A 288,358-nucleotide genomic window follows, 5' to 3' on the forward strand; every position below is an offset into this window, starting at 1 on the left:
TTCATAGACTTAGCATGAAAATAATGAGTGCAAAATATCTCCTTTGATAATATTTTTGTTGAAGGTGGGTATTTGGTACAGTGGGTCAAGCTGCCACTTGGCTTGCCTGTGTCCCATATCGGAGTGCCTATCCAACCCCTGGCTGCTCTGCTTCCATTTTCTGCTGAAACATACTGGTAGGCAGCAGTGGTTGGAGTAATGGGGTTCCTGCTGCCAGCTGGGAGACCTGGAGGAGCCCCAGGCTTCAGTGTGGCCGTGTCCTGGCCGTTCAATGCCTATGGGAGTTGAATCGGTGAATGAGAGATCTCTGTGTCCAACTTTCAAATGAGAAGTCAAAAGAGAACCTAAAACGATTCTTACATGGATGACAGATGTCAATAGTGCTTTTTCTGGATCTATTCAATTAGAGAAATCTACAAAGCACCTGTCGACCTTCAGGTGGTAATGAGTGTTCCATTGCTCTTACTGCCTCGTGTGGTGTTTGCTCTTCCACCTCAGGCTCTGTTTGATTTCTCTTTCTCTCCCTCCTGCCTCTCTCCCACCAAGCACACACAGGCATTCCATCCAACTTTTCTCCCCGACTCAGCACTGAGAAACGCCAAGGCAAGCGTTCCCATGAAGTTACTTGTCAGCAAACACCCACTCCTGTCTCGCTTTCTGCCATGCGTTAGTGATAGACCTGCCCTCCACACGAGGCCAGGCCAGTGCTGGAGGCTGCCTCACACAGAGCCTGCACACAGAGGCTGCAGGGCTGAGCTTCCAAAATGTGCATTTTGAGCAGGAAGGCTCCCAAAGGATGCAAAGGTCCAGGGAGAAAAAGCCCGCCAACCCTCCACATGGCTTGCAGCAATTTTCCTGGATTTAATTCCAAAGACATAAAAGCCTGGGTTGCAGACGTTTGGTCTTGCCCTTTTCCCTTTTTTCTTTGCCTTTAGTTTCAATCGTGCTTTCATTCAATCATTCTGGTTGCTCACCTCCTGCCGTTCGATGTCGGCATCAAACCTCAGGTAGGTGTGGAGACATGAATACCTTTCCAGCCTTAACTGCCACATAGATTTTCATCAAAGAAGCCTATTAAGTGGCTGTCTGGGCATGGCGCTGTATGGGGCTCTGGGCAAGACAAGTTCAACGGACAGGAGGGGGGTCCCTTGGGGTGTGTACATAATGGTAGCCACAATGGCTGCCAGGTAGGGTTATCTTGATTGCCAATAGCACTTTGAGAGCTGTAAAATTCTGTCAGATCACAAGTTCAGAGGGCTGTGACTTAAAGACCTAAGAGCAAGCCTGGGGCAGGACCTTTGCCATCGGAAGAGGCCCTCTTGCAGGAGCAAGGCAGTGTGACCTGGGGGTCAGACTTGTGGGTTTTGAAATCCAGCAGGCCTGAGACTGCATCTCTGCCCCTGCAGGCAAGAGCCACCCGGGTGAAAAACCTGATCCTGTTGAGCCTCACTTTCTCATCTGGGACCCGGAAGCAAAGCAACAGTCTCATAGCCTGATGTAAAAAACACGGTCCCTGCCTTTTACTGAGCAGTTCTAGGTGCCAGGAGCTGTGCTTGGTGCTCGATGGGAGCTTCCAAACAGGTACTGCTGTTATACTTATTTTACAGATGAGGAAACTGAGGCTGGGCAGGCTAAGTAAGATGCAAGATGCTAGACCAGAGAGGAAGAGGGGTTTAAGTTCTTGCTCTCTGCGTTGCAGCTAGATTCTCCTTGTGTCTGAGCTTAGGTGGGGATTGGGAGGACAGAGCTGGAGCCCCCAGCCAGAGGGTCCTCCTTTGGGAAGCAGAGGAGCAGCAGCAGGGGGTGGGGCTGCATGGGAACCAAAGTGGCCAAACCCTGGAGCACGCTCCATTGTCCCTGCGAACTTCACCTACAAAACACAACTCCACAATTCTGAAGTAACCTTTGGGAACTTGTTCACATCCTGAGAAGCTGCTTCCTATCCTGTAGGTGGGCTATCTGGATGGAGTTCTAGGCTCCTACCGCCGCAGGCATTTGGAGAGTTGGCTGTGGATGGAAGGACTCTCTCTGTCTGCTTTTCAAATACAATGAAAATACAAGTTTAAGCATCTTCAATCACTTTTTGAGAATTTCAGTGTGGCACCTGCATAGCAGTCACATCTTTGTGGGACTTTCGGAGTGCAGGGTTCCATGTGACTTCATTGTGCTCACGCTTTTTCAGGCGATTTCTTTCCTAAAGTGAGAGATTGACATTTTGAAGTATCTCTTTCCTTCCTTCTTAAAATTCTTTCTTTTTTATTTGTTATTTTCCATGATATAGTTTTGTATGCCTAGGGGTTCATCCCTCCCTCTCCCTTTTCTCCTTTCCCATTTTCCCCTCCCACCATTTGGCTTCAATATTATCATGTTATAAATATATTCATGTTATCAATATAGTATAGTTGCTCAGTACAAGTTAGGAGCTTAACTTTCTGATATTCAAATGTAGCAAGATATGATAAGTACAGGAAAAAGCAAAAAAAAAATCTAGCATTGTAATGTAAAGGTACATTTATAAGTTTCATCAGGAGTCTTGTTTTTATTCAGGAGTAGAGATACATACTATATATTATCTTTTCTTTCTGGTGTGCTAATATCCCTTGTTATATATATTTTGTGCTTTGTATATTAGCTGTCTTGTATCAGAGGGAATATATGATATTCATAATGGTTTCCAGCTTGAACCATTTTGTTGTAAACAGTAAGACTTCATTCCTTTTTATAGTTAGGTAATATTCCATTTGGTAGATGTGCCATAGTTTCTTTATCCATTCCTCTGTTGATTGGAATCTGTTGATGGGCATCTCTTTAAAAGAGTAATGGAGAAAGGAAAGAAGAGAGAGAGAGAGAGAGAGAGAGAGAGAGAGAGAGAAAATGATCTTCTATGTGTTAGTATACTTCTTAAATGGTTTTGACAGCCAGGGCAGATCCAGTTTGAAGCCAGGTTCCAGGAGCTTCTTCTGCATCCATGAGGGGCAGGCATTCAAGCATTTTGGCCATCTTCTGCTCTTCTGCTGATTTCCCAGACACATTAGTGGGAACTGGATAGGAAATGGAAAGCTGAGACTCAAGTACTATGCCCCAATTCTGGCCCTCCATGTGTGCCTTTCTATACACATCCATGTGTCACCTTGTATGCACTCATGTTCTGATTTATTATATGATTTACCTTTTTCTGTTGTTTCAGAGCAATTATGCTAGAGTTTACTTAACTAAACATCTAGGCCACAACTGGCCTATTGCCACATGGGTACAAGCCTATGCAGCATGTTACTTTGGCAAATACTATAAACAGTGACAACACAAAGCTGTTTGTGTACCTAGGCAGATCTATGCCTAGAAAAAGTGTAAGGCAATCAGTAGGTGCTAGAAATTCTTTAACTCTATTATAGTTTTATGGAACTGTGGTTGTGTATTCAGTCAATCATTGTCAGAAACATAATTACGTGGTGACTGAACAGTGTCTTAAATTGAGTGTGATCTCCTCTTCATGGATGTGCACTGCTCAGCTCCTGTGACTGGGGAAAATGAGTGCCTGGGCAGTCTGTTCACACAGAATCACTGTGGTCCCCTCTGGGTCCAGGGTATCTGAGTTTGTAGTGATCTTCTATATGCAATTTGAAGGTGATCTAGTTTATACCTTTCTTGAGAAGTAGAATGCTTCTACTAAGAGTCCAAATACTTGGAACTGTTGATCAAGCTCCCACTCTACTACTTTTTAGCTACCAGATATTGGGCAACTTGTTTAACTCTTCTTAAACCTCAGTTTTGACTTCTGTAAAATAGGCATAAAGTATGTATTGCCAATGACTGAACATTATCAATAACAATGGGGTGGAAAGTATACAGGGCCTGGTTATAAGGATATTTTCCAAGAACTTTTTGCTACACCCTCATATATTATGCATTCAGTAGATGTTGACTAGTGTGAGTTCTTGTTAAATTTACAAACGTAACACAAGATTGAATGTGTGGACAATTAATGATAAAACTAGAATAGTGTCAGGTAGATGAATGAATGAATCCTGTGAAGTTTCGTCTGAAGTTTGTCATCCTATAGTTCCAAAAGCATTTTTTTTTTACACATAATTGCAATAGCCCTGCAAATAGGGAGAGCAGTAAGTTTGTTATCCTGTTCCACAGATGGGAAATCAGAGGTTCAGAGATTAATGACTGCTCATTTACTCAGCAGTCATTTAATGATTAGGTACGAGATTCTGTTAGGTTTTGGACTAAATATGTAGAAGGTTAATATGTTCTTTTGAAAAAGAATGTCATGGACTGAGTAGCTGGAGCAGTGTTAAAGGAGATTATTGAACTCCAAGTGTCTGCCATAACAGATTAGATGATGATACAAAACAACAATACGTTGTAAGCAAATATCTATTTGCATTCATGCTGTGGGCCCATCATGGTCCACCAGTGGCTCTGCCTTATCCCAGTTTTACTCTAAACCAGACTGATGGAACAGCCAGAAGCTGGAATGTTCCTAGCTGAAAGGAAGATAAAGCTAAGATTTGAACGGCCAGGAACCCACTAGCAATTAAATGCTGCACCTTTCACGGCCCCGCTCAGGCACAGGGGAAGGGCAGGAAGTAGTACCTATTCTGTGACTAGTAGACTGTGTGCTGCAAAATTTTGAGAGGCAGATTTAATGACTATGCTAGCTGGCCAGACTCTGAAGAATGAGTGGGAGAATAATGGCATTGTGGGATTGGTAGAGAGAGTGAGAGAGATGCAGGGGGCGGGGAAGATAAAAGTGGAGCCTTAAAGAGATGAAGGGTGAGGGGTGGGACATCATGGGAGAGACAAAAGGCGCAGAGGTGCAAGGCATTGTGTGAGAGCAGTGAGGACGCTGGTCGGCCTGAAAGAGTTCAGCACTTACTTAGTTCCCATTGCATTTAAGTGTTAGGAATGTAAAGCAGGGTTAAGCATGATGCCTGCCCTTGAGCAGCTTACAGTCTACTGGGAGTGCTAGAGTTTTCGAGGAGAGTAAGGGAAAGTAAGCTATCCAAACACAAGAAAGAGTAGCCAGTGTTTCTGTGTGCCAGTTACTTTCCAAGGCTGTCCTATCTTTGCTTATGTGATCATCCTTGTAGCTGTATGGTGGGTGCTAGTATCATATCCATTTATTTTTGGGGAGGGGGTGACAAATCTGCAGCATGGAAGGTCTGGTGAATATCAGAGGTGGGTTTCAAATCCAGGCACTCTTTGTCCAGTGTCTGGGTTTCTCTGATTCATCTGAGTTCATTCTATTTCATTAAGCTTGATGACTTGTGAGTTTGGTCTGGAAATCTAGGAAGGCAAGTAATTTTTCCTTGAGATTTAAAACCATAGATTGCTTTGGGCTGACTGAATCTCTATGGCGGCTTGGTTTCTGAGGCCATCCTGAGACTGAAGGAGAGAAGAGTGATGTGATTAATTAGTAATGCTTGCCATGGGCAAGAGAGGTGGTACTGTCAGCACAATATATTTGGTGATGCTGATCTTTTCAATGCCTAGAGCAAAGTGGATTTAATTAATTTGTTAAGAAAAAAGGCAACTGAAAGCCAAACACATTCATTGACATCTTCCATACTTTTCAGTCTGTTTTTTTTTTTTTTTAACTTTGGAGCTTCATCATGTTTATGACAGCACACGTACTTCTTTCAGAAAGAGCTTTCTTCTCTGGAGAAGAATGCTTAAAATGTCATAACTGCAGCCCCTCAGGCAAGCACACACCTTGATCATCAAAACAATAAAAATGCCAGTCACGGAGAGTGTGCAATCTATTGTACCCATGTGTGGTCATCAGCCGGGTGTAGAGGGATGCTGGGGATGGCATGGCAATGATGATAATAAGGAGATTCTAATTGCTGGATCCAATTAAGATGCAAAGACAAATCCATCAGCTGGTTAGGGAATTCAGTCATGGGAGAATCATTAGTGGCATTTCCTGCCTGGAAATGTTCTCCGTGGAAAAAGTTCTAGGAACATTGTTTTCCATTTGATTTTTCTCCATCCTCAGCCTTTTTCCTGGTTTTTCTTTCCTTTCACACCACTTCCCTCCCTCCCTCAGACTTTTCTTTTTTTCTTATTATGTTCCAGACATTGCTGGGAAAGGATCCTAAATTCAATTCCACGAAGGTACAGCTTCTAACCAGGTTCTTAGGGCTCAGACGATAAACAGGTTTCCATTCTTGGGCCAGCTTTGATTGATGGCCTGTAGCTACTGAAATGCTGAGCCGAGGCTTGTGTCAAACTCAGCCTGAAGGCTGGGGTTGAGCAGTGTTGTCTTCTCTGGGTGTGGGCTTCTATCAGCTCTGCCATGGTGGAGCATCTGCTCTGATGATTCCTAAGGGTACGGTTTTAGTGAATGAGCTTGGATTTGGTCCCAACAGGTGCTACTTTGAAGTCTATCTCTTCTCTTTCTGGGTGAATCTTGGATGTGTCATCTTTGCTCAATGTTACTAAAAGTCGAGTTAAAATAAACCTTTTTATAAAGTAGTTGGGAATACTGTACAGATGATATACATTCATTCAATTTTAATACATGAAATATCTGTTGAGCATGTGCTACGTGCCGGGGATCATGTGGGGTGCTGAGTAATAGTGGGTAGAGGGGATGTGGTCTCTGCTCACGTGCAGAATAGAATCTACTGGAGTACGTATTCACTCTATGTTCAACTGTGACAGGTTCTCATCTACATGCTTGCCTGGAGGAAAAGTGTTTCCAAGCTCATTTGGCTTGTTGGCAAAATTCAATTTCCTGCCAGGGTCTACCTGGAGTGGCTGGCTATGGGCTGGGTTCCATCCACAGCTCCTAGAGACTATTCCCCAGCAAATAGAGGCTCCCATAGTCCCCTGCCCTCTGGCTTCCCCAACAGCCACTGACGGTTTCCAGCCAGTGAGAAGCATCCCTTGCTCTAGTTGTCTGAAATTGAGTCTTCCACAACGTGAGGTATGGTGGTGATAGCGTTCCATCTATTGTGCTGAGCAGAACCAAGTCACAAGTGACACAAACATTCAGAGGGAGAGGATTATGCCAAAACATGAATAACAGGAGGTGGAAAACAGTGAGTGTCACCTTGGAGTTATTGCATCACAGGGGGAGATATCCATGCAAGCACAATAGGAGTACGCTAATTCAAAGAAAATGGAGATTCATGGTGTAAAAAAGTACATATTGGGACATCTGAACAACCTCAGGGTGGTGAAGGAGGACTTTCTGGAGGAAGTGACTTTTAAGCTGAAACCCAAAGGGTTTACAGAATTGACCCTATTATAATGTATGGGTACTGTCCACATGTCAGTTCTTTTCACTATCATGTACCATCCAGAACTGGAATAATTGTTGGACAAGGTCTTCCCAGTCTGGAATGCAGTATTACTCTAATTTATACTTGTTCTGGGAACATTTTCTCTGTTAAGGTGGCTCCAAGAAAAATCAGCTTGTGGTCCACGTTTGGGGGTGATGTGGAGATGAAGACCAGGCTGGGATGGTTTGGCATGCATTCTAGAATCTGGAATGCATTCTAGAGCTGGCCCTGTGCAGCCAGTGTCAGTTCCCAATGGCATGCCCATACAAGGGCAGGAAGCTGGTGGTGGCTAGAGCACAGAGGAGAGAAAATGCGTTCTCTGCTCCAACTTGGGGCTGCAATTGAATTTACGGGCTTTCACTCCACAAGGGTCTGTTTCGAAATAACAAGAGCAAAATCACAGTCCCTCAAAGCCATGTTCTAATTTATTGATTTTAATAGAAATCATTATTTAAAAAAATATTCATTTATTTTTGTTTTAAAAGCAGATTCACAGAGAGGTGACACAGAGAGCTTGATCTTCCATCCACTGGTTCACCCCCCTGAGTGGCTGTACCTGCACTGGCAGGAGCTGGGCTGGTTTGAAGCTATCAACCTGGGGCTGCTGCTGCTGCTGCTGCTGCTTTAAAATTTCCATTGGAAAGGCAAATTTCACAGAGAAGAGGAATAAGAAAGAGAAGGATAAAGAGAAGGAGAAGAAAAAGAGGAGGAGAAGGAAGGGAGAAAGTCTTCTATCCATTGGCTTATTCCTTGAAAGGTCACAATGGCTGGAGCTAAGCTTATCTGAAGCCAGGAGCCAGGAGCCAGGAGCTTCTCCCAGGTCTCCCATGTGGCTGCAGGGTCCAGAGACCTTGGACCATCGTTTGTTGCTTTCTCAGGCCATAGACAGAGAGTAAGATTTGCAGGGGAGCAGAGAGAGACACGAATCAGAGCCCACATGGATGCTAGCACTGCAGAGCAGAGAAATGGCCTCCTGTGCCATTGTGCCAGCCCTGGAACCTAAAGCTTCTTCCCAGTCTCCCACATGGGTATAGGGGCCCAAGGACTCAAACCATCTTTTGCTGTCTTCCCAGACATATTAGCAGGGAAATGGAGTAAAAGTGGAATAGCCAAGACTCCAACTGGGGCCCATATTGGATGCTGACCCTGTAGGCACAAGCTTAGTCTAGTATATCATGGTGTCAGCTGCAGAAGGAGTTATCTGAATGGCTGGTGGGCGGTGGGCACTAGCAATACTTTTGTTGAATTAACAACTATCTCAAGAAGAAGCACCATTATGTCTTCTAACAGTGGCCAATGAGATACTGACCAGAGGGTTGTCTTCCTCTTTCCTTGTTGCTTGTTAAAAGTCTTCTTATGATGCATGCTTCATCTCATGTCTTCCCAGAAAGCTGCAATGACCACTGCAATACATACTCTCAGCACCACCAAGTTTATTATCAAGTTAACCTCTGTTTCCCACCACTTGCTAGTGAGAATCACAGCATTGTGGTGATCTCTTCCATGTGTTTCTTTGTCACCACACTTCTACCTTATGACCCGTCCACTAGCCAGACTGACAGCCTTCAGCCTGGTCTCTCTGACAAGTTCCTCCCTCTCCTTGCTCATGCCTGAGCCAGGCAGACAGATTGGACTTCCTAAAGTTTAGCCTTGACTGTGTCATTTTACTGCTAAGAAACTTTCAGTACCAAATCTTTAATCCATCAATTCCCTTCCAGCAATTTCTCCTGTAGACAGACTTGTTCATGTGTGAAATAGTGGCTGGAGTACACACTGAGTGCTGTACTACTTGTAATGGCAAAATAGCTGAAGCAACCTGCGTATCCATCAATGAAGGCCTGGTTAAAAAGGTATGGTAGACCTGTGATACAGCAAGAACAGATTTTAAGCCTGGTTGCGCATGTAGGTCACTTTGGCGTAGTTCTGGAAGATAATGACAGGTCCTTCTATTGACAGTGTCCTTTCCTTGAACCTGGACTTGTGTAGAGAACTGTTTGATCCATACGATGTGTTTGAAGAGATTGTATGGAACCTCAGGGCTGAGCTGTAAGCTTTGTGGCTTCTACACTGGCCTCTTGGAACTTCACCTGTGAAGTGAGACAGCTGCTGAATAGTAAGTCCAACTACTCCAAAATCTCCTGGCTGTGACGAAGGCCAGGCTAGGTGCAGATGAGGGATGAGGGAGAGAGCATGGATGTTTACCCCATCCACCCAGGACAAGCCCCAGATGTGTGAGGGATAAGGCCTTCTTAGATATTCCAGTTTCAGAAGAAAGTATGATGTGGAAACTTATCAAGAATCCCAACTGATGCAAGAACAAAGGTCCAAGATTTATGGCTCTAAGGGAACTCTACCAGCTGGTGTCAGCTGGCTGAATCCCCGCCCCTGGTGAGGCCACAGTCACTGTGGAGCAGACAAGCTATCCTTACTGAGCCTGAATTCTTCATCTATCCCCACATTGTGAGTATGGTGAAGTAGATGATGTTTTGTATTTCCAAGTTCTGTGGAGGTTTGTTCAGAGAAGTAGATAATCTTCCAGAATCTCTCCAGGTATTTCCAGGGCGCATGTGGGTTGAAAACCATTGGTAGGGGTGTAGTGGTTGAGATACTGTTTGGGAAGCCCGCATGCCCTCAAGTGCCTGAGTTCAAATCTCTTTTTTGCTCTGTAGTTAGCTTCCTGCTAATGTGCACCTCGGGAGGCAGCTCAGATAGCTGGTTCCCTGCCAGCTCCGTGGTATATCAGCATGGAGGTTCTGGCTTCTGCTGGGCCTAGTCCTGATGTTAGCAGGGATCTGGGGTGTGAGCCAGGGGATGGAAGTGCTCACTCCTTCTTCATTTCTGTCTTTCAAACAAGCAAATGAATAGAAATGGAAAAAACGCCATTGTTTTATATAATTGAAAGCTACATGAATCTGCTTAAAATGTGGAAAAAGAATTAAAAGGCAAGTTTACTTTGGTTCGTAAAATTTGAAATCCATATATACAGGGGGTGTCTCCAAAATTCAAGGAAATAGCATATTTTGAAAACCTTGTGTATGGATTTTAAAAAGGTTTGCATTTTAGTTTCACTTTTCACAGATGTTTTGAAGTTCCTTCATATGTCCATAGAAATATCAAAATCTTTTTTGTAAGGGCTGGCACAATTACCCAATTGGCTAATTCTCTGCTTGCAAGCACCAACATCCCATAGGGGTTCTGGTTTGTGTCCTGGCTGCTCCACTTTTAACCCTGTTTGTGGTCTGGGGAAACAGTGGAGGATGGCCTGAAGCCTTGGGACCCTGCAGTCTCATGGGAGACCTGGAGAAGGCTCCTTGCTGCTGACCTAGGATAGGCTCAGGTCCAGTCGTGATGGCCATCTGGGGAGTGAACCAGCAGATGGAAGATCTTTTTCTCTGACTGTCCTCTCTGTAAGTCTGTTTTGCCAATAAAAACGAATACTTTTTAGAAAGTCTTTTTTGTTCTGCTAAGTATTTGGCTGAAAGTTCATTTTCTTCTTAATAAAAAATGGAAAGTTACTGAACAATTTTTACATCATGCTACCATTTGTGTAAAAATTGTAAATATGGATATTTCTGGAATAACACCTAAAAATGCTGAGTAACATTTGTTGGCTCTGAGAGGGCAACTGGATAGTGGGAGAACAGGGAAAGACTTACTTAATAGCCTGGGACAGATTTCTAATTTTAAAACATGTGGATGTAGCAATTCAAAATAAATAAGCTCTGTTCCTGTTGCCTCCGTGGAAAAGTCTTGATGTCATCTCCTGGCTTGTCAGGTGCTCCTGCTTCATCCACTCACTTCCCAAAAATGCCTCCATCTCTGAAACCTGGCCTTGTTCCCTTCCCTGGCAAAACGGACTTTGCAGGTATGAACAAGCTAAGGGGGGCTGGAGATGGGGAGAGTATCCCGGATTCTCTGGATAAGTTTCATGTTTTCACAAAAGTCCTTGTCAGTGAAAAAAGTCTTCGTAAGTGAAAGTGGGAAAACGAAAAACCAGAGACTGAGGGAACAAAGGATGGGAGTAAAGGGATGATTGGCTTTGCGATGGCAGGAAGGGGGCCCAAGGCACACAAGGCAGCCTGCCCCTATCAGCCCGCCAATGCCCAGATTCAGGCTGCCCTGCTGGGTTTCCAGGGAGTCACAGTCCTGCTGTCCCCTTTGCTGTAGCTCAGCGAGATCCAAGAACACACTTGTGTGATCTTAAACCACAATGTTTGTGGTAAATTCTTCCAGAGGTTGCTGGAGACTAACACGGTAATGGTCTTCACGAGTTCCTCCAAGAAACAGACCTTTTAAGCAAATGTTAATGAAGCTAATTTCTAAAAGTATTGAAGTCAGATTTTAAAAAATCACTTATTTTTAATCAAGCAAAATGAGGTATACTTTATGTACAATAAAAAGTCATATTTTGTGTGCTCAATGAGTTTGACACCATTCCATTCAAGACCTAAAATATTTGTTACCCCAATATATTTCTTTTGTTCTTCTTTTCTCAATCTCTACCTCCAGCCCCAGGCAATGTCTGGTTTGCTTTCTGTCAATGGAGAGACTCTTTTTGACTGCAGGATTTCATAGGATCTTCAGTGTGTCTAGAGCATTGTGGACCTCCAATGTTCATGTTTATTTGCTCGTAAGTCCTCGGGTTCTGGAGTATCTCAAAGGAGCACCTCTTACAAGGCACCTGGGAGTTGCTTTCTCGCTTACCTGTCTCAACTCAGGTGTCTGCAGCCTTTTGGGGTACCTGCTACTACCCACTGAAATTTGCTCACCCTTTAAGCTCTAGCACAGCTCATTCATGAAGTAGATCTTTTCCTTAGCCAAGACTTACATAATTTGAGTTCTCTCATAATACTTAAATTGTGTAAAGGCCAATGCTTTAGCAACATTATGTCTCACTTGTTCTACATATTCATGGTCTTTAGGAAACAAGTATTTGCCAGCAAATCAAAGAAGACTTGCTCCAAGTACTTAGAAGCCACCCAGTAAGTGGGGCCTTTAATCCCTAAAGCAGTTTCAGTTCTGGAGCTAGCAGTCCACAACCATGTGAATTATGGGTTGAGAGTGACTGTCTCCTTGGTCTCTGTATCTTTGCCTCCAGCTTAACTCATTATACTGAATGATGCATATTTGACTTCTGATTTCTTTGACCTGTAAATTTCTCCATCCCCTCTGGCAATGCTCCTGCTCAGGTACTTAACATATTTCACCTACATTGTTATAACAGCTTCCTAAATGTTCTCTTTATCCCCCTCTTGTTTCTCTTCTGACCTACCTTACACTCTGATGCCAATATCCTGATAGTTTTTAAGTTTTGCTCCAAAACCTGCATTTGATTGCTTTTGGCTCACAAGATCAAGTTAGAAGGGCTGCAGGGCAGGGAAAATATGCTCTTACCCATTTGGAAACTGGTTTGACAAGCAACACCTTTCACTATTCTTTTCCATGCACTGTCTATTCCAGGCACTGTACCTTCTCAAAGATGCATGGACATGTTTCACTGTTTCAAGCTGCCATATATTGCCTTCATACTGGGGTGCAAAGTTCACAGGTTGACTTGACCAGCCCCTTCGTTTATGGTTCTTTCTTTGAACAGGGGATTGTGAAAAGAACTTTGTGTCCTCTTCAATGCCAGCAAAGGAAATTTCTAATACATCTCTCTGAAAACTTAGAACTAAGGTTTAATCGGTTTTAGATGGATTCCTGTTACTTTAACTTGAGGGACGGAGTGGGAACCTGCAATATGACTCCTTACTCCTTATAAAGAACTGTGGCATCCCTTAAGCTCTTAAGTGATTGCACTTGGTTAGGAACAATCAAATCTTGCCTAGTGAGTGAGCTGAAGACTTTGGAGCTGGATAATAGTCAATAGGAGCATGAGTTATGGCATTCTTAAGTGACAATGTGGAAGAGGCTCTGACTATAGTGGAGATCTTTTATGGGGAAGCAGGATGTGTGGTTGGACAGGAAGAGCATAGTGAGATGCTTGAAGGAGGGCTAAGAAATGAATGTAGGTGTAACTTATAAGACATTCATACTTGGCAATGACTGAACGGTAGAATAAGCTGAGGAACAGTTAGAAAATAACAATGCATCTTCTAGGGCTGAATTAGTCTTTCATTATTGTAACTGAATACATAAAACAAGTTACTTATGAAGCAAGAGGGTTTATTTTGGTTTATGGCTTTAGAGTTTCCCAGTTTAACATTGGGTTACCTTATTGGTGTGGACAGCTGGTAATGCCGAAGGAAGGCAATGACGGTGTGTGTGTGTGTGTGTGTGTGTGTGTGTGTGTGTGTGTGTGTGTGTGTGTGTGTAGGAGGGTCCCAAGGCCAGCCAAGAAGCAGATAATATTTCGGACCAACTTGGTTGTTATGACCAACTCTCCGACAAGAACGACCTTCCAAGGCCATGGCCCTATTGATCTAAGGACCTCCCATTGGACCCATTTCCTAACCATCATAATTGGATTAAGCATCCTGTTGGTAACATTAGCTTATAATTTTGGAGGTTAAGCATCTACATGAATTCAGGAGACATACCCTACTGAAATTGTAGTAGGCTACCATGATCAGAGGCCAAGGAGAAGGGGAATCAAACCATAGGATTTTATTTTATTTTATTTTATTACAGTTCTGGAGGCTGGGTATTTGGCATCAAAGTGTCAGCCAGGTTGGCTTCCTCTGTGGCCTCTTCTCCTTGGCTTGTAGCTGCCTTTATCTTCATGTGTCTACACATCATTTTCCCTGTTTAACATCCACATTTCAACATCCTTTTTATATAAAAATATTAGTCATAGTGCAGTGGGGCCTAACCCAATAAATTGTTTAATTTAATTACCTCTTTAAAGACATCATTTCAAAATACAGTTATGTTCTCAAGTATGAAAGGTTAGGATTTCAACCTATCAATTTTGGGAGGAAAAATTTGGCTCATAACTTATCTTACTTTCTGAGACTCATTTACAGTGGGAATGTGACAGAAGGCTTAATGGGAAATGATGCATTTCAGTTTTAGTTCATCTACTGCTGTGGGGTCTTCAGTCTATGTGATTAGATATGAGAGCTAGATGGAGGTGGTAGAAGTGTCTGCTGGTGAGAGCCTCTCACCCAGCACCCCACTGCCTCCAGCAGTGGGTGGCTTTGGAAAGTGAGTTAAAGACTTTAAGCCTCCGCGGTTTTATCTGGAACGTGAAGCTACAAGCACATGTATGCTTTTAAGCAGGAAAGTGGAAGGATAACTTCTTGACGTTTTTGCAGTTCTAGGATGTGTGATTTGTAAACAGTTGTCTAGTCAACTGAGGTGACTATGAGGATTGGAAGATCAAGGAAAATCAAGAGTCAATTTTAACGTACTGTTGCCACCATGCAGCCATCCCACTGCCACCACCATTGTCACACCCAGTGTCATCCTCACTGGTCACCAGGTCCAGCCCCATTATTATAAGTATTATCATCATAACTCCTGCTCTTTCTAAGCATGCTATCATCATCAGGGGCAGTGATAATGGCAGCACCTGCTGCAGCAGTAGGCTCAATATCAGAAGAAGCATTAATAACTACACACATTTGAGGACTGTGTTACTTAGACCAAATTATTAACTCAATGCTGGAGAAAGCTGAAGTACAGAGAGTTCAGCCAAGTATTCAAAGTCACAGCACTCTTAACTTGAAAATTTGAGTCCAAGATCCTATATCTTGGCTTCACATTAAGAATTCTTTCTCCTGGCTTATAAGACTTCCTCACAACTCATCAACCCTGGCAGGAGCCTGGGCTTTGGAGGATCCCACTACCTGAACTTGCCACTTCCTCCCATCGAAAGCAAATCTTTCACAAGAGGCAGGTCCATGAGACATCTCCACCCCCCTAGGTTTGGCCTCATGCTTCCCTTGCCAAGGGGACGGAATGTTCTCATTGATGAGTGAAAAATTTTTCTTTTTAAACTTTCTTTTTTTGTGTGTAAAAGGATCTGATCGGTAAATAGTTACCTAAAAACAGAATGAACACAGTGTAAGTAAAACATAAACTTATTGGCTTATGTACCTGAGGAGCCCAAGGGCAGCTTGACAAAACTCAAGTCTTGCATTATGTAATTATGCACTTCTTCTTTGTGGTTTGCAATCTGTTGAATTCTGTCTTGGACTCTGATAACGAAAGGGCAGTACCAGAATCCTCTAGTACATCAGAAAAAGAGTGGTTTGTTTTAAAAATTAATTCAAAGAAAACTGGGGATACAGATGGACAGAGCGTCCTGTCTTTATGGAAGGTGTGTGAGCTGACCCTATCCTTAAATGACACTGATCGGGCTGTCCTTACGCTTGTAGCATCTGTGAACCAATAACTGGAGTCAGGAGTTTGTGATGTGTCAATTGGCTTGGACTAGGTCACATGACCCATCTACAGAATGGAAATTTCTATTCTAGCTCAGGGGTTATGACATAGTTCTGTCTGTGGTGTGTCTGGGCTGTTTCTTAGGGACCTACCCATAATAAGCACATGAGAAATTGTGTCAAATGAGTGAGTGAGCAACTAGGTAAATAAGCAAGAGGGAGAGAAACTAAAAGATGGATAAATGTCCTTAAAGGGGGACAGATTGAAAAAAAGTGCAACTCTCTGTTGATCATCAGATAAGAGGCATCGTGCACATTGTTTGCTAAAACTATTTGCTCTATGTGGTTCAGATGAGGCCAAGAACATCCTACACTCAACATTTGGAGAAGCAAATATCTGAACAAAACTGAGGTGATAGCTACCTTTAGAATTGTCTCAGGGTTCAACAAACTGGGAGGTCATACTTCGAGGAGCATATCTAAGCAGAAATGGAGGCAGCTCACAGCCGGCAGCTAAAGCATGTTGATATCACTCTGCAGATGCTTGCCACCCTCACGTCCCTACTGTCACCGTCACAACCTGGGAACATTTCTCCTCTTTTTGTGATGTGCTTGGAACATAGCCTATTAGTTCCTTTGACAGAGGCTGCTTGCCTCTGATGTTCATCTGGGGCAGATTTCAATTGACAAAAGAATTATAAGATGAGAAAATAGTCAAGAAGACAGTTTAAACCTCTGAAATTGTTAGCGTCTAAGGAAGGCTTCCATGAGTCCTGGATATTCACAATTTGACTTTGTACATCTTGTAAACAACCTAGGTGAGTCAGTACCCAGAGGGATGTCCAGTTTTAATCACTGTATTATTAAAGGAAGGACGGGCTAACACAGGAGGAGACAGATTAAATCATTGCAAGAACCTGTGTTTGAGCAAGAACTCAAAGGATTCAAGAATGGAAAGCTCCAAGTTTTAAAGAAATAAGGGAGGGCTACAAATACGTGAAGGGCACAGGGAAGACACAGCAAGTAAATAAATTTGTTTCCCAAATTCTAGTAGACTCAAATCGAAGCAGTACCATGAGGTTTCTAAAGGCAGAGATTAGGTGTGGATAGTTTTAACCATGATGGGAAACCCAAGGAAACAGCATTTCTAAAAGCTATGAAGTCCTTTGAGAGTGGACAAAGCAAGAGTGAGTCTTCAGAGCTTGAGTATGCTTTTGACACAGCCCTTCTTATGGAGAACAATCATGCCCATCACCAATGCTTCTAACAGGAATGGAGTGTTAGACAAGGGTTTTGGAGAGATCATGGGCAAGTCCAAGACAGGCTGCAGCATTGTTCTGAAAAGACCCAGGAGAACTGCTGCATGTGTGTATGTTTGATGTTTCTATTGATGGGGATAATTGTCATAGTTAATGCCAAGAGAGGTAATTTAGGGAAAATAAAATGAATATATAATGGTAGCTAGTAAGCTTATGGCAGCTCTTTTTATTTTGTTATAACCATGAATTCACAGAAAGTTGTAAGCGGTATGGAGTTCCATTGCCCCTCACTCAGTTTCCCCTAATGGTGACAGCTTTTAAAACTGCAGAGTAATATTTAAACCAGGAAACTTGGTATATTACTATTGCTAATAAGATTGTGTTCTGTTTTCACCATCTTAAAGTCTGCATTTGTGTGTGTGTGTGTGTGTGTGTAAGTTATCCCATGCATGGATCCATGGAATTGTCATGAGAATCAAAATACAGAACTGCCCCATCCCACAGAAGAACTCACATTACCTCTTTGTGTTCCTACTCTGTCTTCACACCCTTCCCCTGGTGACCATTTAGCTACTCTCCAGTTTGGTAGTTTTGTTATTTTGAGAATTTATGTAAGTGGAACCTCATATACAGGATGTATAGCCACTTGAGATTGTCTTTTTTTTTTTTTTTTTTTACTAAGTATTATGCCCTTGCGATCCATCCAAATGCTCCATACTTAGGAGTTCATTTGTTTTGGTTATTGAGCAGTATTCCATCATGTGGAAGCACCTGAGTTTGTCCCATCACTCACCTATTGAAGGTCATTTATTTTTTCCCAGTGTTTGTTAGTGTGAGTAAGGCAATAATGAATGTTTGTGCACAAATTTCTGTGTGAACATAAGTTTTTATTTCTCTGGGATAAACCTGCAAGAGTGTGTTTTCTGGGTCACATGGAAAATGCTTGTTTAATTTTATAAGAAATTGACAAACTTAGCTGTGTTAACAATACCGTTTTACATTACTACTAGCCATATCTAGATTATTGTTATTTTTTTGAAGTTTTGTTACAGATCATCAACATTTGTTAGCAGTCATTGATGTTGATAATGCTACTATGACACATGAAAATGACATGATATGATTGTGATATGTGATTATGTTAATGATATGATCATTGATACTGATAATGTTGGGATCATATTATCCATATTTTTGATATCATTTCTATTTTTTTGTCAGAGCTGTTTTAAAAGATGCATAGAAATATGTTATTATCATTTTAATTTGCATTTTCCTAGTGGTTAATGATATTGAACAACTTTTCTTGTGCTAAGTTGCCATCTGTCTCTCTTATTTGGTGATATAGTTGTTCACCTTCTTTCTTTTTAAAAAGATTATTTGACTATTTTAAAATTAGATTGTTACTAATGAGTTTTGACAGTTATTTATATGTCTTAAATCCAAGGTGCTTGTCAGTGATGTGGCTTACAAATAACTCTTTGCATTCCGCAGGTTGTATGCCCATCCTATAAGCAGAGTCTAGCAGCAAAAACAACTGTTAGGTTTCCAGTTCCCTGAAGAGTACTGGACATGGTAATTGGTTACCACTCAAGAAGGCAGACAGTGGGCTCAATTTCTGCTTGGGTGGGTTCATTCATTCCTTACAGTAGCTCACTTATCACAGGCTTCTCTTTATGCACTGGGCACATGTGAGGGTCTGTGAGCTCTCAGAAAATGAGTTGGGAAAGAATGCCTGTTATCGGTGGAACAACCTGAAAGGACAAGTCCTCCTTGACCCAGAAAGTGAGCCTGTGGTATCATCCTTTTATAGGAAACCAGAGAATGCTCTGGGTCAGGACAGAGAGCGCCAGCATTCCAAACAGTATCCTGCAGTCACCCACAGACTCAGACTCATCTGGCGAATGTGACCCATCCAGACAGTCAAAACACACATGGAATTCAAAAGCAAAAATAATCTCAAGTTTGAGTCATCCCATGTGCCAGTCTACATGGACTGCATTCACCAGAAAAAAAAAAAGGCAAAGATGCTCCGTAGAGCAGAGCAGCTTCCATCTCAGGTTGGGGGCTGCTGCTATGGAGACTGTGAGTCACTCATCCAGCATGAAAGGAATGGATGATAGCTCCATTTTGTGTAAATTTCCATTGGGATGTGTGAGTGTGTGTGTGTGTGTGTGTGTGTGTGTGTGTGTGTGTGTGTGTGTGTGTAGATGCTGGTGGTGGTGATTAAAAGGAAAATAATCATGCTTTAGTCCTTTTCATTTAGGTTGATAAGATCTGTTGACTCCTTTTTGGCATAAAAGACAAGAGTTTCCCCATCATTAATGGTTAAGACATTGTGTTCAACACTTTGCAAACACACACACACACACACACACACACACACAATGGTTGTACCGAGTTATGTTTTTCAGAGAAATATGGAATTTACAACTGGCCTCAGAGCTGAGGGATTAAGAACAAACCATATCAACTGCAGCTCCTGAAGGGGACAGAGACATCTGTCTTTCCTATCTCTCCTCATTCATCCAGGCTGAGTGGAATGGAGGAAGGCTGAGTCTGTTGAGGGAAGAGTATTTTGCATGATCATTAGGTAAACTTTTGACACTTGCTCCCACAGCACTCATCCTTATTCATTTTGGCTTCTGATCGCCACGTTAGGATGCACCCTCCCCCAGATCTCAGCCCATGTGCTTCCATCAGGGAGCTTTAATGACTGACTGACTGGGTGATCCTTTCACAGGTGATATTGTTATCACAACTGTCTTGCCTATGGGGGAACTGCTTTCCAGGCAAGAAACTTTTCCATCTGCATCTTCTCCTGGGGCAGAGAGGGGTTACAATCTGGTAAGTGGAGGCAATGGCATTGGGACCCAGATGGTCCTGCTCAGAGCCCATACATTTAAGTCCTGCTCTTCACACCTCTCAAGTTCCACAGCCACCTTTGGCTTTACCTCCAGCCTGGAATGGTAACTACCGTTGCTTGTTGCTCCTCTGTGATTCAAGAGATGGGTAAAGGAGGTCTTAGGTGAGCTATCTCAAGAAGTTAATCTTACTTTGGGAATTTTATCAGCATTTGTAGGGGAGGAAACTTTGTTATTTTGTTTTACTCTCCTTTAGGTTCTACAAATAACAGAAAAAAAGATGGGAAGGGCATGGGAGAGAAGCGACTGTCTAACTTTAGGTGATGAGCAAGCAGCTCATGCTTAGGTGTCACTTGTCCCTGATGTATGTTTCTTGTCCTTGCACCTGACATGCCTCCTGGACCTTGTGGACTGCTCACTTACAGCTGTTCCTTCTCTTTTTTTGCTGGCAGACATTGCTTCTCTCAACCAAGTTATAAAATACTGATATTTCTTTTTTTTTCCAGCTGGCTTTAAGCTAAGGTCTGGGTTTGTGGGTGATTTCTCTCACAAGGGCATAAGATGGGTAATCTGCAGAGAGATTCTTGGTGAAAAGTTTTCTTTACAATAACAAATGAGTGATCATTTTCATTTCTGCCACTGAATGTAGTTCTGTGAGGATGTGATGTTTGGGTAGCGTCATTTTGCAAGTATAAGGGGAACACCAAGAGAATCAAGGGAGAAAGACACACACACACACACACACACACACACACACACACACACACACACACACACACATGGAGAGAGAAAGATAGAACAAAAACCAAGAGCCCAAAACTCAATCTGGGTCTCCTGCATGAGTGGTTGAGTGGTGGGCACCTAACTACTTGAACCATTACCTCTGACTCACAACACACACATTAGCAGAAACCTGGAATCAGAAAAAGAGCTGGGATGCAAAGCAAGGTACTCTGATAAATGAGCATGAGCGTCCCAAGTGGCATCTTTAGTGCTCTATGCCAAATGCTGATCCTTCCTCCAAATTCTTTTGTGTGTCTGAAATACTAACAGCCCCCTGCTATTTACACCACATTGTGGGATGTATTGGGGTATGTTCTGTCACTTGCATATGAACACATTTCATGTTGCCTATGCATTTTCCCCCTGTTTTATTCTGTAAGTTATTTGTGAGAAGGGTCAATCTTGCTATCCCTGGTGTCTATGGTAGAGTAAGAACTCAGCAAATGCTCCCTGAGCTATTTTCTTTGCCATAATTCTCCCGCTAAGCACCACGGAAAAGCTGTGTATGCCAGACAACATCTGTCTCCAGTTTGGAGATAGCCCCTGAGTATTGGGGAGTAGGATATATGTCAGTGAATATTAAACAGACAACCCCCTAAGGATGTGTGGGAAAGAAGCTCCAATGGAAATGTTGCATAATCTCAGTGGAATTGATGAGCATTGCTCAGACTATTTATTTAGAACTTTCTTTGTGTGAAAGCTTACTGCAAGGGCTAGTGTGTATGGCAGATGAAAGTGTGGAGATAAGGGGGAAGAGGATAAGGGGCAGTGAATTGCTTACAGCTCCTTCTTCCACACGGTGGTCTCTGAGATCCTTGTACTGACTCCCTGGACTCTGTGATTCTGGAAAGAGAGAGCTCTCTAGCAGTGCTGTCTTGGGGGGATGGTTTGTGTGGGGTGAGGTGGAGGATGTGATTGGGAAACATTATATCCAGACATGCAGAACAAGGCCAGTGTGCTTGAAAGGAGGTTCAATGGCATTCTTATTTTTTCATCACCTCTAGTTGGCTTCCTTTTGGCTCTAAAAACTTAAACTGAAAACTTTCAGCCTGGTTGAATTGTGACCCACGTGCTGCAAAAGATCCCTATCCTGAATCTCTTGCCTGTGTTCTTCTCACCTTCAGAGCTTCCTGCATTCTGTCCTTCTCTGACATAGCAGCATTTTGGATGCTCTCTCCATTGCCATCTTTGCTTTCTCCTGCCCTGCCCGGTATAGAAAGGTGCTTTTGATCCCTCCTTGGGTAGCAACACAACTAGAAGCTCTTTACCCTGCTCTCTTCACTTTGTAGTTCCTTTGCAGTGCAGGCTGCCCATTTACCTGCCCATGCACCCAGCCAGCAAGCATTTTCTGAGCACTTCCATTTGCCAGATATTTGTTATAGGAGCTGGCTATTTAGCAGGGAAGGTCACCTTGATTATCCTAGAGTCCATCTTTCAGCTAGGAGGACAATAAATATTAGACATAATATCAGATCTAAAGGTGCTATGAAGAAAATCTGTAGATTAGCCAAATGGCTGGTGGCTAAAATGCCATTTAAGTTGCCCTCATCCCATATTAGAGTGCTTGGGTTCAAGTTCTGATTCCGCTTCCAGCTCTGGTTTCCTGCTTGTGCATCTTGGGAGGCAACAAGCGATGGCTCAAATACTGACATCACAGCAACTCACATAGGAGACCTGCACTGAGTTCTGTGTGGGCTTGGCTTAGCCTGCCTGCTGTGAGCCTTCTGAGAGAGTGAACTGATTCTGGCAAGACCTCTGACTGTGACTGACATTCAAATAAAAATAAAAATAAATAAAAAAAAAAGTGAAAAATGACACTGGCTCTTGGAATGAGCCCCTGCGATCTCATGTTCCAGGTTGTGGACTTGAGTGAGAGCCAGCAGCTGCATTCTGAAATCTGACAGTGTGTTGCTGATAGAGCTGTGTTTCTCTGGAGTTCCTTCCTGCCAACAACCAAAAGGACAGTGATGCTAAGACAGCCTTGGGACTCTTCAGTGGATGGCTGGCTGAAGCACCCTGTGAAGGCCTTAATGACTTCTTCTAGGTACTTTATAGATTAAGTCTCTCCCTCTCCCCTTTGTTCCTTTTCTCTCTCCGCTCCTCCCTCTTGTCTCTCTCTTCCACACTGGGGCAGATCTCCATTGCCAGTTATCAGTCAGCTCTCCTAAGTACTCCAACTTGCTCCCTTTATTTTTTGTATGCTTTTTCTCTAATGTTTTGAGTTTCTCACCCACCCTTGCATCTGTGATAATCTAAGGCTACTGAGCTGGAAGGAATAAAAGGGGACCTTGGGGTAGATAACCGACAAGGAAAGTCCTGCTAGGGGTGGTGACCTTGGTGACCTGTCTGTGTTAACAGCTGGGGGAGAAGAGCTGAGGACAGAGGAGAAAAAAGGTGAAGGGCTTGAATTCTAGAGGGGGTGCCCCAACAACTGTTGAGGAGCTGGAGTGAGAGCAGACACATCTGTGACTCCACTCCAATCTCTCTCCCACCGTCTGCTTTCTTGATCTGGTTTGCATATTTGGTTTCACCTAAGAGCTCATGTGAACAGAGTTGAAGATTTAAGGTACAAGTACTCCAGAAACCACTGCTCTAATGTCTGCCTTATTATTATTATTATTATTATTATTATTATTTACAAGTCTGTCAAGCCATTGCCAAGGGAAGAATGAGCAGTGTGGAAGAAGTTGCCTCTTTGTGAAAGCCTTAACCAGTCCAGGGAGACAACGAATTGGGATCACATGTGAGCTGCAGGAACAGGAGTCTGTGGTTGAAGACTTGCCACGTAAGTCTGGGGAAGAGGGTAGGTTTTGCTAATTTGGAGCTTTCCATGTGAAGCTCAGAGGCCATACTGTTGGATAGGAACCAGAGGAGACTGGTACATTCCGAGCTGGCACAGGTGAGCAAAGGGCAGTGGTGGCAGTAAGGTCTGTGCTAGGGGCAGGAGCTCAAGGGTTGTGTTCATGTGAATGTAGAGTAGTTGGAGAAGCAGTGGAGGATGACAGCTGCATACGGGACTTCGGCTTCAAAATGTAAAATATTAATATGGGCCAGAAAGAAGACGACAGAATTCACCTGTTGCTAGAAGGGTTGGTAACTGAATGTGTCAAAATTTCCTGCCACTGGTGTAGTGCTAATGTTTTCCTCCTCCTTCTGTCCGTGAGTTTCTGATAGAATGTAAGGCTGGCAGAAGTTATGTAAAGACTGAGCAAGATGTGAGGGGTTTTTCTCCTTTAGTCTTTTAAAGCTGTGCAGGAAACATCAGCACCAATGTCCAGAGAGTTAATGTTAATACGCTGGGACAGAGGCGTGTGCATCCTGGGACTGAGATCCCTGTGGACTGTCTCATGCTGTGAGTGCTGGACAAGCGTGTGGTTCAGGTGACATGTTCAGGGTCCTGGAGGACCCTAGAGGAGTGCGGAGGAAATGCCACGCAAGGCTGGCATTCCACAAACACAAGGGCAGGGCTCCTCTGGACGTGAGAGCTGGTGTCCAGGTGCGTGCCAGCACTGGTGTGGCTTCTCAACCTCAGTGCTCCTGACATTTTATTGTGGGATGTGTTAGATGTGTAGACCTTTAGAAATACTCCTAGCTGTTACCCACTAGATGCCAGAGGCACTCTCCCCAATATACACTGGCCCAATCAAGAATGTCTCCAGATGGCATAACTATACCCTGCTTGGAAAAATCACTCCCAGTTGAGAATCAGTGGTTTACTTTATCTGGATTCAGTTCTGCTGAAGGTGAAACCAGACAACAATGGCTAATGATCAGCTGTTGAACATGGACCAAATTCCTGCCTTTTAGTTAAATATTGTTGGAAAGCATTCAAATGTGAAAGTTTAGGGATGTAGAAGGTCAGGACACAGAGGTGAGGTGTCTGCTCCAGTGTCATGCTTACTATGTGGTGGAGCTGAGGCCAAGCTCCCTGTCCCCGGAAGTCATGCTTTGGCCATGCAAGGGGGGAACGTCACAATGAAATAAAAAGGTAAGCTTATTTGGGAGCAAATTTATTAAACTCCGTGCCTATTCTGGATCTCCATAAAGCCCATGGACAATATGTGTTTTGAAAAAAATGATTTCAAACATTTTTGCTATTCTACTAAGATCTCTTTGGATTCTACCTCCCCCAGGAGTTAATTCTTTGAGGAATTCAGGACAAGGGATACTGACACAAGGGTTATATAGTGATTTCTGCATATATAATTGTAGAACAAGGGCCTGGCTCAGTAGCCTAGTGGCTAAAGTCCTCGCTTTGCACATGCTGGGATCCCATATAGGCACTGTTTCTAATCCTGACTACTCCACTTCCCATTCAGCTCCCTGCTGTGACCTGGAAAGCAGTGGTGGATGGTCCAAAGCCTTGGGACCTTGCACCTGTATGGGAGACCTGGAAGAAGCACCTGGTTCCTGGCTTTAGGTTGGCTTAGCTCTGGCTGTTGTGGCCACTTGTGGAATGAATCAGCAGATGGAAGATCTTTCTCTCTGTCTCTCCTCCCTGTATATCTGCTTTCCAATAAAATAAATACATCTTAAAAAATAATAGTAGAACAAGCTTCTTCAGATATTATTTGTGTTCCCCTTTGTAGCTATGCTTGGAATGAGCTTCTCTGATAGTCACATTGGAGTTTTGTTGCTCAGTTGATGACAACCACACCAACCACAGGCCATATGCACCTGCTCCAGGCCTGTCTGGACAACTAAACCCTGCTTAGGGAAATGTGTTGCCAGAATCTGAACCTTTTGATAATATAGATGGAAGCTTTAAAAGGTTTCTACCCATTAATAAAACAATTCTACTTCTTGGAATTTATCCTTAGGAAGGAATCAAATCTGTATACAAAGAATTATGCATAGGATGTTTGATTTCTGCATGATTTGCAAGAGCAAACATTGGATAAGATATTGGGCAAATAAACTACAGCAATTCCAGATGGTGGTATGCTCAACTTGTAGATGAATGTTTTCTTCCAAAGAAAAAATGTGTCATGATATAGTATTCTTTGTGAAAAAATCAAGATCTGAATAGCAGAGAGCGCCTGGTCCCAGCGTTGGAAATTGGGTGCGTGTCATCATCACATCGAAAAAGTAGGGGCATGTAAGATGCAATAGAAATAAATTGTGTTTCAATTTCCTGCTATCCTTGGAAGCCAGTGCTGCTGCTTCTATTCTGTTTCTTGATCAGAGTAGGGTGGGTATCATGACTTCTCTTTCTTACCTCAGAAAAAATGTTCCAGTCACTTTTCTCACATCCAGTTGCCCTTTAGTAATTACTATGTCCGCTGAGGGACAGAATCCAAATCCCTCACCCTTCACTGAAGATAACGATTTCTTCCTTCTCCCAGCTCAGCTGCCTTGGCTTGGTCCCTGCAGAGAGAAGGGATATTACAGGCTGGCTCCACTGGAGGGACTCTCGCCATCTGGATTTGACAGCTGACCCATTTCCTCTCAGATCATTCCGTGGGTGATTTGTGGCAGGAACAGTTTAGTTGATCAGCAGCATGTGTCTCCTGGGATTGTTCCTGACTCTTCCCTCCTGCTCAGGTCATCTGGCCTGACACCTCACAGTCCATCCTGGATGGGAGAAAGTGCCCTGCATCCTCTGTGATGAGTAACAGACTTGGCTAAAGCAAGCCCCCCCCAACATAGAAACTTTATCTGACTCCACTCTCAGCACACCCAGCCTGCCCTCATCTCTTGCCCTTTAAGTTTCGGAGTCAGATATCAGCCTGTGGACTCCTTTGTGATCCAGGGGAAAGGCAGCAAGCCTTCCAGGAGCTCTGTCTGAAGACTCTGCCTCAATTTGAGATGAGAAGAATCCCTTCTTCAAGGGGGGAGTGGAATCTAGGCACAGGTGACTCTCTCCCCAAATCCGTGTCTAAAACCAACCCCATAGCTCTGCTTCTCCCACTTCCATATGGTCCTGGAGATGGATTGATGAGACTTTAAAGCCTGTTCTGGACTACTTTCACTCTGTCTTGATGGTCTTACCCCTTGCTTAAGAATGGAAAGCAATAGGCTTTTGTCTTGGATCCCCAGCAGATACTGAAAGAGAAACAACCTTCTTTTAACATTCCATTCTGCACAAACCCAGAATAAAAGAGGCAAGTAGTATGCTCGCTGGCCTTGCAGAATCCTCTGGGGGAGAAAGGACAGGAGATGGAGCAGTGTGATCTTCAGGGCCCATTCTAATCCGGAGAGTGCATAGCAGGTGGGAAGCACATAAGAGGCAGGGCCAAGTGTCTTCCCTGACTATGCTACTGCAGACAGCAGAGAAGTCTCAGGGGTCTTCTATCAAGCAGACTCCAAGACCACCGACGGGTGAGGTGACCGTGCTCCTCTGCAACAGAAACACTGGAAACAAACTGAAGGTGGGGGTTGTCCCTCTATTTGAAAGTGTTACAGGCTTATACAGAGTAGGAAAAGGGGCAGGCAGAAGGGCAGCCCTGACAGTACTTCCACCCAACGACATTGTGACAGGGTAATAGATCTATCTCTTTGGATCCTCCAACGAAATTATAGGTCATGAAGCACAGGAAGCTGTGTCTCAAGGCAAACTCATTATCTGTTGAAAAGCAGGATGAATGTAGCATTTGACTTCATAGAGTTGTTTACCAAGGAAGTCCTAGCACAGTTTGTTAAAGAGGAAGAGAATAGACTGGGGTGCAGCCTATTGCTCTTGCTTCATGCCCAGTGAACAGGCCATGTTGGGGTCTTGGTTAGCTGAGACCCCCATTAGGGTTTCCCCTGGGAACACAGTGTACCATGTGCCTACTGCCTACCACATGGGCTAGGCAGGCAGAGATCCAGCAGCAATCCCCCACAGACGTGCACAAAGCAGTGTAGCTAACAGTGGGCTATTGTGAATGTTCTTGGTAGGGATACAGGAAATGACAGAAATGGTTTTCCTTGCAAGCATGCTTCATGCTTCAGAGAGCACGGAGCTCTGGGCTTCCTCTTGCAGCACAGCACATACAAGAGGCAAATGGGTAGTCAACTTGGAGTTGGAAGGGGAGGCATGCCTCACTGCCTCCTCGGCCTCTCTCCTCTGGGACACTTTGTTCTCCACATGCCACCCTACCTGGAAGTCCTTCCCAAAGCCCCACAGCTGGAGGGAATTTCCTCATCTGCTTGACCCAACTCACTTTAAAAAAAGAGATGCTGACTTTTGTTTACTTATTTGTATTAAGGACTTATTTATCATTTTGTAAAGCAGGGTTGCAGACAGAGAAATCTTGCTTCTGCCGGTTCATGCTCCAAATGGTTGCAATGGTCTTGGCTGGACAAGGAGCTTCATGTAAGTCTCCCATGTGGATGGCCCAAGTACTTGTACTGCTTTGCCAGTGCATTAGCAGGAAGCTGGATTTGAAGTGGAGCAGGTTGGACTAAAACTGGTGCTCCTATGCAATGTGGGCATTGCAGGCTGCTGTGCGGGTTATAAATCCAGTTTTCTTCACCTACACTCCTTTATTGCTCCTGTCGCATGCTGTCATGTACTACTCAATGATGTTAGTCAATGACAGTGATCCCATAAGACGATGGTGACACTGAGCATCTGTGTCACTTAGTGATGTTGTAGTAGTTGTTAGTTCACAGTTTAATGCTTCACACATGTTTGTGGCAATCCTGTTGTAAACAAATCCACTGCACTGCCAGTTTTATAAAGGTGCAGCTCATACGGTTTTGTGGATATGGTATGCAATGCTTGATAGCAAGTGGCTTACTGGCTTTATGCATTCTCTAGTTTAGGATTTTGTTGCTTTAAAACATTTTATAATTATTTTTATTTATTTGAAAGGACACACAGGGAGATCTTCCATCTGCTGGTGTACTCCACAAATGTCTACAATAGCCAAACCTGGGCTGGGTCAAAGCCAGGTGCCTGGAACTCAGTCCAGATCTCCCGCATTAATGGCTGGAACCCAAGTAGTTGAGCTCTCCCAGTTTGTGCATTAGTAGAGAGCTGCATCAGAAGGGGAAGAGGAACTTGGATTCAGATGCTCTTATGCAGAATCTAAATGTTCCAAAGGATGTCTTAATTGCTGCGTCTAACGACATCCTCTGAGGTTACTTTGTTTGTAAAAACTTTTATTTCAGAATAATTTTTAAATTCATTGAACAAAAGCTATGAAGTAAAAGTTTTTAAGGATTTATTTATTTCTATTAGAAAGTCAGATACACAGAGAGGAGGAGAGAAAGAGAGCAAGAGCTGTCTGCTGATTCACTCTCCAAGCGACTTCAAGGGCCAGAACTGAGGCCATCAGAAGCCTCTTCCGGTCTCCCAATGTGGGTGCATGGTTCCAAGGCTTTGGGCCATCCTCAACTGCTTGTCCAGGCCACAAGCAGGGAGCTGGATGGGAACTGGCACCCATATGGGATCCCGGTGCATGCAAGGCAAGAACTTTAGTCACTAGCCACTAGGCTGCTGCGCTGGTCCTTATGAATTAGTACTAAGAGCTCCTGTACACCCCATAGCCAGTCCCTGTTATGGTGAGTGTCTTACACCTGTGTGGTATGTTTGTCACATCCTATGCTGTGGTTATTTAAGAGTCTAGTTTTGCTGCTAGCCTAATACTGCCTGTGAAGCAATGAGCTGGGTTGTGCTTACAGGGGCCTCACATAGTGCCTCATTTGCTCTCAGGCTTGACTTTGTGTTGTTTTGTCTGTCATGGCACTGGGAGCAATAGGTCACATCAGACACACCATGTAGCTCAGGGGTGTTATAGGTTGTACTGTCTCGGTTCTTGTAGTCCATCACGCTCGCACAATGTCAAACTCGCCAAATGACACCCATCTGAGACTCTGCCCTTATGGCTGAGGGCTGCATAGCTGTAATGGAGTGGAATCTCCAGGAGATGAAGGCTTTCCCTGAGTCCTTCCTCCTCTGGGGCTGGCATGTGAAGGGAAATGCCTGTGCACTTGCTATTCTTTTTGCTATTTCTTTCCCAGACCCTGAATGTCTTGTTGGAGAGTCAGGATCGATGTTGGGATGTCTGGGATTTTACTGCACAGCTGTTCTCACCTCTTCTCATGGACTCTCCATTCTCTGGCATCCTGGGTCTTTTGGGTACCACAAGCCTGGAAGGCACTTGGATGGGTACTCCAGTCCTACTGGCATGTGTAACTGGGGATCTGTGCCCAAATCCATCCTGTATGTTTCCAACTTGGAACCTCCTGGAATGGAGGTGCTCTCTTGTGACAGGGAAGATGCAGCCCAGGGAGGTTGGTCCCCAAAAGCTAACCCCGCCTGTGCAGAGCCTACCTTCTTGTTCTGCTGGACTCCCCCTTCTGTGGGCCTTTCATCAAGTTTGGCCTGAGTTTTAGGCCGACCTGGGCTTGTGCATTGGGCATGGAAATGAACTCCTAAGTTACTTCTCTCGGGGAAAAGACAAGAGCTGGCCAGCAGCCTGATTGCCCTGCTCCTCTGCCAATGTAATGTAGAGAAAAAGGCAATTGTGCTAAGTTCCTGCATTTGCAAGTAGAGATGGCTCACACTCTGAACTGCTGGATGAAAACCAAGGCTCAGAGAAGGGCGCTGAAGTCCAAGTTTGTGCATCTGGTTTAGCTGTAGATGTGGTCGTGACTGGGCTATGCAAATCCACTACATAGTTCAAGTGGAGGGAGGTGCGTATTCCCTCATTCAGGTGCCACCTCCCCTTGGGATGGCACCTGTCCCATAATTGAGGTGGATGATGCTAGGCATCTTTATGCCTCTGGATTCGTGCTACTAAACCACAAGTTCCTCAAGGGACAGGACCACATAATTATCATCCCAGGCCACAAGGTGGGGTGGGGCTCTGGCGTTAGGCAGGAAGTTACACTCAGCTCTTCCTGTTGATATTCCTTCCCTCTCCCCCCTCTTTCTTCTCTGGACTCCAGGAGCCGAGTGACTTCTGCCACGGAAACCTGCCAGGAGGCGGCCAGAGTTTCCCAAAGCAAAAGGTGTCTGGAAAATGCCATAGAAGGGCTCTGTCCAGTAGAAACACACCTGGAGTTGCCAATGTAATTTAAAATTTCTTGGTGGGCATGTTAGGATTAAACTTCTACTTGTGATGCTGGCATCCCATATTGTAACTCCAGTTGGAGTCCTGGCTGCTCTGCTTCCAAATCAGTTTCTTGTTAATGTGTCTGGGAAGGACTAAGAGCTTGAGCCCCTGTCATCTGTGTGGGAGGCTAAACTAGAGTGGTTGGCTCCCAACTGCAGCCTCACACAGATCTGGCTGCTGTGGTCGTATGGAGAGTCAACCAGCAGATAGAAGATTTCTCTCTCTCTCTTGCTTCTCTTTCTGTTGCTCTGCCTTTCAAATCAATAAGTAGCAAAATAAGTAGAAGAAGTAACAGGTGAAATCTATTTTATTTAAGCCAAGATATCCAAAATATTATCATTTTCACACAAATCAATGTTAAATAATTATAGATGGAATGTTTTGTATCATTTTGAATTAAGATTCAAGATCTGATGTCTACTTTTACTCATAGCACATCTCAATGTGGACGTTAAGTTTCTATAAAAAAATTGATATGGGTTTTGATCTCATAACATTTACAGCTGAAAAATAGACTCACTTTCCAAAATTTTTTCAAATCATAACTGAATTATGTCTATTTTAAAGCTGATGTTTAAGTCAGTAAAAAAAGATAATAAAATAACTGAGTTTCTTGGTCCTACCAACCACGTTGTGAGCGCCCCAGCCCCTAGTGGCTAGGGAGGGAGCTAAGGGAAGATAGGCTGGAACCAGGACAGTGTGCTGTGGTTTCCAGAGCTCCTGGCAACTTCACCTGTCCATCGATGCACCTGCCATTCTTTTCTTCAAGAGTGCAGGGACTCAGTCATGGTGCAGGCTCAGCCAGCCACCACGTGGTCTTCAGTGGGGTTTCACTTGTCTGCATTTTCACCATCTTGGGGGAAAATTCAGATGGTGTTACCTTTCCTGGGGGACCTGAAGAAACTGGAGCCAGTCTTCTGGTTCACTGACTCCAGAGAATGCCAGCTCCTTGGGGAGGCAAAGGAGCTGCTCCTCCCTCCCCTGGTAGCCACAGGAGCAACAGCCCTGCCTGATTTCAGAAGGAAGCAAATTCTTCTTCTTTAAAATTTTTTTTTATTTTGAATTTTATGGTACAATTTCATAAGGTCTGGGATTCCCTACCCCCTGACTGATTTTTCCCCATATTATTACAAGCGTGTCTGGACATTGCTGATATAGACAATGCCAGTCATATCCAGATGGAAAGATACATTGCAGTATGCATCTGTACTTCCAAATCAAAGATGGACTCCCAGTGAAACTGTTGGATATGTCCTGACAATAGGAAACGATTTCTTGTAAGGAAGCAACGGGTGGAGGCTGGAGGAAGGTGACGAACGGAGGCTGGGAGAGGGCTACCTCCCTTTCAGGTTCCCAAGTCTTGAATGCAGAGGCCCTTTACTTTGAAAGCATAGCAATGTGCAGAGAAAAGAATCACGAGAAGTGAGGATAAGATTATTTAGGAAAGTTATGCGGTTTCTAAATGCAAAACAAACCGATGTTGTGTTTCTCTACACTTAGTCGACTGACAAACATTTGGTTGGACTCTGCAATCACCACATTCTGAAAGACCTCATGCTTGAAATATACATTGAGAAAAATCACATGAACAGTCCCTTCATTGGTTTCTTCTAAGATAATTATAAAGGGAAAGCAATAACATGCATGGTAAAAAAAATTCCAAGTTCATCAAAAAGCTCTTTAAGGACAAGAAAGTCCCTTCCTTCTCCATTGGACAACTTTTGAAGACACTGAAACCACTTGACATATAGCAGCTATTCAATAAATGTTGAATTGCTATGATTAATGACCAAATGCAGACCAAAAATAAGCACCACCACCAACAAAATGCTACAAAAAACGAAGACCTATCTCTTCTGTGTGAGTGTCGGGCTCAGTGGGCAATGGGAGGAGCTACAGCAGTCAGGTGGAGCAGTGTTGCTCTACTGTTTGATTGATAGTTTTCTCCCTTTCTTTTAAAAAATGTATTTTCATTTATGTGAAAAGCAGATCAAAACACACACACACACACCCCTCCCATCTGCTGATTCAACTCCTCAAATGCCTTTGTTCGTCAGGGTTGGGCCAGGCTGAAGCGAGGAGCCTGGAGCTCCATTCGTGCATATCATGTCAGTGCAAGGGCCCAAGCACTTTTGAAGTCATTGATTGTTGGCTCTCTGGATGCATCAGGAGGAAGCAGGTTGGGTAGCAGTGTGGCTGGGACTGCAATCAGCACTCTGATACAGAACACAGTATCCTGGGTGGCGACTATCTGTCCCGACTTCTACACCACGTAGGCAGTGTGCTCTGCCTGTGTTACTGTGGAGTGCTCTGTAGCAGGGCTTGCAGTGTCACAGAGCAGATGGAGGTGTTGCTTTCTAGGGGTGAGAGTTGTGAGGATGTGATCGACATTCTCACTTAGCAGGCAGGCTGAGCAAACTTGAGCTGATTCAGTTCAACCAGTATTCAGAGCAGTGAGTGGGAACGGAAAGAGTTTCTGTCTTCAGGGAGTTTGCATTGGCTGGGGAAGGGAACATAGATGCACAGTCCAGTGATAATGGCTGATAACAAGTTTCCATGGGGTCCAAGGAAAGGGTTTGGAAATTATGGCCTGAAGGCCAACAACATCCACTGTGACCTTTTAAAAAATGCAAGCCTTATTTTTCAGGACAGTTTAGGTTCTAAAACTTGAGAAGAACTTAAAGAGATTGCACACATACTCTGCTGCCTCTAATAAGCATAGCCTTCGCCATTATCAATATCCCCACCAGAATGGTTACATTTTCTATATGGCTGATGGGCCTAGGCAGACACACCATCATGATCCCAAAGACAATTTCCATTAGAGCTCTTCTTGTGTCGCATGTTTGAGATGTTTGGATAACCATTGAGACACATATATCTGCCATCCCAGTGTTACACAGAACAGCTCCACTGCCTACAGACCCGCTGTACTCGACCTGCTCATCCCATCCTCGGCTCTTATCCCTGACAACCACTGAGCTTTTTCCTGGCCCCAAAGCTTTGCCTGTTCCAGAACATCTTACTGTATGTAGTCTTTCAAATTGTCATCCCTCTTAGTAATATTCTTTTCGTGAAATTCTTTCCATAAGTTATTTGTTGTTAGTGCTGAATGAGAGCCCGTGTCTGAATGAATAAGGTCATCCATTAACTTGTTGCAGGTTATTCAGTTGTTTCTCAGTTTGGGAATTATGGGGAGGATTGCTTTGTGTGCACATGGCGGTGTACTCCTAAGTTTGCAGCTCCTTTGGGAAGACACTCAGGAGCAGGAATGCCGCATTGCGTGAGGAGTGTGGCTAGTTTTGTAACAGCTGGCCCCACTGCCCTCCACAGTGGCAGCCTTTCTCATGCCCACCAGTGATGAATGACAGCTCTTGTTGCTCCGCAGGTTTGCCACTCTGCGATGCTGCTTGCTCTGGGTTTTGCTTGATAATTTTATTGGGACACAGCCACGTGTGCTTGTTTAAATCTGGACCATAACTGCTTTCCTGACCTAAGTATAGAGTGAGTAACTACAGCAGTGGGAAAAAAAGGTGGCATGAGTTGGTGTCTACAAATGCTTGGAGCAAAATATGAGAAAGGTGCCCATTCACCACGTTATTGCTCCAAGGATGCCAACTGTGGTTTTCTTTTTTTCTCCCTTCCCAGAATAGACTGCCAATTTTCTCCTTCTATTGTCTGTCTTGGAAAACAAAACAAAAAGAACCACAAAACCAACTGTACCACCACAACCTTCAAGTAAAATAAGTTTACTTAAGGAAACATATTTTTCATTCTTGCAAGGCCCAACATTCTAAAGACTTCAAGTCTGCAGAGAAAAACATTGTGGCATTTCTCCCTGAGGCCAGCCAACAGAGACAGTTTCTTCCATTGTAAATCCATCCAGAGAAAGTTCTTGAAGGCACAAATATTTGCATATACTTTTTTTTTTCTTTAATACAAAATCCTCTTTCTATCCCCACCCACAACTGCACATGGTGGAACTTCATGGAAAACGGAACCAAGAGGCAAATTTACTTTGATAAAATACTTGTGAAATACACAGTTCTTATGTAATGTGCATTTTCCAAGAACATTATCAACCCCCCCATCTACACTTATCATGTGACAGTGTTTATCTCCTTAGTAAGGATTTTGGGGAGCGTTCCACATCAGACCACAGTGATAGCTTTGCCAAGTCTTATTTTTTATAACTACATTGTGCTTTTCTGGGTGGATACCATACAAATGTCTTTTAGACAGTTAATGGAGAAGTAGAATTAAAAGACAGGTTCATTTTGATGTGAAACAATTCTGGAATTCATGCATGATTTTTTTCATAACACACATGTTCATCAGCTTCTAAAAGATTGCCTTGAACCTATAGATACAGACTTTTATTTTTGTACCAGAATAAACTTACCTTGTAATTTTACTTTCCATGATCTTGTCCAGTATACTATGTTTAAGTGCTTTATACAGCAGATCAGGGCTATTGCATTCTGCCACTTTTTGGGCAGCCTACAGGCTCTTGACAGCCCGGCTTAATGCAGAAGCCGTGGTCCAGCACTGAGTAGGTGGAAGTTCATGGAGTTGACTGAGGGTTTGGAAACAGCCCTTCCTGATTTTCAGCAGGTGAAACCAGAGGGGTGGAGGAAGACTCCGGTATCACGCCGGCAGGGTTCTCCCCTTGCTCTGGCCCCAGGGTTGGGTTTGACTACCCGGGTGGGATTGCTCTATCTCTGAGAGCCCCCTTCCTTAGGTTGCTGGTTGGGAAAAGGATTTGTTATTCCTGGAGATTGAAGGCATCAAGATTATTCTGACGGTGTGCGATCAGTGAAGGTGGCAGTGTTTAAACAATTAAGGCATATTTAAGGTGTCTTATGTGTATAAACCCTGCCTTTGTGTCTCATTGTTTTAAGCACCTACTTTGAGCTAGTGGAGTTAAAAAGAATATTTATTAGTTTTTGCACGTAAACAAGAAGGTTTAGTTGTGGCAGCTGCCTCCAGTTGCCTCTCCTGTCCCCCCTTCACTGCGGCAGAGGCCACTGTACGTTGTGGTCTGTTTACTCCTGGTGGCTTTGCAGGTGGCTGCTTATCTGCTTAGTGCTGTTTCCTCTCCCATCACTAGCATGAGGGGGCCGCTCACTATTAGGATGAGTGAACAGAGGGGAAAAGGACAGAGGAAAGATCTTTTCTTTGGTTGGACTCATGCATGTGTCCAACAAATGCCAACATTCTGGAGGGGTGTGTGTGTTTGGGGGGCTGGTCAGGGTTAAACCCCAGTGGATCCCTGCATGTCAGGCCAAGGAAGTTGAATGATATGTAGGAAGCTCTTATGCAGGGGAGTGGCTCCATCAGAGGTGATAGGTCTGAGCCTCATTCCTTTGATAGCTGGCCGTGTCCATCTGGGTTTTTCATTTCTTGATGAATCTTTTTGGTGTGGGTCTTCATTTGTTTTGGAAACCATCGCTGCTTGCTCCCTCCCCCACCTCACTCACCAATCGGTTCTGAGCTGATTCTGCTCTTCTCTGTGTGGGTAATCCGGGTGGTTTTTCCCACTGGTACTAACTGGGTGTCCTGCCAAAAGGGGAAATCCATCGGAGCGGCTCTTGGCTGCCCTCTTCTGGGCACTGGTGAGTATAGCTACCCTCTTTCAGAACTGGCGAGAAGCTGCATGGTCAGTCTTGCCTTGTGATGCGACTGCTCGCTGTCTTTTTACAACTGCCCACCAGATCCCCCTTAATTACTACAGACCAGTGAGGTTTTCTTTGCAGTTCTACTATGCATTAATTTTTGTTTAGTTGTAGCTATGCATAGAACACTTCTGACCTTCCACAAATCCAGACAGTTTTGATCATGGGATCTTACTGCTACATAAATGTCAGAATACTTTTTTTTGTTCATTTACATGTCTATCCAATTTTTCTGAATTGAGATCACTTCGATTTTAAGAGTCCATGAAAAGATAATGTGTTTGAACTTTATAAACAGGGGAGACTTAAAGCTAATGCATTTATATTCTCTTGGAGGACAGCTACCCCCTAAATGACACCACACTCATCAAAGTGCAGAAGTCTTCAAATGCATTTTCAAAATTCAAAATAGGATCAAGACAAGGCCCTACTTAGTGATTGTGCTAAGAATTGCTGTTTGATGAGATTTGAGGCCTTTGGCCTGAATCGGAGATCATTCCTAGGATTTTTTTAAGCTTCTAAAACAATGGATACACGTCTGGTAGGACACCTGTCTAGATTCTCTGCTTCACTGTGAGAGGTACATTTATTTCTTTTGAACAAATTGTTTTGCTCAGGCTGGCCTTTGCATTTTGGTGACAAGACTCTCAGGAAGACATTGGAACAACACACATGGCAATCTCTCTTTCAACAAAATTGGTTGGAGAGAAGGACTTGGGGGGTGGGCAGACACATCCCATTCTCGTGTTCATTGCTAAAATGCCCTCAAAGGCTAGGTCAAGATTGGGAGTGGAAACTCCCATCATCCCCCAAGGGTGGCAGAAACCCCACACCGCCTCCCTGGATGTGCAGAAGCAGGGAGCGGCAGCCTAGAGCAGGCTGAGCCTGAATCCAGGGACTCTGATACAAGACAGTGGCATCTTAGCTGGGGTCTTACCCACTAGGCTGAGAGCCAGCCTTGACCGCGTGCCCTCTGCAGGGTGCCATGGTCACTTCTCACTTTCCTGGATCCACCTTCTGATTCCTTCCTTCCCCTTCTCCATCCAAAGGCAACTCACCGTTCAAGATCTACTTATTCTCTCCTCTCCCAGTGATTCTTTCGCTGCATCACGGTCTCTTTCTTCTAGCCAACAACACCTCTAGGGTAGTTTGTGCTTTTTATTTAGCAAAACTTGGATGTTATCTTGTAACATCTTTTTATTTTTTCTGCAAGATATTATTTATAAGTGCATAGCATACTTAGCTTTGCAGAAGTTTATGATCCATGTTTTTTTCTTGAATAATAGAATTCTTAATTTCAAAAATGACATCTTACGCTTGGTTGTTTACCCACAGAATGCTGTATATCTGACAGATGAGCAGCAAGTGCTGCTGATTGATAGGTTGTTGTTATCATTTGCCTATCCTAGCTCTAATTAGTACACTTGCTTGAGAAATTACTTACAACAGACAGATTGGTCCAGCTCATCATTAACACTCTCCTGAAATATTTTCATGCATTTAGTTGCTTTGCAGAATGTATTGCTCAAATGGCACTGTGTGTCTATGCCTGCACTTAACAAAGAGAAACTGGAATAAATGCCTCTTCTTTTTTTAAAAAAATCTTATATTTATCATCATCATCATCATCATTTTATGATACAGTTCTATAGGCCCGTGGGATTTCCCACACCCCTCCCTAAACCCCCTACCAAGTTCCTCTATATCATTACTAAAGTATAGTTCTTCATTAACAGTCATATGTCCTTTATTGTGGCCATGGACAATGGCAGAGAATCCGGCATCATATTGTCAAGATATGGTAAACAGTTTCATTGTAAGTCCATCTTTGTCTGGAAGCAGAGATGCATACTGCATTGTTATCCTCACCTCTGGATATGTTAGTCTCCATTTCACAGCTACTGTACATCCCCTCAAATGAAAAGCCATGATACAAAATCAACAATAGGAGGAAAAACAGAAATTTATAACACCATGCAGTTAAATAACATGTTGCTAGATATGAGAATCTCCATTGCACAGCTACTGTACATTCCCTGAAATGAAAAGCCACAAACCAAAATCAACAACATGAAGAGAAAAGAAATTAGCAACCCTATGAAGTTAAATAACATGCTACTGAATGACTAATGTAAACACCTCTTCTTAATGTATTGTTGATGAATGATTGCTTTACTTGTAATCTTCATATCGATCTTCATATTGATTGAGCATTAATCTCCAGGTCAAATAATTTCAGAAGGCCCATTGAAGATCAGCAGACCCCTCTTGCCCTACCATTCCGTACTTTGTAGAGTCAATGGTTCTAATCTTAATTTTAGGGAGTTAGCTTTGTTTAATTCACACACACAAAACTATACAAGTAGATTTTAATATCATCTGCATAAATACTCAATAAATGCTTAAGTGAATAATACCAGCAAATACTTCCTGAAAGATTAATGGGAACCACAAGATCTCCAAAGCATATGAGACATTCCTCATTGAAGCCTCACAACTGCCTCATGGAGCTGATTCTTCACAATCACTATTTATTAGATGAAGAACCTGAGCCCCAGAAGGCGAAGGAACATTTTTGAGGTCTGAACCAGCAGATTTGAAGATGGCCTGGGTTTTCTTCATTCTTCCCACTCTACAGATAGGATGAAGCACCTGGATGCAAGAGGAGCTACTGTCGGATGAGGGAATGGCAAAAGAGAAGGAGGCCAAGGTCATCAGAGACAAACTTCATCCAAGAGTTGGGCCCCACACTGTCCCGGTGTCTCAGATAAAATATTGGGCACTCATTCTATCATCATTTGCTGTTTGGAAGATACATTTATATTCACAATCGGATTTGGATCGCACATGATCCTAAAGTTATGGATTACAGTCTTTGCAGATGAGGGACTTCTGAAAGTAAAATGATTTGCTAACATTTAAGTAGACAGTAAGTAAGAGAACTTCAACTGGGCCTCATTTCTTCATCTGTTCATTCAGCATTCAATATTTTCTGAAGCATCTCGTATCCCTGGAAGTCATGCAGATTCTGGATGTTTAATAATGAACAACGCTAGATATTTGTTCTTTAGAATTCACATTCTGTAGGAGGAGACAGTGAATAACAGTTGTATAACATGCTGATTGACACTGATTGGTGCTGTGCAGTGAAGCAGAGGAGACAATGGGTAATCAGGTGAGAAGAAGGAATGGACTACTTTCAATATATTTAATATGTATATATGTATATATATATTTTAAAGGCAGAGGCACACAGGTAGATATCAATCTTCAATCCACTGGCTCACTCTCCAAATGCCCTTAACAGCAGGGGCTGAGGCAGACAGAAGCCAGGTTCTGGGAGCTCATCTTAGTCTCTCATTACTTGCTCCATCACCTGCTGCTACCCAGGGTTGGCTTTGGCAGGAAGCTGGATGCAGGAGCAGCACCAGGATTGGACTCAGGCTCTTGCATATGACGTGTAGGTGTCCTGATGGTGCCTTCATTGCTGCGCCAAATGTCTGCTCCTGGACCCTGGTGACAAATGTTTCAGGAAATATTAGAGGAGGCAATATCTGAACAGAGACCTGCAGGAGGTGAGGGAGTTTGCCATAGAAACACCCCAATCAGAGGCCCAGAGAACAGTCTCTGATGTTGGAGTGTGCTTGGTATATACCAGAAGCAACACAAAATATAAACAAATATAAATATGAGCATAACTATAAGGTGGTCTAGTTGACAGAGCAAGAGGAAGGAGAAAAAGATGTTTGCGGAGAATAAACATCATAGAATGCAAAGGGCTTATAGATGAGATGAGAAGGCTCGGTTTTATTCTAAGTTAGATGGGAATTCTGTGGGGGACTTTGAGTTGGGAACTAGGATATGTAACTCACCCTTTGGAAATGTTCTTCTGGCTACCAAGAGGAGCATTCCCTGGGTGGGTGGTGGGGTACCGACATGGGGAGGCCAAGTGGTAATTGTGTTGGCTGGGATGGCATGGGTGATGCTACAGCAGCTTGAAGCTTTGTTACATTACATCTACTTCAGGATTTAGGGTCTAGCGTGGCTCTATCTGGAACATGGCTGAGTTCATGACAGAGGCAAAGGAGATCACAGAAAAGCACAGGTAGATCTGAACTGTTCTACTTGGAAGGGCCAGCACCACTTCCATCACCTTTTACTGACCACAGCGTCTGGTGGAAAGCTGAATGCCCATGTGTCTGTCTCCTCAAGTTCTTGATTTGCACCAGTTTGATTTGTGGTTTTTTCACTTGAGGACTTTGTGAATGTAATAAACATTCAGTAGAAACAATGTTTTGAATTTTGCTTTTTTCCTGGGCTGGTGATGTGGGCAAATCCTCTTTTGCAATGCCAAACAATGATACCTTCTCCCAGTCAGCCATGTGATTGTAGGGCAAGAAACTCTACTTTTGTACGATGAAACAAAAGTAGAATTGGGGTGGTTACTCTGCAGTGTACTGTGTGGCTAAGATATGCTGGTGGTGATTTAGTGGTACAAAATGCATTTTTTAAAAGATTTATTTGTTTTTATTGGAAAGGCAGATATACAGATAGGAGGAGAGACAGAGAGGAAGATCTTCAGTGTGCTGATTCACTCCCCAAGTGACTGCAATGGCTGGAGCTTAGCTGAACTGAAACCAGAAGTCAAGAGGCTCCTCTGGGTCTCCCACATGGGTGCAGAGTCCCAAGGCTTTGGGTCATCCTTGACTGCTTTTCCAGGCCACAAGCAGGGAGCTGGATGACAAGTGGGACTGATGGGATTAGAACTGGCACCCATATGGGATCCCGGTGCTTGCAAGGTGAGGACCTTTAGCCATTAGGCTACTGAACTGGGTTGATGAAATGAGTTTTTAGTAGCTCTTTTAAAAAATATTGATTTATTTGAGAGGCACACACACACACGCACACACACACACAGATCTACTATCTGCTCACTTACTCCCCAAATGCCTATAACACTTGGGATTGGAAAGTAAAAATCAAGGAGCCAGGAACTACATCTGGGCTCTTATGTGGCTGTCAGGAACCCAGGGCCATGATCTGCTCTCTCCAGGTACACTAAGTAGGAAGCTGGATTGGAAGCATGGAGTGCAGCTATTAACCAAACTAGCACTTCAGTATGGGATGAGGGAGTCCTAGGTGTTGTCTTAACTCACTCTACCACAGAGCCCACCCCTGAAATATACTTTTGACTTACTATATTTTAAGCCTATGGTGGGTTTCTTGGAATGCAAACCCTTCATACATCTTTGAGCATCTGTGCTTGGAAATCATGGAGCAATCTATCATAGGAGGTAATTGCAATAATCCGGGATAAAATGAAGCTGGATTGGGTGAGGGTGGTAGCAGCTGAGGTGATGAAAGGACTTGCTGGTTGAACAAATGCTGAGAAGGCAAGAAAAGAAGACTCCGGGATTTTGGTCTGAACCCCTTGGTTGGAAAAGACTGGTGGGAGAGCAGGGTAAAGGGAGGGGGATTAGGAATTCTATTTTGAACTTGTTAGATTCCAGATTCCTGATAGATCTAAAGATAAAATCCGAGTGTCAACAACATACAGATTGACTTTGAAGCCGTGAAGGTGGATGAGGTCACACACAGCAGGAGAGATGAGCAGAAGAACTAGAAGACTTGGGCACTCCAGTAGACACAGGCTAGGAAGAGGAGGAGAGTCCAGTAAAGCGGAGTGGGAAAAATCTGAGTGGAAGGAAGCATGAGAAAAGAGGGAGGCAACCCAGAAGTCCAATATGGGGGGAGGTGGATTTCATGCAAAGAGGGCAGGCACTATTAGCTGTCAGCTGCTGTTGAGATGGTAAGCAAGATGAATATTGAAATCCATTGTTGAATTTGGTGAGATGCAGGCACACATGACCTTGATAAACCTTTGGTGACCTTGTTCTGTGAGGAGCGTGGAAATCTGGTTGGAATGGATTGAAGGGAGTCCACATATCCTTTTGATTTCAAGCTCAGTTCATCCCATGATTCATGAAACTGCATGGAAAGTTCTCACGTATGGAATGGAGTTATTGAAGGTGTGGGTGTGATGGAACCAAGGATTTCCATCTCATAGTTTGAATCCCTCAGCTTGGGAGAAAACCTGCCTGCAGTCTGGGACAGCCACTTGAGCACAACTAGTTCTCCATCTTTTCCTTTGTGATTGTGTAGAGTCAAATTTGTGCAGGAATCTTTGTTTTTCTTTGTTCCAGAAAATGTCTCTGTAAAGGATGGGGCATGATAGAAGTCTGTTTGCCCCTTTCCCATGGAAATGTTAAGGGAGGTTGGGTGCTAAAACTGGGAAAAATAGAAACATAACATTTATAGTCCAACATCAAGTGCAGGAAATAAAATCTGCTCTTATGAGCAATACATTGAATTAAAAAAGGCAGTTTTACTCTAGAATATTATACTCCAAGGGAGTGTTCCAATGTAATAAAACAGATAGTAAAAAGCAAAGCAAAAATCAACCCTATGAAGGAGAGGAAAAGGTGGGAGCTAGAAAAGCAAAGGAACTGAGCATCTGTAAGGAGTGCATTTTGGTTTGGCTTGCTGACAGGTGTTTCTGGTTGTGTGGGAGCAGTTCTGTGGAGACCTAGGAGGGCCAGATGTCCCTCTGGGCCCTAGCGTGGAGTACTGATTGTATCCAAGCAAACCAGTTTGGTAGGGGTGGGAAAGCAGGCTTTGGATGGCAAGGAGAATTTTCTCTAAACCTGAAAGACTTTCTGCATTTTCCAAAAATGATTACGATGATTGCATCTTGTAATTGAGTGCTCCCATGCAGGGGCAGTATTCCAAAGATTTCATCACCGTGATAGAGAAGGCCTTGACTAGTTTGAATGGGCACCAGACTAATCTGAAGAGAGGCTGACTGGACCCAACATTTTAGTTCAAGACCAGGCTTGTTGCCTACACCTGGTGATGAGACAGTAGGTTCTATCTTGGACTTGGATTGAAGTCCTTGTGTAAGTTTCATGCTTTTGAGTAAGCTAAAGCTTTGCTGATCTTCACATAGAGATGGGAAAAATAAAAGAAGCATATTAAAAAAAAAACTTGTGGAAAACTGAGTGAAAAGGCAAATTTGCCATGAGACAAACTTTATTTTTACATTTTTTATTATTATTATCATTTTATGATACAGTTCCATAGGCTTCTGGTATTTTCCTTATCCCAGCCCCAATTTCCCTCACACCACCTAGTTCCTCTATATCATTACTAAAGTATAGTTCTTCATACACAGTCATATGTCCATCATTGCGGGCATGGACAATGGCAGAGAGTCCAGCATCCTATTGTTAAGATAAACAGCTTCATTGTGAGTCCAACTTTGGAAGCAGAGATACATACTACATTGTATCCTCACATCTGGATATGAGCATCTCCATTACACTATACATCCCCTTACATAAAAAGCCACAAAACAAAATCAAACCTACTCCAAGGAGAAGACTCTGCCAATCAGAAATACAATGACCAAGAGCAAAAGAAGAGGCAGAGGCACGATGAATATTACTGAAAAACTCCCCTGCAAAGGAGCAAAACCTTATGCCAACCTCAGAATTAACTGAGGAAGACATTGAGAAAATGGGGGACACAGAATTCATAAAGCTCATTTTAAAGCTTCTTATCAACAATGAGAAGCACATAAAAGAGTCCAAAGAATTTAAGGAAGTAATAAAGCAAATCAAGGCTGACATATCAGAAATTAAGAACACAGCACAGCAAATTAAAAGTACGGTGGAGAGTCTCCAAAGTAGAATGAAGCAAGCAGAAGAAAGAATCTCAGGATTGAAAGATATTTCTTGTCATCAGGGGGAAGCAAACAAAAAGCTGGAAGCAGAGCTGGATCAGGCCAAAAAAAAAGTATTCAAGAATTGAGACACTATTAAGAGGCTGAATATAAGAGTTATAGGAGTCCCAGAAATGCAGAAAGAGAAACTGGTTTTGCAAACGTATTTAATGAAATAATAAAGGAAAATTTCCTTAATCTAGAGAAAGAATTGGGAAACAAGATCCAGGAGTGGCACAGAACTTCCAACAGGCTTGATAAAAAGCGGTCTTCACCAAGACACATGATCATCAAGTTCTCTTCAATCAAACATAAGGAAAAGATCCTTAAATGTGCATGTGAAAAAAATCAGTTGACATATAAAGGAATGCCCATTAAACTCACTGGAGATCTCTCACAGGAAGCTCTACAGGCCAGAAGAGAATGAAGTGACATATTCCAGATTCTAAAAGAAAAAAATTGTCGGCCCAGGATAACATATCCAGCAAAGCTTTCTTTTGTCTTTGAAAATGAGACAAACATTTTTGAAAAGCTAATATGTAATGGGTCTTCAAAAAGTTTGTGAAAGTGTGTACCATGAAAAAATGCATGGCTTTCAATGTTTTTGCAAGAAGACAAACTTTTCTTTCATTTTTTCTCCATAGAACTTTCCAAGCACCATTGTATTTTCTTGTAGAATTATTTTAAAAATAAAATGAGATTTGTTTCAGTTTCTATTACTGTGTTACAAACCATCCAGATATTTGATGGGTTAAGTGCCCAGGTGGCATTCAGTTCAGTGGTTCCACTGTCTCCTGTGATGTGCTGTGGACTCATTGTTACATTCATTTGGCAACTTGGCTGAGAGATTCAGAAAATCCTCATGTCCATGCCTCGCACCTTGTGGTTCCTCCACACCGCCTCCCCCTGCCCCCCCCCCCCAGTGTGGGGTCTCATCTCTCAGGAATCTGAACTGACATCTCAAAGCCAGAGGAAAAAGCTGCCTGGTATGTTTAACACTGAAATGGGCACAGTATCACTTCTATCTCACTGTGCAGGGCAAGGGAAGTCATGAGACTAGGCAAGATTCAAAGCAAAAAAACAAAGGATCTTGTCCCCCATCAAGTGAAGCATCGTGTGCGACAGGGAGGGAAGGAATTATTGGCAGCTGTTGTTGGAGGCTGGCTACCTGAGAATGAACGCCTTATGTGAATGGGCTGCTAGCGATTACGCTTCATGGCTGCCAGCAGTTTCAGGCTGGCATCCAAAATCGCTGGCCGGCTCTTGAGCCCTTTGATCATCTTGTGCTTGTCTCTCCAGCCTCAGTTCTCAGTGCTCCCTCTGCACAGGTCCCACTAGAAGCAAATAACTTCATGCCAGAATCCACTCCACCTCTGTGTCTTTGTATGCGCTCTGCTGTCTAAACACAACCCCTCTATTCTACACCTTTCTTCTAACTCCTGCTTGTAATTCCAAACTTTGCCCAGTGGTCACCTCCTCTGGAGTGGCTTTCCCAACTTCCTGCCTCTTTACTTCTGCCTTTGCACTTTTGAGCAAAGACTTCATATTCTCATGTTGCTCAAATCAAATCATTTGCTTAATGTGCTTTACCCACCACAGTCATTCAGATCTAGTGCAAGTTGAGAGTTTCCTATGGATGGGAGTTGATTGACATGAAACAATTGTTAGCTTTCTGTCACTCAGTGTGACTTGGCATAGAGATCTATGAATTTATTTCACATGAATGAGTGTCTGGGATGAGATGCAACAGAATACAGCCAGAGTTCAGCAGCCAAAGAAGTGACAGACCAGCTCATTGGATGTGTCATTTATGGGACATTAAACTCCATAGGAAAGATAAGAAGGATGGGGAAAAAATGGTGATCAGTGAATTATGCAGTGGGACTTGGAGTCAGGCACAGATGAAGACAAAGAATGAGAATGCCAGAAAGCTGGGCAAAGCAAGCTCCAAAAACACCGAGTTGTTGCTGCTTGCTTTTTTAAAAAAATTTGTTTGTTTTTACTTCTTCTTGGAAGAAGCAGCAAGCAGCCACATGGATTCCCACCCCACCTATGTACCCCGAGGCTTATGGGTTATGGGAAGAAAGATATCATCTGTGCGGGAGAGGGCTCTGGGACCAACAGGACTGAAGCCCTGTTGACAGGGAGAGTAAGGTGACTGGCATAGACAGAGAAGAGGGTGAACAAAAGAAACAGTTTGTTGGGGGTTGGGAGGGAGAGATCTTGAGTGCCAGTAGGCTCTGCAGAAAGATTTCCAGTGAGATGAGGAGTGCGGGATGGTTCTGGTGAGAGGGTGTGTGCAGAGCAGGGAGAGAAGAGTCCGTGGGATGCAGGCACACACAGCAGATCTGGGTAGTGAGGGAATTGATCTCTTCAGTTACTGGCTAAAATTATGGCCTAGTGTTTACCTGGAGCCACCAGGAAGCTCCTCTGTCATACGGCTCAGAGTCAGGATGAGATGTAGGCAAGGAACAGAGTGCTCACAAGCTATGGGAACTTGTGGGGAGGACTTGGAGATGGCCTGTGTTTGGGTGGCCTTGAAGGAGATAACAGGTTTAAATTGTGTCTCCAGAAGAGAAGACAGAGACCTAGCCCTCTTGTACTTGTGAATGTGACCTTAGATAGAAGTAGGGTCATTGTGGATGTGCTTAAAGGTCTCCGAATGAAGCCATCTGGATTTAGGGTGAATCCAATAGTCAGTAACTAATGTCCTTCTATTAAGATGTTAATAATAGGGGAAATTGCTTATATGAGAATGTATTGTAGAACTCTTCAATTTTTGTTTCACAGATTCAGATTTTTTAAATTCTGAAATAAAAGTTAACAAAAGGAGGAGACTGAGGCACAGAGACCCAGACAAGATGGCCAGGCAAGGATGGAGGCAGATGTTGGAGGGATGGTGTTTCAAGTCCAGGCAGGCCAGGAGCTATCTGAAGGTAGAGGAGGCAAGATGGGAGTTTTCTTTTTCAAAGTCTTCAGAGGGAGAGTGAATATATTGACATTTGATTTTGACGTTTGAAAGCTTATGGGAGAATGCATGTTGGCGGTGTTAAGGCTCTCAATTATGGTGATTGATTATGACAGTCCTAGCAAATGAACAAGGTGACAGAGATGCAGAGTTTGAAATAACTGCAAGGTTGGCAGAGGTCATGATGAGAACGGAGTGTCTAGAGACTCATCAATTTGAAGCGAGGGGCCAGGAGCACAGGCGTCAGTGAGTCGTGTCCGTTTATTACCCTGAAGGTTAAAGAGGAACTCACTGGGCCCAAGAAGACACTCAGGAGACCAACTCAGCCCAGTGACCACCTAGGGATGACTTACTGTGCCCTGGAAGCAGTGCCACCTTGGAGCTCTAGCTCCAGGCACCATGAGACAAAAACTGGCATCTGTAATAGGGTAGAGGAAAAGACCCAGAGGACTGAGCCAAGAAACCTTCAGTTTTGCTGAGTGATTGCTCTTCCACTCTGTTGTGGAATGGGATTCCCAAGGATGCTGATGCCTACGATGTAAATGCCATCTGGCTTCACAATCTCAAATCCTTTACCATGGCTATAAGAAACATGTAGAATATTATTCTGGAACCATGCTGCCATTTCCTTGTTTGGGGAGAAAGATTCTCAGTGTTCCAAAATGTCACCTGTGGGGTTAGTGGCTGGGCTGGGGAAAGAGCCAAGGGAAGTAGCAGGTGTGATGCTGTCTTGGGATTCAGGCAAATCATGCCATAGTCCTTTGTACTCAAATCTGCTCCCAATCCTAGTATTTTTTTTGCTGAAATGATGAGTAAGATTCTAAAGTTCAGTTTGTTCGAGTGTGCAAATTGCTAAGCAGCTTTTTGCAGGCAGCGAAACGGCCAAGGAGTGGCTGCTTTGGAGAGGAAGCAGAGGTAGCTGACTCAGCTGCCATGGACAAGGGCATTGCCTGCCTTGCTCGCTTCCGCCATGCCGGCCTCTTCTTGGTGGATAAGGTGGAGACTCCAATAACAAGGCTTCTTCCTCTTTTCCTTTTAATCAGGAAAGATGATGGGTCATTCATTCACAAGACCATCAAGGGTTTGGCTGTGTTGGAAGATGTTAATTATTTTGGAATTGATTTTAGTAGTATATTTTATTGAATCCAGTATATTCAAAATAATATTAATTCAACATGTAATCAACATCACATTATTAATGAGATATTTTACATTTTTGGTCTCATATTTGAAATCTGTATGTATTTTCTTGTTTAAAATTTTTTTTGATGATGTTCACATTGTTGATCAGATGGGAAGGATTGAGGGTTAGGGAAAAGTGGGTGTGGTCATTGTTCCCAAATTTTATCTTTCTTCTTCCTGTATCTGGGGGAAGGGGAGAGATAAGGGGAGAAGCCATACCTAGCCTCCCCAACCTCTCCAGTACCTAGGGATGGGGAACAGCTACCTGATATCAACCTAGAGTCTGATGTAGCACACATGCCAAGGATTCTGCCCAAGTTTTATAGATAGTTCTGAAATGCTGTTGATCTCACCATTGGAAAGATGAGGAAGACCTTCCAATGTCCTTTGGCTGACACAGTTGATTTTAGAGTCTCCATTCACCCCGATTTTTGCTGTAACTGTTTTGCCGGGGTAGTTGTCCAATTTGTTCTGTCCTCCTTCCTCTGCTATGGTACCAGATGTCCTCTGAAGGCTCCAATGGACTGCCATATCTTCCATGTTCATCAAGGCGTGCCATACACTGCTCCATCTTTTCCACTGAGCAGAATGAATTTTCATAGGCAGGCCCTAGGAACCAGGCCAGGCAACCAGGGCCCTGTCGGACTCCCTCCCCCCAGAGCTCACAGAACTGGACCTGGTACCCATGATGCAGGTGGGCCTAATGACCCAGGTCAGGCACCTGAACCCTTCCAACCCCCCTCCCTGGAGCTCAAGGATCCAGCACTCATTGTGCTCAGACTGGCATGGTTTGCCTCACCATAGCATCTACCAGTGGGTGCTTCAACCTGGCTCTGTCCAGACTTCTCCCAGTTCCTGCTTCTGCTGGTGGATGCTGCAGCCTAGTCCAGTCTTAGCTCCGATTCTTCCTTTCAGAATCCAGGAGAAGACTGCATTTTTCTGTCCTTTCCTTGTGATTGGGGCAGGGCAGTGATTGCTCAACATTGCCCAGGGCTGGGTGGAAAAGTCTGCGCAACTTTGGGCTTTAGTATTATTCATTTCTCTAGCAGCACCTGTTTTCAGTGACGAAGGTGACATTTTGGCTCCCATAGGTCTTATCTGGTGTATCTATCAAGCGATTTTGAAAGTGAGAGAAGAGACGTTATTTACCAGGCTGCTTTCACTCCCATTGTCTCTTTCCACCATTGTTTACTGTATGATTACCAAATTCATCAGAGCAGAGAGACAGTGCTCACAGCTTACAGCTAAAGCTGCTCTTTGGTGTATTTCCTAAGACATTCCAGTCTTTACAAAAAGGAGGAGTCCACAGGAAGTGCGCCTTCTCTTCGTTCCATTCTCATGGACTTTTTTGAAGTCCTGTTGCACTTGGTGACTGAAGAATGAACACACTTGGGAATGTGTGGAGGCGGCTCCTCCAGCTCTTTCTTCAGGACCTTGGTGCCTTGTGTTCCAGTTGCCAAGGTTTTTGGCTGCGGGTGACTCTGCTGAGTCTACAGCAAGTGCCTTTTGTGGAAGAAACAACCTCACCTGAGGTGGTATCCTTTCTCCTACAGGCAGAGATGCAAAACATAAACGCTTGGCCCTCGTGTCTCAAAGCAGCAATCCAGGTTAGGTGTGTAACTAGCTTAGGGTCACAAGTGGGAAGCCAAATTCTGCTGTCTATCTGTCCACCTGCCTGTTTATGATTCCTTCCCGGGGAATTCCTCTTTTGCCCTAGGACCTCAAGAGGCAGTGGCATGAGATCATGCCCCTCTCAGACCCCATCAGAGCTCATGCTGGGGAGGTGTTAATGCTTGCTCACTCTCTAGGAACAAAGACTAGGCAGGTAGAAGGAACCTTCATTATCCTGTCCCTTCCTGGCCCACTCTATCCCTGAACAGGGCCTGCATATGTCTGTGTCTTGCTCACCCTTCTAATAAGCTTTACCACTTTGTAAGCTGTAGTTGTGTCTGTACTTAAAATGTCTTTTAGGTAAGAGAAGAAAACCCGAGAAATAATTATTAGCCCGATCTAGATAGGATGACTCTGAATGGCTAGTTTAGCTATGTGTTGGGTTGAAGCTCTAATGTGGCTGCATCGCAGTTCAGCTTCTCCCTCTGCCCAGGACTACTTCCCCCCCACCCCCTTCATTACTTACTTGTTAGGCTATTGCTCCTGAGAGAATCTCCCTCAAATTTCCAGCATGCTTGTTCCCATGTCAAACTCTGTTACCAGGAATGCAGTCAAGATATGAGATTATAAACTGTGGTATGGTAGCAGGGAAGGGGTTGCCAGGTCAGTCGTGGGTGTTTGCAGCAGCAGAGGCTGTACTGTGATGGAGGAGAGGAGAGGGAAGGCTGGGAATTGGACAAAGAAAGGGAAAGACTCCATTTGGGAGGAGAGGCATCTGGAGCGCAGGTGCCTGGTGTGCCATGCCCTCTGCTGAGAGGAAAGTGCATCCCCCTGGCGGTTGCCTTCAGTGTAGCCTCTTCAAGGAAGGAACCCAGCCAAGGAAGGAGTCAGATGACAGGTGCCACGTCTCTGGGCTAAGGTGGTGTCAGGACTTAGGCACAGCAATGAGGGAAAAACAAGCATGGGCCTGGGGATCTGAGGGCGCTGCGGAGGGTAGGGTGGGAAAGAGCGGGGATTCCCGGGTGGAGAAGAACCAAGGCAGCAGAATCTGTGACTGACTCTTGGAAGGCCTGGCATATGTACCTGATGGGCTGTGGAAGGGCTTGCCCTCATTCCTGGGGTTCTCTTGTGGAATGTCTGGGCATGCACACAACGCAGGGGGCAGGGAGGATCCAGAATCCCGCTGTGGCCAGATAGGAACGGCCAAGATGAGCATCTGTTTCTTCCCTGGCAGGTGCCTTGCTAGAAAGATGAAGCCAGCAAGGAGCAGGCTGCTAGAGGACGAGACAGTTGGGAAGATTGAGGACTAAAGAGGTGGCCAGAGGAGAGTCAGCCTCACGCCATAGCCTGTGACTTAATTTTCTTGGTTATTCATATGAAACATTAGCTTCCTCCCACATAATAATTTGCATTTGTATCTACACAAAAAGCAAGGAGCTTTTGCTCTGTGCGGGGTGGGGAGTGTCTGTTAAATAAATGCTTATTGCTTCTACTTAATGTAGGATTTGTGGCATTAGGATCCTAACAGAGTTTTTCTGTATATTTGATATATGCTGGGAGCCGTGCTCAGCAGCCTGGCTTCATTTGCTAGGCATATCATTAAGAAGCAGCAGTTCCTAAAATATTTCTCTTTAATGGAGATGGGATAAGCAGAAAATACCATGTATCGTTCGGTTGAATGCCCTTACCTTGTCGAGAATGTTAGGTACCTTTGCTCTTTAATATCAAGTATCTGTTCATTCTATGAATTTATGAAATACCATACAGTACAGTCATCCTCTGGTGTTCACTGAGGACTGGATTCTGGATCTGCCTTGAATGCCAAAATCCAGAGAGTCTCTAGTCACTTATCTAAAATAAAGCAGTTTTTGCACATAACCTATGCATATCATTCTATACACCTTAAATTATCTTCAAATTAAATAAAGATAACTCAGAGATAATTTAAATTATTTTTAAATTGCTAATGATACCTAATACAAGGTCAATGCCATGAAAATAGATTTACATTGTACTTTTATAGGGAATGATGATCATGGGAAAAAAATCTGGGCATGTTTAGTGGTGAGGCAATTTTATTTATTTTTAATGCTTTATACCCATTTTAGTTGAATCTACAGATGTGGGGCCTATGGATAGTGTGGTTCGGTGGTTACTGAAGCCACCAGTGTCAGGTATTGCAAATACACGTTCCTGGTAGAAAGGGAAGTGAGGAGATGAGGCCCATGAGCCTGCAGGTTCTTCATCCTGCACAGAAAGACACACAGGACTCACCTGTCGGCATCCCTACCTCCTGAGCATCTGCTGCTATAGGCTTAGGAACAATTCCATCCCCACAGCAAGGTTCTAGCTTGGCTTCTGACTCAAGCACAGGATATATCCAGCTCCTTCTTAAATCCCAGTCTGTAGAGTTTAGTGCAAATGTGTTTTCTTTTGGATTGCCAGGATGTAGGTCATTTGGCAGCTTTATCACTGTCTCTTTAAGCCATCCTGCTAACCATTCGCCAGAATATTTCATTAACAAGAAGAAGGCTAGTCCTTCTTTAGCCAGGCAGACTAAACATTTACTTTAGTCTCATGTATGTGTTTCTGTCATGTGCTGTTTGTTAATAATATTTTAAAAGCTGCTCAACTTAAGGATTTAACCTGTTATTTAGTGATAAGAGAGAGGCTTGCTTTTACTCCACTTAAGAACCATGGATTTTGGATTGTTGGCTTTTAATACACAGCACAAAATGTTCTTTTTGGGAACTGTGAGATTTGATAAAATATAAGGATGAGAACATCTTTATACTTTAAGTTTCAGGAAAATTTAGCCTGTGAACATATCAAAATGATCTGGCTGCGTGAAATGTTATACAAAAAAAAGTACTAAGAGGTGGATTTTCAGCGTTGGATCTGGATTCATTTTCATGTGGATTGTGTTTGGTTCTGTTCTTAACGCTTTTTAGAATCTTCTAGAAACAGTGTTGAAAAGACTTATCTGTGGTCCCAGGAACGATGTTTGGCCTTGGAGATGCAACCAAATATGTTGGTAACCTTCTGTGATGTCCATGGACTTGGTAATGAAGCTGATTGCAGTGGAAACAGAAAGCTAGGCTATGTTAAGGCAGAACATTTCTAAATTTTCCTGAGTTTCTTTCTGTGTTAATGAAGCTTGTTTTTTGTTGACGCTTCTTGCCTCTCCTGGGAGGAGTTGGGTGATAACTGGCTGGGTATTGGAAAGAAGAGAGAACTGGGCATATCTGGGTTCTATCTGCCCTTCCTCCTCTAGGGGATGGGTTGTCCTCAGAGGGTATCATTTTCCATCATTCTCCAGGGGAAGGCTTGGCTTGTCCTCCCAGCTGTCTGTACCAGGCTGAGTGCATGTACTTGGTTTCCTTGGCTCACCTAGGTTTTGTTCTAACACACACAGACCCAGAAACTTCTGAAGCAAAGTGTAAACCATGCTCCGGTGGCCTCAGGCGATCCCAAAGGAGGAGCACCCAGCAGTCAGATTCACTTGGCACCCATGGACTGCCACATCCTCTTATCTTAATCATAGCAGAAGGGAATGTTTGAACTCAGGCTAGGAATGTCTGTTTTTCCAGTTTGATCTGCAAGTGTGGGAAAATGGAGCTGTTTATTGGTCCCCTCAGGGTCGTAACAATGGTAAAGGAAATTTGTGGGAAGATGGAATTAACATGAGGTTCCAGATAAGTGTGCTAATTTTGGATGTGGAGTACTGTTAGAAAAGTGGAGGTCAATTCAGCTGACCTTGTGTCCTTCCTAGCTCTGTCTGGTCCTAGGTTCTAGCATCCTCCACGACTCCCCCTTCCCTCCTCTTCTGTATCTGCTTATCATCATGGCTACCTCTCTCAGAGTACTCATCATGGCTAACTGAAATTCCACATTTGCACAACTGCTCATGAATCAGCTTGGGTCCTCCAAGTAGCAGACACAGGGACCCAATCAGAAGCACAAGAGACGTTGACCGGAGGCAGGGCAGGGTGGGCGGGGCATGTCTGTGAAGAACAAAAGGGAAAAGAAAGCAGGAGTAACCAGGGAGAACCTGTAATCCTCTCTGCTGGCCTGGCACCTGTGAAAAGAAAGGAGGAAAAAGAAAGTCCAAGATGCTAGCACAGTCTTGAGAAGATTTTGGCCACACCAGTGGAGATTTCCTGAGCCGGCTGCTCATTAGAAAAGCTCCACACGGGGAATGCATGGTCTTGTTCACTTATTGGTTAGAAGCAGGCTTGGGGAAGCATGGCCTTGGAGTTCATGGAGTTCACAGCTGACTGTGCCAGCTATGTTCTCTGCAGCAGGTTCTCTTGAAGCGTAGCTAAGAGGTGGGTTTCCATGGTCACCGCAATCCCTCCTTCAGACAGGAGGCTCTTCGAGGATAGAGACTGAACTGACAGATTTCTGCTTCCCACAGACTTGGACAGGAGGTGGGTCTGGCACAGAGGAGGGACTTGATAAATGGTGTTCAAATATTGCCAGGGACATACTGCAGAGAGGTTTGAAGTTGGGTGAGTACTTTGAATGGATTAAGCAGGAAGCAGAGAATTACTGAAGGCTTTAGAAAAAGAGGATTAAAACTGCATTTACAGACGGATAGGTTACAGTGGGACTCTCACTTTTGCAAGTGTATAGGAGAAATGTGATAGGTGGTACACAAAGAAAAGACACTGATAACAAAGCGATTTGAGGTAGCATCTTTAAGACTTGGGAAACTACTAAGAGCAGGGATGAGGAAAGTGGGAAGTTACAGATCACAATGAGGTTGTCTGTCACAGAGACATGGGAAGACAGGACAGGGAAGAGCTGGCATTTCTGGAGGAGGTGGGTGTTAGTTTTGCTGAGTTGAGGGGGTACTTTTAAAACAGCCAGGTGGATGGGTCAAACTGACAGAACTGCCAGTTGGGCTGTCGGGGAGTTCTGGGTTGGAGATACACATTGAGAAAAATTGGTAATGAGATCAAGGAGAAAATAGACAATGAAGTTCAAAGATTAATTGAAATGGACCTGCTGCATATTTTGCAGACAGCTGTTATGTCATTTGTGCGTTCATTTGAAGGTTTCAACAAAAAGAGTGCTACTTTTCTTTCCTTTGATCTGTCCGTGGCAGCGATCTCTCCCAGCTCTCTCTTTCCCCTAAATGATTAACTTCCCAAGGCTTTTCACCTTTGATGCTCAGAGATCCAGCACAGGGATTTTCACAGTTTGTGAATTCTTTTAGACTAGAGATCTTGCTTATTTGTTTCTGTCGAGGGTCTAAAATGGTATCTAGAAAATAGGACATATTCCTATACATAATTATTTAATTTGTATAATGCTTTATATTTAAGTGAGATTTTCTTTGACATTTATCTATGTGTTTGAGAGGCAGAGTTACAAAGAGGGATAGAAAGACACAGAGAGAGATATGTTCCATTGGTTCAGTGTCCAAATCACCACAAATGCTAAGGCTTGGTCAGGTTGAAGCCAGGAATTTTGAATTCCAAGTGGTTAGGCCAGGCCAAAGCCAGGAGCCTGGAACTTCATCCAGGTCTCCTATGTGGGTTCAGGGTGCAAATACTTGGACCATCTTCTTCTGTTCTTCCAGGCACGTTAACAGAGAACTGGATCAGGGAAGGAGCAGCTGGGGCTTGAACTGGTGCTCGTATGAGATGCTAGTGTTGCAGGTGGTGGTTTAACCCATTGCACCACAATGCCCGCCCCTGCACTGACTCTTAAATCCTTTCATCAGGTAGCAGATTGTATACTTTTTTTCACCAATGAAAACATGATTCTCAATGACAGATGTTTTTGGTATACAATTTGCTGTGACTGAGTATTTAGTGTCTATATATTGATGTCAGTATGGCCACATTGAATGAAAAATCTGAGGTCAGTTAACCAGCGATCAGAGGAATCAGCAGAGGAGGCAGTCTGGAGTCTGGACTGTTGGCCTTGTACTATGACATCTGGTGTGCATTCTAATGGGATGGTTCCTGTTTATGAGCCTAGTGCCCTCTCTCCTCACTGCTAGGAACCCAAGAGATATGTGATGCTTGATTCCTTTCACATTTCCCTCTATCTCCAAAGCTGGGTAAACAGTAGGTGTGAATTACATGCTGATTGGTTGCTTGGCTGCAGGATTGTTCTCAGACTGCAACGAAGGTGTTGAGAAACGCAGTTTTGGCAGCTGGTTTTAACTTCCCTAGGAGAGGTTCCATCTCTGCACAGGTCTCCTTTAGGAGACCAAGCCAGTGTACCCTGCTGCTTTAATAGGGGGAACCCAAGCACACATAGAAAAGTTTCCCCTGCCCCCAATAATGGGATCCCAGCTGCAGCCGCAGCCCTTGGGTGGAGCCTGAGGCACTGGCCTTGGCCAGCCTCTGCTTGCACACCCACCTGTGCCTGCTCTGCTCTGGCTCTGCTTTCCCTTCGCCTGATGGCAATTTTTACAATCAAGGCATTTGGAGTGAATTCCATTCTTGTGGGGCCAGGACTGCTCAGTTCTGGCGATCCCTGCTGCTTCTGCTGGTGCTGACATATGGATTTGTCTTAGGAGCAGAGTAGATGGATTTTGGAGGGCTGCCCCTGTTGATGAGGCTGCTCTGGTTTCATATGCGAAGGCCTGAAGTCAAGACCTTGTAGAGGAGCGGTATTTAATCCTTCCCAGATCCATCCCCACCTCCTCAAAAATCAGGGCGCCTTCAGCACTTTGCTATTTCATTGGGAGGCCAGTCGAAGTTTAGTGCTTTCCTTTCTACGGCAAGAACCGGACAAGCAACCTTTCAGGGATCGGTGGGTTCACTCAGTGTTGGGCAGTGTCATTGTCTGGTTGTGTTTGAACATTGTGCTGTGGATCACTTTTTCTTACTTTCAACAGCTTGTAAGCATGTTGGAAACATTTGGGAGAATTCTCAATTATATATAGCTTGTAATAAAATTGGACACAACATTATTTCTTCTTTTCTATCATTTCTAATTAAATAGAAATATGGTTTGATTTTTGCTGCAGAAGTTTGATTTCTATTGAGATCTGACATTTTTCTTGAGCAAGAAAGATATAGATGTTTTTAATGAAACATATTGTGTTCTGAGGTATCTCAATCTGTTTTATACTGATAATAACACAATAATACCACACACAGAGTGTATAAGTTACCAGGGAAAGAGGCTCATTTTTACTTGTAGTTCTGAACCCAGGATGAGGAATTGCATCTGGTTCCAGTCTTTCTGCTGGCAGAATCCAGATGTGATCAGAGCAATCAGATGGTGAGAGATAGCCAGTCCCTTCTTCAGATAACCCACAAACCTACTAATCAGTTAATCTGTTAATCATATAAATGGATGACTCTGTTCATGAAAGAACACAATCAGCTCTTGAAGTCTCACAGGGCCCCACCTCTTAATATCTCATGATACTGAAATTTTGGGATGAGTTTCAGAGGAGACAAACCCTGTTAAAACTTTAGGATGGGGTTGGCTTTAGGCATCCTGGGATAGACCCTGGAGGATGCTGGCGAGAAGTTTCCATAGTATCTGCCCATTAAAAATGGAGCACAGGAGACTGGCTGACATTAAAGTCAGGTGGGACCAAACTCATTTTACAGAATCCAGCCCTAGAGGAGTCCATGGAGATTTTCCCCATTTAGCAGCAGAATTTGACAGATGAGCAAGCTGTGGTTCAAACGAGTAATGACAAAACGGGCTAGGTGCAAAGCCCTATTGGTAACAGGTCATCCCTTCTCATTATCTCACAGATTCTTGGTGTGAACTGAGGGCATCTGCATTTTTTTTGTTGTTTTTTTGCTTCCTGTGGATTTTCTTTTCATATTAGCTTTTCAAGGAAGTATCTGCAATAAAAGCATTTAGGAATAGACAGGATATAGAGATCTTGGCCATTGTGTGATGCAGATGACACTTTCTGATGACTCGGTGGCCTGTGGCATTCAGAGGATATGAGGTGACGCGGTGAATAGTGAGTAGCTTTGTTCAGGAACACACAGAGGTAAGAAGAATGGAAGGTTTGTCCAAGAACGGCAAGCACGTCCACTAGTTCTGCCTTAGCAAGCATTTAGTAAGTCCCTCGTGTGGCAGACATTGGGCAATATTGTACATGTTTGTCTACAGCTCTCACACTTCTAAGTACTTTATCATGAATCATCTCCGTTTTTGGTGCTTTGCCAGGGATCTGGGTGAGGCTGGCTCATCCTGTAGTTAAGAGGACATTTTTGGAAAGTTCTAGGTGGGTCACAAAATTTCAGCTTCCAGACCTATTCTAGGTAGTGGGAATGAAAGCCTGGAATCTTGAGGATTCTGCCTTGTTTGGCCTTGGCTCTGATGCCTTCAGAATCTGTGTTACTCTGCTCAGGCTCTGTTCTCCAGGATGAATGTCTGATCGGCCCAGTGTTGTAACACAGCTGCAATCCTTGACCAAGAGACTATGGAAGCACCTTTGAGGAAGGCCTCACAAAGCTGTATCCAAAGCAAAATCTTGGTGTTGGCAAGAGAAAGCGAAACAGCCAAAAGATACTCCTGACATTCCCTGTGAGGTGGGATGCAAATGAAATAATGGCTTGTATTTTGTAAATGAAAAATTTGAGGCTCAGAGAACTGAAGTGACTTGCCCTAGGTCACACTGCTATTTGAGGATGCTTGAAAGAGTTTATGGAAATAAGCATTCTCTTTGAATTCACTTTTTCATGAACTTTCTGAGTCTTGCTCATATATATAGCAGAGCATGGTTAGGTCTCTAGACCATGTGCTTTCTACAAAAAGGAGTTCAAATGAAGTTTACGTTCAAAATAATCTCTTATTCTGTCTTATTGCTGGCATTGCCCTCTTTCTTACCTCTCCTCTATAAAATCCTCCTCACCCCACCACCTGCCCTTTGGATTGTGAATCTTTACTCCTTTCTTGGATCTCCACGTTTCCATGCAGTGATGTGGTCAATCGAGGAATATTTTGCTCTGTGTGCTCATAAAAAAAAAAGTCTCTCAAGTTTGGCCGTTAGCCACTAGGAGGGTCCTCCACCCCTATTGATGGACTTCTTGTGGATCTGAGTCTTGTAGATCAAGGATGTTGTCTATGCTGGTTTCTTTGAGATGAGGTCTGCCTACAAGTAGGGCCTGGCCATGACTTCATGATACCATTGTGATATCCCATAGTTGACCTAACCTTCAGGGACAATGTTTCAAAAATACATATCTGTAAGAAAAATGTCCCTGTTCCCTTGCTTGCTTTGTTGTAAAATGCGCTGATCTCTGTTGTCTATAGTGTATGATGATTCTGGAAGCCTTCTGAGGCTCTGAACACAGTGGGAAAAAATTCCACTCTACTAGTGATGTCAGCCAACGGCGTAGGTAGAAGAGGAATGCCATGTCTGCTGTACGCCTGATGCCTGGACCAAAGCTTGTCATGTTCTACTCTCAATCCAGCATTCCTGCTTCATCTGCTCTCTCCCCTCTCTGCTTTCTCTGGCTGCCAGTGGAAGTTTTCTCAGTGTAAGCATAGCTGGCTTTATTGGCTCTTGGTTTCCATTTAGGTAAAACTTTTGCTTTCACTTTCACTATGTGCTTGCTTGTAGGCAGAGTGAGGCTCTTATAGGCGTTACGGGGAAAGATGGGGTGGATGGAAAGATGCCGGTTCAAGAATATAAGAAAATATAAACATATGTCAAAAAAGGTAAAAATATGGAGATGAAAGTCAATAAGTGACTGCCTGGGGATAGGGCACAGAGGAAGAGAGTAGCTGGAGCTAGTCTCAGACAGCTGAAGCACTTTCTTCAGCTTCTTTCATGATTTCTAGAGTTGTTTATTTGAATGTGCCACCTTTGAGTGAGTCTGCATGTGATGAGACACCTGAGGTCTACACAGTCAGCTTATTTACGGATGTTATTGATTTTGTTTCATATGATATACAAGCCATTTGTAGATTTTCACCTGTAAAAACCACTTAATTGCAAACTTCCTAGATGGCTTTTGGTTTTTGTAAATTTGAAGTAGCTCTATTACAAACTCCGGAGTCTCTGAGAGGAGTTAGTTTCTGCAAGGCACAGAGTATATGCTCAGGAAATGCAAGCTCTTATTGTACTTATGATCACAATACCTTTCGCCTTGACTTCATGCCCTAGGTGTTATAAGCGCTTGCTTTTCATAGGGATGTAGGAAGAGCTAGCCTTTCAGACTTTTGGCTCAACAGTTGGGTGTATGCAGTGAGAGTTAGTTCATGGCAATTTTCACAACCTGAGAATATTCCTGTTGCATCTGCTGGGAGGAGCCTTGAATTCAGCCAGCAGATTTTATGTTTTCCATTCCCAACCTGGAGAAGAGCCTGACTTTGAAAGTCTTGCACAGGCCTCTTTCCATTGCTCAGTGACTTCCTTCAGCAACTGGTCCCTCTGGAGGCGGAGTGAGATGAATTTAGCTGCAAGGCACGAGAACGCTGCATCAGCTTCAGCCATGCTTTCTTGGGCCAGATTTTCCTGGGGTGCCCAGCCTGGCCTGCTCCCTGTATGCATATTCAAACTCAAGTAGCAAGAATGTATTATTTGTTAAAAAAAATATCAAGAACCACTCAAGAACTCACTCTTTGGAGGGGCCATGTTGAGATGCCAGAATCTGGCCGGGGATCCATCACTGAATGTACAACCTGATCTACGGCAACCAAAGCAGCCTGGCCAGGAAGGGCTATGGCTGCCTGGGTCTTGGATGCTGATGTTTTGGGATACTCTCTGTCTCATTTGTCCTATTTGTTGGTCTTCCAGAGAGCTGGATGATTTACCTTTGGGTCTCTACCCTGCATGCCAGTCCTTAAGGCTTCACTTCACACGCTCTTCTCCCTAGAGGTCTTTCGTAGCCATCCTCAGACGGTTTTGAAGACTCTCTCCTTCGCGTGGAATATGTTTGGCTCTTCTGGGTATGGCTGATTACAGCTTGTTTCCTTATCTACCTCTCCTGCTGGAGAGGGAGCTACAGGAATGACGCTGTTTGCTTCAGGTTGACATCCTACAGCCCGGGCTGGGAACTTGCTGAATAAAAGCAGTGTATAAATGAATGCATTAAAAAAAATTAAACAATGAATGACTTAAAGAATCATGACTAGTTGACTATGTTTATTCCATTTTTAATGATCTTGCCTCAGAAGGAGAGAGTGCAAGGAGACACAGAATAACAGATTTCTATGTTTCATTGCACATTAGCACTTTTTTGATGTTGAAATCACACATGGCACCTCCTCTTTCAGAATGGAGAAATCCAGACTTTTTGCAACAGGAGGGGCAAGACCCAGCTCCATTTCCCCCTTTCTTCTTTTGAAGTACCCAGGTTCTTTGGGCAGCTTTCGAGAATGACTGTCTCTGAAATGATAGTGCCGTTTTGAAAAGAATTGAGCCAAGGGAGCACAATCCGGTTGAAGCCCCATTCTCTGAAAGCCGTGGGGAATGGCACTCATGATCACGAATGCTGGACTGGCTGCTCTGCAGATTGCTCTCATCCTCACAGCTGTGTGATTGTTTCCATTTTAGAGAGGAGGACAGGGGAGCAAAGGGATGGGGAAGAACCTTGTGTGGCTTCAGGACTGCTGTGTGGAGCTGAGGTCTCTCTCTGGATGCCCCAAGAACACCTGCCATCCAGAGTGAGGCTCTAGGCAGCTACCTGTGCTAAAACCTTCACAACAACCCCAGATCACTCAGTTCTTATCATATCCCTGCTCTAAAGTAGGCTCTCTTTTTGCCTTGCTGTTACCTTGGCACCGGTCTCAGCTCTGTCTAAGCCTTTATTTCACCTGTTGCCAAGCAAGGAGAAAACAAGGAGCCTGTCTTTTACCCAGTGTGTGTGACATTTTTTTCCCTTTCTTTTTAAAGGAAAGCAGAGATTACTTGGGACCAATGGTGTTTATTAAGCTTGGCTGTCTCAGCAGGATAAAATAAATGAACCCATCTGGTTTTTGGAAGCAGAAGGGAAAGTAGCCACTCCTGACCTGACAATGAACCAAGGGGCAGATCTTCAGTTCATGGAAATTGTCTATGAAAATGCCTCTAGAGGGACACCAGGGGGAAATCTGGCACACGCCCCAGAGCAGAATAAAGATGTCTGAAAATCATTTCAGAACTCATGACTTAGATACTTCTTCCATTGCCTCATTTCTGTCTATTGTTTGTGAGAAATACAGCTTTCTGCCACCTTGGCTCTTACACACAGGTCCGACCGGGATGATAACAGAGCAGTAAGTAGGGCTACCTTTCCTAGCAGCCAATTCAAAACCTCTTGGGCACCTGCCCAATCCCTGTTCAGACTCTCAAGGGCTGAGAGCTCCGTGTTAAGAAAGATTAGGTAGGAGAGGTGTCTGCTGTTCTGCCTTCTTTCGAGATCTTCTCTGTGGACCACTAGAACAGAAAGTCAGGGAGAAAGGGACGAATTATTTAAAATGAAGATGAGATCATGATGCTGTGGACTTCCTTAAGGCTGTTCATGAATATTTTGGTTCTGTTCTTGGCGCATGGTAGAATAATGTTCTCCTGGTCTTATTCAAGTTAGGTGCGACCATATGATTTGCTTCGGTCAACTAGCATGAGGGAGAGTGGGATGTATCAGTTATGGGAGGGAAGGTGCAGAGCCAATGTGATTTCATTTTCACATCCTTTATTTGGTTTTATGAACATGGCCAAGATTTGAGATAGGTGGCGGACTTGGTTGGTTTTTTCATGAACTTGGCTTGGCTTTATACGGGTGCCTAGTGTCTTGGTTGGCATTAAGGTATTTTTAGACCAGCTTAACATTTAATCCCATGGACTTTGAAGACAACAGATTGTTCTCTAAGATGAAGGTGGGTGTCATCCCATCAGGGAAAGATCTCAAGAGCAAGGACCAGGGCCTGGCGCGGTGGCGCAGTGGTTAAGGTCCTCGCCTTGCATGCCCGGGATCCCATATGGATGTTGGTTCTAATCCCGGCAGCCCCGCTTCCCATCCAGCTCCCTGCCTGTGGCCCGGGAAGGCAGTCGAGGACGGCCCAAAGCTTTGGGAACCTGCACCCGCGTGGGAGACCCGGAAGAGGCTCCTGGCTTCGGATCGGCATAGCATCGGCCGTTGTGCTCACTTGGGGAGTGAATCATCGGATGGAAGATCTTCCTCTCTGTCTCTCCTCTATGTATATCCGCCTTTCCAATAAAAATAAAATAAATCTAAAAAAAAAAAAGACCAAGGACCAAGGTTTTGCTAAGAGGAAGTTTGCAGCCTGTTGCTTTGCAGAGTCAGCTTTAAGACTGTGACATTAACTTCTCTGTTTATTTCCCACTTGCAGTCCTGCCATACTTTTTATGAGCTAATTCCTAAAAACTGAGCTTTGTCTATGTATATATTTTATGGACTCTGTTGGCCTGTTCAGTATCCACACTGGTTAAGGCTGGATGGGACAAAAACAATATTAAGTTTTGAACAAGTAAAGAATAGGAAGACTTCAGTTTGATAGAAGAATAGACAAGAGCTAAATATCACAATCATATCCTAAAATGACCATTTCATCCCTATACTTTAAAAATATTCTATCTCAACTGCCACATACCAGACAAAGCATATGACATTTGTGATTTTGGGATTGGCTTACTTCACTAAGTATAATGGCTTCCAGTTGCATTTATTTTGCGGCAAAACACATTTTTCCATAGCTCAGTGATATTCCATAGTGTATATATACTACATTTTCTTTGTGCACTCATCATTTGGTGAATATCTGGATTGTTTATGTACCTTAGCTAATGTGAATTGAGCTGGAATAAGAGTGGGAGGGTACAAATGCCAATTCCATATGCTGATTTCATTTCATTTGGGTCAATTTCTAGGATCGGATGGCTGAGTCTGAGAAATCTCCACAGTCTCTTCTGTAATTGTTGTAGTATTTACATTCTTGGGGTATATTGTTGTAGCATAACCTCTGCTTACCGATAGGGACATCATACACAATCTTTTCCGTTCATCCATTTTTTCCTTTTGCTTTTTCTGGAGCACAACTGTGTTTCAGTTGGATGTTGTGACTCATCTTGTTTTCAAGAAGTTAAATTACCCAACAGTGCTTTAAAATATAAAAACAATTGGTTTGAAATATTAAAATTGAATCTACACAGTATTAAATGAAAGGAACACGAGTTGGGAGGAAATTAGCATGAGTTAATGGCTTTCTCCTGAACCAGGCTCTTGATATACAGTGTCACTTCTTATAATTACATTAGCACAACAGGCAGAAAACTGAATCTTTTTCAGATAAACTGTGTTGTAGAATCACGCACCTTTCTCCCTCTCTGTCACACACACACACACACACACACACACACACACACACACACACACTTTATCTCAATACTCAATAAGAGCTTTTGGTTTCCTTCTGAGCTAACCCCAGCGGTAGGTGGTCTTACTGGAGCCAGGAGCCAGATAATGAACATTTGATTCTAGCTACAGGCTGACCTCAGGACTTTGAACTTGACCAGGAACACCACAGAAATATGGAACATCAGAAAGAGCACATACATTCCAGCAGCATCTATCTTGAGACCATGGAAGCACTCCTGATTCCTAGATCCCCACCACCATTATTGCACTAGGTTCATCAGGTTTTTTTTTTTTGTCAATTCTACAAGCTATTTAATGCCATTGAAATACATTCCTTTTCTGTTATTAAAAATCTTTATTGGTACAATTACCACAGACTTTAAAACATATCATCTGAGCCTAAATTTCCTCTGATATTCACTCACTCTGTGTTCTTGGCTTTAGTTTATTATCTATAAAAATATCCCTTATGAAATAATTTTAGAAATATGTGATAATATTTGTCAAGTGCCTCGCTAAGTACCTGGTTCAGGAGAAAGCCATTAACTAATGCTAATTTCTTCCCAACTTGGGCTCCTTTCATTTAATATTGTGTAGATTCAGTTTTGATATTTCAAACTAATAACTTTTATGTTTTATTCTCTAGGTCATTAGCCATGAGATTTCCTCCATTCAGAACTCTTGCCATCTTCTCTGCTAATTTATATTTTCTTGCTTCAAAAGCCTGTAAGGCATGAGTCTGCTCTGACTTACTCATGTAATTCTTTTATCTAATCCCTATTCATCTGGAAGTTGGCTTTGGATATGGTATAAGCCTGTGTTGTCTTTATATACCATTTTCCTTTCATCCTTAAGGTAATGGAACACTGATAACGGCATGTCCCAAGTCTCCTTTGCAATTGGTAAGCAGACTTGAGTGACTTCAGTTTTGGCCAATAAAATAAAGATGATGAAGGAAGTCAAGAAGTTTCCTTAAAGGGAAAAGGCATGTCTTTCTTTTTCCTTCTTCTCTTCAATACTGACCAAGATGCAGGCAAAGCATCTTGAACTACTCCATAGTGTTGTCACAATGGCATAACATGCAAGCAATATCTTGAGTCCCAAACAACTTTGTTGCTTCTATACCATCCTTAGACAATTTATTGTGACTTATATCAGTGAGCAATATGCATCCTTGCTTTTAGCTTCTCTAAAATAATGCTATCTTGTATGATACATTGGTCCATTGCAGACCCCATACCGTTCTTGATATGCTGGCTGGTGACTTCATAAGTAATGGGTGACAGCTGCCTGGGGGAAAGAGGTAGGTTTCACCCTGACATTTAGAAAGCACTTAAAAATTGGTTTCTATACATGTGCTACAAGTCCTGGTCGCGAGTCTATCATGTACAACCATGGGCAAGACACACCGCCTCTCTGACCTCATTTTTCCACTGGAAGTGACTGGTTGGTAAGTGAAGTTGGACCATGATATGATCTGGTGCCAAAAGCCACTTCAAACAAGAATTGAAAAAGGTAAACGTTTGGACCTCTCATTCCCTCTGCCTTGAGAAAAATCCTAACCCAATTCATTCCTTTTTTTTTTTCTGAGATATTTGTATGCTTCCCAGAATCACCGTGTTGTTCCTTGTGCTGGTCTTTTTAAGGCATATACGAGAAAGCCATGGGGATTGGAGTGGAGCAGATGCTGGTGCTGTTTGTGAGTGACAGCCCTGACTCTGCTATTTATTGTGTAAGTGTCTTTTAGATCTTGGTCACCCGGTCTGCCCAGATTCTATCTCATAGGTGTAATAAAAAATGCTTCGGTTCTGAAATGATCTTCACCTAATAACCTCATAGCAACAGCAAAGCTGGTAGGACCACCCTAGTCTTGCATACACATTCTTCCTCCACAGAACCATTGTGTAAATTGTTTGCTCTTCAAGATTTTTCTAACCTTAATTTGACCTAACTTGGTAGAATTGTGTGTATGTGTGTACGTGTGTAAGTCTGTGAGTGTTGGAAGGTACAGGGAGAAGACAGACGAGAGATGAAAGGAAGGATTTCTGAGGTTAAAATGCATTTATCTCTGGTCAGTCTTATGTGCTCCTTTGCATTTCTCTGCAGTAGACGTTGTTGCTATGTACTTGAGTCATCAAGCTGGGTTGATAGCATATTTCCAACCTTCCCATTTCCAATGATCAATGTTTCCATGCAGACATTACTAATCCATCTTCTACCTTTTTTCCTGCCAATAAAATAATGTCTCAGAAACTGATTTCAACATTAGTCATCTAGGCAATTTTGATTCATGAATTAAAATTCACCCCAAGTTGTACTAACTGGTGTTGTTATTGTTCTTCTCCTTTTCTTCTTCTTTTCTGTCTGCTTCTCCTCTTCTAAAAGATATACTACTTTTATTTTTATTGGAAAGGCAGATTTACAAATAGAACAATAGATGGAAAGATCTTCCATCTGCTGGTTCACTCCCCAGGTGGTCATAGCGGCAGGAGCTAAGCGCATCTGAAGCAGGAGCCAGGAGCTTCTTTTGAGACGCTCACATGGGTGCAGCATCCCAAGGCTTTGGAGGCCGTCTTCCACGGCTTTCCCAGGCCACATGCAGGGAGCTAGGTAGGATGTGGGGCACCTGGGATTAAAACTGGTACCTGTATGGGATCCTGGTGCTTGTAAGGTGAGGATTTAGCCACTGGGCCATCGTGTTGGGCCCAGATACTCATGTTTTTAATATTAAGTCTTTGTAGAAAATGGACACAGGGCATACTTCCCAGGTGTGACAATAATAGTAATTATTCTCTCTGCCTACACAATATCCAAGCACCTTTGCATATTGCGATGGTTAATTTCATGTCTGTCACCTTGGATATGCTTGTGAAACAGCTTCCAGAACAAATGAGAATCTGAATTGGTAGACAGAATAAAGCCGATTGACCCTTCCATTATGGGTGGACATCATCTGATTATTTGAGAGCCTGAGTACAAAAAAATAAAAAGGCGGAGAAAGGATATAGTGTTTCTCTGAGTGCTGGGGCTGGGACATCTGTCTCCTGCCCTTGGTGCTCCTGCTGGTCAGTCATTCAGACCTGGCTGGAATTGCATCATCAAGTCTCTGACTGTCAGGTATTTGAATGACATCATCCGCTTCCAGGGTTTTCCAGCTTGCAGACAGTAGATCAGGAGACTTCTCAACCTCCATGGTCATGTGAACCAGTATGTTAAAACAAATCTCTCTCTCTCTCTCTTTTTGTGAACTTGAAATTCCTTTTTATTTTAGCTTATGTCCTTATGAATTTTATTTCTTTTTTTATTGTTTCTTTGATATGGTTTAGTTGGCGCTGGGGTCTCCCTTCCCCCACCCCCCAAGTTCGCTCCCCACCTCTGTCCTCACAAATTCCTTAATTGATGTTCTATTCATTCTTGTTCTCAGAAGGATGCTGGCTAATACATATGCTACTCAAGGTTCCCCCACAATCTCATCTCAGTATGCCTTTCCACCATTGCTTTTGAAAATTATGTTTATACTCCTGTGTACCAGCCAAAACAAACTCTTCTCATTTTAGTACAGCTACCCTTGTTGGCTAGCATTTATAAAGAGCCTAAGACCTGCATTCCAGACACATAAATATTTTCCAAACTATATTGTAGGAAAACATCCAACAAATAACAGTTCTGGACAGAATACCTCTTTTCTACTGAAATGGATGTTTGCTTCTTTAACAAAATTAAACAGATGTCAGTATGCCTTTAGAGAAAGGACTTCCTCAGAGCCCCCAGTGTGCCAATATTAATTAAAATTGTTGGTTTTTCTTCAAGTTTATTTGCTTATGGGGGCCTTATTCCCAGAATGCATATTTACATGTACACGCACAGCTTGATTTTCGGCAGGTTCCGCTGAAACTCCAGGCCATCTTCTCTCCAAGTCTTCCCCATGCTGCTGCTTGCATCAGGAATGCCTCTCCACTCTCTCAACCTTAGTTCTCATCGGCTTCTTCACTACCACCTCAACTCTCAAGCTTTCCTTGGACTCTCCCTGCCAACCCATCCTCAACCTCTCTGCTCGGCCTCTCACTGCTCCCATATGAGTAAACTGCTTTTCATTGCACTTTGCATAGTTATCATCCATGCACCATGTATCTGTTTCAGTAACCGGCAAGATTTTTGAAGGCAAAAACTAAATATTTGTTTTTTGTTGATGCCTCCTAGAAGCATTGTGACACTGCATATCCTCAATACTATTTTTACTGTAATGATTTACATTTCAAAGTATGAATCAATCAAGTGGAGTTTCTCATGTTCTAATGCATATGGTCTGGGTTTCTATGTCCAGAAAGACTCTGAAATAGCTTGATGAGATTGAATGCATTCTGGTATGCTATATCAAGGCCAACTTTCCTTGATCAATCCCTGGCAAGTACTGCATGAAATATAGGTTTAAAAAGAAGTCATTGCCTCATTACTTTAGCTTAATACATTTATGGCTTAGAAGTAATTTCATGAGTCACAGATTTCTTTCCTAGGGCAGCAGTAGCTACCTTGTGCAATGTATTAATGAATAGCTGCCATGTGAAGCCACAACAAAGGAAAGATCAAGTTCTGACCCATGCTGAGTTTCTGGAACAGTGGTGCTTCTTGCAAGCCATGCTAGAGTTACAAGCAATGTTTGTTTTGGCCCTGACCAGCACAGCTTCAAAAAGAAGCTCACATCCTCCCTGTCCTTCGATCAATGTCATGGTTTGACAGGCATTCTATTTCAATAATTCAGTTAAGATTCACTGAGCAATAGAATTACCTGAGCTTGCCAGCTGCTTTTTAAAAAGAAGAGTGATCCAACAAAACAGTGCGTAAATATAGAGGTGAAAGCTACCCATGGGGACATGAATTGTGACACACCGTGGTCAAGAAAGTCACTGGTTAGGACATGTGTGGCCTGTGTCCTCATATCAGAAAGCATGTTGAGTCTCAGTTGCTTCCAAAGCGCCTGAGAAGGCACCAGATGATGGCCCAGCTGTTTGGGTCTCTGCCAGCCATGGATGTTGTTCCAAGCTCTTAGTTTAGATCTTACCAAGTTCTGGCTGTTGGGGTATTTTGGAAGTGAACTGGTGATGGAAAAAATCTGCTAGCCTTTCTCTTGCTTCCTGCCACTCTGCATTTCAAATAAATAAATCTTTTGAAATAAAATGGTCCCTATGGCAGAGGGGCTGCCTACTTACATCCACGACTCATTAGAAACAAGATTCCAATTTTATTTTGGGCAGAAATCCATCCAGCTTACATATCAAGTTTTCTGATGTCCTTTCAGATTAGACAAGGACACAAGACTAATTTTGACAGAGATGCTTGGCAGGTTGTGGGGTGTCTTCCAGAAGGATTGCTTAAAGGAGCTGACTCAGGGAGCAAGGCCGTTCTTTTTTTGGAACTCCAGCAACCATCTTGGACCATGATCTAATCTTGAGATGGAAGCCTTAAAGCTGAAAAATAGGAGATTCTGCATGATCCTGTAAGGCCATGTACCAGCCTCATCTTACCTTTTCCTACCTCTTCTTGATATCAGAAGATAAACCTCTGAAATAAATACTTGCTGATTTTTGTTGCAAAGAATCTTTTTTAGTCTGTCCCCAGCAGTCATAACAAAACAGCACAAAGTTGGAACATAAACCATGCTAATTATTTCCTTAGAGTTCCAAGGCTAACAGCCAATGACCAGGGTACCAGTATGGTCAGGTTCTGACAAGCCCTCGCTTTATGGTTATATTCCAACTGTATTCTCATATACAGAAAGAAAAAGATGTCCTTATTCTCAATTTCTTATAATGCCATCAACCTCACTGGATTAGAATTCCATTCTTGACATCTCACTTAACCTTAATCAACTCTTAATAGGCTGTCTCCAAATATAGTCACATTGGGGTTGGAATATACAAATTCCAAGGGGAGGCAATATCAAGACCAGGTCAAATTCCTGACCCTTATATTTGGCAAGGTTATGTGTCATTGCACTTCAATCTGAAGATGAAAAGAACCCAAAACTAACCTTGTCTAGTTCAGGGAGCTAACCCAAATCCCTATGCATTCTATCTATTTGAGATTGTTCTTTCCTCATGTTCTGGGATTGTATGTTCTCCCTCACAAATTTCAGGCACCGAAGTTTCAGACACCTGCATTTAAGCAACCATCGAGTCCACCTGCACACACCAAGTTGCCAGTTTAATAGATCTCAACCTTATTCACAGGTCCTTTCTCTGCAAGCTGCCTTTATTTGGGAATCCTCCAATGTCTCCAACGTGGAAAACTGCAATATAGCCTCCAGAGTGGCAGAACCCCTGCCAGAAAAGCTGAATCTTTTGCCTACATGCAAATCTAGAAGGAGAAAATGTACAGGTCTGTGGATGGCTGGGTAGATGCTAAGATCACCATAGACCGTTGTACAAATTGTGCCTTGCACTACTCTAGGGGGTGCCATTCATATCAGATGCTACAGCTCATCTGTTCATGGTCTATGCTGTATAAGTAGACCTGTACCTGCTGCTTAGCAGATGGAAGTCTGAGCATCACTAGCAGTGCTGTTGAACCTAGTAGCCTCTTGGGTAAGAAGGCAGACTAAAGACGAATGACTCGTCTCTGCCCAGGGACACTGAAAATTTAGAAAAGGGAGGGATAGGTGTTGTTAGAATGCAGATATGGACTGTTATAAAAAGATATGGATGGAAGTTATTATAGTCATTATTAGTACTATTAAGATATTAATAATTGTCATAGTAGTATCAGCAAGTTTTTCACTTACCACCTACAACAACCTCCTCAGAAATACAAGTTATTCTTAATACATTTTAATAGATGAAGAAGTGGTCTGGACTTTTCTAAATTTGTTGGTCTAAAAGAGACAGACTCAGGCTCCAATCCAGATTTTCTAGTCCCAAAGCTACACTCTTTCCACTCAATACAGTTCCCATGCTCATGAGTTGAAAGAGCAACATCCTCACTCATTCTTTCAATAGGAAAACTTATGAAACTAGATAATTTTATGCATTTGTTCAAGGACAAGAGCTGAAACCGAACTTTAAAACCAAATCTAACTTAGGGTCTTGGGCTCTTTCCAACACCCACAGGTCATACTTTTCACACCATTTTTATTCACACTATTGTCAAAATAATCCAATTAATGTCCATTTCCAGACCTTCTATTTTTCCACTATGGAAAAAAGATTCTAAAAGGAGTGGAACTATAAAGAGCCCTGGGGCTTGGGACAGAACAGTAGTGTCATTTCAGTGCAGCTTCAGACTCTACCAGCTCATCTTCCATTTTCAGCTGACCTGTTAGATGTCCAAGGCGTGCACTGAGTGCCACCACAACTGACACAGACCCTTGCCAAGGAAAATAACACCAGGGCCTGACATGGTGGCCCAGTGGCTAAATTCTCACCTTGCATGTGCTGGGATCCCATATGGGCACTGGTTCTAATACTGGCTGCTCTGCTTTTCATCCAGCTCCTGCTCGTAGCCTGGGTAAATGGTAGACACATCACCCAAAGCCAAGACCCAGAGGAATCTCCTGGCTCTTGGTTTTGGATCAAAGGTCATGTGGGAAGATGTTTGTAGACCACATGCAAACACTGCAAAATTCTACATAAGGGACTTGAGTAGCTATGGATTTTGATATCTGCAAGGGGTGATGGAACTCAGATTCTGTGGTTATTGGGTGAAGAATGTGTTTTACTGGTGATCACATGTGACTTGTGAGGTCTTCATGGGAAAGCAAGTATGAATACTGCTCATGTATGGAAAAGTGACCCTGCTTTAGTAAAGTTTTGATGGCTGACTGTATTCTGTTAAATAAGTTACCTACCCCAAGCACTGTTTCCAAGAACGTGCCAATCTTTCCAGCACCACATTTTGATGATTCCCAGGGATCTTTCTGGAGGTAAGGATTGTCCAGCTGAAGCTGCACTTTTGCCTACCATACCCAGCAGCTAATCTCCAAGCTGTTAGTTCCTGGAACAGCCTCATCCCTATCTTTTGAAACAGATTAATCTACGACCCTTGCAATCACCAGAGTGGATAGATGTAGGGAATATATTTGTCAGGCATTTCTTTCCTCTTTTTTTTTTTTGGAGGTGGGGGACTTGATTGTATAATTGGTTTCTACAGCTTATACAATTAATCCTGCACTTCAAAGACATTATTGTAACCTTACCCTGTAAATATGGAAAAATTTCCCCAACATTTTTCAGGAGACATTTATTACACATTATTTTATATGCTTGCTCAGAGTGGGCTAGCTGGTTTTTCACAAGAACAGAATTTGGCAGAAAGCCTGGCCTCCCCTCGTCCTCCGGTTGCCAAGAATCACTCTGGAGGCGGCCTGGGGGTTTCTTGATGTCCCACATGGGGCACACTGAGAAACGGCTTGGATGAGAGCAATCCTATTCCTACAATCAGAAATGGGATCCTAATAGAGGTGGAAGATCCCTTCCCACCTGTGTTTGCAAGAAATGTTAGGGAAAGCTTTGGTGATGAGCTTTGGTGATGCCACAACCCTGGACAGAGAAAGATGGCCTTTACATGTGGAACAGAAGGAAACACATGGAGGGGCAGGCTGTATGTATCCTCCTATCCAGCCAGAAGGACTATTATCAACATGGGGCCCTAAGGATTCATGGCATACCTGACCCTGACCCAGCTGTTGCATCACCCCGCTTCTCCACTGTGCTCACCAGTCTTCATCTGAAGACATCAGCCCCACTCTGCCTTCCAGGGCAAATACTGACTAGAGGCAGGAGGGCTATTAAGCCATAGGAGAGCTTCAACTAGGAGTGTGTCAGGTTCAGATTTCAGGTTTAAATTTACTTCTCTGCCTGCAGCTGTTTGCAGGACCTTCCAGCTGTACTGGAGTGATAAAGTTGTTATTCTATTGTAGAAATCCAATGACTTTTTCATGTATGTTGCCTGTGTTGTGTGCTGAATCCTGGTGGCCCAAAAGCTTGCTGCAGGAGAGGAGGTTTCCATGATGATCTGTCTGGAGATGAACAAATTAGGTTGGATTTCTGAAAATGGGAACTTTTGAAGATGGTTTCCATTAAGTCATCTTGGTAGGTCTTGAGTATTGGACCTGAGTAGTCCAAGTTCTGATCATCTATCATCTGCTGATGGTGTGATCTTGGAAAAGTTACTAAATCGCTTTCAGCCACTTTCTCAACTGTGAATTGGGGAGGGATCATTGTGATGTGTGATTCAGGTATATATATATATATATAATGCTGTCTGTTTTGCATTTTGTTTAGTGCTAAAGACAGAAAAGGTTGGGATGCAAAAAATGAAGGATCTGGAGAATACTCCCTCTTGGTGGTGGATGAGCATATATGAGGAGAGACAGAGAGAAAGATCTTCTGTCTGATGATTCAATTCCCAAGTGACCCAATGACCTGAGCTGCGCTGATCTGAAGCCAGGAGTTCTTCTGGGTCTCCCACGCAGGTGCAGGGTCCCAAGGGGGTCATCCTTGATTGCTTTCCCAGGCCACAAGTAGGGAGCTAGATGGGAAGCAGGGCTGCTGGGATTAGAACTGGTGCCCATATGGAATGCACGCATGTGCAAGGCAAGGACTTTAGGTGCTAGGCCACCATCCCAGACCTACTTGATGCCCTCTTGATAGGTGTATTCTTCTGTGTTCTTTGGAGGAATAGAATCCACAGGGTGGGTATGAATGTTCATTGTAAGTGGAATTAAAAGATAGCATGTGTGTGAACTTTCAACTAAAGTTGAAAGTAACTCAGATATGAGATGCTCCTGCAGGACTATTGAGGATGAAGATGGGGCTGTTGTGACTAATACAGTCAATAATTTAGAAGGGATGTAGTTCACAACAGCTTGTAAGTGATGCTTCAAATATCCCATGCCCTAGAATTGATATTCAACAGTTGCATCAACAAATTAAAGCATTTATGAAAGAAATCATTCCTTTTTTGAAGGAACACAAGAATGAAGTATGCGAATCTCAACTTCTTCGCTAAGATGCATCCTTTGATCCTCATCTAGCAAAATGATGAGAGAGCAAAGATTTTGTAAAGTTTTTTTTTTCATAAACAACGTGAAAGCATATTGCAAGATTCACCTACAAAATTTGCCGGTAGAAAATGGAAAGGCTGCAGAGAAGACCTTTTTGTAGAGTTATCTGAAGTGCTGTTTAATAAAAGAGTTTTCTTTAAGCTCATGCAAAATTTGGACAATAATAGTATAATTCTTCAACAGAGATGCAAAAGGAGAATAGAAACAGCCAGAGTACTACATGCTTATCCAAAGAGATCAAAAGGATTCTTGAAGGATATGGGCTGCCTGCTGGAGAGATTGATGATAAAGACAAGGATGAGACTGAAATAGTGAAGCCGACTCAAACACCTGAGTTGTATGGTGATGAAGGTCAGGCCTGGCATTTCTGAACAAGAGGATGACGAGGAAGGTGAAGGATGTTTTACTTATCTTCCTGACTCTGGCAGGTGGTTGAGGTCATGATCCTAGAACTCCTCCTATGATGATGTACAAGGTTTCATTTTTGGATATCAGGTGCCAGTTTGACCATCTGGCATCAAATCTTGTGTTTGCTATGCATGATTAAAGGACACCCAGAAGAGGTTGGGGTCTTTGACTTGGATGGATGTGCTGTGCTCCACATGTCAGAGATTTCACAGCCTTGCATGAGGAACAGAGGAAGCCTGGCAGCTGGTGGGTGCCAGGAGAACAGACTGGTGGGAGCAATTGTATCTAGGGCAGCTGTGAATTCAACTTGCAACATCCAAAGAATAAAGCCAGTTCTTGTGTGTTTGGTATGTGTGTGTTTGAACTTAAAAGTCATGTTACCAAGTACACCCTTCAGGGCAATCATCTGACAAATTGGCAATACCCTTAGGCTTTGGGCATATCTTCATAGCAGACCCGGGCAGGGAGCAGAGCTGTCTGAGTTACCCTGAATGTGGATTTTCAAGAGGGAAGTTTAGGTTCAGAAAAGTGTTATTTATTAATAAGAAGCAGAGACAGGACCTGGGCTCAAGAATGGCCAGAACATAGGACAGGGAGGAGTTGGGAGGCTGCCTGGAGTACTTGCTTGACGGAATCCAGACTACAGGCAGCGAGAGGCACCTCAGTCTTGTCTGCTCTACTGCTGCTGCTGCAATCTAGACTGACAGCAGCGTGGGGATGAAGCTGACTGTGAGAGACGTGATGTCATTGTCACCTGGCAAGCAGCCAATGTGGCATACAGAGCTTGTGTATATGGGAAAGTATGTCCCATGTGCAAGTGGGACAGCCCAGTTACTGGGCAGAGGTTAAATTGTCCATGAGGTGGCGCTAGTAGTTTGCCTTTGTGTGTGCTAGTAGCTTTGCTTTGAAAAAAAAAATTACACTGTGCTTTAGAAATCACAGAAATATCACGTGCATTTCCTAATCTAAAAAGCAGATTGTGTGTTCTTTCGTGATTCCTAAGAGATCAAATTTCTAGTAATATCTTTTCCCCTGCTGAGATGTGATGACAGAGGGAAGTAGGGAATATGTTACAATCTCTTGGTCCAGAACTTCTGGACCACTTCTATAGATGCTAATGATTGAGATAGAATGGATGGGCCATCCACTCCTTTGCTACCAGATGAGCTTTGAGATGTGCTATGCCAGAGGTTAAACATAGATGCTATTCTTGGACAATGGATGGAAGTTGAGTTCTATCTGGAAGTGTCTTGGAGAAAGGTTGGGAATATCAGTCATGAAGGAAGGTTACTATTCAAGGTGGAAGGTACTTGCTTTCTGAAGGATGTGGAGCCAGGGCATCTCCCATAACGCAGGTCTCTCTGTGGCAAAGTTACCTATGAGCTGTTAGAGATAGAGGTCTCATTGGTAAGTCTGTACTTAAAAAGAAGGAGGTGAGAGGGAGGAATGGAGCTGTACAAAATCTGGGGGTTTCCATGACTTCTAGAGAGTTGAGGGGATGGTTGGAGTGATGATGATAAATACCCAAGCAAAGCTTCAGGCAAAGACAAGGGGACACATACTTTTGGCAAGAGTTAGCAAGAGACGATAAAAGCGCACTGCTTAGGAATCAATCAACAATAAGTAGCACATTTATACAATGGTTTATGCTGCTTTAGAAGGCCGGGTCCCACTCTAGGGATTAGCAAAATGATGGACTTGGGACTGTTGTTGGTGGACTATGCTATCGTATAGGGGAGGGAGAATGTGCAACATGGAATAGGAAATCCCAGAGCCTATGGAAGAGTAGCATGAAAAATAAAAATTAAAAAGAAAAGGTGAGGAAGCTGAGGATTAGAGTAGTGAGTTATTTAAAATCATATAAACAGCAAGTTGTCAAATGCTACTGCAAGAGTGGGTCTGGAAAAGCACATCTGCGCTTTAGGAAATTGTGAAATCTTCAGTGAATATTTATTAAACATCTACTATGTGGAAACAACAGAAATCGGAGGGGTTCTGCCACAACCTCTGCTATCTGGCAGCTTGTAGTCTAAGGAATGGCACTCTAAGGGTGACTGTGCCCTCCTAGGGGGCATTTGGCAATATTTAGAGATACTTCTAAACATTGTCATGAGTGAAGGGTGGATATTAAACATTCTGCAATGCTCAAGACATCTTATATCCCAAAGAGTGATGTGGCTGCCCCAATTGGGGCTGCTGTGATAGAATTCCACAGACAGGGAGACTAAAATAACAAACAGCATTTCCAGTGGTTCTATAGGTCAGGTAGCTACATTACCGTCAGATTTGCTGTTTGGAAAGGTCCACTTCTTGGCTTTTGTATGGGCATCCTCTTCCTCACTTATCAGAGGGAGAGGCAGAGAGAAAGAAAAAGGGAGAACAAATTCTGGCCCCCTCTATTCTCATAGGGGTACTAATCTCACCATAAGGCTCTATCCACATGACTCTATTTAAATCTGATTATCTCTCAGAAGACCTCCAAATATTATGTTATTGGGGCATAGGTTTTGTGTAAATGACATTTTGGGGACAGAAGCAATCAGTCCATAATTCTGGCCTGCTCTGCCAATGGTACAGTTTTTGCAAAAACTCTAGTCTGGTCCATCACTTGTACTGTCCTTTATTCTTGTAGCATTTTTGAGTACCCAAAACAGACCAGGCACAGTTCCAAGCATAGAGGATAGAGCAGTGATAATACAGAACAATCTCTGCTCTTCCGTTACTTCCATTCTAGGTGTAGGGTGGAAGGTGAGAGGTGGTAGAGTTGGACATGAACAAGGGAGTGAATTTTGAATTGGCAGCCAGGGCAATGTTAGGTGATGCTGAGTGTGCTATGCAGAAAATCAACTTGGTAGGGGCTTAAGTTGGTCAGTTATGAAAGGGCTTTGCGAAGGGATGTGTTTAGGATGGATTCGGAATGGCAAGAAGCTGTCCAAGAAAAGTGCATGTTGGGCTGAGGGGACAGCATGTGCAAAGGTTCTATGTCAGGAATGAGGGTGGCCCAGGGAGATGGCTGTGACTCTAGCAAGGGTAACAGGGACAACATACTACTGGGACTTTGTTAGCCAAGATATGGAGTTTGGAGCTTCTTCTAGAGCCTGCCTGCGACTGTGTTCATGGTGGAAGTGACAAGGATTATGAAGAAAATGGTGGAGTCTTGGAGTCAAAGAATCTGAGTGAGGGCAGTCTGAGCTTTCTGGCCAGAGCAGTCATCTTGGAGCCTCAGATGTCAAAGGAAAGTCAGTTACTGGAAGGCCCTGGGGAATCTTAGGTTCCCTAGAGTTATGGGCTCAGTCGTGGTCCTCAAATGCCTATGTTAAATCCACTTGCCACTGAGCCAGGGCATTACTATATTGAAGATAGCATCTTAGAGGATAAAATTAGAATAAAGCCAAGAGGGTGCACATTAATATAATAATCTGGTGTGTTGGGGCCTGGTGCTTTAGTCCAGTGGCTAAAGTCCTTGCCTTGCACTTCCCAGGATTCCATATAGGCGCCAGTTCTAATCCCACCAGCCCAGCTTCCCATCCAACTCTCTGCTGTGGCCTTGGAGGGCAGTTGAGGATGGCCCAAAGCCTTGGGACCCTGTGGGAGACCCAGAGCAGACCTTGCACCATGTGGGAGACCCAGAGCAGACTCCTGGCTTCAGATCGGCTCAGTTCTGGCTGTTGCGGCTGCTTGGGGAATGAATGAGCGGACAGAAGATGTTCCTCTCTGTCTTTCCTCCTCTCTGCATATTTGAACTTCTAATAGAAATAAATAAATCTTTAAAAATATCTGGTGTCCCTATAAGAAGAGGGAATTTAGACACAAAAAAAAGGTGTCAGGAATGCACTCTCACCAAGAAAAGTTCAAAGGGGGACAGGAAGGAGGGGAAGACAGAAAACTTAGGAGAAGCCAAGCCTCTTGGGAACTTAACCTTGAACTTTTAGTGCACAAAATGTGAAAAAATATGTTTTTTTTGTTTAGCCATGCAGCCTCTGATCCTTTCCTATGGCAGCCCTGGAAATCAAAGACATGGACCTTTAGTTTTCTTAGCTGTTGAGGAAGGAGTTGCTGTGGGGCTTTTCAGTACTAGGTGCCTTAGACTTCAAGAAGTGTTCCAGCTCCTTGCTGGGGTAGTGTGCACCCTTTGGGCTTGAGATACATGTCCTTTAATCAAAGAAAAAAACCAGAGGAATCCTCAAGGGAAACAGAGTTTGGGGAAATTTGGAATTAGATAGGAGTTTCCCCTTCAGTTTTCAAGAGAGCCCAGGCGGGGGACAATGTCTCAGTTTTATTCTTTTTTCCTTGAAGGGAATTTGAAATCCCAGAAGGGGATTCGCAGGATGCTAGAGGCATGTGCGTCTCTCTTGGGGGCAGGAGGAGCTCCGTGTGTCTGTGTTTCTAGATCAGAGATGAAGCTTTAGGAATTTCCCCACTGGAAGCAGTTCGCTAGAGCCTGAGGGGCCTCCAGGGGGACATTCAACTCCTTTAGTGCTGGCTGGATGCACAGTTCCAGGTTTGTGGGAACCTCTGCTTTCTATGTGAAAGGAGCCTCATTGGTCCTGATCTCATGTCACAGAGGGAAGGTTGGAGGATGTTCCTGCTTGCAGGACTCAGGACAAGGAGCCTCAGAAAAAGTCGGGAACTGCCTGCTTGCTGGAAAAGGAAATGACCTGGGAAATCCCTACAGTGTCTGCTCAACTGGAGTGTGAAGTGTTGGTGACTCCTTGAGTTGACTGGTATTTCTAACTTGTTCTTCATCAGCTGAGATGTATCAGTACATCTTCAAGGGACAAACTCTGCCTTGCTGTCCAGGCTTTTGTAGTTAACCATCTGTCAACCTGTCAGTGTATCATGAGTTGAACAAACATTTACTAGACAACTCATGTTGTTTAACATTTTGGGGTTGAGAGTAGATAGAGACACTAAACTAAGATTGAATGTGTGTGTGTGTGTGTGTGTGTGTGTGTGTGTGTGTGTGTGTGTAAGAGAGAGAGAGAAAGAGACAGAGAGATAAAGAGAGAGAGAAGGAGAAAGAGAGCTGATGAATAGGTGAGGAAACAAGTGATTAGACTGCATAATCCACACTGGAGATTCCATTTGTGTTTTGTTGCAATGTCCTTAACACTAAGAGCGATAGCTGATGCATAGTGCAGTCTCAATGAATCTTATGAGTGTTGAATGGTTCTGACATCATCAGTGCATCTCTGAATTGCATTCATTCATTTGATCAGCACATACTAAGTCTTACGCTAGATCCTGAGGATGCAGAGATGGTCAGGTCTATGCCTCTGCTACCAAGAAGTAGTCTGTTGGGAGAAAACTGACAACTGCTGGTGCAGTTAGAATGCATGGGGATGGCTGCCGTGATGGAGGACGGCAACGAGAGTCACAGAGCAGAAAAAGAACCAAATTGTCTTGTGAGTAGAAATGAGCTGGGCAAGAAGCAAGAGAGGCTAGGAAACGATATGGATGAAGGCACACAGGTTCAGGACCTGGGGGTGGCTGTGGACGGATTGTGGGTGGTTTCACTGGGCGAGAGTTTAGTAGTCTCTCAGTTTATCCTTGAAGATAAGGAGGTACAAAAGAGGGAGATCATGCAGGATCTTCAGTGCCCTGCTCAGAGGTGTGAACTGTTAATGGGAACACAGTGACAAGTTTTTCAGGCAAGGACATAGCAACTGGGACATCTTTTAGAAAGATCCCTACCCCCTTTTAACACAGAGAGGAAAATGGCTTGTAGGGAATTTAAACAAGAGGTAGTAAGGCCCACTGAGGATGTCCCTCAAGTCATCCAGGTAAGACATGATCAAAAAGAAGACAGAGCTACTCAGGGGGAAGGAGAGGCAGTTAAGGGTCACCAATCACTTATGAACATCAAGAGAAGGAAGTGTATCTACATGAATGTGATGCCAATAGAAAAAAAATGGTGTTTGTACTGACCAGGTACAAACACATCTGGAACTTAAAATGGAAACCACTGGGCTCTGCGCTGTAGTCAAGTGGCTAGTGTCCTCACCTTAAACCAGCCAGGATCCTTTATGGGCTCTGGTTTGTATCCCAGCTGCTCCATGTCCCACCCAGCTCCATGCTTGTGGCCTGGGAAAGCAGTCAAGCATGGCCCAAAGCCTTGGGACCCTGCACTGGCATGGGAGATCCGGAAGAGGCTCCTAGCTCCTTGCTTTGGATTGGCTCAGCTCTGGCCATTGAGGCAACTTGGGGAGTGAATCATTTGATTAAAGATCTTCCTCTCTGTCTCTCCGTCTGTCTGTATATCTGCCTTTCCAATAAAAATAAATAAATGTTCAAACTAAAGGGAAACTAGCATTGATGATATTGGTTTTGACGTGTTGGCATATTTTGCTAGTTGATGTCTGAGGGGGATGAGCAGGAGCCTGCAGATGGAACTCTGGGGTTGTAGCAGTATCGGAATGGGGAGGGTGTAGAATGCACACCAAGCATTGTCAGGAGCACAGGGAGGTGGGAGGAAAATGAGGATAGAATCATTTCCTCTAAATGTCTTGTCTTGTCACAACTACTCAGGTTCTAGGGTCCTACAGAATTGGACCCGAGTCATGAATACACGTATGGGTCACACTGCAAGTTGTTGACCCAGACTTCATCCCCTGTACTCTTTCTTCCCAATACAATTCTGTTTCATTCAGGTAATCACCCATTTCATAAAGACTCAAGAAGGGTGACCTCATCTCTGGCTGCATGGACAGATCTAATTAGTCTTGCCTACTCGCTACATGGCAGTTTCTGGTGACTGTCCCTGGTTCAGGGACCTGGCATAGATTATAGTCCCAGTTCCCGTTGACAGCCTCAGCATAAAGCTAGTGCTGTGGATGGCTTGACAGAGAAGCAAAGAGAGTTGAGATTTTTGAGGATGGTGATTGAGCCCATTTGGCTTGCAAAGGCAAAAACATCTTGGACTGAATGAGTTATAAACAACAGACATTTACTTACCACAGTTCCAGAGGCTGTTCAAGATCAAGGTGCCAGCTGAATTGGTGTCTTCCTGCTGTGTCATTGTGTGATGGGAGAGGCAAAGCAGCTGCTTCCGCCTAATGGGTGGAATGAGGGCAGAATTCATCCATCTTAATCACTTTCTCAGAGGTTAGAACTCTTAATACTCTCACATTGGGTATTAGGTCCCCACATATGAATTTGGAAGGGCACCAACATTCAGACCATAGCAGAAAATATTATATTATTGCTATTGCATTTTATAGCTCTCTGTTCCTGCCTCACCTTTGTCATACTGACCAGTATCACTGTCCAGTCTTTGACACTGGACAAATGACAGGCTTGTGCTAGTGGCTGTCAGTAGATATTCTGCTTTTTCTTCTGATCAGCAGCCGTCCTTGAGAACAGGGTGTGACTGGGGTGCTTTGTTTTCGTTTATCACTCTGAAAACAGCCTGGTTGGATCCTCAGGTGAGGTGTGAGATCTGCACTACGGTGAGCCTAGCTAGGCATGGTCAAGACCAGTAGAGTCCATCAGAGCCAGTAAAGCACAAATGACTGTATCATGAAGAAGAAATAAATATATTCTGCTTAAGACTCTGAAAGCTTGAAATCATTTTATGATGCAGCATGAGCTGATGCAAGTTGACAACAAGAAGAGGCTGATGAGTAACCAAATCTATCACTTCTGGCTTGCTCAGTACGTATTTCTAGATAATGAAGTAAAATATCCTCTTCACTTAAACCATAGTGAGCTATGGTTTTCTGTCCTACCCCCCCCCCCGAACAAATCATGTTGCGTGTGATTTACCTTTTCCTTAACATTTTGGGCCTTTGTTAGCATCAATTCCTCTCCCTTGAAGACCTTCTGTTTCACTTCACACACTTTTTTTCATCCTTTATAACCCATATCAATGCTGTTTTTTTTTTTTTCTGTGAGTCTTTGGTCTTCATGGCAATAGTTTCACAGCATTTCAATATTTTCACAACTTTTACCATGTTGTGTTGTTCCTACTTGCAAATATGTCTTATCCTCTAGACCCAGGTCATCCATTATGCCTTAGGAAGTTTTGTATCTATTGTGTCTTGGTTAGAAGGTGATAGCTGCTCAGAAAAACTTTATGGGATCAGTAATTTCTCAAATTGTATCTCGATAAGGCATTATCGGGAGAGGCTCAGGGTTCTCTTCTGTGTGCTGCCAGTCACCGGCAGAGTTAGGTCACAGGCAGGAGCCTCTAGAATCATCACGGCTGTCTGCATCAACAGAAAGTGGACCTTGTGGAGGCCTCAAGACCGTCTTTCTTATTCTAACCAAGGCCTTTCAATAAGTTAGAAAACTTTGGGATTTGGCAAGTATTTTGTATTCAGAAACTCAAAGAATTTACAAACTCCATGAGCATAACTTTTACAAAGACTTTCAGATTTTTGTTATCATGTCTGATGCATTTCCCACCTTACATGGCCTGAATAAGCACATGTCAGTGTGCCCACTGAAGTCTGATATTTGTCATCTGGCCATACAGTTTGAACCAGCATGTGTTGGCCATTACCATGTTCCAGATGCTGTGCCAAGTATTCCAAATAAAAACATCTAATAATTCCAGATATCCAATTTATAGATTAAAAACACTGAAATTAGGGGGGAATAAAATAAGAAACTCACATGGCATGCTTCAGCTTTAACCCTTAATTCTCTGACTCCTCTGATTTCTTGTTTGTTCTCCCGTCTGCAAAATGGAGATGACACTTGACTCGATCATCTTCCAGGAATGAAACATGGAATCACACACACGTAGGGTTTTTATTTTAAATAGTGTTAAAACAAGTGATGCTTTGCCATGATACACTCACATATCTGAAAGTTAAGCTTGTAATGATAAAATGGTTGATTGCCCCGTTGCAATAACTTGGGGACATTTCCCTTGGGAAATACGGAGGGAGGAGGGGAAGGATTGATCTTCTATGCTTATAAATCTGTATTGTGGGAAAAAAAAATCTACAAAATTGAGTGACGCTTGACTAGAACTTGAGGGTTGAGAAACATGAAGCATCCTAGGATGCTAGTGGGAGAATGTATCCTGAGTGAAGTACGGACCGCCTGAGGGTGTTTCATATCCCTATTAAGAACAAGGTACCTCATCTGCCAAGCTCAATGTTGCAAATGCCCAAAGATCTTTTGCTTTTCCTGTAGTGTTTCTCATTCTGCAATGATACAGGTCTTACATTTTCTTTTTACCAGGGAAGATGATTAGTTTCAGAGAGGTTAAGTAAGGTGTCCAAGCAAACACAAGTCGTGAGGAACAATCACCTCCCGAGAGTCTAAATAGCAGATGAACCTATCACGGTGTACTTCTTATTCTGATAGCTTACAGAGATGGTTCTGAGTGACTGTTTATTACCATGACTTAAGATCTTCTTTCTTTAGGTACGCATTTTAAACATAGCCTCAGCTGGTGTGGGTCAGAGCTAAATTTAATTCTGTGTGGGTTGGTGCTTTGCACCTAAAAAGTTGAACATACTCATAGGTTGAACAAGAAAATGTAATGATTTGGAAATTAAACCGATGACAAGTCATTCTGCTACACACTCCTTCATCTTAACCAAATAGGGCTCCTTAAGCCAGACATTCAGACCGTGGAAAATGTGGATGGGCCTCGGAGGAACAGTGAGGGAGATGGGCGAAGCCTGCCCATTAGTTGCCTGGTGACTGAATCTGGCAGCTCCGTGTTCTTGGATGGCCTCTAAGATGAAGAAAGATTGTTACATTAAGTGGTGGGAAAAATGACAGAGATCTGTTTGTCTTGTACACACAGGTAACATTTCTTTGATTTTGCTTTCTTAGTATACAAACTCTAAAATATCCTCCTTCTGTTATCTTTTTCTTTTATTATTATTATTATTATTTTCCATGATGCAGTTTTGTAGGTATAGGGAATTTTTTCTCATTCAACTTCCTCCCTTCCTGTCTTCGCCTCCTGCTGCTTTACCACATTTGAGAAAGTGAATATATGTTATCATATACGTCTCCACTCTGAATAAAAGGAGAACTGTCAATGAAGCAATTAAGTAGATTTTGCAGTATGATATGATTATCTATCTTTCCCTAGACTTGCAATGCCATGATACACCTAAACTTGCAGTTGTTCCTAAAGGACTATACTCCTTCTGTTCTTTTATAGTAAAATTTTGCTGGGGCTGGTGTCATGTTGTAGCATACTAAGCTTTTACCCGTGATGCCAGCATCCCCTATGAGTGTTCGTCAGAGTCCTGGCTGCTCCACTTCTGATTTGGCTCCCTCCCAGCTAAAAACCTGCAAAAACAGTGGAGGATGACCCAGTGGGAGGCTCAAGAGAAGCTCCTGGCTCCTTGCTTTAGTCTGGTCCAGCTCTGGCTGTTGTGTCCATTTGGGGAATGAACCAGCAGATAGAGCTCCTGCCTTTTCTCTTCTCTCCATGATTCTAAGTAAACAAACAAACAAACAAATAAGCAAACATATTTGCCAACTCCTAAATAGTCCTTGACCTTGTTAAGGTGAAGAGGGGCAGTGAGCATTCCTTCTGTTATGGGAGCATTCTCTGTGCCTTCTCCTTGCAATCAATGCACCGGGCATTTCTAAAACGGCTTTGGCCAGATGCTGTCCAGTGTGATAGGGGAATGAAGTGAACTAGCCCTTTGGACTCTGGAATAGCCTGTTCCCAAGGAAGAGGGTTTTGTCCTGGCAGGAAAAGCAAGTATATTGGAAGAAATCATGGTACAACCAACACAAGGACCTCATTTGTGAGACTTTGGCTTCCAATCACAGGCCCTTTCTGAGCCTTGCCTGATATAGACTCTGTGATTGCACAGATAACATGAAGAACCTTCTATAGTGGCTGAGAAAAGAAAATTTCCTCTTATTTTGTGTGACAGCAAAATTGGTGGAGGAAGGTCTGAGAAAGCCCTCCTTTCCACGCTAGTCCCAGAGCGTACGTTCCTGCAGGTCTGGATTTGCAGCCAGACAGCTCAGTCAGAGCCTGCAGTACAACACCTCAGTGTCTTTAGAGATGGGGCAGAGAAACAAGGCTTTTGGGGCACCGCTGTTTATCGACTCCACAAGCCACCTGCTTCTCTACTTATCAGATAAAAAGAGCAGGGCTGAAAATCTGCATGTGGCTTGGCCCTCGCTCTGAGCTATTTGCTAGCCAGTTAGTTCCACATCCTCTTCGCTTAGGGCCCCGCTCAGTGTTTGGGACATCCTGCCCCATCTCTGGGACTCTCTTCCTGCCCCAGCCTCCTCTCCGTGTCCCTCCTTTGTTGCTATTATGGACTCCTGGCACTGAGCCTCACATATTCAAGCAATGCAGCCACTTGGGGGTAGGGTTTCTCTTGCTTTCCCCAGGGCTGGGATCTATCTGGCAATGGATCTGTGCAGGTGCACACTGCTAATCTTTGGAAGAGTATAGAACTGTAATCTGAGTGTCCCAGGCTGCTTCACCCTGAGAGTACAGAACAACATCCCTGGAAAAGCAGCGACAGTATCTCTTCCTGACTCTGGCCCTGAGAGGCCTGTCCACACTCCCGGAAGTGATGGTGGTACATATTCCTGCTGCCCTGCTGGCTGGGAGGCACGCTTGTCTCCCTTTCTGCTCGGGAGTGCTGAGATGACACCCCTCGTTTAGGCTTTGGAAGCCAAGTCTCCTCAGCAGTGAGGCCGCTGCTGGGCTCATGCAGTGCTTCAGGCCTCTTGCAGCCATAGCTGGGTGGCTGTAGGAGCCTCTTCCGGTCATCCCCAGGAGAGTGAGAGCCTTTCTCCCCTCCAGCTGGGGCCCTATTCTCTAACTTCTGTCTCCATATAGATAGCCTTATATTGTGGCTCAGTGAGGTTTTTGGCTTTTTTTCCCCCAGTCATCCACATGAGACTCCAATTCAGCAAACACTTCTGGGTAGCCTCCTCTCACCTGGCAGGGAGCGGGAGGGGATTCAACTTGTGCGTGGTGTTCCTGGTTCTTTTGCTGCAGGTGCTAGGGCAGCTTCTAGGACAGTTTCTCCCACCCTGGGGAACTAGACTCATTATGTGCACACCTCATCTCATCTATCCTCTGCGCTTCATGAGCCCTGTCAGACAACAGTTAACCACAGCCCTGCCTCCTGCACAGCTTACTCATAGGGTAGAAAACACCACCAGACCCTTGCAGTAGATTCTTCTAAGATTTACAAAAGGCATTAACAAATACTATCCCACTTAGTGTCTGCAGAATTTCTCTTACCTTAGAATCGTTTGGATCCATTTTAGAGATAAAGAAAGGGAGGCACGAAGTACTCATGCAATTTACTCAACATCATGTAGCAGAGCTGAGATCCAAATGCTTCTTGTCCTAACAGGAAAGCTCTGCTCCTTGGGCGTCTCCCACACTTAAAAGTCAAGAAAAGCAAATGCAACTTAGGTGACTTGATTTTCCGGAACTGTACACAAAACTGTCTGTTGCTCGCTGTCCAGACTATCAGCAGTGGCTGGGACGTGGCAGGTGCTCAGTCAGCATGTGTTGAATACAGTGTTACTAAGCATCCTTTGTGAACTAGAGGCATTCTGAGTTTGATTATGTGGGAGGAACCAGTCCGGAGGGAGTTTGGGATTCAAGTAGGAACTGTCAAAAGACAAGGCAGGAGGTAGCGCCTGGAGCCAGGTGAGGAGAGGCCTGGAGCGTTGGGGAATCCCACAGTGCACTTTGATATTCAATAATCCAGGCCTCAATTGCTGCCTTTGTGTACAGATTGATCACAGGGTGGGGAAGTTTTTTTCAAGTGGAGTTTCCAGTGGAATCTGTACAGTGGGAACAGAAGTTAAGTCTACAGTTTCAGCTGCTGCTCCTGGCTGTGTTTCCAAGGAGATTGATGCAGGAGTCGGGGTTCATCAAGGCAGAAACGTGCCTGTGGTTCTAAACACCAGCCTGTGGAAACTGGAAGGGTATGAGCTGGCAAGCTCTGTGGGCTGGATTGGAGGCTTCTTCCCTCCGAGTTCCTGCCAGGGCTTGTCAGTAGTCTGTGAGTATGGGCCTAGTGGCAGCAGGACTGAAGGGCGAGGAGAGGGAGGAAAAGGCACCCACTTTGTTACTAGCATTTGTGAATTTTGAAAACATGGCACAACTGTCAGAAGAACATGACAGTCTCAGCTAGCTAAATAGGGAGATCAGCCATTGCTTGCATGGTTTCCTAAAGTGGCGAACGGTGAGTACCACACTACGGATGTGTGGAACTACTGCCCAAGCAATCCAGACTGCCTGTTCCCCTCAGTCCTGTCTCCATCACGCTAGACATGCTGTGTCAATATCCACAAAGGTTGGTAGGGACAGGTTGTTGCCTTCTTGTTGTTCATGGGTGGTCTCTTTAATGTTTGCTCATGGCTGTTCAAATACATTGCTTAGATCTATAATGTTGAAGCTCACAGACATTTCAAGATCTTTAAATTTAGCCAGTATTGGGTTAATCTATCATTGTGAATAGTAAGGATGGGGAGCTTGATATTTTCAGGAAGGCCGATGACACCCAGGAATGACCAAGGACAATGGCAGGAACAATTTAGTTTAGTCACACATGGTATTAATTAGCCATGTGACCTTGAATAATCAAATGATCACACTGGGCATTTATTTCTTCATATTCAAATGAGAATATTGGAGAAGGTCTTAGTTCAGGCTGCTATAGCAAAATGCCAAACTGGGTGGCTTAAATGTCATTTATTTTGCACACTTTTGAAGGTTGGGAAATTCAAGTTCAAGATGCTGGCAGATGTGGTTCTTGGTAAAAGCCTGCTTCCTGGCTTGCAGTGTGTATCCGTTTATGACAGAGGAAGAAAAGAGTTCTTTTATGTTCCTTCTCACAAGGGTGCAGATTCCATCCCAGCAGCTCCAACCTCAGGATTCTGTCTAAACCTAATCACTTCCCAAGTCTTGACCTCTAATCCCATTTACATTCATGATATGAATTTAAGGGGACACAACTCAGCCCATGGTAGGGAAGTACATTGGTGGAAAGAAAGACTAGTTAACATTAGCTGTCCTTTTTTTAAGATTTAAAAAAACTTATTAAAATACTTATTTTTATTAGAAAATGAGAATTACAGAAACAGAGGAAGAGACAGAGAGAAATCTTCGATCCATTGATTCATTTTCCAAATAGTTGTGCTAGTGTAATCCAGGAGCTTCCTATGGGTCTCCCTCCTGGGTATAGGAGTATATGGAGTTGAGCCAGCTTCTACTGCATTCCCGGGCACATTAGCAGGGTGAGCTGGCTTGGAAGTGGAACAGCCAGGGCATGAACTGCTGCGTTATGGGTGGTAGCTTCACTCACTTTGCTAGAATGCTGGTCCGAACATGTGGCTTCTTCTATGTCACACTTGTCTCTGCAATGGAGAGACTTTTATTAATTTACTTCTAGAAATTGAGATGATGTGCAAGCCTTGGCCCTATCAAAGATTAGCAATGGCCCCAAGAGGTATCTGCCATCTCAGGAGCAGAAAGTGGCAAATTGAAGCCCTGAAACTGGTTATGGTCCCATGACTTCAGAAACAAATATCTGAGGGAAACAAGTGGACACAGTCACACATGTGGCCTCTTCCATGGGTGGAGTGGTTAAGATTCCAGAACAGCCCATCAGAGGAGGGGGCATGGAAACTGGCATCCCCGCTTCCTCCTGGGGCCAGGGGAAATAGGTCCAGTCCTTGTGGAAAGCATTTTGGCAGCATGTGCAGTAAGCTGTCAATGTACTCATACCCTCTGACTCACTCCCACTTCTGGGAGGTAATGTCAAGCAAACAATCCAAAAGAAATAAGTTATTCATGAAGATGTCACAGGAGTATTATTGTCTAGTGCTAAATTGGAACTGTTTATACCAGAGGTTGACAAACTATTTTTGTGAAGGGATGTATGGTAAGCAATGCAGGCTTTGCAAGTGCTATAGTCTCAGTCTCTTAAACTCAACTGTGCCGTTGTGTTGTGCAAGATGTAGCTGCATGAGAAGGACTGTTGCAGGGGAAGTGAAATTTCCCCTCTGCCCACTGAAAATGAACCCACAACTGAAAAGACAGGCAGGTTGCTTAAAGTGCAAAGGGGCAAAAATCACAGCATAGCAAAGACCAGAAGAGGGTAACTATTCATGGTTCGGAGTGAATCAGCAGGGTGTACGAGGGCAAGAAGGACAATATCAGGGGCACAGTAAGTGATGTTAGGGACACATTGGGCTTTAAGAATATGCAGTGGCGTAGGATTAAGTTTGGGGTTCATGGCAAGATGGGTTACAAATGATTGTGGGACTGAAATTGGGGCCCATGGTGAATGACAGAAGTCTGTCCAGGTGTGTTGACAATCTTCAGTCTTTCTGTAACAAATGTTAGCTTAGTCCATGGGGAGGGACATAGGTACTTTCTTCACTGTTGGGTTCAGAGTTGAGATATATTGGGAACTTTGAAGAAAGTCCCTGCATTACCTGAGGAAGAAGCAAGACAATGTAAGAAGGAACTGGATTCTGAGCTTGCTTTTTGAGTTTTTTATATAAAAATTCTCATCATGTCAAAAGAAATGCCTTTACTAGGTTATCACCTTTTGAGCCTCAATACTATGCCTTTGTGTAAACATACATTTCATATATCTAACAGCAATGTCTAACAGTGCTACTATTTGTTACCTGGTGAACGCATAGTTGGTCTTTTTGTAAACAATCCCACAGATTGATTTCTACAGCAACCATATCATTTTTATATTTCTGCAAAAGAATGGGAAGTCCAATTTCCTCACATCTCATTAACATCTGTGTACTTTTTAAGCCATCTTAAAAAATATGCAATGGTGTCAAACACTGGTTTTAATTTGCATTTCGTTTGTGTTTTTCCACTTAAATCTTTTGCTCACTTTACATTTCCATTGTTCTGGATATGATTGTTACAGATGTAAACTGCAACTATTTTCCCTTAAATGATGGCTTTTTTTCAGCCTACTAACACAGTCTTGGGTAAAGTCTTGGGTAAAAGATGTTTTCAACTTTTATGGCTGATGTCTTCGGTGTCAAAAGAACATGATGGACTTAAGAAAATTCTTGAAAGACACTAATTGTAAATCTGGAGGGAAGAACAGTGGGGAAGGGAGGGAACTTTGGGGGAGAAAGGGAGACCCAATGCCTATTCGACTGTGTCATAAAATAATAATGATAATAATAATAACAGCACATATGGTATTATTTCTGACAGTGTCATCTGCACAGTTATGTTTCTAAAACAGGATCTTTAGTGACATTTTCCTAAAACTTTAATGCATTTTGTTTTTGGAGGGATAAGAGTACACTTAAACATGCATGTTGGAAAATTGAATTAAAACATAAAATAATCGGTTCAAAGCATTTTATAATCTTTGTGTATTTTTCATAATATGCACCTCCATGAACCCTGAAGAAACCCTTTGTTTGCCTGGATGACATGTGTGATGCATTTTTTCCCACCACAACGAGCTTATCTTTTCTGTGAGCTTCTTCAAGTGTGCTTGTTTTCTGTTTGCATGTTCTGCAATATTTTTGAAAAATGGAAATGCACATTATCATCTTATTTTCAAATAGGAGTCCAGGCCATGTTTTCAGCTCACACAGAAGACCATGCACTATGTGTGGACTTGCAGCTGGCGTTATCTTTCCATCTTACTTTTGTTCACATCTTCTTTTACTGTTCCAAACTGGGGTTTTTCCCACAGAATTCTTTTATTCTGAAAGCGGTAGTTTGGTTTAAAAACAAAAACACTGCCATCAATACTTAGCATCCCTGAAGTGCTTATTGTGCGAAAAATGTTTTATAGTCATTGTCTCAATTTTCACCGAATTCCAACATGTAAACAAAAATGTAGGGAGATTAAAGAGTTGTCCCAGATTGATAGTTCATAAGCAACAGGCCATATAGGTAACTGTCTAGGATTTATTTATTTAATTTTTAAATTTTTTACATTTTATTATTATTGCTATCATTTTATGATACAGTTCCATATTCCCTTATCCCCTCCCCAATTCCCTCCCCCCCACCTAGTTCCTTTATATCATTACTAACATATAGTTCTTCATACTCAGTCGTATGTCCATCATTGCGGGCTTGGACAATGGCAGAGAGTCCAGAATCCTATTGTCAAGATACAGTAAACAGTTTCATTGTAAGTCCATCTTTCTCTGGAAACAGAAATGCATACCATACTGCATCCTCACATCTGGATGTTAGTCCCCATTTCACAGCTACTGTACATCCCCTTCAACGAAAAGTCATGATACAAAATCAACAATAGAAAGAAAACAGAAATTTACAATGCCACGAAGTTAAATGACATGTTACTAGATATGACAGTCTCCATTACACAGCTGTCTACAGTCATACCACCCTGAAAGTGCCTGATCTTGTCTGATCTCAGAAGCTAAGCAGGGTAGGGCCTTGTTAGTACTTGGATGGGAGACTGTCTAGGATTTAAACCACTATACTGATGCTCTCCTGTGATTAGCTGGAATTTCTGTGTTGGAGCGCTTTAAAGAAGCGGGAACAGGGACAAGGGTTGTGATGCAGCATATTAGGCTGTCACCCATGATACTGGCATTTGCTATTGGGGTACTGGTTTCAGACCTAGCTTTCCTGTGTGTGATACAACTCTCTCCTGATGAGCCTGGAGAGGTAACAGAAGATGACTTAAGTAGTTGGCTTGCTGTCGCATACTAGGGAGACCCAAGTGACAGTCAAAAACTGGCCCAGACTCGGCTGTTGTGAGTATTTGGGGGTGGGGATAAAGCAGATGCCAGATCTCCCTCTCTCAATCTCTCTCTGTGTTGCTCCACTTTTCAACCAACCAACCAACCAACCAACCAACCAACCAACCAACCAACCAAACCCTAAACAAGGAAGAGGGACCAGCATGAGCAAAGACATTGCAATGTGAGATATCACTATTCATTCAGTGACCTGCAGGTGTTTTAGCACAGCTAGAGAACAGGTGCACGTCAACGATATTGGGCCAGCAAAATGGAGAGATGTGTAATGTTGAAGAAATGTAGAAGATGAAGATCTTGTAGACTGTGTTGAGGAGCTTGGACTTGATATTGTCAGGCCAGCATTTTCTTCTCATATTTAAAACCATGGATCAGTGATCTGTTGCCATAACAATGCCACATAACAATCCGAACAACCTCACTAAGCACTCATGGTACATATGTTTGGAATTTTTGGCTGGTGTTTTCTGCTGGCACTACTCTAGTTCATTCTCATATGGGTTTTGATTGAATGTTGGTAGAATCCAGGACAATCTTTGTTTTTATCAAAGTAGCTCTGCTCGGTGATGTGCAAAGCACCTGTGTTATTTAAGCTCTCTGCTTGTGCAACCTTTGTTAATGTTTTATTAGCCAAAGCTAGCTGAGATTCAAGGCACGGGCAATGAGCTGAGCCACATAGAAAGGAGTGTAGCTATAGAGAGGGAAAATTTGGGCCTTTGATATAACTGATTAGCTCTTATACATCTATCTGGGAAACATTGGGGTGGTGGTCAGTAGTGTAGAGCTTGGCTGAATCTTGTTTTGCCTGAGCAAAAATTACAGATGCTGAATGTAAAATAAAAGGGCCTTGTTGGGTGCTTGCCCTTCAAATGGGCTTGCCAAATGATTCTCATCCACAGCAAAGGGTGAGAATTGCCCTGTTGGTTAGCTCAGGAGAGAAATAATTAGGTTTGCTTTAGAACAGTTACTCTATGGATGGAACACATTCCAACTACAAAGATAATGAGGCAATGGGCATGTTAATTAGATAAACTTTGTCCTTCCCTAAGGCCCTGGCTTTGGATGTCCCAAGCTTCCCTGTACCATTTGTCTAGCTGAGAAATAGGCTGCTAATGGAGAATGGCTGGTTGGATGTCAGATCTGTGCCTGTGCAGTGTCTCAATGAAATTGCCCATTCTATACACTTGGATTAGTCTTGGCCTGACCATGAATTGGCCAATAGGCAAAAAGCCCTGGGGAAATGTGCAGGAAGGGTTCTCCATAAAGTCCAAACCTGTTAGCAGGGGGTTTATGGAAGAGACCAGCTTGGCACTGCTGACTCCTAGAGATGGTACTGGAGCAGAGAGGTCTCCAGGCCACTGTCGTGTCATCTGTGGGGAACAGTGCCCTTCTTATGACCCAAGGATGGGAGTATTGCAAGCAGGCAGGCTGATTAATTATTTCCCTGGGGTCTCCCCAACAGAGGACAGAAACTGATGCTCAGTGGGCGTAAAAGAGAGGCCAAACCTTTCAACTAGTGGGGAATTTGTTTCCTGGTTTAACTGCAGCCACATGTGAAGGTATTGAAAACATATGTGCCTCTGATAAAAGATCACATTGAAAGTAGAGACTAAAAAGGAACCAGCATTCTGTTTCTCATCAAACCCCACACTCTGCGTTTCCAGAGACTTTGTGTTACCAGAGGATGTGTAGCAGCATTCAAGCAGGGCTGGCTCAGGTTCCCTTAACACCTTTGACATGTTTCTAAGGCCTACCCTCTCTACCTCATGAAATCAGTCACTTGTCACAGTTCTTCTCAAGCCTGGCAGCTTCTCAAACCTGTGAATCAAAATCCATAGGAGCAGCCACTAGACACTGAACTTTTTAATAAGCTCCTCTGGCTAATTCTTATGCAGCTGGCCTTGAACTTCTCTGTGAACTGAGAGATGAAACGCTAGAGGTTTAGAGTGAATATTCATGAATAAGGAACTGTGCTGAGTAGCTGATAGCATACCCACACAGAGAATTCCACATGAGTTTTCTATCTGTGTGTAAGAAAAGGGATTGAGAAGTGAACTAAACTTGGCAGGGAGGAACTTTAAAGATTAGAAGGGCATTATAAGAGTAGCAAGTATGCCATGTGCAGTGTCTTTGAAACAATTAACTACCAGTAGGTGTCATTGCTAATGGGATCGCCATCCATTTAGTTCCCCAAGCTGGAAACTGTGGAGATATTGGCAAGTCTTCCTCTCTACTTTTCCTTTCTTTCTATTCCAACTGATTAACAAATCTTGTTCATGGGATTATGTTAGTCATGGTTAGTTGCTAAAACAAGAGCTGGTCAGTATTGCTCATTTCTTTGTCATTATAATAAATACCCAGAAGAAATTCTGGGTTATGAAAGGAGGTTTATTTTGGCTCACAGTGTTGGAAGTTCACCATCAGAGCTTGGGTGGGTCCCATGATTTGGATATTGGGTGAGGCCAGGAGATGTGTGAGGTGTGTGTGTGTGTGAGCGAGAGAGAGAGAGAGAGAGAGAGAGAGAGAGAGAGAGAGAGAGAGAGCAAGAGAGAAGATCATGTAGCAAACCAGGAAGCAGAGAGAATGATTAGGCTCAGTTTAGCTTCTATAATCTCATGAAAACTGCCTTCCAAGGGTATACCACCAATGACCCAAGGAATTCCCACTAGTTCTATCTCCTAAACACCATTAATGGATAAAGTTTCCACATATGGCCATCCTGGAGCTAAGCCTGGACACCAAGACCAATATCCAAACCACAGTATAATTCTTCCTCTTCTTATTTTAAACACATCTGTGGGGTACTGAGGACTAGGAAGTAGTGTGCCTAGTGGGACTTGTACAGTAGCCTCGCCCGTGGTCTTTGGCCAACAGACTCTTCTTTCATGTATCTCTTACCACTTCTTAAGTATTTTCTCACAAACATTCTTCTCTGTTTAGGGAAACACCTCTTTCTGCTGCTTACACCAGACAGAATCAAACACAGATCTTCAGGATGGTTTGCAGGATCCTTCTCATTGACACTGAAGTTCTTCTCCAGAATCATCTCTGTGTTGAATTACAGATGGCAGCAATTCTTTGACATTCCTCTAATAGAAAGACAAGGTTGATGTGATTTGTGACTTTTCCTTGTTTCTGGATGGGCTTTGTAACTTTTTTTCCTCATAAAAAATGAAGCTATCATGGTGAATGTGACACTTTGAAAGTTTCTGATCCAGGATTGAAGAAAGGGTTCACTCTGCTTCCTACATACTGCAGCCCAATTTTTCCCCCTGGGGAGGACTGAGATGCCTGTGGCAACTGAAGCCACTCCGATAGGGTAGGCACAGTTGCTTCACTGAAGTGTTTCTCTCTGCGCTGCTTTTTATTCACCTTGCCAAAGTTCCAGACACCTTGGATTCTATAGAATAGACCACTTACCAGCTGAACATTAGCCATTGACCTCAGTTGATGCCTTTTGGAGCAGGTATAAGCCCTGTTCAAATCGCCAATCCACAAAAATCATGAGCTAGATAATGATTAAGTCCTTAGGTATGGCTGGAATTTCTTAGGTATCAGTAGATGATGGGATCCATCTCTCACCAGTCTTCTTAGACAAACACCACCCCAGTTTTCATGGAACTTTCCTCAGTTTCTTAAACAGATTAAGCTCTCAGGTATTTATTTATTCGAAAGAGGAGTATGGCAAAGAGACAGAGGGGAGTGCCTCTTTCAGCTGGATCCCTTACAAATGTCAACAGCAGCCTGGTCCTGGGCCAGGGCCAGAATCGGAAATAGTGAATTCAATCAACGAAGAACTCACCCACGTGGATGACAGGAACCCAGTCACTCAAGCCATCACGCTTGTCTCCTACAGCCGGCATTAGCAGGCCACTGGGATCAGGAGCTGGAGTCAGAGCAGAAGAAACCCAGGTCCTCTGACGTGGGACACAGGAACTCAGCTGGCATGTAAACCACTAGGCCAGTGCCTTTCAAATCAAGGAGAAAATAAAAATTGCATTAGATGCGGCCGGGGGGGGGGAGGGAACCCACAGGATTTGGCTTTTTTTTTTCTTTTTGTTTAAAAATTTGTTTATTTTTTATTTGGCAGGCAAAGTTACGGTGGGAAGGAGAAACAGGGAGAATCTTCTATCTGCTGGTTCACTTCCCAAATGGCCTCAACAGCCAGAGCTGAGCTTGTCCAAAGGCAGAAGTCGGAGCTTCATCTAGGTATTCCACATGGGCTCAGGGCCCCAAGCACTTAGATCATCCTCTACTGGTTTCCCAGGCACATCAGTAGCAAGGTGGATTGGAAGTGGAGCAGCCTGGTCTCTAATAGGCATTCAGACGAAATGCTAATTCTGCAGGTGGAGACTTAGCCTACTATGCCACAGTGTTTTTTCATTGAGATGAAAATTTATGCAAGACAAAATGAATCATTTTGAAGCATAAGTGGCAATTAGAGCATTCACAGTGATGTTGAGCACTATCTTTATACTTCTAAAATATTTTCATAACCCTGAATGGAGACCCGTGCCCATTAAGCAATCGCTCCCCATTCTCACCTCCTCTAGTCCTGGGCAACCACTAATGTGTATTCTGACTCTCTGGAAATGGAGTCACAGCATACATGCCCTTTTCAGACCGACTCAGTCCATGGTTATTTAGCATGGTTACTTGGCATGGTTACTTTGACGTCTGTCCACATTGTAGCCTTACCCCCACTTGATCCTTCTGAAAGGGCACACTGGGTGCAGGAGGATGTCTGTAGTTCAGCAGAACTCATTTCCCAGTTGAGCTTAGTTGAAGAAACATTTATTGAACATCTCTCATGTGTCAGGTTCTGAGCTAGGCGCTGTACTCTTCTCTTGAAGGATAGTGGAAGAGAATGAATGATGTGATGGCTCTTGTTCACACCAAACTTCATGAACCCTAGTACCCACTGCAGCTCTGGATATGCTTTTACTCCAGAAACTCTTGTCAACTGGAAGTGGGTAGAGATATATATGTAGGGGAAATGCAAGACTGACATCGTGAAAAGTAGTCAGGTTTGACGTGACAGAGCCAAAGAAGCTAATTTCATTACAACTTTAGAATTCATTTTAACTCACTGCCAGCATATCTGCCCATTGGAGGGCTGTGTAAACAGCTCAGGTCACAAAGATCATCAAACTGTGTCCTCTCTTTACATTGACCTTTACAGCATTTAAACCTGATTTTGGGGCTTATCAATGCATTCATATCTGTAAGGGGAGCTATCCATTGATTAGCATTGTCCTCATTTGCTTCTAGAATATCCTCCGACTTGCCATTCCTTGTGTGTCAGTGAGGGTCAGTACTCTCCTAAGGGTGGTTGTGCCAATGCAAATCAAAATCAATGAAAATCATGACCTTCATGGTTCTTCTTGTATCCACCTTCCTTAGCTGGGTTTTCCTTCCCAGCAGAGAAAGACTCAAGCAAGTGAACAGTGCAACACAGCATACTGAGCCCTGGCTGGGAGGGAGGCAGTCCTGTGCTTGATGCTACTAGCACTGTCATGTTCGTTTAAGTCTCCCAAATACTCCAAGGGGAAGGAATTATCACCGTCTCCATTAAAGACAAGGAAATTGAGACTCAGGAAAACAAGTGGGTTTCCAAAGGCTTAGGACTAGTAACTGCCAGAACTGGATTCAGACCCAAGGCGGCTTCTCTCCTTTTGTGCTGTCTTTGACAAGCATCTGGGGTGAGGGAAGGGATCTGCCTTGCTGGCTGGAATGGCCAAGAGTTAAACAAAAATATCTTTTTGATTTTAGGACCTCTCAGATCCAAGATTCCTACTTGGATCTGGGTAAGAAAGGAGCTTAATTTTTTTTTTTTTTTAAATTTTGGAGGGGTTCTCCTCATAAGAAACAATAAAGTATGGATTTAAAAGTCAATTAACTCATTGAGACAAGGGACCCCAGCATACAGCTGGAGAGTGGGATGGCTTGCCAGGAGAGGCCTTAGTCTTGGAAGTAATTATATATTTTACTTGGCTTGGGCTTTCTGGAATGAGATGTTTGAAAAAAAGGCCTTTTCATTTTATATCCCTTTCAGTCCAGTGGTGTGGACTAGCCTGTGCACAAACTGTGCTTAGGGCATTTTCCTCAATAGAAAATGGAAAACTGATCAACTATAATTTCTGCCAACCCTGGATTTTCTTGTCTTGAAGCTACAGATAGGGTCTTCCTCTGTCGACTGTAATAAGGGCTTAGAAACACCATGAGCCCAGTCTTGGGTTCTCGTTATTGGAACAATCTCTTAGTCTCTTCTTGATATGATCCATCTGTCTGGACTGGGCAAGTCCAGTGAAGGGCTCCTTTATTAAGTCCCTTACTCTCTTGGGCGAGTAGTAACTGGGAAGCCTATGAAGTCATGGAGGCAATTCTGGTGCGTCAGGCATTTTGCACAAATGCTAAACTCTAGATCTGCCCCCAGAAGTTTAATATCAGCTACATATCAATTCGTATAATTGTCAAAATTTCCTGTCCCCTAGCTTCTTTGGAAATTTTGATCTTCTTTCCTGGAATATTTTCTTCTCTCATTTTGCTGTCCTTACAATTATTTTCCTATTTTTCTACTTCCCCAAACATGCTATCACCCCAAATTCTTCATTCAGATAGAAATAGATCAAGTGTACACCAAATGCACCTAGCAAATCCTACCGTTTAGACCTCACTCAACCCTTTATCTTTAGTATTGATAGAACGCCACCCCCCTAACAGTGACAAGTTGAACGAACACTGAGTGATTCAACTGTCTTGGGGCAGGACCTTTGCACGTGTTGTTCCTTCCACTTAGCACAATTTTTCTAACTGTCCTTTGGGTAGCCACCCTCAGTCTCACATGGCATGTTCTTCTTCAATGAAGCCTTCTTCTGACTCCCAATGGCTAGACTGAGTGGCCACTGGAGCCTAGTCCTCTTTCTCCATATTGCCTGTCTTCTTGTATGCCTCTTTCACTGAATGATGAGCTCCTCAAGAGAAGGTGTTATGTACCCCACATCTGAGTCACTCATTTAATATTTTAAATTAATGAGAATTGAATAGTGTATAACTATTTTTTTTTTACTCCAAGACAATGATACTAAGGCGACTTTAAATCAATAAAGAATATTCTGTTGTTTTCAGTTTGTATTTAACTCTTCTCCATGTATCTCATTTATTTGGAGAGATAATGGTTATGATGTAAATTTGCAAGAAAAGAGGTTACAGGATCCATCAGCACCAGAAGGAACCTAGCTTCACAAAAATTAATTTTAATATAAATGACAAGATATATAATGCAAGTACAAAATACATAATGCAAAAATTCAGGGTGGAGAGGGAGTAACACAGGAAATAAGTTTTGAAGGGTCTGAAGAATGTGGACAGATTTCCCCATTGTGCTTGCTACTCTGCAGTGGGGCACTGGGTCCAAGACTCCTGAGGAAGGATCTAGGAAAACCAAGTGCGTCCATTCTTACAGACTATAGGACTCAGTCTCAGCATCTCCTGGCATTTGGGTTTGATGGGGTGTTTTTTTCTTCGGGGATTCTGGTTCCATGAGAACTCCTAATTGTAAAGAAATTTGAGGAATAACACCTTTAACTTTCTAGACCAGTGCATGTGAAGGTCTTCAACCTGGGGGTTGATGACTAATGGAGATGATTGTAACAAATATAAAAAGTACAACTGGTAGGTATCTTAAGATAACCATGATTTCATATTTACAAAGTTGAAACTAACTAATAAAATCCTTTAATGACAGGGAAAATAAAATATATCATATATTACATATGTCTGCATGCACACTAAAATTGTGTATGCAGAGTAAGTGTAGATCATGAGGGTGGCCTGGGTTTGAGACTGGCGAGAGCAATGCCCAGACTTGGCTGATTTGATTTTACTTCATTTCCCTCCACATAGCATATCAGTGGACCAGTGCAGGCCGCTAAAATCCAAGACATATGGTTTCATCAGAAGATACAGCTTTTGGGGATCTCTTCAAGTTTTCAGTTCAGAATTACCTCATGGCTTTCATTCTTTTATTTTTTTTAAGATTTTTTTTTTTTATTGTGAAGTCAGATATACAGGGAAGAAGAGAGACAGAGAGGAAGCTCTTCCGTCCAATGATTCACTCCCCAAGTGACCCCAATGGCTGGTGCTGCGCTGATCCGAAGCCAGGAGCCAGGAGCCAGGAGCCTCCTCCGAGCTTCCCACATGGGTGCATGGTCCGAAGGATTTGGGACATCTTCGACTGCCTTCCCAGGTCACAGGCAGGCAGCTGGATGGGAAGTGGAACTGCCGAGACTAGAACCGATACCCAAATGGGATCCCAGTGTGCCCAAAGTGAGGACCTTAGCTGCTAGGCCACTGTGCCAGGCCCATGACCTTCATTCTTTAAAGATGAAGAGAATGGCAGGAGCAGCTGCCAACCGCTGGTTGCCTGCAAGTCCTAGCGCAGCCCTGCCTGCCTGACCCAGCCAAACCCAAGGCCTGTGCTCAGCCTCATGCTCATGGCAGTTGGGGGTGCAGGCTTGTGGGGGAGCTGGGAGATTCTGCTGGTGGGGGGCGGTGTGGAGACCTGGGGCCTTGCATCCAGTCAGGTGGAGCAAGCCTGGGGATTTCTCCATGTGGGGGCCCATGGATTGATCAGAGAAGTGAATAAGGACATGTGTTGGGGAGAAGACCGCTGAGGGAATACATTGCAGGAGAAGAATGACTTCTGAGGGACTCCCATCGACAAGCTGCTGTATTTGCAGGTATGTAAGGGGGCTGAGACTGAGTGGTTTGGAGGGTGGAAGCCATAGGACTTCTATGGGTCAGTTGGATGCACCAGCACATGTGGGAGATCTCAGTTGAGTTAGTTAGCGTACATTACAGCCTACTGTCACTCACCAGCACATAATAAAGCTAGGGCTTGGGGCATGTCTGGCAAGGCTAGATCCCATATTAGTTCAAGACTGGAGGTTGGCTGGGCTGGGTTGGGCTGGGTGGCAGCACCTACTGATTAATGCTGAGGTGAGGTGGGCCATGCCAGACTGGGCCACAGCATCCACCAGTGCCTGTGAGACTTGAGAATGTTGATGCAAACCCAGTAGGAGGGCTTCATTAGGGCTCTCCTGCTGGGTCACTGCTCCTACTGGTGAACATGAGTACTGGGACCAGGGCAGACCAGGCAGGGCAGGGCTGCAATACCTATTATCCTGCAGGTGAGCTGGGTTAGAGGCAGAGACAGACTGGGACAACTATCTATCCACTGAGGTAGGCATCAAGCAGAGTGTGCTGGTTGGGCTTTGCCACAGCATTAGCTGGTAAATGCTGGGACTGGGGGCAAGTCATGTCAGGCAAAATTACAGAACCACCAGATGACTGCAAGATCGGGGTGGGAGTGGGATTGTTAGGGAAACTGTGGGCACCCTTCTGATGGGCTGCAACTCCTACTGGTGAGCATAAGAATTAGAGCTGAGGCAGGCTTGGTCAGACAGATTGCGGCATCCACTGGCATGAGCGTGGGCTGGATAGTGGGTTTGGTTGGGTTGCACTAAGTTTCAATGTGCATTGATGCGTGTGAGCACTAAATGGGATATGGGACAGACTGGGCCATTCTGCCACACATATTGGCAAGTATAGGAACCAGCGATGGGAGTGGGTCCGGTGGGGATCATTGGAGATTATTCTGGCTAGGCTGCAGTTCCTGCTGGTGGATGTGAGGGCCAAGTGTATGGTGGGCAGGATTAAAAGGACACAGAACCCATTGGTTTACTTAAGAGGCTGGAGACAGAAATGACCAAGCAATTGCAGATGCCCAATGTGTTTGTAAGCTGACATGGCTGACAGAATGAGCTGGACCTTATACTGGCAAGCACACACAAGAGTCAGGTCTGGGATTCCCCCAGAGGAAATTTCTGTGGGGATTTCCCTCAACTGAACTGCTGGACTCAGAAATCCAACCATGGGGAGAATCGCAGGATCAGGTTTGACTGCGGAGTGCATGTGTCAGAATTGGACTTCCTGAGTGGCAAGATGGATGGCTAAGTGAGTGCTCAGATGCACATGGAGGATATAGCAACCACTGGGGCCTGCAGAGGACATCTGGTACCGTAGCAGAAGAAGGAGAGCAGAACAAATTGCTCAACTGCTGCAGCGATGCATTGACAGCAAATATCTGGGCTAATGGAGACTTCGGGGTGAACTGTATGAGCAGATGGACCTTGGAAACATTTGCTCATTCTTGGATTGGAAAGATTGGCAGCATTTCAGAATTATTGGGACCGCCTGAGTGGAACCCTCGGAGCATGTCCCACACTGAGCACCCTGGGATGAAATCAGTTGGCCATTCCCCATCCATGGGTACTAGAGCAGCAGGCAGGCTAGGTGTAGCTTTCCCCCTAGTATTCCCCCTTTCCCCAGATAAAGGAGGAAGACAGAGAAGATTTTAAAACAGTGGTCTCAATTCCATTGTTCCATGAGAAAAAAAAAATTAAGAGAAGATTAAGACAGACCAACCCATGTCACCTGGATTTAATGTCAGTTTCATTTGTTGCTGCCTTGCAATTATATAACCAGAAGATTCTGATCTGTGGTTTTTGGTGTTGCCGTATTTTCTCTTGCTGAATGTAATTGAGGTAATGCTAAGGTCCTTGGCATGGGAAGAGTGTGTGGCCAGTCAGGGACATGATGCGGAAGTCTAGTCACCGATGCTCCTGGCTGTTTAAATAGATATAAACTAAAATAAAGAAGAAAATAAGAGAGCTCAATCTTACTGGATCAAGAGAAATTTATTTAAAACTCTTTTACTTAACGGTGGTGATCGAATATCAAACTGCAAGGACTACTGTCTTCTGGAGGAACTTGGACAATTGTCATTTTCAAATGGACCCCCACCCTCTCTTGCAATGACCATCAGGGTCAAAATAACCTCAACACTATACACTGCTAAATATAAAAATGAAAATAGACATGAGACAGCTGAATAGTACCCTATAACCATTCTAAGGTGTATAGTAGCCAGTTGCGTATAAACTAAAATTGAAATGTCAACGAAATAGTCACAGGATATGGTTAAGAATTTGCATTTTCTAACATATCGGTCACTCAATATCATGTCAATTAACTCTATAATGTTGTGAATTGTTGTTGATGTTATGATGTGACTTTTCATTGGATGGGATGATATTCTGCCAGTGCTACTTTTAGACCAGGGATGGTCTCCCTGAGAAACTGTTGAATTTATCTGCACAATAATATGCTGGACTCTATGCATGGCACATGCTTGCAACAAAGGAATTATGACTGGATTTGAACTGTACTACTGCAACAATGTGGAGGAATCCACCATGGGGTGGGGCATGGGGAGTAGATGGGGGAATCCCAGAGCCTATGAAACTGTCATAAAACAAAATTAAGTCAAAAAAAAGAGAGAGAGGAGGACAATCACATTATAAGGTGAATAGAACTGAAATTTAACATCGAGACGAAAGAGTCGTAAGAAACATTAGTGACTAAATATTAGGGTTTAGACAATTTTTAAAGCAAAGGGAATGCCTATACAATTAAAAGAGAAAAACTTTGACTCTAATGTACATTAAGACTATGTTATCTCAAAGTTAATAGAGAGGATGGATGAAAGGGAGGGGTGGAGAAGGGGGAAGGGAATGTTGATCCTGGCCTCTCCCATGGTGGCAGGAAGCCAAGTGCATGAGCTGTCATTTCTGTTTCTGTCTCTCAGGGTGCGCATTAGGAGGCTGCAGCCAGAAGGAAGAGCTGGGACTTGAACTTAGGTACTCTGAAATGTTAGCTGGACCTCAGAACAACCAGGCTAAAAGTCTGTTATCTGCCTCAGCTCTTTAATTTAGTTTTATTGCCAACATAGTGGAGAAGAGGTAAGAAGGGCTCTTAATGAAGAATCCTTTATTAAGCATGGCTAAAGGAATAATAAAGCAAGGGCATAGTAGCTAATATATTCATGAATTGAGATAGGCTAAAGTGAAAGTAGCTTAAATGTAATGATTCGACCAAATATTCTGTAAGATTGCTTAACTGCATTGAGGGAGGCTTTTTATTCCATCCTGCTAACTTAAGCATATCCTTCAAACAAAAGTGCGTCTTTCTTAACTTGGGTGGATTGGTCTTTCTCTCCCTTTCACCAGTATTTGACAGAATTCACAATTTAGATAACTACCTATCTATCTTTCTATCATCTATATAATCTTTAAGCAAAATAAAGAATACACATAAGAAACAGACAGCACACATGCCAAAAGCAACAAGTGGTTCTCTGTTGGGTCATTGAACTTGCTCCTTTGGAAGTCAGGAGATGCACTCTGTTTTGAGTGATCTTTCTTCCAATTCTAATAAACATTGTTCTTGTCTTTCATAAGCTCCTCTCTCCCCGTAATAGGCATGGTTAGCAAAAATGTGATGACTGAAGTGAAGAAAGAAATAATTTGAACAATGAACACTGACATAACCAATCTGCTTCCACAATCACCCAACACTGCCATTGTTTGTTGAAACATATCTGAAAGGTGGCCTTTGAAGCTACTTTCACTTAGCCCGTTCAGCCTGATGATTGGTTCACATTGATGATTTCTGGGGTGTCAGATGTTTTTCCTTTCACAGTCTATTTTAATTTGAGACTTAGCCAGAAGACCCTGAAGCTGTGATGGGACAATTTAGATGAAACTGAGGATTGTACTACGACATGAACATTTTCACTTGCCAGAAATTTCAAGATGATTAATGACTTGGTCAGGTTCATGATGTTCAAACATTGTTGCTCAAATTAATAAAACTGTTGATGAACTGGCGTCAATCATTCAGTTATGCTGACATAGTCTTGATGGAATTTTCCTGGAATGAATCCCATTCACTGAAGTTCCCCTTTGACCCTGTGCTCATTAATTATGAGATCATTCGCTGAACTTTACAGTAGCCACCCTTGAAGAATCATCAACTTGGCTCAACCTGGCCAAGGTTCTTCAGTATAGATTGCTTTATGTGAGCTTGTTCCCAGGACTCAACTGGATCCTTCTCCTTGTTTCTCTTTCCTCTGTCCGAGTCGAGCCACACCAAGCCCACAAGTCCTTAGGAATTTGTTATTCCCTTGGACGTTTTAGGTAAAATCTGCTCAAATTCTACTTCTCTGCCATCTTTCCCATTAGTTACACGTTCTTACATTTTACTTTCTTTTATTTTTGTCTTCTTTATGTTGGTGATTTTTTAAGTATTTATTTTGTTGGTTTACAAAAGGTCCAATGTCATGTGTAGATGCAAGTCGAAATACATTCCTTCTCTCTCTTTCTCCTGTTCTTTATCCTTCTTCCCCTTTTACGTTTTGAATTAGCATATTTTAAACTCACATTACAGTGACAGATTTAATACTTCACCAAATAAAGCATTAAACAAGCCGAAAGCAGTAAGACCTGGGTTTGGGGGAAATAGAAACAAAGGTTACAGGAAACAATCACCCACAAACAATGAATTTTAAAGTAATTATGGATCATTAAGACTACGGTATCCTAACATCATTACTCATTACTGTGGCAAAGGTATGAGACGGTTTTACAGAGCTGTGTGTGCGGCATCGCTGACACAGACGTTTCTTTATTCTTTCATTTTCTGTTTGCTTTTTAAATTTTAGTTCCCAAACAGAACTTAATCAGAAGCAGCATTATGTAACATACCTAATATCATTTTATATTGCTTCTGGTCTTTTACCTTCTTCTTTAAAAAAAGTTATTTATTCTATTATTTCATTATATAGTTCCATAGGATCCAAGATTTCCCTTTCTCCCTCCCCAAATCCTTGCATGCCTGCCCCACTAATCTTCCACATGTCATTACAATGTTACGGTCCTTCACAATCAGTCGTTAAGCCCATTATTCTGCTATTGAAGTGTATTCTGACATTGTAGGCATGGACAATGGCAAAAAGTTCAGCATCCTTACTTTTGTCTTTAATGTCATGTTTTTAACATTTTCCCCTATTATTTTTGGAAGGGAAACAAACACTGCTGTTCACTGTTTTTTTCATAAGAAATATATATTAACATTCAGCATTTGGTGTTCTGAAAGAGGAATGGTGGAGTAGATTTTGCCCTGAATATATGGTTGAAACATACTTGTAGATTGTGTGTGTATATAAGGGGGAGCGATTCACAACCTGCTGTGGATTACTTAGTCTCTGTCTGCTCTCCTGCAGAGTGCTGCTCATTCATCTTTTATGGTACTTTTTATTCCCTAGCTTTCCAAAGACACACACAGCAATAACTTCTACATTATAATGGTTTAAATATGAGGGGGTTGAGTCTTGGCTGATTTAAAGTTCAAAATGGTGTCCTTACTCAAGGATGTGCTCACTTGCTGAGTCAAACCTTTAAGCTTCTTCTATCTCCTAGTTTAACTCTTTTCAACACACAGCTTCCAAGGGCAGTGTGCCTGCATGCATCCAGATGTGAGGAAGGGAAAGCATTTTGGCCAAAGCTATTCCTCAGTCTGTTAATGTTTTATGTGCTAGGACAAAGTCAAATGGCCAGTGCGGGGGTGTTGAGGAAGTAAGGTTTGGCTGGCTCTCTGAGAAATGCAGTACGGTGAGCAGATTCTAAGCTAGCTCTGTACTTCTTGCCTTTAGGTATTAATGTTCTTTGGTAATCTCCTCTCCTTAAGAGCTGGTGTTACAAATACTCACTTATTTTTTATTCTAAAGGCTTATTCATCTATTTGAAAGAGCTACAGAGAGAAAGACAGAGATCTTCCATCCACTGGTCATTTATTTTCTCCACAAATGGCCACATAAGCCAAGGCTGGATAGGTAGAAGCCAGGAGTCTGGAACTCCATTCAGGTCTCCAATGTGAGTGACAGGGGCCAGGCTGTTTTCCTAAGTGCATTAGCAGCTGGGTATGGAACCAGCACCCACAGGGAATGGCAGCATCACAACTGGCAACTCAACCTGTGACACCACAACACTGGTCCTGCGGTTGACTCCTAATGAAAAGAATACATTAAAATGATGGATGCTACGTCCATGATTAAGTTACAAGAGACCATGACTTTTGTTCTGCTAACAGATTCTCACCCTTGCTTGCTTTGATGAGGTAGCCTGCCATATTGGAATGTCCCGAGTACAACACATCTGAGAGTGGCTCCTGATTGACAGCTGACAAGGAACTGAGGTCTTCATCCAAAGAACCAAGAAAATTTGGTCGACAAACCCTGAGTAAAACTGGAAGTGGATCTTTCATGATTGAATCTTGAGATGACTGAACACAGCACACATCCTCGTGACAGTCTTGCGAGAGGCCCTGAGCCACACATCCTGGTCCCGCTGTGCCTAGATCACTGGTTCACAGAAACTGTGTGATGAAAAATATATGTCGTCTGAAGCCTCCATGTTTGGCAATAATTTAATGTGCAGCAACAGGGAGTTAATACAGAGAGGAGCCCAGATTGTAAACAGCTTGCCAGTTCTTTCTTCTGGGTGGACAGACCCTCGGGACTGCTGTTTCTCTGGTACACTAAGACTACTGGTGAATGCGTGTCCTGTGTGACTGGACCAACACTTGGTGCATAGCTGTCACATTCCAACTGTATTAGTTTCCTATTTTCATTGTAACACAACACCATCCATTTAGTGACTTAAAATGATACACATTTATTGGCTTACAGTTTTAGAAATGAGAAGTTAAAAATAAGTCTTACAGGTTTAAAGCCAAGGTATTAGCAGGGCTATGTTCCTGTTAAGGAAACATCTAAGGAAAATCTGTTCTTCTCCAGACTTTTCCAAGTTGTAGAGATTGCCTGCATCCTTTGACTCATGGCCTTTCACTGCATTGTCACAGCTGGTAAGGATGCATTCCCAAACCCCTGGCTCTCCTTCTTCTGTCACCTATATGGGCCCTTGGGAATGCATAGCAGACACCTGGATAATCTGGAATGGCTTTTGTACATCAATTTTCTTAGCTAAATTACATCTGCAAGCTCTTTGCCAGGAAGGAAGGTAATATTCACAGGCTCCAGAGATTACTCTGTCTACACACACACACACACACACACACACACAAACACACAGCGAGCGAGAGAGAGAGAGAGAGAGAGAGAGAGAGAGAGAGAGAGAGAGATAGAAAGAGAGAGAGAGGCATTATTCTGCCCACTACCCCAAGTAGGATTTGTTCTTATTTTAGTAAGCTGATCACCTGAGTGGTAGCTGGAAGAGAATCTGTTGGGGAATTTTGCTTTTTGTGTCCCGAGTTTGTTCAGTCTGTGCTCTTTCCTGGTCTCTCAGAGTCTGTGTTCTAACTTTTCTCAAGTTGATCTACTGTCCCATTGGGGAAGTTCTACTCTGGGAGGTGTAAAATCATAAACATGTTTTCCTGCATTGGAGATAAGATAGAGGGTGGTAAGTTTTGACAGATGTAACACTTGAGGTTTTAACAGACTGAACAACTTGTCCAAGCTGAGAAGTCATCAAGCTGAACTTGGATTAGTCTCATTGGTCCTAAACTTCCTGCTCCTTTGATTCAATCAACATTGGAGCTCAGCTTAAAGGCAGGAGCTGAGAAATGATATTTAAAGTTTGCCTAAAGGTCTAGTCCGATATTAAACTACTGAAAAAGATGAGACACAGGATGATATTTAAACTGACTTAACAAGAAATGCTGGAAACTTGGAAAGTTTTCTACTTACAAATCAGATTTAATTGTGAAACTGACAAGCAGGAAATACACTAATCAAGGCCAAACATATTTAAAATCAATGAAGGGAGCAATGGTAAATATATCTCCTACTACTATTTTGGGCATTTCACTTCCCTTTTGATGAAAAGAAATATGTTACTCTCTATAACTCTAGGACAGTCCCTGGAGATTTGTCACATCTTCTGTACATTTCCAGCAATCAAGAAGATATTGTCACATTTTATATTCTGCATTCTATATCTTTTATGGAGTTGCATTCCAACAATAAAATTCCACTATCATTTGGGATAGCTTTTCAAAACATCCTGGCTGTCCCTGGGTTGAGTGTGTGTGTGTGTGTGTGTGTGTGTGTGTGTGTGTGTGTGTGTGTAAGACTCAACCATCATGTGGTGAGAAGGTTCTGTGCTTGGCTCAAGCGTAAATATTTTGAGGATTGAGACTGTTTGCTCTGAGGAAATGATAATTCACTGCTCCTGGCATAAAAACAAAATTAATAAATAATATAGCACGTAAACTCTTCTTGGCCTTGTACTGCTTAGCAGTATTATAGAGAGTTACATTTGGATGAATGGGAAACATATGGATGAAATGTCTCTTGTGGTTACTTCTACACTCAGAGATGGAAATGGGGACGTGCTTAACCGAAGGTACCATATTTTTCTGAACGCTGCATTGAAGAGTGTTTTTGGATCTATTCCCTGGAGTTAGCGGGAGCCCAGTCTTTCACTTCTGTCCATGAAAGTGAATGCTGGCATGGTTGGGGCAGTCTCCATTGTGCCTGTGTGTTTCTTAGGGTGGGAATGCATTGATTCTGGACAGTAATGGGATTTTCAAAGCATAATAGTAACCACAAGTTACTACTTTTTTATTTATTGCTTATTCCTTTGCTATAGATTTATTCTCAAATGACTTCTGGGCAAACATATTTCTAATGAGCCAGGGCAGTAAAGAGACTTCACCAAGGCAGCAGACAACGAACAGAGTTTCATGGGAGCATGGATTAGCATCAGGTGGAATGGTTGGCTGATTGGTTCTGTCCCAGACTGGGAATCTTCAAAACCCAGTTTTGTTTTCCATCAACTGAGTTAGTTGTTAGGGATACTTTCCATTTCATTCTCTTTCCTGGACATCTCACAACCAGCCACTCAAGGCAGGTGCAATTAAATGGTCCCAGTAGATAATGAAATGTAGCTCAAGGAGAAAAATGATCCACCCAGAGTTGCCTCTCTGGTCAACTGCAGGACGAGGCCTTGAAGTGACCTTTTGTGAGCTGTCTTTTTCTAATAGTAACACACGTGCTCTGGCACACACTCAAGACGCTGTGAGTAAACCAGTGAGAAGGTCCCTATTTTTGCCTCCGACTTCTCTTGAGAACAGACCACAGGGTTTTCTGCTCCTCTGAAGGCCACAGCAGCTTGTCCTCTTCCTTCTCTTTCTGGCTTGGTGAGTCACTGAATAATATCAGTGTCAGTGAGTAGGCTAGTGTTTACAGCTGCTTTATTCCTACAGGACAGATTGCAGGTGAAAATTCTACCTGAGCAGGTGGCTTCGTACAAGGAGCCTCTTGAAACATCAGTAGCATCCAGCGAATGCCTGCTCTGTTCTTGCTGGTTTTCTTCCAGTTGGCTGCTCACTTTCAGAGACCTGGGAGGGCCCTTTTTTCGGAGGTCAAGATTTGAATTCAGTTTCAGGTCAAATAGCTCTGGGCACCCACAGAGTTAGTCACTGGCTTCTCCGAGCGTCTGGTCAGACCTGCAGACCTCAACCCTGAATCAGTGCCCGCGTACTTGGGGCTAGCCCCATAGTCTCTTCTTTCAGTTCTAAGACACTTAATTCTACACTGCTGATTGCTGCCTAGGAATCTTACTTTTGTATTTGTTCAGGTTTCTCTAGAACCTGTTCATGAACTTCGCCCTGTGTTTTCTCAGGTATTATCATATCACTGGCCTCTGCTTGCTTCTAATTAATTCTGCAATCATGTGGACTTGGGTTTCTCAACTTCTTAATCAATAAATGGATATAGCATATAGTATTGTGGGAGAGGATAAAATGAGCCATATTGAAATGATGTTACTTAATAATCATTTTATAATAAGTAGATTTGCCTTCCCTTTAGTTGCTAAAGAAAATTGCAGAAGTTGGTTGAGTGACTGATGGGCCAGTGTGACAGATTATGAAGCAAATCCTCTGCCCACAATACTTAAAACCCATATGCGTGCTGGTTCCTGCTTGGGAGGCTCCACTTCTGACCCAGATCTCTGCTTATGACCTGGAACGCACTGGAGGATGGCCCAAGTCCTTGGGATTCTGCACCCACGTGGGAAATCTGGAGAGACACTCTTGGCTCCTGACTTCAGATCGGCTCAGCTCTGGCCCTTTGGCCATTTGTGGCCTTTCAAATAAAAATATTTTTTTTAAAATAAATTGAATCACCAGGGGGTAATTTTGCCCCTCGCCTCAACCCGATGAAAATCTGGTAATGCCAAGAGGCATTTTGTTTGTCCCAATGGAAGGTTAGGTGCTATTGGCAGCCAGCAGACAAAGGCAGACATATGTTGAACATTCCACTGTACATAGGACAGCTCTCACAACCAAGCATTTTTGTCTAAAAATATCAACGGTGCTGACACTGATAGCTAGTGCCACAGGTGACAAACTGTATACTTTGGGCTCAAAGACGTACAATTCCTGCTTAATCTCTTTGTAATTTAAATATCAGTATTTATAAATAATAAAAATCAATATCAAATTACTGTTCAAAACTTCATTAAACACTTGTACTGGCCATAAAATATCCTAAGATGTTAAATTATCATAACAGACCAAAAGTAATTACTTTTATTATCCTTATTTTATATAGGATTAAAAACAAGGTTCAGAAAGGTTAGGTGACTGTTCAGAGTCGCATACACTGAAATATGTCAGCTTAAAAGAGAGGTGCCTAAATGCTGCTCTGGTCCATCTCTCATTCTGTTACACGGGGTGTCAGTTCTGGATGGGAGCAAGAAGAAGCTGGGACATAATGGTTGGCAGGGAGCTAGCTAGGATCCCCCGAGGAGCCTGTTCCGGCTGCTGTGTGGGTTGGAGAAGCAGGGCGGTACAGCCACCCTTCCTCCCTGGTGAATCTGGCATTGTTGTTGGATTTCCCCTTCCTCGAGGGCTGTTGGGGACTCTCCTGTGTGTGTGGAGGGTCAGTTGCAGATCCCCCAGTTGCCATATCAATCACGACTACCGGGTATTTTCACCGATGCTATTTGGAAGGGGCAACGGCAATGTGGGACAGGGAAAACCGGCTTCCCCCTCCTTCCGGCTGACAGAGACAGTCTTTGAAGCCTCGCAGAGGGCTGACAGCAGTGGTGGTAAGCAGACCGGGGCAGGCCGCACTCCTTAATGGCCTAGCAGACAAAGGATGGGAGAGAGGGGCACAGATAGTTCCTGGAGTCCCTGTGTGCTTTCCTTCCCAGAAGTCGTTGACCCTCTAACGAGCCATTTACGAGGAGGGAAGGCTCCTTGGCTGTGTTTCTGCATGGGAGGACTTCCTGTGACAAGAAAGAGCCGCACATGTGTCTGCAACCTCTGTTCATTGTGCGAAGGCCTCTGGCCATCTGGACCACCCAGGGCTGGTGTTTTTCTAAGGAGGGTAGGACAGAGGAGCTGGGGTTGACACCTCAGCCCCAAGGTAATTACCAGATGGCAGCATGCTTGTTTTCACTGCCTGATTCAGAACAACTGAGTCACCCTAGGAAAGCCAGTCTGATTTGGCTTTTGCATTGAAGATTTTTTCCTTCTAAGATGCGTTCTTCTCCTTTTGTCTGACACACAGCACTGAGGTTTGCTTCTTAAGGGCTGAGATACAATGGCTGGACTGGGAGACCTGGAGAGTGCCGTGCAGCGTCCGTTCCCTGCTCTGGTGTGGCTGCGAGTTCCAATGAGGAAGGTTCTTCCTGTAAGTCAGGGACAGCCCTGGGCCTGGTGCAGAAAAACAAGAGGCTGATGAACTGCCAAGGAGGCTCAGCTTGGCTACATGCCACACGTGCAGTGTGAGCACATCACCTCACTGCATCACTTTATAAAATGGTGGTGGGAATTCCTGCCTTGTAGGGTTAATGGAAATATCACAGTCTCAGTGGTATTAGCTCCTCTTCCATCTCCAAGCTCCATGGGCTTCAGAAGCAATTAAAAACAACCACAAACAGACCGGGTTTCAGGCTGTAAATATCCCACACGCTCAGAAGTCTGTTTCTTAGGCGTTCAGAACACATTGCACATGTGTATGTGCCATGATTGACCCTGTCCTGACTCCAGGGACCTCCAGCTCCTCTTCTGCCTCATAGTTCTCTGCCCTTCCTTGTTCGCACTTGTCTATCCCCTTGTGAACCCCATATGAAAATATCTTGTTTGTAAGGACCTTTTCAGTCAATTAGAAGGTCCATTTCATTTTTAATATTCTTTTTTGATTAGATATAAAAATCATGCCAGTCTTGATATGAAATATCAAGAGGTTGTGGCGGGGGGTGCCCAGGATTAGGGGGTTTCTATTGTAAAGAACCAGATGGGCACTGTTCTCGCATAGCTTGCCTATGTACACACCATTTTCTAGTGCTGAGTTCTTGGACCAGCAGAGGGCAGCAGAGCACAAGGGACCGGAGTCCGTGGCAGGATTGTTTTCCTATTAGGTATAGGTGGGTTCTGAAAGAGTCCAGCCTTTTGTTTTGGTCACAAATTCCTTCTTTTGATACTTAAGCTGTCAGGTACATCATATTGGAAGGAAGAACAGTAGCAAAGACAGCAGGGCTTGAACCTTGATTGCCTGTTTTCTCATACGAAAATAGGAGATCACAAGCTGCCACATGTGGCATGTTTCTGGGCTGCACCGTTTTCACCTCTTCATATGTGAAGCTCATTTAATGATTAGCAAAACCCAGGAAGTCATCACAGTTGTCATCCCACTCCGATAAAGTGACTGACACATGGTAATGCTTGATAGTGGGAAAGCAAGAAGGTTGAGAGAATTGAAGACAAAGAACATAATTATGTTGGGAAATAAGTTATGAATTGATTTGATTTTAGAACATTTAAAGACAAGTAACCGATGTGCACAGAATGAACCGCTCTGAAATCTTACAGCCAATCCTGGATCCTGTAGCCCTGTTGTAGTAAGGAAAGATTTGAGTTATTCTTTTTTGCTTTTACGGATTCTGTCCTGCTTTTTTTCTCTGTTCCTATCCAAATGCAAAAGCCCAGCATCCACAGGAATGAAAGACTTCAGAGGGGTAGGAAGGAGACAGTGACACTTCTCACTTTTCTCCCCATGGCCTTGTGTTTGTGGCGCTTACTGGAGCTGAGTTAAAGTCCTGGAGCAGAGCTCAGTTCCCAGGGCTGTCCTGTGGCTTTTGCCTGTTACTCTGGGACTCTTCAAAGCTGTGTTCCTTGATTGACTCAACAAACTTCATCAAAACACACACACTGTCAGTCTATACATTTAGCTGTTCAAAGAAATTGTGTTCAGCCTCAAACAGCTCACATTTCTGAGCATAGAGAATGACATGTTAAATAAGAAACGAAGTGGGAGAACTTGGACGATGTTGTCTTGCATGATGCAAAGTGAGGTGGGGCACACGCAGTTACCTAAAGGCAGGAGCAGGATGAGGGAAAAGCAGAATGTCCAGAGGAGGAGGGAGTATTTGTGCTGAACTCGAGGAGTGACGGGAAGGAGCTGTGTTAAGCCAGTTATTCTTGAAAATGGATGGAGAAATAAACTTAGGATTATGGTGTGGAGTCTATCAAATCCTTCCCTTACAGAATTAAAATGACTTAAGATGATTGAGGAAAGAAAGCAGGGACCCATAAGTTCATTTCCCTGATGTAAACTGCTGTGATTTTAATAAGCCTGCTGTCAATGATGGTTATGTGTCATTCTATAGATTTCTACATAATTACAAACCTAATGCGTTTTGAACTTCTGAAAATTTAGTGTTTTGGGGCCTGGTACAATGGCTCAATTGGCTAATCCTCCCTCTTCAAGCACCAGAATCCTGTATAGGCACTTGTTTGTGTCCTGGCTGCTCCATTTCCCATCCAGCTCCCTCCTTGTGGCCTAGAACCCTGCACTCATGTGGGAGACCTGGAGGAGGCTTCTGGCTTCAGATCAGTTCAGCTCTGGCCATTGTGGCCACTTGGGGACTGAATCAGCAGAAGGAAGATCTTTCTCCATCTTTTTGTCTCTGCTTCTCTCAATAGAACTGCCTTTCCAACAACAACAATAAAAAAACTAAAAAAAAAATTAGTATTTTGGCACATTGGGCATAGTGTAGTTTGCAAGTTCATGGGCTCAATATTAGTCTGTCTTGGAAGAATCCTAATTATATTCCTTTTAGACCCCATGAACTTAATGCTACCTAAGTTTTCCTCACTTCAGTGTTCTTCACCTGGACATAGCTACTCGGAGTCACTGCTTTATGCAAGTGCTGTAAATTTTGAATAACTTAATGCATGTACAGCAGTGGCACTCAGTGATTTTGTGTTGTAAAGCCTATCTGCACATTAAGGAGACATTTTTGGTTGTCCTCTTGGGGTTGGGGGAAGTTCTACTGGAATCTAGTAGGTGGAGGCCAGGGCTGCTTCTAGTCAGTCCTACCACACACAGGATCAGCAAAGAATGACCTGTCCCACAAGACCCGCTGTGTCCATGTTGGGAAATCCTATTGTAGATTGTGAGAATGGTGTCTGGAGCAAAAAAGAAAAACCAAAAAACAACAAGAAAAAACACCTACTTCCAAGTCTTCCAAGTTTATAAACTGACAAGGGTCTGTGACCTGACAGGGGCAGGGACAGCTGCCTTTCTGATCTCCCTTCTGCAAACCACAAACTCTGCCAGGTGGGTGTGTTGGCTAGCCCCTGATTTTGTTATGCCCGCTCTAAATCTGCATCTCAGTCCCCTTCTCCCAGCACCTCTTACCTCCTTAGCCACAGCCAGACTCTCACACCTTCCTGAGTCATCTCTCTGAAGGTGCCAAAGTGAGTGTCATGCCAGGGAACCCACATGGCTCTTCGTGCAAGCCACTCTGACGGTAGCCTGCATTTCCTTCTGCATCCAGGCCTGCTCCTTCTTTGTTCCCCGTGGGGTTAACTGTGGGCCAGGAGCTGTGTTGTGTCCTGGGAACACGACATTTAACAAGGAACAATCCTATTCTCAAGGGCTGTACACTGCAGCTTACCTAAGAGTGTATGAAATACAAGCATGAGTTACAGTAGAATGGGTAAGGATCTGGCACACAGGAGAGGTTAAATTTAAGCTCTTTTCTTACTGGTTGCTCATTAGATCCTTACCTTTGTGATGGACAAAGTGACGTGTTTCCAGGGAAGTGGATTGAACATGCTATTTGGGAGTAGGCATTTGGTGCTGCAGTTGAGATGCTGCTTGAGACAGTCTTATCCTATTCTATTCTGAATGCCCAGGTCCAAGTTCTTCCTGTGCTCCACACTCTAGCTCCAGGCTAACATGAACTCTGGGAGGCAGCAGGTGATGGACCAAGCAGTTGGATCTCTCCCTATCATCCACATGTGAGACTCAGAGTTCCTCGTTTCCAGCTCCTCTGATCTAGTCTCAATGTCTGCTGGTATTTGGGGAATGAATCAGAGCATGGGAAACTCTTTTTTTTTCTTTCTTTCTCTTTCTTTCTTTCTTTCTTTCTTTCTTTCTTTCTTTCTTTCTTTCTTTCTTTCTTTCTTTCTTTCTTTCTTTCTTTCTTTCCTTCTTCCTTTTCTTTCTTTCTCTCTTTCTTTCTTTTTTTCTTTTCTTTCTTTTCTCTCCTTCTTAAGATTTATTTATTTTTTATTGGAAATGCAGATTTGCAGAGAGAAGGCGAGATAGAAAGATCTTCCCTCTGCTGCTTCACTCCCCAAGTAACTGCAACAACAATCCGAAGCCAGGAGCCAGGAGCTTTTTCCCAATATCCCTCATGGTGCAGCTCCCCGAAGACTTTGGGCTGTCCTCAACTGCTTTCCCAGGCTACAAGCAGGGAACTGGAAGGGAAGTGGAGCAGCCAAGATGCAAACCAATGCCCATTTGGAATCCCGGCTCATGCAAGGCAAGGACTTTAGCCAGTAGGCGATTGCAGTGGGCCTGTTTCTTTGCCTTTAAAATAAGTAAGTAAGTAAGTAAGTAAGTAAAATGTTAAATCTTCTTACCCTTGTTTACTGGTCTTTTTGGTATCTGCCCAGATCTGTTTTAGTGCAACCAGGAGTCCCTCATTTCCTGGCCATCAGCCCATACCTGCTCTTCTCCAGGGTCCAGCCTTATCCTAGTAAACATTTGCTCCTCTGACATGGGCTGTCACTCAGAAATTCTCTCTAGGTCACATGTCCATGGTGTTGATCCTGTGCTATGGCCTTAAGTACAATTCCAGGAAAAGTGAAGCCCTCCATGGGTCTGCACTTGGCTAAGCCTGTGTGTTCCCTTCTTGTTCTCCTCTGTGTATCCAAAGTACGCTCTGTTTCTGCTGGGGAGATTCCTTCTGGGTTGTTTCCACACAGCTGGGGGCAGAAATAGTCTTAATGTATAGTGCAGATGACATGTGTTTTGACTTACAGCACACAGCATCTTCTTTGCTGAGTTGAAAATCATGTAGAATGCTTTTTGTTAAGCTGTTCACTCAACTTCACATTGGAAAGGCACCTAGCTCAGTGAGCAGACCGAATGGCACAAGGAGGCAGCCAGCCAGAGAACAGGATGCTTTGTTTATTGGATGAGAACGGGTGCCTCTTTGCAAGTTACTCAACCTCTCTGGGCACTGGGAACAACTTAGAATAGGGTTTGAAATTAGGCTCATCTGTGTTGCCTGAGTGGCTGTGAACAAGTTGCTTGACCTTTCTGAGGCACAGTTTTTCTTCTTTGTGAAATGTAGAATTCAGCAACAAGTTGTGACCACAGACCTGTGGCCAGCGTTAGCAGAGATAAAGCTCAGAGAACTCTTAGCACAGCTGAGCAGAAGCAGTGTGTGTCCCACATCCCATCCTGGTACTCAGCTGCACACCGACAACTTTTGGTGCCATTGTTCTTGAGAGTGTTGTCTAGCTTGGGAGGGTGTTCAGTGTATGTACAGAAGGGTGTGCCAAGGATTTAATGCTGTGTGAGCAACTCCAATAAACATGGGGCAGGGATGCAACAACTTTCTCATCTCTCAGAAAGACAATCCTAAAATATGTTCCATGCACTGTCCAGAGCATGCTCCATGGGGTTGAATGTCAGCTGCCCGTGGTGAAAACCTGTTAGTTTTGCTGGTTTGCCTCTAACCCTTCCCTTGATTCCCCTCCTTTCAACGCACCCTGGTATCATATACTAAGTGAACAGTGCACCCTAACCCACGCCTCAATCTCTGCTTTCCAGGGGTGGGTGGGGAGATGGGAACTGTAGGTCAGTGATAACCATGACACTTGCCTGCTGTTGGTTTGAAAATGGCAATGCAGTCTCCACATGTACATGCCAATTCCATTTTTATGTGACCAAAAATGCTATTGTTAATTATTTAGCCAGTGGCACTACAGAGAAATTTCCACATGCTTTGCAAATACTTGCTTACACCAGGTGACATAATTGCAGTATGAATTACTCTTTGAGGCCTTACCTGGCTGTCTTGGACAATGCAGGTGTGGAGGTTTTGGCTAAGCTCCATGTGTGGTTGGGGGTGCACGATTATTTTGGCTTTATAAAAAATTCTTCTTGGATCATATGTAAGTTTGCTTTTTATTATGTGAGATGCAAAAAAATCAACAGATAATTCTTTCGGAACAGCAAGATGACAGCAGTAACATGTGTAAACTAGTCATGAATTCTTTTCCCATTGAGGGGTTGGGCCCCATTCTTTTCCCTTACTGAATTGCACACAACGAAAGTGGTGCTGCGTGACTTCAGAGGTTAGGTTAAGAGGCATGCACTTTCCAAACTGGCCTATTGGAACCCTCACTCTTGGGATACTCCTTCTCAGAAATCAGTTTCTGTAACTGACGGACTGCCATTCCACATGGAGAGGTAGCCTGAGAAGGGTCAGGTCAACAGTTCTGGCTGAGCTTTCGGTTTACTGCTAGCCCAGGCTGCTAGCTGTGGGAGTGGGATATTGTGGGATCTTCAGATTACCACAATGTCAGCCAAATTCAACTGCAATGTGTAACAGACCCCCAGCTGAGCTCTCACTGAGTTGTTGATTCACAGACTAATCAGCTTGATAAAAGGGTCACTTGGTGCCTCTAGGGTTTGGGATAATTTTTTCTGTACTGGTTGGTGGTCAAAGAGGGAAGAAAGAAGTCAAAGAGGGAAGAAAGAAGTTTGCATTCATAGTAGGAATGCAAAATTTATGTTAACATATTCATGTTATTTATGTTAATGTATTCATGTATTCATATACATCCTTAGAAAGAGAGAGATAGAGAGAATTTTCTCTTCCATCCACTGGATCATCACCAAACAGCCACAATATCCAGGGCTGGGCCAGGTTGAAGCCAGGAGCCTAGAACTCTGTCCAGACCTCCCATACGAATGGCAAGGATCCAAGTAGTTGTACCATTTCCTGCCACTGCTTTCCAAAGCACATTATCAGGGAGCTGCATCAGAAGTGGGGCAACCAGGCCTTGAACGAGGCCCATATTGGCTGCCTACATTGCAGGCAGTGACTTGACCTGCAACATTGATTCCCTAAAATATCTTTTTAAAGTTTTCATCAGAGCAATATAAGCAAGTAACTGTTGATCACAAAAGTTCCTGGTCCATGTGCTATCTTACTAATAGTAGTGGCTTGAGAGAAACGGCTGAGTGTTGGGGAGGCACTCTTTGGGCTCTGGGATTCACTATTCCATTTGCACTTATCTTACAATAGTTATTCTCATTCAGTGCTACTGACTAGTTTAAGCTCTTTGGCAATTTGCTATGATGTCAAGAAATTACACAATCCAACTATTATCCCAAGAGTTCTGAGAATCAATTGTTTCCTTTAGTATATCTCTTCATCTATTACTAACATAAATAAGAAAATGCTTTTGGGAGCCTCAATATTCAGAGGCATCTTGTTCCTTCGGTGGATGTTTGGAAAAGATCAGAACATGCAGTGTTGGCATTGTTGGAGTTCTTTATTCCACGTTAATAATCTACTTTAATGATGTTCTCTAAGGAGTTGTAGGCTTATTATATCTCATGGCCAAGGTTACTTGGTTTATAGCATTTTACAGTTGATTTTTCTCTGCGCTTAGATAGTTCTTCTGAGTGTTCGGTTCTTTGGATGTTAAGTTATGTTTGTCCAGTAGTTGTTATTGCTGTATTAGGGCTTCCTATTTCAAGAGGAGAGTGATACGAGTATCCATTCTCATCACTTTAGCCCCCAAGCTGTGGGGCCAGGAAGTTGGTGTAGCAAATATCTAAACACGCATTGACTCTGCAGTTTGATGGGGAGTTAGAAATCTCTGTCTTTGTGACTACATTTATCCATTCAAAACATACTTATTTTCTCTACATGCAATTGACACTAAGCAACATATTGAACAAAGAGATGGTTCTTTGTCCCTCTGGAGGAGACAGCTCTAAAATAATTTGGTGGAGAAATTAAAAATTATTAGTAGAGGTGAATTCTCTGAAATAAAAGAACATGGTTTTGGAAAACAGCATTTTTTAAACTGGGTGATCAAGGATGATTTTCCAAGGAGATACTTAGGTTCTATATTAATAGAAGAACCAGAAGCAAAAGGTGTGTGTGTGTAGGGGGTGGTGCTAGAATATTCTAGAAAGAGGATGAATATGAGGAAAGACTCCATGCAACAAGCTGAAAAGGAGTCAGTGGCTAAAGACACATCTCCTTCTCTGAGGAATTGCTGCAAAGGCAAGGATTTTGCAAACCCTGCGTGAGAATTTTCTAGCTGAGTTTGCTCACTCAGCACGTGTTCACACGTGGACTCCTCTGCTTAGGAGGGACCGAGGGCTCAGAGCCTCAGCTGATGAAATTTCCTAAGAGCCTGGGCTGGCTGTGGTGATGGTGGGCATCACATGGTATCCTTGGGCCACTTGAAGGTGGCCTTTGACAAAATGTTCAACAAGTCTTCAGTTTGTTGCGGCTGGGAAGGAACTGCTCAGGTAAAGGATGGCAGACCCAGATTAGTAAAATTGCATAAGTCACAGAGGGCGGAGGCAGGTTTGCTGTAAAGGGGAGCTGCCTTTGACCCTAGAAGGGAGTTGTTAAAGTGGAGGATGAATGCTAGACTTGAATTATAGCTGGACTCTATCTGGAAGAAAACCTAGCTCCAGTAGTCAGTCTTTAATTCGCTGTGGCTCTAATCATCAAGGCTGATCACAGGGCTATGCCCACCAAGTGTTGCAACTCCACATTTTAGCTCTTTTGAGATCCCTGACCAGCCTCTCACCCGGGGAAGGTGATTACTTTTCACCTGACCCCAGGTGTTAACTCCAAGGTGTCAACAATGTTGAACCTTGTCTTTTTCTTCCTTTTCTAGCCAAGGCACTGGTTTGGAAGCACCGGCTGGATTCTACTTCCCTGTTCTTTCTGGAATGGAAATGGTTTTAATCCCCTGATTTAAAGAATGTACATGCAAGCTGGTTATACATGCCTGGGACATCACCTGTGCTTAGGAAAAGTCAGTTTGCATCCCTCCTAGAGTTGAGTTGACTCGACCCCTGAATCACTGTGTGTTACTTGCAGTTTTCTCTCCTTGCTTCTCCTATTGATCAACATCATTTTTCTCATTCTGCTCATCCTCCCTAAGCATTCCCACGGAGCACCTGCTCTCCCCTTCATTTTTTGCTCAGTGAATGCCTGCTTGAGGAAGGCTGCACTGAAGCACAGGAACAATGCAGATGAGGGAACCTTGGAAGCAAGGGTGACATTGGTCACAGTGGCCAAGATGTGAACCGTGTTGTCCAGATCCTATCAGGAGAACTTAGGTCAAGTTTCCAGTTCCAGTCTTCCACTTTGTTCTAACGCACGCGCTGAAAGGCTTGGGTCCTTGTCATTCACATAAGAGAACCAGATGGAATTCTACGCTCTTGGCTCTGGCGTGGCCCAACCTTGGCTATTTTGGGGGGAGGGAATCAGGTGGGAAGATCTCTGTCTCTGCCTCTGTGTTGGTGGGTCTCTGTCTTCCAAATGAGAATAAGAAAATAAACAAATACATGAAACAATGAAGGTAGCTTCTTCATGCATCCTCCTTTAGAGATGCAGAAGACCTAAGGAAGGTTGCAATAGTGGTCAGTGGCCGAGCCCAGCTCGCTTTCCTTCTCAGGAATGTCCCAGTTCAGATGTTGCTTTATCATTAGTTTTGGTGATTGCTTCCTGCTTCAGAGGGTCAAATACCAGTTTCCCTCCCAACTACTACCCCAGTGATACCAAGGAGCTGACTTACTGCACACCATTCCTCTTTCTTTGCCTTCTTTCATTCCTTTTTCCTTCTTTCTGGTACAAACTGTTGCTGAATGATAATCTGCAAGATATCATGCTGGTTATTGTGGGGACAGACATAGAAGAATAAGATACAATCATTGCCTTTAAAGAGCTTGAGGACATCATGGAAAAATAGCAAAAAAAAAATCAAATTAATAAAAATAGTAGAAAGGGTAACAGCTGCTAGTAGTTATTGAACTCTTTGTGGATCATGATCGTGCTAAGGGATTTAGATGACGAACTCATTGAAATCTGACCAGAGTCTTGTGAAGTACGGAGTGCTAGTTCTTTGTTTCATAGATGAGGATTTTCACACAAAGAGAGGACAAGGAACTTTCTTATTGTTAGGGTCACGCAGGAGGGAAGTGGGAGTCAAACACTGTACATGAGAAGGAAGAGAGTGGGAAGGAATCTGTGTGCACCCTCACACATGGGCAAGTGGACTCTTATCTCCAAGTTGTAGCTTTGGATTTTTTTTTTCTTAAAGGCTCAGCAGGTCTCAAGGGTATGGAGGTTTGCCCAAACAGGGCCACAAATCCTGGGGCTTTGATGGCTCTTCAGAATGTGGAGTACCCCTGGAGCATTGGTCTTCTTTTGTGTGGGGAGGTGTCCTGTGGTCCAGCACGCTAACACAGCTTGCTATCAGTTTCCAGGGTTTCTTTCAATGTCCTGTGTCTCTATCTGACCCTGCTGTGGTGGCACCATCTGGTACAGATCCTTGGCTCCTCCCCTGTGGTTTTTCTCTGGCTCTACCCAATCAGGCTGTTCTGAGAAGCTTGCTTTAGAAATGGAAGACAAACAGCATCTTTTTCCAATAGAGGAAGGCTGCCTATATGTGAGCCAAAAAAATGTACATCTTGGGGCTTTATGGGATTAAATATGTTTTGGCAAACACTGTAAATACAAAGGGAGGTTGGAATAAAGGCAGCCGATGGGTCTTTAAGGCTCCTATCATGTTCTCTTCCTGCGGGATGAGTGATCATTTCAAGATGCCTCGGTTTGTTCAGCTCATCTTTAAGGAAACAAAGATCACGAATATTCATAAACAAGCAGAATGAGAAACAACCATTGCAATCAAACCACATATATGCAAGTTGGGCAGAGCCCATTCCCTCTTGCTTCCTTTTCTTTGCCCTGAATGCAGAGAGGCCATAATGACAGCTGTTCCTGGTCTCCATTCATTACACACAAATAGGGTTAACACAGTTTGGCACCTCTAGCCTGTTTACAACAAAAAGCTCTTGTCCAGCTCTCTAAGGCTGCCGAGTGGTTCCCGCAGAGCTGCTTTTGAGTGATGAAAATGGGAAGCAGCGTGGGGGGTGACATGCGTGGAGAGCTGAGGGAGGGGATTGTTTTGTTGCTTTGGGTGGTGCCTCTCCTTAGGGCAATTTGTCAGCAAGCCATTCTCTTCAAGTTCACATGGCAAGGTTTAAAGTGATAAGTAGCATTTCCCATCATGCCGAGTGAAAAAAGCAGCACTCCGCAAGCTCAGTGACGTGAGTGGTCAGTAGCCAGGGTGGGGCTGTCCTGACCAGGCGGTCAAAGAATGTGTGGCTTCAGTGTTTGGTCACCCAGGGAGCCCCCACAGTGAGTTCAGGAAAAGTGCCTGGGACTGGTGAAGATGTGGATCAGCAGTGAAGAGCCCAATAAGGAATAAATGGGAATCAATCTAGAATAATAATCCTTTCTTATTTTTTCTCGAAACCAGTTATCATTTCTCTTATTTGTCTTGCAGTTACTGCATTCCGCCCATGCTCTGAAAGGCCAGCCTAAGCTGGCCTTTCCAAGGCGTCAGGACAGGGTTTTCCTTTGAGTCCTGAACTAGGAAGCCCTGCTGCTCATGCCTTCCTTTGCGAGTGTTCTCTTCATCTGCCATTTGCCTTCCCTTTATTCTCACCGGCTTTTTAACACAGGCACAGGCTCTGTGATGGGGTCACTTCACAGATAGGTGCTTTGGGGTTTTGTGTTTGGTTTTCCTCTGTTGGTTCACACTCTCTCTGTTTAATCACTCTTGGCTGTTGGCTAAGCATGACCGCCTCTTTACTAAAGATCCTGCTAGTCCCTAACTCATCTTTCTCTGCCAAGATTCAGTCCTCTATGTCTGATTTTCTTCCAAAACATTGGGTTGTCACATGGAAATTCCAATTCAAAATATCAAGAATGGTATTCTCCACCCACCCTAATTATTCTTCTTTGCTTAAGCTAGCATTAACAATAAATATTACACCTATTTTTTTCAGTTTCCTCAAGCAGAAATCTAAATATTCTGAGTCCCATCTCCCTGAAACACTTTTTTTTTTTTTAAACAGGAAGTACAGTTATTTTGGCTTTTATTCTGACTGCAATCTGAACACTTCTCACCTTCATTGCTGCTGTTTCGTGTGATGCCATTGTTCACGTTCTCTTGAGCTAACATACTTCTTGATAGATTTTCCCTCAAGTTCACAAGGAAACAATGGATATTTCCTAGAATGTGAACCTGATAAGTTCACATTTTGGATAAAATTTAACCTTCTTAACATGACTTTGTTGAGTAGTCCCATTTTATCTGTCAAGTTTTATTGCGAGCGGTCTCTGTCTCTAATTCTACTAGTAGGTAATAGTAAACATCCTTAATTTTCTTATACGAGTTTCTGACTTTATTTTAAAACTTTTGAAATGTTTGTTTCAGGAATATTTTCCCTTCCTCTCAATTTTGTGTTGGATTGGAATAATTCCTGTACATCACATATTCATATCCTGTATTGGTACTTCCGATAAGTTAGAAACTCTTATCCTGCAAGAATAGTTTTACGTATTCTTCAATGTTGCTGCTGGAGGATTCTGCTTAACCATCAGGGTGGTTTAGACTTCTCCCTGCTCATCTTCCAGGGTCCTCTGCTGCCGGGAGGGCCTCCAGCTTTTCACTCCTCTTCCTATACATGCCCTGGAGAAGTGTCCTCCCAAAATTGGCCGTGAACTTGGCCACGTGACTTACTTTGGCCAATGAAACAACAGAAATGTTATGCAAGTAGAACCTTGAAAAATGCTTGTTTTGAAGTTTGTCCTCTCTTGCTCCCTACCACACCCATTACATGAGTAAGCTGAGGCCAACTTGTTGTACGATGTGACAAACCTGGCCCAGCCACCTCTGTCACAGTATCTGATGGCTGATCAACTGTAAGACACATGAGAAGCTTGCAGGGACTTGGTTGCTTTCCCTGGGACACTTTCTCCCATCCCTCCGAAGTCAGCTTAAAGGTCAGTTTCCTAGAGAAACTCTGCTTCAGCCCCATCTAAATCGTTTTTTCTTGGCATAAGCTCTCATTGGATCTTTTGGTTTTCTTCCACAGTGCTATTTTAATGTTGCAATTAATGGATTAAGCTGAGTGGTTATTGACTTAACAGCAAACTTCATAAAGCAGGGGGTGAGTGAGTAGAGAAGTCAAGATGAGAGGCTTTGTAGTTGGAAGGGAATCAGGTGGAAAGACATCAAATAACAATTGACCTGGCTTGGCTGCTGCTGTCCCGCTGTGGCATAGCTTGTCACTTGTCTGTATGTCCCGAGTTCCACAACCAGAGGTTGGACCTAAGGAGAATAGTTTCTTATTTTCCAGTTTCATGATTTTAAGGCTCAGTATATCTCAATCACATTATTAATCCATTTTTTCTGGCACTTGGGTGCAGTTAAAATCATGGTAGCCATCCTATTGCATCAGAGATGTAAGAAAGCACCCTGGTACAGTAGCTTATAGTAGTATAGAGTGTTGAAAAGGGTTATACCTCAGGGCTGGAGTTCCACCACTGACACGTATCAGCTGTGTGACTTTGAGCAAGTTCTCAACATCTCTGAACCTGTTTCCTCATTTTTGAAAAATGTGAAGATTAAGGGGTAATATTATAAGCAAATGTATAAGATAGGCCAAAAATGTATGCATTTGTCAATGATCCAATGTCTCACTTGGCTGTTTTTGGCTTATTTAAAATCTTCTTTGGATTTTTCTTAGTAATGGAAGGTACACAATAAATATTGATGCAGTTACTGAATGGGATAACTAGAGCACCAGTCATTTCCTGTTCATCATTTTCTTTTCACCAATGGCTAGTTTAGTACGTGGTAGAGAACTGCAGGGAACATATTATAGTCTTTCTCTCCAAGCTGCTTTTTTTTCAGCACAATCCCAGCCATTAAGTTCTGATAGAGATTTTTTTGTAACCCATGCTGTTGTTACGTGATAGATCTACGGAACCAACCCAGAGAGCTCAGTTCTTCCTGGGGTTGACAAAGCCAAGGACATTGCATTCTGTCTCTACTGGCAGCAAATATTTCACTTCCAAAAGAGAATCAGAGGATGATGCTTAAAACTAGAGTCCCTGCTGGCTGTACTTAAGAGTCTGAGAAAAAAAAAACCACATCAGATTCAAGAAAATTCTCTGGCTCTAAGCCTGAGGCTTTTATGTTGGAATATAAATTGAACACTGCATCTTATGCTTTTAAGTTTTCACCTCTCAGTGTGCTGTTTTCCTGAACAATCTCATATTCATCCAACACCCACTTCAGTGGCCCCCCTCAGATCCCCGGGTGAGAACTATTAGTCAATTTCAGGGGGCTGATGAGTCTTCAAGGCCTTGACAGTTTCACTCCATCATTACCTCTCACTTATATTTAACCTCACAGCAGATGGGAAAGCCTTGGGTTGTTAGCAAACTGGCTGATGGAAACAGCATCCAAAATATGGGAAGCATGAGAAAGTAACTGTGTCTTCTCCGGCTTGGAAATGGGTTAGCAAGGACATCTGTGGTCTCCAGGGCTTCCGCAGGTTACGGAGAGAGGGAGCATGGAGACCTGAGGAGGCTGTGGTCTAATACCTTAATGGTAGACATCCTAGTGATGGGGCATTTTGAATTGAAGTTTCTGGTCAGAAGAGATTCTGTGCACAAAGAGATGACTGCGCTATTAATAAACATTTTAAGTTCCGTTTTCTTACCATTCATCATACAGAGTTGTGTGAAGGAATTCCTTCCTGCTGATTGGCAAGGTCTACAAAGTGAGGATCTGTTTGCTTTGTTTGTATCTATGCACGTGACTGTAAGTACAGGCCACAGCACAGGAGTAGTATTGGACTGTTGAGTGGGGCATTCTCTGTGTGCATTCTAATGCTTGCTTTATGGGAAGAATTATGGCACAGAACATACAATAAAAATTAAGAAAAATGCAAATCAAAGAGGCACACACACTTGGGTGGTAAGAGTGACAAACGCAGGGGAGTTGTGATGCAGGTGTGCGAGTGACCAATGCTGAATGCGTGAGTGAAAGCTGCTAGTAAGGTATTGAATGATGTTTCTTGACATACTTGAGGAAAGTGATGATTCAAATGGAATCTTAGAATATGACGAGGTGAATATTTGCCTGGATACACAGGTATTTCTTTGTATTTTTCTATGTGCAAATAAGACTTTGCATTTTCATAAAGGAAAAACTCAGTATTTGGTCAAATACTTTGGATCAGGTGGAATATAATTAACAAAGCAGAATCAGGTAGTGGAAGGAGACAAATTCTAGTTTTGCTGCAGACAGCTGGATACTCCCCAATGAGTTCTGTAATCTTTCTGGGCCTGAGTTTCCTTACATGGAATTGCTAACCACATAATTTTCCTCATAGAGTTTTGAGGCTTTTGTGAGTTCAAGTGTCCAAGGGTCTGAAAATGGGGAGTCTGTGAATCTTAAGAGACTTTCTTTTGACCTTCTGGTTTTCTTTCAACCTTTCTGGCTTCATGTTCAGTAGTAATGTCTTAAATAATGTTTACTTTGCTTTCTTATTCATTATACCTTAGCATATTTACATTATACCTTCATATTATGCTTTAACTTATTTGATTTAAATTTCCTGAATATTCAATCTTACAATGAAACATTGCATCAATCGGGGTCTGATAGAGGCCATAACAGGAACATTTTAGTGTAAAGTCTCAAAAAGAGACTGGAGAATGGGAGGAACAGCTGGCAAGAGTAAAAGAACCCTGAGCAACTCGGGGGTGGCATCCATAGGCCTGCAGGATCCCTGAGGCATAGCCCTGCCCCAGCTCAGAGAAACTGGATAGAATTTGGGCATTAATTTGTATCTTCAAATTTGAGATGCATCAGTAAATCTCACTGGGGTCTTAGAATAACCTAAGAGGTGCGCATTTGGGCATTGGTTCGGATGCCATGTGAGACGCCCACATTCCATATTATAGTTTCCAGGTTCCACTTCTGGCTCCACTTTTAATCCACCTTTCTGTTGATGTGCACCTTGGTAAGCTGAGGGGATTGCTCAATCTGAATACCTGTAGCACCTACTTAGGACTCAGTTCTGTGATCCACCTTCAGCTTTACTCAGACCCAGCTGTGTGGACATTCAAATGAACCAGTGGATGGAAGATTTTCTCTCTCTCCATTTAAAATAAATCAACAAAAGAAATAAGTAAAAATAACTCTACAAAGTAGGTAGGAGCAGTGTGGAATTCATTTTACATATAAAAAACTGGAGACAGGAAAGGGAATTGACCCGAATAAGGTCTGTCAACGTAAATGACACGGAGACTCTCCAAAGACTTCACCCTGAGGTGACAACTGCAGTGGTAAAAGCGTGCCCCTTTTTTGAATACTATATTTGTACTCAAATGAGTTGAGGCAAAGGGGAGTTTTAAATTGCAAAATGAGGAATACTGCAGAAGCTGTTTTGAAATAATAGTCTGTGGTCATAAGGCCCAGCAACAAAGGTGGTATTGGTCTAATATTGGTCAGGCAATTGCTCGACAGATGTCCTTGTCCAAGTATTTTTGGGTATAAGGCTGTGGTTATTTCTGTGTAAGGTGGTAATATTATTGGGCATGTGAGCAGAAGGTTCTCTCTTTCATAGCCTCCTTCTAGCAATTTAGTTATGACAACTCTTATTAGTATGAGAAACAATGTTGGTAGAGACTGAATTTCTAGAAGGCACCATCTCCTGGCCTGTGAGCCTGCAGCCCAAATCATGTCCCAGATCTATACACACTCAGTCTTAATATCTTCATCTTTATAACATGTTGCTTGAACCAGATGATCTCTAAAGTTCCTTCCAGATTCCAAAATCAATAACTTTAATATGAGCCTGCTTTACATATGTTCCTTTTTTTTGAAGAGTTGGAGTCCTCTGAACTTGAGTAATGAAAGCACTTAAAGTTCTGGAATTATGAGAAGAAGGATTGTTCTGCAAATGGACAGCTACTCCGTTGCTTTGCATAACCAATATGGTATTTATTGCTAATCGCCAACATATGCCTGTTAGGAGGAATTATGCTTTCCTTCCTTTCTTCTCTCAAGCCACAGTGGGAAACAGAATCAACTCACGGGAAGAAGAGAAACATCTTTTGGAACCATGAGAGAGAATCTTAATAGTAAGAAGTCATTGGCACAGCATAAAGGAAGATGAAATAAGGTAGATCTGTGTTTGGATTTTATAGCTTTGATAGTATTTCTCTGGAAGAGATGTGTACATATAGCTTAAATAAGAGGTGTCTTGTAGCTGTGCTGGATCCTTTTTCCCTGCTAAGGTTATTAATGATTTCACTAAATCAATTGTTAATAGTCGTAGAGGTAGAGAGGAGAAATAGGACAGAAAATTCCCAACAACTGCAAGTATGACATTGGGGCTGTATGGGATCTTATAGTTTCAACTTAAAAAACTCAATTTATTTTAAGAACAAAGAGAGAGGGAATGAGACTTGCCAATTTTTCTCTCACTCTGTCAAATGTCCACAAAGAGGGGTTTGGGGGTCAGATCAAAGACAGGAGCCTGGAACTTCACCTAACTCCCCTGAGGGTGGTGGGGACTCATCTACTTGAGCCATTATGTGTGCTGTAGCAGACATCTGGGATGAAGAACAGAGCTGAACCTGGAACCCAGAAACTCTGACGTGGGGTGTGGGCATACCAAACAATGCCTTAACAGCTGTTCCAAATGTCCACCGGAAGTTGTCCAAGACTACACAAAATGTGGAAGACTAGAACCTAGAACTCTGAATTCTGAGTCTGGATTATTGCATCACTTCCCATAGGGCCAGAAAGAATTCCATGGAGTTTTGCAATAGTCAAAATGGGATACAGATGCATTTTTAAAAATACATATTTTTTTTAGCTCTAAGAATAATGACGGTGGTTTTCATTGATTTGTAGTGCTACAATTTCCTTTGAAATGTGCATCTTTATCATGTAGCTATGAGCAAGTTAAATATTAATTAAATTAAATAGCTGTGTCTGTAGCTATGAACAAGTAAATATTAATTAAATAGTAATGGTACAATAGATTGTTAGAGTTGCTGAAAAATTTCTTAAGTTTAGAAAATACTATTCCATTTTTTAGGGAATCCCAAAATTCTTGGCATCTGAATAACTTGTGTTCTATGATTGGAAGGGGGATTCACATGGAATATTTGATCGTGTTTGGCCCAGCAGGTGTTCATTTTCTCTTCTTCCCATTTCTAGTGTGTTAAGACAGACATCAGTCTAGTTTATGATTACATATCAGGCAGGTTAGGGTTATCTTATGCTGCAGTAATAAATGGTCTTAAAATCTCAGTGACTTATTGAACTCATAGAAACAGAGTGTAGCTGGCGATACCAGGGAGTGAGTGGGAGCTGGGACATTTATCAATCATAGGTATCAAATTTTGGTTAGACAGGAGGAACAAACTTAGAAAACCTATTGTATAAGATACCGAATATATAATATATTACATACTTTGCAATTGTAAGTAAATCTGACTTCAGTTTCTTCTCAGAGGTCCAGGCTCATGAACAGCACATGTGAAAGGCATTGCTAATGTCTTGGCAGACAGGAGGGAGGGAAGTAGGACTGCAAAATTCAACTCAGAAATGGCAGGTGTCACTTTACGTTCACTTCCATTTCATAGTCAAACCACCTCACTTCTCTCCCCATCCCAGGTGATACAGCTGGGAGGGCCAGTCTAACCCTTAGATAGTGGTGAGTATTTTGGTAATACCTCTAGATAAAGACTATTAAAAACCATGTAATGAAGAGTGTGCATGTCAGTAACAGAGTCACTTATAACCGCCTTGTGCATGGGCATCCTTCGAAGGGACAACAGCATTTCAGAATCCTTCATGTAAGATCTCACTTGAGTCTTATCATCCGCAGAGCAGCTGGGGGCTTCTCTGCTGGTCTCTGGGGCTTCTGAGTACTTTTATCCCGATGTGGAGAATGGCTGAAGGGCAGTTAGTCGTCTTAATATGGCTTTTCCTTGTGTTTGTGAAACTGGGAAGAAAAGGAACAAGACTGGGCCTCAGTGAATATACCTCCTATATCCTCAACAGAAGTTATTGTGGTCCATATTATTCATTTAAAGTTATGAATTGGCACTGATGGACAACCCAACTAGTTTTTTTGCAGTTAACTGTCTACCAGATACCCAAGGATAACAATGGTATCTAGTCTAACAACTGGGTTCCCATAATAGTCATTCAAAACACACACCTAGATGTTTTAACATAAAAAATTGACATTAATCAAACATTAATTTGTACTTAAAAGGCATTGATGACCAAGGCATAATTTTAGAAATTCAGACACTTGTTTTCCTACTTTCTTTCATGCTGCAATTTCATACTAAGAGAATCCTTGTTTTACTTTAAGTCTTAATTGAGTTGTCAATCTCTGTTTTTCATGGATTCTAAGTGTCTTGGGGACATATATCCAGGCATGGTTTAGGCTGGGCGTTTTGGCTTTCAAGTGTGTTATTTTCCTTCAATTCCATCCTTTCAGTGTGTCTTTTAAAAATATTCTCCAACAATTTCACAATAGAAATGGTGTATGAGTGCCCCGGGTCCCTGCCTTTAAGTCCCCAACCTTTCCCAATGAAGTGGAGAAGGCAGGCAAATTGAAGTCAGGCTGTGTCCTTGCTAGGGACTTCCATAATTTCATGTTCTGTTAGTGTCACTCCTGGTCTTTAGTGTCTGAGTTCTAAGGTTACGTGTCCACCTTGGACTTGTCCTTAAATTTGCACCAAGAGTATTTTCTTTGTTGTAACTATGGTGAGCTTTCTACTCACTTGTCTCATTTCCTCCATTTTATAAAAAAGAGATTATTTTCCTTCATTTGAAGGCATACTTCCAATGTGGTAAAATATGGATTTTAAGAGTATTTCCACAAGACTTAAAACAAAGTTCCTATACAGACTCCTGGGAATCCAGGTGGCCAAAAGGGAAGGAGCTTCTTATTGGCCCCGTGTAGCAGATGGCTGAAGCCCAGCTGGGGAGCTGACTTTTGGAAAATCGCTGAAGAGACTTCAGAGTCAGTGAAGCAGCCTCCCGTTCTGAGTCCATAAGAAGCAGACACCACTTTCCCTTGCAGGCCACAGAATCACTTCCCCTGTGCTTCTTCCAGGGGCGTGGGAACTAGCGGGAGAAACTTTACAGGGGCGACTAAAGGGACCTCTTTGTTCCTCATCCAGAAAAGCAAATGGCATCGGCCTACGGATATAAGGAGGGAGTCAGGCACTCTTGGTGATTGTGACCACATCACATAGTATTCTTGGCTTTGGGATCCTTAAATCAATCAATCTATCTATCTATCTATCTATCTATCTATCTATCTATCTATCTATCTATCTATCCATCTATACATACATATATATACATACACATATATTTTAAAGACTTATTTTATTTTTATTGGAAATTTAGATATACAGAGAGGAGGAGAGACAGAGAAGAAGATCTTCCACTTGCTGATTCACTACCTAAGTGGCCGAGATGGCTGAAGTTGCGCCAATCTGAAGCCAGAGCCAGGAGCCTCCTCTGGGTCTCCCACATGGGTGCAGGGTCCTAATGCTTTGGGCCGTCCTTGACTGCTTTCTCAGGCTACAAACAGGGAGCTGGATGGAAAGTGGGGCTGCTGGGATTAGAACTGGCACCCACTTGGGATCCTGGTGCCTGTGAGGTGAGGACTTCAGCTGCTAGGCTGCCACACCAGGCCCTTGAGAAATATTTAAAAAAAATCATATTTTCCAGCTGCAGTAGAGTTGAAAATACATATTTATCTTTATATCTCCAAGAAACCTTGGTAACACAGAGTTTTAGTAATAAATGGTGACCGCTCCTCTGTGTCTTCCCTCTGGCTGCCCTTCACAGCCTCACCCTGGTACCCAGGACTCCCCAGTCTTCAGAGCAGAGAGCATGTCGTTTTCTACCATTGAGTTCCTTTCCTCCAAGACATCACCTCTGTTCAGGCAGTGCTTGTGAACTTGAGCACTGAAGATTGTGGTGTACTCTGCAAAAAATACTCCTGCCCAATTTTTCTTAGGGGAGGGCTTGCAGATGCTTCAGCTATTGATCAAACTAAGAAATGAAGTTTCCATTTCCATAAGAGACTTTCCCAGAGGTCCTCTGGTAGAAATCTTCTGAACCTTTGTAGGAAATAACCTTTCTGTTCCAGGTGGCAGGTCTTTGGTGAGCTTGCTTCTCCTTCCTCTTGGCCAATATTTTCATCTTCAATGCTCCTATCTTTCCTGAGCATTGACTTTCTCCCACTTTGTTAAGACCCAGTGTATCAGTTACCTGGTAATTGATAGGTAGGTGAGAAGTGATCCCAAAATGTAGCTATTTAAAATAAATGTCTTCTGAATATTTCTTTGTACCAGGAAGGAAAAAGCACTTGTGTTTGATTAAAAACAGGAGTTCTGAAGTCCAAGCCACTGAGGTTTATATTCCAAATCTGCCACTTTTCAGCTGTGTGACTTTTGGAGACTTTGTTATCTTCTCCTGGCCTTGTTTTTCTGATCTGTCAAAAGATGAAAATTGTGTGTGTGTGGGGGGGAGCGGGTCAGTGGTGAAGATGCTGTTTGAAATACTCCGAACCCATGTCAAAGTACAGAGGTTGAGTCCCTGTTCTGATTCAGCTTCTGCTAAAGAACATTCGTGGAGACAGCAGATAATGGCTCAAGAATTAAATCTTCATCACCCACATGGGAGACCCACATTGAATTCTGGAGTCCTGGCTTTGAGCTGGTCCAGCCCTGAGTGCTGTGGGCAGTTAGACAACAAAACAGCAAGAGGGAGATCTCTATGTCTGTCTCTCTGCCTTTCAAGTCAATCAGATAAAAGAACAGCTTCAGCAGAGGTGCCATTAATTTACTCATCCATCCAGGGCAGTTCATGGGAGATACTGGTACGTACTACAACTTTCTACTAATGCTGGGATTTAGTGAAAGAACTATCCTGGTCTAACAGTGTAAGCCAGGGGAGTAATTTTTCTTCACGTGTTTTCTGGGAGAGTTTTTTTGATTGATAATTTTATCCTTTCTTAATTATTTGATAGAGCTTAGCCATACAACCTGAAGTTTTATTCATGGAGAAAGTGTTGATAACACTTTTAGTGTGGTCACTACTACGCACAAGGTGGATATAGTGTGGATTTTCCTCTGGGAGAGTGAGGTCCAGGCTGACTGAGAGCTAGTCCTGAAGGACCACCACTGAGCCTGCCTAGATAAGCCAACTCAGCTGCCTCCCAGTGTCCTTGCACACACAGGATGTGCAATCTTGCAACCATGCACTGCCTGCATAGGAGGATGCCTGCAAAGTAGACTGGAGGTGGTTGAGTCAGTTAACAAAATCACACAGCTAGTAGACTGTAGGATAAAGTCAAGATTTCAACTTTTATTTTGACTTAAAGCCCATGCTGCTTCACCAGTCCCCAGCTGACACGTTGCAATTCTGTCCAGCAACTGTACTGCGTCTTCTGATGACGGCCTTCTCTTCTCCTCTGCTCTCTTAGTGGTCACTGGGGCTGGGATCAGAGAGTTGGCTCTGTGTAGATTTCTTGAGAAACAATCATTCTGTATCTTGATGCTCCATGCAAGACTCACCGTAACACAGATAAACAGACAAGCTCATAGGTATGTGAGTGCATTCAGAAAGATTCATGGAGGAGAATCCATTTCAAAAAGATGGGTGGATCAGAAAGAAGATCACTCTCCAGCTCCACCCAGAAGTGGAGCACAACTTCCAGCAAGTGCTTCTGCAAGCCATCCGTCTTCTTAATCATAGATGACATTCAGTTGAGCAATCTTTTCCCAGAGAGCCTTTCCCTGACCCAGATGGGCCTTCTAACATTTATGAGACACATTTGGAAAGTATGACAGAGTGGGAGAACTACTCAGCAGATGGGCAGGGCAACATCCTTGTCCAAGTGGGCCAGCTTAAGGAATCAATAACTGAAGGCAAGGCTGTATGTGATTTCTCCTGCAATTCCTATCTGGCTTAGAAATTCTGACAAAGGGATAGCAGGGTGTATGGGAGGGTAGAATTTCATGGATATCACAAGTAGGAAGGGACCAGAGAAGCCATGGATCCTGGCTGAACCAGCAAAAGCAGGAGCAGGTGTTGAAGGAAGGTGGGGATTTGTGGTATGGCTGGATGCATGCACCTGCAGTAGCCTAAGTTATGACACCCCATCTAGCCCCATGCCCCTCATATATTGATGTTCCAAGTCACAATGTGAGGCGTTTGGAAGTGGGCCTTGGAGAGTAATTAAACTTAGCTGAGATCATAAGGATATGGCTCTCAGGATGGGATTGTACTTACAGACACCAGAGCTTGCTTTCTCTCATTCTCTTCCTCTCTCTCTCTCTCTCTCTCAATGCACCAAGGAACACCACACAAGCACACACTAGGCTCATGGCCTTCTTTAAGGCAGAGAGTTCTCACCAGGAAAAGGCTCTGCTGGCACCTTGTTCTCAGTTTTCTGATCTCCATAATGGGAAGAAAATTGGTTTCTGTTGCTGAACCGTCTTGTCTATGAGACTTTGCTGTGTGTGGTGGCCCTTACTGACAAGACAGTATATGTGCATTCACAAAGCCCAGAAGAAAAACCTCAGCCTCTCAGACACTGTGTGCTTGACATTGTTGGAGATTTTACCATTGATGGTTGCCATGGTTACAGGAGAAGGATGGAACTTGCATCAGACTGGACAGGTCATTCAGGCTGGATCCGGAAGGGGCAGCAGAGATCCGACACTTCACCAGGGTAGCAAAGCCCTGATGGACCAATGATGAACTCAGGCCGGCATTCCTTACCTAATAAGGACCGGAGCAGGACGAGCTCCAGTTTCCGTGTCAGGAGGGGTATAAAATCCTCCTGCACGTTTGCTTGCGTGCCTTTTCATTCCCGCAGCTCCCCTCTTTATCTCTGATTCTCCCTTGCGCGGAGGAAGGGCCCAATTACATTTTTTTCTACAGTAGGCTGATACATTTCTTTCACAGGTGGTCGGCAAATTTAGCAACCATCACATCCATTTCAATAATGGGATAAATACCAGGTTAGTCTCAGGCGAAGGTTTCTAATCAAGCTGAAGCATATCTGAAAGGTCAGAGGAAAGTGGCTAGATGAGGCCCCCAGAGTGTGGTACAAGTTTAGTGCATGTGGTATCTTTCAAAATCCCTTATTGTATTGTGTTCACACTTGCAGGTTTTTTTTTTTTTTAAGTTGTCATTAATAGAACAATTGCTGAGTTGTTGTTATGGAACTCATAAAAAAAAGTTGTTTTTTATTAAGATAAGAAACTATAAAAGAGCAGCATTATGCCTTTTCTTTGATATATCTAAATTACCAGTGTTATTAATTTTCCTTTGGGGGTCTTTATTAAGTGAAATAGGGGTTAATAAGATAATACATGACAAGGCAACTAAGTGAAGAATGAAAAATCAATTAGTGCATGCAGTGTGGATGCTCAAGGAAATTCATGCCCTTGGTGTGACAAAGCAGGATGCCATGAAATCTCATTACACCAGTCATGGAAGTATACAGTTTAAAATTTATCACTAATTCACCTCTGCGATTTTGTACCTGTAGGGCACAACTGACCATAGGTATTTGACCAAAGGAGAGAATGGTACAATAAAAAATATTAATAACAGAAGGTGTAGATTATTGTGGAGTTTTGTTTTGTTTTGTTTTGGCTGAGACACCTTGGCAAATACTTTTTGTGAATTAGTGAGTTTAATCTTTCACTGCTGACCCTGATCCAAGCCACCAGTGCCCTTCACTTGGAATGTCCTAACACGGTGCAACCTGGAAGTCCTTTCTGGGCCTTTGCCCACACAGTTCTGTATTTCACGGTTTCTGAAGTGATTATTTTAAGTATCAAATGAGATTACCTTGAGGCATAAATTCTCTCATTCTTTTTGTTGTTGTTGTTGTTGGAAAGGTAGATTTACAGAGAGAAGGAGATACAGAGAGAAAGATCGTCCATCCACTGGCTAACTTTCCAAATAGCTGCAATGTCTGGAGCTGAGTTGATCTGAAGCCAGGAGCCAGGAGCTTCTTCCAGTTATCCCACAAGGGTGCACGTTTCCAGGGTATTGGACCATCCTCTACTTCTTTCCCAGCCTACAAGCAGAGAGCTGAGTGGGAAGTGGAACAACTGGGTTACATACCAGTGGCCATATGGAATCCCAACGCTCAAGGGGGAAGGATTAACCAACTGAGCCATTGCGCTGGGGCCCCTCATTTCCTTCTTTCATTGCCGTCTAAAATCTTCCAATGATCCAAGGTTCTGAACTTCCTGTCAGTAAACCTCCAATTACCTTCTGATGACAATTAGTCATTCAGGCTTCCTCTGTGGTTCTCAAATATGTCAGGAACACTCTTGCTTCTGCATCATTGAGTTCAGCTTTCTCACTGATTCAAATGCTTTTCCTTGGAAATTAGCTTAGCTCATACTCAGACTTCCTTGTTTAATGATAGGTCATATGATTAGAAGGGCCTTCCCAGTGGATCCTTCGCTAAACTGTCCCAAACCCCTTATTTTGCAGTATAGGAATACTTCAAAAATTTCATGGATTATGGAATTAAAATAATTTTATTTTGTTGCAAAGATTTTAAATAAATCAGACTTTTTCCCAGTATCCATTTCTATGAACTTTTGACATGATATATACCTCTGTGTGCATTTATGTGATATAACTGCTCACTTATTATTTCAAAGCCAGAGATACAGAGAGAGAGGAGAGCTCCCATCCTCTGCTTCACTGCCCTCATGCCTGCAATGCCTGGAGCTGTGCTGAACCAGGAGTCAGGAGCACAATTCATGCTTTTCATGTGGAATCCAAATACTTGAGGCATCGTTGCTTTCTCCCAAAGTGCTTGTTAGCAAGAAGCTAGTCCAGCATCTATGCTAGGTATATGCTTGCAATGAAGGAAGCTCAACTGAACTTGAATTGTGGTTATGCAGCAAGGTGGAGGAATCCACCATGGGGGGAGGGTTGTGGGAGGGGTGGAGGGAATCCTAGTGCCTATAAAACTGTTTCACATAATACAATGTTATTAACAATAAAAAAAAAGAATGAAATTTAAAAAAAAAAGAAGCTAGTCAGTAGTTACACTGGGAATTGTTCCCGGGTACTGCTATATGCGATGGCAGTGTCTGCATCTCTAGGGCTGGATTCCTTCTCCAATGGCATTTTGATTATTTTAATTTAGTTGTGTAGAATAGTTTTTATTCCCATTTTTTTAAAAAAAGTAACATGTAGAATGGGCGCTTTTAGAAGCTGTTTGTTCACCTGTTCTTCCATCCACATGTTTCATATGTGTTTCAGGGACCGTATGAAACACTGGGAAAGTAACAGAGGGACCGTATCGTTATTCTCAGGGAGCTGCCTGAACACATTGGATCTCAGTGACACTCAGTGTTTTAAAATCCCAGTGCTCAGATAGCAAGGAGAGGCAATGCCTTTCTTTTATAAGAGTCTTCATGGTAACTGTTTCTGTCTTGGAACCCCAGCTCTCCCAGAGTATCTAAGGCAAAATACGATGAACATATGTTCTGTGGAAAGGGAGCCAAAACACCACAGACTTTTGCCAGTTCGCAAGTTTTTGGCCTGAACTAGATTTTCCTTTTATCTACCGTGGCACTTGTCATACCCTTATTGAAAGAACCTGGAGTATGAATGGTAAGTGATAAAACCTTGGAAGGGGTAGTATAAAAAAGAACTGGCTGGCTTATATAAGGCAATTATAAATCACACTTCAAAAATAATCATCAATGATATCATATTGCTGACAGTTTTATAGTAAAAGATGGGTGTGAACCCAATCTAGATTTTGGAAGATATTCTTGATGTTCCATGTCACATTGCAACCTTACACCCATGGAAAAAGTGTGTCTCAGGCACTCCTGCAGCTTTTTTCTTGTTCTCTCCTTGCCAGAAAGGCTAAGGCTGCATTTAGTTTCTTTTCGAAGGGGATATTGAGGATTACTGAAACTCTCACAAAGTCTTATGAATTGAGTTATTCTTCAAAATTAGTGACATTGTAAGTGGATTTAGCAGATTCAGTAGGGTGCTATTGCTTTTCATGACCAGAATTCCTCTGTCTTTCAGTGGCAGCCTTCCTCTTCTTCTGTAGCGGTTTCCCCAGAGTTCAGATGAGTTTTATTCATTGTGTCTCTTCCATGTTCCTTCTCCATCCATGGCCAGGGGATGGGGCATGTTACTACAGTTGGGCAGCTGATTCGAGGTCTGTCTTATGCAATCTGGTAGGTGCTATAATCTGGTCAGTTAGATCTAAGAAATAAGAGATAATTAAATCATGTATTGCATTCTTGAACATCTCCTGGGAAATATGGGCATACATGAAAATAATCATCAGGGAATATGGTTATAGTTACAGTATGAGCTGATAATAGGACCTTAGTGAGCACATAAAAGAGATGTATTATTGAATTTCTTAGAGGTAGAGTTGTTGGACTGGGTCATTCAGCGTAAGCAAGAAATTGCTAGTCAACCAACAGTAGGAGGAGGAAGATCCTGGTAGAGAGAAAAGGGCAAGAGAAAGCAAGAAACCTGTATAAAACAATATAGAAATGTTATTGTCTATGTTTAATTCTTCCTTAATTTTTCTATGAGTTGAAGTGCTTAATTGAAATCTGAGGTCCTTTAAGTCTGACCAAGAATCTCTAGTGTTTTATCAAAAATGTTAAACCTCTAAATTCAGGTTCAATAACCTACAGTTTCAAATAGTTTGTCATGTGACCTGTTCGAAAGGAAGAATGACTTGGGTGTGGTGGAAGGGGAAGACACACACACACACACACACACACACACACACACACACACACACACACAAAGAGAGCAAGACATGGAGATCTTCCATTGGCTGAATCATTCTCCAAATGCCTACAGTGCTTGGTGCTGGGTCAGTCCCAAGACAGGTGCTGGGAATTTCATTTGGGTCTCTTATGTGGATGGCAGGAACCTGAGTACTTGATCCACCATCTGCTGCTTCCTTGTTACATTAGCAGGAAGCTGGATTGGACGTGAGAAAAGACTTCACTCTCATATTGGATGTGACTGTCTCAAAGTGACATCTTAACACACTGCACCCCAACTCAGCCTCCTCAGGTGATTTTATGCATTTTGATTTTGCATTGAGTAATCACTGAGATTACTTTCAATTCTGAGATTCTAGGTATACATACCAATGGAGTCCTTTGTCTGAACAAGGGTAGGGATTCATGCACTGGATGGTGACTAAGTGGATGAATGGATGTGTAAACCAATGTGTAAACCAATAGCACGCTGGCTCATTTCAGGATCCTGTGATAAATGCTGTCTTTTTTCTGTTCTGTGCTCCTTGCAGTTGCCCATTGTGGTGAATGAGTGCTCAACTTCCAACCACTAAGGGATTTTTCTGGAGGTAGAAGTCCCAGTAGTGGCTCTGCTCAACAGCCCTCACTAAAACCTGGTGCATGTGGACACATGAACCGCCATGTCCTTCACCCTGTGTTGGAGTAGTTTCATGGTGACAGTCTACAGTGACTTCCAGAAGCTCCAGCAGGATTAAACTTCAGTCCCCATCAGTACAAACTGCTTTGATTGTGCCTTCCACCCTGACCCCTCTTCTTTCCCCCATTTCATGTCTCCAAACGTCTGCTGGTGTTTTCTGGAGTCACTACTTGCATGCAACCCCTAGTTGCAGAATTTCAAACAAACTCTATAGCTGAGTAGTCCTGCAAATTAGAATCTGGGCTGCCCTTGTTAGAATGTGAACTCCTTGGGGGAGGTTTGTGAAGTTCTCCCATTCTGGTCTTTAATGGTTCTCACCTAACTGGAATAGTGACCTTCATATTGCTGCCCAATAAGTATTGCTGAATTCAACTCCTAATTTGGGCTCCTTTTTTTCCCCAAGTGGTTTATCTGGTGTGTGTGTGTGTGTGTGTTTGCAAATCATGGTGGTCTGAATCCCTCCACCCAACCCTCTCTTGTGGTTTGATGTATTGGATATCAATGTTATCCATGGATGGCGTTAGGTGAGATCTTTACCTGCTTGCATTGGGAAACCTTTTAGTATTTAACAGGGGTCATACAGTGTCATTTTTAATTACCTTTAAGGTAGTTGCTATCAACAGGTTTGGTTAAGAGTTGACGTGACGTGCTAATAAAAGCTGTGTATTCTTTTTTAAAGAAGAAAGTACATATAATGACAACTACATATATAATGCTACCGAACCTGGCTTGACCCACACTGTTCTGGTGCTTGGATTTGCCAGTGGATAATGTGAACAGATTCAGCCTGATCTGTCCCTGACCCATGCCAAATGTATGCCCATGGATAACTTTCCATGGCCTGTTCTGGGCTTTTTGCTATCATGTTTCTTGTGCTTACATGCAGGGACTGTGTCCTGCCAGAGGAGTTGCCCAGGCTCCTCCATCAGAACCTCTCCCAATGCCAGATTTTGCGTATACCAGTGGGTCCATGAGCCGGCCTTACTCAGTTCACCTCAAGTCCTAGCAGGAACAGTAGCTTTTCCTGACTGGCCTTCAGCCCATTCTGGTCCTTGCTGTTGCATGGGAAACTTTGTTTCTTAAGGACATTTTATTTTATTTATTTTTAAGATTTATTTTTTATTAGAAAGTCATATTTATAGAGAGAAGGAGATACAGAGAGAAAGATCCTCCATCAGCTGGTTTAGTCCCCAAGTGGCCGCAGTAGCCAGAGCTGAGCCCATCTAATGCCAGGAGCCAAGAGCCAGGCACCAGGAACCTTCTCTGGGTATCCTACACAGGTGCAGGGTCCAAGGACTTGGACCATCCTCCACTGCTTTCCCAGGCCACAAGCAGGGTGTTGGAAGGGAAATGGAGCATCAGCACATGAACTGGAGCCATATAGGATCCCAGCTCATGCAAGGCAAAGGTTTTAGCCACTAGGCTACTGTGCCGGGCCTGCTATGGACACTTTAAATGCAACCAAAACACCTGTTGAATGTTGTGCAATGAATAACCACTTTTTAATTTTTCCAAAATTTCCACCTGTTAAAACCAATACTAACTCTCAACTCGAATCATATGAGACTTCTTAAGAGGTGTGACCACACCTGAACTAGTTTGCACCCACTGGTGTCACGTCAGTATCAAGTTTATTAGGGCTTGGGATCAGGTCTCACATTTGCCTTTGGGACTGGTCTCTGTGTTGTGACCTGTAAAGCCCATAGTTGGGGAGGGATGGCTCATGCCCTGAGGGTTATGAAGCGAGAGCGTCTGTGTCTCCCCAGACCTTGTAGACTAAAGTTTATTTGCCATAAACTTTATTTGCCATATATAAGGGGCAAATTAAACCCTTTGTATTCCTTGACTCCAACTCCATGCATTCATATCTGATTCCTTTGTCATCTTACTCATCTCCCTTACTTTTCGCTAACTATCTGCATCTCCCCTCTTGTCATCCTAGGGAGGAGAGCTTGCTTCCTCACCTGTATTCCCCTGGCATGTAAAACACACTGTTGTCAATAAAATATTACATTACTTATTATTTGTCTCTGTCTTCTTGCAAGTAGTAATTTCCCTGTGTGTGGGAGATGGTAACTTTATTATTATTTTTTTTTTCGTAGATGACTGATGGCTCACAGCACCTGGCACATAACAAGTACTGAGTAAATGTTACACGAATTGAAGTGAGGAGCATAAGAGGGGGATTGGTCAGTGAGGGTGGGGGAGCCCCGATGTTTAGTTGTTAATGAGGTCTGTGTGTTCCTTAACTGGTTTCTGTCGCTGGGGAGAGATCAAGCGGCCAGTCACAGGTGTAGATGATGAGAAAAGCAGAGAAGATTTAGCTTTGGCCAGTGAGTAAGTTTGTTAGTCTCTTGGCAGGGATTTGGCTTTGGCTGGAGGAAAGTTGATTTAGATTTATCCCAGGTCTCTGGGGGTCAATCTCAATGGGAAGGGGGTTGTGGTGGAAACATTCTGAAACTTAGGTCCACCTGCTGTTTAGCAGGACACCATTCCATTCCATAGTGTTTTACTCTCCAAGCAGGAGTCGTGTGCTTCCTGAATGAATGATTGATATCACATCCAGGTGGGAAGGCTTATCTTTCACTCCTGTGGCCACAGCTATTGAAAATAATCCCTACTCAAAAGTCAAAGGGGAGGAGAGGGTCATCACCTTGGCCAGAGTCAGGGAATGAAGTTGAATTACATTTGTATGGAGGAAATGGAGCTGCCTAGGAGTTCAAAGCTGGAGCTCTGCTCCAGCCCAGAGCTGGAGGTTGGGCGTGGGTGAGACATGAGGCACTCCAGCTTGCGGAGGTAGTATGGTTATGCCAAGAACTGATGCTATGAAGACATGGACACATTAGACATTCTGGAAAAGTTATAACGGAATTTAAAAAGCAGCAGCACGTTGAGAAAGTGAGGAGGATTCTTGGTAGAGAAAGATGAAGGCTTAGAGATAACCACTGGAAAGTATATCCAAGCAGAGAAAGGCAATGGAAGAGAGAGAAGATTCCCCCCAGGAGAGTTCCAGGCTGACTGGGATGGGGGCCTCAGGGTGGATATCTCTCCTGGAAACTGGTCTAGGATGCTACACAAAGTCCTCTTAACTCCGATCTTTTCCTGTGCTTTCCATCTTGGAGAAAAGTTCCAACATATTCTTGCTTAAGCCACTTTTGTGTATGACTATCTATTTCTGTCCGCACCTCCCAATCTTATTAATCCCATCATCTAAACATCCTTTAAAGATAATTCTACCCAGCTTTTCCAGTCTTTGCTGAAGAAACAGTGCAGACTAGGTTATCACTGTTTTATGTCTGGATTTCTTTTGTTTCTTTCTATATAATTTCCACTTTCCAACTGTCATGGATTATGGCATTCCATGGTTTAGTAACATTGAATGATTCTATTTTAATCTCTGGTTAAAGTTCAACTTCTTCAAAGGGTGTGTTGGACCATTTGTCAACAGCCTCGTTTCTCCCTGGTCTCACTTCCTCTGCATTCTCCACTCCAATGCTGCTGAATACTCATTTCTCTGTAGCACATTGTTTCTAGGCATTTGCTTATGCTCTTTTTCTGCCTCACTTACTATTTTCTCTTGCATCAAACTCTTATTTTCTCAAAGGTTACCTCAGACATCGATTCTCTTGACTTCTCAAGATTACATTTGTCATCCCTCATATTGAATTTCATTGGTTTCTCTTTATTCTTTGCTGTACTAACATTTTTCAGGGGTTTATTTGTCTTTCTTCCTTCTCTTTAGTATCAGAAAGATATTAAAGGCAGAAGTAATGTTTAACACACTATTGCATGTATGGCAATTATATCCTTAAGTATGTAGTAAATATTTGCATAAATGAAGAAATAGCTTCAGACAAACTCAGAGAAATGCAGAATGTGCAGGAGAAGGGATATAAATAATGTGGGTAGAACCTCAAGATGGTTGGCTTGATGTCTGCAATTCTAATAACTGTTTAGAAGTGATGCAAATGATACTCAAAAAGAAAAAAAATGCATTCCCAAGAGACTAGGAAACTAAGTGAATATTACGCCTGATATATCAATTAGTAGATGCTTTGTCTTGAGTGCTTTGTCCTCTCTAAAATCATGCAATAAAAAGCCAGTACAATGGGGTTGAGAGGTGAGACCTAATGTGGGGTGTGTGGGGGACCACAGCCATAGACTACCCAACTAGGTAACATGGTATGGTGATGGCATTCTCAAAAGAGACATTCCAGAGACAGTTCTGGTGAGCTTGTCCATTTTTAGCAATTAAGCACAAGATTATATAGGAAGGGCCCAAGGAAGCAAGCTGCAGGTCACTAACAATATTTCTGTAGATATAAGTGTCTATTACATATAAGCCTAGCCAATCAGTATGTCATGTACTTTACCAGGTAGCGCTGTGTAACCCACCACAACTTATGCAACCCACCCACATCCTGGAGTTGTTTATTACAAGTCTATCGGAAGTTTACCACAGATAGGTGTAGGATGGTGTAGGCAGGGGGAGGAGGCCACCAAATTACTGGAAAGTACCCAAATTTTGCTGAAACCAAAGGGTGGGAGGTCTTGAGTCTCTAGACATGCACCAAAACCTTGCTCTCACTGCCCCTTGCATAGGCTAAGTAAGCCGAGACCCATCCTGCCAGTTGCTCACCCCGGGTTGTGAAGACTGAGTGCTTATGAATGAATGCATATTGCTATAAAACAGACTTACAGGATTGGATTTGCTCCCTTCCTGCCTTCCATCCTGTCAGGACACAGGGAGAGGGCCTTCTCCAGAGGCCTGATAACATGGCGTGTCTTTAGTTTCCCAGCAACCAAATGGTATTTTGTTGTAGTTGCATGAAACAGACTAATAAGTTAAGGTTCAGGAGGAAAACAATTTCGTTCAGATGGTTTTCTTGGAGAGATTGAAATAAAGGAATTACTGCAGAAACTGGTTGGGTAATGATTGTTTAGGGTTGAGGAAATGTTGATGTTGTCGCAGCCAGGTTAAAGTGGTGGGCATTGCGTCTTTCAGGAAGAGGAACATCAGATGATTGCACACTGCGGTGACATGGAAGAGGCTTTGGAACCTTTGAAGATGCACCATTTGAACTGGAGAATTTCTGATGGTGTTTCTTTTCAGTGTGCACTGGAGATGGTGCTTTTGGTTGCCTTTGAGTAACTAGGCTGTTGACCTGCAGAAGGGAGAGGTGCTGCCAGAGAAGAAACACGGGGATGGAGGAGAGGAGGATTGGGGATGTGAACCTGGAGCAGAGAACATCTATTCTGTATGTGGCAGCTGGCAGTCATTGTTTGTGTATACAGGTGTGTGCATGTGTGTGTGTGTGTGTGTGTGTACACATTTTAGGGTTATATGTTTGGACTACTCTGTTTCTCTGTCCTATGTGACTTGGCAGAATTTATTCAAGTAATGCTATTTCTCCAAAGGTATTTTGCAAGCAATCCACGAGTTTATTACCCTCTGTCTGGACAGAACAGAAAGAAATGACAACAGGAATAATGCAGTTTAAGGTTAGGGATAGCTTTTAATAACTTTTGTATCAGGTTTGCTTTTGACCACAGGGAGATGTTCATTTTCAGTTCAATGTGAATTACATCACATACTCAAGCAAGAAGAAATCCACATTGAACCTTCACTCAGAAACATTAATAAAAATTGATGCACCAGTTTTCTTTAGTTTCCTGTTTGCTAGAACTGAGTATTGAGGTTGCCCATATTCTAACTGTTGATGCTTGATTGAGCACATCTCTCTTTTCTCTCCTTGCCTTCAGAGAGTAGGAGGCAGAGGCTTACACACGTGCCCCGGGAGAAGGCTCCGAAGGACTCAGCACCATCTCCTCTGCCTCACCGGGCTCATCACCACTTCCCCAACTCCTTTCCTCTTTCTCCTCCTCACTCAGCGATCTCCAGAGAGATGTTCCTGAGAGTCCTTCCCTCAGGTCCTTCTGCCTGGTCTGTCTGGACGGCTCCTCTTCCAGGAATCTGGGGGCCTCACTGGACTTGCCACCTTTCTCACTGATGCCTTTTCCTTCGTCCTAACTAAAAGGCAACCCTGGCTGCTCCCTATCCCTACTATAGTACTAATTGATCACTGGATCTCATGATACCAGTCATCCGATTGTTTCTTTATTGTTTGTTTTTGCAGTGAGGTTGAATCATTGGCAAAAACAGCAACCCTCTCTCTGCTTGTCCAACACCTAGATCATTTTCAGGAATGCAGTCTGTGCTCAGTCAAAATTTAAGAGCGAATGAGTGCATGTAAAAGAAATAGTTTGACTACTTCAGCTGCTCCTGGTGAATGAGCTGCGTTATGCATGTCCCAGGAGGCTCTCCGTTCCTGGTGACTCTTAGCACACGTCACCCAGATGGGGCTGTTTGATAAGGAATGATGCCCTTTGGATTGCCGCTTTGAGAAAGCCGGATATTACTCAGCAATGCTTTTCTAAGAGTGTTTCCTCTACAAATATCTCAGAGGAAAAATGGAATCCGATGCAATAAGAAAAGGGAAAGGGGAGAAATAAGTTAGAATAAATTGTATCTTCTTTATAGCTCTTTGAAGTTTATTGTTCCCTAAAGCTTCTTAGATTCTTCTCTTTTGCTGTTTCTTCTGGCTGATGTTACGTGCAGGGACATTTAATTTTTGCTTTCTTTGGTTATTTTACCACGAGGAGTTAACCACTTATTCAATTTGCTTTCCCGAACAGTTGGATCAGGGCAGGTTTCAGTAGACACTTGGGCTACTGGAAAGGAGCGTGAGATGGGGAGCTGCATCTTTCATCACAATGTTAGGTGTGGGAATCCTTTGCTGCCTCTCCAGGTTCTCACCTGTAAAATGGATGAGCTCTTGGGAGTGCAGCTCAGACCAAAGTGAAATGTACATGCAAAAGGTTTGGTGCAGTCCTATGAAATGCCTGTGGCTACTGCCAGAGGTTCCTTCTTTCAAGTGCAGAAATGTTGCAATTATTTGGAAAGAGAGCAAGTATAACCACAGGGTCCAGTTCCCATGCTTGGATACTAAAGGGCAGATGATACTTGTGGGTGAAAGGAGGAGAAATCGGGAGGGGAGTAAATATCATATTCGGTGTTTCTTCCTCTTGGCCTGTTCTAGCCTGGGTTTCCGCCCAGGCCTTCCTGCTATCCCTGAGTTCTACTCAGAAGCCTGTTTCCCAGGCATCCCCAAGTCTCTGAGATCTGCCAGGACCAGAGCTGAAGAAAATGTGTGATGGATGGAATGACATTTGCTGAGCACTTGGATCCAGGGGTGAAGAGGTAGAGTTTACTAGAGCTTGAGTTTTATTATATGTTTTTCTTCTTGTTCTGTACATTTTGGTCAATGAGTAGGGATGATATATATAAAAAAAATGGAGCCCAAATGAAAATACAGTGTCTACCACTGTGCCTTCCCAAATGGACAATGTTTTTCTCTTTCTCTCTCTTCTCTCTCAAACCTGATTGTTCATATCTCTAGAGGTTCTTAACTATTGGGCAAGCCCAGGTTTAAAAGAGATAGCAGGTACTTTCACTGGTTGTGAGAGAGTTAAGTGAGGTGTAAAGGTGGGAAAAATGATGGCTTTTAGGAAACTGAGATATTTACCTTGAATACATTTTGGAAGTTTATGTGCCAAAAGATTTCCTTGGCCCGTCTCCTAACCACCAACACTCTTGCTGCCACTGGAGTCCTTGTGTGTGGTGGATGCTGTTTGAACTCACAGTGAGTTTCATGCGATGTACATGGCCATGACCCTACACAAAGCACAACAGCAAGGCAGCAGGAGGATGGCATCGAATGTGGGAAGTTGTGATGCCACGTCTTTCAGGCATCAGTGCGCTAATGAGCACTTTACTTCTACCAGGTACAATTTTTCTAGCAGACTGGAGTCATGAGGAAAATTGGCTCAATTTTCATATTTCTCAGCTAATTTTTACATTTTTCATGATAATAAGTGCTCCCTGGATTTTTGTTAGGTAAGCAAACGGCTTCAAAGATGCTCTTCCGTCTTTTTGCTCATGGCAAAGTTTTGTTGTAAGCACATGAATATTTTCAGAGGGTAAATTTATCTGTGATATTTTCAAACAAAAGCCTTGAATTCAAAAGGTTGCAGAAGAAGCTTGCTTTTGTCAAGCTGTTGTGTTTATTGGATTTTCCTGGATCCTTAAGTCTTCTGAAATTTTACAGTCATCATGGATATGACAAAAAAGGGATCAGAATCTGCCATCAAAATTTTTGAGGGCCCAGTGTGATAACCTAGTGGTTAAAGTCCTTGCCCTGCATCTTCTGGGATCCCATATGGGCACCGGTTTGTATCCTGGCTGTTCCACTTCCCTTCCAGGTCCCTGTTTGTGGCCTGATAAGGTAGTGGAGGATGGCCCAAAGCCTTGGGACTCTGTGCCTGCACGGAGACCCAGGGGATGTTCCTGGCTCCTGGCTTCAGTTCAGCACAGCACCGGCCATTGCAGCTACTTGGGGAGTGAATGAGTCGATGGAAGATCTATCTGTATAACCTTCTCTCTGTATATCTGCCTTTCCAATAAAGACAAATAAATCTTCAAAAATTTCTGTTTTGAGAAAATTAGAAGAGAAAGAATTGTTCAAAGATTGAGAGATGAAAAGGAACCCTGAGCTAATCCATCAGCAGAGATCAAGTGATGGAGTTGGAAGAGTCATCGTGCCGTAGGGTAGAAACACAGCAACAAGCGGTGAAGGAACCTAGTCTGTCTGAGGGACATGGGCCACTAGCCCCACCCCCCCTTTTTTTTTTTGCCTCTCAAGGAAGCCTTACAGTTAAAGCACTTACAAGATTATGTAACTTTCATAGATTTTGGGCTTCGATCCTGCCACGCATTGTGACTTGCTAACAAAGTCTAATTAAAATGCTTATCCAACTATTGCCTCACTTTTCCATTTTGTTTTGTGAAATCCTGACCTTTTGTTTCCTATGTCCATGAAAGAGACTTGTATGCCAGAACGACGATCCAGCGGATTTGTCCTCTGCTTATGGGAAAGGATATGGTGAGAGAAGGCATAACTTCCTTCTGTGATGTTCCTGTCAAAGGTTATAGATGAACTCTGATGTCTAGATATTCTTGATAATCTATGAAAAAACTGAGCAGGTCTCAAGTTTTTGTGACACTAATGTTTTAGCCTGAATCATTCTTTTGGTGCTAAAAATACCTATGACTTTTATTATTTTGATATATTTTGCATATCATATGTGTGCAAGTAGTCAGTCCTTTTGGGGAGACACATATGTACGGGTGCATCCTGAAGTAAAATTATTTAGGAATTTTAGACTTATTTGGCCTAATCAGTATGAATATTACAATCACTTGTGTTTGCTTACAAAATTCCTTTCATTGCAAGTCAGCCATATAATTTAAAGACATTCATTTGATTCTTTAAGCCAGACTTCTTCTCTATGCATAGATACAATCACATGATCAAATTCAAAGAATTGTGGACTAAAAAGGTAAAAATGAATAAGTCATGAAAAGGGTTAGCATAGTTATCAGGACATAATAGAAACCCAGCAAATGTAGACATCATTTAAACCCTTGAATACTAGCTCTATAAACTTCAGTGCATCACTTGAAATCTCAGCTTCACATTTTTTTTTTTTTGAGAACTTGGGGGAAATAAATCTAATCTCACAGGGTTACTCCTTTGTCTATCAGAAATAATTATACTATTCACAATACAAAATCCTTCCTTAGGTATTCAAGCTGAATAGCCTCCAGAACTTGAATTTGAGGTTAATTGAACCAATGTACTTATTTTGCCCACATTTATAATGATTTGATAGATTTCAACATATCCCTTTTCAGTTACTCTTGCTGCCGTATTGTTTAGTTTTGTCTGTGGACTCTCTGTTTTTATCAGGCACCATGCCATAGCTCTTGCTCGTTAGACTTTCTAGAATTTCTCCACATACGTTGTGCAACTCTCTCTCTCTTTTAGAGATTTATTTATTTTTATTGGAAAGTCAGATACACAGAGAGGAAGAGAGACAGAGAGAAAGATCTTCTGTCTGCGAATTCTTTCCCCATGTGGCCACAATGGTCAGAACTGAGCTGATCCAAAGCTGGGAACCAGGAGCTTCTTCTGGGTCTCCCACACGTGGGTGCAGGGTCCCAAGGCTTTGGGCCATCCTCGACTGCTTTCCTAGGCCACAAGCAGGGAGCTGGCTGGGAAGCAGGACCACTGTGACATAAACTAGTGCCATATGGGATCTCGACATATGCAAGGAAAGGACCTCAACCACGAGGTTGCCACAGACCTTGTTGTGCAACTCTTAAGGAGCAATGACTGAAGTTATTCTGGAATACACACAAATGTCAAAAGTAGCATAAGATCTAAAGTGAGTGCATTGATGGCATCTATTTTTCTAAAGTATGTGATATTATCCAGGCCAGTTTATGGACCTGAAGAAAGATAAATATAAGCTGTTCCCCAAATATGTGAGCCAGTGAACTCACACTATGCAATTATTCTTTTCTGAAGGGCTACTAAGTAGCTTTTGGGCTAGCTGTTATTTGCAAGACTAATGTACTTAGTTGTGGTTGTAAGACAAACAGGGAAGGATTTTGTGTTGTAAGGTATGAACATTGTTCTTTTGTGAGTTTCACTCCGTCACTATCTAAATTATCTAACAGAGGGAGGAAAAACCAAAGTCATTCCCTTCTATTTTGATTTAGACAATTTTTATAGAGTTGTCAGTCCCTGAAACTATCAACTAGAGGTGTTATTGGAATTGGAATGCGGAGAAATTTATCTTTATTGGTATCTATGTTGTTTGGGGAAAACAAGGTCAGGTCAGTAAAATAACATTAATAACTCTTGGTGAAACTTGTGACCCTATTATTACTTGGGGTTCTTGTTGAAGTACCACTTTTAAGCCTATGGGTTTAGATAAAATTTTTCCCAAATTATAGTACTCCATTCGTTTAAATTTATATAACAAATTCATATGACAACTCAGTCTAAATATATTGAACTTAGAAGATTAACTGCTTGATCAGTGACAAATCCTAGACTGAGCATTTTAAGTAGTCACCATAAAAAGAAAATATTAGTTGTTTTTGCATCTGTTGCTGCAATAGCTCATAAACTGCTGACTTTCTGATCTGGGTGGAAGCTAAGAGATCTCTTAGCCCAATCCTTGCATAATTTGGAAGTTAAGATACTATCCTTATTTGTAGATGATATAATTCTGTAGGGAACAAAAAGACTCCTCTAACAGATTATTGGCCCTAATAACAGAATTTGGCAAAGATGTAGGGTTTAAGATCAACATGCAAAACTCGAAAGAATCTGTGTGCATGAGCAATACCATGGCCAAGGACGAACTTGCAAGATCAGTCCAATTCATCATGACTACAGAAATTCTGTATATGTTAGAGTACATTTAACCAGGGATGAAGCTAAAGTCTCGCCTTGGGCACCAGTTCTAATCCAGGCGGCCCTGCTTCCCATCTAGCTCCCTGTTTGTGGCCCGAGAAATCAGTCCAGGACGGCCCAAAGCCTTGGGACCCTGCACGTGAGTGGGAGGCACAGAAGAAACTCCTGACTTCAGATTAGTTCAGCTTCAGCCATTGGAGGCACTAGGGTATCGAATCAACGGTTGGAAGATTTTTCTCTCTGTCCTCCTCTCTGTATATCTGACTTTGCAAAAACAAATAAATCTTAAACAAGGAAGGAATCTCCACAGTGAAAAAATTACGAAACATTAAGGAACAAAATAGAAGACTGAAAAATTGAAAAATCTTTTATATTCTTCAATTGAATGAATTAGCATAATAAAAACCCCTCACTGCCCAAAGCAGTTTACGGAGTTAATGATCCCAATTAAAGCACAGAAGAGATTATGTGGTGTAACTGAAATGTCCATCAACTGATGGCCATTTTGAGATTTCATTATTGCTTATAGACCTTGTCTGTATTCTTTTTTTTTTTTAAAGATTAAATTTATTTTTATTGGAAAGGCGGATATACAGAGAGGAGAGACAGAGAGGAAGGTCTTTCGTCCGATGATTCACTCCCCAAGTTACTGCAACGGCCGATGCTATGGGTCTCCCACATGGGTGCAGGGTCCCAAAGCTTTGGGCCATCCTCGACTGCTTTCCCAGGCCACAGGCAGGGAGCTGGATGGGAAGTGGGGCTGCTGGGATTAGAACCAGCGCCGATATGGCATCCCGGGCGTGCAAGGTGAGGACCTTAACCACTGCGCCACCGCGCCGGGCCTCTTGTCTGTATTGTTGTATATACTCTTGAGGAAAAATGGTTTTTTTACTTGCTGCTTACTACTTGTTGAATTCTTTGTTTAGTGAAGGGTTAAGATTAAGATAATAAAATAAGTTGAAAAATGTCTGTAAAAATAAAAAAAAAAAAGATAAGAAATGAGGAAGGAGAGAAAACAGAAGAAAGGAAATAAGGGCAGGAGAGTCACTATGCTCTTAGAACTGTATATATGAAACACATGACATATAAATAAAACATATAAATGAAAAGAGATGTTACTTGTAGACGCTGTTGCACCTGGTATAGTGGATGTCCAAATGGCCAAGTGCTGTCTGTCTGACATACAATGAGATCTCATACAATAGTCCTAAAGCCTGTCATCTTCTTAGACCAGCCTGAAAAGTCAAAACAACAGCAAAAATACTTTATTTTTAACCAATTAAATCAAACTTTATAGAGTGTGGGTTGAAATATATTAATTACAGGCAATTCAAAGGCAGGGTGAGGATTACACCGTGTACTTACAAGTTTGGTGGTACCTTAGTTAGCTTCCCAGCACTATCACAAATATTGCAGAAGTGCTATTTAGCAAGGAAGAAGGTTTATTTGAGCTCACACAGTTTTATCTGCTCTGTTGATGGTGGAGCAGGTGGAGAGGTGAGCCAAGAAGCACAGGCAGGGAGCATGCTTGCCTTAGATAACCACTCTCTTATTAAGAGCTATGCAGTGAAAACAAACCTCTCCAATGACCTAAACACTTCCTGCTGAGTTTCTTACTTCGCAGACATAATAATTGGGTCAAGTCTTTATTTTGAATCTATCAACCATTAACATTGGTTCATTAACCATTAATGCAAGACTTAATGGTTTCAGCACCATATGATTTGCCAGAGTCACTATAGCAAATGGCACATTGTGTGTCTGCAAAATACCCCAGTCCCCCAAATCCAGTTTTCATTGGGTGTAGCATGGTGAGGCTATTACTGAACACATTTTCCCATATAACTTGCTAGAAGTACGTTGAGTTCAACTCAGGCAAATAATATATATTGTTCTCGATTTCTGAATATACATCATGGTTGGTCTTGAACACTTTTCATATGGTCAACTGCCACCTTTTGAATGCAAGATGAATGAGGGTATTTTTGTCTGTTTAGATATTTGATGTGTCTCTAGTTTCTAGAGTAGTGTCTGGCACAGAATACATAAATCGAATGAAGCAAAGGCCATTGTAAGATGCAAATATATTAGATTTTTTTCTGCAAACAACGTCAAAATTTCAGAGATATAAAGAGCAGTCATTTACTTTTATGTTTATAGATGCTCAATATGACTGTTGCTTGCTGGATATTAGTTGGTCAGGCTGGACCTCAGGGTTCTTGTGAAGGCAACATCAGCTTCATGTGTTATCATTTGGAGGCTCAGGTTGAAAAGACATGGTCACCTAGAGTGGTTCTCCAGAACCCCTATGGGTGTTTTATTCCTTTGTTGGACTTGACTTATAACTGGGACATTGCTACTTTTGTTTGCATTACATTGACTAAATCAAATCATATGGTCAATCACAACTTCAATGGAATAGGGAAAATATCTCTCCACTCTAATGGGAAGTCCTGAGGCAAAGAAAAAAAATTAACCTGTTTCATTGTAATGCCTGGAGGGAATAAAGAATTGGGAGTGCCATGTATATAAACTATTCATTTATATCTTGAATCTTATCATCTTGCCTGAGAAAGGAAGTATAGCATCCCATTTTCTAATTCACTTCCCACATTCACTTTTTCCTTTGACCACTGCTTCACTTCAGGATATGGCCCTATCTAAGTTTATACCTCTGAGTTTTACCAGACTCCTACATAAGTCTGCATTTACAGTTTTTGTTTCTTGTTGAATTCCTTGGCATATTTTTGATGCATTTAATAACTTACTCTGGAAGAATTTGTTATCACTGTGTTTCTAAGCATCCTATATTCTATAATGGCTAACATTTAGAGCAGTTTTTCCTAATGCTCGCTTAGGCAACACATATACTAAAATTGGAACAACATAGCAGTTTATTTTATATGATCCAATTTAGTCTTCATGAGAATCCAATTATACAAATGAAAGAACTGAAGCAGAGAAAAGCTTACTAATTTGAACATAAATTATACAGCTACTAAGTAGCAGAATCATGCCATTAATTCAAGACAGACAGAAAGATCTTTTGTCTGCTGTTTTACTCCCCAGGTGGCTGCAATAGCGAGAGCTGAGCCAAACCGAAGCTGGGAGCCAGAAGCTTCTTCCAGGTCTCCTATGCAGGTGCAGGGTGTCAAGGCTTTGGGGTTTTCCTCCACTATCTTCCCAGGCTGCATGCAGGAAACTTGAAGGGACATGAACTGGCACCCACATGGGATCCTGGTGCATGAAAGAAAAGGACTTTAGCCACTAGGCTACTGTGCCAGGCTTAATGCAACTTTACTTCTTACAGGATGTTTAAAACCAGTGCCTAATGGGATGTAACTGTGCCTAGGTCTGTATATCCTCATCTTCTGTAAATTCTTTGAGGTCCATTGTGGAGCATACAACCTATCTCAACAGTCCCAGTGCCCTAGTGCAGTGTCTTATTTGCTGCATCTGCTTATTTGATTCATGTTAATGAAGCCAACCTTTAGGCTCGATTTTAAAAAAAAGACTCATATGTATCTAAACTATTATAACAAAATGCCCTAAAACTTGCAAGTGCTAATTGTCTACCCAAGAAGGGAAACAGTGGATAAAATAAGTTAAAAAAAAAAAAAAGGAATGAGTGTGTCTTTCCTCACCTTGGTATTAACAGAAAGTGGGTCTTCTTGGATTATTTTATACATAGAGAAGACTTCAGCATTGTCCTGCCATACAGAGGGCAGTCTGGAAGAATGGCTCCCACCATTCTTTTCTGCTAATATTTTTGTTGTCCATATAGACATTGCCGGAGGGCACAAACATAAGGTGAGAACTTCTGCTTCTACAACAAGCACATTTGGATTTTTTTTTTTAATGCACCTGCTATCATCTTTATTGTGAAGAAAATAAACAACTTATCCAATGAATAAACATGAGATATTCAGGTGGGTTACAGTCTTCTATCTAAAACCACTGTGATAACAAATGTTTCAGCAAAGCAAAACAGTGCTCATACTGTCTATAGAACCAACAGAATCTTAAGCAACCTCCTATAATCAAATATTTTAAAATGCTTGTGGTGAAGTTTATAAATATTCTTTTTTTGTGGTAATTTTTACTTGATCTCGTTAAATATTTTTTTTTTTTATTGTTGCTTACATTGTATTATGTGGTACAGTTTTATAGGCGCTGGGGATTCCCCCCACCCCTCCCATACCCCTCCCCCCATGGTGGATTCCTCCACCTTGCTGTATAACCACAGTTCAAGTTCAGTTGAGATTCATTCCTTGCAAACACATGCCTAGCATAAAGTTCAGCGTCTTATTGTCCAGATAAGTTCAGTGGCCTCTTGGGGAGACCTTCTCTGGTCTGAAGGTAGGTCTAACAGAGTAAAGATCCGGTCAGTTAAAAGCCCCAACAAGACCTCAGAATCAATATACAACATTATGGAATTAATTGACATAGTATTGGGTAAACAATATGTTAAAAATAATGCAAGTTCCATTCTTCGAAACATCTGGGTTGAGACAGTATCAATGACAGGTTCAAAAAATAACAAACAACCATTTGGATTTTCTAGTTGAATTTGGTGAATGCTTTCTCATGACTCCAGTGTTAATAAAACAAGTTTGCTTCTCTGCTTGTCATGAGATAGTCTACTTATTTTTCATCTCAAATCTAATTTAAGGAAAATGTGAGATCTTCGTAAAAGGATTACTAGATGCCATCGTGTAGACTTAAGGGATCTATGATTGGAAGAAACCTTACAAGTTGCCTCTGTATTTCCCTCCTGCTTTTTTAATGCTGTTTTTCTGCTTGGCAACATCAACGAGCCCTGTAGCCAAAATTTGCTGAACATCAGCATCTCCTAAATCCTATCCGGATGTTATGAGCTGGTGCTCCCCATCTTTCCATTTTATTGAAAAGAAAACAGGCTTAATGAGTTTTGTCCCCGATTACACAACAAGAACATATTAAAGTCAGGATTCAAGCTCACTCCTCTAGGTTCTCAACTAGGAAGGCCATTCCTTGGTCCTCTGCCCAACAGTGTTCCTGCTAAGCATCCTAAAATTAACAGTGCAACTCTTTACAAGAAAGTATGCTAAACATCAATAGTTACATGGTCAAGAACAGTGTTAAGAATGTATACTTTATAATACTATCTCAACTAAATTTGCAAGTTAGTTTGTTCATCCACTTATAGACTTCTAGAAGTGTGAGCCCATGGCTGAGTAGGGATTGACTGGGTGAGGAGTAGATAAAGGAAAAGGAGGAAGAAATATCTGGCATAGCAAGCGGCACGAAGAACAGGAGAAAGCCAGGGCATTTTTATTTTGGATGCTGTAAATACACTGTTAAGGATACTGACAATTACCATTTTTTTCCTGGGCACATATAATATTGGCATGGTATCAAGTGTTGTACTTATTTTGTGTTTCTAACCTTAAATTTAGAGGCCCTGTAGCTTTGCAGGTAAGGATCTATGTATGGCTCAGTTGGCGGCTCTGTTCCGGACCCCATAAACCAGGTGTCTAGGTGTGTCTGGGCTTTGCTGATATCTGGAAGCTGGGACTGGGGGAGAATCTCCTTCCAAACTGACGCAGTTGATGATGAAGTTCAGTTCCGTGTAACCGTGGGAATGTGGTCTTTATGTTATCGTTATGTATTTGATGGCTAGGGCCTCTCTTGCCTCCCAGAAATTAGTCTCAAGTCCTAGCCACATGACCTGCTTTACAACAACATGGCATTTTGCTTCCTCATGGCCAACACGAGAAATCTTCATTTCTCTCACAATTGTAATTTCTGCCTTCAGTAAGACCACATTAACTCTTTTATGATCCCACCCGATAGTTTCACTCATGCTGGTCTCCATTTTGATGAACTCAAAGCCTATTCATTACTAAGTTAATCAGAATAATGAAGTACCATTAATTTCACAAGTCTTGTTCCCACTCAAATAGGAGAATTTACCGGACATACACAGCAGTGATGAGAATCTTGGGGAATGCTGTAGAATTCTACCTGTCATAGAGGTTTCATGTTTGTCATACAACTTAGCCCTCACAAGCCTGTTTGAGGTAGAGGGCATTGTTTCCATTTTTTTTTAAGTGAGGTGGTTAAGGTTTGAGGCCAAACATTTTGAAATCTAAAGAGCCAGATAAGGTTCAGGTATGTTTTACTGCAATATTTTCCTCCATTTCCTTTTTTGCAACTGTTTCAACAGGGTTTGTAAAGGTCAAGGTGCTGTTCCTTTAATTTGGATTTTAAATATCATTGATCTACAAAAGGGGGCCCAGGGCAATAACAATAACTCAGCCTTTTTATGTTTTATATTTCCCAGAGTATTATCAAAGACATCATCTCATTTGACCTCTACAATAGCAAGAATTTAGTTTCAAAAAGAATGCATCATTTGTCCTAAATGTGCAATTAGTTTCAGATGAACATATTTCTTCTGAGCCCAACCGGTGCACCATCCCTTTCTCAAATCTCCAACCCAACAAAAGGTTGTGAAAACCATGCAGTGTCTGCTTGGGTGGATCCTTTTCTGTGTGAATGAGTGAGTATATATAAGTCTTAAATCTGGAAGCAGTTGTCACGATGTGGGGTAGGAAAAAGCCCAGGACTAACAACTAGCAGCTATGTTGAAAAGTGAGAGGCACACAAGTCCCAGGATGGCACCAATAAATAACCAGGATCATGAAACAGACAGTCCCAGGGGAAGTTCTTAGATGGAAGAGTGCCTGCAGAACCCTGTAGGCCAATGCCACTACTCATGCCAGGCTTCAGAAGACTGGCTGTGCCCCCTTGGCTAGGATTCCAGACAGTCAGGCCTTCCCTCAAATGAGCTCTGTGCAAAATAGTGCTACAGAGATAATTCTGAAGATATATAACTGAGTCATGAAGTCGATACCTGACATTGTTTTACTCTTGAATTATTTGTATCTTGCTTGGATGCAATGTTGGGTTAGAGTCTATCCTAAGTGCCTCATCTTAGTCACTCATTTAAGGGCCTTGGGCTTGAAACAGTTACATTAGAGGTACTGGATGCTGAGGTATCAAGACATACATATTGGGCCAGGCGTGGTAGCCTAGTGGCTAAAGTTCTAGCCTTGCACACTATGGGATCCCATATGGGTGCAGTTCTAATCCTGGTGGTCCCGCTTTCCAACTAGCTCCCTGCTTGTGCCCTGGGAAAGTAGTTGAGGATGGTCCAGTGCCTTGGGACCATGCATTCATGTAGGAGACCCAGAGGAAACTCCTGGTCCCTGGCTTTGGATTGTCTCTATCTATCTATCTATCTATCTATCTATCTATCTATCTATCTATCTATCTATCTATCTATCTATCATCTATCAACCTATTATGCACAGATTATTAAAGAAGACTAAGGCAATAAAATATGAAACGTGAAACCTAGAAGGAAAGCTTATGTAGTAACTTGGATTGTGATTGACTCTAGAGAATAAGGGGCATAGTTCTAGGAAGGAAAATGAGCAAGATATTGACTATACCTTGTCCATCCCAAGGATCAATCTTTGTCCCAAGGGGCCTTCCCCAACGTCCTCTTCTTCAGCCACCTCCTCTCAAATGAACCCAAGAAAGCATTCTCATTATATTGTATCACCTACTGTTTCCTTTCATGCATTCATCACAAATCATATTTAGATACTTATTTCTGTGGAGACTGTTTGCATGCCTGCTCCTCCATAAGCTTCATACCTGGCAGGAATGGAGCCTGTATTGTCTTTACTGTTATTTTGTCCCTAGCACCTGCAACTGTGGCCGGCTAGCCTCTGGATGATCTTCAGGAAGTAGGAATTGGGTGGATAAATGTATTGGGAGAAGCTTAACTCTGGGATCAGCTGATGCTAGCACCTTGCTATCCGCCTTTAGTTATTCCTTAACCTCTTAAAGTCTTTGTTTCCTCATCTTTAAAATACTAGAAATATTTGAAAATACTTTCTTAAGCCAGTGAAAAGGTCCGTGATTGTCAAGGTTTTGGTAAGGGGATTTTTTTTTCAAGAACTGAAATTCTTCTGCACAGAGTTATCTTCCCACGGTGAAGTCAGGCCATTGAGAGTGGACCCTGATGTCATCTATAGATTTTAACTGCTGCTGATGTGTCAACAGGGATCACCAATCACAAAATATGAGGGTGTTTCCAAAAGCTTGTGGAAAACAAAATAAAGCTAAATGTTTTTGATTGAAAAAAATTGAAATCCATTCATTATATGCATTTACATAAACTTTGGAAGGTTTTTTCCTTTTAGTATGATAAAGTCAGGTGACGGTAGCTTTTTTAGTATACTTCATACTAAAAAATGATGTTAAGAATGTTGGAAAATAGCAGTAGGCTTTGGGGGGTATATAAAAACTTCCTGCAATTTTGCTCGATTTTTCTGTAAACATTAAACTTCTTTAAAAAGCTGACAATTTAAAAAATGCTTCATTGGAGAATTAGGTACAGTATACAGAATATATAAATTCCTCTGCAGATAAGAACTGCTTTCCTGTCTAGTTTCTTGATTGCATATAGGCATCTTATAGTTTCCCAGTTTTTGTGGCTAAGAGTGTCAGTATATTCCAAACCCACATGTCTTACCAATCTGGAGGTAGCTTCACTGGCATACAGACAGCAGAGAGCAGAAAACAAAAATGCCTTTTAGATTAATGTCAAAGTTAGCTGCAGGAAATCTGACATCACTGCAGAACTGCTCACTAGAGCTGCTTGCTTTCGCATTTGGTGTGAGGCAGCTCCTGCGGTTTCTCATGTCAAGGACAGCTGTCACAGTGTGAGTGACAGCCTGGCTCTGTCTCTCTGTGTAATGCAGACCGCACGGGTCTCAACTGACACAGCAGTCGAGAAGCCAGCCACTTCAGACAGGCGGGGGCAGTTCTGGGACTGATTTGAGGTTGGTTTTGACCCCAGTCTCCTCTGATAATTCTGTAATAGCTGTGCACATCTCACTTGGATTTAGGCTGGCAGCATATCTCTGCTGGAGGGTCTTTCTATTTGTACTACCCTAGCACAGCTCCTTCTTGTCCTGTTTTGCCTATTGATCCACAGAACTCCTTGCAGTTGCTTTTTCTTCCTCCCTCCCTCCCTTCCTTCCTTCCTCCCTCCCTTCCTTCCTTCCTTCCTTCTTTCCTTCCTTCCTTCCTTCCTTCCTTCCTTCCTTCCTCCCTCCCTTCCTTCCTTCCTCCCTCCCTTCCTTCCTTCCTTCCTTCCTTCCTTCCTTCCTTCCTTCCTTCCTTCCTTCCTTCCTTCCTTCCTTCCTTCTTTCCTTCCTTCTTTCCTTCCTTCTTTCCTTCCTTCCTTCCTTCCTTCCTTCCTTCCTTCCTTCCTTCCTTCCTTCCTTCCTTCCTTCCTTCCTTCCTTCTTTCCTTCCTTCCTTCCTTCCTTCCTTCTTTCCTTCCTTCTTTCCTTCCTTCCTTCCTTCCTTCCTTCCTTCCTTCCTTCCTTCCTTCCTTCCTTCCTTCCTTCCCTTCTTCCACCCTTCCTTTCTTCCCTCTTTCCTTCCCTTCCTCCCTCCTCTCTCTCTCTTTTCCTGTGGGGAAGGTATAATGATCACAGGAAAAGAAAATTCAGAAACTAAACAATGCAAGACTAAGGAGAGTAAATTAAGCCTAGGGAGATTGAGTTTGCTTATAGTTATGAATTTTGATTTCTAACCCTCCTCACTCTGATTTCTGATTAAAATCAATGAGTCCTAGAACTGGAGGGTTATCTTGCCTAAGTCTCCATTCCTAGAGCAGTCTCAAAACCTACAGAATTGGCAGAAATTGTAAGGGGCAACTCACAGCCTGCATAGATGGTAGATTTCCCGTGTTTCCCCTTTTGAACCATGTACTTCATATATAATTTTTCTAAAAAGTGACATTTTCCTCTAATTATACAGTACTTTCCATAGATCTTTTGGAAGAACAAGAAAATAATATTTTCCAGTTGACTATTAACCCCCAATGTATTGCTTTAAACTTATCCTTTAACTTTCCTCCTTTATTTCCTTTAGACTTACAGTAACAATGCTTCCTGTTATAGTGGTGGAATCATCGTGTGGTTGCTTTTCAGTTTGGTTTCTGCTAGGGAAGTTGAAGAACTGTGCAAATGAATTCAGCTGTGCAAGGTGGATTCAGTTAAGAGTGAGTTGGAGATAGTAATTACCTTTTAGCTTTAGGGATGAGCAATAGCCCTAGTGAATTGCAAAGTGTGGGGTCAAGGTAATATATATTTGCTACTAGGTGTGCACCAGCAAGCTAGACTGAAGACTTCTCAATTCCATGAAAGTGAATTAAGCGGATGGAAGTCAGGTGATGATAGCCTTTAAAATGTCTGGGGATGGGCTTGGTGTGGTAGCCTACTGGCTAAAGTCCTTGCTTTGAACATGCCAGGAATCCAGATGAATACTGGTTCTACTCCTGGCAACCTCACTTCCCATCCAGCTCCCTGTTTGTGACCTGGGAAAGCAGTTGAGGACAGCTCAATGCCTTGGGACCCTGTAACTGCATGGGAGACCTGGAGGAAGCTCCTGGCTTTGGATCGGCTCAGCTCTGCTCTGGTCATTGTGGTCGCTTGGGGAGTGAATCAGTTGATGAAATATCTTCTTCTCTATCTCTCCTCCCATGTATATCTGATTTTCCAACAAAAATAAAATAAATCTTTAAAAAATCAAAAATTAAAATGTCTAGGGAATAGAGGTGCCACAGCATGGTAAGCTTATTCACTGGGCTGGCAGGTAGATTGGACTGAGCTGCCCACTGACTCCTTGTCTGGTTTCCTGGTGCCTCTGTCATGTTCTAATCCTGATTTACTCAAAACAAGAGATATGATTGTTGGTGTTCCCCCACAACTTTAATCCCATCCAAAGACATCCCACTGGACTGAAGAATCTGTTCTCAGGATGGCAGACATTGGCTCTTCAGGTCCTATGTATCTGCATGTGACTCTGGACTCCATGGTCATCCCGGTATGGGAACTGTGAGGTGATTAAGGGTGTTGGGGTCATTCCCAGAAAGAGGAATAGAGATGTTACCATTCCTGAACTCTAGGATTACTGAGATAAGATCAGGGGATTCCAGTCCTCTGATCTTTATACTGTCTCTACACAACAGAATCTGGTACACTGAATGGATTCAAAGCAGGTAGGTGTCTGCATGGGGGTGAGGCAAGGACATGTCTGTGCTTTAAGAGGCTCCAATGTGACCCTAAGTAAGTCACATCTTCTCTTCCCCACTGTGATCAGTGATTTCCCATGTGTAATGACAGAGTTTGAGAAGCATCCTTCAGTATCCCCACTTAAGCATGGCATAGAAAACCAACATTGGCCAAGTGTCTGGCTGCTTATTCAACATCATCCCTTTCCATTCTCATCTTGAAATTAATGCTTTATTATTGAACTTTGCCACTGCCTCACTTGCACCTTCCTCCTGACTTTTTTTGCCTGTGTTCACTCAGCAGTTCTGTATGTAATGGCCTTCTACTCCCTGACCACCTTCTTTCCTCTGGGTAGCCCCCATGTATCATTCAGAACTCAAGCCCAACTTGGACTGCTTAATGAGTGAGTAAGAGAATGATTGGAACTAAGCATCTGATGTGACAGGGCATTCCTGTGAGATTTCCTTCAAACATTGTAGAATCCAAATTCTGATGGTACATGAAGGAATTGCCCTTTTCGGAGTAACTCTGGTGCTGCATATAGAATCTTGATTTTGAGAGTCCCTGTCCTATCCTTCTTGTCTACTAAAGATCAGTAGTATCATAAATAGGGTTTTGCTTCACCTTTCATTCTTTTAGGTTGATAAGAATTATTAGACAGTAGAGTAATTGTGAGGATCAAATTTAATCATGTGTGTGAAAATGCTATGTAACTGTTTTCACAACTTGCACTCATCCATGGCTAGCACACTGATGAAGTTTCTGGTGTATGCCAATTATGTGTTGGATTAATAAATAGCTATCAAATGGGTACATTGATTGATGAAGCATGGTAACACATTACAGAGAAATAGGGGCCAAACTGCTGCCCTACTCGTACTGCCTTTATACTGACTGCTGTTACCAGCCTACTGTTGTGAGTGTTCGCTGTGAGCCACGCAATGTGCTGGGAGCACAAATATATCATATTTACAATATTATTTATTTGCTTAATATATTTATTTATTATTTGAACTGGAGGGAGAGAGTGGGAGAGAGAGGGACAAAAGAGATTCTCTACCTGATGGTTCATTTACCAAATGCCTAAAAACAGCTGGGGTTAGAAAACAGGGCAAAGCTGGAAACTCAATCTGGATCATCCGAGTGGCTGGTAGACCCCTACACCTGGGTCATTATCAGCTACCTTCCAGGACTGGCATTAGTGTCAGGTTAGGAACATAGGAGTAGCAGGGGCTCAAACCCAAGCACTCCTATATAGATGTGGGCATCTCTAGCATCATTTTAATCACTAAGAAAAACACAGACCTTATTCAATTACTTGATATTTAAGGGAACTCATTCTCTGTTTAAAGTTTTTGTAAATTTTTGAAAGGTATATTTAGAAGGGAATGGACACACACACACCCAGGGATGGGTGCAGGGACCCAGGTGACTGGGCACTCTTCCACTGTTTCCAGGATCATTGGCAGGAAGCTGAATCAGAAGTGAAGCAGCTGGGACCTGAACTGGTACCCATATGGGATGTCTTCATTGCAAGCAGTGGCTTAACCTACTACACCACAATGATGGCTCCCAAAAGAACCAATTATATAGATAGCACACTTCAAGTTTTACAGACGAAAAAATGAAAAGCTTGTGTAATTAGTCTGTAATACATCATGTTATTGCCTTCCACACTATTTCCTTATTCTCTTAATGGTTACCCTTCTACATGTGGCTTTGCAGTTCCTCCAACTGAATGAGTAGGGGATATTCTGAAACCTCTTGATTTTGGCCCTGAAACTGGCTTTGGTAAGTAGAATATGGGAGAAATGATGGTGCGCTTACGCTAGCACTAGGTGCTAGAAGCCGTGTATATTTTTGCTTAGCCTCTTGTTTTTGCCATTGTTCTGAAAATGTGCTCAGGGATAGAAATACAGGTTGCTGATCCCATGAGTAGAACAAGAGGCATATTGAGCAATGGCCAAGTTGCAGATGTGTGAGAGAAAGCAACCAGGATAGGAAGAGCCATCTCCCGGTGGAGTCCAATTTGGAGCCTCCTCTTGGCTGACCCATAGACATTTAAGATAAATCACTGCTTATTGCTGCATACCACTGAGATTTTGTGGTTGTTTTTTTATGCAGCAAAATCTCATTCACACCTTGTCTTAAATCGTGGAACTGGGAATTGGTCATACAAGTCTCCTGAGCCTAGATTTGTCTGAAATCAGCACTACACCATTATTCCTAGCTTGAAGATCTATATTACGGGAGATGTGACTTGAGAAGGGTCTATGGGAAGATAATTGACAATTGTTATCTTCTATGGAGATGGAAGTGATCCTCTTGTTAAATCTTCACAGCATGCCAGAGCAGTAGGCAGGAACTCTCCATTTCATTGATGAAGCTTGGAGAGATCGAATGATGTGCCCAGTGTTCATGTAAGTGGGAAGTGACAAAGATAAAACTCATAACCAGGGTTCTCTCTACCCAAAGCCAATGCACTCCACCCCTGCTGCCTTTGGATAAGCTCTCTCTCTCTCGCCAGAGTTCGTTCTCTATGAATTGAGTTCCCCTGCCAGACTGAAGGCCTTTGGGACATGTGCGTGTTCTCTCTCTCTCTTTGAAGGAGCTGTTGTGGGTTTCTGATTCGCTTTTTTTGTCTCTTCTTTGATTTGGCCACAATGTGATAATGCAGTTTTAACAACAGAATATACTCCAAGGGCAAGAACACCACAGTGTTCTATGATTACTACCAGGGGGGAAGTATTACTTTCCTTTACTTATTTTTATTTATTACATTCATGTGTTCAGCAATGGACACTATTGTTCAAAACTACCAATCAGATAGTTTTCAAGCTCTCTGATATTCCATGTTTAACATTGCCTCCTCTTTGTCAATAAGGGGGTGGCAAAACATGCCTCAGTGTTAAAAGGATGTTTTCGGGAGGTATAACATGTGTGGTTCCCACGGCAGGCTGCTGTATTGAAACCATTTTCAAAATAGGTCAGAACGAAACTTTTCATTTGTTCCAAAGAGTATTGTGTAAATTTGTCTTGTAACTGTGTTTCAAGCCAGCAAGATTTGGTTTCTTCTCTTTTCTGAATAGTGGCAGCTCTCATTCGTTTTGGTTGATTGCATTGTGAAAAACATCTTGTAGAGGTAGGAGCAGTGTGGTTGTATGGCAGAAAAATCCAAGAGGGTGGGAAGTTCCATGGGAACACATCTCCAGTGGGATTTACTATCTAAAGGCACTTATGGCCCAAGTAGAAACAGACATGTCTGAAAATCTTGGCCACTGAGATCAAGGGAGCAGGAGACTCTTGGAGATGGTGGGGTGTTGAGGGGTTGTATAAATGTGTGAGCTAAAATTGAGATAGAAATGCACTCTGCCACTTGGTGTACTGGAATTTATTCCAGTTAATTGCCCTCTTGGTATTTCAGGTGCCTTATTTATAATTAAAATGTTAGTTAAGAATCCTTCAGTTTGAAGTGATAGAATAAAATGTGAACTTGTTTTAAAAAACTGCTAACTATCTGGCTTCAGTTGTTGCTCAACGCAGCTTTGACCAGTCCCCGTATGGCTGGATTCTGCCCATCCCTGCTTGGTCTCATGGTCAAAGATGCTTTTATTCTTTTGCAGCCACAGCATTCGTCAAATGTGACATTTGCCTTTCTAGGTGCTATGGACACAGTGCTCATGCTGCTTATGCCTTACCCTGAAAGGAACTAATGCCTTTGCATGAGAGACTCCAGAGAGCATTATTGCTCTTTGCCATGTGAGGACCAAAGTTCTGACTCCAATCCAAAAGAATTCCCTCACTAGAACCCAGCCATGCTGGCACCTTGAACTTCAACTTTGAGACTGCAGAACTGTGGAGAACCGATGTTTGAGGTTCATGGTGATTTCTCAGAGCAGACTGGGCTGAATAAAAAAACAAACAAAAACAAAAAAACCTAGGATCTTTGCATTTGTCCTTCCTTCTGGAATGTTTCTTCTCTACCTTACAAGAAAAGACTTCCTCTCTTCATTCTTTTGTCTACTTTTATGTGTCTTTAAATGAGAGGCTTCTAGTTTAGACTGTTCCTAGTCTTATAACATTAAAATATCAAGAACTGGGCAATTTAAGAATGGTAGAAGCTTCTTACAGTTATGGAGGATAGGGAATTTTAGATCAAGAGTCTTGGAGCTTTTGTGTCCAACAAGACAATGTTCCTCATACACGGTGACTTCTGGTCACAGCTTCACGTTGTGCCAAGGCAGAAGGGTTCCCTTAAGCTGTTTTTATAAGGGCATTAATCACATTCATGAAGGCGGTGCCCTAGTGATCTATCACCCTCAATGACTCTATGTCGTAACATTCACATTAGAACTTGGGTTTCATCATATAAGTTTTGGAGGGTTCCAAACATCTGGTTTCCTGTCATTCATTATCCACTGATTCATTGTATTTTCAGTATTGGCACTGCTTATAGCCTGATATCTTAATTTTATTTGATAAACAAGAATAATTCATTTAATTAACTTCTTCCCTGCTAGGATGTACTCCTTGAGAAATAATGGAATGTTGAATTGTATTTCTGCAGTTTCATCTCCAGCACTTGAAATGGTACTGGGCACAATGTAAATGTCCAATAAATACTTTTCAAAACAGAGGAGGAATGAGTGAATGGTAATTTGAATGGAGAATATTTTTTCCCACTGGACACAAAAGAGACTTCAGTATACTTTCCATCGTGCACCCAGAGGCAGGCATGAGGAACTGCTAGTCTTTGCATTCTGAGTAAGGTCTGCCCACTATGCTGCTGTAGATAAATCATCTGCCCTTTGGTCCCTCCGGGCATGTCTCCTGAGACACCACCAGTGTGCTAGATTTTTCTCAAGTGATACTCTTTATTTCTTTCAAGATTTACTGATTTTATTTGAAAGATTTGCAGAGAGAGAGACAGAGAGAGAGAGAGAGAGAAAGTTCCATCCATTGGTTCATTCCCCATATGTGTGAGGAGTCAGATGGAATAGTAGGTAGCTAGGGTTTTCCTGGTCCCTGCGTTTATTTTTTCTAAAATATAAAAAGTGTATTTCCACTCCATGTCTCAATTTCACCAGAGCTCATTTCTCCCAAGAGACAGGGCGGAAATTAACACATCAACTAACCACCTGAAGCAGCCTGCCATGACCTGTGTCTGGACTATTGTCAAGGAGATTCTGTCTGAACAATCAGTTTATCATGGTTTATCAGGAACTGAGGAAGTTAACCAATTATACCTTTCTGAGGCTTTTGTCTAAGATCTAGGTGCTATGGAAAATAGAATCTTTCCTTTGTTTTTAGAGAAACTCCTTAGAAATGAGGCTTAAAAGGTACAAGCACCCTCTGTGCGTGGGTCTTTCCTTCCTTGGAACGTCCTCCTGCCGTTAGGATGGGAGTCACTTCTCCCTTCTCTTCAAATAAATCTTGCTTTGAAACTAGAGTTTGTCCACATGAAAATTCTTCTTTCCTATGAGACAAGGGTCCAAAGTCCTGTAGCACAAATACCTGCAATGGGCAGAGCTGGTGAGTCTTGCACACAGGTGCAGGGACCCAAGACCAAGCTCTGTTGCTTTCTTAGGCCATCAACAGAGAGCTGGATTGGAAGTGGAGCAAACAGGATTAGAACTGGTGCTCACATGAAATCTTGGAGCCACAGGCAGACATTTGGCTAGCAGTGCCACTGTGGTTGTACTTGAGTGCTTGTCCTGCAAGTAATGATCTTAAAAAAATATTATCTTCCTTCTGTGTGCATGGTGGTCTTCCCAGTTAGCAATGGAGTCAATTTCCCACCGTCCTGAATCTGGACACACCTGTGATTTGTTTTTCTGCCAATGGAATGAGGAAGGAATGACGCTGTAAGCCCCAGCTGAGTGAAGGAGGGGTGGCCTGCAGGTAGGAGGTAGATGAGCAGAGGGACTGCCTGATGTAATCAGGCCAAGAGACTACAATACCCAGAAGCCCCTGCATGGACCAGAAGTGATATATGGGCGATCAGGTCTGAGTGAATTCACGTTGCCATATAAGGAAGAGTTCTTTCCCTTGCTAAACCTCACCCCACTTTCTGTTTGGACCTGAGTATAAAAGCCCTGGTTCACGATCCCTGGGTACAACTTCTTTGGCCTTGCGTCTGTGCTGGACCAGTAAACCTTGCTGGGAGCACTCCCAATAAAGCTTATTTTGAGCTGAACCTTCATTCCATGTGGATTCTTTTAACCCGGACTTAGATGGACATTACAGACACCGTCCTGGAGGAGACATGGAAGCTTCTGTCATGATCTAAGGAAACCCAAGCTACTGGTTGGAGAGTGAGGACACAGGAGAAGCCCTGCGGGAGCCTCAAGCCAAGAGCCAGCACCAAGAGGCCTGAGAATCCCCAGAGGCCTTCACAAACTTCCAAGCCATCCCAGCCTTTAGCTGGATGAGCCTTCTTGGATATGACAGAGGAGAAGAATCATGGGCCAAAGTGAAGATCATGAGAAGATTGGAATTGATTGCCATATCCCATCAGCTTTCAAAGTGGATTGCCATGGCAAAAAGACAGCTACATCTTGTCTCATCTCCCCATGCCCCACTGATGTCCATGTTAACTATCTGGTCTAGAAAACTCACTTTATTTTCCTTCTCTTCAGGGCAGCTATTGGCCTGCTGGGCATCTCACTAAAGCTGTGCAGAGCAGAGCTGTTGGATTCTTACTCGAGGGCCTCATTTTGCCCTCCTCTATACATTCTGAAAAGGTGGTAACAGAGATGAGAGCTGGATCTTAGGGTGTGGCATCAGGTTAAGCCAAGATTCAGTCATTGCTCCACTGCTTACCTACTGCTGAGGGGCCACGGAGTTACTGGACTCTTGAGTTTCCTTACTTGTAAACAAAGATAGTCATACAAAGAGTCACCAAACTTGTGAACATTAAGAGGTAGAGTGTGTGAGTATGTTGCATCTCTGTGACAAAGACACAGAGATTAACAACAGCTAGTGCAAGCACCACTTTGTCCCAGGATTTTCCTAAATAAGATTTTGGAAGAGCTTGATAATTCCTGCCAGTCACAAGGAGGAGAACTGAGACCTGCATTCAGGCTTGGGAGGAATTTGAAACTGGTCCCCCAGGAAGTTCTTTCATGGCTTTGTTGTAGCAACAGGGGAACAAACAATCAGCAGCCCACTCATAGGAAGTGAGCAGGGTTCCAGCACAATAGAGTCCTGTGTACTGAGTGCCATGCCAGTGACAAATAGCTTTGAAAACACACCCCATATCCCTGTGGAGGTTCCATTCACTTGCTCTTCCAGGCAGACACATTTACTAGGTATTTTATTATTATTTTTTAAAAATCTATTAACATAAAGAGTATTGGCTTTATGTATTTCATAGATAAAATTCTAACCAGGCAACCCTGCTTTCCTCTTCCTCCCCTCTCCCCTCAATCCCCCCTTCTCCCAGCCACTATTTTTTTCTCTTTAATTTTTGCAAAAACATACTTTATTTTTATAGGGTGATGGGGAAGGAGATGAAAGCTGTTAAGTGAGTTTCTCCTCCAAGTCCACTTTAGTGCCTCTAACCACTACCCTCATCCTAATAAAGCCAGGTATTCACAAGAAGGTAGCCATGTGAATAATGACAGCTGAAAGTCAGTGCCAGATGCAGTTCAGGGTTGAGAAACAGAATATGTCAATTTGGGTTCTCTGTAAGAAGGCTGATGCAGCCCAGGAGATTATGAAGGGCTGGTATGGACAAGCCTGACACTATAAAACATACATTGAGGTTACTAGATGCCTTGGGTTGGCAGATGCAGAAATGAGAACATGTTGCTATTTCAGTTGTCCTAGGGTAGGAAAAAGATTGAGTGGGAATTCACCTAAATAACTCACTATATAATATTTATAGATCATTATGTGTCATTTTGATTGTTTGGTCAACTGGTCAACCTGTGCAAAATGCACCTCTGACTGGGGAGGAAGATGATTCAAATTTCTTCTACTTGGCTTTAAGATTGGGAATTGGTTATTACCCTCATTGAATGCTTCCTTGGAGTTTCGTTGAATGCTTCCTTGGAGGGGAAGCAGCAAAAATTGTTAGAGGAATGAAAGTCTTGGGAGCAATCATAAGAGCATTTTCATTTGGTAGATTTATGGCTTTCAAATTCAAATAAGGAAAAAGCATTTACTGAGCTTCATAGAGGCTGGTTTTCTACTAATATCTAGTTTATCTTTTCCCCCCAATAGTAGAAGGTCTGAATTTAATTTTGATTCATGATCACTTTAAAGACTCTTGCTGGTATAGAGCAACAGCTGGGGTATCATAAAAAATGCATGGTGCAAGAACTGCACAATTTTTCAGAATTTAATTAAAATGACTATTTATAAAGGTGTATCCAGGATCTTTGGGAGACCAGAGGAGAACAGACAAGAAACTGTTACCACCCTTAATGTTGTAGGGCAAGGAGTAAAAGCCAGCAGTTTGATATATTACAGTTATCACTAGCTACTTTCCACTCCAAGCATCATATTGGATGTATCAGTCCCTTCAATAGTGGTAACAAATTGTGGCAATGAGACTCCCAGGGATTCAGTGTCATACAGTCCGTAGGGGCTGTGAGCAGAGTTTTATGTAAGTTCATCCAATTCCAACTCACGGGTTCTTAATCATATTTTACCCAGCAGCGTTTGAAGACAGATTGACATGTATTTGCAACCCAGTTCCTGTGTATATAAGCTGTATGGGATTTGCATAAAGCTGTTATTTATAAGACTGAAACTTTTTAGAAAAAAATATATTTTTTATGATACAGTTTCTTAGGCTCAGGGAATTCCCCTTTTATCCGCCCCACTCCCCTTACTATTGAAAAAAAAAAATTAAAAATTTCTTTCCCAAAGCGAGTCTCTGCAGGTAGAGATGATTCCCCAATCTTCTGTTAGTGGACAGCGTGCCAATCAAATCATGTCCTGAGTGAGGTGGGGCCAGAAGTGCTGAAATTGTATCTGATTTTTAACTGTGTGAGCTAGTGCTAAATTCTTAACCACTCTGATGTTTCTTTTACCTTTTCAACTCTCATCTCCCTTTTATCACTGTAGAATATCAGTCAACCTCAAATACTCAAAAATTGAAAATTTTATGTTGTAGATTATTATATGCTAGCGCAGGCAATTGTAACATGGTTATTTTTTTCCATGAAGGAAGAGAAGCAATAACAACAAAAAATATAATGACTTGAAGGTGCATTTCTTTCTCCTTCAACTGTGGTTCCATTGCTCCTGAGTTTTGTAGGGATATTTGACTTTGATAATTACAATTTGATCATGTTACATTTCATTAAAATTTTAAAATTAGTATCTATTGAAGAATAAGTTATCTTAGAGCATGCAATATTACAACTTCAAAAATGCTTAACTGTCATAAATTTGAAACATATCCCCATATAAGAATCTGAATAAATATATAATGAATTGCTTCAATGCGTTAGAGAAAGGTGAATTCATAAACGCTGAAATATTTTTCCCTGCTTTATTGCAGATGTCAGCATGCTGATTTTCCCCTTTATGATACAGTGCTGTGTTTGGGTCACTTGTGTGGTTTGATAGTGGGTCATAGAACTCATGACACAATACCCTCGGTTCCCACATGACGTAATCTACAGGAACCCACAATAGAAAGTCTTGGAGGTGTTGTTTCCTTATACTCATCTGAACAGCATTAAAATTTCATTTAATATGTAAAAAAAAAAAGGAAGTATAAACATGTAATATGATTTCTGTGATGCTACCTTGAGCCAGAAGCAGCCATCTGGATTTCCCAACAGATAACTGAAACTCTGATACATTCCAGAGAAATTCCAATATGTTCATGCCATATGAACTTGGCCTTAAAAATGAGTGGCTAAGAGGGAATTGCTTATTGGTCTTTGAGATGTCTTTCCAAGCTGTAGCTTTTATTGCTTCCCATGGATGTCCCTTTTCATATCATCCTAAGACACAATACAGACCCAAAGGGAGCCAGTTATTTCTTCTGTTCTTATATCTCAGAAACGTAAGAAATGTGCTTTGAAAAACCACTATGAGAAAATAAAAAGCCACTCTCCTTAAATTTGGATCTGTATAATATATATATATATATTTCATATATATATATTTATATATATATATATATATATAAAGTGTTGGAATCGTTGAACTTACACTTAGAAGGATGGAATAGGTAAAAATAAAGACTGTTAGGCTAACTCGGCTTATTTGTGAGGTATTTGCCAAACACCCTCAAAGATATTTTGTGTCGATACTAGATTATAATATTTAGGGAGGAATAGTCATCTATTTGATTAAGCTGCATTCTTATTCATGATTTTCATGATTAAACTAAGAAGAAACAGGTAAAAAAAAACACCCTAATTATAAGCCTTTTGGGGTTTGCTGACCTAGGCTGGAAAATAACCGAAACTCCTCCAATTATTTAATTTAAATTTCATGCTATCCTCATGTTGCAAAGTTTAACGTAAAACTTTGAAATGTGGGAAGAGCCCAAATTAAGTTCAAACAAAGTTCATCTAAGCTTTAACCCTCGACTGCCACACATATCAGAATTGCTCAAATGAGATAGAAGATTGAAAAGAAAACTTCATGAATCTACTCTATCCAAACTTCTAACCCCCTAGATGATACACTTTTTTATTTTTGCTGTAATTTTTTTTTTATTAGAATTGACTGAATTGATATATTCTCCCAGACCAGCCTACTTGAAAGTGAAGATACGTTGCAGTATGCATTTGCACTCCAGAATGAAAGGGGGACTCTTAATGAAACCATTAAATATACCTTGAGACTTGGATATTAGGTTTTATACTATTGCCTATTCCTATAATGCCATGATCCTATAATAGCAGAATGTTAAATTTGTAACTGCTACTAAAAGACTGTACTACTGTAGTAAATGGGGAGAAACTGTGGGAGGGAAGATGGGGAGGGAGAAAGTGGTAGGGGAGGGGGTTATCCCTACTCCTACAAAACTGAATCACAGAAAATTCCAACAATTAAAAAAAAACAACCCTAAAAAAGCTAAAACTCCACTTAGGAAGAAAAAAAAAAGGAAAAAAAAACCCCAGATTTAATTCAGATTGGTCTTAGTGACTATTGAAATTTTTAGTAGAGGGCCAGGGGGCATAGTCTAGTGGCTAAAATCCTTGCCTTGAACATGCTGGCATCCCATATGTGTGCCGGTTCTAATCCCAGCAGCCCTGCTTCCCATCCAGCTCCCTGTCTGTGGCCTGGGAAAGCAGTCAAGGACAGCCCAAAGCCTTGGGACCCTGGTCCCTCGTGGGAGACCCTGAAGAGCTCCTGGCTACTGGCTTCGGATGGATGCAGCACTGGCCATTGCGGTCGCTTGGGGAGTGAATCAATGGACGAAAGATTTTCCTCTCTGTCTCTGCTCCTCTCTGTGTATATGACTTTGCATTAAAATAAAATAAATCTTTAAAAAGGGGGAAAAGGAAAGTTTTAGTAGAAAACCAATGCAGAGGAGTTTTGGAAAGGGTGGGATCATAAAAGGTGTTTGTTGATAGATTGGTTCATACTTGTTCTCTCACTTGTTCTTTAATTAACAACATCATCACACAGTGGCTAGATGCATAAGCTTTGTATCATATCTCAAGCCAAAACTTGCTAAATATGGCTCATTACACACACTAAACAAAACTCTTTGAGCCTTTAATTTCTTAACATTACAAAGAGATAATTATTACATAAGACTTACTTCGTTGTTTAGTGGACAGAACACACCCAATTTGAGGTTATTACTAAATTAGAAAGTTTATTCCTACCTATACTCTCCTGGCTCCTGATTTCGACCTGGCCCAGCTGTGGCTGTTGAGATCATCTGGGAGTGATTCAGCAGATGGAAGATTTCTCTCTCTCTCTCACTCTCTCCCTCTCTGTCTGCCTTTGCCTCTCCCTATCTGTGACTCTACCTTTCAAATAAAATAAATATTTAAAAAGTTGTTTGAAAAAAAAACTTGGTTGAGAAGAGTTCTGTATTGTCTGGCACATGGGAATACAAACCTGTCATAAATTATTGCAATTCACTTCTTCTTTTTTTTTTCTTGCCAAGTCCCAAAATAGGAGCTGCTAATAATTTCAGAGAAAGGCCAAAGGTAGTGGTCAGATAATGTCAAACACTTACAAGCGTTTGCTTGCATTGTTCCTCTCACTTGCTTTCTAATCTGTGTTTCTTGCATCACTGTTGAATTTTGTAGCATATTTACTTTTTAAATTTTTATTTGGAAATTTCATAAGTAATCATGCCCTTTGAATATATAAATTGAGAAATGGGCATTTTTCTGGTAATTTCTGCCAAGTATTATTATTAATTTTATCCAGGATTATTTTTTAACAGTGCAGCTTATTAGGAGAGCAAATAACAGAAAAGCTATTAAATAAAATAGAAAGTTACCACCCCCTCCCTCATCCCGGTGTCCAGGATATGAAAATAGTACAGCTATTAAAATTGAGATAATTGAACCTCCAATTTGGCTCTTAGCTTTCTGGACTCTAAGATGAAATGAGAAATATGTGTATGGTGCTGTGGCATAACATGTAATACTACTGTTTGCAGTACCAGCACCCCATATTGGATGCCGGTTCGTCCCTGATGTTCAGCTCATATCCAGCTTGCTGCTAATGTGTCCATGGAAAGCAGCAGAGGTTGGCCAAGTATTTGGGCCCCTGCATCATGTGGGAGACTCTGAGGAGGCTGCTGGGCCTTGACTTCGGACTTCTTAGCTCTGACTCTTGCGACCATTTGGAAGTGAATCAGTAGATGGAAGACCTTGCTCTGCCCCTCTGTTTCTCTGACACTCTGCCTTTGAGAGAGATAGATAAATAAGCATGGTCATTGACATAACATTATCTTGAAGTATCTTCTGGTAATGACATTCCCTTACTGAAATGTCAATTCTTGCTGGCTCACACTGATGCCAAAAAGCAGTTATTCTCAGTGGGGTAGAGAAAAGAAAGTCTCTCTTTTGCTCTATTTTCCCCTCACCTGTCACCACCTATTTTTTCTTGAGTACATGTGAGATGCATGCTAGAAAATCCATAAGTGCTTGACTGGGCTTTCCAGGGGCTGACTTAGTGTGTGAGTTGCTAGAATCAAGTTGGAGAAAGAGTAGTGTTGGCTTCACACCCTGTTGGTATCAGTGGTTGATGTAAGGAAGTTCTGGTAAAATAACTGGTTGGAAAGTCACTAGGCTGAGACAGCCCCACTGACTTGATCATTTATGTACAAAAACTCAAACCCAGATCCCTGTAAATAGTAGACTGAAGTGCAAGCCTAGCCAATCTGAAAATGCCACTCAACTAAAGATTTTTTTTAACTTTAGCCAATCATGTCTTTTTCTTTTTCTTCTGCAAAGATCTTAGATGCTTCCTCTTGGTGCTTTCTTGGTTGAGCCTAAATCTCATGGCTTTCTTGCTGCCTGATTGATGAATTACCCATTTATTCAAATTACAATGCAGCTATATGCATCTTTTAACAGAGCCCAATGTAAAGAAGTGATGGGACCTAGGAAAGGAATAGAGTGCCTAAAACATACCTTATGTCATAAAATCTATACAAAGGAAAAATCAATTCATGAAAAGAAGGTACTTTTTTTAAAAAAAAAAGATTTATTAATTGTTATTGGAAAGACAGTTTAAAGTTACAGAGAGAAGAAGATACAGAGAGAAAGATCTTCTATCTGCTGGTTCCCTCTGCAAATGGTTGCAATGGCTGGAGTTGAGCCAGTCTAAACCTAGGATCCAAGGTTTTCTTTTGGGTCTCCTACACAGGTGCAGGGTCCCTAGGCTTTGGGCCATCTGCTAATGCTTTTCCAGACCACAAGCAGTGAACTGGATAGGAAATGGGGTCGCAGAGACACGAACTAGCTCACATATGGCTCCTATTCTTACAAGGTGAAAATGTAGCCACTGAGCCACTGTACTGGCACCAAGAAAGGCCATTTTTAAGACAATGTTAAATGAATAAAAACAGTATTGAAGACTTTAGTCAAGAATTATTGTTAATGGAATTGGAGAGGGGAAAAATAGAGATTGGTGGCAACAGGTATTAAGCCATCCTATGTTTGAGTGCTGGTTCAAGTACTGTCTGCAGCACTTCCCATGCAAGTCCTGCCAATGTACCTGAGAAGGCAATATGCAATGGCAGATGTGCTTGAACTCTTGCCAGTCATGTGGGCATCTTAAATGGAGTTCCTGGTTCCTGGTTTCCAACCATCCCGGCCCAGGCTGGCGAGTGAGCTGGTAAATGTAATCCTTTTCTTTGTCTCCTCCTTTCTCTGTGTTATTTGGCCTTTCAAAGAAGTAAGTAATTTTTTTTTTAAAATAAAGAAAGATATTGGTTGTTTGGAGTTTTGGGCTGGACAAACTTGCTATGCCTTTGTATAATACTTGACCTCCCTGTGTTTTAGTGCCAAAGTCCTTATAGAGAACTCTGTGTGCTTTATAGAGCTGTTATGGGGACACAGTAAGACATGCTTCATCATCTAAGCATCATATCTTGCATGAATGATGTCCTTTGTGTTTGTTCTTTCATGTTTAAAAAAATCCACTGGGAGAAATAGCCATGTGGGGAAAGCAATGGCTTCTTAGTATCATCTAGGCAGTTGTCTTGTATATTTACCATTAACACCCAACACCGTACTATGTCCTCAGCGCTTATCTCATTTCATCTTCAGCAGACCCTCAAACAGCAGCTCCCACTATTATCCACATATGTGGAAGCTGAGGCTCAGAGATGTAAATGAGTTCCCAAGTCTTTTATCTAATGTTCTTGGCTGAGCTGGATCCTCAGGCTTTTGTGGCTCATAGGCATTAGGCATTTCTCATCTTGTCATCTGTGTGGTGTCCACATAGTGTGGCTTCTTTCAGTTGCACAGAATGGAGAGTGGCTTGGGGCTTCATTGTGACATTGTTTCTATACCAGCAGTGCTGATCTTTGCCTTAGGATTTGCTTTGGAAAGAACAGTCAGTCAACCCATCCACAGTTGCTGTATACAATGTACCTGCCATCACCATTGACAACCTAATAAAGTTGTAACCAATGAATACATCTGAGACCTTTCTCATACTGCCATTGTTTTTCCTCAGGCTTTCTCTGAGAAAGTGCCCTTGTGGTCTTTGTCAGCATTTCACCCTTGCACTTTTTACTTTAGAAGCTTCTGGAAATTGTGTGTGTCTGAAACATTATGGTTTATTTTTATTTATTTATTTATTTAAAAATTTATTTATTTTGATGGGAAAATCAGATACACAGAGGGGGAGAGACAGAGAGGAAGCTCTTCCGTCTGCTGATTTGCTCCCCAAGTAGTCAAATGGGCCAGAGCTGTGTCCATCTGAAGCCAAGAACCTGGAGCCCATTCCAGGTCTCCCATGTAGGTGCAGGGTCTTAAGGATTTGGGCCATCCTCGACTGCTTTTCTAAGCCACAAGCAGGGAGCTGAGTGGGAAGTGGGGCTGCCGGGATTAGAACTGGTGTCCATGTCGGATCCCAGTGCATGCAATGTGAGGACTTTAGCTGCTAGGCCACTGCATGGGCCCACATTATGTTTTTTTTGAACACTGAGAGCATATATATAGAATACAAAATGAAACAAAGACAGAGAATAATAATTGTTTGAGGATGCTGTGACTAGCAGTGACAGAGGCCTGTGAGAATTTAATGGAGTTAATCTTTAGCAGGTGTGTTTGTTGATGTGTTACATCTTTCTCAGAAAGAACAAAGAGTTCAAAATGTTCCATAATATCATGAAAAGAGGTCCTGATACATGAGTGAGCCATCCTAGAGCTATACTCTTGGTGACGCGGTTCTTTCTCCTTGAGTCTACATCCTGTGGTCTGTTTTCAGCATCAGCCTCAGGAATTGGGCTCTAGTCAGAATTGGAAAAGTGTTTACAGTTACTGAATTTTTATTGCTACTATCTACAAAGTATTTAGGGCCCCAAAATATCATTTCATTCTTTCAGCATTAGAAGAAAAAAATGGACATAGTCATACATTTTATTTGTGTTTATAGCCATGTATTCACAAAAGGTACTTTTATGAACACACATATGTATGTTTTATGGAAAAGAGAGCCACAACTCGAAGAATGTGCACCTGTTTACAGCCAAACTCTGACTTTATGAGCTGCTGGGACTGGTGGTCACATATTCACTAGAAAAGACATGGTACCAAAAATGAAATATTCAGTTGGGTTGATTTCTGCCAAAGTAGTCCAGTGTCCATGGGTTGGTTCAGAATTCAGTGCCTCATGAAATTTTCCTATACCTTTAAAAAGAAATTCTACAACTATTATAAAAAGTTATACATTTAGGAAAAAGTACCTGTATGACTCTATTTGCAGATTCTTAAGCCAAGTTCATTCTTACAAGCAATTAGTTACACCCCAGGTAGTTGCTTAAACAAGCCACCCAAGCCAGATGGCGTCTGAGATCATCTCTCTAGTTGGTCTTGCACCAATTAGGTTTGGAACTACTAAATTCCCTCCAAAATGGAAATTTTGACTCCAACTTTAATTTCCACTTTTGGTCTTTTATAGATATTTAGATAAAAAATAGATAATTCCTCCTAATTGTAGTCGATACATACAGCTTTGAAGCCCAGTTTTGATTTCCTGTTTAGCTCATCCCTCTGCTTTTACAACTATCAAGTCACAAATGGATGCCTCCTGCTTTAAGACTCTCGTTCTGGGACTGTACCGTGACCTTGGAGTTTCCTCTCAAAGGAGCCCCCGGATACTCCCAGCTTTCATTTTCATTAGAGGTAGTATCTGCTCTTTGTGCTCTTGTGTGCAGCCTGATGAATTATCTTTGTTGAAGAAGAGAGCCTCGTGGCTCATATCAGCATTCCACCGGGAATTTCTTTTGACAAACATTTTGACCAAGGTTTTATAAATTGTAGAAGAAGTTATATTGTAATGATACTTTTGCACTTTGGTTTCCTGAAAATAGATTGTTTTGATTTTATCATCCTTCTAGAAAATGTGTGTTTACATTGACGTTTATGGTTAGAACCTTGAGACAAAGCCAAACCACAAGGCTAGATTTGGAGTGACTAGCACAGAGCTACAAAGTTGGGTCATCCTATCAAGAGAGTAAATCAAACACCGACATTGTGGCTGCTTGACTCGCACTAAATGAAGGAGGAAAATAATGACTTGTAGGTTGTTTCTTCTCAGGCTGATAGAAACCCCCCTTTCTCTCCCCATATTTGATTCTTTTGGCTACCAGCCCAGCTTAAATGGTTGTCAGGGACTCTGAGCCAGTGATTCTTAGCTCTGATCTCAACTCTTGGTCTTCAGCCCTCTGTGTTAACTCGAAAGATTGTAGAATCACAAAAGTGAGCTGCAAAGTAATTGGGGATTTTGCACAGACAAGAAACATGGGTTCTTACTTTGGTTTCAGACATTCTTTTAAGGGAGAGCATGCTTTGTCTTTAGAGAGCCTATAGAACTCCTTACATTCTGTGTAAAAGCAGTATAAATACGTATGTGTGTTTTTGTCCTTGGGAGAAAGTTCATTAATTCTTTAGCTTCTCAAAGTGATCTATGATGTCCCTGATTTGGGATGGGGGCAGACCAGACCAGGCAGGGCTACAACACCTGTGGGCCTCATGTGAGCTAGATTTGGGAAGGGCCAGATTGGGCTGACAGTTCCGACTGGTGCAAGCAAAAATTAGAGTGGGTGAGGGTTGGTTGGGCTTTGCCACATCATCAGATGGCAGAGGCTGACACTGGGGGCCAATTCTGTTAAGTTAAATGCCAGAACCACCTGGAGAGTGCATAATCCAGAAGTTGGAGTGGCCTATTAGGGAGATAGTGGGCACCTTCCTCGAGGGTAATCACTCTGACTGGGGAGCACCAAAACCAGGACAGGGATGGGGGGGGCGGGGCTAGACAGAAAGGACCCTGTGTGTGGGTTGGATAGTAGATTGGTTGGGTTGACGTAGCTTCAATGCCCATTGACAAGTACGAGAGCTAAATGGGATGTGGGACAGACTGAACAAGCCTGAAGTACATACTGGCATGCATGGGAACCTGGGTATGGGGCAGGCCTGGTGGGGGTTATGGGGAGTCTCTCCAACTAGGCTGCAGCTCCCACTGGTTTGTGTGAGGACTGAGTATGAAGTGGGTAGGATCGAGCTGGACTACAACACCCATTGGTTCAAGGGTATGACAGGGCTGGAAACAGAACTGACCCAGCAATTGCAATGACCAGCATGTACATAAGCTGACTGGGCAAAGGGCTGGCAAATTCACACAAGAATCAGGTTTGGGATCATCTCAGATGAAGTTTCTTTGGAGATCCCTCCAACTGAACTGCTAATCTCAGAACCCCAACCATGAAGAGACTTTGTCAGCCAGTGGATTCTGAATAGGTTTCATCGTGATTGGAACAGCGAGATTGGCAGCAATCCAGACCTGTTGAACTATCAAAACTGCTTGAGCAGGACCCTCGGAGCAAGCCTCACATTGGGGAGTGGGGATGGGTGGGAGGCTGGGTGGGGGTTCTCCCTTTGTTTCTGCCCTTACCCAAGATACTGGGAACAAATGATAATATTAGCATGGAAACAATGGTATTACCCACTTTCCTGTAACCTTTGACCCTTTGTACCCTAATCAACTAAGAAAGAACATTAAAAAACAAATAATTATGACCGGCTAAATGGAAGCAGACAGAAGCAGCTCAGCATTTTGAGGCTGATGACTGAGATTTTGCAGCCTGTCTGCCAGGCATCAGGGTTCAAAACAGACGAGAAGATAGAACTTCCTCTTTTGCTTTGTTTTTCCCTCTACTTCCTAGCACAGTGGCTACACCAGGATGTAGGGTACAGAATACATCAGCCTGAAACTAAACATCTGCATAAAAGAAAATGTTTGTTGCATATATAATGGTCGCTTCAGTTTCATAAACAATGAAAAGTGACAGGGGCTGTCCTCAAATCAAGAAAATGTGACAGCATACACTTCCTTTTGATCTTTATCGAATGAACGAATGAGTAAATGATAATCAGCATGGAGAATCAAAACCATTGATGAGATATTTTTGGCGCCACGTGCCACTACACATTCTGCATGTATTATGTTATCATTAGGAATTTCAGTACTGCAGCAGTATTATCTCAGTTCTGCAAATGAAGTAGTTAAAGCATTAAAGAATAAAGAACTTTTACAACATATCAGTACTCATAAAGTGCAGTAGAGAATTTAAATTCAGGTTTGTTGAAATACAAATCGTGGGCTCTAAATAAATGAAGGACAGCATCATGCAGTGGTTTATATACCGATTTCCACTCTTCTCTCTGTCCCCCAATACAGAATTGTTGATATTTGTCTTTGTGATGTCTGCTTTCTTTCAAACTCCGCAGTGTCTGAAAGTGCCCTCCTGCTCTTCCACCTTGCCCACGCCTTTATTAAGTTCAGTCAGAGATTGATTAGAACTTTAAGTCATAGAAGTAGCTGCAAATGTAACAAGTACGAATTGGTAAAATTATGACTAAAGGTATTTTTCAGGAAGGCAAATGGGTGGTGCGTGCTTTATAAATATATTAAAGAAAATTTTATAAAGAACACAAGTTAGCATTTACTACAAATTATTACATATATATGTGTGAAGGCATCTTTTTTTTAAGATAGTGTACTAATGGGCATATTGGCAGCAAAAATGCATTACCCTTCTAAATATCTGAAATTTAGCTCCCCCCCCCAAAAAAAAACCACCTTTTTTATGAAGACTATCCCATATAATAGTACATAAAACATTCTCTTTTGGATAACTGAAATCAGAGTTAATGAACAGTAATTTGGGAAATAAATTGAGATAGGACATTTTAACACCATATGCAAAAGTACTAAAACATAATAGAGAATTTACCATATCAATTAAGAGAATGTAAGAAATCAATAGGCAATCACTGCATATAGTCATTAGTATTTTTTTCTAAGATAATAGGGGAATTGGGAAGTTTTAATGGTTTGTAAGTACTAAATATCACTTCAGTTTTACTGAATTTGAGCCTGATTGTTGATCATTATGAGGACTGTTTAAGGTCACGATTTTGAAATCTTAGCTTGTTTTTCCCTAACAGGATCTCAGTTACAGTGGTGATGCAGAGTCGAATTCCTCCTTGAACTTGTAGTTTCTCTTGGGATAATTCAGATTGCTTTTGTGGGCTATTGTATTTATTTGTTATAACTGGACACTTGGATCTTGCATTTAGCACATTTTTGGGTTTCAAGTAACTTCTTTCTAGGGATCTGGCAAAAAGTCCAGTGAAGACTAATGTTCAAATCTTGTAAAGAGAGGTAGACTATAACTGAAGCCTCTCTAGCACTCCCCTAAGTTAGATCCCTGATTTCTTATGGATAATTGTGTTATATGTGTGTGATAATATAATATAGTATAATGTAATATACACACATATTTCTGGATCATTTCAGAACTTATTAAAAACTGCTGATCATAGTTTTTTTTTCTTTTTAAGGTTTATTTATTTTTAATTAAAGGCAGATTTTCAGATAGAGGGAGACAGAGACCTTTCATCCACTGGATCACACTCTAAATATCCACGATGGCCAGAGCTGAGCTGATCTGAGGCCAGGAGCCTGGAGCTTCTTCTAGGTCTCTCTCCAGGGTGGGTGCAGGGGCCCTAGAGCTTGAGCCATCCTCAGCTCTTTCCCAATCCATAAGTGGGGAGTTGGAAATGATCACAGTTTTAATGAGTAAGAGTTTAGGAAACATATTCATATGGCCTGTGGTAAAAGAGATCGTTTAACTAACATCCTTAGTTTATTATGTATGTTGTATTTACTTGCTTTACTTGTAACCTTGTTAAGAAGGACTTAGCAAGTCCTTACTCCTTGTTTTGTGTTGGCTTTTGGTGATTTATTATAAGGTGATGTCTCTCTTGGGTATAGTACTTAACTTACTTGTATTTATTTCTTTAGTTATGGTGTGTCAGATTTGTTTTTATTTTCACCCTTCTATGTTGAGTAGTATGAAATATATATATATATATATATATATATATGTAATTTGAAATCTACACAAAATAGGGAGGCAGGAAGGGTGTGTGTGAGAGAGAGAGAGAGAGAGAGAGAGAGAGAGAGAGAGACAGAAAGAGACAGAGAAGAGAGAAGAGTAGGGAAAGGATCTTCCATCTGCTTGTTCATTGCCTAAGTGTCTGTGACTGCCAGGATTGGGCTGTGCCAAATCCAAGAGCTTTAACTTCGTCTTCTATGAGAATAAGAAGTCACCAAGTCCTGTTTGCTTCATTTTCCTTTCAGAGCCCTTCTTGTGCCCTGGGAAAGCAGTAGAGGACAGCCCAAAGTCTTGGGTTTCTGCACCCACATGGGAGACCCAGATGAAGCCCCTGGCTCCTGGCTTCAGGTCGGCATAGCTCTGTCCTTTGTGGCCACTTAGGGAGTGAACCAGTAGATGGAAAATCTTTCTCTTTGTCTCTCCTATCTGTAAACCTGACTTTCCAGTAAAAATAAAATAAATCTTAAAAAAAATCTTGTTGCAGAAGGGAGGAAAGAAGGGAGAGAAAGGGTTGAGACAGAGGATGTGTCTGTGTTGCAGTCCTAAATTCAAAAATCTAATGAGAAACTCTGAGTGGCTCAGCTTGAGCTAAGATACTTATGGTGAAGTGAATCATTTATGGGCAGAAGTCATGTAGCAGTATGGTGGATGACATGAAGTAACTGAAGAAGTAGCACACATGGATTCTGGAATGTGGAAGGGGCCCTTGTCTTACTGTTTTCACATGTAATCTGAGGGTTTTAGGACACATTCACTAACTCAAAATTCAGTTAATTTTTTAAAATAATTCTTTTCAATAATTCAAACTAATTCAAAGCATAATTGAGTACCTAGTATGTATTGCACACTGAGTGCTTTAAACATAAGGTGGCTACTAAGGACTCTTATAACCGTATTACAACTCTCACAACATCTCCTAACATGGTGTTCTGCCAGTGCATGAGATTTTAACATGAAATGACAATGTAGCCCATTGTTCTGGTACCTGTGCATTTGGCATAATTATTTTTAGGCTTGCTCGTCTTTCTTAGTAGTGGAAATAAATACTTTAATTCCCCAGACGAAAAGAAACCTTTGTGTTTGCACTTTACTATGTCTTGCCTTTTGCAAACACTCCGTCAAGTGTTTGCTCAGCATTAGCATGAATACTGTATACAGAGCTTTCAGTCTTGAGTGTGCTGTGCCCTGGAGGATGACAAATCGGATTTTATATGTTATTCCTGATACGGTTTCTCCAAGTTATGATGTCATTTGTTTCTACAGCCTATTGCCATATGTTGGGAACCCATTCTTGTTTTTTCTTTAGCAAGTGCCTTCGTGAAGTTTAGTTTTTTGTTTTCCTGGTTTTTCTGTTTGCTTTCAGTGACTGCTTCCTGACTCCACTCATATTAATTTTGTTTCAGTCCTTGAACTTCTATTTTGTTCACTGTCTCAGGTATCAAAAAGAGTTAAATTCTGTGTTTATTGGATTCTTGTAACTGTCTACCTGACATCTTTGCTTGATTCTGATGAATTTCCCAAACCTAATATATCTGAAACTGAGTTCTTAATCTCCTTCCAAGGACCTGTTTTTCCTAAACTAGTTCTCATCAAGGAAAAAAAATTTATTCTTTTAGTACCTTAAGCCAATCCATTCCTGTCTGATTCTCATACGAAAGAATTAATCCCATCAGAGCCTTATTGACCCGAGCCTTGAAATTATTTAGTGTTGGACAATTTTTCACTATATCCTCTACTGCCATCCAGGTTTAAACCACTCTTTTCTCTCACTTGAAAATTTTATTAGTCTTCTTTACTGATCTCTCTTCTTCTGACATTAATCCTAGATTATATTCACAACACAGCAGCGTGAGGGACTCTGTTGAACCTCAAGTCAGGGACTATCACCCCCTCAGCCCTTTCAACTACTTTCAGTTCTTTCCTTTCCCCACAGTTCTTCAATCACCTGCAGGGCGTAGAAGGCCCATTAGCCACCCTACTGTGACCCTTGCACTTCTGACTTCAGCTCTCCCTCCGTCCAGGTCACACTGCTCTCCTGGCTGTCTTTCTAATAACATACTAAGAACCCATTCAAACAAGGATCTCTACTGTCATTTTTCCTCTCTCTGTGCGTTTCTACCCAAATACTCAGGCTGCTTTCTTATCTCTCTTAAGACCTGTTCAAATGTCACTGTGCTGGGCATGATAATGTCACCCACACCTTCACAAGGTGCTCAGGTTCTTTCCTTGGGACCTGTGAGGATGTTAGGAAACATGGTGAAGTATACTTAATGTAAATGCTTAGAATTAAGATAATGTTGATCCACTGAATTCAAAACACACTCTCTGGCATTAGTAAGTAATGGGAGAAAGTTAGTAAATGTATTGGGATATTTCAAAGAATCTAAAACTGGAAATCTAAAAGTCAGGTCTAGAGAATGTAAAAACCACTTTTGTTTTTCTCACCTTTATCTTCTGCTTCACTGTTCCTTCTGAGTAACTCTTACCCTCTGAAAATTAGATTTCTCCTCTCTACTCTATTTGCTTGATCCTAAGGCAATATCTTATTGCTTTACATCACCATGAAAGTTAATATCTTGGTTGAAATATTAAGTTCTAAAATCCTGGAAGACAAAAACTCATTGTCCTGATCTTGGTCCAGAGTGGTCATGACTGAATCTGCTAAACTGAGGTCACTGGGGAGGAAGATGTGGACATGTGTGGCCACTAGATGCTGCTCTTCTCAATGGTGTGGTGACCTAGGCTCCAGGAAGCTACTCCAGGGGTTGTTCACAAAGTTCACCTGCTCCATTTACTCATCCTTTTTGTTTAAGATTTTACTTTATTTGTTTTTATTTGAAAGGCAGTTATAGAGAGATTTGTACAGAGAAGGAGAGAAAGGGAGATTTTTCCAGTTGCTGGTTTACTCCCCAAATGGCAATAATGGCTGGAGCTGAGATTTGAAGTCAGGAGCCAGGAGCTTCTTCCAAGTCTCCCATATGAATTCAGGGGTCCAAGGACCATGCTCTACTGCCCTCCCAGGCCGTAAACAGATAGCTGGATTGGAAATGGAGCAACTGACATTCCAAACGGCATCCACATGGCATATCCATGCCACAGATGCAGGGTTATCTCACTACACTATAGTGGCAGCCACCATTTATTTATTTTTTTTTTAAGATTTATTTTATTTTTATTGCAAAGTCAGACATATAGAGAGGAAGATCTTCTGTCCGATGATTCACTCCCCAAGTGGCTGCAATGGCTGGTGCTAGGCTGATCCGAAGCCAGGAGCCAGGAGCTTCTGCTATGTCTCCCACGCAGGTGCAGAGTCCCAAGGCTTTGGGCCGTCCTCAACTGCTTTCCCAGGCCACAGGTAGGGAGCTGGATGGGAAGCATGGCTGTCGGGATTAGAAACGGTGCCCATATGGGATCCCGGTGCATTCAAAGCAAGGACATTAGCTGCTAGGCCACTGCGCTGGGCCACATTTATTGATTCTTATAGTTCTATTCTGACCAAGACTTTCATGATAAGACTTTAAATTTTCAAGAACATTCATCTTCTATTTTTTCTGGTTTTGAGTGCCTGGCATCTAGTAATAACTAGCATTTGTTAAATACTTTTAGTCCCAGTCCTTAGCTTTCATATGCATTATCTTAATCTTCATACAACAGACTATAGATGTGTGTTATTTTTCATGGGATAATAAGATGCATAATAAGGTGACCAAATCACACAGCTGGTAAGTGGTAGATCTGACACCCAAATCCAATTCTAGCCAAACTTTCACGTGCCTCACACGGTCTCTAATCATTTATTGTTAGTAGTGGTAAACTTTAGCCTTGTTAATGATTTGTTGTTGTCCTAAAATTTTAGTCAACTCCAAGAAGTTGCCCACATTCTGTCTCTGGAAGAGATCTTAAGTACCTAAACCAGTTTTAAGGAGCAAATGACTGACTGACATTTGGAAGACCGCATCAAGAGGGCATTTGTTGAGATGATAGAATGAATGGTATAGTCTTAACAAGATGAGGTTGAAGTGTCAAATATACTTATTTAGATTAGATCACTTCTCCATTTCTCTTTTAAACAACAAATCTCAAGTACATACATATGCATCCACACGCTTGGATGTAGGGCAGATCTCTCAGGGGCTGGTTCTTTGTCTTTTGTCTGGACTGGCTCGAGGGAGCAACTCTTGATCTCAGTCCTTAATCCCCGGTCCCTGTAAGACCAGATATTAAAAATCTCAGGATGATTTTCCCCTCTCGGAGGCAAGAACATACCTTACAAGAAGCACCTGCAGGGTTGGATTTACTTACTTTCCAGTTTCAGGAGAAGGCTCTGTTGTGGCAGCTCCTGGGGTGGAGGCACAATGTTATGTTTCCATATGACAGGGATAGTGTGGACTGAAACTAGTGCATTGATGAACTTAACAGCAGGTGCATTACCACAGAACTGAGGAGCTACTGAGGCCCCATTCTTTCTCCAGAACAGGTGGATTTTTTTTTTGTGAGTTTATGAGGCTGGATTGTGATAACCTACATTTTGCATGCCACCCCACCTGTGTCAGTCTGGTGCATTCATTATTTTTCCCTTCTTCTCCATCCTGAGACAAGCTCAGTACTTTCTTTGATCATTCTGGTCTTGTCTATCAATGAAAATTTTGTTCTTTCCACAACAGAGATTGTATGAAAAAAATACTGAAAACATTCCTTTAGACAAGGTCTACGGTTATAGACACACCAGATTTTCCTTGTAGGCACTATATGTTGCACATTCTTTCTTAGTCATTTTCATTTCCTACAGCTTTCCCTTGATTGGTTAGTAAGTAGTTAGTGTCAGACACATGACCTATAGAGGGAGACATAGGCTTTGTCAATGATTCAGGCTAACAGAATAATTCCAAACATTTTTCTGGCCACCATTTTTTTTTTTTTTTGGTCACGACAGTTATTTTTATGCCTATGAATCAGACAGTGAGATTACCACTTAACCAGGCCAGTTTACCACAACTCACAATTTGATGAGAAGTTAAATTTTCAGGTCAGTAACTTTCTTTATACTTCAGCGTCACGACTAGTAATGACATTACCAATGGACTCAAAATCTTACATCTATGGTCAGAGCCTGAAAGCAAGATAGCATAAATGCTCACTAAGAATTTGCAGCTGAGTGTCTAAGACGAATATTTTTCTTTAATTATTTAAAAATAACTCATCTCAGTGAGGGCAACTGAGTGACAGCAAGAAAGGAAACGCTACGTGAGATTAGGATGGTGAGTTCCTTTGTCAGCAATAATGTGTGGTTTTACTCCTCTGTTTTTTCCATAGAGAGTACCCTGGAGACTGTATATTTTTATTTTAGATTTTTCTATGTTTTTATTTAGGAGGCAGAGAAACGAGGAACTGTTTCCATTTGCTGGCTTATTCTTCAAATTACCTGCGGCTGAGTTGCTGCTGCTGCTGGAGCCAGAGTAGGAACCGCAATGCGAGTCTCCAGCATGAGAAAAGGAACCCAATTATTTGAACCATCACTGTTATCCCAAGCTCCTACACTGGCTAGAAGCCACACTGAAGATCTACGTGGAACCCAGGCACTGTGGGTGTCTTAATCACTAGAACAAATTCCTGCTATCATCCCTTTAGATTCTCATTTTGTTTTAGGTCAAATAGGAATGAAGTCTTTGGGAAAGACCAAATGAGTGAACGTGTGAGAAGTAGGGACATTAGACTTTATCTGACCTAACGGTGACGAGAAGTTCCAAGAGGGTTTGTGCTACTCTGAGAAGAAAGTCCAAATGAGAAGGGCCTTCAACAAAGTTGTGGAAAATGCATATTATGAAAAATTATGCAAATGTATTCAAACAATATTTTAAATTTCACCTTTCAATAAACACTTTGCAGTTCCCTTGTTTGTCTCGGTGCATTTAGGAACTGTTGAGACAGGAGGATGAGGTGCTAGAAAGGAAGACACAGCTGACAGATGTGTGAATGGACTGTTACGACATGGTCACAGCTCAGATGAAATGGCGTCTGGAACGACAGGAGGGTTCACAGAGAAGATGCCTGATGGGGAGAAGCCTGCTGCCCACGCCAGCACAGCCTCACTTCATTGGAACTCACCTGTTTTGTCTTTTTATTTTGTAAATTTTCTGAGATGACATGTGCTAATTAGAAAAGAAGTGTTTATTATCAAGGCCTATAATTTGATACCAACATATACTCATTTAGGGCAAAGCCAACAAAAGAACGTAATGATGGGTCCTGCAGTAGCAAACAATGGTGCAATTACGCTGGAGGCTCCCTTTGTGGGGGTTCAATCTACCAACAAGCTGAGCCTTCTCCACTGTAGGGTAATAAAGAAATGCACATGAATTTAGCTATAATTTTTGTAAGCAAAATTTGAATAGTCTATATAAGATATAGATCTGAATGCTGTAGTAACTTGCTTCCATTTAACAGAGCTTTTAAAAACATTTCTGCTTTTAATTAAACTGTTTTATTGGTTTGTTCCCAAATACATGAGACTGAAAACTTACAAAGTTTATCTTAAGGTTAAAGAAAAGCAAAAAGAAAAAAATACAGAATCATCTTTCTAGACAAGAGAGCACAAGGAACTCACAAGATGCAATATAAATGAGCCACTTTTGCCAACAAAAGGAGGGAAAGATTGCTCCAATTTATTGACAATACTGCCCTTTTGCTCTTGTTAACTGGTTCCTATTTTTTTTTTATAACACATTAACATTTGTTCTCTTTTTTCTTTTTTTTAAAGTTAAAAATGCTTATCTTCACATCCATTTTGTTAGAAAATGAGAGGTTCACTTTGTAATCTGGCTCCTATTAAATAACATATCATCTAATAAATATTTTCCTATCTATATCTATATCTATATCTATATCTATATCTATATCTATATCTATATCTATATCTATATCTATATCTATATCTATATAAGAAATGAGCATACCTGGCTCTTGTGGGGTGTTAATTATAGGACCCAGCACAGCATTGCTGAATCCTCCTACATGGCCCTCCAGCGGAAGCATGTCAGCCAATCCAAGGCAACTTGAACCCATGTAGCTACTCTTCTTTCTGGACATAAGGAGCATGACTTCAGTGTTGTCTCTTTTTGTGGACTGAGTTGGAAGAACATGGGATCCAGCCCTCCCATTCTTTGGGTCAAAAGTAGTATGAGTTTGTGGGAGACTCAAAGAAAACTCCTGACTCTCGGATTGGCTCAGCTTTGGGCAGTCAGCCAGCAGATGGAAGATTTTCTTTATCTGTCTCTCCTCTCAATAAACCTGCCTTTTACATAAAAAAAAAAATTGAGTGTTGTGAAAAAGGTAGTGTGAACATACTTCAAAAAGTTCATACAAAATGAATATTAGAAAAATGAACTGCATGGATTTCAAGTTGTTTTTGCACTGAAATAGCTTTTGTTGTAATTCTTATTTTTTTTGCAAATTTTCTGAAGTACACTTGCATGTTAGAGACTAACAACATTTCTTCATAATGATGTAGTGGGTTCCAGTAGTTTAAAGCCATCTCAGAATCCATATCGAGAAGCTGGATTTCCGTACACCAGAAATAGAATTCAGTCATCCTCGCACAACTTCCGGTTCTATACTTTCTCCCGCTGCCTTACTGTGATCATTCTAGAGGTTTGCCTTATGCAACTGCCATCTGATGCCTACGTGTCTATCTGACAGCAATTTGCCATCTACTTGCTGGTGCCAGTAACTGCCATGTCCCAGACTATAGGGACCATCTGTTAGTCACAGCAAACTTCTGGAGCTTATGTCTACTTGCTTTAAACCCACGTAGTAAAACTCCCTGTGGAGAATCTGAATATACCATGTGCCCCTATAAAGGCCTTGGATTCTGGGTTCCTCTCTTTCATGGCCTCACCTTTTATTTCTGCCTTGTATGAGCAGTGGGCCCTGGCCTTTCCCTGCAGTTCATTGCGTTCTTGTTCAGGATCTGTAAGTGAAAATCTTTGATCCTGTTTCATATTGTGGTGGTGTAATGAGCTTGACATTTTCATCTGAAGAACCAGGGATATCCTATTTCTCTCTCTCTCTCACTCTTTACCTCTTTCCTCCCTCCAGAATTCCCTTGATAACACAGTTTGGAATTCCAGGCCAGAGCAGTGGTCAAGTAGAATTCACTGGACATGGGTCCGACAGGAGCCACTGGGGGCGTCTGCGCATGCAAACTGGTCTCCTGCGTGATGTCATAGAACTAAGCATTACTTCAGATAAAAGAAGTAACCGTGAAAGACACACTGGAAGCACCCACGTCCACCTCTACCTTGTTTCACATTAAGGTGGAGTGGTTAGACACTTGAGAATTGCAAGTCCAGTTTAGCTGGGGGCTCTTAAAACAGTTGAGAAGCCATTTCCTCTTTGGACTTAATCTGGAAGATATTATTTGTACTAAAATCCTACAGGCTATAAATTTCTCTCCTATTATAGCAGAGATCCAGAGACATGAGTTACCGGATACTGAAGGCAGAGAAAGAGGGTTATGTTTTCTGAATAAATAAATAAAACAGTCAATTTTAGTACTTGAAGTGACAGGTGTTAGAATTTTTTAGAGCATGATGGTAGATACTGAAATCTCATAAGAAATGCCCTGGAGAACCACAGTCTGTGAAGTCAGATCTTTCAGCTGTTTCAGACTGAAATCTGATAGTTGTCTGAATGCAATAAGAAGTGTCCAGATATAAAAGGTGTAACTATCATAGTGCAGATTAGAAAGATGGAAAAGAACAGTATTGTTTGTATGAAAAGCTAATTGTAGAGCCTAGAGCAGAGGTACATTAAATAAAATGTAATGGAAGCAGTTTGTGTATAAAACAGTGTTGCAGCTGTCAGAGCTCTGCACCTGTTCCCTGGTGCCTGCTCTTCCCCTGAGCTCCAGAGATGCTTTCACTGCTCTCTCCAGAGAGCTTCCTCCTAGGCTGCAGGTCCCAGGGGATCTTTGCACCCCAAAACGTGAATGGATTTTTAGGTGTACAGTTTCCCAGTTCTCCTACCCTTTGGATCATACAGATTTGAGGTATTTCAAAACTGGTTGTTCTTAGACTGTGTTCTGAGGACTTTGAAAGAACACTGGAATTCTTGTAATCAATGTTAGACGAAAACTGTTTTTAAATTAATACCTGCATCTCATTCTTGTCTTTGGCTTACGCTATGTAACAAGGATACAATGGCGTTTCCTAGAGGCTGCAAAACATGATAATGACACTCTTGTGAATTCTTGTGTTTTTAAACATTTTAGTCTTCTGGCAAAATTTCACATAAGCTAATTAGACAAGTTGTAGTGCCAAGAGAAAAAAAATCCATACGCTGTTCAATTGTACATTTGTATCTGACAGCTAATCAGATGCTCTCTGTCAACAGTGCTACTTGACATTATACTCTGTAGACTGAATGAATGTGCGATGTGTGAGACTTCCAGAGCCTGAGATATGTTCATAGGTCAAAGCAAATAACCTATGTCAAATGGGAGAATACTGCTGGTTAGTTCACACAAGACACTTTGAGTCTTTTACCACCTATGGTACATTATGCTTTAGATTAGAAAATCAACTTTATTCCATAAGCATGCCATCATGTTTATTTAAATATTTTCTAGGGAGACATAATTATCCATGTTCCTATTTATTTGTTGGAAAAATCAAGGTTTCAAAGTTATTTGTCTGATCTGTGGCTCAAAGCATGTATGTTTTATCCATCTGATATCGAGTTTAAACATTGTTTTGAAACTTATAAGAAGACATATCTGTAGAAGAGAGTTTTTCACCACTTGTAAAATAGCCTAAATCAAATTATTTTATACATATGCAAACATACATACACACACATACATATATATATATACATATATATATATATACACACATATGGGTACATGTTTTTGAACCACAATCATATGGAGAAGGGTGTCTATTGTTGGGTGGGTCTTGTTAAGTAAATACATAAGAATTCAATTATTTTACTATCTTCTGGTAATTGGCTCATTCGGGAGCAAACTATGATAAACCATCACCCACCTATATTCTATTTTCAGTATTAGCTATTATTAGTACTTTCCTAATACTTCATTTTGTTAACTCCAAGATACCTTGGATTTAAGATTCACTGTTATCCCATAAATCATCAAGAAGGAAGAAATCATACCGCCAGTTAAACTATAACTTGTTATTGGTTTCCATTTGTTAAAAGAACTCTTCTAGATGTCTGGAATATGTGAGTTTGTATCACCTATCACTTCTTCAGAAGGAAACCACAAAATGTCATTACCATGTCCCTAAATCTCTTTGACATTCTACATTAAAATTAAACTCACAATTCTTGTGATTGGTCATGAGGGTCTTCTGTACCTTCCCAATTTTTGATGCTTTTTCCTCCCATCCCCCACCTTTTTTTAAAAGATTTATTTATTTTTAGTGTAAAGTCAGATATACAGAGAGGAGAAGAGACAGAAACGAAGACCTTCCATCTGATGATTAACTCCCCAAGCCACTAGAACGGCTGGAGCTGAGCCAATCTGAAACCAGGAGCCAGGAACTTCTTCCAGGTCTCCCACGCAGGTGCAGGGTCCCAAGGTTTTGGGCCATTCTCAACTGTTTTCCCAGGCCACAGGCAGAGAGTTGGGTGGGAAGCAGGGCTGCCGGGATTAGAACTGGTGCTCATATGAGATCCCGGTGCATGTAAGGTGTAGACTCTAGCCACTAGATCATTGCACCCAGCCCCCCCTTTTTTTTTTTTTAAATTGGTAAGGCAGATATACGGAGAGAAGAAGATAGCAGACAGAAATATCTTCCATCCATTGGTCCATTCCCCTAGTGGCCATAATGGCAAGACCAGAGCTGATCTGAAGCCAGGAGCCAGGAACTTCTTCCATGTCTCCCACTCAGGTGCAAGATCCCAAGACTATGGGCCATCCTATACAACTGTCCCAGGCTACAAGCCAGGAGCTGGATGACAATTGGACATGAACTGGCATCTACATGGGGTTTAGGGGGGTGCAAGGCGAAAATTCAGCCACTAAGCTATCACACAGGGTCTGACACTTTTTCTTAAAGTTTTATATTGTCACTTTCCTAGTTGCTTTTATCTTCAACTGAATCTCTTATTCCAGGCTGGAATTGTGCAATTTCTGTTCAAAGTCAGAGGAATTTTTTTGACAAATTGATATTTGATGATATAATGGCAGTTCTGAGTGATGCATAGCTCAGTTATATCAGTATTTTATTACTTCGTGATGTCTTTAAACTCCTTTATGGAATCTGGCAATTTCTCCTGCTTGCAGTTGCATCATTTGGTGTGTGATAGGAAATCCTTTGGCATCCGTTTCAGGAATCAAATGTGACCAGCTTCTTCTACTTGTGTAAATGCTTTGCCAGAGAATATGAAATTGTGGTTATGATAGTCATGATAGTCTAGCATATATCAAAATCTCATTGGCTTAAAACCACAGAGGTTATTTCTTGCTCATAGCATGTGTTTTTCTGTGTTGGCTGGGAGCTTTTCTCCATCCTCTTTGCTCTCTAGGATAAATGCTGGTGGAGAGTGGTCACTAGAACAGAGAAATATTAATTGCCTACTGCTCTTTTTAACTTGCTTAAAAAGAGAATTTTTTTTTGCTTTCTGTAAGTTCCAAGAAGACAACCCTGCTTGTTGTTTGTCCTAGAAGACAACTCCCGTGTTTCCAGTCAATTTCCTCCGACATTACCCAAAATCTGAGTGCTCACATTTCTCTGACCATATGGCCATATGCATCTTCAAGGACTTGGAGAAAGGCAGTCCTACCAAATGCCTGGGAGAAGAAGCAAACAGGTTTGGTGGACAGTAGTGGTGGATACCATAGCTTTCTTTCTCGGTCAAAAAATATCTGCTCACTCTCTTTACTACCTACAGAACATAGCCCGCCAAACAATCAACTCTCAAACCGAATCCATCACATTTTCTCACCTTGAAAAGCAGAATCTGTGATGGTATGACAGTTTCTCATAGGGGGAGCTGTATGCTTTCTCTATCAGGTCCAAATGTTCTGTGTTTGACTCAGAGACCTGTGAACTAACAAGACAGTTACAGCTCTGCTCCTCTCACCCACTCTCTATCCTGCACAATTAATACCAGAGACAAGGAGGGACTTCAAAACTGTCAACACTTCCATTTATACAGCAAAAGACTGGGGAGTCACAGAGTCTCTTCTGGAGTGATTCTGAAATCTTCTTGGGCAGACATTACAAAAGTCTCCTGGTGTGGAGGTGGAGAACCTGTCTTGATTAACCGTGGATGGAGGATGTATCTCCTAACAGAGTTGTTCTTGTTGAACCTTAAGCTTACCCTCTGATAGCTATCTTAGGTCTCCATCAGTGTTTAAATGGCTGTGGAACCTATATTGGCTTTAAATGTTAAATAGCATAGTCACTTTTAATCTAGCAAAGTGGTTCTTTTGGCAATGTAATTTAGTAAAAAAAAAAAAACCAAATTTCTTATTTATTGAATTCCAATATAGAGGTTATAGTTATCTTACAGACAAGAATCTCTTCTTGATTTCTCTACTTGCTATTTAATTGTGGAGATGTCGCCGTAATCCTTAATATATGTTTCCCAAGGTAACTTGGCTACTTGTCAGTATTTATCTGGTACTAGTCACTTAATGTGAAATACTTCAATAAAGAGGTGGCCTGGTAAATGTTCAACAATTGAGTTTATAAAGAAAACCTGTCTTATTCATGATATTTTCTGATTTTTGGAGTATAAACACTCCCAGGGTTCATTTTAAGCTATGAATGTGACCAGCAGAATTACTAACGATAATCTGGATTCACTATAAAGTTACAACAGATATAAATATCTCCAGTAGCATAGCAAGTAGTAAAATATCATAAAATAATTAAGAAGTGATTGGTTTTGAATATTCATTATCTTATTTAGCTTTTAAATGGCTCTATTTAACAACTATCTTGCAAATTCTAAAACCTTCACCTTTGGCTCTCTCTGAGCTTATGTAAGGCAGTTCTAGGATCTCACAGTTCGGATTATTCTAATGTTCTAACCTTGGGTATAATGAGCACCTTCTTATTCCCCCCACCCCAGCTGGGATGTTGAGCTTTGTTTCCATTTATCAGCTTAAGATTCAAATAATTATCTCCTTAAGTCTTGAAATTACCAGCTAAAAATAGAATTTCTCAGTTGTTGTACTATAAGTTTGAGAATTGGTTGTTACTTAGTAACTTCTAGCTGGCAAATTACACAATAGATTTTTTTCATGTTGAAAGGTTGGTACACACAGGAATCAGTTCTGGCACCTCTGGCAGGGTTTGTTTGCCCCCTCTCCTCCCCAAACTGGACCAGTGGACTCAGAAGTCCAACTATGGGGAAAATCACAGGATCTGTGAGCTGACCATGAAGTGCATGTGTCAGAACTGGCTCTCCTTGGTTACTGAAGTTGGTATAGTGGAAAGTGTGCCCAGATGCATATGGGGGACAACCAGTTCATCAGGCCTGCAGAGGATGTATAGTACCATGGAGGGCAGAACAAATTGGGCAACTCTCCAGGCTAAGCTTTGACAGCGAATATCTGGGCAAGTGCAGATTCTAAAGGGGCTATGTTGGCCGATGGACCTTGGAAGGATTTCAATGAAATCAACAACAACATCACAGAACTATCAAAACCACTTAGGCATTACTTTTGGAACATGCTCCACTTTGGGGACCTTGTGATGACCTTGGGTGGCTGTCCCCCATTCCCGGGTATTGATAACAGTTTGGCTGCAGGGAATGGCTCTCTCCCTTTCTCTCCCACTTTTCTTAGATACAGGAAGAATAAAAGGAGATTGGAAAGAGTTGTCTTTTCCATTTTCCCCCATTACCCAACCCTCACATCCTAATAGATGAGCCCCTTGGGCATGCATCTTTCTAAACTATGTAAACATTATCAAAATAAAATGAATTTATTATTAAAAAAATGAAAGTAACCCAAACCAAGTGTTGTTGGTTTAGCTTAGTGTAGAATCCGAGATTTGAAAGTTCATAGAATTAAAGGAGGGTTTTGGGAACAACACAAACGGGAATTTTCAGCACGATTGGAGCTTTGATTCAAACTTACTTGCCTTCTGTATGTCACTTTTCTTTTACAAATTTCTAACTTTTAAGTTTTAAGGTTTTTTAATTGGACAACAAAGAGAAGAAAAATAATTCAGAATGGAAATATTACGTTGGCTTCAAGGCTGAAACTTTAAAAAATTACTAAAATAACCTGTTCGTTGACATAGGCTGTCTTTGTTAGGCAGCTAACCAATTTTAAGTTATAGTTTATGCCTGTTTTCACATATTTCACAGGGGTGAATTTTTCCAGTCTAGAATAAAATTGGTCTAACTCAATGAAATCATCTAAATGCATGGACTAGATAGATGTCAAAGAAAGTGGAGAATATGAATGTTAAGATGAAGTGAGGGAAAAGGAATTGGTGAAAGTGGTTCCCTCCCTGTAGACTAGTGTGAGTGTGTCTGAACTCTATGGCATGATCAAACAGCTTTGGGAACTGAAAAACTTGCTCTATGGTAAGCAGTGTCTCTGACAATAAGATTGCAATTATGGTCAAATGTTTTTCCTGCTGAAGGAAAGTCTGCCTACCAGTAATGCAGAGTGTGGGCCTGGTATTAAGTCCTTTTTCCTGGGAAGACTGAGACTGGATGTTGGTTCCTGAATGGGTGTGAAAGTCAAGGTGAATACTATAAATTCAATCTGAAACTGTTTGTCCTATAGCCGAGGAGAGGAACAACAGATTAAGGCCAAGGCAGGGGAATGTAGACTAAACCAATACACTGAGCTGAGGTAGAACTATCTGAAACAGGAGAAATGGCTGATCACTAACTTCGCAAGCCTTTGTGGCTGCACCAGGTGAAACTCATGTTTCTCTTAGTTATGCTTGAACAGCCTAGCCAGGGGTTCAAGCATTCTTGCTAAGCAGGGCAAGATTTCCTTGTCTGGGTTTGGGGAGTGGGCACCTCTCCTAAGATGGAGTCCAATTCAGCACGGATTCTTTCATGTTAAACTTGTTGTTTCAGTACAATGGTCTGGGATCATACTCCATGGGGAAATCTAGTTTATTATAAGAACAGGACAGACTAAATAGATTCGTCATTCATACTAAACATATACTTACTCTGTAACAAAGACAAATTGATGATATTTATGTATGTGTTATAGGATTGGAAGTGGCTTAATTTGTTGGATTGAATGAAAAAGTAGAGAAAAGATGTATGTGAAAAAAAAATCTATGGGCACAGTTGGTCATATTTAATTTACTGGCCTAGTGGTCACACGTCCCTCCTCTCCATTCCTCATCATTTGATCTCCTATGGTTTTTTGCTTGTGGGGGTTTGGGAGGAGAGACTTAAAATTATAGGCAGAGGATTGAATTTTAGAGTAAAAATGGTTCTGTATTATTTACCTATTTCCTATGGGTGTCTGAGTATTTTTTGCTGATGGGAGAGTTGAAAAGCAAATATATATACAAAATCCAAAGGCGCATCATTTACAATGTTGCCTGCTTAGTCTTTCATTGCTTTTGGTAAGGAACAGATGTTTAATAAATTTTTATTTATTTAAAACATAGATAAGGCTCTACTTTTAATGACAATAAATGACCCTATATGCAATTATTTCCTTATGCTACATTAGCTTGCATTTTATACATCTTAAGGTGACTATTAACTGAACTTCTTAAGAAACATTCCTAACTTATGTGCTCTGCATTAATTATTTTTAAAATATTTGTTGAAAGCACTAGTGAATTCACTTGCTCTGAATTTCTTCCAAATACATTAAATGAACTTGTGGTATGATTAATCACAGTAGATTCTTTTTTAAACTTCCCTTAAACCAACATATCATATTTTGATTTAGCTTGCCCCCCTCTTTTTTTTTTTTTTTGATTCCTTGTCTCCAGTTCTTTTAATTAGAAACCAGATTCCCAGAAAAAACACTCCTTGGCACAGATACCAATTCTATGAAACCAGTGGACTGCAATGCTGTTACGAATGAATCTCCCAGTGGGATGGGGTATCTGAAGTCAGGTTGTTTTCCAAGGGTTGACACTGGGGCCCTAGCTATGACACTACAGCCCAATTCAGTCTTTTATTATTCTTGCTCTGTAACCTGACTTTGCTCCAGGAAGAGGAAATCCATGGGCTTAATTGAAGACAATCAACCTAAGGTCAGGAGGGTAATGCTAAACAGACTGGAGTAAAGGTAGCATGGAAAAAGGTAAAACATACCACGTTCAAAGATTAGACTCAAAGATGCAAAACAAATGCACCTGCAAAGTAGAATATATTTGAACCCTAAAATATACAGAGCCCTGGGGAAATACAAAAATAAATCAAACTTATTCAGTTTATTGCTTTTCTACTTCCCTGGTGGCTTGTTCAGCTGTTGCAGCAGTTTGGGCCGGTGGCTTGCATTGCTGGAGTTTTAGGTGTTTGTCCTGGGGTGCCTGTGAGAGCAGCTGTTGGTCAAAGAAGCCTCAGTGCCTTTGTTGAACATCAGCTCCCAGACTTCACAGCTTCTGATATTAAAGGGCTTTGATGGGGACTTAGACTCACTGAGATCTTAAATGGCCTCTGTAATTGCTTTTAGGTGATTTGCTTCTTGGCCTAGCACCGTTTTCCACTGGTGTCTAAATTACACGGAGAGCAGAATGCTGCAGAGAGAAAGGAATGAGTAACCTTGTCAGTGGGATCTTCTTTGAACTCGCCACCTTTCCAGCGCAGCTATGGCCAGCAAACTACCCGGTCAAAGAGACTGGGCATTCCAAATGGAGTCTCCACTGCAAAGGTCATGGAATCAGCTGTTAGTTTCTCTTGAAAGGTGGTTGTTTTTTTCCCACCGTTTTATAGATGGAGAAGTGAAAGTCTTTTCAAATTCTCCTTGTTAATTCTTACGTGATAATATAGTTTTCAGGAAACCAGATGTGGGACAAAGTGCCTGACTCCAAAGCTTGGCTCCAGCATTAAGGCTGTGGCTCTGAGCAAGTTAGTTGTCTTTCTGTGCCTTGGCTTCCTTATTCGAGGTTAGGCAAAGTAACCGTTTCTACCTCATTTGATGTGAAAGTGAATAATGACTTAGAGTTCCTTAAGGCACTTAGAATCATGCCTGATTGTTGATAAGCACAATCAAAATGTCCTCTTGATTCACCGTTGCTCCTGAAATCAAGAGGGAAAAACATGTTATAGCATTCAGAAACTTTCACATGTTTGAAAGTTAATTTGCAATAAATGTTTGTTTTACATAACAGCTACCGCGGGGTCTGGGGATACCCTGTAATCAAGCACTTGGATCGTTCTGTAGTCTGACAGATGAATGGTGACAGTAAATGGAAAAAATAAATCAGTAAATATGCTTGTAATAGTTGAGGACAGATTTGGGCTGTGAGTAGTTACAAAGCCTTACAATTCTTAGAGCTTTTTCGTGTTTTGAGATTTGGATAACTGCATTGCAGATCCAAAATCATATTGAACAGCAGTTCAATTATTGGAGCTCAGAAATTTCCAAGCTCCAAGCTAGAATTCTTGAGCCCCAAATATCTCCTCTTATAGTTTTGCAAACTGAAAACAGAGAGCTTGTGTGGTTTGCTCATGCTCACACAGCTGCTGGTGTCAAATACAGGACCGGATGCCCAAGTTTTTTACATTTGAGTGCAATATTTTGTACTAAACTCAAATGTTTTCAAAAGCATTCCCCAAATACTAATGCCATGAAATGGGACGCTTGATGACATTAAGCAAAGAACATTTTGTGATTCATTCTTTTTTTTTGCAAACCTTTTTTTCTTTCTCTAGTTAGAGCTTTTACTTCACTAATAAAATTTTAAATCTGCAGTGCTGCACACTTTCCTACTTTACCATATATTCTTTCGGTAGCATCTGACAACATAGTAGACCGGATGTTTCATGTTGTTCTCAACAATAGGAGCTTTAATGATCATGACATTGGGAGGAGAAAGCCTGGATTGTGACTCCAATCATTACAAGCAACTCAGAAAGTGTCTATGATGCTCATGATGCATTTCTCTCCAGGGGCATCATTCATTCAAAAAGAACTGGGTGCTCCCTGGAGTCTAGGAGCTTACTCTTCTGCATGAGGCTGATCTGATTGTAAATGCTCTGTACTGAGCCCAGTTAAGGGACCCAGGGTTCTCAGTGCAAATAAGTCTCAATAATGTGAAGACTTGACTATTTGTGGAAGATACTGTGTTGAGCTGTATATTCTTTTCTTTTTTTTCAAAGAATGTGCTTTAAAGGTAAACAACAAAACAAGCAAGCTCATAAAAGTTGATTTCATTATGTCTCCTATCCAATGACACTGTCAGAGGAGCATAATTGCTTTACGCTTTGGCTATTGAAGAATTTCAGTTTCATCATGTTCACTAGACATTGAGGGGAGTGATTCTTGTAACATCTGTGGTTAAATCTGTGGGTTTTAACCTAAATGAACCTCCTGGTATGTATGTCGACATGCCTTCCAAAGAAAACATGGTTTCTTTTTGTGTTAAGATATTCCAGAAATGTTGCTCAGAACTTGGGGATGAATTGTTCTCAAAATAGTACTACTTGGTTTGGACATGCTTTGGGCAGGCACACCATGTGCTTGAAGCATCTAAATAGTATTAGGAAAATTTTGGATTAAAAATGATTGTAGTATTATACTGCTACACATACTGGCAAACCAGGGTAGGGGGCAGGCCTGGTGGGGGTTATTGTGGGTCGCTCCAACTAGGCTGTAGCTCCCACTGGTTTATGTGAGGGCTGAGTATGTGCTGGGCAAAACCAGGCTGGATTGCAACACCCATTGGTTCCAGTGGAAGTCGGGAATGAAAACAGAACCAACCCAGCAATTGCAACCACCAGCTGATCAGGGCGATGGACTGTTCCGGGCCCTGTACTTGCTAGCACATACAAGAATCTGGTCTGAGAACACCTCAGACAAAGTTTCTTTGGAGATCTCCCCAATCGAAATGCTGGACTCAGAACCCTAACCAAGAAAAGAGAGAAGAAAGAACAGGTCAACCAACCATCTCAGCTATATCTTGGCAGCAAAACATGGGGCAAACAGAGACACTATGATGGACTATGTCAATCAGTGGATTCTTCAAGGACCTCATAGTGCTTGGAGTGGCAAAATTGGCAGCGATTCATAACTGTTGAAATATCAAAACCACTTGAGCAAGAACCTCAGAGCATACCCTACATCCGGGACCTGGGGAGGGTAGGAAATTGGGTGGGCCTTCTCCCTTTATACCCCCCTTTAAACATGAAGGAAACAATATGGAAAAAAAATAGTCTTACCCACAAAAAAAAAAGTCAAAAAAAAAAAAAGATTGTTGTATTATAGATTTAAATTGCTCCATATTCTGTTGAAATCTTTAGTCTTTTGAATATTTATGGTATTTTTCTTCCAATCACTTAGCTTCCAAGTTCATAATGATCTTTATTTCAAAATATTGATGACTTTGGAAGCAAGGCTTGTGTAGATGGAGCTCATCTATGCTCCAGGAAACATATGCTAAAATGTACTCTCCAAAGGATTGACTGGTTTGGCTATATGTCAAAATAATGAAGGACCCTTTCAAACTTTCTGATGCCCAGACCACTTACTCCTGGATGATTGTATTATTATTTCCAGGGAGAGTGTTATATTTTTAAATAGGATTTGGTTCCTCAATTGATGTAGCTTTTTTAATTCCTAAAGTCTGATGTTACTAGATCCAGGGATGAAGGATGGAGACTTGATCCATTTACAGTGTCTGGGAAATGAATTAGTGAAGGATCCTCTGGTTACTCGGGGCTTGTCTAGAAAGTTCTTCTTGCAAAAGGGTTAGTTATATAAGCTAAGTTTAGCACATTTATTTTCTCTGCTTCCTGATCTAAAATGGGGTCCTCTGTTTGTACAAGTTCTTCCACACTCATCAGACCAATGGGGTCACCTGCTCTTGGACTGAGGATCTTCAAAATTGTAAATTGAGACAATACTTTTTTCCTTGCTATGTAGCACGTATCTTACTCGTACTAATGAAAAGCTGACTAACACATTTGGGATCTTCATATCAGTTTTTTAAAATTTTTTAGTGTCCAGATGATTATGTGTGGTCAATGTTGAGAAATATAACCTTAGTCTACATTGTTAGTTTGTCCCACCTGGCTTATCTGTAGTCATATTTCTCATCTTGTGGCCATGAGCTGAATCCAGCTTGAAGACATCTTGTTTGGTTAGGGTAGAGTAAGATGAAATAGTTCAAATTAGATAGCTGCTGGGCAAGGTCTGCTCTGTTCTGTGGGCTCAGCATTGGCAATCACAGATGTGAACAACCCAGTCGCTTCTCACACTGAGCTGTCTTGCCTGGCTCCTACAGACTTTAGTGTTTGTGATCCTTTAAGAACCAGAAGGAGTGTTCTGTGTCGAAACTGCACTAACACAATAGCAAGATTAGTTGAAGATGACTAGACATACATTAGAGGATGAAACTATGCATTGTTTAAAGGACTCTCCCCTATATGAGTTCCAAGTGGGATGAAGAGATTTTCCTGAGGTGTTTTGCAACCTGACACTCCAGGCAATGTCTAGTCTGTGTTCTCGGTGGCAGCAGAATCAGGGGGAAACTGAGTCTTCCTTGAGATGAGTGAGACTGGCTTAATGTTGCAGGTGGGAGTGGCAGAAGAGGAAAAGAATAGGATGAGAAGCGCTGTTAACAACTAAGAGGGTTCGAAGTAGGCAAAGCTGCAGATTGCAGCCACGAGAGTGAGGGGGAGGAGTTTCTTGTGAATAAAGTGGGTGTCACAGCCTTGTCTGGCTTGCTGCTTGGTCAGTCATTCCACCTCTTTTCAGACACTACTCAACAACTCATAACACACTGAATAACAGCGAGACAAAACTAGGGCTCTCTCAAGAGTTCTGAATAATACTGGGGAAAGGCTAATTTTTTATCTCCTGTTCCCTTGTCAGGGCAGATAAAAGAGGAAGATAGGTTGCCATGAGTGATGCTTACGGGGACAGCAAAAGTGAGTTGGGTAAGAAACACAGAGAAGAGTCAGAGACCTTCTAAGGCATTTGTTCAGTACCTTCTGTTAAGAAGTCAACACTCTCTGATCACTGAACAGAGTCAGTACACAAATTAACACCTGTTATCACATCAAATTGTAAGGATGGGACTAGGGGGGTGTGAAACTGGCTGCTTGGCTGCATGTTGTGGCTAGCAGCACATAAAATCTCTTGATTATAGAGTACATTTTTTTGTTTTGACTTTGCCTTCATTTTGGGTGACTTTTCTAAGAAGTCTTTCCCAATTCTTATATCTTGGAGAGTTCTTCCTATGTTTTCCTCTAATAGTTTGATGGTTTCTGAGTGCAGATATAGGTCCTTGATCCATTTAGCTTATTTTTGTATAAGGTGACAGGTGGAGATCTTACTTCTTACCTCTGCAGGCTTCTATCCAATTATCGCAACAGCATTATGTTGAAGAGACCAGCCTTTTCCCCTGGATTATTTTCAATTTTCTTGTTGAAGATTAGTTGGCTGTGCATGTTTGGGTTCCATTTTGGGGTTTCTTTTCTGTACAATTGATGTTCTTCTCTGTTTCTGTAGCAGTACCAGTCTGTTGTGATGACCACTACCCTGTAATATATCTTGAGGTCTGGAATTATGATTCCTCCAGCTTGATTTTCATCCTTCAGGAAAGCTTTGGCTACTCATAGTCTCTTGTATTTCCAGTTTAACTTTTATATTATCTTTTCTATTTATGAGAAAAATACGGTTGGAAGTTTGATTGAAGTCACATTTAATCTGTATATTACTTTTGGTAAAATATATATTTTGATTATGTTAATCCTGCTAATCAAGGAACATGATGGGTTTCTCCATGTTTTAATGTCTTCTTGGTGTTTCTGTTTTAATGTTTTATGATTTTCATCTTAGAGGTCTTTCATAGCTTTAGTTAGTTCCTAGGTATTTAAGATTCATCTCTTTTATTGTAAAAGGGATTGTACTTACCAGTTCTTTCTCAGTAATGGAGTTGTATATACTAGTGTCATTGATTTATGTTCATTAATTATGTATCCTGCCACCCTGCCAATTCTCTTATATGAGTTCCAATATTCTCTTAAGTCTTTTGTTTCTCCTATGCGGAGAACCATGTTATTTGCAAATATAGATAATTTTAATTCCCCATTTCTGGTTTGAATTTATTTAACTTTTCTTGCATAATAGCTCTAGCAAGGACTTCCAATGCTATATTAAATAACAGTGCTGAAAGTGGACATTCTTCTCTAGTTCCAGACCCTTGTGGAAAATGTTTCTAGTCTTTCCCCATTTAGTATATTCCCCATTTTGTATATTGCTTTAATTGTGTCATAGAATGTTCCCTCTATGTCTATCTTGCTTAGGGTTTTCTAGCATGAAGTCTTATTGGATTTTACCAAATGCCTTCTCTGCATCTATTGAGATGATCATATGGTTTTTACATTAAATTAAGATGCTTCTAGACAGCAAGGAAATGATCAACAAAGTGAGGAAGCAATAAACAGAATGCGAGAAAACCTTCCACACTACACAATGAATAGGAGTCTAATATCCAGGATATACAAAGAGCTTCAGACCTTCAAAAACAGCAATGGAAACAACCCTGTGAAAAAATAGGTAAAGGTAAAGGAAGATATTTTTCAAAAGAGCAAATTTAAATGACTAATAAACATGAAAAAATGCTCAGACTCTAGTTATCAGAGAAATAGAAGTCAAAACCACACTGAGGTGCCACCTAATTCTAGTGAGACTGATCTACAATCAGAAATCTACTAACAACACCTGCTGGTGTGGATTTGGGGAGAAAGGCATCCTCCTTCACTGTTGGTTGGAGTGTAGACTGGTCCAATCACTCTGTAAGTCAGTGTGGAGAGTGTTAAGAGAACTGAAAATTAATCTGCCATATGACTCAGATATCCAACTTTTAGGAATCTATCTGCATATGAGAAAGGGCTCTGTAACCCTGTATTTACAGCAGCACAATCTATAATAGCAAAGACATGGAAACAATTGAGATGTCCACTGAAAGGGGAGTGGATAAAGAAATTGTGGTATATCTACTCTGTGGAATACTACTTAGCCATTACAAAAAATGGAATCTTACCATTATCAACAAAATGGTCCCAACAAAAGACCATTATGCTCAGTGGAATAAACCTGTCCCACAAGGACAAATGTCATTATGTTCTCTCTGATATAAGGGAAACTTCACACAAAATATTCAAGATCTAAATAGATATATAGGTAAACATGCATGTACATATAGTCACCTAGAAGAACTGTGTAATAGAGACCATCATATCCAGATGTGGAAATACAATGCACTATGCATCTCTACTTCCAAGTCAAAGACGGACTCCTAACAAAATAGTTAAGTGTATCTTGACAATAGGATGCTGGGCTCTCTGCCATTGTTCATACCTACAATGTCAGGATGCACGTAAATAGCAGAATGATGGACTTATGACTGTTTATGAAGGACTACACTATTGTAATAATACAGGGAAATTAGTGGGGGAGGGAATTTACAGATAAGGGAGGGAAATCCCAGAACCTCTGGCACTGTGCCCCATAAAATAATATTTAAAAATAAATTTATATAAAAAAGAAGTGAAAGAGAGGTTGAGGGAGGGAAAGATGAAGGGAAGGAAATATGACCTCTTAGAATTGTACTAATGAAATACACAAGATATGTTATCTTTATATTGATGTAAATTAAAAATAAAATCATGCATGGATAAGAGTTTATTAAAAGTGCAAGATAAATCAATGGATTTTACTACACAGAATAGATTTGCTGGTAGGATCCCTGATTGCTAATTGTAGCTAACCTTTGAAGAATTAGTAATTTCAAAGTTATCTGACAGTAATCCAAGCTTAAAAAGACTGCTCTTTTCTGACAACAGCAACAACATGAGAAGTCAAGGAGGGTCTCTGATTGGTTGGCCTTTGAGAAGAGCTTAGGTGAAGTGAGTGAGTTGATTCATGCATCTCCTGGGTCAGGGCAGAGTCTGGCAAGCAGGACAGCATGAAGCACAAAGGTCTAGGGGTGGGCATTCTTAGTTGTGAGAGGCTTGGATGCTGGTGGGAGTGGAGTAGAGGCAGTAAGGCAAGGAAAGAACTGGGATGAGAGAACGCCATGTCCTTGAGGTGCAGATGCTATGATATTTTAAGGAGTTGGAATATTATGTGTGTGTGTGTGTGTATGTGAGAGAGAGAGAGAGAAAGAGAGAGAGAAGAAGAGAGAGAACAGGAGTATGAGCAAGAGAGAAAGAAAGCTGTGGGAAGATTTAAGCAGAGTGCAAGAACACTCCGATCACTTGAAAAGCAGTCGTACATAGTTATTGAAAAAAAAGTTAGGGAAGAAAACAAAGAAAGTGGATCAGAACCATAAAAAAAAAAATAACCTGTGGCAACGAGAATAATTTATTCTCCTCCTCTTCCCAAATAACTCTAGTAAGGAAACACAAATACTCAAAAATTGTCCTGAATTAGTTTGCAGAAGAAGGAATTTGTTTTCTGAATAGTAGAGGAAAAAAATTAGCATTCCCTATGAAAGATTCACTGGTGAAAACTAAGAGACAGACAAATTTGAAGCGTTCCCAGTAAGCTCACAGCCACTTTGATAGAATGATTGCCCCTGGCAGTTGCAATCCATTGGGTAAGTCTGCTTTGGATCAGTCTGAAGTCCGTATGCTTTAGCATCACGGATCTGATTCCAAAAAGCTGTACACGTGTCTTATTGTAACCTCCGAATGAAAGACAACTGTGAGGCTGTCTGCTTTATTTCATGTGGCCCGTGAAAGCCCCCATTAGCCTTTGATGCTGTCCTTCACTGTGAGCTTCGGCTTTAGTTTTATTTTGGGTCCCCATCTGAAAACCTGGGCCTGATGTTTTGCTTCTTTTGCCCATGATGAGTTCACAGCAACACTGTAACTCACTGGGTACTTTGGATCTGAAACTGACAGCGAACTAATTACAGAGTGTTCTGTCTCTTAATCCATATCTCCTTTAATCTTTCACCGTTATCTGCCTTATCTCAGTTTAGCAGTGTATTTGCACTTCTCTGTTGGCTTGCAACCTGACTGTGTGGCCATCCTTGTTCCCGTGGGAATGAAGCTTACAGCCCTGCAGAGGTTTCCATGCAGTCCTCTCTACCCATGAATTACTGCGGCAGTTATTGCTACTTCCGACAAAGGGTTTTTTTTTTCCTACTTGGAAATTATGTATCTTCAGTAGCAATAGTTTCAAATACTTTCATCTCTGGGTCAAAATGCTTTAATCCTTACAATGTTTCAGTCTCTTTAAATTAAATGTCTCTGCTGGTTGGCTTCCCTGTTGGCAATAAAGCGGCAGAGTCACCTGATGCTTCCAGCGTGGGAGTTGTGGTTATCTCAGAGGTCGGGGCAGCGTCTCACTTGCTGAGGTTTGGGCACGGATTACACTTAATGTAGACCTTGACACAGGCTTAACTCTCCTGAAGAATTTTCTGATTCCCTACTGCCCTTCCATCAACACTGTAATCTGCTGTCACTTCAAATATCTGTAAAGGAGACTCACATTGAGTGAGGCTCTTCGGGGGTTTGTAGTCTGTTCTGTGTCTAGCATGTTGCTTGTTTTGTGTAGAATACACACTCTAGAGACATCCTTTCCTTCTCTTCAATTCCTTCTGTGTTGTTACCCTCAGTATCGTCTGGTCAGGGTCAGAGCTGCGTTTCCCATTGGGACAGATGTGTCAAACCCCTCTGCTTTTCTGCCTCCAGTCTTCCATGGCCTGGTCTTCCTTTTAGGATGAAAGTTCCCAGAACATAAGAGGGCTCTGTTTCAGTTTGGTTTCTCCAACGTCTCACAAAATGCCATGCATACAGTAGGTTCTTCATGAGTCTTTTTAAGGGAAGAGATGATGCCTACCCTACAGATTTATTCTAAAGCAAAATTTCCCCAAATGATGTTTTGTGGGAGAGTCTTTCCCATGTGCTACGCTTTAAACAAATTCCTGAGTCAACAAATTGTGTGTGAATGTGTGTGTGTGTGTGTGAAAGAGAAAGAGAGAAAGAAAGAGAGAGAGAGAGAAAGAGAGAGAGAGAGAGAGAGAGAGAGAGAGAGAGAGAGAGAGAGAGAAAGATCTTCTATCTGCTGGTTTACTCCCCAGATGGCCACAATCCACAATGGCCAACACTGGGTCAGGTTGAAGCCAGCAGCATTTACCAAGGTTCCTATAGTGCTGGCAGAGGCTCAAACACTTGGGCCATCTTCCGTTGCTTTTCTCAGGACCATGGCAGGGATCTGGAAGTGAAACAGTCAGCACATCCTATATGCTGGCCCATAGAGGATGTTGGCATTACAGTGGTGGCTATAACCATTACACTATAATAGTAGCTCTTGTATTTTATGTTAAATGTGACACACATTAGTATTTTATAGAATTAGTATTATGTGAGTTACAGGTGGGAAATATTCTTGAAAAATTTCTGTTCCCAAAATGACTTAAGAGTACTATCCCTGATAGTCAATTAAATTATTAATGTAACTGATTATTGAAGCAATTCAGGTTCCTTTAGCTCTCACCTTCCAGGTCCTAACTAAGTTTGCACAATAAGTAGTTACAGCAACAATGGACAAAGTATTATTTTTATTCATGGCTAGGCCATGTTCAGAGACTACAACCTGCTGATTTGTGGTAAGCTGTGATGAAGGATCCAGCTTAGACCAGATGATAGTGGGGGACCTGCTCACTGCTCCTGTTGAGTTGGGGAAATCTAGGCCCATGGTCATCACAGGCGTGAAAACTGACAGTTCTGTGTGTTTAAGTATCTGGATTCAACACGTCTTGTCACCGTTCCCAGTGATCTGGGAGTCACACAGACTGACAACAGAGTTGGGGTTTGCTTCTTTAAGACACTTGTTTCTCACTCTTATCAGAGTGCTCATCCTGTCAGAAGTCACATGTATAGGGAGATGGAGGACAACAGAAGAGTTGACTCTAGTGCTAAACTGGAGCATAAGATGGTGTAAGTTGTCTTCTTCTCACACACTTCCACTGTGTGTACTGCAAACCAGTTGGTTGAGTGGCTGAATTTATTATCAACCTTCCCACTGGGGGAAATGTCTGCACTGCACCATTGAGATCAGGACTTCTCTACATTAGGGCCATTTGTCACACACACACATCCATGGTCTTCTCCTGCCATGTGGGCGACCAGGATGGGATTGATTCCTGGCTTTGGTTTCTTTGACTTTCCCTCTTCCTTACACTTTCAAATAAACACTAATTTTTTAAATAAAAAATGTATTTTAAAATATCCAGGAAAAAAAGCAATTTCCCCTTCCAATTACATATTCTATGCAGTCTTAGAGGAATGAGTTATTGAAAGCTGGCTGGATTCCAGCATATTTACTGACATACATGTACCAATAAGAAATCCTACTTCTCATTGATATCACACCTATTCTTTCTCTTTCAATGACCAAGAAAACCGTATGGGTTCAGATTACTAAAGCCCACAGTCACACAGACAATTGGCACTCTTTTTGCTGAAGGAAGCCTATCTTCAGCAGGAACATTAGGACACATTTTGACTTAATGAGGAAAACATTTTCCATATAGTTTTTAAGTCTTCCTGTTAGCACAGAAGGCTAGACTTCCCTGGTGGATGGAATATTGGTCTAATGAGAATTAGGGATCTTGGTACAAGCATTCTTTCTTTCCTCTTTCCCTCCCTCCCTTCCTTCCTCCCTCCCTCCCTCCCTCCTTTCCTCCCTTCCCTCCTTCCCTCCTTCTCTCTTTCCCTCCCTTCCCTTCCTTCCTTCCTTCCTTCCTTCCTTCCTTCCTTCCTTCCTTCCTTCCTTCCTTCCTTCCTCCCTCCCTCCCTCCCTCCCTCCCTCCCTCCCTCCTTCCTTCCTTCCTTCCTTCCTTCCTTCCTTCCTTCCTTCCTTCCTTCCTTCCTTCCTTCCTTCCTTTTCTCCCTCTTTCTTTTCCTTCTTCTTTTCTTCTTTTTCTCCTTCCTTCCACAACGCTGCATTAATGAATTATTCCATGATAGAGAGTAGGCATTTGCTATCTTCTCTTGTGGTGGTTATATCAGTGCACTTTGCAGAGCAGACAGTTGTTAATTTTTGGCTGCTCTGAATGATACATTTTCAGAAAGATGTGGTGAAACTGAGGTGTGTCAAAAAGAGACAAGTGGAACAGAACATGACTATGCAAGTGATATCAAATAGACAGGAGTGGGATACCAGGGAAATGAAGTCGAAAAGTTAAGCAGATCTCTGTATTTGAGAGTTCAAATGGTTACTGTGTAAAGAAACATAACCTCATTAGGAATATTCCTATGGGACAGTGCGAGATACAGTGGGGAGAAGTAGCAAGTAGAATATTTGACATCAGAAGAGGCTGTGTTGCCCAGATATAGAGTGGTCTGTTATACCAAATGTGGAACTTCTATACTTGAGAAGTACAAAATTACAGTATATATATATATATACACACACACACAGAGTACTATATATATGTAATATATATGTATATATGTATATATTATGTATATATGTAATATATATGTATATATATAATGCTGAATAAATGAGCACAATTAATGTATGGCAGGGGTATGAATTATGATGGCCAGAGAATGACAGTTGTGATTAAACATATAGACAACATCATTTTGGTTTTCTACTATACATGCAAGTAATGAGCCTCCTACCTGCTGTAATTGAGTTGTAATTAGTTGGCTAACCAATATTTGTCCCAAAATGACTTTGGAAGCTTCTAAGGCTAGGTAAAAAGAAGTCTTTTATCTTCTGCATGGGTTTCTTTGAATATTTACTGTTTGAGCTCAGGCACCATACTTCGCTAACTATATGCTGCATGGAGAGACAGTGTATTGTGAATCTGGTCTACAAGTTTAGTTGAGGTCTTAGCCAACAGCTGGTGTCAGCTTCAAGCCTGGTAAAGGGCTACATATCCAACTGAGTAGAATAACTTAATTTTTACAGCTTCAGGTGATATCTGATTTCAACTGCATTGGAAAAACATGAAAGGACTCAGTTTATTTTTCCTCAGTGAAATTTTAATTGCTTTTTTCTAATTAATTGATTAATCAATTAATTTTATGACATAGTTCCAAAGGCTCTAGGATTTCCACTCCCATCCTCCCCCCCACTGATTTCCCCTGTTGTATTACAAATAACTCAGTTTTTAAAATGGTCCTTAATAGTTTACCCAACAGCTATAACTGTTACAGCTGTATCTGTATCAGAGAAAGATACTCTTTTAAAATGAGTTTCGTAGCTATGTTAATTTTTCAAATCATACTTAAATTTTAATATTTAATATTATTTAATATTTTGTAATTCAGATGATCTCACAACTAAGTAGAAATAATACTACATTTTAAAAGAAAATCACTGAATATCACCTTTTTACATACGAAAGAAGCACGGTGTTTCCAAATAATAGGTCCACAAGCTTCCTTGTATCTTGTGCCTTAAAATAAATCCTTTCCAGGGACCATTGTGGCAGTTTAGTGGTTAAAGTCCTCACCTTGCATGTACTGGGATCCCATAAGGGTGCTGGGTTTTGATTTTAGTGATGTTATCTTGGACTTTGAGCTCTTGAAAATGTGGGTATCCTGCACCAAGAATGACACATCCTATTTGCTTCACTTCCCTTCTGGCACTCTTCTTGTGGCCTGAGAAGGCAGTAGAAGCTAGCCCAAAGCCTTGGGACCCTGCACCTGCATGGGAAACCTGGAAGAAACTCCTGGTTCCTGGCTTCAAATGGACTCAGCTCTGGCCATGGCGGCCCCTTGGGAAGTGAATCTGAGGATGGAAGATCTTTCTCGCTATGTCTCCTCTCTGTATATCTGACTTTCCAGTAAAAATGAATAAATCTTACAAAAGAAAAGGAAACTCCTTTTCAGTTCATAGTTAGAATATTTATGGCTGTACGAGGTCAGTTGTGTGGTAGCACCTGTCACATAATTTCTCTCAGCGGATATGGTGTGCTACTCTCTTAGGAACTTGAAAAGTATGGCTTGCTTCTTTTTCAAATTTTATCAATCAGAGCTGCTAAAGAAGCATGCAACTTTCCCCAAGTATATACACAATAGTTGTAGTGATCTACCCCAGTGAGTTGCTGTCATTAAATAAGTGCTGGGAGCGATGCATTGTTTCAGAAAATGTATATTTAGTGAAAGTGGAAGACAGGAAAGACTGGATATAAACATGGTTCTTGTCACAAGCTGGAAGCATTTACAAAGTCTTAAAGACACAAATACTACAGATAATATTGACGTACACTGGGACCAGCACTCTAGGAGCACTGGACGCTGCGTCTGTCCTATCCATCTTGATCCCGTTTGTATCCTTAGCAACAGTAGCTGACACTTCACAAGTGCGTGATGAATACTTGACAAATGAATGATTTTCATTTGCTTTCTTAAACCACTTTTTGGTTCCATATCTGGTTACATCTAAACCACTGGTTCTAAAATAACATTTTTGTTTTACAATGAAATCCTGATAGTCACAGAATTACACTTTTATGTGATACAATATGTCATTCTTTACTCACTCTCCAGTAATTGTTATGATTCCCAATTTTGTCATTGTCATAATATCCCATTTTGTGATATTAATAATCCTGATTTCAAAAAACAGTATGTACGTGCATGTGTATAATATCTACACATTATGGCAAAATTTAAAAACTGTGGTCTGCTATGCTGTACAGAGGGCCAAACCACTGCCTGCAATGCTGGAATCCCATGAGTGTTGCCTTGAGTCCTAGTGCTCCACCTCCAAATCAGTTCACTGCTCGTGTGGCTGGGAAAGAAATAGATGATGGCTCAACTGCTCGAGCCACTGCACCTGGCTGAAAGATGCAGATGAACTTCTGAACTCCAGGCTTCATTGCAGCCATGTAAGAGTGGACCATCTGATGGAAGATCTCTTTTTCAAAATAATCTATCTTTTAAAAAATTAAAATTGCTAGCTATTAAAATAAAAAATTATAAGATAAAGATAATTACAGCTATTTAAGAATGAATATCTTTTTTTTGGTATAGGTATAATCATTTTATAACAGTTGATGGGTGAATTACTGAGGACCATTTAAAAATTTTTATTGGGGCTGGCTTGATTGCATATAAGGCTAATTCTCTGCCCTCAGTGCAGTGGCTGCTCTACCTTTAAGCCACCTCCCTAATTCAACAAATTGCTTAAACATCACCTCCTTGCTTATGATCTGGGAAAGCAGTGGAGGATGGTTCAAGTCCTAGTGCCCCACCACCCATGTGGGAGAATCAGAGAAAGTTTTGGCTTCTGGCTTTGGATTGGCTCAGCTCCTACATTGTGGCCATTTTGGGAGTGAACCAGCAGATGAAAGTTCTCTTTCTCTCTTTCTCTATGTAATTCTTCCTTCAATATAAAAATAAATAAAATCTTTAATAAAAATTGACTTATCTTTTCCTTTGATGTGTGTCTAATGGCAAATCCTGGCTTTTCTCACCAGGGACAAGTGATGACAAATTGTTCAGATTGCAAAACTTCATTTTGACAGTATTAAAAGTAAACGTCCAATTATTAATAACTGAGACTATTACACTTAGCTCAATTAAGTCCACAATGGTGTTAAGCTGAGGAATAATTTTAATCAAATTAGTTTTTTGCTTAGAAAACAAAGATATTAGAAAGATAAAAAAATAAATTGATGTGTCAATGACTGAACTTCAAAGATATTTGTTTTCTGGAATTTAATTTTTGATATTGCTAAGATTTAATCTGAATCATATAGATTTTGTGTGGAGAGTGATAATACATTTCATTTTCAACAAATCAGTATGTAGGCACAGGAATTGCAGAGATCAACAACAACAAAAAAACCAAGTTTGATTAGTGAAATTTGACTGTACAATGCTGTTTGGTTTTATAGAGCCAATAAGGACTTGTAATAGCCCTGTCTTCTGGATTATAGAAATTGGATTGATCAGGTCAATGAAGTCTGATTCTACCTGGATGACAACTTGAGTCACCACCTTACATTAAGTATTAGAACTTCAATAGAATAGACACAAAATTAAAGGCTCTGTTAGATGACTCTTATTTCACAAATTCTTACTTTCTTGGCAAAAATACCAGAACTTAATACACTAGATTCAAGAACCAATGGATTCCAGATAGAGGAAATAGGCTCATGAGCTAAGTCATGGTCATATTTACCTGGAAGGGTTATCCCAACATGTAAAGAAGAAGAATGAGGGATATAGATGGGCACAAAGATTAATCCTGTTACATTTTTAGAGGACAATACTCTCATTTTAGGGAATCAAGACCAAATCCTACAACATGCATGATGTTTGAATGACTGGGAGGTTTTTGTACTTTAATTTTTTTTTTTATTGTTGCTTACATTGTATTATGTAGTACAGTTTTATAGGCACTGGGAATTCCCCCCACCCCTCCCATACCCCTCCCCCCATGGTGGATTCCTCCACCTTGTTGCATAACCATAGTTCAAGTTCAGTTGAGATTCATTGCTTGCAAACACATGCCTAGCATAAAGTTCAGCGTCTTATTGTCCAGATAAGTTCAGTGGCCTCTTGGGGAGACCTTCTATGGTCTGAAGATAGGTCTAACAGAGTAAAGATCCGGTCAGTTAAAAGCCCCAACAAGGCCTCAGTATCAATATATAACATTATGGAATTAATTGACATAGTATTGGGTAAACAATATGTTAAAAATAATGCAAGTTCCATTCTTCGAAACATCTGGGTTGAGACAGTATCAATGACAGGTTCAAAAAATAACAAACAACCAAACAAAAAATTACAGGTTAAATCAAGGCAAACATGTGGTATCTAACCTTTTGGGATTCGCTCATTTCCCTTAGCATTATAGTTTCCAGTTGTGCCCATTTAGCCACAAAGAACTGCAATTTGTTTTTTTTAATAGCTGAGTAGTATTCCATGGAGTAGATGAACCAAAGCTTTCTTATCCAATCTTCTGCTGATGGGCATTTCGGTTGCTTCCATGTTTTTGCAATTACTGATTGTGCTGCAATGAACATAGGGATGCATGTTGGTTTGTCGTAAAACAGGTGTTTTGGATATATTCCTAGGAGTGCTATTGCTGGGTCATATGGTATGCAGATTTTGAGTTGTTTGAGTGTTCTCCAGACTGATTTCCATAAAGGCTGTACCAATTTGCAGCTCCACCAGCAGTGGAGTAGGGTTCCCTTTTCCCCGCATCCTCGCCAGCAAGCGTCATTGGTGTTCTTGTTTATGTGGGCCAATCTTACTGGTGTTAGGTGGTACCTCATCGATGTTTTAATTTGGATTTCCCTTATTGCTAGGGAGCTGGAACATTTTTTCATATGTTTGTTTGCCATTTGGACTTGTTCCTTTGTGAAATGTTTGCCCATTTCCTGTGCCCATTTCTTGAGTGGCTTGTTTGTTTTGGTTTTTTGGTTGTTTTGAAGTTCTTTGTATATCCTGGAAATTAGCCCCCTATCGCCTATATCGTGTGCAAAGATCTTCTCCCACTCTGTGGGTTGCTTTTTTACTTTGTTGATTGTTTCCCTTGCTGTACAGAAGCTTCTTAGTTTGATGAGGTCCCATTTGTTTATTCTGTTCTCAACTGCTATTGCTTTTGGTGTCCTTCTTAGAAAGTTGGGACCTACTCCTAGGTCTTGCAGGGTATTTCCTACATTTTCTTGTAAGAGTTTGAAGGTTTCTGGATGTAGGTTTAGGTCTTTTATCCATGTAGATTGGATCTTAGTGTATGGTGATAGATGTGGGTCTATCTTTTTGTTTCTACAGGCTATCAGCCAGTTGTCCCAACAACATTTACTAAAGAGGCCTTCCCACTTGCTTGAACTGTCATTGGTCTTTTTGTCAAAGATTAATTGGCTGTGTTTGTGTGGGTTCCCTTTTGGTGCTTCTATTCTATTCCATTGATCTTCCTTTCTGTCTTTGTGCCAGTACCAGGCTGTTTTGATAACCACTGCTCTATGTACTTTAATTTGTGTTAATTTCTGAGAGGTTGGTAGGAGCCTCTTGGAAGATGTAACAGTTGTATTTTACTTTGAAAAGACAAGTCATCATTTGACTTTTGGTAAAGAGATGACTGAATTGCCTAACTCAACACAGCTTTGAAAGTTCATGATACAAAACATCTTACGATCCGAGCTTTGGGGTTGGGGGCAGCTTGCAGCTCCCTGCAGTGTGGTGGCTATGGGGAGGTGCCCCTTCTGGGCCAGATCCAATGCTGGGGACTTAGGCCAAAGCCACTGCCGTAGCATTTGGGTGGCCAGTGATGCTGCTGGGCACCAGGGTCTGCCTGCTGGCCACCTGGTGGTGAGCTCTGGGGTTTTTAGTATATGTAGTTGCTGCTTAGGAACACCCATGAATAAGGCCAGTTTTAGTGTAGGTGAGAGATGAATTCTGGGTGATTCCCAGTAATAGGATCATGTAACTTTTAAGCAAGCATGGGGACTGAGACCTAATGGTTTGGAGGGGAGTGTCCATAAGATCTATTTGGGCCAGACTAATTCACTAGCCAAATTAGGAATCCTGGGATGGGCTGCTGGCATAGAGCATCACTGACTGTCACACACCAGTCCACATCAAAGCTATGGATGGGGGCCTGTCTGGTAGAGCTAGGTACCATCACTTGATCGGTTGGTGGAATAGTAGACTGGTCGCATTTGGCAGGGTCAAGACACTAACCAGCATGTGAGATAACTTGGTCCTGGAATAAACTCTGTGGGGAAAGTGTGGGCCCAACCCTGTGGAAATAAAAGTCCCACAGGTTAGATCGTGAGCTGGGGTGGCGATGGGCTTAGCTAGGAGTGACCATGGCACCTGTTATCACTTATGGGTAAAGGAACCAATGGCAATCTTGGCAGGTCAAGGCAGCACCACCTGAAGGTACATCCTAAAATAGGAAGTGGGGTGGGCCGAGCTGCAACTGGAAGGGGGCGGACTGGGTAGGTCAAACAAACTTCAACTCACAAAATGGGAAGAAATCAGGATGGAGCCCATGTCATTCTGACCTAGGCTGTTACCCCAAATGGTCTTCATGAGGTAGGGATACTATACCACAGCATTGAGGGCAAAGGTTGAGACAGGTGAGGGGCTAAGCCAGCTGGGTCAGAGCACCCACTGGCATGCGCAAAATCTAGGGCTGGGAATAGACTTAGTTTGAGAGCTGTGAGTATATCCTTGCTGGGTTGGGATTCCTATAGGAATATTCAATAAAGGCACACCATTATTACAAATACATTTACTAATAGCTTCTCAGGCTAGTGCAGAATTTCTTATTGGTAAATATACATTAGTTAATAGCTACTGCTATTCATAATCTTTTCTTCATGTTCAGGTGGGTAAAGATGAATTCACCCAGATGGCCATGGATTCACATTTCTCTTTTTATTATACAAAACACTAGTTTATATGCAAAGAACATACCTAAAGCAGAATGACACTTTGTTTCCTTCTGTACATTTAACATTAAGAGCAATATCTGGTATATAACAGATACACATGAAAGAAAAATTAACTTCTAATTGATTGAGTTTCTCTTTCATTTTCACAAAAATTTATTTATTTTTATTGTAAAGGCTGATCAGATTTATGGATAGAAGGAAAGACAGAGAGAAAGATATTCCATGTGCTGGTTCACTTCCCAAACAGTGTTACATTCAATCCAAAGCCAGTAGCTAGGATCCTCTTCCAGGTCTCTCAGGTGGATGCAGGGTTACCCGGCTTTCAGCCCTTCTCTGCTGTTTCCTAGGCCACAAGCAGGGAGCTAGATGGGAAATGGATCAGCTGGAACATGAATTGGCACTCATATGGGATGCAAGTGCCTGGAGGTGGAGGATTAGCCAATTGAGCCTTTGCTCTGGGCCCTGATTGGAATCTATCTATCTATCTATGTATCTACTCATTTTCATATCTAATTTATAAGTATCTAATTCATTAAAAATGGACAAATTTTATGTATTTCGTATATATTAAGAGCCCTATATTCCTCTCCTTGCATCCTCCTTCCTTTTTCTTTTATTTTTTATAATGACATGCTTTCAGTTTATTTTATAACAATAAGCTCCATCACGCCCTAGGAAAAGAGTTCAACAAACAGTAATGAGAAAAAAAAAATCACTGTTTCTCCAAAGTGAAGACAAGGGCTTTAAGCAATAATCAAATTTCAAAATGTCAATTTTAATCAGATACATTGTATTTTTGGTGCCATGCATATAAATAACCACAAATGTGGGAAAATATATGGTATATGTTTTTGAGGCTGGCTTATTTCACTAAACATAATTATTTCTGCTTGCATCCATTACACAACATAGGATTTCATTTTTATGGCTGATTTTTTCATGGCTGGATTCATTTTTTAAAAATTCCTTTCTCCAGTCATCTTTTAATGGACATCTGGATAGACTCCATAACTTAACTACTGTGAATTAAGCTGCATTAAAATATGACAGTGCAAAAAACCCTTTCATTTGATGATATAATTTCCTTTGGATGATTTCTCAGGAGTGGGATCACTGGTAGGTTGTATGGTACTTCAATTTTCAGATCTCTCAGGAATCTTCAAACTGTCTTCCCTAATTTTGTGCTGGTTTGCATTACCACCAACAGTGGGTTAAGGTACCTTCCCCCCCACATGCTCACCAGCACTGATTGTTCTCTAGTTTCTTTATGACAGCCTTTCTGCCTGGGGTGAGGTAAAACCTCATAGTTTTGATTTGCATTTTTCTGTTTTTCAGTGATCTTTAGCTTTTGTTCATCTCTTGCTATCTGCATTTCATCTTTGACAATTGCCTATTCATATATCTTGCCCATTTCTTATCTGGATTGGTTTTTTGTTGTTGTTGTTGCTGAGTTTCTTGAGTTTCATATGCATTCTGGATATTAACGCTTTATCATTTCAAATATTTTCTACCATTCTGTTGGTTGCCTCTTTGTTGAGTGTTCTTTTCATAGTGCAAAAGCTTCCTAGCTTCTTGTAACACCATTTATTCAACTTTGTTTTGATTTCCTGTGGATCTGCACTCTTTTCCAAGAAGTCTACGTCTATGCCAGTGTTTTACAGGGTTTCCCTAATGTTTTATTCTAATAATTTGGTTTGATCACATCTGATATTTAGATACTGGGTTCAGTTTGAATTTTTCTTTGTATAACTTGTATGCTAAGGCATCTTATTTCCTACATATTTGTGTGGAGATCCAATTTTCCAACTGACATTTATTGTCCTCTTTCCAGGGATTGATATTAGAGCATTTTCAAAGATCAATTGATTTATGAAGAAGTTGTTGAAATCAGAGAAGAAATAAAGAATGCGGAGACAACCAAAATATAAAGAGATTAATGATATGAAGAGATGTTTCTTATAAAAATACTGAATAAAATTGATATATCACTGGCCCAACTAACCCCTCTCCCCAAAAAAAGGGTGAAGGAGAAGACCTAAGTTAACAAAATTACAGACAAAAAAGAGATGCTACAACAGACACTGCAGAAATAAAGAACAATACAGAATCACTGCTGTTACAGGCCAACAAATTGGAAAATGTGGAAGAAATAGTTAGAGTTCTAGACACATAAAATATTTCTTAAGCAACTATAAGTGCTTATATAGTTATATCCTAATTTATGTTTATCACTAGATTTCTCTAAAAGCTTGATGATATAAAATAATAATAATTACATGTGAGGTTAATGAGAGCTTATGCTTCCAACATTTGAGTATAGTCCTTAGAAGATTTACAATAAGTTTTAGTTTACTCTTACTGTGTAACTATGCTATACTGAGTTGCCTAAGAAGAATAATACTTACATATAAACACTGAAATTTTTAGTATTTTATGAAGTTTACATGTACCTGCTAGCACACTTTAAGTCAAACAGCAGAAAATCTTACACATCTCCAAGTGTCTAAAGGTCTAGTTTTCCATGTATAAATATCTAAATAATTGTATTTCCTCCTTTAATTGTGTTCTGGTATCCTACAGAGATAGCTTGAGTCATTATGTTGATGAAATCAGTAAGAATTTCTAGGTAACAGATAATTTGGATATGCAATCAAAAACGAGAATATGCTGTGGATTTTAATTGGGAGGCTGAGGAAAGAGGAATCTGGGAGAACCACAGATATGTGGTTTGGGTAACTTGATGCATTGCTTTCTCTTCTCCCAAAAATGTTCATCTCCAGGGAAATTTCTGAAGTCTATATTCTAATTCTCTCTTACAGAGCTAACTCCTGGTATGGAACAATTGCTATGTGGCACATAGTTTGAATTCAAGGGGCCAACAATGCTTCAGTGTCTTCCACAAATAAAGAGCAATCCATGTGTACTGAGGAGCAAAGCTGCCTTGAGTTATGTTCATTTGGTGGCACCACCCAAGATGACAGATGCAAGCGAAGAAGCACGTGAAATGAAGACCACTGGAAAGTCAGAGCTAAGTGAAGGTGTCAAATCACAGAAAAGGAAAGAGTTGTTGAATTTTGGTGTGGCACAATACTCTAGTGACTAAATCCTCACCTTGCATATGCTAGGATCCCATACTGTTACTGGTTCATATCCTGGCTACTCTACCTCCCATTCAGCTTCCTACTTGTGGCCTGAGAAAGCAGTAGAGGATGGCTGAAAGTCTTGGAACTCTGGATCTGTGTGGGAAACTCGGAAGAAGCTCCTGGCTCCTGGCTTTGGATTTGCTGAGCTCAGGCCGTGGTGGCAATTTGGGGAGTGAACCAGCAGATAGAAGATCTTTCTGTCTGTATCTCCTTCTCTCTGTATATCAGCACTTCCAATTAAAAAAAAAGTTGCCTGATTTTGGAGTTAGAGAGTCCTGTAGGATAAATGTTCATCAATTCTCCAAACCAACACAAGAGAATTAGTCATTCTTAAGCATGTGTCAGTTACAAAGAATCTGATGTCATATGTGAATAGTATCAGTCACTAAGATTTCGTTTATTCTTTTTCCCTTTCTTTCCAATCTTGGAGAGTATAGAAAGCATGGCTAGCAAGTCAAGATATCATAAATGAAAGAGAGAAATTTCAACACCAGCCATTCCACAAAGGATTGTGGCATTAGCTGGAAGAAGCGGGCATTGGAAATGTTGGTTGAGATATTGCACTTGAAACTTAAGTCATTCTGAATTAAAATCCCATGTTGATCATTTTTATTTTTTAGTTAACATGATGGGCATAACTTTCCACCTACCTAAGAAATGGCAGAAAAATTGCGGAGTTGCCTGGATTTTCATCTAGTGCGTCTTGTAGTAGTGATTAGTAATTCTAGCTTTTGTGATTCACTAGTTACAGAACTAATGGTAGAATTTATAGAGCAAATAAGATGAATCAGATAAGAAGAGGTTTTGTAGGGAGCACTACTTGTGGACAAAGTGATTCTAAGTCAAAGAGATAGGGGTTGATTCTGCAGGCAAGAAGGGAAGGATGAAACTTGGTGTCTGGACAGAGGGTTAAGTGTTGGCAAAAGAAGCTGAAAATTAAATCAAGGTTGGAAGTTTTGATACAAGGGAATCATTTGTTGTATCTCAGTCTTGTTTCTGTAGCAGGACCATCTTGTAAAAGGGCTGGGAGTGAGGTGATTTTCTGGAGAGATGGAGTTAGTAAGTTTAAGTTATATGAAAGAAGGGGAAAACAATAGGGCCTTGTGAGGGTTCATCGGGAGCTGCAAGGGGCAACCTCAAGTTTTGGGGGGCTGCATCTGCCAGTGAGTCACCACTTCTCCTCATTTTATTTTCTATTACGTGTTAGGGTAGTGAGAAATCACCCCTTTGATCTGAGCTGCGCAGGAATATGTTTGCTAGCATAGCTCTACTTGCAGGAACTATGTGTGTGTAACTTCACTGGATAGACTACGCTTGGCTGTTCATCATTCACTCAGTGAACATTATTGACCATCTATGTGCAAAACATTTGAGATGAGAGTCTCCAGTTTTAGCATCAGAATAACTGAAGCTCTCCCTAAATTCTGTACATTTAAAAACTTTTAATGACAAAATGCCTTATCTTTCAAACTTTTTGATTTATTTATGTTAATTAATAACGGCATTGCGTTATAGGGTGCAAACCATCTCTGTGAGTGTCATGTGTATAAATTACTTTCAAAAGTGAGACTTAAGAGCATTCTTCTCCCCCAGCCAAAGAACAGAAGCAAACAATCCCTTCGACTTTAAACCAGTGACTCATGTGCACAGACTATTTGAAATTCTTTTCTTATTCTTTTTGTTTTCTGTTTGAGTGTGCTAACTCATAGATTTCCTAATGTCTATTTTCAATCATTACATGCAGAGTAATCAAATTATTCAACAGCTATGCAGAAAACATGATATAGTCCACTCTAACATCTTGGGAAAACCTTTGAACATCCTATAAAAGGGCTAACTGAAGAAAACTGCGTAATATCCTACTTCCTTATGAGAACCATCTGCCTTCCGCAGGCCTCTGACTTCATCTCTTTATGGATTAGTGGCGTGTTGCTGTGGTGGTGGTGGTGGCTGTGATTCCGGCAGGATGTTAGGGTGAGTTAATGAATGACTATCTGAGGGCTGTTCAATTCGAGACCAGAAAAACCAGACCACATACCACTGCAGGGGAAAATTTGGTTCTAGTTCCGCCTTTTCTCACAGAAACAGACTATGACCTAATTTTCCTATGCAATTAAAATGATGTAGAAAGACAATGTATTTTTGCTTACAGCACTTTGTATTGCCTTGGTGACAGTGTACAGAATCAATTCTGTATATATATACATGTATATATTTACATATATTTACAATTTTATTTATTTTTATTGGAAAGGCAGATATAAAGAGAGAAGGAAAGACAGAGAGGAAGAACTCCTCTTCGCTGATTCATTCCTCAAGTGGGCACAGTGGCTAGAGCTGAGCAGATCTGAAGCCAGGATCCAGGTGTTTCCTCTGGGTCTTCTACGGGGGTGCAAGGTCTCAAGGCTTCGGGTTTCCTTGGCTGCCTTTCCCCACAAGTGGGGAGTTGGATGGGCAGTGGCACTGCTGAGACATGCACCGGCACCACAACACGATCCTGGAACTTATAAAGTGAGGACTTTAGTCACCAAGCTACCATGCCAGGCCCACTATATAAATATTGGGTGCAGGGTCCCAAAGCTTTGAGCTGTCCCCAACTGCTTTCCCAGGCCACAGCAGGGAACTGGATGGGAAGCGGGGCTGCCGGGATTGGAGCCGGCCCCCATATGGGACCCTGACGCATTCAGGGTGAGGACTAAATGCTACACTATAGTGCTGGTTCCCAATTTAATACACTTATAAAGAAATGTTGCCAGGTATGTCAGCTGAGTATACAGGTACAGTGATATCTTCAATGTTACGTGCTTCATTTTCTACCACTGGAAGTAACACATTTGAAGTAAGAGGACAGAATATGTTTGAAAATTCTACTTGTATCTTGATAGGATCATTGAATGAATAGTTTATATATTCCCCATTTGTCTTGTCTAATCATTCATTGGTTCATGGACATCTGGGTTGATTCCATATCTTAGCTATTGTGAATTGAACTGCAATAAACATGGGGGCAGAAATAACTGTTTCTTATGCTTATTTCACTTTCTCTGGGTCATTTCCCAGGAGTGGGATAGCTGGATCATATGGTAGATCATTTTACAGATTTCTGTGGATTGTCACACAGTTTCTATAATGTTTGTACTAATTTACACTCCCGCCAATAGTGAGAACCTTTTTTTAAAACATCCTTGTTCGAATTTATTTTAGACTTTTTATGATAGCCATATTTAATGGGGTGATGAAATACTGCTCAGTCATAAAAAAGAATGAGATCTAATTTGAGACCATTGTGCTAAGTGAAATAAGCTGAACCCTAAAGGAGGAATATCATATACTTTCTTTAACTTGTGGCAGCTAATGTATAGTGTATAAAAAAGGTAATGTGTATGGGTGAAACTGACATTTTGAAATCTGTTGTTTATAGCATGGATCTATACTTCTGAGGCACAGTGGCTTTTCTGCTTTCAACTTGTTCAGTTAAGGTGGTGGTTATGAAGTAAACAGGAGACATATAATTGTAAACATTGAAAAATTAAGAAAGAAAAATGGAGAGAGGGTAAGAAATAGGGAGCGATGGTAAAGTGGGAAGTATCATATACTGTTATGGATGTAAAAACAAAACAGATGACATATGCTTTATATAAATAAATATTTTTTTTTCAGAAAAGGAGATAAAAATAAATCAGGTTTCATCATAACAAGAAGTAATGTTTAAAACAGTAATAACTTTGAATGGCATGTGTGGACTTGGGCTTAAAATTTCGAGGCAGGCGTTTGACCTGGTGTTTGAATGGCTGGTTGGATGGCCTTGTGCTGTATCAGAGTGCCAATGTTTCAGTCCCTGTTGCATTCGCAGCTCCAGCTTCTTTCTCATGTGTGCGCTGGGAGGCAGTAGCTGACAGCTCACGTGGTTGGGTTCCTTCCACCCCCATGGGAGAGCAAGACTGGGTTTTGAGCTAGGAGATTTAGCCAGCCTCAGCTCTAGTTGTGGACATTTAGTGAGTAAACCAGTAGACACGAGGTTTGAATGTGTGTGTGGTTAACTATGACTCTCAAAAAACAAAAACAAAAGCAAGAGTGACACACAAAATGAACACTCAACACTTCATTGGAAAAATTGATCAAGTTTATTTCAAGAATTATGGATATTAAAATATTGTGTGATAAACATATGGAAATGATTATTGTCATTTAACTGATTCCTGTTGCTCATTCTTGAGAAATAACTTAAAAGTCAGTATACTAAAGAATTAATCTGCTGTATCATCACTGTTCTAAGAAACTGGATGGAAACAAAATGTTTCAAAGCTAAAATGCACTATGTGCTGCTTTAGTGTAGCTTGTTGGCTTCCACATTAATGCAAGTAAATCATTTCATAGTCAACACCTGGTCTTTAGGAGAGAGAGGTGAGATTACAGGATTATAGAGTATAATAGAACTATAATTTAGCAATCCCATAGTTACTTCATGGGAAAATTGAAGCACATAGAGAATAAGATGATTGCTGAAAGTGTTGAGCCTGAAACTATTCTATTTCCCTTAATTCTGTGTCAAATTTCTATCAAGTGTGCACAGTCAAAACAAAACAAAACCCGGATGTTTGTATTAACCTGTGTGTTAATCTTGCTATGCTTTCTGCTCAAATGTTTATTAAAGAAGCTCAAGCTTGCACATGGAATAATATTTCTTTATGAATCATTCTGGCTAATGAAGTTAGAAATAATTTTGGAGAAATAATAACACTTAAGGTCTTTGTAATACCTGAACATATGCTCCTTTTGAAGCGGCTCTTGATCTTCATGAAAGAATTAATAAGAGCTCGTTGTTACAGTCATGTTTTTCTGAGAATGGACAAGCTGAAGTATGGATGGAGCTAATTCATTGCAATGATGCTGTGTTTCACACTAGCATTTCTAAATGATATTTTGTATACATATATGTCTATTTAGCTGAAGATGCAGTATACCAAAATGTAACTTGCCAGCTAAATTCAATTTAAATGAGTTTATTGCTACAAATGAGCTGACATTATTATGTTAGGAATATTAACATATTATGTTAGGAATATTAACATATCATGTACTTGGTCTCAGGGAGAAACAGGATGGAAGTGTTTGTGGTGAAGAATGCTGTGAATCTTGCCAAGGCAGGACATTTCATAAATTAAGGTTCATTATCTAATTATAGTGAAGAATTGAGATCATGCTGTAGTCCAAACATTGCGTTGCATGTTGCTCTTTCATAGCACTTCCAAACCTCTTATCTAACCACATCCCATTATAGTCTCTGTCCATGTAAACATCTCAAAGTGGATGGTTGGCAATGCGAATAATGCCCTTTGTCACAATCTCTAACCTATGAAGTTCGGGCAGAGTTTTGCCAGACTTTGAAACTTTAAACCAGGCACAAGAGCATGTTAAGTTTCTATTCAACATGCTCTTAAAATTGTGACATAATATAATATAAAATATACTGAGTTGAGTTAGCACAAACGCCTCATTTTATATCAAGAAGTGCAAAAATAATTGGCAATGCCATTAGTTTGGACTCTTTCAGTTTCAAAACTTAAATATTGTAGAAAGAATTAATCTTGTAGTTATTCAGTGAGCATCTGGGCCTCTGATACATTTCAGAAACTTTTAGACCAGATGATAAGAACTGAGCTTACTGAAGATCTGTTTAATATAAAGGACTATTGCAAAGGACTTGCATGTCAAATGACCTTCATAGCAATTTTAAAAAGATTTATTTCTTTTTATAGGGAAGGCTGGTCAGATTTACAGAAAGAAGGAGGGTCAGAAAGAAAGATTTTCCATCTGCTGGTTCACTTTCCAAATGACAGTAATGGCTGGAGTTGAGCCAATTCAAAGCCAGGACCCAGCAGCTTCTTTCAAGCTTTCTTTCTCATGCAGGTACAGTCCCAAAGTTTTGGGCTGTCCACTGCTACTTTCCTAGGCCACAAACAGGGAGCTAGAGGGGACGTAGAGTAGCCCAGACATGAACCGGTGCCCATATGAGATCCCAGTGCATGTAAGGTGAGGATTTAGCCATTGAGCCATCATGTTGGTTCCCCTCAAAGCAATTCTACATGTCATGTAGCATTATCTGCATTTTACTGACAAGGATTTAGAGATATGGAGTGGTTGAGTAACTACCAATAAGTTAGAGCTACAGACAATGGATCTAGATCGGAGAGCAAACAAGTCTGCTTTTAACCAATATGCTTCTTTACCATTAAGACACAGGCTTCATTGTTTAAAAACGTACATTGTAATAGAGAATATAGATGGTTGCATAGAGGACATTTGTCGAAATAGGGACAATTTCCTAGAATGAGTTTAATTCTCTAGTGAACTTGAATCAAGGGCTCATGGGATGTCAGAAAGCATTTTCTTCAAGGCCTGCAAAGTACAGATAAAGAAAATGAGGCTTAGCCAAGTTATGTGGCTACTGACTGATAGAAATTTAGCAAGAACTAATGGGTCCAGGTACCCTTGTATCACGTATTTAGTATAACTTATATATTGACTGATAAGCAAAAGTTCTCTCTTCTTCCTCCACTCCTTAGTATGTCTTTTTTTTTTCTTTTGTTATTGTATGGCTTTCAAATAAAATTCAAATTGCTATATATAGATTGATTTTATAATTTAAAGAAAAAGAAATATTACTGCTTATGAATGCTTCTAAATATACCTGTATATTGTCATATATTGGGGTCAGTCACTTAAAAGGACTCAACCGTTAGTGTGGACTCTATGTTGGCATCATAGCCTTACTGTTTATTGACTAGTAAACTTTGGTGAGTAATTTAACTCTTCTACATCTCATTTTTTTCTTCCGAAAAGTGAAGAATAACATGGACTTCAGTGTATCAGTGTTACTCAAATGATAGTATCTCTGAGATAAACTTCTTGAGAAGAAAAACGTTGATTTTGACTTGCAGTGCTGTAGTTCACAGTTCAGAATAAGGCAGCCTCATTAGTCTGGTTTCTGTTGAATTGGTGCAATAATCACGTAAAAAAGCATGAAGCATAGAGAAAAGCTAGGCTGAATGTTATTTCAATAATCAATCCCCTAGCAAAGACTTGCTTTTGAGGACAGTCTCCCAATAACCCAAAGACCTCCTGCTAGAACCACCTTTCTGACATAATTAGATAAAATTTCCATCCTAAATCCAAAAACCATTACTGAGACTTCAGAGCTGAAGCATCCAATGTGTTTGGAAAGTCCTATCAAACCCATAAGAATAAATATTCTAATTGGAGTGAGATGATTCCTCGTTGTGGTTTTAGTTTGCTTTCCTCAATGATTAGTGGCAGTGAGTATTTGCTCACAGATTTGTTGATTCTTTGTGTTTCTCTCTCTAGATCATTGTGCATGCTTTTTGCATTTAGCAGATCAGTGCCTTCATTAATTCTAGCAAGCGTTCTTCTCCAGACTTTGTTCATGGTGCTGGGTCGACCAAAAAAGGGTTTTTTTTTTTTAAGATTTATTTATTTTTATTGGAAAGTCGGATATACAGAGAAGAGACGAGACAGAGAGGAAAATCATCTTCCGTCCAATGGTTCACTCCCCAAGTGAGCGCAACGGCCGGTGCTGTGCAGATCTGAAGCCAGGAGCCTCTTCAGGGTCTCCCATGTATGTGCAGGGTCCCAAGGCCTTGGGCTGTCCTCAACTGCTTTCCCGGGCCACAAGCATGGAGCTGGATGGGAAGCAGGACAGCCGGGATTAGAATTGGCGCCCATATGGGATCCCGGTGCGTGCTAGGCGACGACTTTAACCGCTATGCTATTGCACCAAACCTGGCCTTAAACGCTTGAATGTAGCTTCTTCAGCTGCCATCAGTGTCAGCAGTGTGTGTGTGTGGAATTACAGTTAAAATAGGGACTTTGGACACAGGTAAACGAATAAAATTAAGGTAGCAGCAGTGTGAATAAAGCAGGAATGGCATGGTTTTTGCAACATTTGTGGGGCAGATTGTTCTGACTAATAAGGCCAATAGGTACTTCTTTAACAGAGAGATGCATCCCAAATATTTATGAACACACATCATGATAAATGTAATCCTTTTCTTGACATCTTCAAGCTGTTGGCTGCAAGATTCCCTCTCCTCTCGTGAATTCTTTTTATGGACACAGGGTTTCAGTAGGTTCTGTAGCTGCATCAATGCCCCTGAATAAAACAACAGGGAACATTAAGGGTTACGGAAATGGAATAAAAATGTTCTGTTTCTTGGGAATAGCTGACACTTCTCAGAGAACTAGACATTACACGTACTATATGCAATCTTGATTTCAAACTTATTCTGACTGCTTAACGTAGTTTATTATGTTTATAATTGGCACATCATGATTACATGATTTATGTAATTTAAGGGTACATTTATGGGTACAACGTGATGTTTTGACACCTGCATACATTGTTAAATGATTGCATTTGGCCAATAAATGTGTCTAGTAATTTGCATAGTTCTCATTTCTTTGTGATGATGATTTAAAACCTACTCCTCTAATTTTGAAGCATCAGTACATGGGTGTTAACTAATTATTGTCACATGAACTGGATCAGTAGAACTGATTCCTGATGTCTTTCTGAAATTTTGGATTCTTTGATCCATATTTCCCCTTCTTCCATTCTTTTTTCCTTGGCTCCAACCCCTGATAACCCCCATTCTGCTTTCTACTTCTGAGCCTTGAACTTTTAAAAGTTCCGTATAAACCAGAGAGGTAAAAGTTGTGTTATTTATTATTTCAGGATTCAAGAAACCCTGCCAATGAAATATGAGGTGATTTGAGGATCATTTTTATAATCACACTGTGCACTGAATATTCTAAAAAAGTTTCTGGAATCTCTTTTCGCCAGATTTTGCCTCAGGGTTTCAGAAAGTGATTGGAACATTTCACAAATGGGCACTCACTGGTCTTAAAAGGCCTTGGCCCTGAGCAGGGGTTACCCTCAGCAGAGCCCACTCTCCTGGGTTCTTGGCTACTCACTTAACATCTCTAGGGCTCTATTTCCTCAAAGGCTTTATGCAAAATTTCAATGGAATAGAGTTATTTATGCCCTAAACACTTTACATTAAATTTCATAATGGTCTCTCTCCCCACACTTTTTAATTTTTGATTATCACACATATGCACATGACCCAAACTGAAGTAGTTTCTAGAGCTGATTAATTTCCAGCAACCAATTCATATATTAAATTATTGGCATTACTGAGGCTTATAATCAAAGAGCGAAATAAGACCTACAAGAGAGCAGGTTCATTTGAGAACTGCCCAGTCTGTTCTAACTTTCTTAAAGAATTGCTAATTATCTTAAAGGAGAACATTCCAATATTCCACATTCCAATGAACTATAACTTTCAATGTCTACTTTGCTCAGTAGTTTCCAAGATTTCAGACACAGAAGTGTTTTTTTTTTCCATAGGATTATGCATGTGATACTCTGACTGGTGACTCAAATGTGTAGCTAATTTGGATGTGGCTAAATTTCCTGTCTTGCTTCTTTCAACCATGTGAAGCCTGAGAAAACAAAATTGGTTGGTGAAAGACTACGGTTAAACTGGCCAACTCATTTATGTCAGTTAGGTAGCTTTCTGAACCCAACTCAACAACCTTTTTACTCACTCTTTTTTGCTTTGTTTTGTTTTGGGCATTGTGTATTTGGATTTGTATTTTTTCTTCTGTTATTTTCCCTAGTTGGGTAAATGGCAATGTTTCATTTTCTTTCTTCCTTTCCTTTTTTAAAAGATTTATTTATTTGTATTGGAAAGTCAGATTTATAAAGAGAAGGAGAAACAGAAAGATTTTCCATCTGCTGGTTCACTCCCCACATGGTTGCAACCGCCAGAGCTGAGCTGATCTGAAGCCAGAAGTCAGGTGCTTCTTCAGGGTCTCTTACACCGTGCAGGGTGCTAAGGCTTTGGGCCGTCCTTGACTGCTTTCTCATGCCACAAGTAGAGAGCTGGATGGGAAGTGATCGGCGAGGACTGAATCAGTGCCCATATGGGATCTCGGTGCGTGTCAGGCAAAACTTCAGCCACTTGCTATGTCAGGACCCATTTATTTTGTTACAGTTACGACGTTCTAAAACTGATCTCTGTACTTTGCCTTCAATTCAAACATTGTAAATATTTAATAGTATATATTAACCTGGGAAGCTTGTTAAAATGGAGGAAGTACAATGCTAATAACACATGAATTAAAAATGACTTGCTTCATTTATTCATTGGAGATTGTTGCCAGTGAAATCCGAAGGAATTTTCAAAAGTTTTTATGAATTATGGAAGATCAAACTCAAAGTTGCTTCTGTGTTCTCTGTTGTGGGGAAGTGTGTATATGTGTCACATCTGATTCTGTTGGGAATATTCACAATCATTTTTACGAGCTGATTCTCAATTTTGTCTTCCTTTCCATGCTAAAAATGTTCCTGTTCTTGCTCAGATCTACATACTGAAAACAGACCAAGAAAAATACATATTTTGTGTCTCTATGTCTTTCAGAACATAAGGCTCTGGACCCATCAGTACATTGTTGTGAATTTGCTTCAGAGGAACAGCATGATGTTTGCAGTGAAATTCCCACCATTACAATTTTTTAAAAAAATTTCTGAAGCTAGATTTTGTCCTCTTAATTATCTTAACTCACTTTTCTCCTCTATGGACTTAAGTAATGATTGTGTACCAAGGGAACCGAGGGCTTTCTTTCTAACTTGGATGACCTTTGTTATTTTTGATACGTGGGTTATATAATGTCCGATTCTCTAATTATATTCTTTATGTGTATGTTTCCTGTTTGGATGGGCCAAAATGATAAGTGACAATCAGTTGCAAAAGCCAGGGAGAAATGGATTTGGCAGTTACTGGCCAACTTTTCATCAAATCAATGTCTATTTTCTTTTGGGAAAAGAGCCATCTTTTTTTGTTCTTTTTAATCCTTTAGTATTACTGTGCCCCTGTAACTAAGTTCTCATTGAATGAAGTATTGGTAGAAGTGACTTCTACCATTTCCAGGTAGGAGTATTAAAAACTTTGTTTTTAAATTTATGTATTTTTATCTAAGAGGTAGATATACAGAGAGAGGAGAGACAGAGAGAGAATATTCCATCCACTGAGTCACTCTCCAAATGACTGCAACAGTGAGACCTGAGCTGGTTCAAAGCCAGGAGCTTCTTCTGGCTCTCCCATGTGACTTCATGGGGCCAAGGACTCTGCTTTTTGCTCTGCTTTCCTAGGCCATAGGCTGGGAGCTGGCTCAGTAGTGGATCAGCTAGTACTTAAACTGGTGAGCTTACAGGATGTTGTCACTGTAGGTGGAGGATTAGCATGATAAGCATGATAAGTCCAAATACTTTGTTCAAAACAGAAAAGATTTATTTTATTTTTTTGAATAGCCTGTTTCTTGCTGTCATATGCCAACCACAGCTGTCCCTTTGTCCTACAGATGCCCTCCTTCCATGAATTACAAAAATGTCTTCAGAATCAGATGAATGGAGGACCTTTCAATAACTAGAATCTACTTTCAGATCTAGCATCAGCACCACCTGTGAAGGACCTGTCTTTGACAAGTCCCTCCCCCAGCTCCACCCCCAGAACAGTATGAAGAGGAAGACTTGGCAGCAGTTGAGTATGGTGACCCCCATGCTGAGGAGGACCCAGCGTAGGCCCCAAGGTCCTTCTTGGAAAAGGTTGTGGCAATTTATGATTGCCTTTATATAGGGCAAGGACAATGAGCAGTCCTTGTAAGAAGGAGCCAGTATGTATGTCACAAGAAGAATGATGCTATAAGGGCATTATGAACTTAGTGACTGGGCTCCTCCTGGAGAATCACTTGGAATTGATCATGCCTATAAAGCTGGTAAAATACTCAGTTTGTGTAAATGGTTAAAGTTTTCACATTTATGGGCATGTAGTTAAAAAAATGAGCAGATTCATAAATGAGAACAAAGTATGAGCTTCAATTGTTGAGAATCTAGGATTTGAATCCAGGGCTTTTTCTCTTCCATTCAGGGCTCTTTGTTTTGTATTATGTTGTGCTCTGGGAACTTAGCCCTAATTATTATTATGTCTTTGTATTATTATGTTTTTGTTTCCCTCTGCTTTGTTACCTGCTAAGCAACTTTTAAAAAAAGATTTGTTTATTTGAAAGTCAGTGTTGCAAAGAGGAAGAGGAAGAGGCAAAGAGGGAGAGAAAGAGAGAGAGAGAGCAAGTTATATGCTAATTTACCCCCAAATGGCTGCAACAACCTGGGCTGCATCAGGCTGAAGCCAGGAGCCAGAAACTTCTTCCAGGTCTTCCACAGGAGTACAAAACCTCAGGACATAGTCCATCCTAAGTCTTCCACTTTCCCAGGCCATTAGCAGGAAATTGGGTTGGAAGTGGAGTATTTGTACTGGTTCTTGCAAAGGATGCTGGAGCTGTTGATAGTGACTTGCCCCACCACCCCACATTGTAGACCTGTTATATGTCTTGATAACATCTAATTCTACTTCCTTAGAGGATCTTGGAGTTTTATCTGCTCTTAAATAACCTACTCTTCTAACATGATGAGTACATTTAGCTCATCATGCACCAACATAGAAAGCAGGTAGAGAAATCAGGGACTGATTAAAAACTTTATTTGATTTGATTGCTCTAGAAAAAAAAAATCCGCATATAGCTGGTTGAAGGTCTGCTTTTTCCTGAAGGAGGTCTCTTACTTAATCACTTCCAGAACTTGGTTAGATGTGACTGCCCTTCTGGGATTCTGGTGAGTAAGTTGTCCAAGCCTGGAGGCCAACTGGAGTTGGGTTCTCCAGGAGGAGAGCTATTCATTCAGAGCTGTCAGCACATCCTTCTCCAGGAATTACCCTCCCCAGCCTATCAGGCGCTTTTTTTTTTTTTTTGTTCACTTTGTTCTAATAGAATGGGGCTCATTCAGAACAGGTCACCACAAACACACAAACATAGATTTCCTTGTTAATATGCATTTGAGCCAAAGTATAATTCTCAGTAAAATAGGACTGGGAAGAAAAGCAATGATTGAATCAGACAGGATTTGTTATGTAGGATTTTTGAATGTATTCAGATGAATTCAGTCAAACAGTCTTTTTCTTTTTCCCTTCTGTACTGAACATGGGTGGGTGGCATATTTGACTTGATAACTAAAGCACATGAATTTATCATGAAAGTGAAGCGAGACTGTTCCCCAAGTGGGACAGTAGGAAAGGAATACATCAGTATTAAATCTGGGCCTCCCCACTGCAAAGGGCCACCCCAGAGCCCACGTAAGGAAAGGACCAGTATGCCAGATGCAGATGGCCAACCAGCTTAGTTTTTGAACTTGGCTGTGGACTATGTAAAGAATCATCCTGACCGTGCCAATCATTCATCGCTGGCTGTGAAGGCAGTGCCTGCACACCAGAAAAACAATGGTGTGTGTGATTCAGGCTGCAGCTCCACCAGGGAATTCATGATGTGGTGTTGTTTCCAGACATGTTACACATTTTTACCCAATAACCCTTTGATGAATTAAAATAGTGAGCACATTATTTTAAGAGTGGAAAAAGCAAGCTGTTTGAAACCTCAGAGAGAGAAAAAAGGATTCTCTATTTATATTGTGTCCAGTTAAACAATGCAGGTCCTAAGAAATCATTCATCAGTTCATTATTTGGCCCTTACAAAGTTTTTGTTTTTAAATTGAAAAGTGCTCAGGTTTCATGTGTTTTTGAGAAACACTGTGTTATATTAAATTAAAGTTGAAGTTGGATTGTTATTGAAAGACAGGAGATACAAATATATGTATATAAATATATAAATAAATATACAATATATAAAATATATGTATAAATATATATATATAAATCTTCTTAATCAAGCAAATACAAGTCTTTGTTTGACTTTTTCTCCCTTGCTATTTTTTTCTTTGTCTATCGTGGAGAGTGAAGCTGTTTGCAAGTCTTAGCAATACAATGATGCTTTGCAATGCAGGGAAAACATGAATACTTAAGTTTAGAAGTGGTATGAAAAAAAAACCCTCCACACTTCATTTCAACTTGTCTTTCATGGAAATGAAAGAATCCCTTAAGATTATTTTTCATGGACTTTTGGAATTGTACTCTGATGTCTTCCTTTTCTTCTTATGTGAATGTCATGTTTCTCAAACTTCATTCTCATCCATCTGAAACTTTGACTCCCTTGGTAATCATTGACTTCCATCTTCTCCATTTGGTGCAGAGACTCTAGAAGTCCTTCTTTTTCATCTTTCTTTCTTTCTTTCACACTTTTATAATACTGTCTCAACAAATTTCACCAATTCTACTCTTGGCTGTCCTTAGTCTATTTTATATAAAAAGACCTGTATTGCCTTTTGCTGAGGTAAATAGAATTATTCCTTTCCAAACTGAAATCATTTGACACACTCACAGAATCAAATCTAAACCCTGTTGGCCTGCCAAGATCAGCACAAACTGGCTATAGCTTAATTGACCTCTTCCTTAGCTTTCCCTCTATGTCTGTATATGCCTTCATTCTTCTGCTTCTTCTTTTTTAGGCAGTAACTTAAAATTATAGTGATTTTCCAGACTGTCCCACCTAAATACATATGTATCTCAATGTTTTCTGTTTCAGAACCCTGTTATATATGTAACAGTCAAGTAACAAAAAATGATGCAGGTTTTCTTGATTTACCTTATATTATTTGTTTCCCCAGTAGATGTAAGCTCTGTTGTTAGTCAGTAATTAGCATAGTGTAAGACTCAGCATAGAAATTGAGAACTCATTTGAAAAGAGTCCAAGGTCTTAATAAGCAGCTCTCTGAAAATGCACAGAAAGGAAATAAGCATATGAAAAGATGTTTCGTGTTATACATCATCAGCATTATGGTGCAGTGGGTTAAGCCATCCTTTGTGGAAGCTGGTATTTGATACAAGAGTACAGATTCAAATCCTGGCAGCTCTACTTCCCATGTAGCTTCCTGTTACTGTGCCTGGGAGGGCAGCACAGATGGTTCAAGTATTTAGGTCTCCAACACCAATATGGGAGACATGAATGAAGCTTCTGGCCCTTGGCTTTGGCCTGGTCCAGCCCTGGCTGGGTTATACAACCTGCTGGAAGGTCTATTTCTCAACAAGGTGGCAAAGGAAGAACTTGTCATTAGAAATTGCATAAAATGAAAACTCTAAGAAAGGGGAGGTCAAGACCTATAGTCCCAAAGAAACCTTCCTGAAATTGTCTCATAAAGCACTGGCTCCTTATATCTAAATATCTTTCCTTGATTCCATCAAGCTTATTCAAATATCCCCAAATCTCTTTGTTGAACACTTCAGATAATCATAATAAATAATCTTAGGTACCTGGCATTGCAGTTGTGCTTATGTTCTCAAATACCTTTATCTGTAGACTTGCATCTGACGTGATAGCGAAAGGAGTTTCCTCTGGTGTAGTTTCTCTCACCTGCAAATCAAATTGAAGGGATCTTGCTGAAAGAAAGCGTTAGGAGTTAACCTTATTGGTGATGACAATCATGTCTAAAATGTCTCCTTCATAAGCATTTCTTTTCTTCTTTCTCTGTCTTTTGATAGAGCTGTCTTGTTAGGTCCCTTTACTACCTGGCTGCCCCCTTTATTCCATACGCACATATAGCCTGCTCTTCATTCAGGGGCTGTGCTAAGATTCACATGTCAGAAGGAGCCGAGAGGCTTGAGACATAGGTCTAGACGAGTACTAATACATTTGTTCAAGGCATGTATTATGTAATGGCTGGTTACATTGGCTTACGTCGAGACAATGTACACTAAACTATTACACAATAAAATAGAAATTTCCAGAACACCTTGAAAAATTAGAGTTTCCACAGGGATTGAGTTGGCGCTGTGGAGTGCTGGTGGCACCTGTTCGTTACTGTCCTCACTTTACCCCATTCAGCGTTCTGCTCCACTAATTCGTAACAGCTGCTTGTTCCAGTGTCAGGTCGGTTACTTCCTCTCTGGAGGACCTGATGCATTACTAAGAGAGCATAATAATGATTTCTAGGATATCTAATGGAATACATCACGTTTGATTAATGGTCTATGCTGTTGAGACACTCCATTCCCGAGTTTTACTTTTCCTGCTGGCATGCAGCACCTCTCCTTTTGTTTGGATCTGATGTTAGAGCACATATTAGATAAATTTGTAGTAGTTTTCTGCCAATATTCTCCAGTTAATTCAGTCAGAATGTTCACAAAAAGAATTTTAATGCAATACTGAAGGGTCATCCTACTGGAGAACATACAAGCTGTTAGTTATCTCACCTTGTGTTGGGACTTGACCAATTGAACTGTGTAGCACTCACTTTGGTTTGTTTTTTTCACTTAATTTCCACACCCTCCCTATGAGATGGGAATGAAATAGCTCAAGTCTAGAGAAGTTAGAGAATACTCTTAAAATCCCAAAACTAATAGGTCACAAAAATCAAAATACATTAAGCAATATGTAATATTTGAAACTCCAAGAAATCAGTAGTTTTGTAGGAGAAAATATGAGCCATTTCTTTAAATTTGGTATTTATCTTATTAAACTTGCTTTGTCTGATCTGTCCATGTGGGCACATCCACTCTTCCAATTCTGGAAATAAAGAAAGAAGAGAAATAGTTTCTATATGGCTCCATTTTATAAGGTTAATTAATTTGGAGAAATTATTGGTTGCATTAATTTTCCTCTTAGTCCCTGAAGATGAAAAAATTTTTTCTTCTATTCCCCCAACATGCATATGAAGTTTGGATCCTATAAATCCCTTTCACTGCATTTGGAACATACGGCTTACACTTTTGACCAAGTGACTAGCATATATTGAGACCATGAATGGTCAGATGCCACTATATAAGTGAGACCCTTTTCTGTCCTAGCATACTTATAAAATTGTTCTCTTAGTTTCTAGAAGTTAACTCAGTTTTATGTAGCATCATGTTCTGTAAACTCACCTTACAACTCACCATTTTTAAAGGTTGGAATGAATTCTTAGGGGAAAAAATATTTTTTTTCCATTTTTTGTTAGCTTCCATTATATTATCTCCAGACTCATTATTCTCTTTTTTCTTATTTTTCTATCTGATTCTGTAAATCTTTTTCCTTTGTATACTCATTTGATTTTATTGCAACAAAAGTTGTACATATTTATGTTTAAAACTGAGCACCATTTTTCTTTTCTAGTGAAACAGAAATAAAAAATAAGCAGAAGTGAAATATCAATAGAGAAATTTCGGTTCAGATTCTACAAATTCTGCTGGTTTCCTATAGAATGGCCGGACTCATGTCCTCTCCCCTTACACAGATGCTACTCAGGAAGCTCATAGTCATATATATATATATATATTCTCTTAGAGATAAATTATGTACACTAGGAAGTGATGATACACTGCAGTATGCATCTCTATTCCTGAATAGAAAGAGGACTTCCAAAGAAACTGTTAAATATGTCTTGATATTAGATTTTCTTTTATTTCTTGTACCTACAATGTCATGAAACACATAAACAGCAGAATGTTGAACTTGTGAATCTTGCTGAAGCACTATTTCAGCGACAATGGTATGTGAGGGGATTAGGGAGAGTGGTAAGGAAGGTGGTGGGGATTCATATAACTACAAAACTGTATCATGGAAAATAATAAAACTACAAAAAGGCAGATACTTTGAAAGGTGCGATGCTATTTGATCAGACACTTCTCTTTAGAATAAAGGTTGTATATATGAAGTTTTGTGTTCAGACATTGTCTGGCACCACCTCCGAAGCAATCAGTATTTTGCATATTCATCACAATGAACCCCAACATCAAAGAATACTTCTTGCCTTAAGAACAATGCTTCTTTTGTGTTCAGATGTGAGAATTCTCAAACATCTTATTAAGATTATGACCTAAAACAAGGAGTCAGACACTTCTGTGAAGTGCCCAAGACTTACGAGAAAATAGTTTATATTGGCTTTGAGGTTAGGTTCCAGGACTTGCATGGTTTTGGGTGTGTGTGTGTGAAACAGATTCTATAACTGCATTGTAAAACATGCTCATTATGATGTGCTGGAAATGTGTATCTCATTGAGACTAAAAATATTGTTTCTGAGGCATACGTGTATGAATCTCTGGTGATTTAAATGACTAAGTGGTTGTCTTGTATTCAATATTACTCTGTAACTACACAAAATGTCTGCTAATAATACCACATATGATATTGTAAATCCCCATTTATTTTGAGTTTGGAATTCAAAAGAAAGACTACAGCAACAGTATTCTCAAGAGATAACTGAAGATGGAGAGCTATTGGAATCTATTTGCTTTATAGAACCCAAGCAAATTTTAATTTTTTATTTATTCAGTGGTTTTTGAAGAGATATAAATATGAACTACTCAGGAATTTATATTTCTGTCCATTGCTTTTCCATTTGGAACTCAGGCGTGACTTAAAAGTTCTGTAGTTGATTGGAATACGTGTTAAGCCCACTGTTCCTACTTGACTTTCAGTCAAATTTGCTGTTCTGTAACAGGATAGTTTTTTTTTTTAAATTCAACAATTCATTTTCTGTAGAGCAATCAGAGTGATTTTTCAAAAGCGTAAATTTATTTACAAAATTCTCGTGGTTAAGATTCTTAGATGTTTTCCATTGTGGTTAGAATTAGAAATAACTTTCTTGTCTTGTTTGCTGAAGCAGTATGTAATCTTCCCATCACTTTATACTACTCACTCCTTTGTCACTCAGTTCCAATCAGGTGCTCAAACACATGAAGCTTCTTTCTGATGCACAGACATTGTAGCCTGTTTTTCTGCCCGAACATCACCCTCCATCTTTATTGCAACCTGGATCTCTTCATGATTTGAAGTTTTTGCTTAAATATCTTTCTGCTGATCCCATCTTAAAATCCTCCACCATATTCCACAGTGCGTGCTGTATCTTCTTGGTATTTATATAATTCTAACTTATTCAATTGATTGTACAATCATTGGTGTATTTTTTAAAGTTATATTTTAAAATATTCTTATGCTTTAAACATAAGTTAATAGGAAATGAGAGTTGTGAGTGAATAAATGAATGAACTTCATACATGCAGAATAAAGAAACAGATTTCTATTGAGTGGCAGAAAGAAGTCAGAGATTTTTCTACAGTTTCAATTTCAGGAAGATATCACACCCATCTCCTTCCTCAGCAACACCTTGTTCATCCCTTCTCTTCATCAGTTTTTGTAAAGACATAATTTTAATCCATTCTATATCTAGGGAGTTGATTTTCCACTAATCATAATATTTAGCAAATAAAAAGTAGGAAGACTACAGTTACACAGCAGTATAAACATGGGCTAAATATCACAATCACATCCCAAAGTTATCAACTCATCCCTCCACATTGTTTTTTGGTAGTCTGTATCATCAAAAAAAAAAAAATGTCTTTTCATTCTGAATCTTTCCTTTAGGAATAGGTAGGGATGTTCATGAATCTTGGAGAACAATTTTCTTCCCTGTTCCCTCTAACAATTCTTAATTCAAAATGTTTGACATGATTTGTAGGGTACAAATGTGTGTCCAAGACAAGTGTGTCCCCTCAGTGACTGTGTTTTCAGGGCAGGTGTGTAAGTGATTCTTGCTCTTCCGCATCAGTCAAAGCAATAGGAACTAATGAGAGAAAAGACGCCATGTTATTTTTCCCCCAGCTGAAACTGTTTTCCAGGTCTCCAGGCTTTCAGAAGCAGAAGACTCATTTTCATTCAGCATTCACCAGGTGAATTTTGTGCACTCATGATTTCTAGACTCAAGAGTTAAAGTTCAGTTTCAACAGGTTCAACCTCAGTGGGAAGCTTTCTGAGATCCTTTCATCCTGCTATTTCTCTCTAAATGCATACAATCATGACAGGGAAGGACTGTCATCTAGGATGTGTTGAGGTGTGATATTCTGTTTATCAAAAATTGTCACACAGGGCCCAGTGGCGTGGCCTGGTGGCTAAAGTCCTCACCTTGAACACACCGGGATCCCATATGGGCTCCAGTTCTAATCCTGGCAGCTCCACTTCCCATTCAGCTCCCTGCTTGTGGCCTGGGGAAGCAGTCGAGGACGGCCCAATGCTTTGGGATCCTGCACCAGCGTGGGAGACCTGGAAGAAGTTCCTGGATCCTGGCTTCAGATAGGCATAGCATCAGCCGTTGCACTCACTTGGGGAGTGAATCATCGGATGGAAAATCTTTCTCTCTGCCTCTCCTCCTCTCTGTATATCTGACTTTGCAATAAAAATAAAATAAATCTTTAAAAAAATTGTCACACAGTCTTTACGTGTCTTCAGTTTACTCTGCAATGATTAGACCCTGTATTTGTCCTACTGGAATACTGAACAAGTGAAGGCTGAGCTATGCATTCTGGATTGTAAATAATCTGGGCCTGGGCAAGGGATTCTGATTTCATTAGTTAGAGATCTGCCTGGTGCCACTACATACATGACTGATGACACTTTTGTTAAATATCAATACAGAAAATAAACCAGAGGGGACAAATTTCTCCTCCACAAAGTTCTATGCTCTAAACTTCATTTAATGTCACACTTGTCCAAAAATAAAGAAGGTTTCGCTGAAAATGCCATTGAGAAATGGGCAAGTAGAGCCAGATTCCTGAATGATGTCTCCAGTTTTCCTTCAGGATGTTCTACTATTGATGGTTATTTATCTTTGCTCTTCTTCTAAGCTCCTGTTCCTTTTCCACTTTTTCTCTCTTGAGAATTCCACTTTTGCCATGAGCGAATCAGCTTTGAGTTCAATTCATGAACCTCGCCTGTTAAAATACAAAGCCAGTCCTTATATTGTGAGCTTTTTCTTAAATATGTCCTTTAGCAGTAGGATTTGGAGATAGGAATCTCATCTTTTCATCTCAAACACACAATTCGATATATGACTCACATTTTGTCATTCACAGATGCCCTACTGCAAGAACTATGACAATCAATCATAGGTTTACTTCAATTTTTTTTCTGTTCTACTTTATTAGCCTCGTAATCTTTCCTTACATTGTGTGGCATGGGACAGATTTTAACTCTCAATCAATGATTTGAATTAAAATAAATTGAAGGGTCATTGTAGAAGATTAGAAATTTTATTCTGACTTTGTTACAGAAATTTATGTGGCCTCACTGTCTCTAAAACTCATGTTCTTCCATGTAGTTAAAGCCTTTTAGAATGAAACCAAAGTCAGTGATTTCTGACCTCGGTCACGCATTGGAATCACCAAGGAGTACTGCAGAATGTGATGCCTGTTTCAATTTGTGTGAAGTAATTAGCAAGGAATCAGATTGAGAGAGAGAGAGAGAGAGAGAGAGAGAGAGAGAGAGAGAGAGAGAGAGAAAGCAAGAGAGAGAAAGGGAATACTTTTATTTTTTAAGTCTCTGGATACACCCTTGAAATGACCAAAATTGTCACTTGAGTTCTACCCAACTCTTCCATGTCACTTGAGTTCTACCCAGCTCTTCCACGTTGGTGACACAGAGGCCCACATGCTTATGCCATCTTCTGCTAGCTTCTCAGGCACACGAGCAGGAACTGGATTGGAAGCAGACTCCAACCAGTGCTCTCTGATATGAGATGCTTGTGTTGTAGGTGGTGGGTGGTGGCTTAACCCGCTGTACTGTGCCACAATGCTGGCTCCTTCCATGATTTTTCTGGAAGCAATCTCTCAATCTAAAATGTTCTTATTCTCTGTCTGCATCTACTCAAATTTTGATACATTTAGGATTTTGATGATTAACTTTGGCACAGAACAGAAAGAAGGCCAATGACATTTGTATTAAAAATCTACATGGTACGATTTCACACTCACATGAAGCGTAACATTCATGCTGATGTTTATTATAATGTTGACGTATCCCAGGCAAAATTGTGGTTTGATTTATTAAACTGATTATGCTAAATATACTAATACAACTGATTTAGGAATCAGTAGAGTTGACTTCTTGGACTTTGGAAGGAATCAATCCAGTCTGATTCTTGGTCTTAAGGACTAGAGTGTTGTGTGTGTGTGTGTGTGTGTGTGTGTGTGTGTGGTTCTAGAAGAAGATGGCTTTTCCTTCGTCCAAACTTCACATGAGTTTCTCTGTCACTGTTTGCATGTTATTAAATGCTATGAAAAGAGTCTGGGATGTGTTTTCCATGCCTTCGGATCAAATAGAACAGCAAAGAGCACAAAAGTGTCCATGGTACTGATTAGCAGGCTAAAAAGTGTCTAGCAAGGTACCGCACTGACTTTAACTTTTTAACAAGCCACAGCAGTTGACTCATGTGAAATAATTGGGGCACAGATTTCTAGTAGAATTCAGTTTGAGTGTTAATAATTCGGAGCCATATCATGGTGTGTTCTTATTACTGTCCAGGGACTAGACTGAGGGAGGGTCACCACCAAATTTACCATTCGGTACATGTAATGCACTCAATAAATGGTAGCTGTCATTATTATTAGAGCAACCGTGAAAGGCAATTAGCACTTGGCTCTGTGTTGGGGCAACACGGCTGAATCACTTAGGAAACTTGGGCATCGGCCATAGAAATCACTGTCACTACCACATGCAAAAACCGAGCGCAAAAGGAACAGCTAATTGGAAAAACCACATGTTGAGCCTGGGTCTTTTCACATCACACTCTATATCTCATTGCCTAGCATTGCTAGTGATATATATATATATATATATATATATATTTTATTTTCTGCTTGGAGAGACCTCTTTCTGTGTATCTGTCTGTCTTTCTTTTTCTCCCACTTTCCTTTTCTCCTTTCTCTTAATGTTCTCAATCCATTCAACACATGTTCACTGAGTACTTTATATATATATAAAATTCTATGTTGAGGACCAGGAAAACAGAAATACAAGGCTCATGTGCCACCTTTAATAGTGAATGTGTGTGTGCGTGTGTGTGTGTGTGTGTGTGTGTGTGTGTGTGTGTGTATGTATGTGTACATGTTGGGACGAACTACACATATTATGTTGTAAGTACAGAGAATGAAGTGTCAAAGAATATTTCATCTCTATGGGAATTTGTTGACATACTTAGGATGCCAAGGTTGAAATGAAAAGAGATTTGCAGAAGGAACTGCATATATATGAATTTATAAGAAGAGTACTTTTATCCATACTGGATTCCCCATTATACCTTTCAAATAGGAGTCAAAAGGAAAGCAAATGCTAATAATAGAAATAACAATGTGACATATTCAACATGCATTCCTGCTGACTGAATCTATAATAAATCAAATGAATAATAACCAAAAGTAGTTAATTATGAATCATCAAAGCCAATAATCCACCTCTGTGTTCATGCTGCTAATAGACATAAAAATTAACAAGCAGATAGGTGAGTACACAGGTAGGTGGGGAGAAGGGAGCTGTTGCTGGCCAAATAATTCTGAATGCCAGTTTGCAAATATATAGTGTTGGTGGAAAAATCACATTTTTGTGATCATGATAATAAATACAATTTTAATTTTAAAATGTCAATTCAATGTTAAATTATGGCAGAATTCTTCTGTAAGAAGCAATATGCTTATATGGCTTTAAAGCTATTTTATCTTAATTGCCTATTGCTTGAAGGGATCTTAGTGGTTGGAATCTTAGCAATATCTGAGTGGTTCCATTTCTATCTGGGTATTAAGTGATATTATAGTTTCAATTTTTACTTCCTGGATCTCTAATAATATTGAATATCTTTTTGGTTACTCCGTCTTGGCCAAAAGCAGTTTTCAATAACTTTGAGTTTCTAAACAGCTCTTAAACCAGATTGTTCCATAAGAATAAAGGGAAGCATGTATTTCTCAAAAATACTTCTTATTTATATAGTTACATTGAGCATCATTTTGACTGTGCTGTGAAAGATAAATTATAGACCCCAGTTTGGTGAACTAAAATCAGCTTCTTGAAAGTAGCAATTTCAGGATATGGATAATGGGCTGATATTCTTTTTTTTAATTATTTATTTTTATTGGAAAGGCAGATTTACAGAGAGCAGGAGAAACAGACCAAAAGATCTTTCACCTGCTGGTCCATTCTCCAAATGGCTGCAACAGCTGGAGCTGAGCCAATCTGTATCCAGGAGCCAGAAACTTCTTCTAGATTTCCCACATGGGTGTCAGTTCCCAAGGATTTTAACCATTCTCCATTACTTTCCTTGGTCACATGCAGGGAGTAGGATGGGCAGTTGAACAGCCAGGAACAAACCAGCACCCATTTGGAAGCCTGGCTGTTGCCAAGGGCAGGGTTTCAGCCATTTGAGCCATCATGCCATGCCCAAGGGCTGAGATGCTACATTTTTATTTTTTTTTTCTCTTTTTTTGTGTACATCAGTATGTCTTGTAAAATCCAACAAATAAATAGTAGTAATAGTGGTGCTTTTTGAGTAGTTAACTGCAATGTACCATTTCTTCCAAATCACTTTTTTGAATTGTTCCATCAAACCTCAGTGAGATTAATTATTGTTATTTTCATTTTACATACAGGTGATTAATCAGGCAGCTTATTACTCTCTGAAGTGACCTGCTAGTTTCTGCTTCAGGAATAGGGTAAGAGTTTTTCTTTCTATGTATCACAGTGCCCTGCTTAAAAAACAAAACAAACAAACAAAACCACAAACACTTAAGGCCATTTACACAGGAAATATGTGCTGTCATTTTATTTCCTTTTCCCACAAAGTTTTGAAAAACCTGTAGAACCTACTTCAGAAACAGAGCAATGAAAGGGAGTCTAAATAAATGTACATCAGTATGTGCTGCTACAGTTAGGCAAAGTGATGTCCAGGGTGGGATGAGAATCATTTGTGAGTCAGCTCTCTTCCTTTCCCCCTTCCTGTCTCTTTCCACTTTCCCTTTTCAATCCTTCCTGGTGTTTCCCGTTCTCCCCTCCTCCCGCCCCCCATCCTTCCTCTTTTATTCTTACAAAGTGCCTACTGCATGCTAATTGTAAAACTTGGAGTCATCGACTTGCACTGTATCTATAAAATGGATAGATTAGGCTATTCAGGGATCAGAGATACTCAGGGCTCATCGGCATGCAGCGCAGGGGTAAGGGCCCGCTTGTAGGTATCCTATTAAGCAGTTTTCAGTGACTAGTAATGACTTCAATGGATCCTGGCTTGCAAAGTTTCTTGTCATAATTATTTTAAAACTCTTAGGGACTTGAAACCTGGTTGATTTGGCCATTTGGGTGAAAGGTTTTGATATGAAAATGCAGAAATCTGGGTTATAGTGGAAAATGATTCTTATTCATTCATGTTTTGATTCCTGCCTAAGAGTATATTGGATATGAAGAATTTTATGTCTTTAGACTCAGGGTCATCTATTTTTCCAATCCTTATAAATATGGGAAATAGAGTGTTATAGAGGTTATGTAAGAAAACCAAGCTGCCAAGACTATAAGTACCCAATTGACATAGTGTGATTATCTGAACCTATTTTTTTAAAACTTGCTTTTACAGGCAAGGGCTATCCACTACAAATTAATCCCATCACAACTCAGACATAGAGTTACGCTCATTTATGCTCATGGGGATGTCTCTTCGCATGGGTGTAGAGACTCAGGAACACACATGCATTAACCTGATAAGCCTTAGGCAACTTCACTGCCAGAATACATTGCCAAGAACCTGTAAGTAATCAGGAATTTCTGACTTGTTATAAAATGTGTTATCCTGATAGTAAAATTCGGTGTGGGAGGGATTTGATAGTGAGCTGATGAGGGAGGTCAGTGACGAGAATGCCTGCCCAGATGTTAGAAACCATCTCTACACAGGGCTCAAAGCAGCCATTCAAAGAAAGAAATGGAGAATCCAACCTTGAGGCCAAGAAGAAAAACCGATACTTTAAGGCACCATGCTGGCTGTTGGCCATGTAGTTTTGGATAGATTCAAGTGCCAGTTAGGTGGGAAGAGACATGGAATGTTGGGAGGTTGTATTTCCTTTTTGTTGCAATTGTGACTTCAATAGGTTACGGAAAACCCGCTTTCTACATAGACTGTGACGTGGTCATTATCTTTTCTTTGTCAGGAGTCTAACAATAGTTTATGTCCAAAAGATTTTTTTGAAATGTTAATATGCTTAATTATTTTTGATGCCTTCTAGTGTAGAGAGGGCTTAGAAAGGCCCTTGCTTTTAGCAGGATCTCTTCGAGTTAACAAAGGTGCTAAGTATGGTGGGATTTTAACCTCTAATTACTGATTAATTTACTCATTAGGAAAGGTTAGGACTGTGGCTTGGGTATGGTTTAACTGCATCCCTTAAAGGTTAGTGTACCAACTGCTTGCTCCCATTGTGCTAAAGTGGTGAGATTATTAACAGGTGGGCATACTGGAATGTGATTAGGTCACGGAGAATACCACCTCCTGGTAGGGATTAATGCAGTTTTATGGACCCTGGTGGGTTCCCAAAACGGCAGATTTCTATTAGAAAAAACAAGCCTAGTCTCTGAATATCTTTTGTCTCCTCTCTTAGCATGTGACTTCTCTGTCCCTCTCATGCATGCTCCTGCCATGATGGCATTTGTGTTGTGAAATAGCCAGAGGGACCCTTATCAGAGGTGAAAGAGATGAGACTGTTTGACATTGGAGTTTCAACCTCCAAAATAGTTTACTTCCGAGCTGGTCACTATAGTCAGGATGCAAGAGCACCATTCGCGTCTTAGAGTTGGGTGTCTGGGACCCAAGTCTTTGGGTCTCGTTTTGCTGTGTTTTCCATGCCATTATCAGGAAGCTGGACTGGAAGTAGAGCAGTCAGGACTCATACAGGTGCCCACCAGGGATGGCAGTATCTCAGGTGGTGACTGATGCTACAATGCCAGCCCCAGGAGACCAATATTTACCCTGCTACTTGGTCATTTTATACACCCTGGTTATGAATTATGCTAGGGACACATTGCATTGATGATGACATTAGAATTAAGGCATATATATATATCATATATAAAATATATTTCTTTATTTACATTGGAAAGGTAATTTTACAGAGAGGAGAGTAGAGAGAGAAAGATCTTCAATTCACCAATTCACTCCCCAAATGACTACAATAGTCAGGGTTGAGTCAACCTGAAGTCAGGAGCCAGTAGTCTCCTCGGGATCTCCCACATGGGTGCAAGGTCCAAAGACCCTTGCTTTTCTAGGCATAAACAGGGAGCTGGATCAGATGTGGAGCAACCAGGACACAAACTGGTGTCCATATAGGATGCTGGCGTTCGCAGCCAGAAGATTAGCAAGTTGAATCATTGTGATGGCCCCAAAATTTTTACCTGTATTTTTGCAATATACCTTCAGCACCAGGAACTGTGCTTATCTTACGTTTTATAGATTTGTAATGTTTAAGTGACCTGCCAGGATACTGTAACAGAGATAGATCCCAGAATTCAAGCGTAGCACTTGAACTGTAATGTTTCACTACAATTCTGTTAGCTCCCCTTCAGTGATTAAATGGGGATGAAGTCCAGACAATGCACAAATGGCTTTGTTCAAAACTTAAATTGAAAAAAAAATGTGAGTATATGGCTAAGCTGTAGACTTCTAAGTGGCTGCATTTCTTCATTACTGTAGAGATTATAATTAAACATAATTTGAATTTTTTATTCTTATCTTAAAAAAATAAAATTCCTGCTCAAATCGTTTGAAGGGGATGTATACCTTCTCAGACAAAGCCATTTTTTTTTACATTTTATTTCAGAATAGATTTATGTTTGCAAAACAAAACTTGTTAGGTAGCAATAAAATGTTAACATATATCCCTCTTTCCATTTTCCTTACTGAAATTTTATATTAGCATCTTTACTGCACATACTAACCACACTGACTTTCCCTATTTTGTATTCCCAAACATAGCAGTTTCTAGCCTGCTGTGTGATCCAACAATCTCACCACTGGGTATTACACCTGACCTAATGATCTTCCGTGCAATGTACAGCTGGATCAGGAGGCTGAGGAAGAGAAGAGATGGTGTTAACAAGATAAAAGCCAGCCATTTGCAACCAGCTCTCAGAAGTGACATCCTATCACCTTTCTGGTGTTATTTTTATTACAGACAAATGCACATACAGTTCAATTCAAGGAGCAGGCGATTTTAGATATGGAACCCAAGAAACAAGGGACATTGATCAATTAAGCCACTGCTGTGACACAAACATCCCTTATATCAGAATGGTGCTTTGAGTCTTGATGGCTTCTCAGCTTCCTGCTAGTGGGAAGGCAACAGGAGATAGCCTATGTACCTGACCCCTAGCATCTATGTGGGAAGCTTGAATATTACTCCTAGCTCCTGGCTTTGGCTTGGTCCATCCCCAGCCATTACAGCCATTGGAATGTGAAGTAGTGGATAGAAGATAGCTTTCTCTCCTTCGCCCTGTCTATGTCACTCTGCTTTAAAATAGTTAAAACATTTTTTTTGAAAAGAAGCTTCAAACAAAAGAGTCATACAGCATTGCGCATTATTTATCATGATATAAGAAAAATCACACAGTGTCATACTGAACAATCAAAATTTGGAGTACCATGCTACTGAGTTAACTTGGAGTCAGTTTGGGCTTCAGAGACAGAATAGGGTAAAGACATCTAAGATGTCTAAGTGTCAGTGGGCAAGTATTTATTAGGAGCCTACTAATGACGGAGTTATGCTGGACATTCTAGAAAGTACAGTTAGAAGAAAGAAAATTGACATAGGACTGACACGTATGGGCTGGTTTTCTGTAGAGGCTCAAAAGCCTGAAACTGCGGCTTCTGACCACAAAGGATTTAGCAGTGGAAATGACAGGTAAATCCAGAATTGCCTCACTCCTAAATACTGTGACATGATCAGGAAGACGCTCAGCTGAGCTACAGCACACAGAGAAGCATTGCTTTCTTCTCCTTCAGCACATGAAGATCTCTACTTACTTCAGACTTTGTCATTGTAATTTAAGGTTTATTATTTCATTTATCCTTTATGGCTTTTAAAGCAAACTTGACACCATTATGAAATCAAATGGAATACAACCACTCAATAAAGTTAACTATAGCCCATTTGAAACTAACAAAAATGTCAAGTGTTGTGTTTCCACAGCAGTTACCTGTTATAGGACTCCAAGTGGGAGAGCATGAGTGCATGGGCAGTTGGAACCCTGATTTGGCCTTGCAGGGTGCAAAATCGACCCTCCTACTTCAGGGGAAGGCTCCGCACCAGTCAGTAGGGATCAAAATTGATCATTCGAAATAGGAAAGAATAGGATGATGCATGGTGAGCATATCCCAGTGAGTTATTTGGCTTTGGGTCCACATTTGCCTTCTCAAGGACTTTTTTTAAAATTATCTGTAGGAGGTTTGATTACAATCACCGAAGTGCTAAGGCTCAATCAAACCTTGGCTCATCACACACTTACGATGGAAATTAGGATTCCTGACATCAAATTTAATTTAGTGGATCAGATCACTTTCCTGTTCTTTGAAGTTTTGTCAATGTTTTGTGCAAAACCTTCTCCAATCAGTAGGTGGAGCTTCATGACTTGCAGACACCATTTTCTTCTCTAATACTTCTGAATTCTTCATTCATTGTTTGTTTTAAAACCTCTTTTCTTCTTCCGTCATTTCTTGCCAAATGTGTTATTCTTTCTTGACTCAGAATTGATTTTACTGTCATGGTCCTCACAAAAGTTTTCACAGGACCAAAATTCTGCGAATTTTTGGCTACATTGCCTGATTCTTTAGCGAACCTTTCCAGTGACTCCTTTCTCCTGACCATAACCTTCAGAATATGGACAGCTACCTGGCTCTTACTCTACTACCTCTCACTGTAGACTTTTCACGCATGAGAGTCTGACTTTCCCATCATGGAGCGGAGTGTTTTACCACTGGATTAGGGTTAGGCATATGGTAAAACACTCAGAACTGATCTTGCGGTTTTCAAACTCAAAATTGTTTTCTGTCAGCAGTTCCTAACCCAGTAAAATCCATATGATAATATCACCTTAATAAAAGTACAAGAACCATTGATCCAGAGAGAAGAACCCTTCTAAGGATTCAACTGCAGCTACGTTGTAGAGCTGCCAGAGCCTAGCCAACAGGATCTTGGAAGCTCAATCCAGGGATAGGCAGTGAGAACAAAGAACTCCTACCAACAGTATTGTTTTTTACTGTGGTAATATACACACCTGGTAAATTTTACCTTCTTCACCATTTATGTGTATCATTGAGCAGCATTAACTATACACATATTTGCTGTACAATACATTTCTGGAACTTTTTAAAATTACCAAATTGTTAGCTCTGTATCCATTGAATCACAGTTTTCGTATCTCTTCAGCTCCTAGAAACCACATTCTCCTTTCTTGATATTTTGATTACATTAGGTAACTCACATAGGCAGAATCACGCAGTTTTGCACCTGGCAGACTTATTTTGGCCTTAAGACTCCCACATGCGTGTATCATGTGACACGATTTGCTTCGCTTTGGATGAGTAGTGCTGTATTATTTGTATAAACCAATCTCCTCAATCCATTCTTCTGTGCATGGACATTTAGACTGCCTGTACCTCTTGGCGTTTTGAATAGTGCTGGATGGCACATAGCAGTGCACATCTCTTTGAGATATTGTTTTCAACTCTTTTGTATGCAGGTCCATAGATAGGATTGTCAAAGCCTGCTGCAGTTCTTGCAGTCCTTCTTTTTTATTTGCTAGTGAACTTCCATCCTATTTTTCACTGCAGCTGCATCACATTACATGCCTATCCACAGGATACAGGATGTCGGTTTCTCCACAGCCTCAACAACACTTGTTATTTTATTTTCTGGTTTCTTTAAGTTGACAGTGGAAAGTGTGATAGAGGCAAGATGATGTCACATTGTGGTTTTGCATTTCCTCTATTACTAATGATATCATTTCTGTTTCTAGTGAACAAATGGAGTTACTTAATAGATTTAATTTTAGTATCCTGCCAGATAATGTGATTTGAAAATATTCTACCATTCTATGTTTCCTTTTCATTCTACTATTTCCATTGCTGGTAAACATTTTCAAGTTTGATATAAACGTAGTTGTCTTTCTGATATCACACACAAGAAATTATTGCCAAATTCAGTGCTATGAAGCTTTTGCTTTGTTTTTCTGGAAGTTTTCTAGTTTCAGGTCCTACTCTTAGATATCCAATATATTTTAATATAATTTTTGTATATGGCTTGGACCAAGAGTTTAACTTAATTGTTTAAAATGTGGCTATCTAGCTTATATATCACCATTAGTTGAATGGAATATCTTGCAAAGATTTTCTTGAAACCTTTGCTGGAGATCATTTGACAGAATACATGATTTATTTCTCCCCCTTGGATTTCTATTTTATTCTGTTGGTGTGTCTGTTTTTACACTCTTGTCATACCGTTTTGATTATAGTAGCTTTGCATGGTGGTCCTCCCTTCTCCATTAAGGATACATTCTAAGCTCCCCAGTGGATTTCTTAGATAATTGATGGCACTAAACCTTACATACATACTGCTTTCCTCTGCTATACACCTATGTATGATAAAAACATTATAGATTAGGCATAAAGAGTAACAATAATAATTTACAATACAATCTAATAATTATATGTGTGTAAATATATGTTTAATTAAGGTCATATGGATGTGATTTTTCTCTCAGAATAGCCGATTCTGTTTTTGTCTTTTCTCTGAAAGGAAATACTTAATGTCTTTTCTTTTGGGATACCCAAATTGACAGAATCCTTATTGCAATTTGAGGTCATTATTAAGGAAAATAAGAACATTCTATCACAAGCACTATGATCCCAACCCAACAAAACTGAAACCAAGATGGCTAAGTGACTAAGTGTGAGCATGGTATACAGTGTTAACATTTTGTACAAAGGGATAATTAATGTTCTGAAAGGGAAGTGGCATATTGAAAGTGTTCAAAAATATTCATGGGGATGGATGTTTGACACAGTGGTTAGGCTATAAGTAGAGATGGCCACAACTTTCGTCAGAGTGTCTGGGTTCATGTTCTGGCTCTGTTTCCATTTCCAGCTTCCTGCTAATGTATTCTCTGGCAGACAGTGCGTAATGGTTCAAGTTTTTGGTTCCCTGCCAATCGTGTGGTAGACCCGGATTGAATTCCAGGTTTGTAGAACCTCTGGCTTTTGTGGCTTTTGTGGGCATTTAGACAGTCAGCCAGTGGATGACACACAGTGGGAAACATAGTGCACAATCTTTTACTTTTGCTCATAGGGTGAGAGAAAAGCAGAGGCTGAGCTGGTCCAAGGTGGCCATTCCAGACTTTGAGCAGCCTTGGCACTCTTCTCAAACCCATCTGATCCCTTGTGCTCATGTTCCACACCTCTCATTTCAATCCTGTGTGCTTCGCCATTGAAGCAGGGCTTCAGTTTTCTTCAGAGATTTTTCCCTTGATCTACTGGAGCCAATAACCACCCTGTTCCTGTTTGGGACTTTACCCGTTGACTACCTGCCTGCCCGCTGTCAAAGATCTGCACCCGGCATGACCAAAGCTGCCCAGCTGACATGGCAGCTTTGTCTGAAACTCCATCTTTTCTTGGATTCTTTCTCCTTCTCTGTCCTACCTTTTCTAGTCTCTGTATCAGTACCTTACGAAACACTTCCTTAATGAATAATTGATACATAGACTCTTGTTTGGGGCTCTGTTTCCAAGAACCAGACTTGAGAGAGTGTCGGTAGCTGGTTTGGGATTGATGAGACTTATGTTTAATTTGTAAGCATACGCACCCATATGTTGTCTTATGAAATTTGCTGAGGTGCAATCCATATAACAATTCTTTAGGCATAAATCCAGTGTTTCAGTGAAAAAAATGAACATTACTTTCTCTGGCCAGTTCAGTGGTATTTGATCATAAGTGGATTATTTCCTGATGCTTCAAATTTATTCCATTACTTTCTTCTTTAGAAAAAACTATTTCTTTGGGCCTGGCGCGGTGGCGCATTGGTTAAGGTCCTTGCTTTGCACGCCCGGGATCCCATCTGGGCGCCGATTCTATCCCAGCAGCCCCGCTTCCCTTCCAGCTCCCTGCCTGTGGCCTGGGAAAGCAGTTGAGGACGGCCCAAAGCTTTGGGACCCTGCACCCGCGTGGGAGACTCGGAAAGAAGAGGCTCCTGGCTTCAGATCAGCCTAGCATCGGCCGTTGCAGCTTACTTGGGGAGTGAATCATCGGATGGAAGATCTTCCTCTCTGTCTCTCCTCTCTGTATATCCGCCTTTCCAATAAAAAAATAATAATAATAAAAAGAAAAAAACTATTTCTTTGTCTTTTATCTATTGTTTATTGTTTTTTTCCTTTACCTATCAAATATTTGAATGCATAAGTTTAGTGATGTGACTGCTTCCATTTCTAGCTTCCTGGAATATTTGGACATTACAGTTTGTTGGCTCAATGATTCATAGCTCTTGCAAAGTTGGACTAAGATAATTTGAGATGTTTTTCATGAACTGTGATAAATTATCATTTTTACTTTTGGCTATATTAATCCTTTTAGCCACATTTATATAGCTAGGTAATGTGGAGAATTAAAATAATTAGAAGTCTTTACCTCTGTCTTCAAAAACAGGTTTCTGTGTTTGAGCTCATGAATCATCTGGCCAGTGCAGCGGGTGTTTGATGTTCTTGTTTTCTACTCAGTATGCTACGTATGAAAATTACATTACTACTTGATTGCCAATCAATTTTTATTTGGTGATCTAATTTTTAAAATTATTTGCTGTCTGTCTTATTTCCCATGCCCAAATTTTAAAAAAGTAGTTTATAATCACTGTTTCCACTTCTTTATCTTTTACAATTTTTTCTGCACTGAGTTTTGATTCTGTTTGTTAACTGCACTGGAAATTCACTGGACTAGATCATCAGAGTTGTGAACATTCCTCCATCCTCAATTTTCTATGTTTTCTGTAATTTTTTAAAGGCTTGAAAATCCCCTGCAGTTTTATGATAGCACATGTGGTTGTCCACATGTCAAGCACTCTTCATATCTCTCCCCCACTCTTAAATTAAACAAACTTTGTGTTAGTCCTATATTTTCTCACACATCATATTCTTCTTGATCATATCTTTTTATTGTGTCTACTTAAAAACATTAAGTATGTATTTGATAATCAGAGAGATTGAGAAGAAGAAGAAGAAAAATCTGCTGGTTTATTTTCCAAATAACAGTAGCAACCCTCCAGGGCCAGGCTAGTCAGCAGCCCAGCTCTCAGTCCAGGTGTCCCACAGGAGAGCATGTCCCCAAGTACTTCGGACAACACCTGCTGTCTTCCAGTGTGAACACAGATAGGAAACAGGAATGCTGAGTACAGCCAGGTCTAAACACAGGGTCTTTAGTATGGGATACCTGCATTTCATATGATATCTTAATTGGTGTACCAATGCCTGCCCTCATCTTTATGCCTTAAAATACATTGAGCTAACAAATGTAGTTAATTTGCTATAAATTTAGAGTATTTTCACAATCACTAAACCTGAATTAATCTGAAAATTCCGATGACCTTGTATCTGTAACACAGTTACTGGTAGCAAACATCGGTAGTAAATTTCTATAATATAAATAATGGGATTAGTACTGTTGGGAAATAGCTATATTCATTGTCACTTTTATGTAATTTGATGAAAGTAAAAAGTAACGATTTTTCTTGGATGAGAATAATGAGTCATTTGCTGTTGATCTGAGAAAACTAAAGAAATTGCTTTATGTGCATATTTCTTTACTTAATTTAACCTTTTAAGAGCCTCCCTATCCATAAGACCTTAATATCAGCCATCTTTTCATTATAAATTATAGAAAACTTAACATGGACTTCCTTTTAAAGTTCAAAAAAAGAAAGCAAAGTTAATTAGTTATGTACCAATCTTTGATAGTACTGGATACGAGTGGGTCCAGCAGCTCAAGCAGCTGACTCATGGGGGTTTCCTGCTTTCCTCATCTCTGCATCTGGCACTGACAGTGTCATCCTCAGGCAAATTCCTTCCCCTTAGAGACCACAATGGCCACAAACAGTCCCAGGTCTTCCACATTTTATTAGTGAAAGCAATGGAGGAAGACTAGCATGTTAGTGATATCTTCTGTACATTATCTTTCTAGTTTCAACCTGTGTCAGGTGTCACCTTTGGAATTAAGGGATGGAATCAACTTATTTGAATACATTAAGTTGTTAGTGGAGTAAGGTTGGACTCACCATCTGCACAGATGGTAAGACAATCCCAAACTCATATACCTCTGTCATTCTGTATACTTCCACCAGGCCTTACTCTTCTGTTGTACAACATAAGAAGCACAGAGATATTAATTTGTGTACTCAAAGTCACATAGCTAGTTAGAAAGACTTCAGGTGGAGAAACTCTTATGCCATTTTCTGAGAATTATAGGTATTTAGAGCTGAATGTGACTTGCTATAATTATAATGCAAGATCTTTTTCTTTGATTTTATGGTTTATATTTTAATTTTTTAGTATGTAATGCAAGACTTATTCAAGAAAGAGTGAGAAGGAAGTTTTCTGCCATAGAGACAGGAAGAGGCTCCAAAAAGAAAATGGTCAGTGAACTGGTGGAAATAGTATCTTATAAATATCATCCTTTTATTTGAAAACCAGATTTATGGAGAGAAGGAAAGACAGAGATATCTTCCATTTCCAATTGGGCACGACAGCCAGAGCTGAGCTGAGCTAAAGTCAGGAGCCAGGAGCTTCTTTCTGGGTTTCCCATGTGGATGTTAGGATCAATAGATAGGGCCATCTTCTGTTGCTTTTCCAGTCCATAAACAGGGGCATAGACCTGAAGTTAGTATCCGGGATTTGAACAGACACCCATATGAGATGCCAGAACTGCAGGCAGAGGATTAGCCTATGAGCTATCATGCCAGCTCCATTTTCATTAAAATTTTATCAGATATATAAAATGTGTTCATATTTATCAAATATTAGATGATGTTTTGATTAAGTTATAAATTGTGAAGTATCCATACAGGACAACCTTTTAACAGTTACTTTTACATTTATGTTTATTTATTTTACAAGCAGAGTTACAGAGGCAAAACGGGGAGAGAAAGAGAATGAGATATTTTCCATGTGCTGGTTCACTCTGCAGATGGCTATAATGGACAGAGCTGGGCCGGGAGACAGAAACTCCATCCTGCTTTCTTGTGTAGACAGCACCAGGTCCAAACACTGTTTTTGCTGCTTTTTTTCAGGCCGTTAGAAGGGGCCTGAACCAGAAATGGAACAGACGGGACATGAACCAGTTCCCTTATGAATGCAGGTGTCATAGCTTTGCCTACTATGTTAGAATACCGATCCCAGCCTTTCATGGAAACAAAGTCTTCTTCACAATTTCTTATATTTCAAAATTTCCTATGATAAAGTTTTAAATTTTTTATAATTAAATCTACAATTAAAAATTCAAACCATTACCCATGACACACTACCTATTTTATAAAAGAATAATCTATTTTTAAAATTTTTAAATTTTGAGTTTTATGGTAAAATTTCATAGGGTTTGGAATTTCCCTACCCTCTCCCCAAATTCCCACCCCCTGACTGATTTTCCCCATTTTATTACAATATTATAGTCCTTCATTAATAGTCATAAGTCCATCAGTGTGTTATTTAAGTGTGCCCTGACATTGCTGGTACATAGAAACAATGTCAGACAGTGCAGCATCCTATTGTCTAGATATGGGAGTTCATCTTTGATTTGGAAGTAGAGATGCATACTGCCTTCTATCTTCACATCTGGCTATGATAGTTTCTATCACACTGTCACAATACATTCCCTAAAATGAAAAGCCATAAAACAGAATCAACAACAGGAACAAAGTTAAAACACAAAATTTACAGCACCATGGAGTTGAAAAATGTGCCACTGAATAACCAACGCTTGGATGAAGAAATGAAAAAGAAAACACAAAAGCCTCAGGTAAAATGTTGCCACTGTGTGATCCATGAACCAGCAATGAGATAAACTAGAGAAAAGACACTGTTTGGAAGAAATGAAAATAAAAACAAAAGGACCAAAACACATGGGATACAGCTAAAGCAGTAGAGAAGGGCTTGTTGATCTGACAATTTACATGAAGCCTGCCTTATATTAGAGAGAATTTATGATATTCATCCTTTTAGCATTGACTTATTTCACTGAGCATAATGGTCTCTAGTTGGGACCATCTAGTTGCCAACGGTATAATTTCATTCTTTTTAGTGGCTGAATAATAAGGATAATAAAATTTGTATAACAATCTGTGTGAGTTCGTTTTCTATCATTCACAACTGAGGAAGATCTAATGCATGTATTTCCCTCTTGTCTGACAGAGGAGCTGGGTCTACTCCTATGTTCTCTGCCTTGCTATGCTCACCTCCAACTACCCAGTCCTCAGGTACAAGCAGGGAATAATCACTTTACTGTAAACATCCACGGTTCATTGGGCCAAATGTCATCATCAATCAAAGAAACATGCCAGGAGCTGCTTTTTCTCATAGAGGCACCGGTTCAAGCCCCAGCTACTGCACTTATGATTACCCCCTGCAGATATGCCTAGGGAAGTAGTGGAAGGTGAACCAACCGCTTGGATCTTGCCATGCATGTAGGAGATTCAGATGAAGTTGTTGGTTTTGCCCTGACCAAGACTTAAGCATTGTGGTTATTTGTGGAATGAACCAGCAAATGGAAAATTCATTCTCTCTCTCACTCTCTCTTTGTTTCAACTCTGCCTTTTAAGGAAATATTCTTTAAATAATAAATAAATTGAAATTGTTTGAGATTTTTATTTCATTTTATTCACTGATTGTCATCATCATTATAATGTTGGAATTTCTCAGCTGTTTCAGAATGTTTGTAGTAGAGAACCATGAAGGGTATAATATTTTTTTAAAGATTTATTTTATTTTTTGTTAGAAAGGCAGATATAGGGCCTGGTGTAGTGGCCTAGTGGCTAAAGTCCTCTCCTTGAACACACCGGGATCCCATATGGGCTCCGGTTCTAATCTCAGCAGCTCCACTTTCCATCTAGCTCCCTGCTTGTGGCCTGGGGAAGCAGTCGAGGATGGCCCAATGCCTTGGGACCCTGCACCAGTGTGGGAGACCTGGAAGAAGTTTCTGGCTCCTGGCTTTGGAGCGGCGCAGCATTGGCCATTAAGGTCACTTGGGGAGTGAATCATTGGACAGAAGATCTTTTTCTCTGTCTCTCCTCCTCTCTGTATATCTGACTTTGCAATAAAAATGAATAAATCTTTAAAAAAAATTAGTTGCAGTTGAACACCGGTAATTCTGTAATTAAAATAACCAAATGGATGATAGAAATATACATATATGCACATAAATATGTTAATAAGCTTTATACTTACAAGGACAGAAAAGCTAAAGGAAAGAATAAAAATAAATGTGATTGAAATGCAGGTTAATCCTATATGCACTATAATAGAACTGCATAGATCTTAATAGATGTTATAATAGCCATAATAAAAATAAATCACCTAAAATCAAGTTTTATTATTATATTTATAGATGACGTCTCATAAAAAATAAAATGCAGAAGATAATATTTAATGAGTTGAAGGAAAAATATGCAAAGCAGTAACTCTATATTTGGTAAAAGTGACTTTTAAGAATAAAGTCAAAATAAAGATTGTCCATAAAAGAAAAAAATATTAGAAGGGTTTCAAAATGATAACAATAATTATTTTTGGCATTGTGATGTTCACATTATGTTTATAAATATTTATGATACTACACAGGTATTCCTTTTTTGCACAAAGGTGCAAAACATAAAGACTTCCTTACAAGCTGAATTCTCTTTAGGGATAAAATGTGGAAAGATAAAATAAAATTAAGTAATTTCATTAACTTTGGAGGAAAAGGGGAAAGTGCATGGTAGAATGGAATGAACAATATCTCTTCTACCGTACATCAAGTTTGCATAATACAATGCACAGGAAAGTAGCATTTTGGTCTAAATCAGGTGTTTTGAAGATCTAACTTGTATCTGAAATAGCAGTTTATCACGTATGACGAACCTTTTTGACTTCCAAATGTCAAATATGGATGATACAGCTGACTGAACTTCAAAGAAGTGAGTGTAATTATTTTCTACAGTGTGTCAAAGTCCCACTGCCTACAGAGCTAGTTAAATTTCTGTGACATGTGGCATTTGTCTTATGATATAATTACATTTGTACAGTTTTAGATTAGATATGCCGCCTGACCTCTCCCCTTTACAACTGTTGTGTCGTGATTTAACACTAAATTTTTAACCTATAGGCTCCTGGCACAAATATGCACCACCAGAGCCCTTGGTTAAATTGGGTGTATGTGTGGTGGAAAAGCACAAAGAATGTCTGTCTTCCTTTTCAGAGAAGTCCTGAGACTTGTTTCAACAAAAATTGTTCCTCCATGGATGACTGGAGATCTAATTTCAAACACAGAGTTTTATTTTTTATGTATCAAATTTCTTTTACTAACTTTCAGGTAAGTTAATAATCAGCACAGTGGACTAGACTGAAATGGACAAAAATGAAACCTAAAAAAAGCTAATATTGTTAAAATTAAGACAGTATCTATCATGAGGATTTAAGATTAAGTCATTTGAGAAGCATCAAGTAATGGAGATACAGAATTGCATCCATGGACTCACTTTCCAAATTTCTGCAGCAACCAGGCTTGAGTCACACCGAAGCTGGGATCTAGGAACTCTACCTGAGTGTCCTGCATAGTCGACACTAACTCAACTACATGACTGATCATCGGCCACCCTCCTGGGGGCACAGTAATAGGAAGCTGGAACTATGAGCTACAACTAGAACTTAGGTATTTTAATATAGGATGTGGGTTTTACAATAGGTATTTGAATCTCGAGGCCAAACATCTGCCCTGACAAAGGAATTTTGCTTGTGTGCACTTGGAAAAGAAAATTGGTCATCCTGGAATATGAGCAATGTAATAAAAAATTCCCCTGTCTTCCTGAAGGAATGCATACAGTGGTTATTTCATAAGATGCTAGGAATAGATTTCTCACTATGACACTGAGCAAATATATTACCAAGAAAGGTCATGGAACTTCTTTCTTTAAGAACATTTTGGCAAAAGTGAAGAGAAAAAGAAACTACTTTGTCTTTTTCAAGACAAGATATGGATATAAATGGATGATAGATAGATGTTAGCTGATAATTATCACAGATGATAGATATGACAGATGAGGGAGAGATCAGATAGATTTCAAAATAGCCCTTGGAGAATGAAGAATCACCAATCTTCTTCTTCTTTTTTTTTTTCTAACTTCTGAGAACATCGAGACTGCAAACTTGGGTTGAAGTCCTACTACAATATAATGGAGGACCCAAGACTCAAGCTTGAATCTCTGATTCCCTGGCTGCTCTCACCCTGTAGGGTCTATTTGGACTGACTCCAGTGAACACAGTCCAATGTTGAAGTGAGTGGAGATTGATAGAAAACCTAATCTCTTCCAATGCAAGAGGCATCTTACGTTTTCTGTAAGAAGTCAAATGGTAAATAGTTTATGTTTTACAAGCTTTATGGTCTCAATCACAGCTGTTCCTCCATTGTTGCATGGAGTCAGTCATACCAATTGAATGGGCCTGGCTCTGTTCTAACATGCCTTTATGACTAAAATTTTAATTTTATATAATTTTGACACATACAAAATATTAACTATTTTGGGCCAACAAGTTAAAACTATACAAAATATTTTTATCTTATATATCACATATAATTAAGAGCACTTCAGATGTTGCCCCTGGGGAATAGATTGCCAAACTCTGTTCCAAAAAAAAAAAAAGCAAACCTACAGGGAGCCAGCTGGCCTCTGTGGTTTTATTGCCCAGTGTGCAGAGAACAGAAGCAAGCTTCCTTGGTAAGGAAGCTAAGTGATAGCTGGATTGGAGCCTATTGGAAAGCAAGTCCTTTTAATGAATAGTCTCCCTTTGTCTGTATCTGCAAACAGGCGTGTTCTTTGGATTACATTTAATAGTTGGAAAGAAGTCACCCTGGGCACTGGTTCATTAGCATCACAATCAAATCCCTTAGCATCACAGATTTAACTGCCCAAAAATGGCCACTGGCTAGGAAAATGAGAGCTCAGTCTTTAATCTGAAGTTTTTCTGAAAGTGATGTGTCAAAGATAATTGGTAATTCATTTCACAGAAAGAAAGGTATCTAAAGGTAATTGGAATTCTGAAAAATAGAAGTTTGGCAAATATGGGCATATCTTGAGTTTTTGAGGATTTGAAAGAAGATAGGGCATCTTGGTAAAAGACTTAGGGATTAGGGAAGAGCACATCATTGTCAGAATGGAGGAACATAGTGGTTTCCAGTCCCTCGTGCACTAACTCAAACAAAACTTAAGATAAATAGTTCTGGCTCTGTGAGATTTACAGCAGGAAACAATCATGGCAATTTTAGGTTTACCCAGTTTGTTCATATCATAAAAAAATTTATGAGGAGATTAATATGTAAATCTCCAAGTTCCACCTGTTGAATAACATGATCCACCAAGAACAAATGGAAATTTTCTGCTTCTACTAAAATTAGAGTCCTGAATTAAGCTGACCTTTCCATTCAACAGCTGCCATAGCTGCAGGGGCTGCCTACTTCATGTTCTTTCTGGGGAAAAAAGACATCATGTTTTTATTCAGTTTAAACATCTCTACCATCCATTCAACAAAACGTTGCGTGTCTGTTGTGCTCAGATAGATAGAGAAATAGATCATGTACTTTGTCACTGGTACAGTTCCTTTTCCCCCCGTGCAACAGGTGTTTCACAGATGTCAAATGGAAGATTTAATTTAAGTCAACGAGTGAGTTCTCATTAAAGAAGGATTTTTATTATCCAGCCTCAGTATTCCACCAAGACAGTGGCATCTTTGGCATGGATTTTTTTTTTTTTACAGGATTTCTTATTCATAGAAATCAGGATAATCCAATGAGACTCCTTTGTGCCACTGACTCATTTCTCCTATCAGAGAAGTACTAAGATGACAACTGGTGTTACTGAAACTAAGAAGGTAAGTACATGACCAACAATATGCAGGAGGGGACAAGCTAAGACCCATTCCTTCTCCATTTTACTCAAAACAGAGCACACAGCAACATTCAATGCAGCCTCTTTGCCTCCATGCTTACTAATTTCTGTTAGAGAATGGATAAGAAAATGATCATTTGCACCCATAATTTGATTCTTTATCACAAAGTCTCTTCACCCCGATTCTACTTCAGAGAATTTCTGGGGAAATAGAGATGCCCAGATGCAACTGCAATTTAAAATCCAAGAGAATCAAAGCAACAGTAAACTTGTCAACCCATCGCTTTCCTTCACTTTTACTTTTTCTTGCTCTGGGGATAACTGCACAGCTGGGTCTCCCAAGGGTTAACTCCACAGCTCAGCTTGTCTCTCAAAGGTGTAACAGGAAGGGCAATCATGGCCTGATACATTTAGCCCCTGGCTTGACTGCAATTTCCCTCCTTCCTGCTTCCCCTTTTTGCATGCCCTCGGGGGAGCTTAGGTGTTGCTTAACCATTGGGAAGATCCTGGGAGGGGCCAAGCAGACTATATAAGAGCAGTTTGACTTTGAATAAAGGGCCTTCACTTCACAAGAATGAGCCACAGTGTGTTGTGTGTGTTGTCTGTCTTGTCTGTCTCATAACCCTAGTCCCTCCGCTTGGCTTGGGGTACGTGGCGCGGGTGTTGCCAACAGATAACCTGCACACAGATTTCATTTAATAATTTTCAATACTGCCCTGTGCTTACTGCTATTTTTAAACATGTGTTTTACTGTCCCTTTAAATTTAAATCTTTCTTTGGGAGAGCAGAAGGATAGTGCTGGAGAATGAGGAGGATGCACAATGATTGATTAGGCATTCAGACAAGAACTTGCCAAAACTGGGATCAAAGATGCAAGCTGTGGATCCATCAAATATGTAATAGAGTTTGGAAGTAAGAACTGCTTTTTATCTTTATGTAATGAGTAAAGTGTGTGGGAGAAAGCAGTAAATGTCTCTACTTTCTTAATGTTTTTCATAATAAAAAGGTCATGCTCCCCCAGAGAATTATTTGATTAATAAAATGGGATTAACATACACAAACACAGATAAGTTATCACAAAGAATCGTAAGAGTTCAGCCAGATAAGCACTCAGTAGAGATTTACTAAAATGTTGAAGTATAGTTTGTTACTTTAGTGTGATATATTTTCTCATTTTCCTTACAGTTTGTGTTGTGTAGAGTGTATGCAATTGTGTTTGTGCATCCTCTGAGTGTAGACCAAGTGTTAATGGGAAAATAAGATAATTTTTACCTACCACATTCAATGATGGCACAGTCATTCATTATATACAAGTAAGCAAAGCAGAAAATGAAACAGGCAGCTTATAGGTCTGTGGTCCCAGAAGTTAACACAATTCCATGAAGTTAAATTCAGTTTGAAAGTCTATGGATGTCTTTCTTTCTGCCACATTAAATTTAACTTCATGAAATTGTGTTAAAAATATAATAATAATAATGATAATAATAATAATAATTGTTATTAAAAGTCTGAAGCATACCTCTGCTTGCTTTCAGAGCAGAGACCATTTGTGGACATAAGTCTAACATAAGAAGGAGTTACTAGGGGAAGGAGGGGTTGGGGAGCAACCTTCAGACTTGTGAATAGACTAAGAACATCATTAGCTACTGAAGCAACCGAGAAACAGTACGGGGCGGATTCTTGAACACTTTTGCTGTATTTAGATATTTGACCTCAAGGATTACCAAATAGAGTTCAGGTGCACCGATGTCTTCTTGTTAAGCATGCATGCAGAAATCTTCAACAAAATTCTAGCAAACTGAGGCCAGACTTGTGGAACACTGGGCTCAGGAGCTGTTTCTGATACATACATCCCACGTCATCAGAATGCCAGTTCTTCCCATCCAGCTCCCTGTTAATGTGTCTAGGAAGGCAGCGAAGCGTGAGAAACCCACTCTGGGCCATGTAGTCAGGAAAATGAAATCAATAAAAAGATATTTGCGCTTTTGTATTTACTGCAGCACCATTAGCAAGGGCCACTGAATGGCAACGATCTAATTGCCTATTCAGTGATGAATATATAATAAAAATATGGAGTATGAGCACAATGAATACCAGGCAGTCATAGAAATAAAATCTTTCTTGCCATCAGAGCGGAACGGCAGAGACTAAGGTTAAATGAATCAAGCACAGGATGGCAAACGTCACATGATCTCACTATTAAAAGTGTAATAGTGGTCACCATATGCTGAGAGTGAAAGAGAGAGGAATGTAAGAAAATGCTAATTATCAAGCACTAAGTTACAGAGAAGAATAAAGCTTCTGGATGTCTATTGAATGATGCTAATAACGCTAACATACCGTATATTCCTTCAGTATTTTTTAAGCTTAACGCATAGAGTTTTTAATGTTTTTACCACAAAAAATACCATTAAAAATGCTCCTTCAGCAGAGCAGGTGCAGTTCCAACAACTCATTCAGAGCACCCCTCAGCCAGGCATGCTGGGAAGGGTCCCAAGTCACGTGCAGGAAGCCTCATTTGGGGGTGTCTGTGTCAGTCTGTGGACAAAGTTGGGATGCCCCTATTGTACATTGATTACATTGATTTCACATCATGAAAAAAAAATAAACACCCAGAGAAGTTGAACAATACTATTACGTTCAATTAGATGGCGAAATAGGGTGAGGATATGCTTAAATGGGTGGCGAAGGATTAGCCGAGGACAATCAGAGAGGCTGGAATCCTAGGCAATAGGAGAGGACAGGCGGACTGCTGAGGAACACTTGGAGAACCATGGACAGTGGAAAGCAGCAGAGAGCAGAGCAGTGCTGCTGGGAACAGATACCCCAGCAGTGACAAGAGCTCCACCAGTGGTCTGGTGGGAAGCGGAGTTCACCAGGAATGCAAGAAGGAAACTCAGACAGAACTGTCGGTCTTTGATTGTTTGGCCTAATCAAAAACAGAGGCTGAGTGGTGGAACCCTGTTGGACAGATTGGGAACAGGGTGGATTTCATGGCCAACTCTCCCACCAATGCCACACAGGGTGCCTGGGGGTGGGAGGGATGAGGGAGGAAGAGGCAACAGCACCCTGTGCATACATTAAGCCAGGGGGAGAATTCACCTCCAGTTCAACACGTTGGAACTGGTCCCCGTCCCCCGAAAAACAACTCCAACTCCAAAATGGCATCCTATGGGCTCAATTCCAAAACAGGTTCAGGTTGCTGCTAGACTTAACTGTCAGCAGATTCCAGCAAGAAGAGGGAAGAAAAAAAAATCATGCATCAAGCCTCCTCTGGGTCTCCCATAAAGGTGCAAAGTCTCCCAAAGCTTTGGGCCATCCAGTACTAATTTCCCAGGCCCCAAGCAGTTAGTTGGATGGGAAGTGAAGCAGCTGGGACAAAAATCTGTGCCCTGATGGGATGCTGGTGCATGAAAAGTGAGGATCAAACCAATAGGCCATCGCACAGGGCCCATAATATGATATGATGTTTACACTTGGCTTTATCTCAGAAAACTGAGGTATATCTATGATCATGATGCTGTGGAAGTTTAAATGTAGAAGTTACATAGATAATTGACCATACCTGTGTTTTGTGACGTTGAGGAAGAGAATGAAGATTTTGACATGACTGTGCACTCTACTCCCCCAATACTGCAGCTTTAATGTTATCTGATTTTAATACATTTGGGGATTTCCACTGTTACAGAATAGCCTTGAAGTACTGATTCATAGTTAAAATTAGACTTTTTTTTTTTTTTCTGGAAGACCATTTCTTCTCTTTCCAGGAAGAGTGACTCATCATCCTGACAGCACTTTCTTGATTTACATTCTCTTTTTCACACTTAGCATATTTAATATTAATTTGGTTTCATTGCAAACATTTGAAGAGTGGCAACTTATTTAAGGAGTTGATTAATGCTTCCAATTGAAAATTATTTGCAGCAAAAATATAAAAAGCAAAAAATACAAAGATAACCAGCAACCCATAGATGTAACCATGTATGTGTACTTACACACAAACATAGATTTTCAGTAGCCATTAAAACATGCTGAATGGGGCAAGGTATGGTGTCTCAAAGGCTAAATCCTCATTTTGCAGCACCTAGGATGCCGTATTCATATGGGAGACAGGAAGAAGCTCCTGGCTTCTGGCTTTGGATTAGCTCAGCTCTAGCCAAACAACCATTTGAGGAGCGATCCAGTGGATGGAAGATCTTTCTATCTCTCTATATCTGATTTGGCATTGCAATGAAAATAAATAATTTTTAAAAGCATGCTAAATACCCCAGCCATCCTTTTTATAGTGATAGAAATTTTGGCCTAGGAAATGCCTCTTTTATATTCAAGAAATGCTAGGTAGAATATTGAATATTGTTCTTCTACTGACTCCTTTCTCCCCACCCCTGCATGTTTTCTTGTGACTATAGCTGATTTTAAATGATCTTTCCTCTGTCTTTCAGTATAGAGACAAACATATTGTATCCCGTGAGTCTGTTGCTTCTGTACCCAGGAGGAAGAGGTTCTGAGGTAGACTGCTGCACAGAGTAATTGTTGAAATCTTTGCCATTTGTAGGTCTATTTCCTACGAATAGGTACCAACTAGTCTATTTCAATCATAGCTTTTTCATGTGAATCCCTAGCAGCATTTCCTTTCTTTGCTAGAAAATCAAATGCAGTGACAGTAGAAGAGCAAAGAGTTACTCAAGCATCTCAGACAAAAATTGGAAGAGTTCTTTTTTTGTCAGCTGATCGTAATATTTCGGATTTTGAGCAAACCCTTAGAGTCACTTACTTTGATCTTTTTTTTTTTCAGTGCTTGAGTACATTCTACCCAGTGAATTCCTAGTCTTTGAAAACTGCAGATACATGTCCACTTGTTCAAGGTTGTCAACCAATTGGCACAGTCCAAGGGAGAAGATCATTGGCTTCAAAGATAAAATGAATGGAATCCTCTCTTAACAGCAGAGGATATTAGCTTGGACAGGAGGAGACATGGATTCTAGCTCTAATACTCCAGTTACTAGGCTGCACTAAGTTTCTTTGTTACTGCAAATCTTGGTTAATTTACCTGTAGGATGAGATAATAGTAACTTTTATACACTTACTAGATTTATATGACTGAAATACAAGGGTGAAGATAAAATTGTAAACTAGAAAGCATACATGACTTTATCATAGGGAAAAAGATTACTAGCCTTCTTATTCAGGAAGCAAACACAATAGCATGGTGAAAATTCTTCAGGGTAATACATATTTGCTATTTGTCAGCGCAACAAAGAATTGATTAAAAGGGAGATAAATATTTTACCCAAATGAGTGTGTGTAATTGTTTCTAAGTCAGGAGAATTCAAGACATGGAAGCTGATTTTAAAAAAGAATTGTGCTTATTTCTTGTGTGTGTGTGTGTGTGTGTGTGTGTGTGTGTGTGTGCATGTGTCTGTGTATTGAGTACTCTGCCTAAGGGCATTATGGAGTAAAATAAAAAAAAAACATAACAGCATGATCAAACTTAGTGATTTATGGGATAGTGTAAGTAGAATTGAGTAAGATCAAGCACAGTGGTTTTATCCCTTTGGCATTCCTGAGGTTGTAGCAGGTCTTGCAATGAAACACGGGCAGTTCCCTTCTCTCTTGATAGAACCTGAGGTGGCTAACCAGCATGGTGTTGCTTTTGCTGTATTTTATTTCATGGAAATGACTGTGTTTCACTCTCTTAGGCTCTAAAGATGTGCATGCACTGTAAATAGGATCAAGGACACAACTCTGGAATCTACACCAGTAGGCAAGACCATCTTCACTTCTTTACAGTAGCTTTTTTTTTTTTAAAGATTTATTTTTATTATTTTTTATTGGAAAGGCGGATATACAGAGAGGAGAGACAGAGAGGAAGATCTTCCGTCCGATGATTCACTCCCCAAGTGAGCGCAACGGGCCGATACTATGCCGATCCGAAGCCAGGAGCCTCTTCCGGGTCTCCCACACGGGTGCAGGGTCCCAAAGCCTTGGGCCGTCCTCGACTGCTTTCCGGGGCCACAGGCAGGGAGCTGGAAGGGAAGCGGGGCTGCCGGGATTAGAACCGGCGCCCATATGGGATCCCGGGCGTGCAAGGCGAGGACTTAACCACTTGCGCCACCGCGCCGGGCCCTACAGTAGCTTTTTAAAAATGTAGCCAATTCAAGGTCTATTGGGAAATAACTGTTAGTGGGAAATCATACAGTTAGTTGACCCAGCAGCCATAGAAGAATGCATTTTTGGCCACCCACATTATGTGGGAGCTCTAAAATTGACACTGGCATTTGGATGAAGATTTGCAGCAATCAGCAATGCTATACAGGCTCCATTCCATCCCAGATTTCCCTGGAGTTATTACAGAGCATGAGAATCTAGCCCATCAGGCAATAACTCACAGACATGGTGTTGATACAGCCATTACAAAGAGTAGTGTCCTAGACTGAGGATTTCATGAATCATATCATATAGTAAAGAATGCTAAAAAGGAAGCCTTTTGACTGAGAAACTTGGCTGGTGAGATTGAATGTTACCGCGGGAGGCTTGCGTACAGGGTTGAGAAATTCTGGCTACTTTCCGCCAGCATTTTGTTCTCATCTGTGTCGGGGTTTCGCTCTCATCTGTGAGTCACTCTGATGCCAAATCCTGTTACACTTGTGGGGCACACTAAGTGGGAGGCAGATGGGGATTCCAAGGCTAGTGCTTCACTTCCCCCTAGCCTTGCTCATCTGTCTGAGAACGCAACGACTTCAAAGGCAAATTCCACACGTTTGCAAATTCACTTTCACACTAAGATGCGTTTTCTCCTTAACTCAGGACATAGGAATTCCTCATTAAGGTATACGTATCTCAGAAATCATGGAAACACTCCACTTCAAAGTCTACTTAATTTGTGTGACTAGTGCTTCCTATAAGGCGTAATTTGCTCGTGGTGAAATCCACAGACTTTAGAAGTACAAGAATATCGTTTCTTTTTGCTGATTTCTTTCACAAATGCATATGTAATACCAACATACTCATCAAAGCTTCCCTGGCTCCTTGTCAGACTTTGTGCCTACCAAAGATAAGCATTTTTCCAATTTCTGTATCTTATATTGAATTTCACTCTAAATTTGTTTTCTTGAATACAGCTATGCCACTAGAGCCATGCATCATGTTCACTTTCGGTTTTAGATATCTTGCTCAGAATTGTATTTTTAAAAATTACATTTATTGGTTGTGAGGCAGTCAAATACAGAGAAAGAGAAGGAGAGAGAGATTTCTAAAAGGAGGTTAACTTCAAACATTTGGGCCAAAGTTAGGAGACAAGAACCGCATGTGGGCCTTCCACGTTACTTGAACCTTCATCATTGGCTCCCAGGTCTACACTGGCAGAAAGCTGGAGCCATGAGCCAGGGATGGGGATCAATCCCGGAGATCCTGATTCAGACACAGTTTCTTAAGCACTAGGCTAGTTGCCAACTCCTCAGTAAGGTGTTTTGATATTCATTCATGTTATGCTATTTATTAATGGCTTATTTCATTTAATTACTACTTAATATTTTATCAAAGTATTAACCTTTTTTCTTCTCCTGTAAGACATTACAGTTGTTTTCTGTTTTTGTTACTATGAAAAAAGCTATCACAAACACTTCAAAATAATATAAAAATCCATTTTTATAATATCTGGGAGAGCTGGTGGAGGATGGAATTCCAGGGTCACAGGTGGATGTATGCTTGCATTTGAAACAAACAAATATACAGAATGACTGTACTAGTTATAATTATCCAAAAACATCTGAAAAATTGCATTTGACTGCATGTTTGCCTAAATGCACTGTGACAATTCTATTGGATGTATAGTAGTATCACATTCTTTTAATTTGCAGTTTACATATGACTGATGTTGATCACTTCCTCATCGTATTTGATTTTCTTTGTAAATATCTATTAGCATATTTTGTTTAATTTCAATGTTTTCTTTTCTTTTGCATTATTGAATTGCAGAATTTTTCATATCTACTGTATACAAGTCTATTCGATGTCTGTTTCTCATTTTTTTTCCTAGTCTGTGAATTGCTTCTATATTTTTTTATTGATAAATTTTTAGAGAAAAACTTTATGGGTATTATTTTTTGACTCTTTTCTGTAAAACATTTTATCTCAAGATTGCAAAGTCTTCTTGTGCTTTTTCCTATAATTGTTTTTTTTTAATTTTTAAAATTAGAACCATTTAAAAATTTGAAAAAAAGCAAATTGAGCCACAGTTTCTTCAAATTTTTATTTTTTCTATCCCATTTTTATATTTTAAAATCATTTATTTTATACTATTTCCTATAATCTCAAGATCATGGAGTCTCTACACACACAAACACATACATATTTACAATTCATGTTTGGGTGTATGTGTGTGTGTGTGTGCATATGACACTCATGTTTATATGTATAAGCACACCCATATAAATGCAAACATGCGTAAAAATTATACCCAAGTCATATATTCATAAACAGGTATAATGGTAGATCTCTGCTGTCCAATGAAAATCTTGATATAGTAATTGGGTTTCATGTTTCAGAATTCAATGTCTTCTACCATCTAAAGCTTCACTTTTGTCCGTGTATAGCAAGGCATTTTGAAAATATACCAAGAAGGGACTGGTGCAATGGCTCAGTGGCTAGGTCCTTGCCTTGTAGATAATGGGATCCTATATGGGTGCTGGTTCCTGTTCCAGCTGCTCCATTTCCCAGCTGTTGCTGCTGCTGATGCTGTGCTCAAAGATGAAGCATCCACAGACCCCAAAGAATGATAATCAGTAAGATAAGGCCCAGGCCTACTATAACATCCCATTGGTGTGCAAAGGAAAGACCCTTTAGAATCCAATTTGTCCATTGCTCTACCGTGGCAATCTCTACTTTGGTGCAATTTATGGCTATAATTTGGGATCTTAGTTCCTAAGTCAAATTATAAGAACCTGAAGATCACTTTCTTTCACCTGAACGGGCATGGGAATAGGTTGTGGAATGCATACCAGCACCGCAATGCCAGAGCCATTCCCACACTGGTTAAGGGCTCACTTAACTATAGAGCAATTCAAAAGAGTAACATTAGCACTCATGAAAACAATAAACGTAAATGGAGCTTGTACACATACATAAATAGCATTATAGATAACATCACAACTGCAATTAACTTTAACATCTTCTTCCCATATTCTAGAACTATTACTGCTATAATTACAATTTTTTATCACTACCTTATCAATAAATGCAAAAGTTGATATATTTGAACACCCACCCCTACTAGTGCAAAGTACCCAGGCATTCCAAGGCTGAGCAGAAACAGATTGAACAGGGTTACCATATGTATAGTTATACCCCACAAAGGTGGAATTTGGACAGGTAGGAAATAAATTGGTCACAGCAAGACCAGGTGCTACCCTTCTAGGAGTCACAGTACTTTGAAAGCAGTCCATTCTGGGGGCCATTTCAAAGGCCCTAGACAGCGAGGCAATATTTACTGCACCCCTTTTACAATGCCGTTACATTCACTCCTCGGGCACAGTCGGGGAACACAGGCGATAGAGCTGTGGTAACATCTTTAATTTTAAAATATATAATTATGGGGCCTAGCCCCATAAAATATATATATAATATATATATATATATATATATATATATATATATATAATATATAATTGCAGTGGCCTAGCTGCCAAATTCCTCACCTTGAACCCGTAGAGATCCCATATGGACACCAGTTCTAATCCCGGCAGCTCCACTTCCCATCCAGCTCCCTGCTTGTGGCCTGGGAAAACAGTCGAGTACGGCCCAAAGCCTTGGGACCCTGCACCCATGTGAGAGACCTGGGGGAAGTTCCTGGCTCCTGGCTCCGGATTGGCACAGCACTGACCATTGTGCTCACTTGGGGAGTGAATCACCGGATGGAAGATCTTCCTCTCTGTCTTTCCTCCTCTCTGTATATCTGACTTTGCAATAAAAATAATAAATAAATCTTTTAAAAATGTAATTATGAAAATTGTTTAAACCCATTGACATTTTGAGAATATTTAACTGCTTAATATAAAAATGAAACTTCAACCATTCCCTTTTGTTAATTGTACTTGTCATGAATTTTAATAAAAAGAGGGTTATTTGCTATTCCATAAGATTTTGCATGAGGAGGAATTACTTGGTTAATATCTGCTGTTAGATAAAATACGCTCATTCATCCTAAGGAAGTAGTCATTCTGTCCTCAGACTCTTAAGGCTTTGGAGGTTTGGGTCTTAGATTTTGACAGGTGACCCTTCTTTGAGTGGGTTAAATAAGGGTTGCTATATTTGTGGAAATATGCAGGCAATTATTCTGATCTTTCTTTCCTACATGATGCCAAACATCTGGATATTTGAAGAGCTGCAAAAATGAATTTACCTTAATGACCTCAACAAGAATTTATCTCCTGCAGGCTTTTTATGTTACAGTTACAATGAGTCCAACTGCCTTGGCCTCAAACCCATTGGAATGATTGTGTAAAAGCTCTACAAGCTTGAAAAGGAATAATATGAAGAAAGTGGATTTTCAAAGCATTAATAATTGATGTCAAGCAGACAAAGTCCTTGAATGACTTAATACATTTCCAATATCTCCCTAGGTAATTTGACTTTAGACAGCTGTTACTATAGCCTTACCTGGAAGCAGAGGATTCGATTGTATGATCAGCTCTTAAGGGTCCTTTTTGACATTGGAAGTCCAAAACGTGATGTTTGTATTATCAGATGTTCATTAGAAGAAACTCCTGCTGAGTGTCCTCGTACCAGATGCAAGGATCTTTGTATATACTGAGATAGCTGTGTGGTTTGTAATCTTAAATTTGCTAATATCCTATATCAGATTTATTGATTTGCATTGGTATGTATCCGCATACCAAGGATAAATTGCACTTGGTCTGGGTGAATGCTCTATTTGGTGTGTTGTATTCAATTAGGTAGCACTGTGTTGACTTTTGAATCTGTGTGTATCAGGGATATTGGTCTCCAGTTTCTTTCTTGTATCTTTTTTGTTTGTTTGTTTCTGGATTTGGAATTAAGGTGATGTTAGCCTCACAGATTCTTACCTCGTTTTAAATTGCTTTGGGTGATTTTAGGAGAATTGGAATTAGCTCTTCTTTAAATGTTGATAGACATAAACATGAAGCCATCTGATTTCTTTTCTTTGTGGAGATGGTCGTCATTACTGTTCCAGCAACCATCTTAGTCTGTGATGTGTTTAGCTTTTCTGTCTTCATGACTGAAGTTTGCTACTCTTTTTTTGTGTGTGTGTGACCAGACATGAATTTCTTTCGGATCTTCCAATTTGTTGGCATTTGGAGTTTGTCATAATTCTTGTTGTTTTCATAACTCATTTAATTGGATCTTTCATTAGTTAAGTCAATGATGTATCAATTTTGTTTATTTTTTCACTGATTCTCTATATCTTGTTATTTTGGTTTTATTTATTTTATTTTTTAACTACTCCTTTCTTCCTAATGATTTTGGATTTGGTATGTTTTTTATTTTTATAGGTCCTTAAGATCCATTGTTAGATCCTTTATTTAATGTCTTCTCGGTTTTGAGATGAGACACGAATGTGTTAAACCTTCTTGTTAACAGTGCTTTTATGTACCGTGTAAGTTTGATGTGTTGTGTTATCATCTTTAGTTTCTAGAATTTTTGTGATCTTCTTTTGATCTATCTTATGGCAAACTTCATTCTTCATGTGTTTGTGTATGTTTTCTAGATTTTCTAAAGTATTAATTTCTAGCCATATTGCATTGTGGTCAGAAAAGACACACAGTATAAAATCAGAGTTTTTTAAGTTTGTTGAGACTAGTTTTAAGGCCTAGAGTGTGTTCTATCCTAGAGAAATCTCGTCTGGAGGATCAGTGTCTGATAACCGGTTAAAAAAATTGTGATATATACACACGAATACACACATATGCATATGCATATACGCACATGATGGAAGAATGAATGTTCAGCCACAAAAGGTATGCAATTAGCATCCATTAAGCTTAGTGAAATAAGCCAGTTCCAAAAAGCCAAACATCATGCTTTTCCTGGTATTTTTGATAAGCAATATATGGAATATGAAGAAGTTATATGTGTGAGTAAAACTGATATTTTGAGATTTTGTTTGTTTGCTTATAGTTCTTTGCTACATCCTAGAGGGACCATGACTTTTCTATTTCTTGTTGTATTATTTATTTAGTGGAAGATTAAGCTTGTTAGTATAAAGTCAACTGAAACTATTTCATTGTAAAAATTAAAAGTAAAAGCAAAAAAGCAAGCAGAAGGGAGGGTGTAACAGAAGAAAGGAGGGTAAGGTTGGAAGTATCATTATGTGATTAAACCTCCATATATGAAGATGTGTAATCTGTTCTCCTTACATAAGTATTTTAAGAAGAATTATTTTTGGCCAAAAATTTCTTGACTTTTTTTTTTTTAATTTAAGAGGCACTTAGAGCTCTTAATTGCTGCCAAATCCACCAAATGCCTTCACAAGCCCGAGATGTACCACTCCCCAGTCAGTAGGCACTAAAGTTCATTTAGGTCTCCCATGTGGGTGATAGGCACGCAAGAATGTAAACCATTGCCTGTTACCTTCAATGTGTGCATTAGCAGGATGATGAAAACAGAGTGGATTGGAGCCAGAACTTAAATTCTGTCACTCTAACGTGGCATGTAAGTCTTCCAAGTGGAATCATACTTTATAGGCAAGACACAAACCCTGAAAATTAAATTCTAAAAAGTATTTATCACAATATATACAGTCATTGAGTTACCAAGTATTTGGGCACTTGAGTTTCAAATTTGCATTCATAACACAGGGAAACAAATCTCTAGTGGTATTTTCCAAGCCAATCACACAATTGATGTTGTTACACTGGCATCTGACATCTTCAGTTCCCTTCAGTCCATTTATTCAGTTCCCTCGGTTTTTCAAGGAGTTTCATCCTGGGGTGAGAGCTAGTATGTGAAGCAGGCAGGTGAATCTTAATTATTTGATGAGTTGGTTAAAGCTAAGGTTTTCCAACCTGCTTGTGGTGGGCACAGGAGTGTGTTGGATCCATTGAGGTGGTTAGCTCTAGAAGAGGATCATTTACTGGGACAAGAGTGGAGTTTTCTCTGTGGGACAATGTGAGTTGGAACTAGGGTAGTGAAACATACAAACACAGTATAACTCTCTAGAGCATAGATACTGGACTACAGATCAGTAAATTCTGCAGAAGAGCAAGGAGACTTCTTTGTATGTATTATTTACTTTTTTGTTATAGTAATATATTTCAAGCAATGAAAGAATGCCAAGTAATTATTCATCAATGTTGAATCAACAAATGAGTAGAAATATATCAATTTGGCAGTAAGAATGACCCAGATATGCTTTGAGGTTTTGTTTTCTCAAGGGCCTGGAGGAAGGCTACAGGAATTACAGTGAATGTTTGCATGGAGATACTTAGCGGCAAGAAAGGCTAAGCATGCATTTAAAAAATTCCTAAAGACTAGGGTCCCTAAAATTCCTGAAAATGGGAATGTCTTAAGCTTTGGAGATGGCAGTACAAGTACTCACTGATCTCACCATCTAACTATCGTACTTGCTTGAAAAATGGTTTTTAGGTATCTCCCTGCAAGTGCTGAGACATGAATGCACAACACACCTGTTGTGAGAAATTCTGTATCCACTCTAGTTTTTCCAACTGAATCATACTAAAGTATGATTCAGTCATCTAATGGGGCAGGTGGGTCCCATGACCACCAGCTAACAGTAACTTCAAAGGTATTTGGATGATCTATTGGTATTGAAGTACAGATTTGAAAAGAAAAAGTCAATTTGACTTTGAGGGGGAAATCTGTTAGCTTGATAAACAATTTTGCTGGATGAGTGTAATTGATCAGGAAAAGCTCAAGTCTTTCAATGGTCTTGTTGAAAGTGGTTTTTAGACTTTGTTTTCTGGCCTTGCACAGGACTTGAGTGAGCATGTTCACTTCGGTTTCTAAGCACACTTCAGATTTTCCCTATCAAAGGGCCTAAATGAATATGATATATTCTCGAATCTGTGTAATCTATAAGATGAAATAAGAATTAACCAATGAAGTTATACATCAAAGAACATAAATCAGCTTTTGAAATTATGCTCATTTTTGTAAAATAAAGAAACATTACATGGGTATTTTAGGGCTTTTAAAAGTGATAAGTGTGTTCATAGATTAGGGATTAAAGTTCACTCTGTAGTTCATGGTAGTTCTGTGGGAAACTTGTACTAAATTGAAAAGTGGCTTAAAATATATTAAGAATTGGCAGAAATGGTATTTCTGTGATATACTAGCATGCAAAAAGTAAAGATGAAGATGGGAATTTGCTTCCTTACATGGAAAGTACAATGATGAATCAATAGTAGAGAATGTGGCTATATTTATTTCAGCATAAGGGCAATGGCATAAAAAGGAGGAAGAGCAGTTTGTAAGAGTTACAGAGCAAGATAGACTGAGGTATTGGAAGTTGATTCAGAGATGAACCAGAAGCTGTAGATTCAGGCAGAACAACCAGAGACCCACAATATACATGCACAAAGAGACAGAGGGGATGTGTTAGAGGGCAGTACTGACCCAAGGCGTAATGAGTAAACTCTCCTCCTTGAAATCACTCCAGTTTCATAAAAACACACAATTACTCAAATCAGTAACTGTCTTCTGAAACATACACGTGGGCGAGTATCCATTCCAATGACACAGGATTTCGGAAATATACAGATGTTGCTGATGACATCCTATTGGTATACTTCGCAATTTTGCAAAAAAGATTTTCTTATGTGAGCTTAAGGTGTGAGTGAAGAATGTGGCCACTGTGGGCATTTTCTCTCAGTCTCTCCTCTCATAAGTCTGATCTGCCTTTCTAATAAAAGTAAATAAATCCTTTTTTGAAATGTAATAGTTATATGTATAGGAGTCTGTGATTGAATTCCCGTGTTATGCGCACACCTTTTTCTATATAAATATATATGTACACATATATATGTATATATTTAAGATTTATTCAGTTTTTATTGAAAGGCAGATTTTTAAAGAGGAGAGACAGAGAGAAAGAGCTTTCACTCACGGGTTGGCTTCCCAAGTGGCCGTAATGGCTGGAGCTGATCTGATCTGAAGCGAGGACCCAGGAGCTTCCTCCAGGTCTCCTACACGGGAACATGATCCCAAGGCTTTGGGTCGTCCTCTATTGCTTTCCCAGGCCACAAGCAGGGAGATAGATGGGAAGTGGAAGAGTCAGGACATGACCAGGCACATGGATGGGGTCCCAGTTCATGCAAGGTGAGTATTTTAGCCACCAGGCCATTGTACCAGGTCCTGAACATGCTTTTAGCTATGTGTCTGTCATCCCTCTCTGTATCTTTGTTTGTAGATACAAAGATATCTATCTTTGTCTATTGCTGATGTTGTAACAAAATATGTTGGATAATTTATAAATAACAGGTATTTATTTCTTAAAGTTATAGAGGGTCAAAACTCCAAGATTAAGTTATTTGATTTTGGATTCTGGGGGTGAAGCACTCTCTAATTACCAAATGAGAATTTTTATTGTTTTTTGTTTTTTGTATGGCAGAAAGTGGAATGACAAGAACAGGCTGGCTTGTTCCTTTGGCCCTTTTCTAGCATCTTCTTGTAATGTCTATACTCTCATTAGTGAGCTCCTTAATGAACTCATCTTTTAGAGACCCGATGCCTTAATATTATCAAGTACTTCATTTTATTCCAAAATGAAGTTGGCAGTGACCACAAACATTCAAACTATGCCTCTCGCTGTCTGTGCATGTATGCATTTAGATATGATTCCCTATTTACCCACCTACCTACATATCTAGCATCTATATTAATTTATGGACCTCATAAATGCTCAGGTCCAGCCGTGAATGTATAATATGCATATACCATATTTTTCTCAGGACGTTGATCTTGTCACACAATCTGAAAAGGCCATAATGAATGTGGTATATACCCTTATATTCTAAATCTGCTGACAGCTGAGATGGCTTGGAATAATAATGCGCCCCGTATGGAGGTGGTTAACAAAGTGCGCTTGTCCATATCAGGCTTGGCGTTAATTTCTGTCCAGCAGATCCTGTGGTTATCGGGCTGCTGAGAAAATGAATGAATGATTTTGGAAGTCTCGTGTGCCCCTGTTGGTGAGACTGAATAAGTAAGTTCTGAGGCAACCATTGATTGTGTTGTGTGAGTGAGTGGACGTCTGACACGTTTCAGTAATAATCCACAGTCAGTTCTATTCAGGCTCAACTCAAATTCTTTTATTGGGGCGTTACAGGTGCTGCATTCAAAGAGGTGTCAGTTCCACATTTGAATATGAAATGCATTTATATTTTCACTATACTTCACCGTACACAAAGTATTAGTTGGGAGATGGCATCCACATGCAGAGCAAAATTCTTTGTCTCTCATTTCTTCATCTTCTGCTCATTCAACACTGAGCCGAGTCCACTGTTTTCAACTTCAGGCTTCCAAAACACTTTTTTTCTTCTTTTTTAAAATTTTTATTTTAAAAAATGATTTATTGATTCATGTTTGAAAGGCAGATTTACACAGAAAATGGGAAAGAGAGAGAAAGAGAGAGAGAGTAAGTGGTCTTCATCTGCTGGTTCACTTCCCAAGTGGCCACAATGGCCAGAGCTAAGCTGAACTGAAGGTAGAAGCCAGGAGATTCTTCTGTGTCTGCCATGTGGTGGAGGCTCCAAGCCAGTGGGTCAACCACACAAAAGGTTGTTTTTACCATGAACATAGAAAACAGCTTGCAGGATAATGGCTTGGAGCACCCTTCTAAGGCAGAAGGCAGAAGGTCAAGAGGGTCTAGCTTGTGCCCTCCAGCATTTTTTGTAAGGTTTCTGATTCTCATTTTGAGGTTTTGTAACTTAATCACCTGCTATAGGCTATACTTCTTAATATTATCAGGCTAGAATTGATTCCCCAACACAAACCTTCAAATTAAAACCCTTACTGTTGCTTTTAAGATAGACAATATAAATCCCAATTTTTAAAAATATTCCGACCTTTAACTACAATGGTTGTTTCAGGCCCAGTGCTGTAGCCTAGCACAATCTGGGATCCCATTTGGGCACTTGTTCGTATCCCAGTGGCTCCACTCTCCTTCCAGCTCCTTGCTTGTGGCCCGAGAAAGCAGTAGAGGACATCCCAAAGCCTTGGGACCCTGCACCCACGTAGGAAACCTGGAGGAAGCTTCTGGCTCCTGGTTTTAGATCAGCTCAGCTCTAGCTGTTGCGGCCACTTGGGGAGTGAACCAGTGGATAGAAGATCTTTCCCTCACTCTCTCCTTCCTTCTGTAAATGTGGCTTTGAAATAAAAATGAATAAATATTTTTAAAAAAAGATTGTTTCTAAATTCCATATCATCACCCTTACCCAGAAGAGATGGTTTCCATCAAGATGAAGCTAAACTTCCTCTTTCTCGCTCTTTTCATTTTTAAGCAATTCACCGCCTTCAGCAATAGGTTTTGCACACAGCCCTCTAAAAGCCTCCATTTAATGAACTAAAGGTCAAGTCAGAAGTCAGAGTGTGTACACAACTGTCAGTTGTACAGAGGAAACAATATGAAAACTGAGTTTTATTTTAAAAAGTTTTAAATTTGAATTGGTTTTTTCACACATTCGATGTAGTTCATCAATATAATTCTAACACAATAGTAGCCTCTTCCTGCTTTCACTCTCCCTGTTACCCTCTTTCTTTAGTTCTTTGCTTTGTCTTGGTTTTTGAGATAACTACCATTTAAACATAAATGTAAAGTGAAAAGGCTCAATGTTTTACCAAATACAAAGTGTAACCAGTGAAAAGCAAATGCACTAATTTAGCGGTAATACAGATAACAACTATAAACATAACTGAAGAGACAAATAACTACTTCACATACATACAGTAAAGTGATCATATTGTTATGGGGTGCAGCCAATGATAGGCGGCACCTATTGACAGTGGGCAAATGAACTGTGGCTGTGTCCCCTACCCTCTGTCTGAAGGTGGGTCCTAACAGCAATGGAATGTTAATTCCATCCTCAGCCACTCCCCCCACACCACTTAGGTACTGCCCACCTGTGACTCCCCTATCACCTGAGAGGGGACAGTATTGCATTGCTGTGTAACCACCCCCCTCACAAACTGCTTTAAAAGGCCTGTGAAACAAGGGCTCACACTCTTTCTGGTGGGGTTCTTCCATTGCTTAGATTGGACAATGAATAGAGCAGTGTTATTTCTGGTTTGTGTACTATCAGGAGTTCCCTGAGAGGTAAGACCTAGCAGTGATGGAATGTGGGCAAAGAAACCAGGGAAAGGTGAATGTTTACAGCTTTGTAAGTGTATCCAGGTTATTCATTGCATGTCTCTTAGGATAACTTATACTGTTGGGGAAGCTGGGACATGGGTCTTTAGCTTAATGGGTGGACTTAACGGTAATGCCCATCTGTTCCTCTTGGGGTTGTTTGGTTGGATTATGTCTGGTTGGATTATGATTGGTTGGATTGTCGTATGGACTTCTGATTTGCTATTTCTAGTATGCTCCATTATCACCAAGCTTGGTTAACAAAGACTCCTTAATAAACCTTAGACATGTCTGCTGTGATCTCACTCATACCCCTTAACAATATATCATGAAAACTGGAGTACCATAATGCTTCTAACTTTTGATTTGACAAAGGAATAAAACAGAGTTTTGCAAAACTATATTTTCAGCAATACACAGAGAGAGATTATAAAAACCTCATGGAAATATATGGAAAACCATGCATTGATTTCCCAAACTGTAAATTTCTTTTCAATATTTATTCTAATTTTTCAATGCCTCATTTCCATCGGCTTTTGGAAGTTTGCATGTATTTAATAGCTCTAGAGACAATCAAATCTTTTTTCCTATCTGGGCCTTTTCTTCTCTTTCCATAACAGTTGGTGTGAAGATCAGTTGAGAAGGAACAATAAATGTATTACATTGCTTGACTGTTCCAATTAGTCATGGAATAATATTTGAAATTGATATTTACCAAGAAACCTGTCTTTTCAACATGGAGCTGCTGTTTCCCTTGCCAGCAGTACTCTGTACTGCTTACATAAGAGTGGGAAAGGGGCAGGAGCTGTGTATAAGGATAAACTCCTTATAGCCAGCTTGCTGTTTCACTGATGGCTCTTTAACCTTCCTAACAAGTTTTGCTGGAAATCTTTGACTTACAAGTGTCATCTTTCCATAAAGGTAAATTATCCTATAATGGAAGGTCAGCCCTGTTGGGAGTTTTGGTGAACGGAAAAGGAGAGGTCATGGAGTATGTTTTACATCCTTTGTTGATGGTTTTGGAGATGTTGTCTTATATAAATCACATTATCCCATGGGATGAAGTCAGTTCTCTAATGTAACTTAGCCAACAAGATGCAGACCTGGAATGAAAACCCAGCCTTTCCAGCTCCAAGGCCAATCACACCCCTCCCATTATGTTCTCTATATCCCATGTGAAATAGCCTGTGGAAAGCTCTCTCCTTTAGGCATTATTTAGGTTGGATTTCTGACCCAAGATAATGACAGCTATGTCTTTACTTGGAATTGCCACAGACTCTATAAATATATACATATATATATATATGTATACCACAAATAAATTAATTAGTGAAATACTTCTTTTTTAGGCCATCTTGGAGCTATTCAATTTGTTTCTTATTGTTGTATCTTTGTTTCCTCTAACATTTCATTTATTTTCTTAGTTGCATGCTTATAATCAGGCAATGACCCCCATCTGCCTATCTTCATGACTCCTGTAATGGGAGATTAAAGTTTGGAGATATTTACAATCTTCCCTTCCAGCTTGGATTAGCACACCTGCTCTCTGTAATCTATTGACATCAACTCCAACTATATTTCCTTGAAGCACAGAGTGTGTCCCCAGAAAAGAACAAAACAAGTAACAAAAAAAATGATAGGTTTCTGCACAGTTGTATTTTATGCATATCCACAGCAGATGCTATCCATGTGCTGTGAGTAAAAATATTACAGGAAACTCTAGCTAATTCACTAATATCTCATTCCTGCAAAGAAATCTGGATTCATATGGGTATTAGAAAAAATTGCAAGTGAAGAAGCTAAGGCTCTGAGTAAAACTAAATTGTTATTTTATTTTTTTTAATTATAATATTTTGTTTTGTCAGATATAGCCAAAATACTATCATTTCAGTATGTAATTAGTGTAAAAGTTACTTAGTAAGTTTTTGGACCGGATCAATAGCGTAGTGGTTAAGGTCTTTGCCTTGGACGTGCCGGAATGCCATATGAGCGCCGGTTCTAATCCCGGCAACTTCACTTCCCATCCAGCTCCCTGCTTGTGGCCTGGGAAAGCAGTCAAGGATGGCCCAAAGCCTTGGGACCATGCACCTGCGTAGCAGACCCGGAAAGAAGTTACTGGCTCTTGGCTCCAGATTGGCACAGCACCAGCCATTGCGGCCACTTGGGGAGTGAATCACCGGATGGAAGATCTTTCTCTCTGTCTCTCCTCCTCTCTGTACATCTGCTTTTCCAATAAAAATAAATTCTCTCCTCCCTCTTTCCTGTGCCACTAGAGGCCAAGAGAAAACAAACAGCAAATAGAGATGCGTCTTTTTTGGACTGAGCAGTGAAGTGGCATAAATTGCAGATAAATAAAATAATCCTTGAATGGAATATTCAAGGTTTCCCAGATTTTTTGTTCTTGGTGGACACTTTCTATTCTTAGTAACAGATTGTTTCAGTAATATTTACTTATTTGTTGACTGAAATGATTTGTTGTTAGCATAAGGAAGACAAAATTGCTCAAAATTTGGACCTCCAGAACAATTGTGCATTGGCCACGTCTCCTTGAGCACACAGGGTCTGGTCAAACATGCTCAGCTTCTCCTTTAAGGACTTGTGATCTCTTGGGATAAATGTATGGGGCTTGCATTGCCATATATTGGAAATACACGTGCCCATATAGAATGGCCTCAGCATTATACACTGGTTGAATCCTCGACTACTACGTGTCCCACCTAGAGCTTTGCAAATATTCATAGGAAAGCAGGAAAAGATGATCCAAATGATTGGGCCCCTGGGCCGATGAGGAAGACCCCAGTCAAGCTCCTAAATCCTGGCTTTGGCTTCGCCCAGCCCTGACTATTGTGGTCGTTGGAAAGAGAACCCAAAGGTGGAAAAATTAAATAATTCTTTTTAAAAAAATGGAAGGCACGTGCTTTTAAAATTCTTTGTGTTTATTACTGTCCCATTTTCCAAAATAATTCCTGACAAGCCTGAAGTCAAAGGGGGAAAGTATTACCATAATTTACATAAACACCATGAATGAATGGAAGGCATTGAATGGAACTACTAATGAAATTTACTTACTACAGAGAATGTATAGTAATTTAAATAATTTATATAATGCATGGTACAGGTTTATAAATCTTTCACCGTCTTGGCCATCCAAACAATACATGCAAAGTTGATAATATGCCATTATAGACAGGGCAATCTAGTCATATATATATATATATATATATACACACACACACATATATATATATATATATATACACCAGGTGGTTACATTTGTAATGGTTTTACTGACTCAGTAAACTTGGGGGACACGAATAAGCAATTTCCATGCATTGTCCTCACAGTTCTTTCTTTACATGGAATTTAGATGAAGCAAATAAAAAAATATAATGAAGGTGATTTTTTGGCTGCCTTTAACTTTTTATAGGTTTGAAAGCTGAAAGCTGTTGAACATCCAGTGATCTTACATCATATTATCAAATTATAACTCCACTGAAAATTATAGCTGTATTATCATCAATGTCCTTTTAGCATCAGCCTTAGCATTTATTCCGATCCGTTCAGCCATCTTTGACTTGAGTAATGATTTACTGCTAATGCTGAGTAGGTACTTAAGTCTTGTCCTCAGATAACCTGGAGAAGTTCTTGTAAGGCATGCATGTGCAGAGGTGACTTCTATGCATACTTTTATCAGATACTTCATTTGTTTGCCAGGGCTTCCCTGGCAAAGTACCACAAACTGGGCAACCTTCAGAACAAAAGTTGATGAGACAAAAGTCTGAAATCCAGGTATTGGTAAGGTGGGTGCCTTCACAGAACTGAGAGGAAAAAAAGTAAATATGTTGTCATCTAAACTAATTGCATGAGCAAAAATCCTATTTCAAATAAAACCACAGGAAAATATACATATATAACCAATGGTTAATATTTGACTAGAGTTAATCAACCATTTCCCAGAAAGAAAGCGGGTTCCACTGATAACATCCTGAAGTTGTGTCACAGATAGCAGAACTCAAATCAGTGATAAGCAAATCTCTGAGTTTTAGGAAATATTATCACCACCAGTATTTCCTTTTATCTCCTTCAAAATAAACTGTCTCAATCTTTACCTTTCTCTTTAAGATTTTGGGCCCTCTTGCAATATGAAATGTTGAACTAGGATTTCCACTTGAAGCCCTGTGATTGGAAGGAGAATGAGAGATAACAGTATACATTTTATAGATTAGGTTATTGGGATTCAAGGACACTTGCCAGGATGAACACAAAAGAGCTGAAAAATATAAGGTCACCTGAGTAGTGGAGTTCTATCCCAAATTTGACGTTGGACACAGAATAGAAATCTAAGAAAAATCCCTTGCGAATATTCTTTCCCAGTTCTTCCTCAAGTAACTCTCAACTTCTCAAACAAGTCTCTTTGTTTTAATGGGAGAAAAAAGCAATTGTGAAGTTCAGGTGGTGACAGGAAATGAGGGATTCCATTAGTTTTCTTTTCATCATGGTGTAACTGAACGGCCACTCTCAGACTAAACAGAGCTGGTTGGCAGATGAGTG

The sequence above is a fragment of the Ochotona curzoniae genome, unplaced genomic scaffold (genome assembly GCF_017591425.1).
Source record: "Ochotona curzoniae isolate NIBS_2020 unplaced genomic scaffold, NIBS_Ocur_1.0 contig_3190, whole genome shotgun sequence".
NCBI classification, from domain to species: Eukaryota; Metazoa; Chordata; class Mammalia; order Lagomorpha; family Ochotonidae; genus Ochotona; species Ochotona curzoniae.